At 50.9% G+C, this 286775-nt stretch overlaps 5 protein-coding genes across 14 annotated transcripts in view; 1 reads left to right on the top strand and 4 right to left on the bottom strand.

Moving 5' to 3' along the window:
- Positions 1 to 84352: 84352 nt before the first annotated feature.
- RIPK4 (receptor interacting serine/threonine kinase 4) lies at positions 84353 to 108162 on the bottom strand. The gene is made up of 8 exons (XM_019745779.3): positions 107916 to 108162; positions 99268 to 99559; positions 94584 to 94732; positions 93111 to 93160; positions 90769 to 90927; positions 89859 to 89962; positions 88262 to 88523; positions 84353 to 86803 (listed from the first exon to the last, which is right to left on the bottom strand). The coding sequence occupies exons 1-8, from the start codon at positions 108095 to 108097 to the stop codon at positions 85647 to 85649; spliced, it is 2355 nt and encodes a 784-aa protein (XP_019601338.2). The 5' UTR covers positions 108098 to 108162; the 3' UTR covers positions 84353 to 85646.
- Positions 108163 to 127843: 19681 nt separating this feature from the next.
- PRDM15 (PR/SET domain 15) lies at positions 127844 to 191414 on the bottom strand. 4 transcript variants are annotated; one of them, XM_074325029.2, is made up of 26 exons: positions 191346 to 191414; positions 177768 to 177863; positions 176899 to 176944; positions 176269 to 176362; positions 174700 to 174853; positions 172474 to 172726; positions 166895 to 166996; positions 166188 to 166412; positions 163064 to 163193; positions 161494 to 161675; positions 161310 to 161404; positions 160873 to 160960; positions 160105 to 160164; positions 156883 to 157050; positions 154538 to 154632; positions 153588 to 153719; positions 151736 to 151870; positions 150570 to 150733; positions 149672 to 149751; positions 149183 to 149302; positions 141446 to 141577; positions 139792 to 139875; positions 139188 to 139363; positions 135358 to 135438; positions 132322 to 132531; positions 127844 to 131308 (listed from the first exon to the last, which is right to left on the bottom strand). In XM_074325029.2, the coding sequence occupies exons 3-26, from the start codon at positions 176933 to 176935 to the stop codon at positions 130832 to 130834; spliced, it is 3474 nt and encodes a 1157-aa protein (XP_074181130.2). In that variant the 5' UTR covers positions 176936 to 176944; positions 177768 to 177863; positions 191346 to 191414; the 3' UTR covers positions 127844 to 130831. The 4 variants fall into 4 exon arrangements, with proteins under 4 accessions (XP_074181130.2, XP_074181138.2, XP_074181122.2 ...); XM_074325037.2 differs by lacking the exon at positions 177768 to 177863 and having other exon boundaries at positions 191350 to 191408; XM_074325021.2 differs by lacking the exon at positions 177768 to 177863 and having other exon boundaries at positions 191346 to 191407.
- A 5205-nt stretch (positions 191415 to 196619) lies between these two features.
- C2CD2 (C2 calcium dependent domain containing 2) lies at positions 196620 to 246110 on the bottom strand. Its single transcript, XM_019745721.3, has 14 exons — positions 245454 to 246110; positions 236837 to 236935; positions 226248 to 226367; positions 223432 to 223536; positions 219731 to 219853; positions 216715 to 216838; positions 215006 to 215114; positions 214081 to 214145; positions 211916 to 212040; positions 211320 to 211494; positions 210422 to 210535; positions 209647 to 209774; positions 207538 to 207847; positions 196620 to 200420 (listed from the first exon to the last, which is right to left on the bottom strand). The coding sequence occupies exons 1-14, from the start codon at positions 245724 to 245726 to the stop codon at positions 200209 to 200211; spliced, it is 2082 nt and encodes a 693-aa protein (XP_019601280.1). The 5' UTR covers positions 245727 to 246110; the 3' UTR covers positions 196620 to 200208.
- LOC109454773 (uncharacterized) lies at positions 245933 to 252306 on the top strand. The gene is made up of 4 exons (XM_088794039.1): positions 245933 to 246399; positions 247752 to 247842; positions 248393 to 248554; positions 249576 to 252306. The coding sequence occupies exons 1-4, from the start codon at positions 245933 to 245935 to the stop codon at positions 249585 to 249587; spliced, it is 732 nt and encodes a 243-aa protein (XP_088650165.1). The 3' UTR covers positions 249588 to 252306.
- Positions 252307 to 267579: 15273 nt separating this feature from the next.
- Positions 267580 to 286775, bottom strand: part of ZBTB21 (zinc finger and BTB domain containing 21) — a 19487-nt gene continuing 291 nt past the window's right edge. Inside the window, exons 1-3 of one of the 7 annotated variants that reach the window (XM_019745716.3) lie at positions 286681 to 286775; positions 280795 to 280862; positions 267580 to 274845 (exon numbers count right to left, since the gene is read on the bottom strand). The exon at positions 286681 to 286775 is cut by the window's right edge and continues 291 nt beyond it. In XM_019745716.3, coding sequence (XP_019601275.1) covers positions 271671 to 274832 — 3162 coding nt within the window. In that variant the 5' untranslated portion in view covers positions 274833 to 274845; positions 280795 to 280862; positions 286681 to 286775 and the 3' untranslated portion in view covers positions 267580 to 271670. The other 6 variants (XM_019745720.3, XM_019745717.3, XM_074324997.2 and 3 more) reach the window with 6 other exon arrangements.

Raw genomic sequence — 286775 nt, 5'->3', positions numbered from 1 at the left:
GCACGGCCCCTGAAAGAATGAGGTTCCTTTGTGCCACTTACAGGAACGATGACCAGACACATTGCTAACAAGCTGCAATGATTAAATATAAAGGGAGCCTACTGTTGTTTGTTTACATTAACATGTGCTTTAAAAAGCAAAATAATTTATAGCAAATTGTTTTAAAAAATGGTGATTTGGGGGGGATGGTCAGAATGATGGGAGATTTTAACTTTCTACTTTGTATGATAAGAAAACACAGCCTTTTTCTTCTCCTCCTCCTCCTCCTCCTTCTGTGTTTAATGGTGTAACAAGGGTGCCCGGCATTATTCTAGGGGTTGGCGATATGTGATGAATAAGCAACGGGCCCTGCCTTACCTCGGGCTCCGAAACCCAGGTGTCAGCCCGGCTATACTCCCTCTGGCCCCTCCAGTTTCTGGTGGTTCCCACATCCTCGGAGAACTACTGCTTGAAATGCACCCCAAGCCTAACTCTGCTCCATTGTCACGCAGCCACCTTTGCTCTGTGTGTGTCTGTGTCTGCTCTTTCGTAAGGACACCAGCCATATTGGATGTAGGGCCCATCCTAATGCAATAGGACCTCATTTTTTTTAAAAATTAATTTCAGGTGTACAAAACAATGTACTGGTTAGACATTTACACCCCTCACAAAGTGATAACCCCCTCCCCCAATCTACCACCCCTCTCACATCGTATATATGTAGCTGTTACAGTCCCATTGACTCTATTCCCTATGTTGTACTAAACATGCTGTGACTGTATATATATTAAGTTGTAGTTGACATTCAGTATTATTCAGCTTCAGCTTCAGGTGTACAGTGCAGTGGAATATGGACTCATCTTAATTTAAGTGATTCCATCTGCAAAGCCCCTACCTCCAAGTCAGGTCACCTTCGGAGGCTGTGGGTGGACATGGATTCTGGGAGGGACATGAGTCAAGCCAGCACCTACATGGTGGAGGGGACACAAGAGACATACAGTCGTAGACATGCTCGTTTTATGCAGTAGACGGGTGCCCTGTGTCCTACAGTGTGACAAGCTCCACGTTAGGTGGCTGTGTCCACTCTTGCTTAGTTGGGACGGGTCCAGTGCTCTCAGAGTGTATGGCCATCTGAGAGAGATGGCAGGCGTGGACTGCAATGACGCAGTGACAATCAGCCTTTTGTGTCCCTGAACCTCTGCTGGTGCTCGGCCGCCAGCCCTTTCCACCATCAGCTCGCTCACCGAGGCTCATTTCCGAGGGGCCCTTCCCTCCCTCCACGTGAGATCTGAGTCAGGATGTGGAAACTCCCCATCTTCCTCATAGCTCCGTGGGTGTGGGCAGCTCCAGCCACTGTCTCTCGGCGGTGGGTGCTGAGTCAGGCCTGCCCCTGAGGTGGTGACACCCATGCGTATGTTACAGCTGGTGTAACACACATGCAGACAGGCAGAGCCCGAGCCTGGAGGGTCAAGAACAAGTTGAAAAAGAAGGAGACAGAGGTGTTTAGACTGGACTCATGGCCACTTCAGGAACTCTGACAGAGCCCCCCCCCCCCCCCCGCAGAATGCTACGAGGAGATATCACTGACCAATGTTACTTAGCCTGAGCCTGACAAAACCACAAACGCACACTCCCAAGACTAACATAATGTGATGTTAGACAATCTCATGGGGCCTTGCCCTGGAGGAGGCCACCCCGTGGTCAGGTGGACTGGCTGTGGGCATGAATCAGCTCCCATTTTCAGCAATGTTAAAGCTATACTTTCTCGAAATAAGCTACTTGGTTCCTCCAAGCCTCATGTTGATCATCTGTAAAATGGGCATATTGATTCCCAATCCAGAACGCTGCTGTAGGATCACACACGATACTGAACAGAGCCCACACAGCCCAGGTCTGACCTGCGAGGAGACAGTCAGCAAACGGGGCCTTCCTCTCATCCATCCCTTCTAGCGAGGGGACAACTTCATTAAGTGTGTCTGCGCTTTCACCACCATGGTCTAGGGTGAGGGGGAGCAATGAGGACTGCAAGGCTTCCAGCTGCTTCCTGCCACCCGTGACCTCACTATTTGGGAAGGTACTTGGGATAATCTCTCCTTTCAGTCTTTCTCGTGGCGTGAAAAGGACAGCTTCTTTTTTAAGATGAACTTTACAACAACATTTCCAAGCTCCTCAGACAAAGAAAGCCTGTGTCACACCAGGGTTGGATGGGGCCCTGGAGATCGCCAGCTCCCTCGGCAGAAGGAGGGTCCCTCGCAGGGCAGTGGTTTTTTGAAGAAGCTATTCCAGCTAAATCACGGGCATTCGCTCTCTCTGCATCTTCAGCTGTTGATGACCCTCTGCTCTTTGGGATCTGACAGTGTGAAACTGAGCTTATGCCAAGTCAGTTTTTAAAATCCATTTGGCTGTTGATTCTGGTAAAAGCCACATGTAAGGAAAAGAACACCACTGTTTTCTGGGTTTTCCAGCCTACCTCAGCTTTCTTTTCAATTGGATGTGAAACTCACCCAAACCCTTTCATGCTTCTGCACCCATGGACAGCAGACGTATCATTCTGCTCTCTGCCCCCATCTCCACGTGGTCTCTTCCCTGTGTGTTCCTGGGTCCAATTTTCCCTCTTTTTATAAGGACACTAGTCATTGGATTTGGGGCTCACTTTAATCAAATCTGACCTCATCTTACTTTGATGACATCTCCAAAGACCCTATTTCCAAATAAGGTTGCAGATTTGGGGGGTGGGGAGAAGCATGGGCATATCCCTTGAAGGACACAACGCACCCCGGAATATCATGAACAAGAGAAACCATCAGGCTTGTGCATGGAGAGCAGCACGCAGGCGCCTAGCCTGTGGGAGCAGCTGAGCTGAGCTGCTGCTGCCCTGGGAGGCATGGTGAGAAAACCTATTTTCTGTGTCATCAAAAGAGCATTTTGAATTTCAAGAGAGCTTCCACTTCCCATGTGACAGCTGGTCCAGGGAGGCCCAGACTGCATGTGGCCACAGACCACACGGCCCCCTGCCTGGAGGACCCAGCAGAGAAGGACAGCAGCCGGCATACTCGCCGTCCCTGAGCAAAGCGTGATGCTGTGAAGGGCAGCCGACACTCTGCAAGCTTGAAGGGGCCTGCGAGCCTGGGAATGTCGGGGCGGGTCTCCCCTCAGGTTGGTAACCGTTCACCGTTGACATATGATTTATGGGCCCCCTTTAAGGAAAATAACACATCATTATTAAATCAAAACTAGGTACAAATGGGAATTCCTACTTAGAGTGTGAACAAATCACAAGAAATCACTAGAGCCGTAGAAGTTCGGGAGGCTTCCTTGGGCAATCGCGTTAGGCACTTTCTGGGAAATGCTGGCCTAGGCTGCAGCCTGCCTTGCCCTCCCACCTCCATTTCTCTGTAGCTCCCAGCTACATTCCCATGCTCGTTCACTTCCAGGTGAAACCTTCTTTGCCTGGAAAGAAGGTGCCCTTTCAGGCCCCGCAGGGAGGGAGGGAGAAGAGGGGTGGGCGTGGGTATCAGAGTCTCTCAGGCAGGAGCCCTGCTTTGGCTCGGCCTGGAGGGTAGAGGTTACCGGGGCCTGGGAGCCAGGCCCAGCTGGACAGCACTGACCGTGCCCCTCCTTTTCCTCTTAGCCTCCTGCTCCCCAGGTACCCACACAAAACCGACCACCAAGGAGAGGGGTCTCCTCCGGCAGCAGCATGCAGTTGGTGTCCCCTTCCCCCCAGCTCCCAGAACTCCTCTGGCAGCTCCTAAAGTCATGCCACAGCTTGAAAGGCACGTTCTGGATGCCCCAGTTTTATGTCCCTTCTAAGACGGAGATGTAATCACAGCCCGCTGCTGTGATTCAGCCAGATGAAAGGTGCCAGTGAAAGGACAGGCACAAAAGGGGCCTCCCGAGGCCTCTGTCATCAGGGCAGAGCCAGGCCCGGGTCAGATCCTCCCGGGGACGGCCACCAGGCTGGGGCCAGCTGGCCTGATTTGAGCGGAGGGTAGAAGAGAGCAGGGGCCAGGGGCTAGGAAGGCCATGCTGCCCCAGTCGCCAGCCTTCCCCTCCCTCCCTCATTCATTCCTCTCCCCTGCTCTGTACCTGTCGTCCAAGCCCCATGGTTCTTAAGGTAGAAGGTTGGCCCGACAGTCCTGGGTGGGCTGTTTGTGCAGGGCATAGGGAGGTCTCCATATTAAAGTTCGGCCCCTTTAAGCATGATTTTCAATGACCTGCTACAATGGGTATTTGGGTAGAATTCCAAACCTTGTCCTTATATCCCAGAATCCTGTCTATTTGTCCATCCACAAATCCATCCCTCTCTCACTCATCAGTCTATCCATCCGTTCACCTATCATTGGCCTCTATCCATTCATCACCCATCCATCATTATTCATCAGCTGTCCATCCATTTGTTCATCCATCTATCATCCATGTACCCATTCATCATTCATCCAGCATCATCCATCCGCTTATCCACTACCCATTCATCATCCACTAACCATCCAGCTCACAGAAAGTATCTGAGCACCTGCGAATGAGCCAGCAGCTCTGCTTGCCCGAGAGCTACAGGGGTTTTCCACACCTGAGTCCTGCTGCCATGGACCTTTGGTCTACGGAGGTAGCAGACGGAGCCTGCTTAATGGGTCCGTCATGCTCGTGTGTACAAGCAGTGTCACGAGCACGGCGTGCTGGTGAGTTCCCTCCACCCTCATTTTCTTGCTGTTAGGCCTAGTTTTCAATGGCCCTGCATTCAAGGTGGGGAGCCCCCCCCCCCCCCCCCCCCCCGTCCTGCCACCCTCTCCCTGCTCCAGAGCCTGGGAACCTGCTGGAGGAGGACAGCGGCCCCAGGCAACGTGATGAACAGCCTGCCTCTGCCAGTCTCCACAGGTCTTCCCCCAGGCCACAGCCGCTCAAGAATGCTCTGCATTTTTCTCATTTCAATAAAGGTACAAAGGGTACTTCTGGGGCCAGGAAGCCAAGAAATCACGCCTTCTCAGGTACATTCTTGGCTGCTGTTTGGGGTTTTGTGGGGTTTTTTGAGGGAGGGAGCTGCTTTCTTTGAGTTTACTTCTTTGACTCACGCCTAAGGAATGCCCACCGCCCCCCACCTGCCTGGCAGACCCTCCGCCAGTGCCTGGTGACAAGCGGGCTTGGTTAAGCATTAGGGGCAGGGAGACATGGAAGGGAGGCTGAGGGGAGGTAAGCCCACCACCGCAGAGGGAGGGGCGAGGTAAGGAACCTAGGCCCAGAAGAGCGGGGTGGCTTGGAGTCCCAAGTAGTGACAGCAGAGAGAGGAAGAGACAGCCGGCCCTGCAGGTCCCTTGAAGCACTGGTGGGGTGTTTCCTTCTGCCCAAGGGTAAACTTTGACCTCTAGATCCTGAAATTTACCCATCTCAGTGCCAGCCTTGACACATCGAGTGACTCAGGACAAGTCACCCACCACACACACAATTCAGGGCAACCTCTGCTTGAAAAACAGCCGTGACCTCACAGAGTGTTATGAGAATCGGTGACTTCCTAATTCTTAGTAACACATGGTCCATCCATCCATCCATCCACCTATCCTTCCATCCCCCCCACCCATCGTCAGGTATTCTCTGAGAGCTTGGGTAAGCCAGACCATGCCACTCACCCTGCCCAGGGGGTGGATGTTAACAGAGGGAATGTTTCCCTTCGTCCCTGTGCCCTGTGAGTTGCCTGTGACCTTGAGCAAGTCCCTCCATTTCTCCGGGTCAAATCACATTGCCTATTAAACGGTGATGATGATAATAACAGTATCTCCCTCAGTGGAATGTCCTGCAGCATCACAGTGTCAGTGTCAGTAAAAGGCTTTGAGCTCCTAGAGGAAAGGCGCCTGAGAAGCTACAAGCTGTTATTAGAAGTAATTGGTCCTGCAGTTGGGTAAGCCTTCAAAGCTGCCAGACTCAGTTTACTTCACCCAGTTTCTCTGTCCCCTCTCAATCTCTTCTTTCTATCCACCTCCCAAGTGCTCCCTTTCTCACCCCATCCCCTTCTCATCCTGTCTCACTTGTGGGTTACTCTCATACTTTCCCTCCCAGCTTACAACTCTCTACACTGAGCATTCTGCCTCCAAAGTGATGGTGCTCCAGACAAGCAGCACTGACAAGAACCCTGGGGAACATTCCATCCAAGCCTGAGGCCACAGAGGTACAGGTCGTCAGTCCGTCCATCCATCATCCATCCATCCATCATCCATCCATCCATCCATCCATCCATCCATCCATCCATACATACATACATACATATATACATTCATCTATCTATCTATCTATCTATCTATCTATCTATCTATCTATCTATCTATCTATCTATCTATCTATCTATCTATCTATGCATCCATTCATCCATTCACTCATCCATTTATCTATCCATTCATCCATGCATCTATCTCTTCATCCATCCACCCACCTATCCACCATCCATCTATCCATCTATCCATCCATCTATCCATCCATCCACCTATCCTTCCATCCCCCCACCCAATGCTTAGTCTGCTAGGTCTATGTTAGGTGCTGGGGATACTCAGATGAATTCCGGCCTGCCTCCTGTTCCCAGCCAGGATGCAGAGGACAGGATTCACCTGGTGGGATAAATGCAAGGCAGAGTCCTGGCTTCTCACAAGGAGCCCCTTGCCCTGCCCTACACATGCCCACAGGGCTTTTCTTCATTGTCATCACTCTGCTCTATGCCCCATTCTGCGTCTCTGCAGGGTTGAGGGGGTCAGGAGATGGGGGCAGGGGGATGACCCCAGGCCCCTCTCCCCATAAGCTCTGATTCCTGGATGTTCTCTACTAGGGAGATTGTGGCGCAGGCAGCCCTGTGGCGCAGGCAGCCCTGGAGAAAGCCCAACCTGGAGAAGTTTCACAAGAGGGAAGTCAAACCAGGAGGGATGATCAGAGGGCCCAGAAGCCCTACAGCTCCCCACCTGCTGCCTCCATGTGCTCTGAATGAGTCCCCAAGAGCTCAAGGATGGTCCAGGGACCATCGGCGTCAGAATCCTCCAGGAGTTTGTTTAAAACACACGCATTCCTGGGCGCCGTCCTTTTGAATCCAGGTCTGAGAGAGCCAGGCATCTGCATGTGAACGAATTCCCAGCTATCCCTAGTGCATGGCGTTTGAGAACCTTGGCTCCAGAAGTTGGGTGTGGCTAACACCATCCTGGGATGTCCCAATCCCCCGATCCTGTGGGGCCGCGGCTGGCCTGCAGGCCTCGAAGATTGGGGCTCTGGGATGGCTCTTGCTCCTGCTAGTGTGACTTTCCTCTTCTTGTTCTCAAGCCTGAACACAGGCCCATGAGCCAGCTGGATGCAGGAGACGCCTTGGGTTTGCCAAGAGCAAGGGAGAAGGTTTTTTCCGTTAGTCAGGACAAGGGCCAGGGCTGGGGCCCGGCCAGTCCCAGGGAAAACCCGGGGAGGGTCAAACCCGTCTCCAGTACCCTATCCCCTGCTCTGGGCCTTCCTGCTTTGTCACCTGCCTCCCTGGCCTCAGTTCTCAAGCTGATTGCCTCGCTCATTAGAGAGGGACATCTATGGAACGGGAACATTTACCTTATGGGTGTTCTGTGATGCACTGGCCAACCTGCCACATGCTTTGTGTGACAGCCTGTAAGGTGGGGCTTCCTCCCTCCTTCCTCCCTCCTTCCTTCCTTCCTTGCTTCCTCCTTCCTTCCTTCCTTCCTCCCTCCTTCCTTCCTTCCTCCCTCCTTCCTCCTTCCTCCCTCCTTCCCTCCTTCCTCCTTCCTTCCTCCTTCCTCCCTCCTTCCTCCCTCCTCCCTCCTTCCTCCCTCCTTCCTCCTTCCTTCCTCCTTCCTCCCTCCTTCCTCCCTCCTTCCTTCCTTCCTTCCTTCCTCCTTCCTTCCTTCCTTCCTTCCTTCCTCCTTCCTTGCTTCCTCCTTCCTTCCTCCCTCCTTCCTTCCTTCCTCCCTCCTTCCTCCCTCCTTCCTTCTTTCCTCCCTTCCTCCTCCCTTCCTCCCTTCCTCCTTCCTTCCTTCCTTCCTTGCTTCCTTCTTCCTTCCTTCCTTCCTCCTTCCTCCCTCCCTTCCTTCCTTCTTTCTTCCCTCCCTCCTTCCCTCCCTCCCTCCCTCCCTCCCTCCTCCCTTCCTTCCTAAAATATTTCTTTCCTAAGTGCCTACAGTGTGCTGTGCACCGCTATGGACCCTGAGAAGGGGGAGTAAATAGACACACACAGACAAGCAGCAATCTGTCATATGTGGACCAGAGGTAAGTCCTTTGGGAAAGAGAAGGTTGGGAGAGGAAGAGAGACTGTTTGGGCAGGTCATAATTTTAAACTGGATGTTCAGGTGAGATTTGAGCAAGACCTAAAGAGGTGAGAGAATGCCCCAAACAGCTGGGGGAAGAGAAATTCAGGCTGAAGACAAGCACATGCAAAGGTCCTGAGGCTGGACATTGTTGATGGTATTTGAGAAGCATTAAAAAGACTAGTGTTGGAAGGAACTGAGTAACAGGAACAACAGCAGGAGCTGAGATGGGAAGGGAGAAGACAGTGACAAATGACCCAGAATGTCATAGCTAAAAGCAATAACCTTTTTTTTTTTCTCTTGAGTCTGCCATCTGGCCTGGGCTCAGCTGGGTGACTCTTCCGCTGGTCTTTCCAGTGGTCCCTGGTGTGGCTGCAGTTAGCTGGCATGTCAGCTGAGGGCTGGCCAGGATGGGGATGCTGGATTGCTGGGCTCTTCTGTCTCCATGTAGTCCCAGGGCCTCTCTCCCTTCCGTGGCCTTTCCAGGAGCTGTCTGCATGTAACTCTCAGCCAGACTAGCTGGTCTTCTTTTGCGGTGGCTCAGAGAGTCCAAGAGAGCAAAAGTGGAGGCTGCCAAGTCTTCTTAAGCCTTAGGCCCACAAGTGGCCAATTCTATAATTAGCATGAATCACAGGGCCAGCCAGATTCCAGAGGAGGCGAGCACACAGGGGCTTGAATGCTAGGAGGTGTGGTCCATGGGGGCGGCCACAGATGTAATGGATGACCACACAGGAGAACCGGTCACAGAGGACAGAGACCACCAGCAGCAGCTTCACCTGGGAACTTGGTAGAAATTCAGATTACCAGGACCCCAAATCTACTCTGGGAACCAGAAGCTCTGGAAGTAGGTCCCAGGAGCCTGCAGGGGTGCTCGCCCTCCAGCTGGTTTTGGGTGATTGCTAGTTTGAGAACAACAGATCTGTGGCTCTGTAGGCCATTGAAAGGACTTCGACTTTTGCTTCGTGTGAAGGGTTTGAACCGAGGGCGAGCAAGAGAATGACTTTTGTAGAAGGGCATGGGCTCTCGAGAGGCCAGATGAGGTTGGACTAGGTGATGAGGTAGGACGGTGAGACGGCAAGGCCTGGATCCGGCATGAAGGGGGAGCCAGCAGGATTTTCCACACGTTGGCTATGGAGTGTGAGTGAGTCAGGGTGTCCGGGGCAGGACTCTGCTATGGTGTTCGAGAGACAGCAAAGGGGGGAAAGCCAGGTGAGCGGAGCGGAATGACTGAGCACATACAGTGGGTGTTACTTGCAAAAAGCTGTGATGTTTTAGATGGCCCATTACCCCCTGCTTCCTCTCAGCTTCCACAACCAGAAGGATGGATTTGTCATGTGCAGAGCTAGGGAAGAAGCGAGTTTGGGGTATAGCAGGTAACCAGGAGCCCTGTTTGTACCCATTAAGTATGAGGTCTCATAAGACACGGGGCAGATATACAGGTTGAGAATTTGGTGGGAAGGCCTATCCTGGAGAGATACGAATGTTGGAGTCTCACATAGGTTTGTAAAGTTCTGAGATGGGATGGTTCTGCTAGGGAGTGAGTGTAGATGAGATGAGAAAGCAGTTGACATGAGGACGGTAAACCAGGGCAGGGAGGAGGTATGACCCCTCGGGTAGATGAAACCAAAGAGTGACACCCTTGCTGGAGCAGAATTATTAAGAAGCCAACAGTATGACTCTTGTACAGTGAGCATCTGTCACTGGTTTTTTTGTTTTTTTTGTTTTGTCACTTGTTTATTCATCTCAATAATAAGGAATGCAACAGGATGGTCAAGCTGGTTCCAAGGACAGAAAGGAAATGAGAACCTATGTTCTCCGATAGAAGACGTGCTGGAATGATGGTGCCTTATTGCACAGGCCTCCCAGGGTGTAACACTGCCCCCGTCAGGTGGTCATCCACTCGTGGATAAAGTAGCATCATCGCTACAGGACAAACTCAATTGTGTGGTCACCACAGAATCATTTGCATCGCTATCAGTTTTCTACAAGTTAGTATGAACCGCAGCAGAGTAGTCAAATACCCCGTCAATAGAAACTAGTCAGAACAAAAGGCAGGTGCCCACTGGGTTGCTAGTGGTCTCCAGGGTGTCCTTGGGTGGTCTTCTCACAGGGCTATGAGACCATGCTCCACTCAAGAGACAAGGAGAAAACCACGCAAGGCACCAATGTGGCTGAGAACGTACTGCTGGATACTGACTGTCACTGTCACTGGTTATGGAGGAGAAATCTAGGCTAAGGTCAGCCAAGGTCACATGGCCGGAGAGTGACCGAGTCAGGTGCAGACGTGTCTTACACGGAGGCCCCAGGTCGGGGTCCAGTAGGCAGCTCTGGGATGACCTTACTCACTCTGGAGTTGCCCGAAAGGGAAAAGCCATGCCTAACCCAAAAGGAATCGTCTTCTGGCAGAAGTGCCTGGGCTGAAGGGAGGTCCTTCAAGCACCCTGCTGGAAAATGCAGTTTTTAGCCACTTTCCTGTACACAGTATTGAACTGCTTCCAAGAGCGTCTAAAGACCGACACAGATGACGGATCCCAGCTCCTTCTGTGTCACACAGCTCAATGGAGCAGGGTCTTTACACCCCAAGGGCAGGGCCAGGCAAACGTTTGGGGGGTGCATTCTAGGCGAGCCGCCCACTGGGGTGGGCGCTAACATTTGGGGTAACAGAGCAAGACACAGGCTTTCGTTAAATCTGTCTTTTCAGCAGATGCCGAAGGAAAGAAATCATGGGATAGCGGCCTCAGGAAAGGATGGGGGAAGAGCAGAAGAAAATTGCAAAGGGCAAGTGTCTCGGGGTTTATCTCAGCTTCATCGCAGGGTTTCGAGAAAGCCTGAGTCTTACTGGAAAACCAGTGTGAACAATCTTGTCCCGACCCTGGGAATGCTCAGATCATATCAGTCAGAACAAAGTAGTCCTGTTTCTTGCCTTGTCTGAAGGCTGGTTGGCATTTCTGTTAGTCACAGGGCAACAAGTCAGGCAGCCGGCATGTTGGTTCACAGAAACCACGTTTGTTGCCGTCTTTACTTTTGATACATGGGGGCAGTTCCCAAGTTCTAGAAATATGACGTGATAAGAGGGAAATAGCTCAGTAAAAACAGTTAGTCACTTAGCAGTAAAATTGTCCAAGTTTTAATAACCTCATGATCTTTGCCCCTAGAAAGGACTCTCATTATTATCAGTCCCTTGGGGGTTGCAGAGGTCTGTCACGGGGTTGTCACAACGTAGTCCTTCCTCTCAGCTCCGGGGCTCACACTACTCAGCAGCTCATCCACCCTTCAGCCTGGGGTCGTCTGGGGACAGCTTGAAAGGGGCTACTAATGCTTCTCCGAGTGGCTGGACTTTCCGGAAAGATGGATGGGTTTGAATCAGCCCGACTCAGAGGAAAGGGGTCTTATTTTCACACAGTCTTAAAGGAATTCAAATAGGAAGCCATGTTTTCCACTGGAAAATGGCAGCGAGAGCTGCCTGGGACGAGAGGTGAGGCTATGGAGGATGACCTTGGATGGCCTGTCCTGTGGGCAAAGGTCTGAAAGCACATGTGAAGAAAAAACTGTCAGTGTGAGATTTTGGGTGTCCTTCTGAGCAGCTGCTTTTGTGACAAAAAGACCAGGGGTGATTTTTCTGATTTTAGGTTACTATCGAATGTATTGATTTACATTTTAATATCTGTGGGTTTTAAAGGTCAACCTACAAATTGAATCATTTTATTGGAAATTCAGGAAATTTTAATATCGCTTTCAGGGAAATTTAATTCAATTAATATTTGAACAACTCAATTTGAACTACTAAGCTCCCTGATGTAATAAATCACGTTTGCAAAACTAATAAATCTGATTCCCTCCAACATTTTAAATTGCATTTGTAAGTTACCTTTTTTAAAAATTTTATTGAGGAATATTGGGGAACAGTGTGTTTCTCCAGGGCCCATCAGTCCAAGTTGTTGCTCTTTCAACCTAGCTGTGGAGGGCACAGCCCACCATCCCATGTGGGAATCGAACCAGCAACCCTGTTGTTCAGAGCTTGCTCTCTAACCAACTGAGCCATCCGGCCGCCCCAAGTTAATTATCTTTTAAAATTACTTTAGATAGCTCCAGGAAGCAAATTTTCCCAAGTTGCTCCACTAAGCCTAACAAATAGAGTGGATGGAGTAAACATCAAGTGTTCTCTTCTGTCCCGATATTGTGTACAAATTTTCCACTTAAATCACAGGTCTAAAAATCAATTACTCAATATCACAATTTAAACCCAAATCACAAGGCTAATTTCAGGTCCTGTACTGTGCCAAATTCCCTTGATATTCCAAACACTTTAAATAGCAAATGTGCCCTGTATTTTTGTTGTAAACTTAATCCTCCAACATTAGTTATTTGTGGTTGGTTTACTCGATCATTTCCATATTTAATTCTAAGCCTTCCTAGTATTAAAAACCTCTTGCCAAAGAAGAAAATAATTTCACCTGTCTAGGCAGACTGGGGCTCCCCCCTGAGAGAATGAAGTTGCTTATTTACTGGAGACTCTCAACTTGGACTCCAGACCTGACCTTCCCCAATACACAGGCAGCCATGTTGAGCCGTTTTAGGGTCACAGTGCCACCGGTGCCTGCACAGCTCATGGCCCTGTATTTTCCTCATGCCCCACTCCTGTCAGGAGAGAGCCTACACCTCCCCCATGGCAGTTGTTGCCCCACTTTCACGTCTCTTCTTCTTCTGTTAGCGTCACTCTCCACTTCCTGGTTGGACATACAGCGATGCAGAATAACGACTGGACTGTCCCCACCGACACCCCCGTAACTAAGGTCTGGCCATGGGAGGTAAGTGGACCTGGAATGGGCAACGTGCACACAGTTCCTTGGGTGAACACACCCTCTTTTCCTTCCCTGCTTTCTTCTGGCTGGAGCTGGAACCACCATCTTGGACCAGGTGGATGCCAGACACAGACCACACACTTGGTCAGATTCAGCTCATCAACTTTCTTCCTCACCTTCCTGTCCAGCAGGGCCACAGTGCGTGTGGGTATAAAATGGCCTCCTCCCAGATCCGCACATCCTTATAGCCCCTTCTGGCTCCACATTTAGCGGACTAAAATCATGTTGTCAACAGGATCAATTAATGAAAACCCAAGGTCAAATGATTCCAATGTAGGGGGACATCTCCATGGATGTTTGAGGCCAAAAGATGGGGACATAGCCCGTTGGCATCCCCTTGACTGTGCCAAAATCCTGGGGTTTATACCCCCAGAATTATGTAGTCACCCGAGAGTCTCTCTTTGTGCTTTTTGGATTTTTTTTTTTGCTATTAAAAATTTTTTAGAAGTAATGCATATTTGTTTTTCGAAGTTCAAGCAATTGAGAAATACATAGAATAACAAACGTAAGGATGCTGACTACATGCTTGTTACTCCCTCTCCCCTCGGGGACCTGTCTACAGGCTGCGTGCCACCCAGATCTATACAGACAACACTGTGCATGTGAATGCGGTCATTTCTGGCTTTTGTGTCCACACTCTGAACTCATGTTCCACCTGCTGCCCCGCCATTTGCTTGGTCTGTTACCCACCGCACAGACATTCCTCCACGTCGGGGCCCGCATGCCTACTGTATTCCCGTTAGCTGCAGCCTGGCAGTACTCCCTGCCGGCTTTGCCTAATGCCCCAGAGTCTGAGTCTCCCACCGACGTCTGGCCTCCTGCAGTGGATCCAGCACCCCCAAATTCTGGAGGTTTTCCAAGTGATACCCAAGGTCAGCCAGTCGCACACCCTCCCGGCCAGAGGGTTTCCTTTCCTCCACCTCATGCTCTTCTCAGGCCCACCGGCATGTGACAATTCTGTCATGTGCACGTGGACAGGCCAAGACAGCCTCCTACGGGAGGATGAGGCCTGTAGCCAGCCAGTCATGGCAGGGACAGCAGAGGCCTGCTGGCTTGGGGGGGTGGTGCCTCCTCTGCCTTCAGCCCTGGAGGTGGGGGTGGGGTCGTTCTCCCCTTGATGCGATGGGGGTGTTCTCTGAGAGTAACTAAGGTGGGAGGCAGGTAGGCACCGGGTGTGGGGGCGGGGAGCTCGGTCACGGGCATGCGCAGAGCATAGGCTGTGCCAGCTCTCAGCGTTCCCAGCCCCGTCTGCAGAACGGCTCCTCTGCTGAGGTGCACAGAGCATTGGGGGGATCTATTACTCTGCTTGAGTCACCTGACTCAGGACAAAACCTCGCCCTGCACTTTGTGGCCTCTTCCAAAACCCCGAAAAACATGTGCATATAACTGAGGATTCTTTTAAACAATCCCCTCCTTCCAAGGAGAAAAACCACAGCACAAAGAGGGACATGAAGTGTCTCCTTTTCAGAAGCCTGATATGGCACTGGAATGTCAGCCGGAGCCAAGGAATTCAACAAAGGGAGCTTTCTACAGGATGTGACAGCATTAATCCATTTCCTGGGACCTGAGGGGTATCTTGGGGAACTGTGCTGTCTGGAATCCCCCCTCTCTCGGCCAGCTGTCCCTGCCAGCAGAGCCTCTTCCCTGTAATATTAGCACAAGCTGCGACATGCAATTTGGCCCCCAGGGCCAGGTGTTTTGGGGCGGGGAGCGCACAGGGCTCGGGGAGGTGGAGTCCTCCAGGCTCGGGATTGAATCCAGCCACACTGGTCTCACACTGCCAGGGGCCGGATTTCACATCCAAATGTCTTTATCTGTCAATTGAGATTGTAATTGGACCTTTCCAAAAGGTAATTTGAGACTTAGGAGGGGGGTGTATGTAAAAGGAGTCCGTATGGTGGCCAAGGAGTGGTGAATGCCCAAGAAAAGGGAAGGAGGGATGGAGGGAGGGAGAAAAGCATTTTCCTCTGAAAGAAGGTTACCAGAAGGAAGAAGCTCTTACCTGGACACTCTGTGGCTACAAGGCCTCCAGCCCTGTCCCCTGACATTCTGTGTCCCCATCTCTCCACACAGTAGCCTGGACGCCTCAGACATGTCACCCCATTTCCAAGTAAGGCTTGTGAGATTTGTCTGCACTCTTGAACTTTTCTGTCCGTGCTCCCTGCTGATGACCACTGACCTTCGCAAGGAGCCCGGTGTATTCTAGGGGGCTCAAGGCGCTCACATCCCCTGCATTTGGAGATGGAAGGCATAGGTGTCTCCTCGGGATGGGGGAGGGGCTGCTCTGCCTGGAGCCTCACCTGGAGAAGGAGCCAGTCTGATGTTTGTCCTCTTGGTCCCCTTCGGCTGGAGCCAGTTTGGAAAGTGCCCCTCCAGGCGGGGCCCCTGGCTGGAACAGAGAGCTGGCCTGAAGCCAGGACACCTGAAGATCGTGACAGTGTCCACACTTTGAGACCAGCCGGGACCCCTGCAGAAACACTGGCCTCGTTGTTTGGGTAGAGCACGTTTCCCGCCTTGCACCAGCAGAATGTGTTCTTCCATCATCAACCTCCGCAAATGAGCCACAAGGACACACGCCTGCCAGGCTCCACTCACAGGAAGGAGGACGACAAAGGTCACAGCGGTTCTCAGAGGCCATGTTGAAAGACACGCACGTCCCTTCTGCACAAGATGGACAAACATACGGGGGTGGGTGTGTTCTGATGAATGGGGAGTCGCCTGCTAACATTCAAATCCTCCTCCTCGGTGTTCAAGGTAAAGATGTTTTCTTTTAATCACAGGGACTGGTGAGTCTTGTCTGAAATCTGCAGAAGCTGAGACAGCTGTCACCGCTCCAGGGGAAACAGGGATGCCCCCAGGAAGTGCCGACTCTAAGGACTGTCACATTCTGGGGGTGTTTTTGTGTATCCGGCAAGGATGCAAGAATGTACTTAAAGTGTGGATGGCCACCTCCCGAAGCTTAAACGTCACCCACTGCATAACTTCTTGGCCTTTCTGCCATGGTCCTTCAATATTCCAGAAGAAGCAGCATGTACTCAGGGGGAGGATGAGACGCCTGAAATCTTTCTTGCTCTTCAACTCTTCTCCAGTAAAAGGGTCTTGTGGTGTCACCACTAGTAGTCATGACATGAAGACATTTCATCAAAGGGAGGCTACTGGGGCCGGCCCGGTGGCTCAGGTGGTTAGAGCTCCATGCTCCTAACTCTGAAGGCTGCCGGTTCGATTCCCACATGGGCCAGTGGGCTCTCAACCACAAGGTTGCCAGTTCAATTCCTCGAGTCCCGCAAGGGATGGTGGGCAGTGCCCCCTGCAACTAAAATTGAACATGGCACCTTAAGCTGAGCTGCCGCTGAGCTCCCAGATGGCTCAGTTGGTTGGAGCGCGTCCTCTCAACCACAAGGTTGCCAGTTCGACTCCTGCAAGGGATGGTGCGCCCCCTGCAACTAGCAACAGCAACTGGACCTGGAGCTGAGCTGCACCCTCCACAACTAAGACTGAAAGGACAACAACTTGACTTGAAAAAAAGTCCTGGAAGTACACACTGTTCCCCAATAAAAGACCTGTTCCTCTTCCCCAATAAAATCTTAAAAAAAAACACACCAAAAAAACTGTATGTACAAAATGGGCAGTGTCTGATGGCAATGAGCAGTGTCTGATGGCCGGTTACAGAATTAAAGGGACTGCTTTGGAGTCTGTGTGCGGGGCAGCCTTGGGTCGGTCATCTCACCAGCCTGGGCCTCCTCTCCTGTGCACCGGCTGGGGGGTGGGCAGCAGAGCACAGGGTCCCCTTTCCATCAACCCAGCATCTTCATAAATTCCTCTAAAGACACAGAGAGTCGTGCTGCTAAGAACATCTTAAAAGGCCTCCAGCTTCAGTGCTCTTTACAAGGTCCCCAGAGGGCTTTCTGTGACTTTCTGCCCAAAGAGACAGGGCTGCTGGGAGCAGGAGCTCTGCTAGAGGATGGGGCGGGTGGCATCACTGGAAGCAGTTTTGCCCCAAGTTGTCCCTGGTCTTTTGAATAAGAGCCCCTAGAATCTGATAAGTCAGTCTCCCGGGAGGTTCCTTCTCTGTCCTTCTTGGGCTCCGGGCTCGCAGGGAGCCAGGCGCATGTGGTTCCTTCCAGACCTGTGTTAACATCAGAGAGAGGAGCACCTGCTCAGGGGCCTGCTGGGGCTTGACGTGCAGCCAGGGGTTACAGGGTGGCCACCCAAGGGTGCCCGGGCTGCTCCCGCAGCAAGCCTGACCTTGTCCATTAGAACAGCCCAGACTCCCTCTGGGGTAGGAGGGAGTGTTTACAAACATCACTGACAACCTGGTGTGTGTGTGTGTGGAGGGGGGGTGAGGTGGGGGAGGGGAACAGTTACCAGGCCGGCTCATTCCCAAGAACCGAAGGCTGATTGTCCCAAGCCCCTGTGGTCACAGCACCAGCCTGAGCAGGACCAACCTCTGCTGGGGTCCTGAGTGTCCATAGGGCAGGGCATCCAGGAAGCCTCAGATGGCTGGCCCATCCTTGTCACGCTTCCATCAACGTGGAAGGAACTGCCTCCACAGTAAGCACCACCTGAGCCAGACACACGGCGGAGGGGGTGGGGGTATCTTTTCATGTTCCCAGCATTTATAACCCATCAGAAGGCATTAACTCCATTTATATGGGGGGAGGGGTGGTGACTGGTGTCCAGCGAGGCCTAGGCACCAGCCATCCTGAAGCTAGGGAGTGGAGGTTTGTGGACCCCAAAGCTTTGCTGTCCTCCCCATCCCCACAGCCTCTCCAGGTGGACACCCCTGAACGCCTGTGCTCACCTATGCAACCCCTGACGCTGGAGAGTAAGAACCAGCCAGCAGAGTTGACCATGGATGGGAAGCCGCTACCCACAGAACCCAGAGGGTCCCTCACTCCTGGGTTATCCCTGGGCATCAGAGGGGATGAGCCCTCTTAGCTGCTCCCTCCACCTGCCCCTGGGAGAAGGTGGGGCTCCAGCACCCCATGGAAAGGATCTGATAAGATTATAATAGTGCCTTCTCTGTCCTCTCCTTGAGGCGTTCCAAGGATGACCTCACCCCTGCTCCTACCTGTGAGCCAAGAAAACTATGAGCAAGGCTCCACCAGGGAAAGGCGGCACAGAGGGGATCCCTATGGGGGAAGAGTAGGGCCCGGCACCCCCAGGTACCCCCAGGCACCACCGATCCCACCCTGGTTTTGACTGTTGACTGTTAAGAATTCACCAGACACCTTCTATGTGAACTATGCCTTCCTGGGGACAGGTACCAGAGAAATCAAACTGGGTGCGAGGGGGCTGTGGGATCTGGCAGCTGACAGAGGGTCTTTATTCCCAGGTCAAAGAGGGGGCTACAGTCGGGAGAAGAGGGACAAGCTGATGGGGAGGGAGCAGGGAAGTCCCCTCAAGAGGCCATGGGGGGGGGGGGACGGAGATGGCACTGATGTATTGTGGGAGTTCCTGACCCTTTTCATGCCATGAACGCTTCTCAGATTAATGTGTTAAGATAGCACGTGAGGGATTCCAAAGCAAATCAGAGGTGCTAAAACACGGTTACCAGAATCCAGGAAAATGAAGTACGATGTCATAGTGTCTGCTTCTCTGTGAGCACATCTGACCAGAAGGCCAGGCGCCAGGTCTAATGACCTCTGTGGATGAGCAGAAATGGAGACCACGGCCCCATGATGTGGGAATACCTGTGACCGCTACAGGGGACGTGGTCACAGGCTCCGCTCACACTGTCGGATTGGTGTTTACATTCAAAATGGAGGAAATTCTGAGTTTCTTTTAGAGCTTAGTAAAAATAAGATGCGATATTTTTTTCTCCTACTTTTTTCCCCCTCAAGTTGGGAGCGGCTATAGCGAGATGGGGCCCCGGGACCCTGAAGCCTGAGTGTCAGGGTACAGGCTGGGGGCGGCCCCAACAAGAATATAAGAGAGTTGGAATTGTACTGTTTGAGTGGAAGTCTGGGGTGGGGAGGGGACTCCTGAGACCGTTTAGTGCCCTCCCCATCATCCCTACGGGGCGCCCAAGGCTCAGAGTGAAGAAGCGACTGGTTGGGGGCAGATTCCCAGCTCGAACCCAGAATCTTTCCTTGGTCTCCAATCCCGTTCTTGTCTGGAGCGAGCCCACTGGCGTCAGACCCCTAAGTGAACGTTTCTAGGACGACAACAAGGAGTGGCTCTGCCTGACAGGTGTTTCCGATGGGAATAAACTTGCCAGCCAGAGACCCCACTGTTCAGAGCCCTCCAGCGGGGGCGGGGCCCCACTGAGCCCCCAGCTGAGGCCACGATGTTCCATCTTGGGACGTCATTATCTGGCTTCAGAAAAACATGTCCTCCCTGTGGGGGAGGGAGGACAAGTTGTCTTCAAAGACATCAGACTCTGTTTCAAAGGGAAATGCCCGGGCAAGTTGCCCCTGAAGCTGGGCAGCCCACCCAGTTCCAGCTCAAAGGTCCCCAGAGTCTGTCCATTTCACTGCGTCCTCAGACCTCACCCACCCTGATTGGTGCTGCCTGCAGCCCCCCCCAAGGCAGCCCCCCACACCGCCAGCCACACAGGAAGAGCATTGGGGCGTTCAGGCTGCAGTGAAGGGAGGGAAAGCTGGGAGGAGCTGCTGGGGGCTCTGAGCTCCTGTCACCAGTCTGCTGTCCCTCACACTGGGTCCCCCACCCCCACCCCCCTTGGCTTGCCAGAGCCAGGGGCCCAGTGGTCTGATTTATGGGGCTGTCCAGCCTGTCTCATCTTGTTGGGACCTGGAAATCAGGGATAATAACACTTACCTCACAGGGAAGGTGTGGGGATTAATGACTTAATACTGGGATCTGCTGTCCTGAGCGGGAGCCCGGCGTGCCAGGACAGCGGCCCCTCTGACTAACTCCCGTGAGCCTGGCAGGAGCCGGCGGCCTGGGGCTTCCCAGCCTCAGCCCCCACCTCCCACCTCCCAGGTTGAACGTGCAGCCACCAAGGTTTCTGGCCCTGAGAATTCGCTGGACACTGGCTCTGACCTCGGGGGCTTTCAGACACCTGTTCTCTCCAGCCCATCCAGAACCTTCCCTATGTTCAGCAGCAAATGCTGGGGGTCTGACTCAGGCCAGGGAGCACTGAGCAACAGACCACCCAGCAGGGAGGGAAAGGTCGTGGCATGAGGTTCTGGGGAAGAGGCTTGCACCCCAGTGCAGGCCAACCTGACGCCCCTCGACCACATGTCTCAAGGGCATGGAGCCAGAGCAAGCCATCCCTTCTGAGATGGGAGAAGTCTCCATGGTGGCTTTGGAGCATCCGTAATGACAGGGCTGCTCCCCAAGCTGGGCACCATAAACCTCACATGAGTGGTGGTATCAGCGGCCCCCAAAGTTCAGATGACCAGCTGGGGCCTGGCACTGTCCTTTTCTCAGTTATTCTCAGGCAATTCTCAAATCAAAGGAAAGTGAAGCTTCTGTGAAAGAAAAGAAAGGCTTCCTAGATTTCCAGAGGTATGTCTGTCCTCTCCCTGCCTTCCCAGGTACAGTCTGCAGCAGCGCTGACCATGACCTTCAGACGTCCAGGAAGGCTCAGGGCCCCTCCAGAGTGCAGCTCGCGGCTGGTAGTCGAATGGCACTGCTATAACAAAGGCATTACCTGGCTTCCACAACAGTGTATGGTCTCACCGTCTGGAGGCCGGAGGCCGAGGTGTTGCAGAGCTGCTTCCTCCCATGGCCCCTCCTGGGGGTGTAGACTCCATCTCCTCCCTGTGTCTTCACGTGGTCATCCCTCTGTGTGTGTGTGTCCCAGTCTCCTCTTCTTATAAGGACACCAGTTGGATTAGATTAGGGCCCACCTATGTGGTCTCATTTTCACTTAGTCACCTCTTTAAAAGGCCCTATCTCTAAATATAGTCACATTCTGAGGTACTGGGACTTCAACATGTGAATTTTGAGGGGTACAATTCAGCCCACAACACTCCCCCAGAAGTGCTACACATCCTTCAAAGAGAGACTCCCTCACTTCCTCAAGGAAGCCACCCAGCCTGCAGTCCGTGGGGAGACACCCCTCCATCAGTGTCAGCAAGTGTCTGTTAAGTCCGGCTGGGCACGGAGAATATGGTGTGGGCACTGAGGGCCTGGAGAGGAGTGGGGCAGGACACCCGCCCTCGGGACCTCCATTCTGACTGTTCTTCACCCGTTACTCTTTCATTCATAGTATGGTATCCGTTAAGGACCTACTGTGTGCCAGGCGTGCCCTGGCTGCTGCACGGTGGTGAAGGTCCGCAGCCCCTTGCTACAGCAACACCTTCTCCCTCATGAGCTCTCGTACCCCGTGCATCCCCTTTGTCTCTGCAATTAGACTGCAAATTCAGGAGACACAGGGTTGCACTTCACATTTCTCAGACGCCTACAAACAGCCAGCACCTGGTGTGTGTGCAGCTGGCTTTTGTCAATTGTTGCTCAGGAATAACACAGGTGACTCAGGAGGAGCCATCATCTGCCGGGTCAGGGCAGCTATGGGGGCAGGGGTCAAGGAAGGACTCATGGGAGGTGGCTGTCCCAAACTGTGTGTCGTGGGCATGTGACCTCTGGCCCTTGGACACACTGCCTTCCCACGGTGAAAAATGGACATACTGCTTGTGGGGACAGAGCCCCAGAAAGCAGTTTCCAGGCTCTCGGCCTCACATAGAAAGGTTCTGTCTCAGGTAGTAGATGGTCATCACTTGTGACTAGTTGGCCATTGGCTGTTACTGGTTAGCCATTAGCCACTGATATAACTGCCGTAGCTAAGCTAGCAAAGTAGTGTAGTGGCGTGGTGGTGTGGCGTCCTGGCGTCGCGTGGTGTGGCGGAGTGTGGATTACGAATTGCAGAGAGGCAGATTGCAGCTAGCAAGTGAGGTTGGCTGGCAGAAAAGCAGAGGGCAGGTTGCAGATCGTGTGGTTCCTGCTTCCTATGTCCCCAACCCAGCCAACAGTGAGACTATAGTGGTATGACTCCTCTGTCTATGGCTCCGTGGGTGTTCCTTTTTGGCCTCACCATGTCCTGAGTTCTTATGTGGGGAGCGGGACCAGCGACCCCCGCATAACACCCTGCATGACACTGTTTGCACAGTTTGTTGTTGAATCCTCCCCCACTTTCTTCCTCCCATTTTACTAAAAGGGAAACTGAGGGGGTGGCCAGATGGCTCAGTTGGTTAGAGCACGAGCTCTCAACAACAAGGTTGCCGGTTCAATTCCCGCACGGGATGGTGGGCTGTGCCCCCTGCAACTAAGATTGAAAATGATGACGGCACTTGGCGCTGAGCTGCGCCCTCCACAACTAGATTGAAGGACAACGACTTGGAGCTGATGGGCTCTGGAGAAACAAACTGTTCCCCAATATTCCCCAATAAAGTTTAAAAAACAACAACAACAGTTCATTAAAAACAAGAAACTGAGGCTCAGACAGAGCCAGTGATTTGTCTGCAGCAGGTGTTCTGGGGTGGGGGGAAGGGCCAGGGATTATGTCCCCCAGGGGACCCAGACAATGTCTGGAGACATCTTTGGTTGTCACAACTAGGTGGGACCCAGTGAGTGGAGGCCAGGGCTGCTACTCCACATCCTGCACAGGACGGTCCCCAGCAAAGAATTATCCAACCCCATGATGTCATCGTGTTGAATTGACAGTCCCTAATCTGTGAAGTAATGGGTGGGTTTGGGGGAGGAGCCAGACACCTTCACCCCTACTCGTAACCATTTCACAGATGCTAATAACTGTGGGTTTTGTTACGTATGGGGGTTCTGCTAAATTTATCATGTAGGTAGCGTGTATTTCCAGTGGTCCGATGAGCCCTCATGGGCACTAAGCATGCTTTACACCCACCACCTCATTTCATCTGCCCGACAGCCTGTGTACTAAGACCGTCACCCTCCTAGATCCAGTGCAGGAGCCTGGGGCTGACTTCACCCTTATCCACTGCTTTGCCTTGAGTCCTGCTCGTCTCAAACCAGGCTCAAGGCTGTGAGCCAGAAACCCAGTACCTCTTCCCTGAGCACGAAGGGCATAGGACGGCGGGAGGAAGTGAGAACTCATCACCTGTGTCAGGGTAACAGTTCGGAGCCCCCTAAAGCAGAGCCTCTGTGCTGCTGAGTGAAGAAGTGACAATGTGCCCAGATGCAGAGTGGGCACCAGTGTGCTCCTCAGCTCTGAGGGCCTCAAGGACCGTGGACAAAGACGGGACAGCGGGAGGGAGGAGGGAGAAGGTGGTCCCAGAGCACCCCTAGGCTGGCAGTTGGGAGTCAACTGTGGATGGACTTTTTCTTGTCTTTCTTTCCTTTTTTTTTTTTTTTTTTTATGCAAACATGATTGCAATTGGCCTTGACATGAGAGCAGGCAATTCCCAGAAGATCCTGTTCCTTTTGAGTCCTTTTTCTTTTTATGAAAAAGAACCAGCATTTATCACAGGTGGAATACCTGATTAGAAAGTATTTATAAGATGCCGAGCCCCCACTGCCGTGAGCCTTGAAGCACACACAGCTGGGCCACTAGTCAGGGCCAGCTGGCCAGCGGGACGGAGAGTAAAGCTCTAACCTGACTCAGCTTATGGACCATTCTCTCTGCCTCCTTCTCAAAATCACCTTTTTTGGGGGGATGAGAAGCTATCCACTCAACCCCCTCAACCCAAACTGTGGAAGGAAGGCCGGCCTCATGGGGTGCCTGGGCCTGGAATCTGAAACACAGAGACAGCATGTGTCCAGAAAAGCACCAGTGGGGTCAACACAGAACCCACACCAGCCTTACAGCCAACTTTGGGTGAGACGGGAGCTGAGGCCCACAGGTGGCGGCCAGCAGTGCCTCTAAGTTACAGACTCGCCTTCTGTCTGTGGGGAGGGCCTGTCCTCCAGGTGCTGACGGTCTCATAATCAGGCCCTTGCGGTGAGGCCAGCGTTTTATTATAATGACAGCTTGCATTTATGGAGGGAGCATCTGCCTGCAAGAAACAAGGTGTTACGCAGACCTGACCTTTGTTCTCCTGACAAATCCCTGTGGGTGTGCAGAGGGGCCAGGAGGTAGCTGCCTGGGGCAGGAAGGGGTTAAAGCCAAAGAATGGAGCCCACACAGGTTTCTGAAGAAGATGGAGAGACCTTGGCAGAGGAGGGAGCTGATGGTCCCAGAACGTCCGAAGAAACAAAGCTGAGGCAGCTGAGGCGCCCCATTTCCGGGACCCCACGGGGGCTCCTAGGCCGGCCCACCTGGCAGGAGTGCAGTCGTTTGGTCATCAGGTGCGTCAGCACTAGTCCTGTCTGCTGTCCCGCATCGGGCCTGACCACGTCCTGATTCTACGTCTGGAGTGAGAGGAAGGTACAAGCACGATGGGCTCCCAGACGGACACCAGAGGGGACGCTGATAGGAGTGTCAGCGGCCCTGGGACGAGATCCTCTCTTGAGCAACAAAGTGACATGTGGGTGTCCTGTTGCCACTGACCCTGGATGACCCGTTTACAAAAGGAAAGTGGGCGACGCATTTCTGGCCATACTTCCTTCCTTTTCCAAGGAGCAGACGTGGCCATCGTGGTTGTGTCCTCTGAGCCCAGCCCGGCCCCACCTAAGCACAGACCAGTGGGCATCAGCCCCTCCTCCACTGCCCTCCTGCAAGTCACAAGTGCCAGGCTGCGGGGCCACCTGAGGGCTCCTGGAGCACAGGGCCCACACTGCCCCCCTGGAAACCATGGGGACCATGAGGAGAGGAGAAAGGGGTGCTGAATATATGGGGTCAGGAGGCTGGGCTCGCCACAAGCCAGCGTGTGACCTCAGGCAAGTGAATTCAGCTCTTTAGGCCATCAAAGTGAGGGGGTTACGCCCTGACTGCGAACTCGCTATGAGCTCCTGGAGGAATGGCCCCCCCAGGGCAAGAACAGTACCCAGTGAGCCTACAGCATCTTGTTGGGCCAGAAAGCAGGGGCGCTGTCGGCCGCGTCAGCAGGAGGGAGAGGCCACCAGGGAGGGGCATCATAGGGACAACAGAGCTTCCAGAGAAAAGCAAGTGCTGTTGACTGAGCTATTCTGAATGTATAAACCCCCATGAGTTCCCGGTGAGACCCCTCCCAAAGCCCAACTCACTGGACACCCGTGACATAACTAGGACACCTAAGAATAGCCATTTGAAGGAAAGAAGTAGTTATCTTACTTTTCCCGGATGAGCTTTATTTCAGGGTTGACATACGGCCGTAGTGGAGGTGGTGAAATTCCCCCTCACAGGGAATTTGAGCTGATAAATGTCAAAGGAGTGATAGAATTAGTACACCGCATTTTGCAGCCCTTAATGAAATGACAGAGATGCACAAGCCGGGTGGGTGACATCGCTGGGTGAAAGTTGGTGGGAAGGGTGGCTTTACCTGCTGGAACTAGCTGGGCCCCGGCGGCTACATGGGGTAGATGTCTGCTTTGCTTTTCGGCCTTCGGCCACGGTCTCTTCCACTGAGGAGGAAGCAGCACAGGCAGTCAGCTGACCCCTCACTGTAACACAGAGATGAATCTGGAAGAGGACCCTCCATGAACCATTCCTTTGTTCTGTCAACTTCTCTTTCAAGGACAACACAAAGAGCTCCCGGTCAAACCAGTGCAGCCGGGCACAGCTGGCTCAAGGGCAGGGCCCCCTTTCAGCCTGGCAGGTGGTCGGGCAGGAGGCTACTTGAGTTGCTGCTGCTTCTATCCAGCCTGAGACAGGACCAGAAAGCCAGCAGGTCCCCTGCTGACAGGGTCAGTGGGAGCAGCCAGAAGTAGTAAGTTGGGTGCTGGGACATCCGCTCAGGAAATGAGCCGTCCTGCCACTGCCCTCAGAGAGAACTGTCGGCCCTCGGCCACACCGGTCGTTACGCGTTGTATGGTGTAATTCTGCGACTGTTCATTTCTTTGTTTGCCAATGCACTTTTATATTTGTAATAAATCCTTTGGGTAAGAATGAACCGAAAAAAATAAATAAAAGCACACACTGAATCAAAAAGTTATTGGATTTCTTTTTCTCAAAAAAGTTGATATGAATTTTTACCTTACACAAAATGTGTGTCAAAATTTGTCACCCACTATATATGCAGAGATGTCATCAATTACACGAAAACGGAAGACACGGATCTGCTAAAAAAATCAGTATTTACTTCGAAGTTAGTAATTATTTTAAGACTGTCGAAAGACAAAGACTGAACACGTGCCACTGAGTTTGGTTGTCACTCTGTGAGGCATGACGTTTTATTTAGTTCAAATGACAACTCTAATTTTGTTCATTTTTAAGTTTTCTTGTGCATTTACAAGATGAAGTGATAGCTGTTACTGTGTTGGTTCCACGAGCAGAAGAATTTCACAAACAGTTGAACGATGCCAGTTGAAGATGCATCAAAGAGAAAAGCCAATTAAGTTAATTTGAATAATTGTTTAATTTTTATTCAAATTACTAAATAAAAGTAAAGTTTTCAACATTTATTCTGTTAAAGATGTGTCATTTGATGTATTTAAAAATGCAAAATGTAAATGTAACTTCAGTTAAATATTCAATATTGATATCATTATTTGTTTTTGTTGTGATAATACAAATTCAAATGTTGATGTCACACAGCATCCTGATAAAATTGTGTTGCTATTAAATTAAGAACGTGCAGAGCAGAAATATGGTTGGAATTACTTGCAGTGAACACGTAATTCATTTAGCCTTAACAAACTGCAGTTTACCTCTAATTGAAATAAAAGCTGCAGATGTCAAAACTCACAAATATTTTTACAGTCACAGAGTTAGAGTAACTGAACTCCAACATTTCAGTGACAAAGCTAATCTACGTTACAAACAAGAAGTACTGAATCAGGGCAGTACATGCGTTCTCCCTCTGAGGCCCATCAGCAGTCAGAGTTTAGAAATGCAAAGCCTTTGCAAAAGTTGTTTGTAAATCAATCTAGGTTGTGAAGATACTAGGTAGATTGGGGTGTGAGTGTAATGGTGTCCTCTAGATTTTGGCGGCATTGTGTTCAAAACCAGTCTAGGCATTACTATTTTAAAATATACTATTTCAATTGTTTTTAACTCCCCTTTTAGTCTTAAAAAAAAAAAAAAAAAAAAAAAAAAAAGAGTTCTGATTCGGACAACACATTTATGGCGTCTAGCTCTGAGGTTGATATGACCAGGGGAGGATCAGGCTGTCACTTCCTGAACCCAGTGACCAGGCTTAACATTAACAAAATTGGGAAAAGACGTTCTATGCTCTCCCTGTGCCTCAGAATGAAAAGAATCCATCACCCGTGAAATATCACAAAAAATGTGAACATAGATTTAAGTTTGTAGAGATGATGTCCGTTTACAGGAAACATGAGGGCAAGAGGAAGAAGTTAAATGACATGACAAAGAAGGAAACAGAATTCCAGAATGGAAGACATTCTACAGGACAAGCCATGGGTTTCTCCGAGTCAATGGGTTAGAAAAATAAAAGCAAAGGGAGAGTTTCTCCAGATTGAAAGAGACCTAAGAAATCTTACAGCCAAATATAATAACGCGACTCAAACCAACAAACTGGAAAAAGACATTTTTGAGACAACTGGGGAAATTTGAATATGGACTCATGTTTAGAAAGTACTCAGGGATTAATATTAACTTTGTTAGAGGTGGAAATAGCATTGTGGTTATGTGAGAAAATGCCCATAATTCTTGCATCGCGATGAATACTGAATTATGGCAGGGGGTGGGGGGTAAATGACATGATGTTGGGATTTTCTTTCAAATACTTTGTCAAAGAAACAAACAAAGAAAAAAGATGGCTAACGCCAATGTGGCGGAATCTTGATAATTGTTGGACCTGGAAAACAGGGTCAGGCAGGTTGGATTTATTATTCTCTCTACTTTTGAATAGGTTTGAAATTTCTTTAAAAAAACAAAAAAAAACAAAACCCCAAGGAGGGATGAATAGGGAGAGCACGGAGGATGTTTAGGGCAGTGAAAGTACTCCGATGGTGGGCACACGTCACTGTACGTCTGTCCAAACCCACAGAAGGCACAGCACCAAGAGGGGCCCCTGGTGCAAAGTGTGGGCTCTGGGTGATGACGACGCGTCACTGCAGGTCCATCAGTTGTAACAGATGCTCCACCTGGTGGGGACGCTGACGGTGGGGGAGGCTGTGCCTGCGTGGGGGCGGGGGTGGGGTCAGGGGCATATGGGAAACCTCTGTGCCTTCTGCTCAGTTTTGCTGTGAACTCACAACTGCTCTACAAAATAAAATCCATTTACGGGGCGGCCGGATGGCTCAGTTGGTTAGAGCATGAGCTCTAAACAGCAGGGTTGCGGGTTTGATTCCCACGTGGGCCAGTGAGCTGCACCCTCCACAGCTAGACTGAAGGACAATGACTTGGAGCTATGGGCCCTGGAGAAACACACTGTTCCCCAATATTCCCCAATAAAATTAAAAATAAACAAATAAAGTCTATTTAAAAAATAAACTGAAAAAAAATAAACAGAGGCACAGGCAAGTGATCAATTCTGGCCAATGAGACACAAAGAGAGGCCTACCGGGGGCTTCTGGGAGCACGTTTTTCCTCATGCTTAAAGAGGAACACCGGGTGGAGAGTTCCTCTTCTACCCTGAATGTTATTGTCTGCATTTAGTGCCAGGAACTGAGGGGCGGGGGGGAGGGGGGGACAGACAATTCCAGAATGTAGGACATTCTACAGGACAAGATGCCCCGTCTTGACATCGGGAGAGGGGATCCCCCTAAAAAGACAAGCCAACTTCAGGGATGGTGGCGTGAAGATGGAGGAGGCCTGGTCCACGTGGACACTGCTGGGCCACTGGAATGACCGTCCTACTGCAAGGCTGAGTTACGTGGGACGACAATTTTTCCTTATTGTGTAAGCAATACATTTGGCCTATTGCTTAAGCCACTTCTGGCTGGGTTTTTGTTGTGCATATATCACCTCATTCGGCACTTAATAAATCCAGTGTGTATGTGGGTCTGTAGGGGTCTTCTTCCTACTGCTTTGTACGTGATTAAAAGGTTTCTTTTTATCACCCTCCCGACTCCTCTGACATGCCAAATGTATATTCATCCAACCAGCATCTATTTAAACTCATTTATTCCAATCCACATCTGAAGGCCTAAGGGAGGTGACAGGATGCATGAGTAACAGTCCCAGCCCCACCCCTAGCTCCTTCCCCAGCACACACTCCAGCAGTGGGAGAAAGTGTGCGCACAGATGTGACCACCAAGAACCCAGCTGGGAGTTGTGTCTCCATGGAAACTGAGTGCTGGGGTTAGAGTTCCAAAGAGGCAGAGCTTCACTGGAAGGCTTCCTAGAGGAGGTGGCCTACAAATGGGGCTGTGCCTCAGTGGGTGGAGATAAGAGTGAAGGTGGGTGTGGAAAGCTCCCAAGGTAATTGTGACGAAACAAGGCCTTAAAGGAAGGAAACCCAGTTGCTTTGACAGCATGTTGGCCCAAGCAAAGTGATCACATGAGTGAGAAGTCTGGAAATAAACACTCAGATCGTGGGGGGCCTTGTAGGCCTGCGTGAGGAAGTGTTTGGTCTCCACTAGCCAGATGGGAAAAAATAATATAATGAATAACAATTTCAGGTTGCTCATTTTAGGAATAAGGCCCTGTGCTTTGTGAGCAGTTTGCCCAAGCTCACAGGACTGGACTACAGGTTTCCCATTCAGGGCTCTGCTTCATCCACCAGGAGGCACATGGCCCCCTCTGAGTGGGCGTGGAGGTGACACCCACAGGACCCAGAGCTGAGAGCGGGCCGGCGTGCTCTCCAGAGGAAAATGAAGATTCTCATTTCTGGTGACAAACAACTACAGTCCCCTTCACCTTCTGTAAAGTGGAGCTAACCCCCAACTTACACAGAAATTTGAAAGATAAGATACCTTTTTAAAAATCTAATTTATAGTCATAACCCAGGAAATGGTGATTCTTTTTCTTACAAGATCTGATCAACTGAGCAAGGCAAACTGGAAAGGTCACTCTTTCTGGCAAGATGGCTAAGCACTTTAAATCCTATTTTAAAACCGTCCTTGGCCCTCACCCACCCGCACCTCCACACTCACTCAAGTGAGCTTCTGCTGAAAATATTAACTCACCCTCTGGCTAACCAATTGTGTGCAACCCACTGAAGGGCTGTTTTATAATTTACTGTAATTAACTCACTATGCCACCTCTAGGCATGAACGTACCCCCCCCTCCCCCACCGCGCCCCAGAGGAGCACACGTCATTGGCAAGGCAGGGAAGCTTGACGGGAGCAAGCCCTGGGTCCAGGAGTCCACAGGTCACAGGCAGAGTGGCAGAGCCAGAGTGGTCTGGGAGGAGGCTTCAGGGGTACCCTCCGTGGGTGGGGAGAATCCAGTCACCACGCCCGTGAGCGCCCAGAGACTGACTGAGGACGCTGTGGTCACAGTGGAGGGTCATCTTGGCTGTGTGAGGTGCCTCAGAGGCAACCCTGGGTGCGTGGAAGGGGAAGGCCTCTGCCATCCCTTTGAAACTGACAGTCACGCTCAAAACAAGAATCTCAAAGCAAATGTGTTTTGATCTGCTGGGATGTTTGGTGTCTGATAGTCTTCCAGAAGGGGCTCTAGCTCATGTGTCATCGATGGCATAGGTCCCAGTTCACACGTTCTTTGGAGGAAGATGGGGACATATACAGATTCCTGGAGTCCTCAGGACTGGGAGGAGGGAGAGCGGGGGAGCAGCCAGGGCTCAGTCACACATGTGGGGGGTGGGGAGGGCTTCGATCAGAAGTGCACAGATTACACGCAGGTTAAGCTCACTGTCTGAGAGAAAGCTCATCTTCGTGTCTGCTGCTTATTCTCAGGGGTTTGGCAAGGACTAAAATGATGCTTCCTGGTGCCATCGGAGCACAGGAGTCTGGGTGGGAGAGTTCTGGGTCCAAGACAGCTGGATTTTTTTTTTGCAGCTGGGTTTTCTGGCATATACAGGTGTTTGATAAGCACGATGTCTGAGTCTGTGACTGCATAAATGACTGAATGAGTGAATGAATGATGCAGAGGGAGGGAGGGAGGGAAGACAGGCTGCCAGAGGAGTCACCACAGGTGGAGTACTTCTCTTCCAGGTGCTGGCGCACAGCAAGAACCCTGGTTTAAGCAACTAACTGCATGCTGCTAGACGAGAAGGAACAAAGGTGCACGTAAGTAAAATGCAGGCAAAGAACTGTGATTGTCTCAAGAGGAGACAGACACAGGACGATGGCATTTAGGAAGCAAAGCCTTGCAGTGCCCAGTGACAGCTAACAGCTCTGGTGCCTGCACTCTGTGCCACACGGACACACTCCAAACTCCCCTACCAGCTAAGCACCTGCTTTAGAGATGAGCAAGCAGGTGAGTGAGGCGAGGTAGTTTGCCCAGAGCCAATGGGAGTCTGTGCGGTGGCAGCTCTGGGCGCCTGCCCCCAGCCTCCATCCCTCACACCGAGCCCTGCACTCCTGTGTGACAGGAGCGTCCCTGGTCGGGCGGGCACACTCTAGGTGGGAGAATCTGTTACCTCCACCAGGTAGATCCCTGACCAGTGGAGGAAATCGATTTTGAGTTGGGCTTGAGGATGAGAAAGACTTGCACCGCAGTTACCACCTTGAACCCAAGGCTTTAAAGTCTACAAAATAACGTCTGAGTGAGAACGTCAGCTGTATGACACGGATGAATTTCTCCTGTGCCTCACTTGACACTTGGCGCTTCCGCAGCGTTCACTTCTTTTCTCTGTTCCTGTTTTCCTTGCAGCTGACGGTGGTCAGTGGGAGGGAGGCGGCCCGGCTCCTTGGTGGCCAGTTCTGGTGGCCTGAGGGGTAGGCCAGACAGGAAACCGTGAAGGTGTGTCACGCAGGGCAGCCTGCGGGGTGTCGTGCGGGGTGTCACGCAGGGTGTCATGCAGGGTGTCATGCGGGGTGTCACGCGGGGTGTCAAGCGGGGCGTCGTGCGGGGTGTCACGCGGGGTCTCTGCCCCCGCTCCCCGTACAAGAACGCAGGACATGGCTAGGCCAAAAAGGAACACCCACGGAGCCACAGGTAGGGGAGTCATAGCACTGCATTCTCGCTGGCAGCTGGGTTGGAGACACAGGAAGCAGGAACCGCACGATCCGCAACCTGCCGTCTGCTTCTCTGCCAACCGACCCCACTTGCTAACTGCAATCCCCGCTTGTTAGCTCAGCCACGGCAGTTATATCAGTGGCTAATGACTAACTGGTTACAGCTGATGGCCAATTAGTCACAGCTGATGGCCCTCTACTACCCGAGCCAGCACCTTTGCATGTGATGCTGAGAGCCTGGAACTGCACTCCTGGCTCTGTCCCCACAGTGGGATCCAGAAGGTCATTGAATACCAGCCAAGAGTTCGGCCCTGTTGGTATGAGCAGAAATCAAACATATTGAGAAAGACGCACCAGACTGTTCACCAGCGGTTAGGACGGGCTAGGCCGCACGTAGCAGGATAACCCGTCAGCAGTGCCTGGGACAGAGGGACCGTCTTTCTCCCAGCACAAGGGAGCTGGACGTGTGTTGTGCTGGAAGTTCCTGAGCGTCACCTCCTCAGAGCCAGCATCTCAGCACTTCTTGGTTCTTTTCTTGAGGCCACAAGGTGACTGCCTCAGAGCTGCAACCAAGCTGCCTCTGGTCGAAAGGGAGGCTGGTACAGTGAGCCTTTAGCTCTCCATCCTTGGGGTGGGGGCAGGTGAGAGAGGAGAGCATTGGGACAAGGGCTGGGTTTGCATCCCACAGCCACTCAGCACTCTCAGGGCCCAGGTGCACAGCTTCTGCAAGACAAGTGTGGTTCCGAGCCCACCTGAGGTGCTGGGGGAGCTGGTGGATTCCTGCTGAGGCCCTGCCTCCTGCTTTGCCACGTGTGGCGTGACTCACCAAGCTCCTGCTGCAGCCTGCCCGAGCTATAAGCGCTGGGTGTTTGCTTCCTCCCTGGAGAACTGCCAGCCGAGTTATTTATGAGCCTAATGTACACACGGATGGGCTCTGACGAAGGCCGCCAAGGGACAGCCTGTCTGTAACCCCACGCCAGACACAAGGTGAGAGGGCCTCAGATGCAGGCCACAGCTTCCTCAGGAGAGGAAGAGGACGGGGAAGGAGGACCAGATGGCCACTTCTCTGGGGCAGCCCGAGGTGGCCAGCAGCAGACCCAGTCCTGCCTCCCACCACTTCCCAGGTGCAGTCACTGGGAGGTGAGGGCCGGTAAGCACTGGTGTTAGGAGCACGGGCAAGTGCGTGCCTCAGGGCCCAGCATGCAGCCCAGGCCCTGGAGCAGGAAGCGGGAGCCGAGCCTCAGGGTTTCTGTCCCAGCTCTGCCAGTTCCTGGCCGGGATGAGGAAATTCACCTCGCTGTACCTCGGTTTCCCCCTCTCGCCAGGAGGGTTGCCCCGAGGATTAAATGCAGCACCGCCTGTGCAGCAGACTTCTATTTGCAAAAACAGCCGCCATTGTTCCCCTCTCTGAATGCACACACCTTTCAGCTCCTGTTCAGGAGGCAGGATCCACATGCCTGGAATCCGGGACTTGGGGTGGCCAATGGAACGCCGTGCAAGTGACGTCGTGCCAGTCTGAGCCCTGCTGCTACTGCTGGCAGGAGTGCAAACTGGCAGAGCCCAGAGCAGTTATGTAAGGAACGGGCCTAGCAAATAAGTGGCAGATGCCAGAAGGCTTGGCCCACAGGACTAACCAAGGTCAAAGGCCATACCTCTTCCCACCTAGAAAAGTCACCTGGAAGGGACTAGGGCTCTTCAGACACATGAAGGAATAATGTCAGACTCCTGTCTGTTGTGGCAGGGTGTTCGTGGGGGATTGAATTCTGGGTCAGGAGGAACACCAGCCCCACAGGTGTCCTTGGGTTACGAGGTGGGACGGGTGGCGTCTCCAGGTGTACCCATTCAGGTCTGCCAGACTAGCAGAACTTGGGGAACACCGTAAGGATCCCCCCCCCACCCATGGAAAGAGGGCAGTGGGGGCTGGGGAGGAGTTTAGGGGTAGGGCTGGGGTTAGGCCCTCACTGGCTGTCTTTACAAAAAAGGATGGTTGGAGATTTTCTAGGGCCATTTGCATGGTTTGCTTTAGGTTATCTCCCTACTCTACCTTTCGGTTTTGGTAGTTGAGGGTTTGCACTTCCCTCTGGGTCTCCCGTAACTGTGTCTAGGTATTTGGGGAGGTGGAATCAGCCCAGAGGAGCCCACCACCGCCCATCACTGCAGGGGCAGTGTTCTCAGCACCAGGCTGGAGTTCGTGCATGGGGGGTTTGGGTCCAGATAGTTCTATTTCGTCCTTAAACTCATCCAGGGGCCAAAATGCTGAAGCAAACACAGAGGGTCCACAAAGCTACCATTGCTAGTCTCCTATTTGTCTTTAAACGTTAAAAACGGTCCCGGAATACAGGCATGCTGGGTCCACTTTCATCAGTGGTTCCCTGACGTCTTTGTTTGCAAATGAGGGGAGCTCCCTGGGCCCCAGTTCAGCAGCTTGCAGGGGTTCTGCTTCCTCCCGTTCTCTGCAAACCACGCAGCCACCAAAGGTGCTCAGCAAAGACAGCACGTAATTGAAGAAACGACTGAGTGGACATCAGGACGCCAGGAGAGCCGGTTCGAACCCGGAGTTGGCAGGTCGGGGGTGGGGCCTGAGAACTTGCATTCCCCAGGTGACACTGACGCTGCTGGCCTGGGACCCACTTGGAGAACCCCTGGCCTGATGGGTAAAAGTGTATCTCCTGTGCCAGACGGCCTGGCTTTGCTGTGTGGCTCTCCCGCTGACTGGGTCCACGACGGGAACAAGCTACGCAGCCACTCTCTGCCTCAGTTTCCACATCCATAAAACAAAGAGTATTAACACCTACCCCACATGGCAAATACCATATAAGTGTGATCTAAAAGGGGATTGAGTCCATGGGGGAAAGAAGAACAGAAGTAAAACTCTGCCGCCACCCTAAGTGTCCTTCCTCACTTTCCACCCCCACACTGGCTGAACTGCAGTGAGTGAGCTCCTAGCCCTATTCGGGACACTCACAGTGGGCACAGGCCTGACTCCCCCAGTAAGAAGATCTCAAGGTCAAATTTAGACTCGCAGCCCGGCTCCAATCACCAGACTTACAGAACCGGGAGAGCCAGTTCCTCTGGGTGCAGAACAAATGCTGGGAGCTGCAAGGAGGGGGAGGGGAGACGGAGAAAACCCTGCCAAGGTATTTGAGCCAAGGTCCCTTGTCACCACAGCACCCGTACTTGTCCCACATTGCCTGGGCAGTCCCATTGCCACCCAGGAGTCCTGAGGGCAGGGTCCCTCCCGGGAGTCTCTGCTTTCAAGCTCAGGGTCCAGTACAAGGCCAGGTGGTCGACCCTCCCCCAGGGACAGCTGCACCCATTGTGCTTACTGGTGATGCCGTCCTTTCTGTGCTTGGTGCTTCTCTCCATTTGTGACAGTACAGCCTGGGACCGAGAACTTTCCTATACATCTGTTCCCCCAGCAGAGCTGCTGGAGAACTCTCTGGAACGTAGACTGTGTAGCCACCATCATCACTGCCAGCCAGATGGCTCACAGTCTCCTCATACGCCAGCCCTCACCCTCCCACCTCATCCCACACTGCTCTGTCCCCACTACTTGGCTGGGGACCGTCAAACATCAGGGCATTTCCCACCTCCAAGCCTTTACACGTGCTGTCCCCTCCTGCACCTCTCCACCTGCAAACGCCCCTCCCCCCCACCCACCCCCAGCCTCCCAGAGGCTGCTCCTGGGAACATGAATGCTCACACTGCCTCTGGCTGCCACCATGCTGGGCCCACCACTTCTTACATAATTGTGCCCTGGCCCCAGTTTACACAAGGACCTGCCCACATGTCTGGACCCCTCACGGGGCTGAGCCCCTGACACCAGAAGCCTCCACCACACAGGCAGGCGGGCTCCAAAACTCAAGCCTCATCCAATTCGAGCAACTCACCCCCACACTGCATAAGAGATGGGCTCGGGCTCTGACCACGGGAACCCAAGTTCCAGCTTCCCCAACAAGCTGGGGCAAGTCCGTTCCCCTCTTGCAGCCCCTGATTCCTTATCGGCAAAATGGGTCTAACCTCTGACTCAGAAGTAAGTGTAAGAGGGTCCCAGCATTGGCACACCCAGCAGGGGCTGAGGCTTAGATGAGAACTCAGCTTCTGAGAATGAGCAAAGCCAGTGCAGGCAGCCTAGATGATGACCCACAGGGCACCTTTGCCAGCAGACGGGCAACTTACCAGGAGCCCAGTTATTAGAAGGACAGGGTGAGCATGTGTGTGGGGAGGGAAAGCAAGGGGGTGGCTAGGACATGCCTTTCCACAACTGAGGGCAGCCGTCCGGCTCACAGACCCCTACCCAGCTAGTGCTTTCTGCATCTATTCTAGAACATTCCCTTCTCTTGCCTTCTCAGGAGGAGGCATCCAGACCTGCCCTCCAGACTAGAATATTCTTCTTTTGGATGTGCTAACACCTTAGGTCTGACATATCCAGGCTGCCTGAGGGGGTGGGAGGCGTCCAGGGTGAGGGAGCTTGACTTCTGCCTGGACAGGCATGGGTTTTACAGTTCAGCCTTCTGAGTGCGACATTAGGCTTCCTTTTTGTTCTTGGTGGCCAGGGTTGGGGTGGATAGGACACCGATCTCTTGTCACATTCTTCCCCCTATGTTGTCTTCAGAAGGCATCCAATACTTGTCAGTGAACTGAGTAAAAAACAAGGGGGGGGCGGCTATTGGAGACAGGCAGACAAACCAGAAACCATCGTCCCCTGGCTGCTCACCTATCAGATGGCCTCCATCAGAGGGCTGGAGGCCACTCCGTTTGTCCCTTAAGGCTCTGGAACTGTAGCCACAGAAAGAGCCCACAGACACATGTCTAACACACAGACACGCGCACACACACAGTACAAACACAGACATACCGTGTTTCTACAAAAATAAGACCTAGCCAGACCATCAGCTCTAATGCATCTTTTGGAGCAAAAGTTAATATAACAACCGGTCTTATTTTACTATAATATACGACAGGGTCTTATATAATATAATATAATATAATATAATATAATAATATAATATAATATAATATAATATAATATATATAATATATAAATAAGCCACGTATTATATTAATCTTCTGCTCCTAAATACATTGAGACTGATGTGACAGCTGCAAAGTGTCTTCTGCTCGAGGAAACACAGATATCCACCGCACACACACACCACACACACAGACGGCATGCACACACACACGGCACACACAGACACACACACACAGCACACAGCACACACAGCCATGGACATACACACACACCACGCAAGCACACACACATACACACACACACCACACACAGAGGCATGAGCACATGCACAGCCAATACCGATACACACCAACGCGTGCAACAGCACCCAACGCAACCCAAATTTTGCACGTGCACACGGCATGCACGTGCACATAATGCACAAGCCCAACGGAATTAAAGTGGTTTAGGCTGAAATACACAATTAAAAGGTGAACCATGGTCCAATCCAGTTGCCATCAGCACAGAAGTCATGATGGAAGAAACTAGTGCTTACCTCCGCCTCTGATTTTGAAGGAAAAAAGAAGAAGAGAATCTTCTAACTGCCATGGAAGTGAAAAACTGGGCCTCAATGTCAGCTGTCCTTACCAAGTCGATACTCTAAGACAAGAAGCAACACACACAAATCCTATCCGCACTGTTTGGGCGCGTCAGACCCACTAGTGCCTTCCCCAGCAGACCGTCCCAGGTTCAGTGTGTCACTCTAAGGGAGTGAGGGGATGAGGAGGAGGGGGATGAGGGAGTGTAGAGGGATGAGGGATGGCAGAGGGGTGGAGGGGATGAGAGAGAGAGGGGGATGAGAGAAGGAGGATAGAGGGAAAGAGAGATGTGTGTGTCAGAGAAAAAGAGAGAAAGAGAGATGTGTGTGTGTGTGTGTGTGTGTGTGTGTGTGTGTGTGTGTGTGTGTGTGTGTGTGTGTAGAGGGGATGGGAAGGATGGGGATGAGGGGGTGGTGTTGTTGTGTAGGAGAGGAGGAGGAGGAGATGGGGGTGGGGGTGTGAGGGGTGGGGGTGAGGGAGTGGGGGTGGGGAGGGGGTGGGGGGTGGGGAGAGAGGGGGTGGGGGAGAGAGGGATGGGGAGGTGTGGGTGTGGGGTGGGGGTGGGGGGTAGGGAGTGGGAGAAAGGGGGGTGGGGGTGGGGGATGGGGGGAGGAGGGGGATGGGGGTGTGGGGTGGGGATGGAGGAGGAGAGGGGATGGGGGTGGAGGGATGAGGATGAGGGAGTAGGAGAGAGAGGGATGAGGGAGAGAGGGGATGAGGAGGGATGACGGAGGTGGGATGAGGGGTGGGGGTGGGGGTGGGGATGAGGGGGTGGGGAGGGGGATGAGGGAGTGAGGGGTGGGGGGTGGAGGAGGGAGTGAGGATGAAGGGATGGGGGGGATAGGGAGGGGGGTGGGAGTGAGGGGATCAGGGAGAGAGGGGGATGAGGGGATCAGGGAGGGGGTGAGGGAGTGAGGGATGGGGGATGAGGGAGAGAGGGGATGAGGGTGGGAGAGAGGGGATGAGGGAGAGAGAGAATGAGTGAGAGAGAGGGGTGGGGTGGGGGTGGGGGAGGGGGATGAGGGGGTGGGAGGGAGAGGGGATGAGGGAAAGAGGGAGTGGGGAGAGAGGGAGTGGGGAGTGGGAGAGAAGGGGGATGGGGGTGGGAGGAGGGGATGGGCCAAGAGATCAGGAGATAGGAGAAGAGAGATGAGGGATGAGGAGGTGGGATGGAGAAGAAGGGAGTGGGGATAAGAAGAAAGGGGTGTAGGGGATCAGGGATGTGTGAGGAGAAAGAGAAATGAGTGAGGGGATGGGAGAAGGGGATGGGGATGTAAGGAGAGAGATGAGGATGAGGAGAAGAGAGGGGGATGCGGGGATGAGGGAGGAAGAGGGGATAAGGGGATGAGAGAGGGGATGAGGGGATCAGAGAGGGGGATAAGGGAATGAGGGAGTGGGGATGATGGAGAAGAGGGTAAGGAGAAGAGAGATAGAGAGGGGATGATGGAGAAGAGGGGATGAGGATGAGGAAGAGGGGGTGGGGGTGGGGATGAGGGAAGAGGAGAAGAGGGGATGAGGGTGAGGAGAAGAGGGGATGAGGGGATAGAGAGGATGAGGAGAAGAGGGGTGAGAGAGGGGATAGAGAGGGGATGATGGAGAGGGGTGGGGGATAGGACGGGGGGTGGAGGGAGTGGGGATGAGGGGAAGAGAAGGAGAAGGGGATGAGGGTGAGAAGGGGATGAGGGGATGAGAGATAAGGAGAAGAGGGAGTGGGTGAGGAGAAGAGGGATGAGGGGATAAGGAAGAAGGGGATGGGGATGAGGGGAAGAGGAGAAGAGGGAGGTGGGGGTGGGGAAGAAGGGGATGTGGGGATGGGGATGAGGAAGAAGGGGATGAGGGGATGAGGAGAGAGGGGATGAGGGGATGGAGAGAGGGGATGAGGGTGAGGAGAGAGGGGAGTGGGGATGGGAGAAGAGGGGATGAGGGGATGAGGGGGTGGGGAAGAGGGAATAAGGTGAGGAGAAGAGGGAATGAGGGGATGAGGGATGGGACGAGGGGATGAGGGGATGAGGAGAAGAGGGGATGAGGGGATGAGGAGAAGGGGGATGAGGGGATCAGAGAGGGGATGAGGGGATGAGGGGATGAGGGGAAGAGGGGATAGAGGGGATGGAGAAGAGGGGGTGGGGATGAGGGGATGAGGAGAAGAGGGGATGAGGGGATGAGGGGATAGAGCGAGAGGGGATGAGGGGATAGAGAGAGGGGATGAGGGAGGGGATGAGGGATGAGGAAGGGGATGAGGAGGGGATGGAGGGAGTAGGGGATGAGGAAGAAGGGAGTGGGGATGAGGGAGAGAGGATGGGGATGGAGAAGAGGGAGTAGCGGATGAGGGAATGAGAGAGGGATGGGGGTGGGGAAGAAGGAGGATGGGGATGAGGGGATGAGGAGAAGGGGATGAGGGGATGAGGAGAAGAGGGAATGGGGATGAGAGATAGAGAGAGGGGATGAGAGAGGGGATGATGGAGAAGAGGGGATGAGGGGATGAGGAAGGAGGGGAGTAGGGGATGAGGGGATGAGGAGAGAGGGGATGAGGGGATGGGGATGGGGATAGAGAGGGAGAGGGATGAGGGATGGGGATGAGGGGATGAGGAGAAGAGGGGATGAGGGGATGAAGGGATGAGGGGATGAGGGGATGAGGGGATCGAGGAAGATGGTGAAGGGATCAGGGGATGATCAGAGAAGCCCTCACAGCCCCAGGGGTCCAGGCCAAGCTGCAGACACCCTCCTCACAGCAGCGTCCAGCCCTGACCTAAGGTCAGTCCCCTGGTCAGCCACTCTGGCTGTGCTAATTGGCCAGTCTCCAAACTCTCCCACAGTCAGTTCTGCATTGTTTCAAATTGGGGTGATACCCCACACTTATGAAGTATTTGGTTGTGAAGATAGAAATAATACTTAATATTTTAGAAACTCTCCTGAATACCAAAGTGAGATTTTCAAGTGAATGTTGTCACAAGGTGAGATCAAATCAAATAGGCCAGGAGGCCAGATGCTCTGTGTAAAAATGAATCATCTTTTTTAAGAGAAATATACACTTAACAAGGCTGAAGACTCGGATGCCTGAGAGGGCAGTTCTCCCCGGCAAGAATTGCGCTATGTGAGGGGAGGGGAGGGAAGGAGGGAGGGAGGGAGGGAGGGAGGGGAGGGGAGGGGAGGGGAGGGGAGGGGAGGGGAGAGGGAGGAGGAAGGGAAGAGGGAGGGAGGGGAGGGAAGGGAGGAGGAAGGGAGGGGAGGAGGGAGAGAGGGAGGGAGGGGAGGGGAGGGGAGGGGAGGGGAGGGGAGGGGAGGGGAGGAGGGAGGGGAGGGGAGGGGAGGGAAGGGGAGGGGAGGGGAAGGGAGGAAGGGAGGAGGAAGGGAGGAAGGAAGAGAGGAGAAGGGAGGGAGGGGAGGGGAGGGACAAGGGAGGGGCAGGAGGGCTCACAGGGCTCACATCAAAGTGCAGAGGGTCACTGGTTCCTGAATCAGACATTCACCTAGGTGTGGTGGGTAGAACTTCCTTAACCCCAAAGTGCAAACAGAAACACCAAATCTCTCCTCCAAAATACAACTCCCAATGACATTTTAAATAATGAAGTCATTTATTTGACTAATGATCTGAAGTGTGTGGTCTCCCCCAGGTCCTGGGAGGCCTGGGGGGGGGGGAGGAGATGGCTGGTGCCAGAGGTGCCAGGCCACGTGCATCTCTTACAGTGGACGTGACAGCTTCCTGCAGCGAAACGAAAGATGGGATCACACCTGGAATTATGAGTCCATGGAGTGAAAAAGTAACTCCAAACCTCTTTCACTAAACTGAGTTAGGGGGAAACCTCTCCTCGCTTGTGTTCCTGCCCACATCGCCACGCCCAGGTTGAACAACCTCTCCTGAGTGGCAGGTGTCACTCTCATGCTCAGGAGTCCCTCTGAGGTGGCTTTGTCAAAGCTTACAACTTCTGCTGTCCTTGGTTTTTCCTTCTCACTACCAAAAATGAACTCTAGTCGCTATGATAATAATAGGGCAGCCTCCTGACAGCGGATGTCATCGCCACACCCCAGACACTGTGCATGCGGGACAGCCATCGGATCCTTCTGGGGGACAGGTCACCCCGCTCTGCTCCTCCTCACTGCGTCCTTCCTTCCCTCTGCATTGTCCGGTGTCGCCTCAAGCTGCCCCTGATGTGAGCTCGGTGTCCCGGGGAAGGGCACGGAGGGCCGGGTCTCTGCCCCGTTTCCTGTTTCCTGGCCTGAGACAGGCACCAACCCAGGTTGGAAGGGGTTGTCCCCTTACTTCTAAGTTAAAGGGTGTGAATGAACCAGAGCAAACTCACCCTCATTCTTCGGAAACACTCCCCACGGTGAGGGAACCCCAGCAGCATCTTTGTCCACTGAGAACTGCCTGTTTCAGATGAAGCTCAGGACAACTGCTCCCAGGGCCCACGGGCTTCCTGGAGAGGGGAGCCCGTCCTGCCACAGTCTAGGGACAGCCTGACACAGGGCCACCTCGGACGGCAGGCACCTGGGAGAGGACACCAGCAGACTTGCCAGGAACCTGAACCAGGTTGTGACATCACCCTCAGATACCTGCCCTGGGGTCCCCTCTGGGCCCTCAGCCTCTGCTGGTGGAGAACGGAGAGAGGTGAGTTCCTTCTGTCACCCGGGGGGAACACGTTGTGTTTGGATTCTGTTTGTTTCTGACTTTGTTGTTATTTTTCATCGGATGACACAGGCATGGAACCCTTCGGGCCTCAGTTTCCACTTCTTAAGAGCACCGGCAGCTAAGGAAGATGGCAGACTCCATCCAAAATGAGGAAGAGGTTTTATAGTCGAGTGAATTGGAAAGAACCAAGGAAAGCAGGCCTCGAGGCTAATGGTTGAGAAGTCGTCTCCTGGGCTCTCCTGAGGCACCAGGTCAGCCTCCATGTTATCTTAACTATTATTGTCCACAAAACGGCTCGGGAGCTGCGAGCATGGTCCCGACATCGGGGTGCCTGAGGATTGAAGAAGCTGCCCTTCTCAGGTTAGGATATTAATTAACGAGGTATGGGTATGTCGTGCGGGGCGGCCTATGGGGTCTCAGCTCCCGCTCCCCACATAAGAACGCAGGATATGGTGAGGCCAAAAAGGAACAGCCACAGAGCCATAAGTAGGGGAGTCACATCACTATATTCTCACTGGCAGCATCTGCCTCTCGCAATCCGCGCTTGCTAGCTCAGCCACCATCTTCTTGCTAGCCCCCCATTTTCTGCTAGCGTAGCCACGGCAGTTATATTAGTGGCCAATGGCTCACTGGTTACAGCTGACGGCCAACTAGCCACAGCTGATGGCCATCCAATCACAGTTGATGGCCATTTACTACCTGAGCCAGTACCTTTCCACGTGAGGCCGAGAGCCTGGAAACTGCTCTTTGGGGCTCTGTCCCCACAGGGCAGCCTTGAAAAGGAAACATACAGAGTACTTCAGTTAGTCAGTGGGAGGAGAAACAAAGAGGACACAGCTGAATGTCAGGATGGATCAAACCACAAACTACCTAAGTTTAATTACATTGTTGATCTACCGAATTTCACCTTTACATAAGGACTCATGTGATGCCATTGGGTCCACCTGGAGAAGCCAGGAAACTCTCCTCATCTCAAGGTCCTTGACTTAATACCATCTATAAAGTCCCTGCTGCTAATGTAGGTGATGTTGGATCTGCCGGCAGTTCCTGAGTGTGGGCCGGGCTCGTGTCTCGTGAAGCTGAAGAACGGAAACACGGACCAGGGAGAGGCAAAAAGTTTTTTAAAAAGGATAGTTTATTAGAGGCAGGAGAAGAGGTTGCAGCTCCCGAGCGGGAGGGGGTCCCGAATGGGGGTGCCCCATGACTGAGACAAAAGCTCTTACTTTTATACCTTCCCTTGCCTGCTTGGGGAAGGGGGGCTGTTTGAAGAAGGGAACTTGTTTGAAGAAAGGAACTGGCGCCTTCTAATTAAATTCGTCTACCAGGTTTGTTCTGCTTGCCCATCCTGGAGGAATTAGCAAAGGAACCCACACTTATCTATCAGATCAGCTCCATTTGTCAGACCAAAATGAATTTTATGATTAACCTCAAGACTTTGTTACATTATGTCCTGGAGCGAAGGAGTGATTTCAAAACCTGAAGTTTTAGGATATGGTTGTCTTTGTTTATTCCACTAGGTACCTCCCTGTCTACCTAGGGACACGCTAACTCTCCTGTATCACTGCCTTGCCCAGGGGTTAGGACATGGACATCTGTGTGTGGGGGTGTCATTGTTCTGTCTACTACACCCACAAAGTCAGGAGAAAAGTAACATGACTGGCTCTGGGGTACAATGAAGGCACGAAGAGGCATCAATGGAGAACGGCATGTGGGCGGGCTGTGGGTCTCAGGAATCGCCACCTTCCCCAGCTGCCGGCATCTAGGATAAAGGACGCCTTTCTCCTCACCAATCCTTGTCACTCTAGTTTTTGGGCTCTTCGGGCAACAAGCGCCCAGAACCTGAGTTCAGTAGCAAACATAAGAGGGAAGCAGGAGGGTCAAAGTGACAAGAAGGTAATGTGACAACCGAAGCAGAGATTGGAGGGATGCAGCCATGAGACCAGATGCCGGAGGAGGCCAGGGTTTCCCCTGGAGCTTCTAGAACAAACCAGCCCTGCCCACACCTCAATTTTAGCCACTTTAAGACTCATTTAGATCTTCTGACCTCCGGCACGGTAAGCGAATAAATGTGTGCTCTTTTAAGCCACAAAATGCGCCATGTTTTGTTACAGCAGCCATGGAAAATGAACGGTGTTTGTACTCTGAACACGGAGTTGCCGCAGCAGTCTGCCGGAGACCAGCTCTCAGCCATGGGCAGGTGTGCGCTGACCACGAGACCATGTTTGAAAACATCCTTCCCCCTTGGTGACAACGGTAGACAAGGTAACTGAGCCCCCCCACACCTGGGGACCCTCACCTGCAATGTGGTGTTAGCAGGACCTGTTCAGTGGTTTCTGGCAGGATAAAAATTCAGATAGTAGGTAGAAGGCACCTGCTCAATGCTAAACAGATGCCTCCCCAAAGGAGTTTTGCTCAAAGCAAGGAGAATGCAAGAGGGGGGCAGAGTCTATGTGAGCCCCCCAAAACCCAGCAGGACTATCTGCGCCCCTTATTGGTCTGAGACCTCTGAGATGCCCCACCTACGCCTCCCCTCCGGAGAGCAGAGACTGGCCTGGGCATCAACAAGAATTTCACACCCACGTGCCATTTTCACACTGCGGTTTCCATCTGATCCCGCCATACCCACCAGCTCACTGTAGGGTGGCCGGGCAGTGGTCACCCCTCCTCTCACAGATGGTGAAGCTGGGGTCCAGGGAAGCTCTGTGTCCTGCCAGGCCATGGGCACAGATATCGGAAACTCAGCACAGCTGCAAAACCCACAGGAGTCCTCAGCCCCCCCCCCCCCCCCCCCCCCCCCCCGCGTGCTTCTGCTGGGCTTCGCTGGGGTCTTGAGCCTTCTGAGGACCTTTTCCACTTCCTCCTTTATCTCCTCCCTCCGGCAAGAGCTGGCAGCTTCCTTCCTTTCTGCTGATGGAGGTAGGTAAACACTATTGGCTGCACTCCCCGCAGCACCCACTTAGCCTTTGCAGCCACTTTTGAAATGCCGTTCCCAGTTCCCAGGCTCAGCCCTCGCCTGGAGCCACAGCCCTGCCGAGGGAGGATGATGGATGAGGGGAACAGTGAGTAACAATTGCCTGTGTTTACTCAGCCATCCTGGGTGCTAGGTCAAGTCTCTGCCTGCGATCTCCTTCCAGGCCCCACGGATCCTGGGAGGCAGGCACTGGTACCAGGCCCATTTTAGCGACAAGGGCCAAGGGTGCAAGACGGGCATGGCTGGGATTTGAACCCAGCTCCGAATCCAGAGCTGAGCTGATAGAAGCTCCCCTCTTCCTTGCTGCCAAACTGCTAGCTTCTTTCAATTCCCAAAGGCAGCATTGGCTTGTCCTTGTTGGGCGGCCACTGATGGAAACAGCATGTACAAGAATATTTACATCTGCCAAACCATCTCGTTTGCCAGGTGTGTCCAGGAATATGGGAGGCACCTTTGGTAAGTGTCCTGCTCCAAAGGTGGACAGCAGTGACTGTCCAGAGTCTGATGTGTGTGTTCTCCCCACTGTGGGACTAAACAAAGCCCGCCCGAATGAGAACAAACCAAGGCTGTTTACCCAGAGTTCACTATGTGAGGGGAGTCGGCCCCCATTACTGGTGTTCAGCAGATTCATCGGCAGGCAGGCGGGGTACTGGGAAAGCTTCAGAGTGGAAAAGTGGAAGGCTTCAGGTGTGCCCTGATTGGAGTCTGTCCTCACGGGAAAGCTGGAGCAGGCTCACTAGAAATGGGGCATCCTGTGTCATTGGTTAGGGGAGCATATTTGGCTTTCTCTGATTGGTCCTAAATATAAGTGAGAATAAAAATTAACAAAGATGGTACTCATTGACCAAGTCCTGACCATTCTGGGCTACAGAGGTTGTGGGTCATTTGCTTGTCAGGTATGCTTTGGCTGTTATTTATTTAGGGGAGGAAAAAAACTTTTTTCCTACCCTCTTAGGTTCTATTACTGAGACCTGCAAATTAAATTGACAAAAGCCATTAACTGGTGAAAAATGCTTATTACGTATGCATATCAGAGCTAACAAAAAGTAGTTGGCTTATTAAATGGTTAAAGTTAAAGATTTATATACCTAACTTAGTAGGGAAAAGAAAGAGGGAATAAATGGCTTCTATGGGCTTCTTTTCCTATAGGAAAAACAAATAGGTCTCTTTAGGAAAAACAAATGAGTTTTCAGGAGAACAGATAGGAGAAAATGCGTGAGGATGTTTGTCTAAACAGATTTGAATGGATTTTCTGTCTTATTCAGGGTCCCACAGAAGGGACTTGATGGGCCTTCCTTTCCCTACAGTTGCTGCCTTTGGTCAGACAAGGGAAGCTTGGAGGAGGCTTTTTTCTGCATCTATTGAATCTCAGATGTCTTCAGCTTGACATAATCTTTAGGACAACTCCGGGCTTCTGAGTGGGTCCCCACATCTGTTTGTACATACAGTCTCTCACCATGTTCAGGATGAGAAAGCTGAGGCTCAGAGAAGTGAAATGCCTTGGCCAAGCTTCCCATCTGGGGGGTGGCAGGGCCATCCTGCTCTGGAGCCCTTTCTACCAGGTCACCCCACTTATACAGTGGGGACCTGGGATTGTGAAAAGATGACTACACAGAAAAAAATCCTACCAATCCATCCATCCATCCATCCATCCATCCATCCATCCATCCATCTATCATCCATCCATCCATCCATCCAATCATCCATCTGTCATCCATCCATCCATCCGTCATCCATCCATCCATCCGTCATCCATCCATCCACCCATCAATCCATCCATCATCTATCCATCCATCCATCTATCCATCCATCCATCCATCATCCATCCATCCACCCGTCAATCCAGTTTACCATACTTGATATTGGGACTGTAAAGTTCTATATGACACAATCCCTAATTTGGGGCTATCTACACTGTAGTCTAGTGGGAGATAGAATCATAAAGAATTACTGATGTTATAATATATTTAAAATGTCAGTAATTTGTTTTGTAAACTATCTGCTGATACGTCTACATCCCAGAATGGAACGTTGCCAACACATTCATCCGATGGTGACAAACACGGTCACCAAGCTAGTGAGATGGGCGCATTCTGTACCTTCCTGTTTATTACATTCTATATTCTCCAAACTGTCCACCATCAGAATTTATTATTTTTATAATGGGGTGACAGGGATTAAAAAAGAACTCTTCAGTATTTCCTTATTGCTCAAAGTCTGATTGGTTCTCAAGCCCCTTCTACAACTGGCCTATCCCACCTGCCACGCCCACCTTCCGCCATTGTCCTCCCCAAAACCCCACCCCACCCCAGAACACCAGGAACCAGGACTTCTAAAACCGCCAGTCTTTGCTCACCTTGACTTTTATCTGGAGCATTCTTACCTCCATCTTTGCTTGGGAAACTCCCCCTACTCCACAAAACTCGATTTAAACGTCTTCCTTCCTGAATCTCACAACACTGTCTGTCTGCCTCTATGATTTTGCTGGCACTTCCCATGTTCTTCAAAACTGTGCTTTTCAATGGATGCATAATATCCCCCTGTGGAAGCGCCCTAATTTATTTCATCAATCCTTGTTTTGGGAGTATTTAGGTTGTTTCCACCATCTGTATTATAAATAATGCTGTAATAAGCCTTCTTGTTCACCATCTTTGATCGTATCTCTGAGTTCTTATGACAGATCCTACAAGTGAAATCTCCAGGTCAGAGAGTAAGAACATTTTTTAAGCTCTTCCTACATATGTCAAAATTGCTTTCCAAACAGGTTGTACAATTTGTGCTTTGGCACCAATGTGTAGGTGTGGCTGCTTCCTTGGAATGGAGTGTCATCATTTCAAAGGGTATGTGGTTTGATAGCTGAAGGTGCTACTTCTTCATTTGCATGTCTTTGTCAATGAGACTGAGTTTTTAAAACTCAGCTTATTTGTTCAAGTTTATTTATAGTGTAATGGTTAAAAGGCTTCAGAATCCAAGCTGAGCTCAGATCTTGGCTCTGTCTGTTAGAACCTGGTGACTTGGGGGAAATGCTGGAACCCCTCTGAGCCTGTGTCCATCAGCAAATGGGGAGATGGGCTGGCGCCCATCTCACGGAGCCGTTGTGTGGACGACCTGGGACCCCAGTGCTCCAGAAACGTCACCCTTATTGTTAGTAGAATTCTTAGACTCTAGGGTTTTATGTTCACATTGTGTGTGCACACTTTTTGGCCATTTTTCTATTGCAGTGTATTTTTCATATTCATTTATAAGAGATCTTCTATATATTAAGGAGTTCAACCCTTTGCTTGCCCATATTTATGTTGATATTTTTGCAAAATTTACCACTTATTTTTACTTTGCATTAGTTTTGTCCAGGAGATTTTTTATTTTATGTAGAGAAACATATATTTGTGATTCCTTCCATTAATTTTATGCCAATAATTCCTTCCCAGAACTGAACTCAATTAGATATTTTTTTCTCTCCTTTAAAAAAAAAAATCATTTTGAGTCTTTTATCTCTTACATCCACAGACACTTTTGTTTTTAGTTAATATGAAGGACCTAATCTTTTTGCAACACCATTCGGAGAATAATTCCAATTTTAGTATATGTGCTGCCGAAGCGAACACTGGAGAATAATTCTTTATAGATTTCAAAGCAGGAGGTGACATGATTGGGTATGATTTATAAATAGCTTGCTCATTCTGGTGCCATGGGAAAAACAACAGGAATCATAAAAATGGCCAACATGTACCATGTGCGGGGCTCTGCTCTGAGCCCTCACTCAAGCCTCTTAACCACCCAATAAGGAAACTGAGGCATCAACTGGCGTTTAAATTTCGAGGTCAGAGCCAGGGATGGAGCCGGATGAAGGAGTCCAGGAGATGAATCTGTCCAAAGCAAGCTCTGGATGAGAGATATCGGAGCCAACCTCGACAGCAGCAGGAAGAGGAGAGGCGGGAGCAGACTGGTGTGTGTTTAAGAAATGAGTCTGCGGTTTGACAATCGACTATCTACTGAGGTCCCACAGGGCGATGGAGAGTTGAAGAGTCTCATCTCTGCGTGTAGCAAGTCAGTCCCTTTGACAAGTCTGCACACTCTGTGCAGGTACCCCTTTCCTCTCCCCCACTGTTCCCAGCGCACCCCAGCTGCACACAACTCAAAAGCACCACAACCCTCATCCTTTCCAAAGGGCTCAAACACGGCAGACATTGACACCGCCAGGCTGGGTTGGTCTTTCTCTTCCACCAAAACCCCTTGCACATGTCTCTTCCTCTTCTCTTCTGGTCACCTTCTCCTTGTAGGAAGACTCGCTGTGGCCTTGGGCTCCTGCAGAGGGAGCATCCAGTGTCACGCCTGTCATACCTGGGCCTGAAGGTCACCCCCAATTTAGCCCGTGCTCCCCGGCTGCAAAGGCCACTGGCTGGGCTTCCTCCCAGGTGGTGTTAGGGGCCTGGCGTTCCTGTCGTTGGCCAGCTCCTCCCGCAGCCAGACCAGGTCAATCATCAATGGGAGGGACATGCCAGCCGGCAGTCCCCACTTCAAACCCTCCAAGCAGAATAATGAGCCATTGTTCCGAGACTTGCCACAGCTGCAGGGCTGAGGGCACAGCTTCACATCTGCCACAGCTGTGACCGCCCTCAGGCCGCCTCTCAGCACTGCAGTAGCCAGCTCTCAGAATCCAAACACAAAGTAGAAATCGCCCATATGTCAGCTTCTCCGAACAGCCTGGAAAGCAACTTTAAATTCAGACAGCGAGTTTAGAGTCAGTCCCCTCTCTACTGCCAACTGCTACCTGCACAAGCTTCTTCTCTCTCTGTCCTCTGCTTCCTCTTCTCTAAATTGGACCCCTGAAGGTCCCAGCTCAGGGAGCCTGGGGGCAGATTGAGAAAACACGCCTAAAGGACAGAGGGGATGCCGGACCTGTAAGCACATGCTCAATCAACACTAGCTTTTCTAAACATTGAGTTTCTTCCCAACTTACCAATTTGCAAAGGTTTGTTGCATCCTCCTCGGGTACTTTAACCAGAAACGCACTTGAGGGTGAGGCCATGTGGCTTGGCACATGGAGCCCACCCAGTCCCCCTACTCTGCAGCTCACAGTCTGTGTGACTCTTCCCCACGTTCTTGCGTGTTTAGAATTCCTCATCTGCATAAAAGGTCATAATTCCCGTGTTACGTTTCTTACCAGGTGACCGAGGGGAAAGTCTGAGGTCACGATGTGTTTATGTCATCTAAACGTGACGGTGCTCTTGGCACTCAAAGGAGCCTGGTCCTTTTCCGGTACCCTCCCCTCTTCCTCAAGCTGGTGGAGAAGGTGCGCGGGCCCGGCCTTCCGTCCACAGGGCCTTCCATTTGTCCCTCAAAGTCAATTCCACTTTCCTTTTCTCTCCCCTGACGGAAGGGCCGGGGTTTCTCCGACCCACTGGCCGGGCAGTGGGCCTCTGACCTCCCTCCTCCTGCCCTGCCTTAGACCCAGGGACCGTATTGTTAGCCTGTCTTAGCGGATTGCCCCATTCTGAAACTTCAGGCATGTCACTGGACTTGCATTTCCCGTTGAGGGAGACACTTGTTCTATGACATCATTTCACTTTTCTGTCAACAAAGCCACGCCGACTTGCGCCCCCACCCAGCTCCTTCCCCGCCAGCCGGCTGCCTTTGTGCTGGTCAGCACATTTGTGAGGTGGGGTCAGCCCCCCCACCGTGGCCAAGATGAAAGGCCTGGAGACTCAGAACGCTCCATTGTCTTTGCGGTTTGACATCTAAGGCCCCAGAACCGTCTTGAGAGTCGGGGTGGAGGAGCCTCCTGCAGGTCAGAGCACCTTTTCCTCAGGTTCTCAGCTGCAGGTCAGCAGAGCAGTCAGTTCTCTGCAGCAGGAAGTCAAGCCCCACCCCACCCCGCCCCGGCCCCCAGCCTGGGCCTTGGCTCCAGAAGGAGCAGCCCCTCATTCTAGGGCCGGTCAGTAGGGCATCTACAGCGCACCCACCTCGGCACAGCAGGAGACCCAATGGTCGCCTCCCTGGAGTTGGTCCGGCAACCTTACCAGTAACAGTGAGCTGAGTGACAGCCTCAGTGCCTTCACCTGTAAAACGGGGAGGACCCCTTCCCCGTGGGTTACCATCGGGGTACAGGAGACAGGGGAGCTGCTGCAGAGACGGGCTGCTGCAAGGGGGGCTTCAAGTCCCGAACACACCACAGCGACCAGGCCTGCCATTTTGCTGCCTGCGGTCGCCTCCTGGGTGATGTTCAAGAAGGTGTGGGGACCAGTCGGGCAGGTCCCCAGGAAGCTGACTGTGTTTGCCTTGGATCACTGGGCCGGTCCACACGCAGCCTGCTGGCACCACACCCCATGTGTCAGCCTCCAGGAGGCACGCTGGCCTTTTCTGCTGTGTGTCCTACTACCTTATCTGCAAGCCGCGCTGGGCAGAGGTGGCGCCCGGAGCAGACACCCCCGAGAACCTGCCCTGTGGGAAGCCCCCTCACGTGCCCAGGGGTCTCCTGCCACCTTGGTGCTGAGTGCCCTGGATGGTCACCTGTCCCAGCACCATCTCAGTGTCTTCCATGGATGAACTCACTTTGTTCTCTCACGTAACCCCATGGGGTCTGAATTCTCTCAGGTAATGTGTACTGAGGGGCCTGCTCTCTGCAAAGTGTGGGTCAAGCACTTGGAACACATCAGAGAACTAAGCATATGGAAATCCCCACCCTGCCAGCCTTGCATCCTGGCTGGGGAACAAGACCACAGAACACAGGAGACACACGTGTAGAATGTGCTAGAAGGTGTACAGGGTGGCCGTGTTGAACAGACTTGACAGAGGTTAGACCACGAGCCACGGAAGTGTTATCCCACTTTACAGGTGAGGAGACTGAGGCACAGGATGGAGTAGCTTGGCCAAGACCATGAGGCTTGTTATGTGGCAGAGGCTGTCCTTGAACCCGAGTATTCTGACCTCAGAGCCCATTCCCTAAACGAATGGAGAGGTATCACAAACTGCTTCCTCCTATAAGGGGCAGGGGAGTAAATATTTTAGGTTTTGCAGGCCACATCTGGACTCTGTCACCTATTCTTTATATTTTTACAACCCTTAAAAAGTATAAAAACTGTGGCTCTCTGGCACAAAAACAGGGTGGCTTTTCGCTTGATTGCAGCCACTGGCCCTCAGCACTTTTCTAATTAAGTCAAATCTTCTCAAAACTCCACAGACATGAGATGAATGGAATCACTCCCATTTCACAGATGAGGACATTGAGGCTCAGAAAAGTGAAGCAACTTGCCATGATCATGGAGAGTGAGCATTCCAGTCCCAGTCTGCCCGGGGAGAGAAAATTGGGAATTTTTCCATTACTTGTGACACCACATTCTTAAAACCCTTGTTTAAAATGTGACATTCACAATTCCTCAAAAAACTAAACACAAGATTACCATACGGTCCGGCAATTTCACCTCTGGGTGTAAGCTCAAGAGAAGTGAAAGCAGAGACTTGAACAAATACTTGCACACCCACGTTTACTGCAACATTTTGCACAACAGCCGAAAAGGGGAAGCAGGCCAGGCACCGATCAGTAGGTGAACGCATACACAACCGGGGTCCAAACACGCTGTGGAATAGTGCTCAGCCTTAGACAGGAAAGACAGTCTGACACCTGTGCCAACATGAAGGAACCTGGAGGACATCAGGCTGGTCACAAAAAGACAAACGCTATGTGATCCCACTGTTATGAGGTCCCTGGAGCAGTCACATCCATAGAGACAGAGGGAGCATGGGGGGTGCTGGGGGCTGGGGGAGGGGATGAGAGCTGGTCTTGGAGATGATGGTGGTGTTGGTTGCGCAACAATGTAAGTGGACTTTATGCCATTGAGCTGAACACTTAAAAATGGTTAAAGTGGTAGATTTTATGTGTATTTATGTGCAAAGCAAATGCAGCATTCACCGGAGGAATAATTCCTCAGACCTGGACCCCCTGAATGTCCGTCCATGTGTCACCACCTTGTGTCACAGAGCAGAGCAGAGCAGAGAGACCCAGAGACGCTCGGGAGGGGGATGGGAGGTGAAGTCATGGCGGGCGGGGCCGCAGCCTGCAAACTGCCCAGGTCCTGACACTCTGGCTGCAACAGGGACTTCCAGGAAAGACCTGGCTGAGCCCGGCCTACAATGTCAACTTGTTTGTGTTCACCATTGTCACAGGCCCAGGGAGGAGCTGCCAGCCCCAGAATAGGCCCTGCAGGAGGTGAGTAACTGCAGGTGTGCCCGTCAACTCAGGAACTGACTCTGAACACACACCACAGAGCACACAGGGGCACCTCAGGAGGCCACCGCTCATTAGAAAACTCAACTTATAGTTACTATTTGTGGAGCTCTTAGTATGTGCCATCCACTGCATGTAAGTATTTTACCTGTGGTATTTCATTCAATCCCACAGTCACCCAATGAGAAAAACTTTCCAGATGAGAAAGCTGAGGTTTCGAAAGGTCACGTGACCTGCCCAGCATCGGTTGGTCATTTGGAAAGTCCACTCTGTGGCCCCCTCTCCGTCTCTAGCACATTGGTTTGACCTTTGCCCTGTGAGGGTGCCATGGATGTTGGAGGTAGACAGAGGCTCTTCTGAGCCAAGGGGAGTCGGTGACCAGCTAGATGATAGTGTTGGGAATTACAAAGCACAACTGAAAAAAGGGGAACGCTCAAGCAATGAGCACAGTGGTTATTGGTGTTGTTCTTAAGCTGGCTCTGACGGAGAGACGCGGGACCGTTTATTCAGAATGGCAGTGCCGTCTGACCCCGTGGGAGTCCCCACCCTACCTAACAGCTCTGGGAGGTCTGGGTTGACGGAGATCAGCTTCTCTGTGGTCCGTTCCACCCCTGGCTGAGTGCTGTGGGGGACACAGAGCCGCCTGCGCTCAATGACAGGACCACCAAGAGCAGGGCTGGGCCACCCCTGAGCCGCACAGTGTGCCGGGCGTGGCAGGGACACGGGGTGCAGGAGAGAAAGCAATACCGGGGAGAGGGTTCTGACTCCACAACTACGTCAAAGCCCAGGGTGTGAGGAGGACGCAATGTAGGAAAAAGTACTCGGGACCTTCGAGGAGACGTGGGTGGGGTGGATGGTATTGACGGGAAAGCAGAGATGAAAACGACTTTTTCAAAAGGTTTGGTGAAAAGAGAAGAGACACAGTGACAGGAGTGTAGCTTCCATGGACGACAGCGTGTTGAAGGAAGGAGTTTTCAGGGTGGGGAAGTCCTGGGAGGCGTGAGGGTGGGGCCAGCGAGGAGGGTGTGGAGTGGTGTCCCCCAAAAGATATGTCATGTCCTGATCCTTGGGACCCATGAACGTGACATTTGGCAGTAGAGTCATTGCAGAGGTCACCAAGTTAGATTCAGTGTGGACCCTTCATCCAAGATGACTGGTGTCCTGAAAGGAAAAGGGAAATTTGGACACAGACACAACAGAGGGCGGACACTGTAGAGAGACACACGGGGAGAAGGCCGTGAGAAGACGGACGCAGAGGTGCGGGGAGCCGTCTATAAGCAAGGAGTGCCAGCAACCGGCAGATGGCCGGAGAGTGGCATACAGGCGCCTCCTCTAGGACCTTCCGAGAGAGCAGGGCCCCGCGGCACCTGGATTTGGGCCTCTGGAACTGTGAAGACACACTTTCTCTTCTTGAAGGCTCCCCAGCCCCCACCCCAGGTTGTCTAATTTGCTATGACAGACACAGGCCACAATACAGAGGGTAAACGGCTCAGTTCCGATTTCTCGGGGTTGGACACAAAATCAGGTGTGACCTGTAGTCTGAACAGGAAGATGCACCAAACGGAGAGCAAGCCACCCTCCCCTTCCACACTCCTCCCTGGGGAACCTGAGGAATCCCCGTGGGGGCCTGGCTGCTGGAGAACACCCCCCTCCAACACCCAAAGGAGGCACACGGAAGGGTCTAAACAGGAAAAACCAGCAGGACCCTCGAACATCGGGAGAAAACTCCCAAATTCCTTTGCTGCTTCAAGACCAGCATTGGGGTTCTACTGGGAAAGAAAACAAGACTCCAAAGAAGACAGAAGGAAAAGGAGAACAGCACTGGTGGGCATTTCCCTTTCCTCTGCTCTCTGTTGCCAGTCTGACGTGTTGGAAGTCCTCACTTGTTAATTAGTGGCTGGCTGTGTAACAGTAAATCCACCCGGACCAACCCATAAATCTGCCCAAGGCGGAAGGTGATTCTGATTTAGTCACGTCTGCCTGTGCTCAGACTTCAGCCTGCTCAGCGACCAGGGCTGTGGCACCCACTGGTCACAGCAAAAAAAAAGGATCACCCCCTGCCCCGAGGTCCACACCACTGGGCTTGGGCGTCTCAGATGAACTCAGCCCCCAGAGGTGCTGGTTTCTTCCTGAGAGGAGAGGATGGAACTTTCAGATGATTGTTTCTTCCTTTTTAAACTTAATTGTATAACATTGTTTTAAAAAGTCAAATAGTGTGGCAAGGCTTGTGATAAACAGGTTGTCACTGCACCCTGTCCCACCTCCAGCTCCCTCTCCCTTCAGCCATCTACTTTCAAGTCTCTTGTTTGTTTGCTTTTTTAATCTTTGCCTCCACATTTTCAACGAACCTGGTTACCCTATTATTTCTTGTTTGTTTGTTTGTTTGTTTGTTTGTTTAGCTCACTTACACCACCAGCCCTCACTCTCAACCTCTTCCATCCTACCACCATCTTCACAATTTACTTACATCACAATCTTTAGCCAAATCCGTGTTTAGTGTATGACGTCACTATGACTCCATAGTTTTCTTTGCAGCTAAGCCACTTAGGGGCACTCAGATGAACTTTCCTCCATTATGCAACTTTTTGTTTATCCTGGAGTTAGCTATTGCCTCATTTTCTCATACACTTCATTTTTTTTATATACCGCTGACCAATTATTCCCCAAAATGATCTGACAAGCTGAAAAACTCCTCTCACAAACACCAAACAAGCATTCGTTTTACGTTTTGTTTTGTTGTTGTCCGTTTACTTTTCCCATGGAGATATTCCTTTTGGAGCCCTCTGTTCTCCTGCTGTATCTGGACGGCTTGACCCCTGGGCGGGTGGCACAGCTCTTCTGAGAGTTCTCTTCAACCTCCATGGGAATCTCTTTGTATTTCTCTGTGCTAGACATAGTATGTCCTGTGCCCCATGTCTTTCTCTTTCTGGGTTTACTTCCTTGCTCAAATGGGATGTGTCCCCCAGTAACTTCTGAGAAAGGACCCATGTGAGGTACAATTTTAAAATCTTTCATATCTTAAAACATCTTGGCTCTACCCATTTATTTATGGTTTGTATAAATGAAGAATTCCAGATGAAACTTTTTTTTTTTAGAATTGTGATGGTTTTGCTCCATTACATTCTGCTTTCCAGTATTACTATTGAGAAATTCTGACCCTTTGAATTTATCCCATTGTTTTTCTCCTATAAATATTGAGGATCTTTTTTTTCTCTTTAAATCCCCAATGTTTTGAAATGTCAAGATGATGTGCCTTTCTTCATGTATTGTTTGGAAACTTGGTTAGCTCTTTCAATCAGGAAAGTTCTGTCCTGCAGTTCCTGTAAATTTCCTTGAATTGTTTCTGTGATGACTTTCTCTTCTTTCTGCTCTTCCTTGAGTCACTGAGTCCAGAGTCTGTTCTAAATCTTCCACAGTGTGTACACCTGAGTTCTCTTCGGTGGAGTTGGGGCAGCTGTCTGGCTCTGTGGGATGAGGGAGGAAATCTTGTGGTCTAAGTGTTTCTGACAACATACTTTCGGTGTTTTGGGTCTACAGTACACAGCCAACCTCTCACTCCCACCTTCCAAGACCCCTGGTACACCCCGTCCCTCAGTCACGCTGGCGTTCTGCAAGCAGGCAGCTCGTGTAAGCTGGTGACCACGCTGGCGAGCAGTTGGGCTTCAGTTTTCACTTGTCTGCTGTGCCATTTTATCACTAATGGATTGCATTTGGCTGCATGTAACAGCACCTCATCCAAGGGCTCAACCAAACAGCATTTTACTTTTCTTACCCAAAGTGACCAACCCATGGCTCGTACAATGGCCCCATGCCATTGCCGTCCCACGTTCCTTCTACCTTCCTGCTCTGCCATGCTTACCATGTGGCTCCCATCCTCCTGGTGGCTTCATGGTCACCAGGCAGCCACTCCACTCCAGCCTCATGTCCACATTCCAAATACATAAAAACAGGGAAAATAAATGATGACAAAGAAGAGTGTTCCCAGTGTCAGGAACAGTGCTTTCCCAGGGGTGCCACAGACACCCCCTCCTGGGGATGACATGGAGACCCTAAGGGACAAGGGCGTGGGGAACAATTGGGACATTGCTGTCTCAAGTAAACTGGGCTTCCGCCAGCAAGGAAGCAGGAGAAAGGATGGGGGTGGGGGGCGGGGGGAAACACTAGCACCGTCTGTCACAGGCAGTTAGACCTGTCCTTTGAAAGTGCCAGGGACACCTCTTGCCTGTTGGTGTCTCTTATTCTTTGTTCTGGTGAGTTGACTTCTTTTCCAATGCTGGAGTTTCAGAGGAATTTTTAAAGGAGTAGACAGAGTATATGTGTTCAATCTACCAGGTTTAACCTGAGGTCCCAGGAAAGTTCAAGGACTATTGAGCTAACTTATTTCCTTATAAATAGGGGCATTTCATATTTTAAGTGGAGGAAACAGAGAAATCTTGCTCAGTCGCTTTGGGTTTTATTCCTCCCCTCTGCAGGTCGCTGTAAAGGAAGGAAGCTTCCTGCCAAGGTCAAGGTCAAGTGCGGGCTTTTATCCCAGCTATGATGCTGCTGAGCAGCCTCAGGCACGTCCCATAAGCTCTCTGATCCTGACTCTGCTCTTTATCTCTAAAATGAAGACATTGGGTCAAGAAAGCATTTCCCACGACATATACTCCAGCCAAAAAAAAAAAAAGTTTTGCTGGAAAAGATAGAGAGCAGAGAGGCCCGTGAAAGATGCTTGCTCACTAATCAGTGGAGGATGCAAATTGAAACTGTGATGAGATACTACTACACACTCACTAGAATGGCTAAAATAACAACAAGAACAACAAGAACCTCACACTACGAAGGGCTGGTGACGCAGGGCAAATGAAGCTCACATCACCCACCAGTAAGGAGGTAACATGGGACAGACACGTTGGAAAAGAGGTGGACGTTTCTCATGAAGTAGAACGTATACTCACCAAATGACCCAGCAAGTCTAACCCTTGGTATCAGGTGGGTGCAACAGGAATTGTGGGTTTTGCAATCATTAACCTTTTAAACCGCAATTACTAACCTTTTAAACCGCAGTTACTTTTGTGCCAACTTAATATGTACCCAAGAAATGGAAACTAGCGTTTACACAAAAACTCATATATAAATACATGTGCAGCTTCATTCATAATCACCCCAAACTGGAGACAACCCAGCTGCCCACCCCCTGATAGCTGGAGAAGCAAACTGTGGTGACACCAACAACGGGTACTGTTCCGTGATAAGAAGGAACACGCTGGGATACACACCACAGCGTGACTGAAGCTGCGGAGTTGAAAGAAGCCGGACGCGGGAAGCTGTATTCCGGCTGAGTCCCCTGAGAGGCATCCTGGAAAAGGCAAAGTGATAGAAACTGGGAACTGCTCTGTGGTCGCCAGAGACTGGGGTGGGAGGAGGGGAGTGAGAGCCAAGGGGGTGGGGGCGGCTCTGGGGTGACAGATATGTTCTCTGTCTTGATTATGACGGTGGTTACACCACCCTGTGTATTAGTCAAAACTCACAGAACCATACACTAAAAAGAATGAGTTTTACTGTATGTCGATTATATGTCAATAAACTTGACTTTAAAAATGAAGGTGAAGTCAAACACACCAGGGAAATGCTGTACCCATGCCCCTGTTTACTGAGTCTCTGTGTGCGTGAACAGAGTCAAGGCCCTGACAAGTCCTGCAGTCCATTTACCAGTTGGATTCATCCTCCAAACCTTTTGCAAGTGGCACACTTTGACGAGCCTCTTGCTAGGTGATCTTGAACCCCTCAGTGCAGGTAGCCTGTGACCGTTAGGTGGTTTGGGCCGATGTGCTCTCTGAAGGTCACTCTGGGTAGTGGTTATCTGGCGTGGCATTTAGGTTTCCCCGCTGAGGACCGCCTCCTGTACCACTTTTGGACACTGAGTAAGGTGTTCTCCAGCCCAGGAAACAAGACAGGCCACATGTGGGTCCACACCCACTGGAAAGGACAGCTCTCACAAGGGGAGGGACAATGAGCCAGAGGCCTGGGGACAGTGCTGGCCCCACCCTTGGAGCCTGATGCCAGCCAGGGGACCACGGCCACCAGCTGGTTGGTCACTTACTCTTGAGCCAAGATGTACATGTACATTTCATAAGACGCCCCTAAAGGAGTGTGGCGGCATCTCTGTGTGTAGTGAAGTGTAGCAAAGCCGGGATTCCAACGGGCTTCCCGCAGGCCCTCACCCCTGGCCATCTGGCTTCCCAGGGGTCAGAGTCCAGTACCAGACAGGACGGGCATCGTCCTTACCACGGTCTGGACAACTTGCCCTGTGGAATCAGCTCATGCTCGCTTCCCATTCAGCACCTCCCAGCTGTTCCCCGAGCACAGCTAAGGAGGTGACTTAGCCATGCAGGGATTCTTACTGCCAAAGAAGCTGCCAGCTACAGTGTGGGTGCTCTTTCTTCACAGGAGGGCTTCCAGGGAAGGCCCTGTGTCTCCCTCTACCCTGCATGGAGATGGAGCACAGCATTAGGAATAGAGACAGTGGAAATGTAATGGCTGTGTGCGATGTCAGAGGGGTAGTAGATAACGGGAGTGGGGTTATTACTGTGTGAGGGATAGAAATGATAAATGTCTAAAAAATAATAATAATTCTAATATATAAGCTATAACAGGGTATGTAAAACAGGACTTCATTTTTGTATTTAAGGTCCTTGATAATCAAAGTGAAAGGAGAAAAATACGGTCAGTTATATAACTGTATATCTCAGAAAGTCTTTGTTATGAATAGAACTGAATTATAAAGAAAATGCCTTACATACGGTGTTTCCCTGAAAATAAGACCTAACCGGGAAATAAGCCCTAGCATAATTTTTCGGTAGGACATCCCCTGAACATAAGCCCTAATGCATCTTTTGGAGCAAAAATTAATATAAGACCCCGTCTTATTTTCGGAGAAACACGGTAGTACTTTAGAGTCCAGAATCTTACATTGTTATGTGGAAAATAATCTCAAACTATTCAAAAAGCAAATAGAGCAACAGTTTCCCAAGATGCCAACTTTGGTTAACATTAAAGAACAGCTCAGTGAATGCATTCGTACATGGGGCAGGTCACCTGGAGTTAATAAGAACAAGCACAATTAATATTTGAAATGCTTGGACCTATCAATAAATATATTTTATTGAAAAAAAATATAAATAAATAAATAAATAAATAAATAAATAAATAAATAAATAAATAAATAAAACACACCAGGCAGACAGGACACAGGGCATTAAAACGCAGAGCTTGGGCACCAAATCACAGCAGTGCCAAAGTGTAGTGGTAATAATGTTAAATGAAAAGAGAGCTGACACCTTTTTGGTGATTTGTCTGGAAAGCAGTTTGGGTCTAACTTCAGTCCAGCTGTCCCTCTGGGGAAGCAGGACACGGCCCCTGGAATGGCAGTCATGATTGATGGGTTCCCCAGCTCATGGAAAGCCAGAACACCCCGAGGTCTGCGACCTTCCCAGCGGAGTGGGCAATGTTCCCTCCAGGTTAAAGGCAAGAAGTGGCCACCACCCTGCCCCGGAGCCTGGGGAAGTGGGAGCAGCACCTGATTAGGAAACCAGGATGGAAAGTGACCACAAAGCCACTGAAATGTCCCCAAGAAAGGGTGCTGAGGCTTCTCTGGGGTCTTCTGCCCCACAGAGTTATGGTGGGATATCTGGTTCCTGAGCACACAATTCTGGAATGGCCAAGTGCGTTTCAGTTCTTCATGCTCTGTAATAACGTGCAACTAACGACCGGTCCATCGCAGACAATGTGTAAGGAGCAGCCTGTGACCGGGGCGTCTGTCTGCTGAGCAGGCCCCTGCAGCTTCCGTCCTGGATCCACCCTCATCACTCTTCCCAGAGGCTGAGCCCTGCGCCTGGCTTCTCCCAGGCTGCCCAGGCGGCTGGCTGCACTGGCTCAGACAAGGGAGGCTCTGGCCAGAGCTGGACGGTAGAAGGGGGGCAAGTGCTCTGCTTGGGGCCGCATTTCCCTGCAGCATATGCTCCATGGCCTCGAGCTCCGGCCCCCACCACACAGGCCTCCTGTTCTACTTTTTGGGAAATGGTGGGGGGCGCCTCAGCTCTCGGTCCCTGGTGACACCCTTCCCTTCATCTCTCCAGCCAGAGGGAGAGGCACGGTGCCCCCGGGACATGCTGATCTCCGACAAACAAAAAACAGGTTGCCCAGTTAAATTTGAACTCGAATTTCAAATAAACCAATATTGCATGGGATGCACTTATACTAAAGACGTATGTGCTGTTTATCGAGATTATTTAACTGGGTGTTCTGGAAAGCTTACTGCCACCCCCGAAGCTGTTTTTTGCTTCTGTCCCGCAACAAAGCCCACAACCACCTGCATTAAACACCGCATGCCTTAAACATTTAGAGCGCTTTCTGATTTCCTAGGGGGACACAGACTGAACTGTGCTCAGGAAAATGAATCCCTGGACAGAAATAAACGAAATTGTCAATGGCCCTTATCTCTGGTTTGTGGGTTTACAGGTGGTTTCGGCTTTCTTGGTTATTCAATACTACGTTTGCTGATTTTTTTTTTTCAACCAGTATCTATTTCACAGAAAATATTTTAATGACTACAATAAATAATTGTTCTCTCCTCCTTGGCCCCTCGGTCAGACGGGCAGCATCTGTGGCATGGGGTTGGGGACAAGTGGACTTTGGTCTCAGGGTCACATGAGTAATTAACCCTCATGAGGAGTCTGGGGGTCTGATGAGGCCTGGCGCCCACCAAGATTGGGGTGTCCCCACAGCTGCTCCAAGTCCTGCTCTGACCTGTGGGCTCCAGACCCTGTGTGTGCCTGGATCTCCAGGTGGGAAAGGAACCACAGCCACCAGTTCCCACCCTGGTTCTGTCTGCACATGCCTTTCCAAGGTCACCTCCTAGGGTACTCCGCCCCTCCCACTCCAGGGACTGTTCCCTGTCACAGGGAGGTCAGGGTCACCCAGGACAGATGGAAGCAGCACCGGATCATTTCCGCCACCAGGAATCATGCCTCCTGCCCCAGCTACTCTGCGTCCCCTCCAGGACCTCCCACAGGGAGTGGGGACCCCCTTAACCAGAGGCCCACTTCCCAGCACTGGGTGGGCATGCAGAGCCAGTGAGGGCTCAAGCCCCAGCTTCGCCAGGCTGCGTGGACACCACACACACACACACACCACACACACGCGCACACACACGTACACACGTGCACACACGTGTACACACGTGCACACACACGTGCGCGCACACACGCACACACACGCACACACACACGCACACACACACACACTGCAGCTTGCCCTGACCCGCCTCTGCTTCTTCTCTTCTAGAATGGGGTGGGAATGGCTGCCCATCTGCCTCCTGGAGCCCGAGACAGCAAGACCCCACGCCAGGCCCCCGTGTGTTCCCCTGAGATCCTGCTCACAGCACCTACGTGAGCACCCCAGGATCTCATGGGGTCAGCGACTCGGCAGCTGCTGACGCTGGAGCCTTGGCTCCTAACTGGCCCCATGTAAGAAACAATATGGAGCACAGTCTCACAAACTGGGCAGTTTGTCCCAGGAAGGATGTCACCTGAGGGCCACCTTGGAGGCCTCTATGCCAAGGCTCTCTGAGGAAACTGAGGCACAAAGCAGCTGAGTGACTTCCCAGTGTTCATGGTGCAGCAGAGTTGACAAGCCTCCTCCACTGGGGTCCTGCCTCTCCCCCTCCCTTCTATTCCCTCTCCCCCTCCCTCCCCCCTCCCCTGGAGCAGACAGATTGTGTCTGTTTGTCAGATGTCAGGCTGGAGCTCCTGTATGGGAGATGGGTGGGGGGAGGGTACGGGGGTGATGTGGGGAGGAAGATGAGGAGGGGGAGCGAGGTGACCCCAGGAGCTCCCCAGTTAATGCAAAAGATCCTCTGTCCCTTCTATGCACCCCTTTTCTTATAAGAACGGCTGCGATGAGGACAGTGATGGGGAAAGCGGCTGGGGTGCCAGTTCCCAAGTTGACAGCTCCTGTATGAGAGGACTGTGGGGGTGGTAGGTGGGGCTGCCTTCCAGGTGCCGCAAAACTCCAGTGAAGGCTGCTGCCCACCAGGCAATGAGGAAGACTCACCGTGTACAGGCGAGGACAGGGCAAGGTGAGGACAGGGCAGGCGAGCCAGCTGTGTGCGTGTGCGGTGGAATGCCACCACAAATCAGGTGCAGGGTGTCCCCGGCATCTTCCTGAAAGAAGACGGTGTGGGGATTCAGACTCCACTTATTTAGGGAAAAGCACACGTATCCACCTGCTTAGAACAGTGTCTACAAAGAGAGACAACATGTTAAGTTGTTCTCCCTGGGTGCAACAGATGAAATCCTACTCAAGCTGGCAGGAGGAGACAGCGGAGCCGCCTGTATCCTCTCCAGCCACTGTCTTCACCTGGAAGGATGATGGGCCGGAAGCTCTCGGCTCTATCCTGGCCACTAGGTACCTCCAGCGGGCACCTCCTTCCAGAGACTGCCAGGAACGTCCTGGGAAGCACCCTCTAGCCGACCCCTCACTCAATCCCTGGCACTGGGGGGAAGGGTGTGGTTGACTCAGGCTTCGCTCATGTGTTCACTCCTGAGAAGGGGTCAGTCCCATCTTGTGGGAACCGCACAGACAAAGGTGTGTGCATGTGTGTATGTATGCGTGTGTGCATAAGCATGCGTGTGTGCATGGTGGGGAGGGGTCACGCTGTCTGCTGCAGAGCCAGACTTCAGGAAGCCCTCTGCCACTTTTCTCCTTCTCTTTAAAGTGCTTAAATGTCCCGGAGTGGCTGTGAGACTCAGTCCAGCCAATAGGAAGTAAGATGATGTCACTTTGGGCTTCATAATTCTATGATTAAAGAGCTGCAAGAAGAGAAGACTCTTTACTACTTGCCCCTCCCTCCTTTCTGCATTGGATGTTGTCCTGGGAGGATGTGATGGCTGGAGCCCCTGCAGCCATTTTGCCACTGTGGGGAAAACCAAGAAAATCTCACTAACTCAGTGCCCTCCCTCTAGGCTTTATGAGACAATTGAAAGTATTGCTTTGGTCTCTGAGAGTTAGGAATTCAATTATTTTATGGCCAAAAGCATCCTAAGAGAGGCACCCTATGACCAGAGCCACTGGGCTGACAGGCAAAGGGCCAGGAGGCCAGCTTGTTGTTCCCACTCTCTATACTTAGTCATTCTGAGTGGAATTTGTCTGAGACCTGGCCTGATACCTTCAGACCAAGGTGCTGTAAATGAAAACTTTGCCCCATGATTTCCCCATCTCCCCATTCCCACACGCCATAACCTTCTGATTGTGAAATGATACCTGGTCGCCATGGAACCAGGACACCTGCAGAGGAGGTGGAGTTTTGCTGGGGCTCAAGGTTCAGTCCTGGGGGAAGGTGGAGGGAGGCATTTTCTCAGGCCCTTGTCTTTTATGGCCTAATTATTATCATTCGCACACAATAGCCTAGTCACTGATTCTTTCCCTAAGGGCAGGAAGACAGGCCTGTCCAGGGCCACTGTCCTTGTCCTCACAGGTCCTGCCTCTGTCCTGGGTGTGCCTCAGCAGGGGAGCCTCGAAGCACCGCTGGCCAAGGGGGCCCCAAGGCGGAGAGGACTGGCTTAGCACACCCAGGGGGAAGCTTGCACCCAACCTTCCTCTCCCCGTGACTGGACCTAGGCAGCAGGGCCAGAGGTGCACAAGCCCATTTCTAGAATTCCCCGACCTGCTGACACCAAGCAGTGCAGCTGGCTGGCGGGAAGAAATGCTTAGGAGGCACCCCCGGAGTGCACTGTCCACCCCGCGCCTCTGGAAACAGACGCTCTTTGTATGTCCTGGACGGTCGGTGGAGCCTACACCCGGCCTCATCCAGTCACTTATCCTGCCTCTCAACACATATTCATCAAGCGTCTTTCCTGTGCCATTTCTCTGCTCTCGGGTGGTGGGCAGAGTAAGGGCCCCAGAGATGATGCCATCCAAATCCTTCGAACCTGCGTATCGCACTTTATGTGGCAACAGGGACTTTGCATCTGTGGTTCAGTTAAGGATCTTAATTGAGCTGGCGAGATTATCCTGAATTATTTAGGTGGGGCGAATGTCATCACAGGGCCCTCACAAGGGGGAGGAGGAGACGTGAAGTCGGAAGCAGCGGTGGGAGTGATGCAATTGCTGGCTTTGAAGATGGAGGAAGAGGCTGAAGGCCAAGGAAGGTGGGAGGCCCCTAGACACTGAGGAACACAAGGAAAGGACTCGTCCTGAGAGCCCCAGGAGAAATCAGCCCTGCTAACCCCCTGATTTTATCCCACTGAGGCCCATTTCAGACTTCCAACCAGAGCCGTAGAATGATGATCTGTGTGGTCTGAAGCCACTAGGCCTACGACAATGTGTCTCAGCAGCCACGCACCCCATCCTCCCCCCCCCACCAGCATGCACTCAGCCCTGCCCCCCGCCCCGCTACTTCCCTCTCCTCCATTAAACTTCCACACTGTCCTCTCACAGCACAACCTCTGAGCTCGGGTGGTCCAGTTGTAGACCTCGATGGGACCCTACAGGCCCCTGCTCTCACTCCCTGCATTTACAGCTGGGACTCAGGAGCTGCGAAAGGTCTCAGGGTGGATGAGGGTACACATGAAAACAGCTTGCTGAGCTCTACCTTCAAGACCCAGACCAGGGAACCAGATTCTACTCACACCCCTTCCCCCTCTGGCAGGGCCTCAAGCGTGACAGCTGGACCCTTCATGTCTTCAGGACCCTGAAAGCCACCTGCTCCCTGCTAGAGGCTCGTGGGGCTCATGGCCAATTTATCCAGGCTCAGTGGACAACTGGCTGGGCCCTGCTCCCTTTACTGCTTCCAAGTCCAGCGAACCTCAGTAGGACAGGTCTGTCGTGCAGGATCTATGACATACGACCTTGACAGGAGCAGCCAGGGGGAAAAGAGCAGAGCAGGCTTCCACATTAAAGGTCTGGTCTCCCAATAGCATGCAGGTGGCTTGTACTTTGACGAGAGAACAGATAGAAGGGAGGGAAACTGAGTCATCACCGCCGGAAACCATCACAGAGAGGCAAAATCTGCCAGGACGAGCAATGCTTTTAACTTGAATGGTACTTAAAATGGTATTGACTTTACGAAATAAAGATCAGAGTGGAAATAAACAAAATAGAGACCAAAAAAACCACAAAAGATCAATGAAACCGAGGCTGCCGGATGGCTCAGTTGGTAGAACGCGAGCTCTGAACAACAGGGTTGCCGGTTTGATTCCCACAGAAGCCAGTGACCTGCGCCCTCCACAAGTAGATTGAAGACAAGGAGCTACTGCTGAGCTGCTGGAGGGGCGGCCGGATGGCTCAGCTGGTTAGAGCACGAGCTCTGAACAACAGGGTTGCCGTTGCCGGTTCAATTCCCACATGGGATGGTGGGCTGCACCCCTTGCAACTAAAGATTGAAAATGGCGACTGGACTTGGAGCTGAGCTGTGCCTCCACAACTAGACTGAAGGACAATGATTTGAAGCTGATGAGCCCTGGAGAAACACACTGTTCCCCAATATTCCCCAATACAAATATTTATATATATATAAAAAAAAATCAATGAAACCAAGAACTGTTTTTTTGAAAAGATAAACAAAGTTGACAAACCTTTAGCCAGACTCATCAAAAAAAAGAGAGAGAGGACCCAAATGAATAAAATCAGAAATGAAATAGGAGAAGTAACAGCAGACACCACCAAAAAATAAAAAATGTTAAGAAAATACTACGAGCAATTATACGCCAACAAATTAGACAGTCTGGAAGAAATGGATAAATTCTTAGAAGCATCCAATCTTCCAAGGCTGAATCAAGAAGAAACAGAAAATCTGAATAGACCAATTACTACCAATGAAATTGAATCAGGAATTAACAAGCTCCAAACAAACAAAAGTCCAGATGGACCAGATGGTTTCACAGGTGAATTTTACCAAACATTTAAAAAAGAATTATCATGTATTCTCCTCACACTATTCCAAAAACCCAGAAGGAGAGAAGTTTCCTGAACTCATTTTAGGAGGCACTATCACCCCTACCAGACAAAGACATTACAAAAAAAGAAAACTACAGGCCGATATCCCTAATGAACATAGACGCAAAAATCCTCAACAAAATATTAGCAAACTGAATTCAGCAATACATTAAAAAGATCATACACCACAATCAAGTGGGATTCACTCCTGGTATGCAAGGCTGGTTCAACATCTGCAAATCAATTAATGTGATACACCACATTAACAAAATGAAGAGTAAAAAGCATATGGTCATATCAATAGATGCAGAAAAAGCATTTGACAAAATCCAGCAGCCATTTCTGATAAAAACTCCTAGCAAAGTGGGAATAGAGGGACCATATCTCAACAAAATAAAGGCCATATATGATAAACCCACAGCTAACATCATACTCAATGGGGAAAAGCTAAGATCATTCCCCTTAAGATCAGGAACAAGACAAGGATGTCTACTTTCACCACTTTTATTCAACATAGTTCTAACCACAACAATCAGACAAACGAAAGCAATAAAAGACACCCAAATTAGAAAGGAAGAAGTAAAATTGTCATTATATGCAGATGACATGATACAAAAACAGAAAACCCCAAAGATTCCACACAAAAAAATATTGGAACTGATAAATGAACTTAGTAAAGTAGCAGGATACAAAATTAATATTCAGAAATCAGTTGCATTTGTGTATACCAATAACAAACTATCAGGAGAAATTAAGAAAACAATCACATTTAAAATTGCTTCAAAAACAATAAAATACCCAGGAATAAATTTAACCAAGGAAGTAAAAGACCCATACCTCAGAAAAACAGAAAATTATGAGACATTGAAGGGAGAAATTAAAGAAGATACAAATAAATGGAAACATGTATGATGCTCATGAATAAGAAGAATTAATATAGTTAAAATGTCCATGCTACCTAAGGCAATATATGGATTCAGTGCAATCCCTATCAAATTACCAATGATATTTTTCACAGAATTAGAACAAATAATCCTAAAATTTATATGGAACCATAAAAGACCCTGACTTGCTATGGCAATCTTGAGAAATAAGAACAAAATGGGAGGTATCACACCACCTGACATCAAATCATACTACAAGGCTATAGTAATCAAAACAGCATGGTATTGGCATAAAAACAGACACATAGATCAATGGAACAGAATAGAGAGCCCAGAAATAAACCCATGCCTATATGATCATTTAATCTACGACAAAGGAAGCAAGAATTTATACTGGGATAAAGGCAGTCTATTTAATAAATGGTGCTGGAAAAATTGGACAGGTACATGCAAAAAAAATGAAACTGGACCAACTTCTGACACTATATACAAGAATAAACTCAAAATGGATTAAAGATTTAAATGTAAGACCCCAAACCATAAAACTCCTACAAAAAAATATAGGAAATAAACTCTCAGATATTACCCTTACTAATATTTTTACTGATATATCCCCTCAGGCAAGGGAAACAATAGAAAAAAAAATAAACAAATGGGACTACATCAAACTAAAAAGTTTTTTCACAGCAAAGGAAACCATCAACAAAAAGGCATCTTACTGAATGGGAGAAGATATTTGCCAATGATACATCTGATATGGGGTTAATATCCAAAATTTATAAAATAAAAAAAAATTCATACAATTCAACACCAGAAAAACAAACCCAATTAAAAAATGGGCAGAGGAAATGCAGAGACATTTCTCCAAAGAGGACATACAAATGACCAACAGACATATGAAAAGACGCTCAACATCACTAATCATCAGAGAAATGCAAATAAAAACCTCAATGAGATACCACCTCACCCCAGTCAGAATGGCTATCATCAATAAATCGAATGGCTATCATCAATAAATTAACAAACAACAAGCGTTGGCGAGGATGTTGAGAAAAGGGAACACTCACGCACTGTTGGTGGGATTGCAAATTGGTGCAGCCGTTATGGAAAACAGTATGGAGATTTCCTCAAAAAATTAAAAATACCTTATGACCCAGCAATTCCATTCCTGGGTATTTATCCAAAGAAATTCAAAACACTAATTCGAAAAAATATATGCATCTCTATGTTTATTGCTGCGCTATTCACAATAGCCAAGATATGGAAACAACCATAATGCCCATCAATAGATGACACTGGATTAAGAAACTGTGGTACATTTATATGATGGCATACTACTCAGCCATAAAAAAGAATGAAATCTTACCATTTGCAACAACATGGATGGACCTAGAGAATATTATTCTAAGTGATATAAGTCAGACTGAGAAAGACAAATACCATATGATCTCACTTATATGTAGAATCTAAAGAACAGAATAAATGAGCAAACAAAATGGAAATAGACTTGGAAATATAGGGGAAAACGAACTGATGGCTTCTGGATGGAAGGGGGAGGGACATGAGGAGAAGGTGAGGGGATTAGAAAGCACAAATTTGTTGTCACAATATAGTCATGGGCATATGAAATACAGTATGGGGAATATAATGAAAAATGTTGTAAAGATCATGTGGGGTGTCAGATGGTCACTGGACTTATCAGGGGGACCACTTCATAGACTGTGTAGATGCTTGGCCACTGTGCTATACACCTGAAGCTGAAATAGAATAATACTGAATGTCAACTATAATTATAGTCATGGGATGTGGAGTACAGCGTAGGGAATAGAGTCAATGGGATTGTAACAGCTACGTGTACACGATGTCAGAGGGACAGTAGATTGGGGTGATTGTGACTTTGTAGGGGGTGTAAATGTTTAACTAGTTAGTATATTGCTTTGTACACCTGAAACTAATAAAAAAACATTGTATTGACTTTACAAAGCCGCTTTGCCTTTTTATTTATATAAGAGCTGTAAGGTAAATCACCTTAAATTAGCACAGATAGTTTGTAGGAATAACATTCCTTTCTTTTTGTCTTTCCATTACCCAAGAGGATGAGCTTGCCAGGTCGGCCATAACGAAGTCCCACAGGCTGGGGGCTGAAACACAGCATGGACTCTCACAGTCTGGAGGCCAGAAGTCTGAGGTCAAGGTGTCTGTTGGCAGAGGTGGCTCCTTCTGGGGGTCTCTCTCCCAGCTTCTGGTGGCGCCTGGCACTCCCCAGTATTCCTTGGCTTGTACACACATCACCCTAATCTCTGTCTCCATCTTCCCAGGACTTTCCAATCTTGGGTGACTGTCTCTCTGCTCCTTTTCTGTCTAAGCTCCCTCTGCCTCACTCTGAAAGGACACCAGTCATTGGATGTGGGGCCCACCCTAAACCCAGGATGAACGACCTCATCCGCTATCCTTAAATCAATGCCACCTGCAAAGAGTCTATTTCCAAACAGGTCACATTTACAGGTACTGGGGTTTAGGACTCAGACATATCTTTCTGGGGGCCGCTGTTCGATGTGTCACACCAAGTTCGAGGAATAATGACCAAGACCGTCCCTCATCCTTTAGAAGAGCATGAGGCCCAGCATCACACAGCTGTTATCAGACCTCACCCCTCCAGCCTCTCTCTGCAAGGGCCACGCAGCTCCCTGCTGACACCCCCGCCATAAGGCTACCAGAAACAATCTGTAACAGCCAGTTAAGGGTGTTCCTCCTTAGCAGGCCTGTGGCTGGAAAACAACAACATCAGCACCAGAGGTGGGGGGCAGCATCCCGACTGCCCAGGGGAGTGTCATGTCACCTCTTCACCACAGTGTTTCTGAGGCACCCCCCCCCTGTAGGGTGTGCACAGATACCTGCGGGGCTGGCAGTGGCCCCAGTGACGAAGGCAGCATCCTCCGTCTTACACAAGCGCTCAGAAAACAGCAGTTAACATGTCACCCGTGGAAGTGTGACAGCCACCCCTCCACATGAGGACAGAATTGACTGCCTCAGCTCCCGGAGGCTACATGCTGCCCATGTGCAGAATTGGCAGCTAAAGGGAGCGGGGAAGGGACATTTTCACATCTTCTCTGGAGAAAACACCAATGACTTTGACCATAATCAGGTGGTCCTGAAGCTAATCAGGGAGATAGTACCCCGGGAGTAAACGGCCCCTCTTAGCCCACTGGGTGGTCTCAAGTCAATCAGGTACCTCTCTGAGCTTCCCGGTGAGTAGAACCAAAACAACAACACTGAACTCCCAGGATGCTGAGCGCTTAGAGATAATGTAGGTCCAGTATCTGGCGCTACGCTGGTGCTCCCTACATAGCAGTCATTTTATTACTATGAAGCAAACGAGGCCTGAGAGGGCTGGCAGGGGAAATGCTGTGTCTGCGTCTTCAGCAATGGCTCAGGTTGCTTCAAAAAGACCCCAAATCACAGAGACCTTGTGGACTCATTTTCGGTTGCTGTGTAACAAATTACCACACGCACAGCAGCATCAAACAACGCACACTTACTCGTGCAGTTGTGTAGCCGGCTGGGCTCTTACCTGGAGGTTCTGGGGAAGAATCCACCTCCAAGCTCACTCAATTCCCGCAGTCAGGCCAGAGGTCTCCATCCTCAGCTGGCTGCCGGCTGAGGGCCACTGTCAGATCTGAGCGGCCACCTGCACCCATGGTCAGTGCCAGCAGGGAAGGATCACCCCCCCCACCCCCTGGGTGATCCTTCTCACGTTTCAGGTCTCTGGCCGCCTCTTCCTCTGACGCTAGACCCAGAGGTAGAGGGCTCAGTGATTAGGTCAGGCCCACCTGGGCAATCTCATCTCGGGGTCCACTGATTTGGGACCTTAATTACACCTGCAAATTCTCCTCACTGCAGCACCTAGAGTAGTTTGATGTTTGAAAAGCTACGAGGTGTGTGTGCTCCAGAAACCTGGGTGGGAGGGCTCTCAGAATTCTGCCCAGCACACCTTCCACCCATCTTCATTCAGATCACTTCTGAGAATGTTTGGTGGGCTCAGCCTTGCTCTAGGACGGGGGACAAGACAGGGAAGAAAGACAGCTGCTACTCCTGCCCACACCCCACTTCCGGTGTCGTTGTGACGCCATACGGGGGAAAGGCAGATGCCAAATGAATCGGCTTTGCACTTCGAGTTCTGGAGGGTTAGAATTTCAGGAAGCTCCAGACACATACACACGCACGCATGCGCACACACGCACACTCTCTTTCCTTCCCATTTCTCAGTGCACATAAAAGTTCCTTACCCAGACACCTGTCCAAGCAATCGGGACTGAAGTCCCCTGCCCTGCCTCCTGCCCCAGCGCCCGCCTCGGCCCCCACACTACTTTCCTCCTCACCACCCTCAACCCTCCACCATTTATTACATCGAACTGCCTGGCACCCACCAGAAATAAAACGTCTTTTCTCTTGATGGGGAGGTGCCACCTACTAAGGAATTCTTGGGTGGTTTGGGGGAGATGTGTCTGGGGAAACACCCCCACTGTTTCCTTTAATGCGGACACCTGGGAAAGTGCAATCAGGTGAGGAACTGCATCCTCCTACGGGGTCCAAGGTGGAGACCAGCAGGCACACCTGAGCGTGAGGTGGAAGGCTCCCTGGAGAAGCAGCAGGGACTGGCTCCAGAAGGAGGAGGGAAGGGCTATGAGTCAGGCAGATGCCCCAGGAGAAGGAGCACAGATGTGAAAGCTGGGCCACTGGACCTGCAGGGACGGGGATGGGGGTCCAGGATGGTGGCCCAAGATGGGGCTGGAGACGGGCTATGGGGGGGGCCTTCATGGGGGCAAATAGGCCAGTGAGGGGCCTGCAGAGGCCTCAGGCCTGGGAGTGAGAAGTTGCTCTCCAGTCTGCTGGTTGCTATGGGCAGAGAGGCCGGGAGAGCTCGAGCCTCTTAGAGCGGCCACCCTGGCTGGTGCCCTGAAGCAGCCTCGTGGTTAATTCACGCTAATAAGAAGGAAAAGGCAAAGTTCCCGCAGGGCAGGAAACAGACACCCCTGAATGGCTAACGGGAGTTCAGTGCGCCCTGCGACAGAGGCCGCGTCTCAGCTGCGTCACCCTCACAGCACCCGAGTCCTTGCTCCGTGGTGACCAATGACAAGAAACAAGCAACTTCCCATTTTGAGGAGAAACTTGTTCCCCTTATTTTACATCTAATTTTGCAAATGATGAGGCGTGTTGTCTTTGTAATGGAGGTCAGGCAACCGTTTTTGCTAATAGGGTTACAGGATCTGTGGGTTGCAGTAAAACCTGTGGGAAAAACCCAAATTCTGGAGCGTTTGAAAACAAGGTTTTACACTTTTAAAGAACCAAGCATTCCTCAGGAGATGTCCTGTAGGTCGGGTGGCCGGATTGGATCCAGGGCACTGTTAATTGTGAATTTCAGATAAAGAATAAACAATTTGTTAGTACAGATATTCATAAATAAAAATAAGTATAAATTATAAATATTCATGCATGATTCATACACTTTTATAAGTCCCATACAATATTTGGGATATAATTATACTAAAAAAATTACAAATAAATTTTAATAAAAATTTCAAGTGAAATATTAGTAAAATTGAGAGTTTAAATTTTAATTAAAAATGAGTAAACTATTACGGATAACTTTTTAGTATGTCTCATGCAATGTTGGGGACATACTTACACTAAAAAGTGACTCACTATTTATCTGAAATTCAAGTGTACCTGGGTATCCTGTATTCCCTTCAGCCCTGTATTTTCATTTGCTGAACCTGCAAAGAGCTTTAACAAAACGGCGCTGCTTGGCGATTGTTCCATCTTCGTTTGCAAGGACTGGCTGTGTCTTGCCACCTGCTTGCAGCTCGCACATGTCCTTGGGGTGCACAAGACACACCAGTGGCCTGACAATGGATGACACCATCTGAGAGCGATGGCTGGCAGGTGGCAGGTGGCCTGACCTCCACCCCTGGCTCTGCCACAGGATAGCTCTTGACCTTGGGCCTCAGCCTCGCCTCTCTCGGACCTCAATCGTATCACCTCTAAAGTGGGGGCACCAGGTCCCTCCGAGTGCTGGCACCCGATGCTCCCACCGTGCATTTGGTCAGGCGCTAGCTCTTCTGATGGGGGAGGGGTGCAGGTAATGAGAGGCCCCAACCTCTGGACAAGGTCAAGCGATGTTCCCCAGGGGGCTACAGCCCAGGATGGGCCGATCCTTGAGGTCTGGGAGGCACCAGTAGGTCCCATGTCTTTGGGGCATGTCCCTTCTGTGAACGAACACCCCAAACCCCTGCGATGGCTCACAGGAAGCTGACTGTTTTCTAACCAAGCACCCTTCCTCTTCATGCTCTCCTAAGAGGGTCCTGGAGCTCAGAATTGCCTTTTCTCAATTCCCTAAGGGCCCCATGAGTTGGCCAACTCATGGGCCTCTCGGAGACCCGGTGGGGTCTCACAGCCGGCAGCCGGCAGGCCAGCGCTGCCTGAGGGAGTCCAGGCTCTCAGGCCTCTACAGACCTCGGTCCCCACCTCCTGTCTGCATGTCACACAGCACAGCACAGGCAGTGAGCGGTGGGGCCAGCCTGGGCCTCCCCAGAGAACTGTCTCCGTCCCCCAGAGGCTGCAGGGCCCAGCCTGAGAGCACAGCTGGGAGCCAGCAGACCTGCCCGGCCTGTGTGCTGCTGTGAAGGTGGAATAAAATCAGTTCCCTTAAGTGGGTGGAATGAAAATGGTCCTCAGCTGGTCTGAGCTCTGTTCTGCCCTCCCTCCTCCCTCCCTCCCTCCCTCCTCCCTCCCTCCCTCTCTCATCCCTCCCTCCCTCCTTCCCTCTCTCCCCCATCTTCCCTTCCTTTCTCCTCCTCTTCTTTCTTTCTTTTCACAAGTAACCACAAGAAGCAGAATGAAATTCCATGCCACCAGAAGGCCTGGCAAAATGCTGCCAGACCAGGAGAAGAGCGACTCCTGCCTGGATGGAGGGACTGGGACCACTTCTTGGAGAAGGTGACAGGTATCCTGAGGGGTGGGTGGCCTTTGCTTTGTTTGTGGCAGAGAGGACATGAAGGACACCCCAAGAGGGAATTGCAAGAGCCAAGTGGGGAAAGGGCAGATGATACCCCCTCCAGGACCAGGCGTGCCCCCTCCTCGAGGGCCCGAGGCCAGAAGGCCGGTGGGGCCCAGAGCAGAGCCCAGGGCCAGCTGAGGTCTCCTGTATCAGATGGAGGACGTGAAGGTCACAGGGGTGTCCCAGGAAATGCTCTAGAGAGGTAGCTAACTGTGGGCTGAGGCCTGGTAGGAAGGACAGAGAGCAGAGGGCAAGTTCTAGAAGCAGTGAGGAGGCAGAGACAGGGCTGGGCAAGGCCGAGGGAGACTGCCAATGCCCAAGCCCAGTGGCTGGGGGGACACGGGTGCCAGAGGTAGAGGTGGGGAAAGGACAGGTCTGTGTGGGAAAGGGGAGGCTGGGGCAGATTTTAACCCTCATGGTTAACAGCCGTGGAGGCCACTGCAGGCACGTAGCAGGACTCAGCCCCAGGTCTCCCTGACACCAAGGCCTCGTGCATTTGACCATAGGCCTCCCTGTGCGAAAAAGCCAAAGTCCAGGCCCCTCCCACCAACCCTGCTGCTCGGCTGACAGAGACGGGAAGCTCACGTCCTCCTCACCGCCTGGGAGCACTGACATTGGCCTCAGTCTTAACGAACAAGGTCAGGGCACATTAGCCCCTGACTCCAGCAGGCCCGTGGGATCTTGGGTCCGCAAGGAGCCCCTCCCCTGGGTTGAAAGTGGAGGAGAGGCAGCTGTGAGGTCAGGGCTATAAGGAGGCTTCCTGCAAGGTGGAGGCCTCCGACTCAGGAAGGCCACGCTCAGGTCGGTCCAGGTGGCAATTTCCTGTGGCAGGTCCCAACAGGCTGCCACTGGCTTTGATGAATGAAGGAAAAATGTGCCCGGATAAGTAGAAGCGGTTCTGGCGACTTGGCAACCTCAGCGGCTGTGTGGTTGTTTGCGTTAACTCCTTCCCTCCCAGCGTTCTTCTCCGACCCGAAGTAGGACCCAGCACCCAGGTGGCCCCAACTCTGCCTCCTGAGGAAGCTGCCCTTTGGTCCCCTGAGTTTACCTGGATGCTCAGTGTGACACGATTCTCATGTCACTGGACGGGGGCTGGGTTCTGAGGGTGAGCGGCTCTAGCCCCGCCTCATTAGCCGACAGGACAAGTAGCATAAACAAGCAGTCATTTGCTGGTGTCCTCGGGTTCTGGCAGTCATCGGACTTGCTTCTGTTGGGGCCTTTTTTTTTTTAATTTCTTGAAGTGAAAGGCACACGACATAAAATTAGCCCTTTGAAAAGAGAGTGAGTGGCGTTTCGTACACTTGCAGTGCTGTGCGACCACCTGTGTCTCGTTCCACAGCATGTCCATCTCTCCAAAGTAAAACCCACTCCCATGGCCCTCTCCCCCAGCCCCCCAGCAACCACCAGTCTGCCTCATGGATCTGCCTGTTCTGGACATTTCATGTGAATGGAGTCATGCAGTGGGCGACTTTTGGTGTCTGTCATCTGTCGCCGAGTGTAACCACTTAGAGGCCCACCCACACTGAAGCAGGCATCAGGACGATCCCTTTTTACGGCTGGATGCTATTCCATCAGATGGACGGGCCCGGCCCCACTCTGCTCATCCATTCATGCGCCGGTGGGCGTCTGGGCTGTTGCCACTTGGGGCTGTTCTCGATAGTGCTGCTACGTCCTGCTTTGAGTCCCTGTCTGCAGTGGGACAGGGGTCTGTACCTCCAATAGATTTTATAGTTCATAAAACTTTGGACGCCATCAGTTTTCGGGCATCATGACTTTACCAAGGGTACCAGGTCAGGAGCAGCAGGGCCAGACCTGAGACCAAGATCTCCCTGCAACGGACATCATGGTGACAAATGTCCCATGGAAGAAAATGGAAGGTGTGCTCCACTCAACTTAATAGGTTGGGCAACACCCAGCAAACCAGGCTGCAGGCGGTGTTGTCAGAGGTGGGGCCCAGCCACCGTCCACTGCCCACCAAGGCCACATGGAATAGCCAGGTTTGTCCAGGGGCTGGGGCCACCAGAAGAAACCTGGTTAGGACCTCAGAGAGAGGTCAAGGTTGGAGCCCCCGCACTCAAAGGCAAAAGCCTTTGCTTCCTGGGGAGACTAGAAGACAGCCTGGGTGGAGGCAGGTGAACGGGAGGAACTAGCTCATTAGGGGAGCCCCACCCAATTCCTCGGCACCAAAGAACGAGAAGGGGTATTCCTGGTAATGCTGCCTTCCCAGAAGCCACCACGGGCCATTGAGGTTTGTTTGCATGGAAAGAGAACTCGGGGTGGATTCATTGCTAAGTCAATCAATGGGTTTTAACTCAGTGGGCGGGTCTTTGGGGTCAGTTAAGGTGCACGTCAACTGAGGCACCACGTGTGTGCCTCTTCTGTCCTCCACTGGGAAAGTCGTACAATTCTCGGCACCAGTCGCTGGCACTAGGGAGCTGCTGGAGAATCGATGTCAAAACTCAAGGCAGCTTCCCTAAAAGTGAAGACAGGTCCCCTTGAGGCCTGTGATTTGGGAGCCCTCAGAGAGAGGGGTCTCCCACCATCACTCCCTCCTCTTCGCTCAGTTCCCCTCCTGTCGTCAGCAAACACGAGTAGGCAGCATTTCCCATCGCTGTCATGGTAATGCCTGTTTTTAAATCAAATCAGTAAGAATACGCCATGTAAAAAGTCAAAGATTCAAGACAAGGAAACAAAATAGAGCCATCACCTGCCTGCCTGCTTGCTACCCCCAGATCCAGCGCTCATGCAGCAGGGTGGCCACACTGCAAGCTCAGCCTTTCTCCTGGCGTTCTCTCCCATCACATGCTTGCCCAGCTGTCTGTTCACTTCTCCTGTCCAATATTTTAGGTTTGATTTCCGACTGTGGAAGATGGAGATTTAGCTCTCTCACAACGACCCCACCCACACCCACAGTCACCCAGTGTAGTTAAGTAATTATTGACGATGAAATAAAAATTCACTGTTTATGTATCACGATGACTAGGTCAGCATAATTAGACCTGCCCCTTAACTGGGTCGACTAAACTGGAAACTTTCCTAATACACACCTAGAAATGTCGCATCAAATAGGAGAATCCTTTAGCTAAACACAAGAGAAAGAAAAGCAATGAAATCTCCAGGGCCCGAAAGAGAAGAGAGAAATGAAGACCAGCCTGGTGAACACACTGCTTCAGCCTGAAACTACCAGGGGAGCTTGGTTTGAACATCCCAGGGACAGGAGATGAGGCCGGGGCCCGTGGTAGGCAGGCCACTGTGACACCCCTGAAGGCCACTCCCCCCAGGGAATAGGTCTACCCATCAGCAAAGACCCAAAAGCGTATCTGTCGCAGCCTGTGTCATGGGTGGGGAAAAAAAAGCAAAACAAACTAAACCTTGAGAACCTGTAGTGATGGGTCTGTCCTCTTCAGGTTTGGGATTTAAATGTATACAATCTGCATCATCTGGGACCACAGAGCCCTAAAACTAGCATAAAAGTGACCACAGGCTAGCAATACACCTGGGAGTCTTACAAACACAAACTCTCTTAGTAAAGACACATTCTCAGCCCAGACACAAAAGATTCCCACAGGTAGAGCCCTGCTGAAAATGAGCTCACAATCTGAAATTATAAACTGCACAGAAATAATCCCCCAGCAGACCCAATAAACAGAGAAACGAGACCCCCAAGGACCTCAGGAAATAGGCTTATCAGACAATGACTTAAGCAGGCGTGTTTTAAATGATTGTAGATGTAAAACAAGGAATTGAACACAGACAGCACTGAGGGAAAGGCAGATTCAGAAGGAATGAAATGGCCCTTTAGAAATGAAAACGATAGTGAAATAAAGATCTCAGTGGGCAGGTTAACTGCAGATTAGATGCAGCCTCCGTATCCCAAAGTCAGCTCCACTCGGCAACTATAAGACACAGCTTCTCGTTAGAGGTCGATTATGCAGAAAGTAGCACAGGGGGATAAAAAGATGGGAATGTGAACAGGAAGTGGAGAATTGAAGGAGAAAATCAAAAGGAGTTCTAGAAGAAATCACTTTCTCAGAATATTGATGGTGCTATTCTCTGTCTTCTAGCGTCTCCTTTGCTGTGTAGATATCTGCGGCTTCTGATTTAGAATCACCCCCAACCCCCTGGAAGCTTTACGGTCACCTCTCCATCCCCATTGTGACGTTCCAGGCACTGTGCTTTGGATGGCTGCCCTCCCAGTCATGGCACACGGTGGCTTCTCTACCTGAGATTCCTGTCCTTTAGTTTGGGAAGTTTCTTCTTTCTCTGTTCCTGGAACTCCCAGCATTGAGGTGTGGGCCTCCTGGAATGATTCTGACCGTCTTTCCTTCTTTTGAGAGTTTTATTTCTTGACCGTCTTTCCTTCTTTTGAGAGTTTTATTTCTCTCGTCACATTAAACAATTTTTTCAATTTCTGTTCTCTAAATGTTCACGCCCTCCCCACACACACACGCACACTACTGTTCTGGTTTCCATTTATTTAAAATCGTCTCTTTTCTCTCGAGATAATTGTAGATTTTTAAAAGTCTTCCCCTGATCCGTACTTTGCCTCTGTGTTTTCTGATTTTCTTCTCTGCTTGTTGTGTTGGTTGGGGGTGGTGTGAGGGTAGCTCTTTGTGTCCACTGGGCTCGGTTTATTTTCCAGACATGAGTTAGAAATACATGTTCTGAAACCCTGGGTGGGGCTTAGCAATGGGTGAGTGTCACTGCAGGATGATGGGGGTGGGGACCTTTAAGTGTCAGGGCTGTAGATGTTTTCCTGCTTAGAGGTGCTGGGTCTGACAGAAGGGAGGGAGGCTGCAGGGGTGGGGGAGGGGCAGTTCCCACTTCCAAGTACATAGAATCGCCCTCCTTCCTCTCATTGAGCTCCCCCCCCACCCCTACTCCAGATAACCCTGGAGTCATTGGGTCCAGGCACAGCTGATTCAAACTTGTCCCATCTTTGATGGAATGGGGACAGGGAGAAAGGCCCACCTGGCTGCGCAGGGTGGGAGAGGTCTGGGTCTTCCTGCTCCTGGCATACTCTCAGCAGTCGTCGTTTCTCTCCCATTTGCTTCTTTCCTTTCACATTCTGGTGCCTCCTCACCGAAGAGTCACATTATGATTGTCAGATTTAATAGTCATAAAACTGCTCTACCAAATGGCTATCAATGTTCCAATGCCTGCTCTCATTGTCTGTGCTTCTCTCATTGTGGACCAAGAGCAAATAGTTCACAGACCCTGCGGGCAGCAGACGGATCCACACCACCTCCTCACAAGGTGCCATCCCGGCCCTGGCTGGTCCACAGTGACAACACCCAGCCCCCATCGGGCTGGGAAATGCTTCCTCAGGTGGACCAGGTGGGCTCACCAAACACACCTGTGCCCGACACTGGCTGAAGGGGAACCCCAGCAAATCTTCTGCCACGACTGTGAAAGGGTGTGTACAAGCTCTTTCCTTGGCACACACCCCACCCTCACACCCTCCCCGGATCCTCCTTCAGCATGAATGGCTTTGCTCCTCATCCACGCTGTCCCTCCGCCTTGGAAAGACCAGCTCACGCTACGCCTCGTATTTGGGCACGTGGCCAGCACGAGGCCACCCTCTGTCCTCGACAGCTCTAGTGCCATCCCTCTCCCTTCCCCCCAAAGGCCAAGATGGAGGTCTCACATTGCTCTGTGCCAAGCTGGGCAGCCCTCACATGCCAAGTCCTTCCTCCTTGGTCAGCTGTGTCCCTGGGAGGTGCAGGAGAGGCAGAGACGAGGGAGAATTCCCGTCTCTGGGCAGCTGGCTGGCCTTCATTCACTAGCAGGCTTTCACTATGCCCAGCCTCGTTCTCCAGTCACCCAGGAAAGACAGCAAGAAAAACGGGGTCCCATGGCTACAGCCAACGGAGGAGGCAGCTGCCACCCCCACGTCAGCTTTCTCCCCGAGCTGGGGCCAGCTCCCCACTGGCCTCCCTCACATTCCCACCAGGTGCCACCTTAGCTGCGTCTCGTTTTTCCAGTGGCACCACTGGGGCCAGGCCATGACGCAAGGAGGAAGACACCACAGAGAGACTACATTCTTTTGGGTTGCCACAGAGGGACGGAGGCTGCTTGAAACCTCCAGGCTCCTGATTTTCCAGTAAGAGCAACCTGATTTTTCCTCTAGGAAAAAACAAGCACCCGCCACATTTAGGGGTGAGATCAACCAGCCTGACCCAGTCTGGTCGTCCAGAACATTCCCTGTGTCTACCCCAGCTGGTTTTGGGAAGGAGCACAGCCAGGCAGACAGGCCACCAGATTGCATCAATTCTGAGATGCCATGAATTATAAATTGTACTGCTATCTAAAACACCTCCAAAAGAGAAAAAATGATGCCCATTTCAATTGTAAGATGCCATAACTCTCAGAGCTGTTAAAAAATGCGGAGAAAATAAAGAGTCTAAGAAAGAACCTATGAATTGTTTAATTTGGGGCTTGGGAAAAGGGGGTGAAGCTCTCTCTACTGGGATGCTTGAGTTGAGGTTGTTTAAGGTTGGAGATGTCGGGGCCATTTTTTGCAAGGCACCTGCCCATTAGTGAAACCAACATTGAAGAAAGGTGACACTGTGTGAACACCTAGATCCAGCCATTCCTGACACGGCATTTCATGAAGCAGTACATTGTTCTTTGCCATGGGACCTAAAGCAGTGACTAGTACCACAGTGTGAAACAGACCACCCAGCCAGTGCCTCTCCTCACTCATCCCCATCAGGGCCACTGTCACTGACCAGGATGTCCAGGTCGGGGACACCAGGCCAACAGTAGTCGCAAAGGTCAGCCCCAGCCTTGGCTTTGTTCCTGCCACTGTTCACAACTTCATACAGCTGAGCACGGAGAACCCACATCCGAGTAACACTTTCTCCTTATGCCCATGTCTCCTCCCTTCCAGCCAATTGAGAGACGTGGCCCCCAGGCTCAGGGGCCTCCTCACTATTGTCTGCACATCTCCCTGACACACCTGAAACCACAGTCTCCAAGAGCAGTGGTTGGACACCTGACCCATGAATAGTGTCCCTTCTGGTTCCATCATTTCATGACTCCGTGACCTATAGATCTTAGGAAATGTTGGGCTCTGGTACAGGGTCCTTCTGAAGTTGCTGTTGGGCAGAGGGCAGCCCCCAGTCAGTCTCCTGGCGCTCACGACGGCTGACAGCACGTATACCTGTGTACTCAAGGGCTTCCTTAGCAGACAATTGGTTTACCACAGCTGCTCCACTCCCCAGTGCTATTAGCTAAGAGTTACCATCTTCTTCCAGGTCATCGAACCCGATTCCAGTTCTCCAGGGTCTTTGTTTGCCAGAGGCATTTCACTGTGCCAAGCATTATTAGCTTTCAAAAACGTGGGTGTGGTGGGTGGTGTGACTAAGGCCTCTTGTTGACACTGGGGCAGAAAGGGAGAGGCATTTGCAGGAGTTGACACACTTGGAGGAAGGAGAATCCTTGCCCGTAAGCTTACACTTTGATGGCCAGGTTCTGGAGAACTTAGAAAACTCTTAATCCTGGACAAGTTTTCCTGCTTTGGACTATCATTGAAGGCACTGGGGTGAGATCATGGTTCTTAATGAAAGTTATAGATAGAGATGTGCACACACATACATGTCACACTTACTCTTTCTGATCTAAGAGGTTCCAGAAGCCCAGACACCCGGGAATGATGGGCACACCTCACGCCCAGATGTTGGCTTCTAAGTACCATTCTCAACTAAAAGAAACCAGTTACCTTGGAGAAATGGCTGCTTCTGAGGCTGGGGTTGGGGGAGTGCAAGATGAGCCTGGAGCTCTCATCGTCAGAAAGCAAGAAGTGCTCAAAGAATGATGGGACCAGTGTGAAGGCTCTCAAACTGGCCAAATCCGGGTTAATTTGAACATCAAGATAAATGACAACAAAGGGAGAACCCGTTGATTAAACAGGAATCGCCAACTGCCATATTGTTACACAGGCAGACCTCGGAGCGATTGCGGGTTCAGTGCCAGACCACTGCCATGAAACACTGCAATCAAGCAAGGTCATGAAAAATAAGACTGAGGTACAGAGGACTGAAGAGTCATGACAACTAAACACAGTGGGTCCTGGGCCAGAGAGAGGGAGGGGTCAAAAGACATTTTTAAGACCATCAACAAAATTTGAAAAGGATTTGTGGATTACATAGTAGTATTTTCTCAATGTTAATTTCTTGATTTTGATGGGTACACTGTGACTATATAGAAAGTCCTGTTTTTAGGAAATACACACAAGTATCTAGGGGTAGGTCATGGGACATACTGTCTTCAACCTACTTATTAAACAGATGGATGGATGGATGGATGGGTGGGTAGGCGGGTGGATGGATGGGTGCCTGGATGGATGGACAAGTAGATGGGGGTGGATGAATGGATAAATGGATCGATGGGTGGATGGATGGACAGATGAACAAGTGGATGGATGAATAAGTGGGTGGGCAAATGAGAAAGAGAACAGAATGACCAGGCAAATGAGCTGAAATGTAAACAAATGGGGAACCTAGGTGAAGGGTACACCCGAGTTCTATGTATAATACTATTCTTGTAACTTTTCTATAATTTGAAATTATTTGAAAATGTAAAGTTAACACTTGCGTGCGGATCACGAGAATCTTCAGGAGGGATTTAAACCCCGCCGTACACAACGTGTTAACAAAAGAAAATAAGAATTAGAAATACTTACAAAGAAATACAAATTCTGGTGTTGGGAGCTTCTTCCATGAGGACGTATCATGCCCCTGCGGATGTGTGGAAGGGCCCAGGCTAAGGGGCCGGAAGCCCGGGTCTGCCCTTCCCCCTTGCTGTACCCTCATGTCACGGGCTAATTCAGTGTGCGAGGACCACCTTCTGGAAGGGCATCTCCACACCACGCGTGACTGCCTCAAATCTGGTTTTCAGAGATCCGATTATTTGAGCTTATTCATAACAAAAACTAGTCCCACTGACTTCAAAACAGTAGAAGAGTACGCAGCTTTATTTCCGTCAGACAGAACTCGCCTTTCACGCATTCCACACAACAGTAAGAGCACAAGGCCTATTAAAACATAGCCAGGTCTAAGCAGTCTGGATATTTCCTGTCATAGAAAAGAAGTATCCTGCCCACAGATTCATATTAACATACATGGTATATTAACATCAATCTCTGTATCATACACCACAGGGCATGTTTGCAAACAGGGCCACCTCCTGCAGCAAACTCACTCTAAGAACAGTATTAGGGGGGCACATGGGACACGTGTGACAATGATGGACGGGGCGCGATAACTGCATCTTTTACAGCCACGAGTGTGCAGTGGTGTCCTGGAGCCGCCTTGGGAGCTGCACACATAGCCTGTTGTGAAGTCGGGCAGAAAGCACCCCAGAGACCCCAAAACGGCAGCACTGCGCACCGACAACCACTTTACCACAGGTCAACGCTGGAAAGGAACTGATAAGTACAGGAGTGCGTCCAACTAGGTAATACTGTTTCCAGTCCAGAACTGAGGCAATCTGGGAGAATTTTAATGACGTAGACACTTGGCTCCACAGTTCCAGACACATTTTATGCGGTAAGAAATGAATGAGAGCACGTGGCATGGCTGGGAGGTGAGTGTGGTCCCCACAAGGACCGACGGGACGGCAGGTCTGGGGGTGGAAGAGCTGGTGAGATCACTGTTTTGTTTAAAAACCCACTTATTACTTTCTACACATTCCTCACAGACTAGACTATCCAATGATGGGAACATTTTTAAGCGATTTAAAGCAACAGTTGATACTGTGTTCACCTACGGACAATAGTCTTTCTATAAAACAAGAATTCCAGTAAAACATTCCGAAGCAGGCTGTGTTGCCTGCTGCTGCAAAGGACGCCAGAAGACACAGCGCCTCCGGCTCCTGCCTCCCCAGACTGGGTGCTCTGGGGCCTCAGCTCAGGACAGGGCGGGCTCCATCACGCCGGTGACCACCACGGAGGGACCCACACCAGGACCAAGAGCGCAACGAAATGATTCCGACCATCGTCCCTCTGACACCAGGCGCACTGCTGGGTGGGAGTGTCAAGCGCCTCATAACCACACACTCAGGCAGACTCCGGCGTGAATCAAGGCTCAGCAGCCACCTGCCTCTTGGTGGCCTGGTCGGTCACTTCCCACCAGGCCATCAAGGTGAGGGGAGCTCACCAGCACAGCATCGCTTTGTCCCCATGGTGGGACGCAACAACGGGACAAGACCCCACTCGGGCCCGGTCTCCAAGGGCAGCGAGCTAGGTCTTGCTTCGCCGGAGCAGGGCGGCGGGGCCATGGGTACCCTGGAACTTCAGGCTCTGCAGGTTGACGTGGGCCCCGTGTCTGAGCAGCGTCTCCACGGTCTTGGCGTGTCGGCCGTGGGCAGCCAGATGCAGCGCACTGAGCCCCTGCTCATCGGACAGGTCGAGCACGTCGGCGCTCACCAGCTCCTCCACCACCTGGGCGTGCCCGCCGGCGGCGGCCAGGTGCAGCGCCGTCTGGTTCCGGGGCCCCCGCGCCATCACGTCGGCCCTCTCCTCCACCAGCAGCTTCACGGTGGCCAGGTGCCCGTTGCGGGATGCCAGGTGCAGCGCAGTGTAGCCCTCCGCCGTCACCCCCTCCCTGCTGGCGCCGCGGTGCAGCAGCAGCCTGGCGGTGCTCGTGTGGCCCGTCTCCGCGGCGACGTGCAGGGGCGTCTGCGCGAGTGTGTTGCAGACATCGACGTCGGCGTGCAGGTCGATGAGGACGCGGGCCACGCGGTAGTGCCCTCGCTGGGCGGCCAGGTGCAGCGGCGTCCTCCCGTCCAGCGTCTGGGCGTTCACGCTCACCCCTGGCTGCTTGGCCAGCAGCTTGACGATGGGCAGGTGGCCCTGCCAGGCGGCGTAGTGCAGCGGCAGCCAGGCGTCCTTCCCCGGCAGGCCCACGTCGACGCCTCGGCGCAGCAGGATCCGCACCACGCTCTCCTGCCCGTGCTGGCAGGCCACGTGCATGGGCGTGCGGCCCTCGAAGTCCACGGCGTCCACCGAGGCGTTCTTCTCCAGCAGCAGCCGCGTGCTGCACTCGTCCCCGTTCTGGGCGGCGAAGTGGAGGGCGGTCCACTGGTCCTCGTCCGTCGCGTTGACACTGATCTTCCGCGCCAGCAGCAGCTCCACGATGCCCCGCAGCCTCTTCTCCACGGCCACGTGCAGCGGCGTGGAGCCCTTCCTGTTGGTCAGGTTGGGGTTGGCGTTATTGAGAAGGAGCCACTTGACACACTCCTCCTGCCCGGCCTCCACCGCCAGGTGCAGCAGGCTGGTGCCGCTGTCCAGGACCAGGTCGACATCCTGGGGCTGCAGGATCTTCATGAGCCGGCTGGTGTCCCCGTTCACCACAGCATCCACAAGCTTCTTCTTCTGCACGTCTGTGGTGCCAAGATCTGCGGGGACAGCAGACGCAAGGGTCAGATGAGACTGCTGGCTCCCAGGCTTCTCCCAAGGCCAGGCTGGGGTCCTGAGGTCGCCCTCACCGCCCCATGGTCTCCAGGTGATTTACCTGAACGCTTGCTTATGTGTCGTGTTGTCCCTGCTGATTTAATTTTAGATCTAGTGCGGAGACCCTGGACAGGTTAGTTAAATGTCTCCAAGGGGCTCTTTTGTCAACTTGCAAAATAAAAACCTTTCTAGCCATCCTGTAGGGTCGTGATTAGATAAAGGATGTGAAACTCAGGCCCCTGCTTGCTGGGGCTCAGAAATGGCAGTGACTGCTAAGAGGAAGGAGGGAGGGAGGCAGGAGCTCCCAGCCCAGCCTCTGAGTGGCGTCTTGTGTTGCTAAGGACTCGTCCCACTTAGCGTAAAAGCACCACTACATTATCTGGAGTTCTGACTCGCACCACAGAAGCCTCCTCATGAGAAACATGCTCAAGGGATCCCGCACAGGAGGGCAAGAAAACGGGACCTCAGTCTAGACTCGGTGTTTTAACACTGAGATCTGGGGGCACCAGAAACTGATGCTCCCTGAGCGTGAAGACAGGCGCCATTTGAGAGCATCGGACCGGGAGCTTTCTCCACAGGAAATAGGTATTTCTGTCCTTTTCAACCTCACCAGCACTGCGTACCTGCAGCCAGCCTGTCCAGCTGGGCCTCCCCCAACTCTGCGTCTTTGTAACCCCATTTTCTCAACCCCAAATGCCCTCTTTTGCCCCGAATGTTCCACTCTGAAAATCCCAGGAGGCCCATAGCACCCAGGAAAAGTCCTCCCTTCCAGGAGGAATTGCCCCCCACCCCCCACCCCTGGGGTCAACCCTCTGGCACAGGTGGCAGCGAGGGCTCTTCAGCGAGCACCACACCCAGGGACCAGCACGTGGGGCAGGGGCAGGGAAAGCACCTTCTAAAACAAAAAGCCCGTCAAAATTAACATGGAAAGATAAGATGAGCTAACTGAGAAGGGCCCCTCCAACAGGTAGGGTGTGAGAACCTCCAAGGAGAATGTGTGGGGGTGTTTACCTGGCACCCACAAAGGGGCGCAGAGCCAGCCTCTGTAAGAGAGTGTGGGGCTCGATTCATCCCCTGGGTTTTCCATCCTGCAAACCTGAGGTCACACCCTGCACCAGCATTGCCACAGCGAGACGCTCCGACACAGGCAGGCTCCTAGCCATTAACACTTAGTGTCACCTGCTCGGCCAGCACTCATCTCTGGATTTGGGCTCAGTACACCAACCAGGCCACTGACACCCAAGACCAGTTGGTAAAGGGATGGAGAAAACAAAGAATTGTCAGGTCAAGAACCTGGACGCCTCCTTCTTTTCTCCGCTTGCTCACAGACGTCCTGACACCCTGCCCACCGCCAGCCCGTAATCACGCCCGCAGTTTCCCAGGGCACGGAGGCCTCCACTCACCACCTGTTGAAGGCTCCCGCTCGAAAGACAGGGACAGCGATCCCCTGGAGGAGAAGGCAGAATCGACCGAGGACACCCCCGACAGCCTCTTGCCACTGTTGGCTGACGGGAGCTTGGATTCGGAGGAGCTGCGGCTGAGCTCATCCGGGCCCTCGAGCGTCTGGGAAATGCCCGAGTCCAGCTGGGACAGCAGCTCGGAAAGGCTGTAGTCCTTATCGAGGGCCGGGGCCGAGGCTCGCTTGAGGGGCGTGGACACGGGCGCCTGCGAGGACGGGCAGAGAGGCTGGATGAGGCTCCATCCATGGCACACCGGGAAGACGGAGGGAAAGGCACACGTGGTCCCCAGTCCGCCAGGCAGGGAGTTACCCGGTACCATATGCACCGCACGGCAGCCGGGAGCCCAACGACACTGTGCTGGGGCCCAGGCGGAAAGGCCGGCTTGATGAAAAACTGCAAGTCTGCCAGCACGCTGCCCTGGGCCCCACCTGCTCAGCGCATGGCAGGCATTGTTACTCGGATGGGAGGTGATGGGAGGCGGAATGCGGACAGGCTGCGAGAACGGGAAACTCATTGCTGGGCCGAGTCCCCAGAAAAGGTCAGCATGGTAAGAAACAAAGGACGGAATGGACCCTGGGGCTGGGGTCCCGCCCCCACTGCCTACAATGGGTGGGCTCGCCTCTGAGCTGTGCACGCGCGGCTTGGAGCTGCGTGTGGGCAAGAGCAGGGGGTTGTCACCGCTACAGGGACAGCATGTGACCCAACCCTTGAGAGGGCCTCCCCTGACAGGCAACGAGGAAAGCAGATGTCTGGTGGTGATGAGAGTCTGAGGGTGACTCAGGCCTCTTCCCGATCCACGCCCACCTGACCCCAAATTCTCCCTCTTCTCAGGAACTGCTGATCGGCTCTGATTGGAGCTTTGGTGCAATGAGTCACACCCACTCGTGGGGTACCTTTCTTTCCTTATCAGGGGCCAGTTCACCTCCCCGGGGCACCTTTGCTCCCTGACCTCATGGACACACCCCTCTATTCAGACAGTGGGAGCTCCGGAAATTTACACTTATCACCCAGCCTCACAGCAACGGCCGGTGTGAGCTGCCCAATACCAGATAAATGTTATAAAGTTAGTTACCAGGCTTCACTGTACAAGGCTCATTACTGTATTCAGTTAACCCTGGCATCTGGAGTTTCTTATCACATCTTACATAACCCATGCAGCACTCACTGAACAAACCATTTATGAGAAGATCCCCAAGCCAGGGGTGCAAAGACCACGCCCCTCCCCTCAGAACCCAGGTCCCCTCCCCCAACTGGACTCAGCAGCGGCCTTCCATTTCCCTGGTTCAAAGAGCATCCACCTGGTGGCTTTTTAGTGTCACCCATGGGCCCACACTGTTCAACTGTAACCACAGACAGGAGGTGGGGACGGGTGCATCCTGCCACTGACTGCAGGACTCCCTGGCCAGCTGGCACGGGACGTGGCTCAGAGGGCAGGCTGAGCCTTACTTAGCACGGGGCCGGGCTGGTGGGGAGTTTGCAGAAAGGAGGCCTCGGGTTGGAAAACTCAAGCCCAGCACAAAGGGACCCCCGGGCCCTGTACCTCGCTCTTGGGCTCCGGGCGGTCTTTCTCATCTAGGTCCTGCGTTGTCTCTTTCACCTCGTCGTCGGGTTTATCACACAGGTCCTCGGTCTCAGAAGTAATTTCTTTTGGGGAGAAAACCAAAAGTGCCTGTCACTTGGACAATGACTTCCGCACACGCTCTAGTTAAATGTGCCATCTCAGGTGGGGAAGAAGAAGCGACACCCCAAAGTGTCTACAACTCAAGGACTTGGTCAGCACTGCAATGTCCCACCCCAGCGAAAGGAGCGCACAGGCACCCCCGGGGTCTCCCATCAGCAACTATCTGCAGGGTCTTGCCGGATTCAAGTAGGAACCCCGGGATTCATTTCCCAAAGAAGTCTTCCTCTGAGGGAGCCCCAAGGGCATACCCCCAATGGTCAGGGCTGCCAGCACCGGCACGTGAGGCCCCCACCTCATCCATGTGGTCCCCTGTTTTAAATGCAGTGACCGTTTCAATTCCATCAGGACCACTCTCCAAACCAAATGTCACACCAGGTCCCTGGGGATAAGACCCCAAGAAAAATGCAAAGAAAGCCTCAGGCCAGCAGTCACCCCGTCCCTAAAAGATACGCCACTGTGTGAACCTGAGACACCAAGTCCAGGCTCCTCAAGGCAGCGAGCCCAGGCCTGGGCCAGAGCTTGGGGAGGATGGCTGGAGCTGACCTTGAAGCTCCATCCACTCAGGTGGGCCCTGCGTGCGAGGGCCACAGGCAGGCATGGTGGCCAAGCCGTTCCCGCCGGCTCGCCTGTCTCTGCACAGCCTTGCCCACCCGGGCCTGCCCCCTGACCCTGTGCTGGTCATCTCATCGGCTCTCTCCCGTGACACCAGCAGATGGGCCACGTAGCACGTTTGGGAGACCCGAGCTGGGAACCCTCTCCAGGCACTCACCTTGGAAGGTGGGCCGTTGACGCGGGTCCCCGTGCCAGCACCTCTGCAGCAGGCGCAGGAGGTTACTGCAGGCGCGCGGCCTGGCTCTGCAGACGGGCGGCAACTCGGGGCGGTAGCCCTTCACCACTTTCACCATTATGTACAGGATGTTTTTCTCATCTGCAAAGGACAGGTGCACAAGTCAGGGCAGCTCTGCGGGGCTGGGGCCGGGTTCCTGCTCTTCGGGAGGAAACACAACTGCGGGAAAGTGCTGGGACGAGCCTTCGGGGTGCTTCCCCGCACCCCCACACACCGTGGCCCAGGCACCACCAGGCTTCCTTTTCAAAGCACAGAGCTTTCGTGAAGCCTTATCTTCACAGGGCACGTCTGCGCCCTCCCTTCCAGCCATCAAACGGAACCCATGTGTTATATCGCACAGCACATCTCTCTGGGCACTGGACTCAAAGGAAAAGCGAGTTCAAAGGAGAAAAACATCTGACGAGACATGTTCTAAATCGGCCCGTGCCCGCCAAAGAGAGGCAAACATAGAAATCCTGGAGTCTCATCACGCAGCCCCCACGTGCACCCAAATCTCCCTCCGATGACAGAAATCTCCCTGAAATCCAACTCCTGTTCTAAAACACAGGCCCTCGCTGGCCTCTGCAGTGGGCTGGCCAGGACTCCGGCCTCCGCCCAAAATTCATAATGTGGGGCCCTACCTGTCCATCCTCTTTCCAACCTCCCTCAGAAACACGCATGGGCTCATTATCATAATATCGTCCTGGTCACAGACTGAGGGGCCCCAAGTGACCCTCTGTGGGCCAGATTTTCCCTCTGCTCAGCCTAAAACCACACTGCCCATCAAGCTGGACTCCATCGTCTTGCTCCCACCAGCCCTCCCACCCCTACAGTTCCCAGCACGCCCACGGCCAGGAGCTGTGCAGTCTGGAGGCAGCGGACACACATCAGCAGGTGTGGGAAATTGGCCCAAAGTCACCGACAGCTGCCAGGACGCTACTCTGATGTTTTGTTCCGCTTTCCCGTTAAATCTTGTGCAATAACTCTCTTAGGTATCTACACATTATTTCCATGAGAACTCGCACTTCCAAAAACCCAACAGGCCCTCCAGATAAAACAAAAGTAAACTGAACACCTGGAGGACTTTCTACTGCCAAATGTGGATGGAAAAAGTTCACAGGAAGCCCTCTGCTGCTGCAACTTGAGCTCCCCTATCTACCAAGCAATAGAGCACGTAGACCTCTGTTCTTGATCTACCTGACCCTGGGCGTTGCGTCCATGAGATCATTTCATGGCAGACTGGTAAGCTAAAGAACAGCCAGACCATGGACCTCCATGGAGGAGGAAGAAAGAAGGAGGGAGACCGGGTGATGGGTAGAAAGACATATGGACAGGACCTGCACCGGCCTCGTCTGTGTCTCAACCGCAGGGACTCACAGACCTGGGGCCACACGTTGACTCTGACTTGCGTGTTTAGGTATTTTTGGTGAAGCCACAGAACACTGTGAGTAGCCCACAGATGCCTGCGGAGGCAAAGGAACTCTTTGTCCACTGACACAAAAAGGTACATGACTTTCACGGTAAGTTTCAGTATTAAGTCAAGGTACAAAACTCTGAGGACAGAAGCCAGAATCGTGGTTGGAAGAAAGGCCACAGCTCTGGGGCGGGTATTGCTGACCTGGGTGTACCCACTTGTGTCAAAATCCACTCACCGATTCTGGACTGGTAACCTGTGAGTGTGCTAGCCACGACTAAACGACACACAAATGCTTACGGTGGTAATTTTATGTGTATTTTATAATTACAATTAAAAATTAGAAAATTACCACCAAATAAAAAAACCAGTTGGAAACAACAGGCAAATCCAGAGACAGAAAGCAGATTAGTAGTTGGTGGGGGATGGGAAATGACCACAGTGGGTACGGGACTTCCTTTCGGGGGGAACATTCTGGAACTAGATAGTGGTGGTGATTGTACAGCACTGTGAACGTAGTTAATGCCACTGAACTGCATACTTGGTTAAAACGGTCAATTCCATGTTAATGTGTCTTCTATCACAGACACACACAAAGGAATTAGCTGACACCTTAAAAAAGCCCACTGACCAGAGCCCATCAGATCTGTGCTTTTTCCTGTACGTGAATCACACCACAAGGGCGCCTTGTGGGCAGAGGCCCAGCGGCGGTACGGTGGGCCATGGGTCTCTGTGCCGACCTCCTGGGCAGGACAGAGCAGCCCCCGTCCCCCCAGGGGAATGTGGGGTACAGGCACTGCTTAAGCAGAAAAGGACCATGAAGAGTGACCCGCACTGTTCCAGTCACCATCCCCGAGACGAGTGCACTCACCTGCAAATGGCTTCTTCTGCGTCAGCACCCCCCAGATCACGATGGCGAAACTGGAAGGAAACCAGGCAGGTCAGTGTGTGAGCCAGACCCTCAGGTAAAGCCAAAAGCTCTCACAGCAACACACCTGAAGCCGCCCCCCACCCCAAAGTCGTCACACCAGAGGGAGAGATAACAGCAACATTCTTCTCATGAACAAACAATTGTGGAACACGTCAGCAACATGATGGCTCCGTTGTTAAACAATGGACGAAACCCTGCCAACTGAGCTGTGAGTTCCAAGAGCACCAGGGAGCCCCCCCAAAAGAAGGGCCATTGTCAGCTCATGGGCAGAGGGGCCCACGTCAGCTGAATTCGCCACCACCTTCCTGCAAGCACCGGGCGTCACATGCTGACAGCGGCTCTGGGCCTTGTGGGTAACTTGCCCACTGAGAGGCCGTCAGAGCTGGACAGAGCCGGGAGAACATGCTGGCAATCCAGCAGCTGAGCTTCCCAGAGCCCGTTTTCGGTTGCTGGAGATGATATATATGTAATATATAAAATTACTCTGTATACATAAAAAAAAAGAGCTCAATCTGATGAATTTTTTAAAAAACAAAAGCAGGAGTCCAAACGGTGAGCCAACATCCTGTTGCGGCTGTTTACAGCGGCACAAGGACTCTACATCGAAAAATAATTGTAAGCTGCAAGTTCAAACGTTCAGACTCTCCACTCCAAAATAAACAGAGAATCCTATTCTCCCCAAACTCTACAAGCTGTGACGAGCACCCCTCGCTAAGCACATGCATGATGGTTATTGTCAAACCAGTCGGCCTGGCGGTGGCAATGACAAAAGGTAAAGCGCCAGCGCCAGTGCTCGGGGCTCAGGGAGGGTCACAGTCACTGCTCGGAGACCAGAACTACAATGAGGGGACTCAGAGCCTGTGCGCACCCTCCCCCGCCCTCTCTTCTTCTCCAGGAAGTCTGTGATTGAGACCTTTACAATTTAGAAAAGGCAGGCACCAATGACTGGGGACTGTCCTCTAGTGCTAACTCCCACTGACACTCCATAGCTGTCTGCGCTCCTGAGGAGGTACGAGCTGCTGGGCCACACGGGACTGGATCTGGACACACAGACCACTTAAAGCAGCAAGCTCTCTCAGCAGACAAGCTATAAAACCCACGCTTTATAAAAACACCAAAGCTTTTATAGTGTGGAGGCTGCTGGTCTGGTTACATAACTGGCCCTAGTGGCACCAGCCCTTCAGATCGTCCCCCCTTCATGGGCAGCTCTCACAGGCGACAACTGTGTCCTGGGTACCTGGGGCAGCCTCTACCCACTGGCTGAAAACCTCAAACCCTTTCATTTGGATGGACCTCCTATCTGATGGTAGCAGAAGCCTCTGGGAAAACTGCCTGTCAGAGCATGAAGCCAGGGCGCACAGCCCCTGCCGGGCCTGGCACACAGAGCCCTGGGGGCTGCACACCTGTACACACCTGTACACGTCGTGCTTGGTGTCGAAGAGCCGGCTCTTCTCTCGGATGCGCTCCGGAGGGAGGTAGGCGATGGTACCGAACAGTCCATCCATGCTGAGGTCCTGTGAGTGGGACAGTCCGTGGCACTTGGCCAGCCCGAAGTCGGAAATCTGTAACAGAGCAGTTGGAAGGAGGTCGGTGAGCTTCCTGGAGGGTGCCCTGCGGAGCATGGCACGTGGGCTGCCATTTCAGATGCCTGGTCAACATCCCCCTGCAACCCCGGATGGTGTGGACCACTACAAGGTGGTACAGCACATTCAGGAACCACCTCTGAGAGCCGTGACCTGTGCTCCCCTGGGCAGGTGGGCACGTGGCTTAGGAGGAGCCAGGAGCCATGAAGAACGTGATGGATGGGGGGCAAAGATTACACTTTAGGGAGGAGTGTGCTGTGAGATGGCACTCCAGAGGGATCACTGCCGTGCTTGCCACTGTGGCCAACAGCCTGCGTCGGTGGAAAGGGAAAAAGCAACGCCTGGCGTTTCCGGGCTTTCAGACGCCATGTGAGAAGTGAGGCCTGCCAGGCCCGGCACTAAGGCAATCCAGTTATGCAACTGTGCCAGCTGGGCAGGCGGGCAAGTGGCAGCAAGTCCTTTAAAGGGAAGTGCACCTTCAGAAGCCCTTTAAAGCAAGCAAAACACATGCCACGCAGCCTCGTCCTCCACCAGGAACGTTCTGTGATCAGCAGACACTTGCTACCTCCTTCACCAAGTACATGACACCCAAATAAAGGTCCAATGCACATGGGGTTTGCAGCCTGGAGGAGCACCGGGACCCCAGCTACTCAGGCCCTGCCCGCCCCACCCCCACCCCACCCTGAGCCCCGCCCCCCCAACTCCTTTGGACAAAGGAGTCCTGACAGTTCACGGCGCAGACACCCACAGTGGGGGAAGTGATGTCACACAGATTCCTGGGGGCAAGGGACACCAGCTATCCTCCAGGACCCCACCTGGAAGTCAGCAAAACGCTGTGTGTGGGACCGGGCCACATGCACTGGCATTAAGGGACTCAGGATCCATGAGGAAAATGGACCCTTTATCTTCTCCTTCAAGGCGTATGGACTCCAACATCCTAATTAACTCCAGGCTCCTCCTCAAACACACCTATGGAGCGATAGGCAACGGGGCTGAGTCAGGCCTTAACTCTGGGCTCACCATGCCAGCTCACGAGATGAGCCAAGGGCCTGGCGTCATCATCGCTGAAGGCAGGGAGAAGCTCTGCCTGCAGACTCAATCCTCCAAGGGATCTCTGACCACATCTGCGGGAAGGTGGCAGGAAGAAAGCCAGGAGAAATGGACCTGGCCCTCCATTTCTGCGGTCAGGCTGGGCCAGGATGGGTGTGGGTCCACGAGGGAGGCCAGCCTGGCCACTCCTAGGCCCCTGGTAGCTGTCCGTTCCCTAGCCTTCCAGAAACTCCCCACTCTGGAAAGGAAAGCACCAGTTCCCAGAATAAAGCCACCACGTGGACCCTGCAGATTATAGAGCAGCTCGCAGCCACATGAGCACCCTGGCACCCAGTGCCCCTGCCTCACTGGCAGCCTTTTCTCTTTATGTCTGCTTTTCAGACATAGCCAGCTGCTTCAAAATGGACTTGGTGAAAGAAAACAAGCGTAAATTGTATGTAAAGGCTCTGGTGTCAATACACAAACTCAGAAACCAGAACTGCCTGTCGGCTGCTGACCCTCTGCCCGCAGGGTTTCTCCTCCCCGTCCTGCCCAGGACGTGCTTCCCGGCCCCTCAACAGTGGGCCCTGGGCGGGCCCTGTGCACAGCAAACAAGGGAGACTAACGAGGGCCGAAGGGCGCAGTCGGGGCTGTGCTGCCTTAGACAGAGGTCATTGTAGACCCAGGGCAACCCTCCGAATACTGTCTCGTCTGGGCAAACTGGGCCAGAAGTGAGCCTGAGATTTTAAACTACGCTATTTCCTCTTCAACTTGAAACGGGTCTCCTACTGATACATTAAAATTAATATTTGAACACTACTATTTAGCATATTTAATATGTGTTACTTTAATATTAAGTGTCTTTAATACTTTGTGAAGTAGCCACTCGCTGTGAAATTTGTCATTTGCATCGTCTCATCTAAGGACAAAAAGGAGTCTTAAGGGCTCAGGGTAAGGGGACGGCTGACAACGTATGATCTGATTTCAGGATTCCAGAGTAAAGCTTCGTTGCTGCAAATAACCGCCAAACTGAAAAGAGCCCAGAAATCCGGTGGCCAATCGATGACCTCAAACAAGGCTCCACTGCCTTCCACACCCTATTAGCCATGTCTGAGAATGAAAAAAACATGTTATATAAATACGTTTTCTGTCTGTTTGGGGCTGTGTGAGGTGAGTAACACAACTGATTAAGAGGGGAGTCACACAGAAGCTGCCGCACGGGCCTTTCAGGACGCTCAGGATGAGGGCTGGCTGGTGCCTCAGCGTCACCTCACTTCCTGTCACGGAGACCAGTCCACGCACGCTCTACGCGGCTCCCTTCTCAGCCATGCTGCTGGGCTCCTTAAGGAATTTTTACCCATTGATTAAACTGCCAGAAAGCACCACGCCTGCCAGGTCAGGTGCTTAGGAGAGGGCACAGAAAATTCACATGCAGGCCCCTCAAGAACCAGTGCAGACGTGACCCACTAGGAAAGCGAGACCTCGGTGTGAGCCAGTCCGACAACAGCATTTGTCCCCTTACTGAGCAAGCATTGAGGACCCATGTGGACCCCGCCCCGGGGACCATCCTTGGGTACACGTCAGCATCCCAGCGTGGAAAAGACAACTATGTACAGGCCACAAAGGTACCAGCACCAATGGTGCCGGCCCTCACCCAGCCAGGTACTGTACTGTCACTGACCCCTCACAACAACAGAGGGGTGCTGCCCCCAAGCTGGAGGAGGGGGCTGTGCACGTAAGGAGGACCCTTGGAAGGTATCACCGTGATCCTCTAAGGGAGGCCACACATTCCACATGACCTGTTAAGAGAGTGGAAAGGGAATGCATTTAGATGAGTGACACCTCAAAGGGACCTGGCTGCAGACACACCTGTCCAAGTACCTGGGCACCCACGAGCCGTCTCCCTAAGAAAAGCACATTCCAAGCAGCCTTCTGTTACAGCAGCGGTCCTGAACGTGACGGGAAGGCTCACACCCCAACCCCAACTTGGGTGACAATGGCCCATGATTTAAGCCCTCTGAGCCTCAGCTTAGCAGGAGCCGGAGTCCACTGTCCACTGGGTCCGTCACTTTGAATGAGGGCAGCTCCTGCATGCGGGGCTTCTGGCCCACAGCAGAGACCTGCCATTCCCTTCCATTCCTTGTATATAGTCAAGTTTGAGAGCAAAGGCTCTGGGTGCCCACGCGCCACACACCCTGGCGAGAACTCTGTTGTGCTCGTGGGGCAGGGTCCACCTGTGCGGCCAGCACCAGCGACCACCAGGAAACAGGACAGGAAAGTACTTCCATCTTCCGCTAAACTCTAATTACTGAGTGACCCCTACTTAAGGGACAGCATGTAATTAGTGTCCAAAGTGAGAAGAGATTTCCCCCGGGGCTGGGGCTGGCTCGGCCAGGACTGGGGTGCCTCCTGCAACGTCCCGGCACAGGGAGCGGCCATGTGTGTGTCACTCAGTCCCACTCTCCTTTCACAGGTGAGGAAACTGAGGCCCAGGGGAAGCTGGGGGCAGGGCTGGACTGACTCCGGGTCCTCGTCCTCCTCGGGCCAACAGGGAGCGGTCCTGCCAGGGCGGCAACAGCGTCCGACACGCAGGTGAGTCCCTCTGTCCCCAGCATGAACTGGAAGGGAATCGGGCCACCCCTCTTGGGTCCTTTTCGCTCAGGCACAGGCGGAAGAGAAGGGGACAAGGTGACCACATCCTGAAGACCAGCAGATAACCCAGGGCCCCCGAGCGTGTGGGCATCACCATGGGAAGAAACCATGGCGGGTACCCCCACCCCAAACCCCCAGTGTGGCAGCAGGACAGCCCAGCAAGGAAGGCCTGGCAAAGGACAGCCAGTGGCACAAACACGATGAAGCTCCTAACTAACTGCCAATTCCCGGTGGCCAGCACCTGGTTTTCAATTATATTATTCCTTATACTTTTCTGCTTTATAAACTCATCCCAAAAAAAGAGCAGCCCACACAGGCCGGCCTTGCATTACTAGAACAGAGTGAGCCCCTCGGTGCCCCCTCCACGGCACGGCAGCCGCAAAGCAACCCCGTGTTCCCACCGCCCCAGCCCTTACAACCACCACGGGGACACAGCCTACCATGGCCACACTGGGACAGCTGACCCAGGGCCCGATTCCTAGCACCCAGTACCCTAAGACATCCAACAAAACCGGAAAGCGCAAATCCACCATCTTTGTTTCCAGGACGCCCAGAATTCAGACCCAAACTCCAGGCCTTGGGGAGTGACCCATGTCCACAGAGCCCGTTTTCCAGCGACACATGGGTGGTGTTTGCACCAACCCCGACGAGACTGGGGGTTCTGGGAGCGCTTGTGCTGGGAGAGGCCGCTGCTTCAAGTGCATTCCCACAGGCAGGACACGTCCTCTCCCGGCCTCACACTGACCCGACGTTCTCTCCTCAACACCACTGCCCACTGCCCTCCCCCCGCACCCGCCCGGCTGCCCGCCTGGTCCTTGTACAGAGACGCCCACCTTGACGTGGTAGTGGGCGTCGAGCAGGATGTTTGCGGGCTTCAGGTCCAGGTGGAGCAAAGGCGGGGACATGCAGTGCAGGAAGTTCATGCCGACCGCTGTCTCGTGGATAATCCGAAAGCGCAGGTCCCAGGGCAGTGGCTCGGAGGCCAGCAGCTTCTCCAGGGAGCCCGTCTCCATGTACTCCATGACCAGGCCCACGGGCTCTCGGCAAATGCCGTACACGGGCAGGATGTACCGGAACTTGGCCATCTCCATCTTCTTGGCTTCCTCCAACAGCTCCATGCGCTCCCTGGAAAAGTTCAAGGACATGAGAAGCACGCAGGCAGTGGTCCCCCGGCCACTCACACAAAGCACAACGGCCACGAGGCAACCAGGTCCACGGACTGAGACAGTCACTAGGACACGCGCACACGTATGTACAAGCATGCACGCGTGGACACACGGATGAAGCTCACTTTCGTGTCACATGATTAAATTCTGGGCCGCCCAAAGTCTCCGGTGTCACGGCTGTTTAAGCACAACTACGCATCGTGGGGTCGTTACGAGCGACGAGGAGAGAGATTCTAACTATTCCCTGAAAACCCGCAGGTAGCACTGAGCCGTGTGCTTGGGGCCTGAGGGAGGAGGCTGGTGCTGAGTCCCGCTCTCGGGATCGCAGAGAAGCTGAGGTTGGACTAACTGCTGTCACGAATTATCTGTCTGAAGAACGCAATTCACCTTCTCTTTTAAGGCAACCGTCCAGCTGGCCCAGTTACTCCTGAATCCAACCCCACGCTTCAATGAATGGCTCGTGCGTCTAAAACAGGCATCTGCTGAGAGCCACTTTGAAAAACTTTTTAAAATTGTAGTAAAAAATATGTAATTGAACCATTCATACATGTACAATTCAAAAGCATCACACACAGTCAGTGTTGTGACACCATCCCCACTATCTCCACACACAACTTTTTCATCGTCCCCAACAGAACCTCTGTCCCCATCCAACTGAAGCACCTTCCTCCCAGCGCCCCCCCAACTGCTTTTCTACTTCCTGTCTCTATAAATCTGCCCACTCTGGGGACCCCACAGAAGGGGCATCATGTATATCTGCCTTTCAGTGACTGCCTAGATCACTACTCATGTTTTCAAGGTCCACCCACATTGTGACATATACCCAGACTTCATTCTTTTCACAGCTGAATATTTCGCTGTGTGCGTGGACTGTATTTTGTGTGTTCCTATTGATGGACGCTCGGGTTGTTTTAACCGTTAGGCTCCTGTGAATAATGCTATAATCTGTACAATGGGTGCACAGGTGTCCGTTCACGCCCCTGCTTTCCCGTTTGGATATACACTGAGGAGTGAACTGCTGGGTTGTGTGGTAGTTCTAAGTTTAACCTTTTGAGGCACCGCCAAACTGCTGTGTTTTTGTAAAGAAACTTTGACAGGAAGACGGTCTCCCTGACTCACGGCTGCATTCATGCTTTCACACCTAAAGCAGAGATGAGCAGTGACCATACGGCCCCTGTGGCCTGCACAGCCTGCGACATTTACTCTCTAGCTTCTCAAGAAAGTGTGCAACCCCTGGTCTAAGGTCACTTCCTGGTGCAGCCCGTGGATTTGCAGACTAGACCCCAGCGCTTAGGTGTGTGTTAGCATTGGGGTGAAAGTCTGAGAAAAAAGGCCAAACCCTGCGAGGATCCTAGGTTGGCGGTTCCCAGGGCGCAGCACAAAGCACCCAGGAAGGGGGCTGAAATGCAGCTTCCCAGGCCCTGCTCCAGAATGGGTTCCAGGTGGGTGCTGGAGAACCCGCTTTCTCATAAGCCTCTAAAGGAAAAGCCCAGAACCACATGCCCCAACACGCCCTGCAGGAGCTGGGAACTGAGCAGCTCAGCGTCCGAACAGAGCCAAACAGGCAGCAGGCTGGGGCAACCTCAGGGACTCCCCCAGAATGCAGAGTCCAGCACAGGCAGCTGTGCCCATAACCCAGGACAGGCTCACCGTCTTATGGAGCCTGGATGCACCTGCCTGCCCACCTGGACCTGCCTTCCTAGCCTGCAGGAGAATCCTGTGTGAGAAATGTGAAAGCGCTCCAACAAAGCCAGTCGGTTTCTCATTGATCAGCCTCCTCTGAGCCCACATGCTCCCAGGCTGCCCTGACAGTTACGGAAACATTGCCCAGGGAGGGGGTGGCCGCGAGCCCAGACGACAGTTTACCAGCGGCTGCAGCACCCACGCTGTACCTGCATTCAGCTCTCACTGGGGACACTCCTATTTGGGGCCCAGGGGGCCTGGCCAGGATCTCAGGCCCTCTGCCCGCCTGTCCAGCCCCCCCAGCTGGGAGCCAGCCAAGCCCCACGTGAGCGTCCCCCAGGGGGCTGCACGGTGGGTGTCGGGGAGAGGACCGCTCGGTGTAGACCAGTGATTCTCACCTGGGGGCGACTGCCCACAGGGGACACTGGGCACTGTTTGGAGGCATTTTGGTTGTCACAACTGGGGGCTGCACCTGGCATCCAGGGGATGGGGGCCAGGGAGCTGCACACAGGACGGTCCCCAAGGCAAAGAAGGACCCGGCAGGAGTGCCAGACGCCACGTGTGAGGACCCCTGGTACGGAGCCGACGCATTCCAACCAAACTTAAACCTCTACCCCTGGAATCGCCCCTTAAGTACTGCTGGCATTTACTTGAGTTTTCATCTATATCTAATTAAAATTCATTGATTGACACATATTTACTGAGTACGTCTCCACATCAGAAGTGATGACAAAGGAGACCCTTTGCTGCCTTCACCAGGCTCGCCTTCTAGGGGAGAAGATGAAAAATCACCAAGACAAGAAGTGCGGTTGAAAACCTGAGTAGTTTGTAGGGGTGGTACAGAGGGTCCTAGGGGAGATTTAATGCAGGGGGTCCCTAACTAGAGTGGGGGGAGGGTGGCGAGGGCTCAGGAGGGAGGCGGGAGTCCCAGGCTGGATGACTGACTGGATGTGGAGAGAGGGCACCACCCTGATCCCCTGGGGTTCTCCATTTATGAAGGGGATGGGGGGGGGTCAAGAGTTTGGTTGTGAACAGGCTCAGGAGCAAAGAATCCCACTGGCCTTAGAAAGGAGAGGAACAGGCTCAGGAGCGAATGATGATGTCACACGAAACAAAACTAGTTTAAGCTCTGCAGGACTCAGTCCCCAGCACTCTGGTTGCACAGGCCATTCACAGAGAGCACGATGTCCACACGAGTGCTCTGCGAGCCTCTGGGGTCCCTGGCCAAGGCTGAGCTGCTCCGCCACTTCAGCGGGACCTCTGTAGGTTCTGTGCTGGACCCAGGCCTGCAGCCTTGGGGTGACACGGAAGCAGACCCCAGCCCTGTGTGACAGGCACCTTTAGGAGGGCTGGTGCGAAGGTCAAGCGTCGTTTAAAAACAAAAACAAAGCCGGTCATTTAAGAAGAGAGAAAATGACACCACTGGGCAGGCTCCTCTCTCCTCTTCCCAGGGAGGCCTGGTTTGTCATCCATGTGCGGCCGGCAAAACTGCCACTAACAACACGCACTGAGCACCTGCGACAGCTCCTGGTTCCTATTTTGTTAAGGGCCAGGCCTGCGACTTTCAAGTGGCCGGCTGGCCATCCCGCCCTCCGGGCACTTCACCCACTGTGCCCCAGTTGCAGGGTGTGGGGTGCAGGCTTTCGGGAACAGGCAGTGCTGCCGTTCGCAGGCTGGCCGCCAAACAGACCGATTCTCCACGTTGAGCACACACTTTGAGAGTGAGCCCTCCATGCCGAGCCTGACTGGTAACAAACAAGGATTTTGAGAGCAAAGTCAACCACAGAAGGCAGACGCTGAGCCGCTCTGCAAAGCAAGTGTTTTCTTCCATTTCAAAAGGGCTTAAAGCGTAAAACTCAGGTGACTTCTGATGGCTGCGCTCATCAGCGACTGTAACAGCTGCTGGCAGGTCACCCCTCCCTCCCCACCGCACGAAGTCAGCTAGTTCTTCCTAGTTCTCCCCGACCCCGGGCCCTTCCTCCCCAACAAGGACCACACATTTACCTCAGTTAAAAAAATAAATCAAAAGGGCCACCGCTGCCAGTTAGCTCCAGAAAGCTAATCACAGCTTGAATGTTCTGAGAGCTCGTACCCTCTTTAGAATCAACGCCGAGCTTGCATGGCTGACACACATCTCAGGACGACACACATCTTAGGACAATTTTGTCAAGAAAAACCAGCTACCCTGGGAAATAAGTCAGTTTCCAGGGACCAACCATCTTCTTTGTGGCAGTTCACTAAGAAATGCCTTAGATCAGAGAGGACCCTCCCTGTCTGTCACCACACCTCCCTGGGACAAGGTGGGGGGGGGTCCTCCCCACTCACCCAGCAGGAGGTTGAACCACATGGCACAGGGCTGGGAGCGGGGTTGGTCAGCGTCCCCTAAGCGCCAGCATTGCTTGTGTTCAGAAGGGTCGGCACAAAAAAAAATGTTCACTTATCTTCTAGTAACCATAACACTCAAATCCAAGTGGCCCCATCCTCTCAGCCATTCTTCAGTTGCTCCTGAGGCACCCGGCTAGAACACCTCCCCCCATGGGAGGCCCCAAGGGCCACCTCCAGCTTCGGGAAGCCACAGCCACAGTGGATCGGATAACCTCGGCAGTATTTGCAATTCAATAAGCCTGAACTTGGCCCTCTTGGGAGCCACTGGAAAAAGACAGAAAAGTACCCCTTTCCGGAAAGAAACTACCAATTATTTTTTGTTTTCAGCAAAGGCAATTATTTTTTTAAATACACTTTCTCTCATAGCAGCGTTTCTGGTTTATGTTGACAACACAAAAGGAAATGTAGATCTATTACTATGATTACTATATTGTTATTTTAAACCCAGGAGAGATTGGCAAAGCAGTCCCAGAGCTGCAGGGCTGGGTGGGGGGCCAATGTGGTCATGGTCCCATCATCACCAAATCCCATCTTCACTGTTAGGAGGGAAGTTCCAGCCTCAGGAATGCAGGAACATCCGTCTTAATTAAAAGAGCCCCAAAACTGCCTAAAAACTGCCGTGCTGAAAGCGCAGCTACCAGGAGGCACAATTCAGTAGGACTGGCATCAGGTTTCTCCTCTGTAATCTTCTGAGAACATCTCGGGGGAGGGTTGCGACTCCCAGTTACCAGCAGGAATGGAGAGGGCGCCCCAACCCCCAGGACCGCCTTGGCCCTGGGGAGGAAAATCTCTGGGCATTAACAGGGCCAACTTGGGGCTCAATTTGTTACAAATCCTTTCTCAATAGCACTGAACACTACTTCTTTTTTTTTTTTTTTTTGTCATTTAGGGCTGGTCCAACCATACTCCGCCCTATCGAGGGAGGACATCTCAGTGGGAGAAAGCAGAAATGTCACACCAATCGCTCATTTCTAAGACACTCCTTAGAGAAGCCTCCAGGCTCGGTCAGGAGGAATGCCAGAGACCAAGGACTGGCCGAAGGCTTCCCCCCCTTTTCTGGGAGAATTTACTTTGGAAAAGGGTGGCCCTGGGATGTGGCCCTATGAAGGTGGAGAAGCAAGAAAGGATGGAAGAGGGGCCGGGATGGGGGAGGTGAACAGTGCTCAGCAACAAACGGGAAAAGGCAACAGGAAAAGGCTTAATCACCCCCTAGCTGACTCGCTCAGCGAGGCCTTCTCGCCACGCACAAACCCAATTATGTTCCCAGGGAGCCGGCGAGGATTCCCACACTGCTATTTTTAAAACTGACAAGAAACGGGCTTGTTGGATTGTCGTGTACTTGCAGACCCAAGGGTTGCTCAGGCTCGTCCCGACGAGCCGTGCCGATGGCGCATTACCTGCTGGCCGGGCGCCCGGCCAGGCACTCAGTCACTCAGGGCTTCCTTTTAGCCCAAGGGCTGGGGCGGGAAGAAGGGGGCCTTTGGAGTCACCTCTTCTGGCCTAATGGCAACACTCCACCCAGGGCCCCAGAAACCCCTGAAGGTCAGCCATATGGAGCAGACCCACGCAGTGTCACCTGCCCCCAGGGACCCTCAGGGTGTCTGGGACTGGACAGCCCCCACTTTCCCGTAGGAAGTATGCTCACAAGGCCTGGGGCAGCCTGCAGCTGGAGGAGCCCCCCACGGTGCTGGGGGCCAGGCCCTGCTGTTGCTAAGGGGCCACTAAAGGCTGGGGCCAGGACAGCTGCAGGGAAGGAGCCAGGAGAGACAGCAGCCAGCAAGTCGGCCTGGCCCACACCTGTACCTGGGGGGGGTCCCGGTGTAACAAGAGGAGGGTGCAAAGTGGCTCTGATCGCCCTGGGAAAGAAAAGGCCCAGTGTTGGGGAAGGTCCGCAAGACCAGGGCACGTGACTGACTCCATAAACCTTTATGATTTGGTGGGCGGGTGCAGAAAACCACTTGTCTTGGGTCCGGGGACAAGCCTGTAAGTTGGTTCTCTTGTTTACTAAACCTGCCACCCCCTATCTGGAGTGGTCTGCCTTTTTTCTCAGTCTCTCCCAGCCCTCCGAGGACAGAGACAGTTTCATACCACACCCAGCCAGAGCCCAAGGAGGCTGCGACCCAGCACCCAGGCCCCCTCAGCAGGGGTTAGAGGTGCCGCTCTTCAAACAGGCGAGTCAAGACAGCCCGGAGGGGTAAAGGGCTGGGGGCTGCACCCAGGAACCCCGCAACGTCCTATTTCCCACTCCAGGAACAGCTTGCAAATAGTGAGGTGGGGTGGGAGGCAGTTGTCAAAAGAGCACTGAGGCCAACCTGCCCATGTTGAGTAGCAAAAACTATTTTGAGGTCTAATGTCAACCCTGCAGGACTGCGGGCCGCCAGCCCCTGCGCAAGCTGGATCCAGTCAATAGTTAAGCGAGAGGTGTTTTCTTTGCCAACAGCAGGGCTTTGACCATCTTCTCGACCGGAGAACTCAACCTCTGCTGCAAAGGCAGAACTCCAGCCTGCTCTACCCAGCTGGCGGAGTAGAGGAGGTGAGTGGCTTCCTGTTGGGAAATGCTGACCTCGACCTTGCCACCCAGTACGTGCCACCACCTGCCTAGTTCAGGCAGGGCAGGAAAGGCTTCCAGTTAAAGGACAAAACAGTTTGCAACCAGGCTATGCAAGAGTCTAAGTGACCTGCCTCAAGTGGAGAAACCCTACCTCCAGCTGGGCCACCGAAGAAACAAGGGCTCAGTCACGGGAAATAACAGATTCTGTGGATGGAGGCTGATGAGTCAGTCAGCCTGGGGACCGGCTTGTTTACTTAGCTCTTCCAATACAAGAAACTGGTGGTAAAACCTTCACTGATGAAGAACACTCACTCCGATCAGAAGGCTCCATCAGACAAAAGTCCCCAAGACCGAAAGACCCTCGAAGGCGAAGGCAGGCGAGCGTCTCACCTTTCAGGATCTAACCACTGGCTGGTGTTCAAAGTGGTTTGCATTTCATCAAAATAACCACGGCGCCCCTCCCAGCCTGAGCGGTTCCCAGGACCTGTGGCCCAGTGAGGGAAGAGCTTGCATAGCTTCACAAGCATCTCACCCTTGAGTTAGCGATATTTTTATGACACTTGTCACCACTGTACTGACGTTTCCAAGAAACACTGGCTTTGAGGCTTCCACAAAAAGCCACCCTTCTCCTGTATAACCTCCCAGGCCACGATGAAAACACAAAGGCTGTGGGTGCACCGGGGTCTCTTCTCCCCGAGCCTACTCAGTACTGCACGCCAGGCAGCCCCCTGCCGTCCCTCAATGCACCCTAGTCCAGGGGACACACACAGCCACCCCCGAGATGAGCATCACCACAGTGAAAAGGGTCCCCATCACTCAGTAAGCCGTGGTCTAGAAACCTTTGCTCGGACAGCAAAGGCTAGGCGGGGTTTACAGGGAGCTGATTGTCTCAGAGTGGGGGAGGGCGGTTCTCCATACAGGACACAAACAACAGAACTTCCCTATAGAATGCAAACGTCACCCAAGGATAAGTAATTCAAACGTGTTCAATTGAAACATGCATATAAATTATTAAAACACCACTGCAAACGGTGAAAAACAAAAGAGCTGCTTCTCGAGACCCTCCTCCCACCCCAACACCCAAGCACAACGCGCAAGTGCCAGGGCGCCGGGGAAGCCTGGCCAAGCCAAGCCAGTGCTTCCGACCGAAATAATTACCGTCTTACACCAATTTGTGCCCCAACGTAAATTACTAAGTAAGTCGAACGGAGTCTAACTAACTCACAAAGCCCAGATCCACACACGGCAATTTTTCTAAGCCGGGCGCAAACCGCAGCGCCTAGGTGGGTCCCGGGCGGGCCGGAGGCGCCTCCGAGGAGCGCAAGTCCCAAGCACACGGCGAGCTCGCGACCCTAAAAACTCGAGGCCTCACGGGAAGCCAGATGGCACCAAGGGGCACTTGACAAAGTCTTGGGCAAACGCTGCCGCAGAGGTCTCCCCTACGAGCCGCAGCCTGGGGAGCCGGCGTGCGCAGTTAGACCCGGAGCTCGCCAAACCTCCCGCGGCGTCCCTCCCGCCCCGAAAGCCGCGCGGACCCCGCTGGGGTCTTCATGGCCTCGCCTGGCGCTGGGTTTTCCCTCCGAGGCTACTCCAGAGGCAAGTGGTGAGAAGGGGACCCCCAGAACCCAAGCGCCCCGACCCGGGCCCGGCCCCGTAACCCGCCCGGCGCCGCGGCGCCCCCGCCTCCGCCACTGACCTAGCGTCGACGTGCAGGCTCGGAGAGCACTTGATGGCGAGCCACGTCTTCCAGTGGACATGGCGCACCTTGTACACCTGCCCGAAGCCGCCCGACCCGACCTTCTCCCAGCCGGTGAACTCGCCCGCGTCGAAGGTGCGCAGCAGCCCCAGGGCCCACGGGCTCCCGTTGTCGCCCTCCATAGCGCTCCTCTCGCCGCACCCTGAGCGGCCCGGTGGAGCCGCGTCCGCCCAGGTGCCCAGGTGCGCGCCCGCCCCAAGACGTCACTTCCGCAGCGCTCCCCGCCCTCCGCCGGCCCCGCCCCCGGGATCCTGGTCCCTGCAGACCCACGGGGGGACGCGCGGAGTCACTGCGTTTTCCCCCGAGTGTGCAGGGCGTGAGAAGGGCCGGCGCAGCGCGCAGCAGCTGCCCTGCGGGCGTGTGTGTGTTTAAATCATTGTAGGGTCACATGCAATTGTAGGAAATAATTCACTGCCATGTTTTCCCCAGTGCTATCACTTCGCAAAACTGGAAAAAAAAGAAAAAAGTATATTACAACCAGGATATTGACTTTGATACAATCCACCGATCTCATTCAGATTTCCCCAAATGTACTTGTCCTCGTTTGCGTGTATATAAGTTCTATACAACGTTATCACCTGCGTAGTTTCGTGTCCCCACATACAGCGTTCCGTCACGCAAAGACCCTCCTGTGGCCCTTTTGTAACAGAACCCCCAAACCCTGCCCATCATTAATCTTTCCTCCATTTCTAAAATTGTGTTATCTCAAAATATGTTGTATTTGCACACAGAAAATATCTAGCGTGGGATCTTTTGGAATTACCTTTTTCCACTCAGCATAATGTCCCGGACATTCGTATCTTTTTTACACCAAAGTTTTCACTTTGCAGGTAGCTTTTTTAAATTACCCCAACAGCAAATATGAAGTCTATTCCGAGGACAGCAGGGGTGCGCCTATCCCTTCCTAGAAAACAGCCGTCTTTTGTCTTTTCACGAGTAGAACAGATTGCTTGAAAAGATGTTTTTCCACCTTTGGGGGGGGAATCCCTAAACGCACCCCACTCTTGGAAAGACATCCAAGGTCAGAGGTTGAAAGGTGTGACTGCAAACTTTCACGCCTAAAAACCACTCATTCCTGTGTGTCTGTACAGTGAGCAAAGGCTTATTCTCCGCCAACTGAGATGAATAATGCGGGCAGGATAGGGAGATAAAAGAGGGTGCATTTTAATGACATTAACTGTAATTTTTGTGTTAGTCACCACAAAAAGGGAGGCTGATCCTAGCCCGCCTTTGGGAGCCTCAGACCGGCTCCTACAGACCTTCCCTCCCATTGGGCACATGTAATCTTATTGGACGGCCAATGAGTGAGCCCCATTTCTGTTTTGCAAAAAGCCCCTGCCTCCCCTCCCCCATCGGGGTGTCCCTTTGCAGAATGCTCACTGACGGGAATCTGACAGGGCTTGTCGGGCCTCCTAGGAAGACCAGGCAGCCACATCCTTTGCCACAAAATCTTGATATCAAAATTGACCTCCCTGAGAATGGAGGGGCAAATGGTTATTTCAAGCTTGTTTGTAGCAAAAGTAACTAACATTTACACTAATATTTTTAAAGACAATTGGGATTTTAAATACATAAGGATAACTTGAAAGTAAACATTGTCATTGTTTTTTTTTTGGGGGGGGGAATGAATTGACTAGAAAATGAGTCGTCGGTGCTGTTTCCTGGGTTCAGCTTGGGGCATCATTCTGTAGCAGCTGGAACCTCTCCTGTGTGAGTTCAGCAGCATAGGTGACAGTGCACACCAGTCTAGTAATAAAACACACCAATTTCGTTTATTTAACCACCTGCTTGCTTCACCTGACAAGTATTTATGGACTATCTACTGTTGGCTCAGCACTGGGCTCTGGGCCCAGGGAATCTGAGGCCACAGAGGCCCTGCCCGCCAGCCCCCACCTGCAGGCGGTTAGGGGGCAAAGATCAGGGCCTGGGCTGCCCGCTCCTCCCCCAGACGTGGCTGTGCTCCTCAGACTGGCCACTCAACCCACTCTGAGGGTCAGTTTTCTAATCTGTAAAGGGAAAACAAAGTCCCTTTCAGGAATTGTGAAGACAGGCAGGGTTCTCTAGGATTATAGGAGAGTAATTGATATTTATGTTAATGGTCATTGGTCTTTGGCAGGTAAGGTGATCTTTCCAAGTGTAAAAGTACTTTGCCATGGCAATAATCTAATGGTTATTGTAGCGCTGTTAATTTTATAATGTGAGGGGTAAACCTTCATGGTTACTCGGTGACCATCCTTGGGGTTTCAAGGATAGTTTAGATGTAGAAAATATCTTACCATTTTTGACAGAGAATACTTGGTATTACATTAAGTTAGGAGATTAAAGTGTCTAAAGAGAAGAAAATATTGACAGTCTTATTTTGTTGTGTAAACATTTAACATAAATACATAGCAAGTAACAGTGACAAACTAGGTGAAAAAAATGTAAAATGAACACAGCAAATCATTTAGTTGAAATGATTTAAATCATTTAAGAGGCACAAAATATGAAGACGTCATTTTTGAACTGCAGATGTAAACTTTGCAAAAAAATAAATCCTAACAGCTGTTTATTTATGGGATTAAGCATATACAAACTGAATTTTAACGCTTTCAATGTTAGCTTTAAATACAATAAATCTTCAGAATATTAAATAAGACAAATGTATATTTAAATGAATTTTCCATCTTAATGAGCTGTACCGATTTTCTTAATAAACAAAGAAACCTTATCCATAATTTTGTAAACATTCATATTCTCTGAAATGATTGTGCTCACTAGTGTCAATAACGTGTATCAATGAAAACTTTTAATCAAAGCATAAAGTTTCACTTTTAATACATTTTAGGTAAAAATAAAAGTGGACCAATGTAAAGAAAAATACGACGTGAATAATAGTGCAGTTTTGCATCTCGGACGCGGGAGGCGGCCGTAGTGAGGACGAATGCGGCAGCGTCTGTGAAGCGCCGGGCGGACGGCGCCAGGAAATCAGCCAGTACTGAGCCGGAGCGCCGGGCACAGCGCAGGGGCTCGAGGCCAGATGATTTGAGGAGACGAGCTCCGAGGGCACGACGCTCAGGGAAGAGACAGCCACCCCTCGGGGAGCGCGGGTGGGGAGGGGCGGGCCGGCGGGGAGGGCGGTGCCCGCCGCCGGCTTGTGCTGGCCTAGTCCCTAAGAAGTCCTAAATCCGCTTGCTCCTGCGTCGCGCCCCGGGACAGCGCATCTCAATAGGTGCCCCTCTCGTTCAGGTCTCCGGGGGTACCCAGCTCCGAGGGGATGTCCCTTTCCCCACGTGGCTATTTAGCACGGCGCCCTCGCTGACCGGGCGAGCTGGGCGAGGGTCGGGAGTTGCCTCTGCGTCCCGCCATGGGGACCGGACCGACCCTAAGACCAAGGATTCTCCTGGGCGAGGTCCCAGCACCGTGACCGTGGGCGAGTTTGCGGGTCCCTGCAAAGGGCGGCGGGTACGGGTCCCCGACGAGGAGGCCCGTGGGGCTGCAAGGAGACGGCGCGCCTGGCGTGTACCAGGTAAGGGTGACAGTGCCTGTCATTTATCACTTCCGCTGGCTGGGCGGCTGCGTGGAGTGTAAACCCCTCTTTGTCCTCCTCAGGGCCCCCGGAGCAGCGCGCCCCCGACACAGCCCTCTTGGCGAATGGCTCGCTTAGGCTCTGCAGCCCACCTGGGACTGACGGGGTTCCGGGGCCCGGAATGAAGCCAGCGCCCCTGAAGTCCTCCCGCTTGACCTGCCCACGTGGAAGGGGCAGCAGAGCCCTGGTCGCGTCCCGGCGTCCTCCCCGCTCCCTCCCCGCCCCCTGCCAGCCCCTGCCCCTGCCCCGCCCCCGCCCCTGCCCCGCCCCCACCCCGCCCCCGCCCCCGCCCCGCCCCCGCCCCCGCCCCTCCCGGCCCCTCCTCCAAGTCCTGCCCCGCTCTGCCCGGCAGGCTCCTCCCTAGGAAGGCGGCCTTGCTCTCCTCCGAGGACAACTCTTGCTGCTACTTGCAGGGCGGCTTTTGAGAATTCCCTGCATGATTTGAATGTTATTTGCTAAAAGAACACTCTTGTTCAGTGCTGCGATTCTGCCCTCATTAATTCTGAAAAAGTGATTTGGGAGAACAGGGCGCCAAAGGGGGCCTGACGCCAACTTCTCACTTTTCTCAGGGGCAGGTTTCCTTTTACACAAACCTTCGTTTTCAGAGATGCCTCCTCTGACCCCAGTGCCCCACTCTGCCCTCCCCGCGTGTCTTGCTGTAAGATCACGTGACCCTGCTGGGGACACATCCTACTGGGGACACAGCCTCTCGAGGTATCATGCAGGAGACCAGCATGAAGCACAGGCCTGTTGAAGTCCGATTATAACACCGCCCTACATTTCTGCACCCTCATCCTGCGCTCCCTGGGCTTAAGTGTTGGGGCCCCTTAAAGCCAGGCCCCCTTCTCGCCCACTGGCTGCCCTCCTCTTTACCCCTAGGTGATCTCATCCAGGCCACTGCCTCAGTCTCCACCTACTCAACAAAGACTGCAGTTTATACTCCAGGCCAGACTGCTCCTCCCTGTCAGACCCCAAATCTAACAGAGTGCCCACCCTTGGATGTCTCTAAGGCAGCTCAGCACGTTTGAGATGAGCCTGTGATCTTCACCCCCAAATTGGCTCTTTCTAGAGACTCCCATCTCTGTGTGTCTGAAGGCCAGGAACTCCAAAGTGTCGTAGTACCTCACAGACCCTGCATCCCACAAGACCCAGTCCATCGCAAGCAGCTCCATCCTAGACCTGGACCAGAGGCGAGCCTGCCCTGGCCTGGCTCCAAAGGGCCCCAGTCTGGCCCTCGTTGGTCCTGCTCGTCAACACAGACCCAGGAGGTTCCCACACTCCTAGGTCAAGTTCTGGGACCCCGGAATTCCCAGCCAAATGTCCCCAAGCCCACCCTCCAACCCCCGTACAGGTCCATCCTCCTGAGGGTGACCCCACTGCTGATGTGGGTCCCCAAGGCTAATGGCGTGGCCAGAGGAAGCTATTTGCAAGGGATGTGGGTGGAGCTGGGGCGTGGGCCTAGGACGCCTCACAAAGCTGGAGGTGGAGAGAAAGGGCCTGGAATCTGAGAATTCCCAGTTGGAATCTGGTCCCCCCAGTTGTTGTGAGGGTGTGTTTGTCAAAGCAGGAAGACAGAACACATTTTATTTAACATTTTGTTAGCTGGATTTAGAACTTTCCACAATTTAGACACGTGGCATACGCGACTCAATTTGTACCCTTCCCAGGCAGAAACGTCAGCACAACCTGGTCAGAAAGACGCCAACTCTTCCCTCCTGAGAATCTCTTGATGGAATGACATCTCCCATGTGGTCCCAGGCCTAAGTCACACTCACTTCCCATCTGGGTCATTACAGCCTCCAGTCGCTTCTTCACTAAGCACCTGAGGTTTTGAAAATACAAATCCCACCTGTTTTCAGATGGAAATAGGCCTGCCTTTCTAGCTTCATCCTCTAGTCTCTGCTGCTCTTGGTCTTCCAGCAGCCTCTCCCCAACTCAGCTTCTCCCAGGCCCTCTGTCTCAGGCTCCCCAGGGCCTTTGCACAAGCTGTCCTGTCTGTCTGGGAAATTCAGCAGACGCCTAGTTTACTTCCATTCAGCCTATCTCTCGGTCTTCCCCCCACATCCCAGACTCAGTCAAGCCCCTGTTACAAGCTCATGGGCATGTGGCTGGGTGCGTCACTGTGTTTATTGGGGGATTGCTGATTAACACCCGGCTCCTCTACTCTGGGCCCCATTAGGGCAACGGCCTCCACACCTCCCCTGGCAGAGGTGCTTGTATGACCCTGCCCCGCCGACCTGTCCAGGTTCATCTCTGACCACCCACCCCCCCTCTGTGCCCGCCACACTGGCCTTTTCATTCTTCCAAACCCTACATGCCTTCCTTCCTCAGACCCTCTGCCCCTGTGGCTCTTCTTCTTGGGGCACTCCGGCCTTAATCCCCATGGGCCACACCTTCCTTTACTGCTGCCTTCTGAGGTGACCCATCTAAAACAGCACGGGTCCATTGCGACTCCATGCTATCCCCTCTCTGCTGACACCCTAAAATGCTTGGTGGTTCAGTTACTCACAGGTGAGCGCGGCTTGGGTTGCCTCCACAGCGCCCCCCACGGTGCCTGGGTGGCACAACAAGTGCTGCCCAGGTCAGAGGTTCCCAAACTTCCAACCCACAGGGCACCTTTAGTCTCTCAGTCATCTTTCTACAGTGTCCCTAGGCCCAAACGAATGCCCAACAGTGTCTTTTGTTCAGTTAGTTAGGATCAAACAACTTAAAAAAAATATTTACAGTAAAACAGTCTGGCAGTTCCTCAAAAAGTTAAGCCTAGACTTACCGTATGATCTGGCAATTTCACTCCTAGGGATACACCCCAAAGAAGTGAAAATAGGCATTCAAGCAAAACCTTTTACATGAATGTTCATAGCAGCAGGATTCACAATCAAGCAAAAGGTGAAAACAACGCAAGTGTCCACTGATGGACAAATGAATATGCAAAATGTACCATATCCACACAAGGGAATATTATTAGTCAGCCATGAAAAGGAATGATACTGACAATGTGCTACACCATGGATGACCCTTGAAAACATCATGTTGAGTGAAAGGAGCCACACACAAAATGCCACGATGTACGAGTTCGTTTACATGAAACATCCAGAACAGGCAAATCCACAGAGACAGAAAGCGCATTAGTGTTTGCCAGGGGCTGGGTGGGAGGGGAGAATACGGAGCAGCTGCTTAGTAGGTACATGGTTTCCTTTTGTGGTGACAACAATGTTCTGGAAATAGATAGTGGTAGTGGTTGCACAACACTGTGAATGTGCTAAATGCCACGGAATCGTCTGCTTACAAATGGCTAAAATGATCAAATTTATATTATGTATATTTCACCACAAGAAAAGGTTAATTTTATGCGATGTGAATTTCACTTCAATTTTTTGAAAAGTATTTATGTTCTAACAACTTCAGTAGCTGTTTTTTTAATAAAAAAATAATCCGTATAAATTGAAGAAAAAATTTATTTCATTCTTAAATAAGCTCAGTTATGTACTAATGGGATGGCTGTACTGTTGAGCATTGCACAACTTCTCAAACCTGAGAATCAAATTGGACCCTGTCACTCTTGTTTCCTGTCCCACACTGATTTTCACACACACTAATTGCTTTTGATGACAGTAGTCACCAAAAGCCCAACTTTGCATACATAGGACATCATCAGAAGGAATTTAGCACAATCTAATGTTGACAGTGTGAATTCCCTGGGGTTATCTCTTCACATGGTATCTGATATATTTCACTGGTTCCCTCCAAATGTTAAAATCTCCCACTGCACAGGGCACCATGGCACAGTCTGGAGACTGTGGTCACAAGTATATGCTGAGTTAAACTAGTTATTAAGTTAATGCTTAAGTATGTCATTAAGATGTCCGTCCATTGTTTCTTCCTCCTCTCTTTCTTTGCAATCAACCTTTTCTTCCAAATAATCTTGCAAATATCTGGCCATTTTATTTCCCAAGAAACACCCACTTCTGGAAGAAAAATTGCATGCCCTGGGCATTTCTTTGCACTCCACCCACTCAATGGAGATGGCAGGAATTTGACACATGCTGGCTGGTTTGAATCACAAGACTGATGAGCTCATGAAATTACATGAGACTAGAATTTGATGACACAAGCAAAAGGTAACCGTGTCATGCTATTCTGAAAACAGAGTATGTCCTAAAAAACCACTTTACTTTCCGCAATGGGCCTAGGCCTGCAGCTGGAAGTTGAAGGCAGAGTTGTCCGCTCTGGGTTATAAAGAGCAGGATCAGACCATGTGGTCTTAGGTAAAGCAGGGACTGGACCCATCTTATCTAAGGCTGGGGGAGACGCCTGGCGGGGGCCAGAAACACACCCAAGCAGCCCCTTCCAGCAGCTGGAAACCTATTTCAGGAAGTTCTCTGGTAGGAGAGATAATTTCACAAAGCCCATCAACAGAGCCCAGTGACAGAGTGGTCCAGGGAGGAGAGAGTGGCGTGCTGCCCCTGGTTTATTTTTACTAGCCATTCAGGGGAAGATCTGACCAATTCAAGTGCTTGCTGGGAACCGGTGGTGGCCTCCCTTGCCTAGAGCTCACAGCCGTGGGGGTGGGGTGGTCACAGCAGCCCCCCACCCCTGAGCACTGGATAATGAACCAGGCACAACTGTAGGAGAAAGCCCAGCTGGGAAGGGCCTATACTTGGGGTTCAAGGCTATTCCAGCTGGTGGGGCCCTTGGGGTATGGAGCCAAGGCCAATAACAGGGCACAGACATTGGGCAACGCTTGGTGCAGCCAACCCCATGTACTTATTCCTGTGCCCCAGGGAGACACGGCTGCAAAAATGGGGCAGCAAAAACAACCAGAATGCTCCACTAATGCCCTGAGGAGAGCATCATACCTTTTGCCAGGGGCATGTTAAAGCTGTGAGGTGCCTGTGGGGTCTTCACAACTGTTTCAAGGGCCTTGGCAGACAAACCAGCAGGCAATTCTGCAGGAACAGAGGACAGAGGTTGGGAAAATAATGATATCAAGTGGAAGCCCCAAGGCTTCCCTGCATCCCCTGTGAGTGGCTGGGGAGGAACTCGGGGCTCGGCGCTTACAGGGCCTGGTGAGACCCACTGTTATGAGCCGAATTGTGTCCCCCCCAAGAGACATGTTGTAGTCTCACCCACAGGACCTGCAAACGTGACCTTATTTGGAAATAGGGTCTGTGCAGATAATCCAGTTAAGATGAGGTCATCAGGGTGGGCCCTGCTCCAGTATGACTGTCCTTATAAAGAGGGGACATTTGGACAGCTGGGTATGCGCGGAAGGAAGGTGCCGTGAAGACACAGGCAGGAGACGACCATGTGAGTGGAGTGGTGCATCTACAAAGCACAGGATGCCAAGGACGGCTGGCAGATGCCAGAGGCTGGAGTTGGCAAGGAGGGGCCCTTCCCACAGCCTTCCCAGGGAGCGGCGCTCTGCTCACACCAGGATTGCAGGCTTGTGGCCTCTAGAATCGTGACAGAATATACTCTCACTTTAATATGGCAGCCCCAGGAAACTATATACTCACCTAGATCAATATCTTTGTCACAGTTACAAGGGTCCTTATTTTATCCCAAACAAGAGATACTGATTTTCTCTATCCACTCGGGGCCTACTGAACTGCAGCTGGTCGGTAAGCTCGTACAGGGGTCTGTGACAGTGACCCGAATGTGTCAACACCTGCCTGATGGCCTTCGAACTGAAACATTCGCTCTCCTTGTCTCTCGTCTGCAGATTCACACTGCAGATTTGGGGACTTGTCAGCCTCCAAACTCCTGCAGGCCCATTCCTTATAGCACGTGTGCACACACACGCACACACACACACCCTATTGGTTCTGTTTCTCTGGGCCTTAAAGCTTTCCTGTTTCACTTTAACTCTGTTTTCTAAATCCAACCAGTCTTTTTCTTGGCAAAACTGGTAGACCCACCAGTTTTTTTTTTGCAGCCTGTTCTGTGGTTTATATTGAATTTTGTTTTTTAAAAGCCATTTTTAAACCACTGCAATGAAGGTTGACGCTGCTCTTCAAGGTCAGTAAATGCATAGTCCGGGTATGACACTCCTTTGTCTAGACAGGTCCCCTGACAAAAACAAGTCAAGAAATCAGGTTTTCTCTTGCTAAAGCTGAACCGGGCTGCGCTGAAATGATCTTAAAACAAGGCGTGTGAAAGTCGGGCTGGCCTCCCTGCTCTGCTCCCTACAGGTTGAGGGGTCACCTTTCACTGCTTCCTCTTCCCACCCTTGCCCCCCCCACAAAGCTGCCCCCTCCCCTCCTGGTGAGTCACTCGAACCCCAGGGCTGCGAGTCCCTGCACTGCCAGTGGGGTCCCTCCTATCACACCTCCAGATCAGGCATCTCCAGCCAAGACTTTTTTCCCTAAGATGTCTATTTAGAAAGGAATTCTCCTTGGGTACTTCTCACACACACCCCGGTGGCTTTGCCAGATTCTCAAGGGAGTGGTTCCACGAGGTGGCCACCTGCCATCTGTGGGCCGAGCGTGGGAACTGCAGCGGTGGTTGCTGGGGAATCCGGATGGCTGCACAGGTGAGCCAGACTCCCAACCATAATATTTGTGGGGCACATGCTCTGTGCCAGGCACTGCCCTCATCACAAACGGCCCTGCCCACTTGGTCTTTTGGTCCATGCCTCAGTGAAATTGCAGGTCCCAGCCTGACGAGAGCAGGCAGCAGCCAAGGGCTGCTCATGCTGTTCCAGACTTGTGGGTCACCGGCTTCTCTTGCCTGTTTCCCCCTCTGTAGAATGAGGAAGGTGAAACTAGGCTCCCTACTTCCCAGAATTGTGGGGATTAAATAAGTTAACGTATCCTCAGAACAGTGTCTGCACGTCCTGTGCCCTGCACGAGCATCGGCTGTCTTCTTTCATTTGGGCTGGTTTCATGGGCTTTCAGTCACGCACCGAAAACGTCTAATCTGCCGTATTTTCCCACTGAAGTAGACAAATATAATATCAAATTACATTCAATGAGAGAGCAAGTTACAGGCATTTACATAACGAGCCCCATTTCTGTTCAAATATTAGACAATTTGTAAGAGCAAAAGATTGGCAACAACCCAAATGCCCCTCGATGGGGCACTGGGGAAATCATCACCACTCATCACCATGGAGGAGTACTGCGCAGCCGTGAAAAGGGAGAAGGACAAGCTCCGCCCGGCTCTGTGGTGACCACAGAGGTCTCCGTGGGCAGAGCAAGGGGGGGAAGCACCACGTGGGGGTTACCGTTTACTCAAGACAGGCGGGAACTAGGAAGGCAGCCAGCTATCTGTCCGCCTATCTATTTATCATCTATCTATCTATCCATCTATATCTATTTGCCTGATAATCTACATCTCTCTCTCTCTCTCTCTCTAATCTATCTATCTATCTATCTATCCTCTATCATCCACCTATCTGAGCTGCCTCTATTTTCAGCATAAGCACCGGGAGACTAACCTGTAAGTATCTGGGACGTAACTATAGGGATGGAGAGTGGAAGGACTTGGGACGGAAACACAACTTCTCTGTACGTGCCTTGTTTTATAGATTTGACTTGGGAACCGTGCGAATATTTTATGTACTTATAAAACAAATCAACTTTAAAAAGCCACTCCCTAAATATCAGACATAAAATAGGACAAACAAACCAAATGTGCCATTGGATGGCCTGACCGACCAGAGCAGAGCTATTCCAAGTGGCTTGAAAACGTGGAAATTTGAAAGTCACTTCTAGTGGAAAATATGCTAAAGACAAAAGGAAGTAAGAAAAAGAAAGAAAAATCTTAGGACTTTTCCAGTAATCACGCTGTGTTGAGGGATAAAGCAAATGTGATATTCAGCTTCTGTCATTTACCTGTCTCATGAGGAACGGAGAGTTTTGGTGTGAAAGGACGGAAGTTAAGGTGCGCTGAACTTGACAGAGAAATACCAGCACAGAATAATCAGCAAAATTAATAAAAATGGAGAATGCAAACATGCTCTAAACTGGGCTCATCATCTCTCATAATGTAAGTACATATTTAAGGGCACTGCTCTCTTTTCGTCCTCTGTACCTCCTGCCTACTAATTTTGTGTAAACACAAAAGTCCCTTTTCTACCAGTGAGATGCATTGTTTAATGCAGTGAAACTTGAGGCTATTCTAAGAACAAAAGGTGAAACAGATTATCTAACATTTACTTACAGTTTTTTAAAATGCCACCCCTCTCCCCAACTGATCAGGTACGTCTGTCCATAAACAATGATGAGATTAGCACGATTTCTTGTTTTTTATTATTAATTTTAAAGGTCAGCAAAACATATTCACTTTTCTATAATCATATATCATTTTAAAGTTATGAAACATTAGGTCCAAACTATACATGGAATTAATAAAGTCAGTTCTGCAGCAATTGGGGTTTTCATGCTCTTAGCAACTGTCACCGAGTCCTGTTCGGACACCTGGTCAGGAGGCTGGAAGGTGTGTGCGGTCAAGTCACTCCCGCCCGGTCCCAGCTGATGGGTCAGGTGACCTTCCCATGGGCTTACTTCTGGAGTACGTGCAGTTCTAAACCTGGAGGGAACTCAGATTAAAGTGCCTTTAATTAACGTGATCTTTAAATTATTGTCAAACACACCTCTGCTTTACGACGACTCATTTCATTTGCAATTTAAAGCTTAAACAAATGATGCATTAAACAAATGCTAATTTTTAATTCGTTGAGGGAAAAGTCAATATTTATCATTAAAGAATACGGTTCAAATATAAGCTCTGCCCAGTAGGAAACATCAAAGGTACGACTGCAGAATAATGAAAACAAGAATTCATTTTTATGAACTTTGATCCTCAGAGCTCCTCTCTCTCCTGAGGCTAACGATGCGCTTTTCTTTACCCTGTGTGTGTGTGTGAGGCCCATGACCCTGAACCAGACACTCCTCACTCAGCAGCACCAGACCCGCTTCCAGAATGCTGCCAGCAGGATGTACCCCCACAGCCGCCTCCCACCACCCCAAAGACCCGCGCATTCTACATCCTGGCATGTGGGAGCCTCTGGGGGAGTGACCGGCGAAGCTCATGGCTCCACCAGCCCTCCCCATCACTCGAGAGTCAAAACTAAAAGTTTTAAAAAGCCAAGGACATCTTCCACAGATGACAATAAAAGGCAGAGAGATAAGAAATTGAAGGAAAAAGTAAAGTAGTTTAACAAAGAGACCCCACATCCAACTGGCAGGAATTCCAAAAAGAAGCAAGAGGAAGGGTGGGATTTACCAAAGAAAGAATACAGGGCGTTCCGGGCTGACTGAGGACGAGCCTTCCAGTACCTACGGCAGGTGTGTTACACGCTGAGGAAAGGGGAAGTTATTAAGAGAAAGAAAACAGGAAGGCAGGCAGTATAGCACCCTCATCCCCCACTGCCCTCTGCTCCTACCCCTGGGAGTGCACCCGCCTTAAGGCACCCCCAATGTGATTTCATTTCACACGTACATACATGTGTATACATGTATACACACATACATACATACATATGCACACAAGTATACATATATGCACACATACATTTACATGTATACACCCATATACACAAATACATACATATGTACACATATATACACATACACACATATATACATACTTGTACATTCATTTTGTTAAGACAATTATTATATATGCATATTTTACATATAGATATATAAATAATATTTTTTATATACATATATAAATAATATATATAACATATAAAATAATTGTCTTTTAACAAAATTAATATACTTTATTTTTTATAGCCTTTGTAGATATCCAGAAAAATCACACAGAACGTGCAGAATTCCCATGGGACCCCTCACCCCTGCTCCCTTGCCCTCCCATAGTTTTCCTTAGTACTAACATTATTATTGGTGTGGTACTTGTTACAACGAATGAACCAACAGTGATAAATTATTATTACCTAATAATTTTAAATTAACATTTAAATTAAGTAAACATCTAAAATGTGAATGGTTAAAAGAAAGGTTCCCATTTTTTCCATATTTTTAGATCCATTTTTAAAGACTTTCATTTTCTGTGGAACTAATTTTGTCTGCAACTAGCTGGCGTCCGTGTGCAATCCCCAAGCACGCAGGAAAGGCAGGGGCTCGTGCGTGAGAAGGGAGCGGAGCACACCTTCACTGGGCAAATATGGACAGGGCCGTGCCTGGAGGCATTGTGGGTGCCAGCTGCCTAACAGCGTGTTGCGCCCAGGTGCAGAGTTCAAGGAGGCATACCGCCTCTCGTGCCAGAGGATTCTGGTCGCTCTGCCTGGGTATGTTTTCCAGGCTTCCTACCAATGTTCCCTGATTCACAGCCAACCTCGACTGCTTTTGTCTAACTGTCTTCTGATCTGTCTGTTTCTTACCTGTGGTCACAAAAACCACAATGGAAGGGCCATTCATCTCAGAGACGAGACAGTTACACAAACCCTGGTGCGTTGTGGATGGCTCCTAGGGCTAACTAAAAATAAAGCAGTACAAACATGCAACCAATACTTTTTTTTTTTTAATTCGAGATTTTAACTCTTCAATTTGCAAAACAAAACAAAAGCCTCTGCAAGCAACCACAATGATGTTTGTATTGTTTATTAAAGCATAATGTAGTATCAAAGATTTTTAAAGTAATGTCAACTGTCTTGAGTAAACATATATGCATCCTGTTGCCAACAAACCCTAACTACGTGCAGGGTACTTAGGGCAGGTTTTAAAGCAGTTTAAAATATCTTCACCTGCAGCCCCAATGGGCCCCTATTTCCAGGATGGCCTCTTCACTGGTACACAGGGGTGTGTCGTGCCCTCCGTGCTGGTTCCTGCTCCCTTCCCTGCACGGACAAGGGACAGACGGACAGGACAGGTATATGAGCTGGCAGGGGCTCTCTCTAGCAACTCAAAGGCACAGGGAGAGCGGAGTGACCACAATGCGGCTGGGAACGAGAAGTGGCAAATGGCCAGAGATCAGAGGTAGGAATCGAGAGAGTGAAACAGTCATTGTTGTGAAAACCCTGTGTTTTCCTATGCCAAACTATTCAGCATCAAATCATGAACCATGTGCCAATGAATGTAAACCACCATAAAAATCCTCATCGCAAGGAAATTCAGACTATTGATTGAGTCAATTTTGTTAAAAGTTGAATTTTTCGGGGCAGCCGCTCAGTTGGTTAGAGTGTGGTGCTCTTAACAACAAGGTTGCCGGTTCCATCCCCACATGGGCCACTGTGAGCTGCGCCCTCCACAACTAGACTGAAACAACTACTTGACTCGGAGCTGATGGGTCCTGGAAAAACACACTTAAAAAAAAAAATTGAAATTTGCACCTTCTTAGGGATTCAGCTTAGTTTTTCCTTCTTTGACTATATAGACTCTAATTAACCACATTACAAAAACTGACTTATTCTTATCCTTTTCAGAGTAGACTTCTATATAGTTATAAAGTGACATGTCTTTTTGTATTTTAGTCTAAAAATCTCCATGAAGTGATCTGTGCTTATAGGAAAAGTATAAAGTGCTCTTACCACGCAGTCTAGCCTGGCTTTAAAGAGTGCCCTCCCTGGCAAAGCATTTGTTGCAATACTGAGAATAACGCTCTAAAATTAAACATAAACTCATCAGTAAAGTGTGAGCTAGTGAAAGATTCTTAAAGCATGTATTTTTTCCTGGAAATCTACATGAGATAAAAGTAAAGAACAACAAGGCCCACCCACAAAGCAAGGAGTTGAGCACAGATGGAAAGAATCTAAATAAAATGAAACTGCAAGAAAAACTGCAATTAAAAAATGATCAGCAAATATAAATATTTCAGAAGACATATCTGCCTATCCTCCACGTGCTAAGGTTAAACACTCATTTGCAAAGACAGACTAAGTGAATATTAGAGACAAAAATCTACTCTAAAATGCTAACTGCAAATCCTGAACCTGTGTTTTGTGTGTGTGTGTGTGTATGTGTGTTTGTGTCTCTACATAGAAGAACCTATTTTCTTATTTCAACTGACATTTCCTATGAGGAAAGTTTCCTGTGAATAGGGCCCCAAATGTTGAAAGCAGAGCGAGGCCAGCAGCAGACTTTACTGTGGATCACAACAGCCCAGCCATGTATTGCCTGATTTTAAAATGTACTCCACATGCATTCTCCCCACTTAGAATGGGGAAATCAAGAACATTCTGGCCCTTTCCAATTCAAAAGAGATATGTGGGACCAAGCAGTTTATAAGTGTATGAGGCGGGCGGCCGGATGGCTCAGTTGGTTAGAGCGTGAGCTCTTAACAACAAGGTTGCCGGTTCAATTCCCACATGCGATGGTGGGCTGTGCCTCCTGCAACTAAGATTGAAAACGGTGACTGGACTTGGAGCTGAGCTGCGCCCTCCACAACTAGATTGAAGGACACGACCTGACTTGGAGCTGATGGGCCCTGGAGAAACACATGTTCCCCAAAATTCCCCAATTTAAAAAAAAAATGTTTTTTTAAAAAAACAATAACTATAGAAAAAATATGCCATTCCCTTTAAAAAAATTCTAAACCTTTCTAAAACCTCCAATTTCGGGACTTCCGTTTCCTCCTATCTTAACAATAAGTAATGCACTTACCGAGCCTCACTTGAAAGAACTTCAAATCGAAATACAATTAATTTGAAGAAAGCCTGTCTACAAATCACACAGTGTGTTTTCACAGTGGCAGCTGGGAGAGTCACGCTCAGGCCGACGAGGGCCTCTGCCTGGCTTTGGAGCCCATATGATGTCGGCATTTAGGTCCCCAGCCTGAGAATTCACTCTATCATGACATGATGATGTCACAGTCTTGTCAATTCGGTTCAACTCTAAAAGAAGTTATTAAGACCTGCTCAGCTGCAAAGATGAAGTGAGGAATTATCTGCCAATACGTCCAGAACAGTTTGTGTGCCGGACGTCCACACACTCATCCCCTAACGTCAGATCCAAAAGGAAGTACCAATTTAAAGCATGTTACTATGATTCATGCTTCCAAACGTCATACTTGTGATGTCCTAAATGAATCCAACCACAGAAGAAATCTATTGCAAGAATATTTCCTTTGTTACCAGAGAAAAATACCAATTGACTTACTGTCTTCTGGAATCTGTTGTTTCACAAAATCCAACATTCCTGGTCAAGGGCAAGCCGGAAGTGGTCCCGAGGGTGTGTCCTGTGTGTTCACTCAGTTGGCGCCCACCATTCCTCTTGGCCCGACCCTAAGGGCCCGTCCTTGTAGGGGATGAAGAGAGTTCCTCCAACTGGGTCGTGGGATCAAAGTAAGCTTACTTTTTGCAAGGCAGTCTATAAGTAAAAGAAAGATTATTAACTTAAGCAGGTCTTGTAGCCTTTGTCTGTTTCCAGCAACTTGAAGGAAAACGCAGAGCTTACGTGCAATGCAGTGTGATTCGAGCTCCCGAGGCCTGGAAGCGTCCTTTCCAGTCTGACTTCGACGGGACTGTAATGAACCGGAATTGTCACTGCCAGGGTACGCTCTTCAAAAACCAGACAAGACTAAGACAAACGTGCAGCATAGGGGTGTCCTGGTCCCCAGTATGTGCAAGCCCAGTTTAATACTTAACGTCTGTAAAATGCACTCAGATTTGACGTAACAACATGCTTTGGATGTCGGATATGTTAAAGAATTAAATTCCCCTGAACAACTGATCACCAAAGAAGTTAAGTTCAAAGTTTAGTACATGGAGTGACACACTGAGATAGAAACTGAAAATGCTCGCTGACGAACTGCTTTTGTACAAGCACAAGACATGAAGCTCAGACTGCATCTAGTGAGCCGCAGACAGTTCTGCCCTTCACTTTCTCATTGTATTATTCGGAAGCACGCAAGGACTGCATGTTTTGGTGCAGGATCGTTCAGAGGCCTGCGTGCATTCTCCACGAGCCACTCTTTGTCCTTGTCCCTAGACCCCTGCCACCAGAACGCACTAACTCACCCAATGTTCCTCCATCAGGTCACAGGAAGTGGTTCAGATGCATCATTGCTTTACCTGTCCTGGGAAAGTGAGAATGTTTTCAAAGGTTATCATCTGAGTGAACTGTAAAGACAGAACAACAGTCAGTAAATTCTAGAAAGTCTCTATGTACTGAAGTTGTTTACTTGAGGGAAAATGATTTGGAGATTTTAAGTCATTATATTATAATTTAGTCCCACACACAGCCCCTTAAGCAGAACAGGTAAAAGAAGAGGGCAGGGGTTACGGGCAACTTCGGGAGCCCTCGAAGGCTTGGAGTAAGGAGGAAACGTCTGGAGAAGACCAGGGCTGCGAGAAAGCTGGCTCATGGGTTTAAGGAGTGAAAGGTTGTTAGACATGAAGGCTGTAATCATCTTCTTGACCTTTGTTTCACCACGAGCAGAACAAGAGGACATACGGTCAATTACCCCACACGAGGGTGTTTTTGCACAGGACACCTAGTGACTGTGATGTGAAATCTTTTCCACCAGCTGCATTAATAATCAAATAAATCACGTTTGTGGGAGCGAGGCTATATTTCTGTTCTTGGTTTGGAATAATGGCACTGAATCGCAGCTCGGCGTGATAAAATTGGCGATGGTCCCAAGTTGAGGCAAAAGACACCAGCTCTGCTGAGTCCCTGGAGCCAGGCATGAGCTGTCCCGCAAGTGGAAGTTCTCACAGTGATTTGCTTGCCAACTGGAGGTCCTGGGAAGCCCTGGAGAGGCAGAAATCTGACCATGGCTTTCGAATAGTCAGTTAAAATATTTATGCTTTGACACCACTTGAAGGCAGGTGTGTGTGGGGGGGAGGAGGGTAACGGCAGCCAGTGTGGGAAAGCCCACTTATGGGAGCCACAAATGACAGTCACTCAGGAGCCAGTAAAGCCATTTCATTTTTTGTTGTTGCCTTTTAAATTAAAAAGGAAAAATAAAAGTAGCTCTCCAGTTAAAGAAAATAAAAGTCTCCATACTATTTGGTGCCACATTTAGATGCTGGTTATTTCAGGAACATTCTGACGAATCCTAGTGAGGTGCAATAAATCACTAGACTAAGAATGTCAGGTCCGTGTGGGCTGTCTATGCTGACATTGTTCTTTTCCTGAGAAGAATTGTTTGGCTCAAGCAGGGGGCTAGCACAATTCCCAATTCTCCCTGAAGTACGTGCACAGTTCTAAACACAGAGAAATCCAGTTCCACCAACATGACATCACGGATTCACTAAGACAGTGTTTTGTGACCTGTAATGAGGAACCCCACATCATCTCAGTGACCAGATGACAGCCAGCTCGGGGTCGCTGGGGAGTTAGCTGAGCTAAGGTTGGTTGAGGCCCTACAGAACTCCCTTCTTACCCTAAACTGATATGCTGCACATTTATGTACGATTTGTTCCAGTTATTTATTTTTACTGATGCTTACCAGATGTACATAAGAACTGAAAATCTAGTAACACACAGTGCAGCTCTCAGCTTCTATAGAACTAGAAAAATCAATGTCCAACCTACCAAAAACGCTAACCAAACTGCAGTAAAAAGGTCTTTGCTTGGGATAGCAAGAGACTAAGAGCATAAAGCATGGGTTGGTTTTTTTTGGTTTTTTTTTTCCACTATGGTATTTATTGGGAATTTCCATTGTTCTGTTAGTTCACCCATCGAGAGTCTCTAACAGATTGCTACAGGAAGGATCTGAGAAAGATAGGAAAGACTGGGACGTGTGGGTGGTCACGCTTCGAAAGCAGGATTTCCAAAAGCCCCATGAAGACTTAGAGACAATTCCAACTGGATGTAACAAATTCAGGGTTTTTTTTGTTTTGTTTTGTGTGTGTGTGTGTGTGTGTGTGCTTCAAAGCTGTGCAGGTCAAAGAAGTATGTTTCCCCCCACACTTAGGAAAAACATTTTCCCATAGGTTAAAAATAAAAGGTGGTAGGAATCCTTCCTCTCCACCATCTACCTGAGTTGGGCAACTTCTTTTGATTTCGCAAAACCAGTCTCAGATTTCGTTTTGCTCTTAGAACACAGCACAAATAATTGAACCACCTCTGTACCTTATTATCCTAGGTACATGGAAAACACAGCTCATACTTGAAGGGACTTAACACTGGCTGTTAGGTGGCTCTACAATTGTTCCCCCGGCAAACCTACATACTGACCTTACAATCTGCTAATAGCACTCCTGGGCATTTCATCCCAGAGAAGTGAAAACTTACGTACACAGAGATATTTGTACACCGGTGTTCACTGCAACTGTTATTCATAATAGCCCCCAACTGGAAACCTTCAGCAGCAGGAAAGATAGCTGTTCTCAAAATACACCAAGTGCACCATCTACTTGGAGCGGCAATTAGACAGAGGGCAGCAATTGAAAAACACAGGTCACAGCACCTTTTATTTGTTGTTATACAAATGGATGGGACACGAAATACACGCAACTTTTCCAAACAGTTTTAATGCCTGTCACAGGCCAATGGGAAGGTTACTGAAACCACCTTGAGATGGGAACACGAGCTGTACACCTTTGGACACCATGGCTGGAAGAAGACATGTAAGGTCCGTGAATCTGCTTCCACGCCCAGATTCTCCTGTGGGTCACAGTGAGGTGTCCCGGAGAACACATCCAGAGGCCAGTCCCCTCCATATCACGGGGCTCACCACTCAGATCAAGTGGCCATACCCAGGGGTCCAGCTCTACCCACAGCTATACAACATTACAAATTCACAGGCCCCAAAATAAACTCTCACAATTTATTAATTTAGAATGACCAGGACAGATTCACAGAGCGTGGTGACCACAACGGCTCAATCTAATATCCTCCTATGGATACAGCTGTGCATCTGGGATCAGTTAAAAATATTAAATGCCTTCCATCAGTGAATAGTGATGTATGCACAGAACATTCTAGTTGATGACTCTTTTGGCTGAGTAGAACTTTGTATGTTTGCTGCCCAGTTTCTTACATGCAAATTCACAGCAACTGTCTTAAGAGAACCTGAACGCAGTTTGCCTCCACAGTAACCCTATTAAGACCAAAAGCATCTACAGGAAACTCAGGAGTAAACTCCATTTTTATTTAGAGTTCTCACTTATTATAAAAAGAAATAGTATTATGCATCTGTTATTTAAACAAACAGTGGTAGTACACCGGGGCCACACAACCTCAATTAGGTTCTTTAAAAACATCTGATGCATCCTTATGCTAGGCACAAAAACAACTTCTTTAAAAAAATAAAATTGTGATTTAAAAGGCCTTTATTTCACAGGGAAGAGGAATAAAAGATAAACAGTAGCAGACGTTTAATCATGTTTGGATTCTTTACTTGGTCATTCGCCCTTTAGAGTCTGTAAATGCAAAATGAAATTGTCAGTGATTTTAAAAAAATATCTTAGGAACTCTGGCACTCTGCATGATTCCATGGATACCTGGACCCCTTGTATTTGGAGAATGGAGACAATATTTTATAAAATCTATCACCCCTTGCCCAAGTTCTTTTGATGAAACTATTATGTAAAGAGCAGTTAATTATATACATAAATAACATAAAAATAATTATCATAAGTTAAAAAGTCAAACAATCTCCCACAATTAACTAAAGTGAGAGGTGAGAGCTGGGAGTGAATAAATGAGCTGTGAGAAAGACAGAAGTCTGAAGACCCCTTTCGCATGCTGCCTGGGTGAGGAATTTCCTTAGTTCGTGAAGGCCTGTATTGCACAAAACACATTCTAGCCCTAACCTCAAATTCTTGCTATTTGGGATAAAGTGATGTGCTGAGAAAGCTGCATTTTGTATAACAAATCGTCCTCAGCGGCAGCGGCAACACAAGAAAACTCCAGCCTCATTTACCCCTATTGACTCAGACTCAGTACTTCTTCACGATGGTCTCCTACATCAGGTAACATCTGGGACCAAGAGGGGTCAAGGACAAAATAAGGCCAACTTATCAGTTCATTTTGGACAGCGTTACAATATCAGGGGGGCAGCAATCAGACTTGGTTCTCCACGCCTGTTTGCCGGGCTGAGCATCAGCAGGGCCGGCTGCCGGTGTTTCGGCCTCGCCCCCAACCTCTGAGATGGCTGCACGCGTGTGACAGCACGTGTCCTGGAAACAGGGCCGGTGGTCAGGCAGCACATTCACTTAGACGGGGCGTCGATGCTTCTAACATCCTGTTTTCACTGCTGCCTGAAGGACACAGTGCTGTCTTTGTAGTCCAGAAAAACCTATGATTTTCCAGCGTGGTAAAGAGCCAAGCTTATTCGACACTTTCCTAGAAACTTGGTCTTGAAACACATCAACCTTTGGAATTAATGTTTAAACAGAAAGAAACATGAATTCCTTCCCTTTCTTCGGTTCAGGGGGTTTTGGCTGAGCCCTCCCTCAGTCACAATAAATACATCTGGGTGGCAGGGGGTCCCAAGAGAACCCCGAAGGTGCCCGCAGCAGGGAAAACACAAAGCTTCCTTGTTGCACAACTTGGTGCGCCTGTGCATCTGGGCGGTTGTGCAGAACTGGACGAGTCCTACAGTGCAATCGACGTTAGCATGTTAAAAAAGTCAAAACAACATGGTCACAACAGAGTCCTGAATACACAATATATGCTTGAAATAAAGTAAAAAAAGAAAAGAAAAATGATCCTGAAAATCAATTCACGCATTAAATGACTGAGAGGCCTTTTTGCCTGAGTCAGTGACGTCATGGGACCCCTGGCCCGTGATGAACACAAAGGCCAGAGGGATGCCTGTGTGCGTCACAACCACCTTCACACACGTGGTTTCAGCCCAAAGCTGTGAAACAAATGGACTCAACTCTGATTTCAAAGAAGACACTAAATGTCACTTCAACTCCTACCTGCTTGTTTGCCGAAAAAAAAAGGCAAGGAGAAAGCTGCATTTCATTGCAGCTTGCTGCCACGTGTGAATACTGTGTTTTTATATGGTAACTGAGTTCTAAAGGACGAACTGAAAAGAACCACCTATGCTTCTAATAACATCACTTGCCTCTTCTGATCCTGCTTCTCTTTCTGTTGCGCTTTCCGGAAACCCGCACCCCGAGTCCATGAGCCCCAGTCTGCTGGGGAAGGCCGGGGCGTGGCCACGGCCAGACTCACCGCCTGGCTAAGGCAGAGCCTGCGGCCGCTCGCGGGCACAGCAGGCCCCAGCGCTCCCTCATCGAGTCAAGCTGACCGACTGTCATGGTTGCGGGGGCATTTGGACATAATTCTGCAAAAGCTAAGTCAACCTTACTTACATTGCAACGTATGTTTTTGTTCTTTGTTTGGTATCCAGCAAACAAATCTCAAACATAAACCAGAAAGCCAGTGTGAGGTTCTCTCCAAGTCCCCTGCCACGCGGCTCAGTAGCTGTACATCTGCTGCTGCTCAGCCTGCACTGTGGGCTGTGCGGGCTGTGGTTGGGGGGCCTGCGGTTGCGGCGGTGGCAGCACGTCGGCCTGGGGCACTGCCCGCCATGACAGCGGGTGCTGGTCACTGAGTTGGTTGCCCAGGGGTGTGATGGAGTTGACCAGGGTGGTCAGGTTGATGAAGTGGGCCACAGACTGTGGGTTCGAGGCTTCTGGCTGGGAGTGCAGCTGGATGTCGTTCTGGCGGTTGTGCAACATGGCAGAGCTGCTGACAGTGTCAAAGGTCACGGTCAGGATCGAGTTGTCCAGCTGCAGCTGGCGTTCAGGGGTGGTCAGGTGCCCAACGGCCACTGGCTGGAGATTGGTAAACTGAGTCCCAGCTGCAGTGGTGATGGGCGTCACGGTGATGTTGGTCAAGCCAACCGAGCTCGAGGGAGTGGTCACGTTTGGGTCACCGAGAGTCACCACCACCTGGAAGAGTCACACAACGTAAAATGTTACAGTTTCTGCAAAATAGAGAAGGACAGAAGCTTCCTTTGCCACACCTGTGAGGGAGACCAGGTTATCATGCTGGAATAGTCCTACGCCCAAAGGAACAGAGGCAAAGCATCCTTCGGTGAAAGATTAAACCAAGGGAATTTTTGTCCCGGAATAACAACCTTAGTGAAAAAGAGAAACAAGATATAGACATAATCAGGGACCATTAGGGAGAACTGAGAAACAAGTGATTTCACCAGCTAGAAAAAAAAATAAAGAAAAGTAATAATGAGAAGGACAGAAAGTATCATCTTCATTGTCCATTCACTCCTCTAAAGCGCCCTGCTGTCGGTCAATGAAAATCCTAAGAATAACGCCAACAAGGGCAATGAACCTATCTGCAGAGCTGACAGCTAATAAATAACAAAGAAAGCAGCATTCTTTCTCACGCACAGGGGTGAAAGGCCAAATAAAGGCAAGGGTGTCTGCCATGAGAATGACCATCTCAGAGATCAGGAGAGGTGCCTGGCTGATATCAGACATACACTGATGAAAGATTTGCAGCCACAAACCAAAGAGATGCAGGGAGGTTCCATCAAGGAAGCAGCTTTGCTGGCCGTGCGCCTCCTTCCCTTTCTCCAACCCTCTCTGGGCAGCTCCTCTGCTTTGTAGGGTCCCCTCTCCCTGCCTGGCACTGCACCCCCCTTCCACATACTCAGGCCATTTATGATCTCCCGATTCTCAGCTGGGGGAGCCGGCTCTCCTGACATGCCCGAAAGTCAGCTGCTGTTCACAGCGCCCAGTGTGGTGTGTAGGTCTACACTGGGAAATGCTGAGGTGGAAGAATGCGTGCCTCGGTGAAAGCTGTGGCTGACGGCACCCACAGGCACACGGAGACCAGACTCCGGGGACAGGGGAGGGAGCGGGCACGTGCAGGGCCCCGTGCCCAGGGCAGCTGCCACCCACAGTGACTAGGCCCCCGACGCCAACACAAGAAACAGGGTGACCTGCTGGATACTCTGCACGGCAGAGTCGGTCTCATCTCCCACGCCGCCCGTGAACGCGGGCTCCTTCTCTGAGTACTCGCTGAAGGTCGCGTCCTCAGACATGGGCGCCCCTGCGTCCTCCTCCGGCTTCTGCTTCCTCTTGTGAGCTCTCCTGGTGGCTTTCACGGGCTTCCCTTCCGCCAAATCTTCCTGCTCCAGACTCAGTTCAGGCTGAAGGAAAGAAGTTTCAGCAACATGAGGCTCAATGGGTTATGCCCCGTGGTGGCCAGTGTGGCCCGGGCACCATCCCTGGGCACGCTCCCAGGTCAGCGGCGAGGCTGTCAGGCCACCAGGCTGCCACAGGAAACAGTGACCACAGCTTGTCTGCCTACTTGCAGTTCTCAGGATTAGGGCATGTTCCTGCTTTGTTTTTTTGGTTTTGTTTTGTTTTTATTAAGTGAAGAAAATGACATACAAGTCATACTCTTAAGAGCTACATTTTGTGCTGAAATACAAGCATCTCTTAAAACAAATTTTTTGAGCTACGGTTTTGGCCTTGGTGAAATCAGCCTGAGGCTGAAAACGCTTTAATATCAGGCTCTCATCCCCAGGAACAATCAATCTTGGATCAAAACAGTTTGATAAGAGCTGGACAGTCATCTCCTTTGGGGACAGCAAATAGGCCCAGCTGTCATGGCGAACCCAGACGGGTGCCCTGCACACTTCTCTGCGAGCTGCTGCACTAGGGCCAGTCTTCTGACCCACAGCTGGGCTCGCTCAGAGTCACTGAAGCCACTGGGCAGTGGTGGCCAGCAAGGTTCTCCACTCTGGTCACCGATCACCCTTCCCAGGCCTCTGGGGCCATTCCATGAGATTTGGTCCCACCAGTGACAAAAGAAGCCTGCTAGGGCATGGCCATGGTGGGACTCCCTCATCAGAGGTGGATGTGGGTCATGGGCCTCTGGCATAGCAGGGAGGTGGGGCAGGTGGAGCACAGGCGTTCTCACGCTTGCTCAGTACAAGCCTGCACCTGAGTACTGCATTCAAAGCAGTTTCAAGAGAAAGACACATAAATGCAATTGAAAAATAACTGAGTGCATGACATGTTCTCTTTATATAAAACAAAATTTTTATAAAGGTATAAACTGAAAATGCCTTTAAAAAGTAAGTTTATCTAATACATTTAAAGTTGTTTTATTTGTAACAATCTAATTATACTAAGCCTTTCTGGAAACGATTTCTGAAGGTTAATATTAAGTGTCAACTTGGCAGGGCCCTAGTGTCCAGTTGTGTGGTCAAACACTAGTCTAGATGTCGCTGTGAAGTATTTTTTAGATGAGATTAACATTTACATCAATATACGTTGAGTAAAGCACATTACCCTCCATAATATGGGTGGGCCTCATCTAATCAAACGAAGGCCTTAGGAAAAAAGACTGAGATCCCTCCATTGTCCCCCCGCCCCCTCCCCAGTAAGAGGGACGTCTGCCTCCCGTCAGCCTTCACACTCCAGCTGCAGCATCAACTCCTCCCTGGGTCTCCAGTCTGCCACCTGCCCAGCTGATTTTGAACACGCCAGCCCCTACATCACCTGAGCTGAATTCTTAAAGTAAATCTGTCTCTACACACCCACATACACACACTCATACTCACACATGCACGCTCACCCACACACATGCACACATACATGCATACTCACACATGCACACACACGTGCACACACACACCTTATTCACTCTGTTTCCTCTGGAGAACTTTAATAGTCCATCTATTCTCCAAAATAAGATACACCAGTATTCATAAAGCTGAAGTACTAGAAATTTACAGAACCGTAAAGGTGCTTGGGGAGAAGACTGACCTTAAAGACGGACAGTGAAAGGATGATGAGATGAGGCGGAGACTACGGGACTTTCCAAAGGTGCCCCATCACCTGCCTGCGCCCTGGAGGCCCCGCCCCCCGGTGTCTGCGCACCTAGATGTCCTGTGTGACGCCCCGCCCCCCGGTGTCTGCGCACCTAGACGTCCTGTGTGACGCCCCGCCCCGCTGTGTCCAAGCACCTAGACGTCCTGTGTGACGCCCCGCCCCGCTGTGTCCAAGCACCTAGATGTCCTGTGTGACGCCCCGCCCCGCGGTGTCTGCGCACCTAGACGTCCTGTGTGACGGTGTGACGCCCCGCCCCGCGGTGTCCAAGCACCTAGATGTCCTGTGTGACGCCCTGCCCCGCTGTGTCCAAGCACCTAGATGTCCTGTGTGACGCCCCGCCCCGCGGTGTCCAAGCACCTAGATGTCCTGTGTGACGGTGTGACGCCCCGCCCCGTGGTGTCCAAGCACCTAGATGTCCTGTTTGACGCCCCGCCCCGCTGTGTCCAAGCACCTAGACGTCCTGTGTGACGCCCCACCCCGCGGTGTCCAAGCACCTAGATGTCCTATGACGCCCCGCCCCGCGGTGTCTGCGCACCTAGACGTCGTTTGTGACACCCCGCCCCGCTGTGTCCAAGCACCTAGATGTCCTATGACGACCCGCCCCGCTGTGTCCAAGCACCTAGATGTCCTGTGTGACGCCCCGCCCCGCTGTGTCCAAGCACCTAGACGTCCTGTGTGACGCCCCGCCCCGCTGTGTCCAAGCACCTAGACGTCCTGTGTGACGCCCCGCCCCGCTGTGTCCAAGCACCTAGATGTCCTGTGTGACGCCCCGCCCCACGGTGTCTGCGCACCTAGACGTCCTGTGTGACGCCCCGCCCCGCTGTGTCCAAGCACCTAGATGTCCTATGACGCCCCGCCCCGCGGTGCCTGCGCACCTAGACGTCCTGTGTGACGCCCCGCCCCGCTGTGTCCAAGCACCTAGATGTCCTATGACGCCCCGCCCCGCGGTGCCTGCGCACCTAGACGTCCTGTGTGACGCCCCGCCCCGCTGTGTCCAAGCACCTAGATGTCCTATGACGCCCCGCCCCCCGGTGTCTGCGCACCTAGACGTCGTATGTGACGCCCCGCCCCGCGGTGCCTGCGCACCTAGACGACGTGTGACGTCCCGTCCTGCAGGGCCGCCCTGTGCTCACCTGCACGATTCCGATGGAGGAGGCGTCGATTGTGGTGGTCTCTGGGAGGTGGTCTAGGTCGTCAATTCTCACGGCCAGGACCTGCGGGGAGCACGGGGCAGTGAGCTGGGATGACTCGTGACTCCCTCATGGGCGTCCCCCGTGTTCCCAACCAGGCTCTGCTCAGGACTGACCTTGAAACTTTGTTTCCAGAATCCTGTCCAGGCCTGTCCTCCCCTCCCCCATGTGCCCTCATCTCGTGTGTCTGCAATGCTCTTGCACACGGAGGGTGCCCCTGTACCTGTGTGGGCATCACCTTATGCCATCCACCCCCTGCCGGAGGGGCGACACTGTATTTCCTCCCTTCTCTGCCCCACACTAACGCGCTTTCAGTGAGTGAAATTTCAGTGAATCTTATTTCAAACCAAGAGTAGATGGGATACAATACAGCGCAGTAAACCTGTCCCACAAGAAATCACCCAAAATAAGATATTTACACCTGCAACACTTTTGCTTTTTAACTTGACACGTGTCCAGATACTTTTGCCCCTGCCTTTCCTCTGTGAGCCAGGAGAGCCACACTGCATGGCCCTGAGCATGCAGAGGCCACGCTGTGCCCACTCCCCGTGTGCCCACACGTCCCCCCACCAGGTCAGGGATGTCCTGCCCAATTCTTGTCCACAAGACTGCTTCGGCCATTTATCCCTGCTACTGTGATGACGTGAGTGAATTAAATCCTGAGATGATGGACCTCACAGGCAGAAGGAATGAATACTCTGAAAAGGGATAATGAAGTGAGTTGCTAAGAAAAAGGGAATTAGCTGTGGGAAAACTACACACGTCTATGTTTAAGGGTTCTTCATCCAAACAGCTTTGCAAGTGCCTTTAAATCTTTGCTCAACTAATGAAAATGAAAATGGAAAATTAAGGACTATAGTACATTGTGGGTGTGGCTCATTTAAGAAAGACAACAGCGAACTGTAGCTTTGGACTCACGTTCAAAGCCAAGGATTGGGCCCATCTCTGACAGGATGGCAAAGTGGCCGTGCATGTTTCAAGTTAACATAAATACTGATGGTGGCATTGAGGTCCCAAGTGTGACTGTGACGCTGCAAAACTGAGGAACAGCCAGATGCCACGGATGTGTTTTCTACCCATTTCCACCACTCTCACTGTCACCACCATCACCATCAGCAACAGTGACATCACCAGTGCCCTGTCACGCAGTCTGGAAGCTGATGCCCCGGAAGAACAAGCACAGACGCATTCACTGGCTTTGCTCTTAGGAGGAGGTAAAACCATAAATGAAAAGTATTTTTCTGTGTTTGAATTTTTTATAGTGAACATTCATTCAAAGCAGAAACACCACACCTTGAAGTCATCAAAGTGTCAATTCTGCAAGATCCCAAATGTGTGAAGTCGGTTACACCCAACAGCTAAATGCTAGTCGGCCTCCAACGACCAGCCCTGAGCCTGTGCTCAGCATCTGTGGACAGGCTGTGGGGCTCGAGGCTCGGAGACACGCACTCTCACCCATCCAGGCGCTGGTGGTAGCCCGTACACCACAGCAGACGCCCTGCCCGCCCCTCCCTCTGCCACGTCCTCTGTCCAGGTCACAGCCTCCATGTCATCTGCTCTCCTCTGTACTTACTTTACCTCTCATCTACTCCCTCCTTCCTTTGGTCTCCCACCGGAAACATTACCTCCAGTAGGGCGGGGGCACACGCTGGCCGGCTGGCTCCCCAGTGCTCATCACGAGTGGGCACTTCCCATGTGTCTGTCTGAACCAATACACAATGAGATGACAGTGAAATGACCCAAAGGGGTGGCCCAGAGAGAACAGACCAAAGGCTTGCGAGACGCAAGGGGCTGAGAAGAGGGCCAGTGACAGAGGGGCTACCCAGCATTTTCTTTACCCTTCGTCTGCCGTCGTTCCCTTCCTGTGGCTAGTTCTGCCTGGGATGGGCGTGCCTGAGGAGTGGTGATGGGGAACACACACTGCCCCAGTGTGACAGGCAGGCACAAGAAGGTGACCTCGCAGCCGATCGAGGAGGAAGCAACCATTACCCCTGTAAAAGGCTCACTGGACAAAGACGTCTGCTGAGCCGTTGTGCGTTCGCCAGGCCGCTTGCCTTCTCCTACACCCAGTCTGCGTACACAGATTTGCACACTTGTCACTACACTGAACTACGGACCCAGAGTAACCGGGTGGCGCCAACTCCAGACCCCTCACGTAGCCTGGGTGAGTCTACAGCACCTGCTATGGGCCCTGAGCCCTGGGTGACGTGTTTGCTGACACTTTAGGGCCCTGCTCCCAACTTTGTTTTTCTAGGTGAAAACACTGGCTGGGGGCAGTTGGGGGGACTCCAGCTCCATGTATCAGAGTATGCAGGCTGGGCTGGGCCCCTCAGAAGACGGGAGAGCGGGTGACTCCCCGCATGCTGGAGGGGACCTGAATGGGCTGCCGAGACCAGGGCGAGGTTCCAGAAGGAAAAGATGCACTTACCCTCCCCAAATTAAGGCAGATTGTGCTTTGATGATTGCAAAAGTAACTCATGTGCGTTATAGGAAATTATTAAAAGCAGGAAAATGTGAATGAATGACTCACAACTTCACCACCAGGAGAAAACCACTGTGTAATGTTTCCTTCCTTTCTTTTCTCCCGTCTCATTGACATTATAAGGTGAGTATTGCACACACACAAACACACACAACGTGTATGACCTATACTGTGTACACACAGCGTACACTGCTTTTTCACAGTGAGCATTTCACAACTTTATTTAGAAATCTCTGTGCACTTGTTTATAGAGTCCAGCACCTTGCTGAACTATCACTAATTTAATCCATTCCTCTTGTTGGACATTGAGGGGTCCAATGACTCATTTAGAAAACACTGGACAGACACCGTCACGCTGCCTTCCAGGGGGCACCCGTGGCAGAGGGCAAGACTCATGCCAGCTGGCCAGCACGGTCATTCTGAATGTAAAACCCTCCTCCTCACTCCAAGGAGGAAGGATGTCACGTTCTACAGTGAATGTATGCGTTTCTGGGATTCAGTGAGGTTGGGTGCTTGGCTCCTGTTTTTCCTCTTTCAGGAACCGCCTCTCCTTGTCCACACTGCAGTCTTCCTGCTCCGCTCACCGAACGGTTATCATCTTTAATAACAAAGTTGCTCTGTTAACGGGATAGTATCTTACACACATTTTCCAGTCTGCCCTTGGCTTTTTATTCCTTCTGACTACAGAAGTTCTAAGTGTCACGTTGCTTATGTAGTCAAATCTATGGGTGTTTCTGTTCACTTCTTTCATTTACACTTAGAGCCTTCCCCTCTCAGTGGCCTGAGAGCCATGGACCTGCATTTCCTTTCGGTTTGCAGTTTGCTTCTTTCTAAAGCACCATGAATTAACACTCCAGACCTTTCTTGAGAACAAGCTTCAGTCAGGGTCTACTTACCTCCACAGTTTCTCCCTCTGGGTCCTCAATGCACCCTATGACTGGCCCCCAACATCACCCGGAGGCTCCCCATTCTGTGCATTTTATGAGTGACTCCAAAGGAAAGAACGGGGAGGGGGAGGGGCTGTACTTCCATCTTGCTGTAAGTCCAGTGACAATTTATAACCTCAGCAAAGTATGTGAGGCTCTTCTAGTCCACTCATTCATTCAGGAGCTCCTATGTGCAGGCACTGCGATTCAGAGAAAACGCAGACCCAGGCCCTGCTTCGAGGCTTTCGGGGTCGGCAAAAGGGGTGGGATCTGTGAGCCTGCGCAGTGGGGATTCCAGCAGCAGAAGCCACGCCGCCAGGCACAGGGGCCAGGCCGGGCGGGGTGAGGGCGGGGAGGACGCTTACCTCTGGGTGCTTACGCCGCATGTGTCTGCTCATGGAGGCCCTGGTGGACACCTTGGTCCCACACAGCTGGCAGCTCTGTGCCTCCACCTTGTCGTGGGTGAGCTGCACGTGCTTCTGCAGCATGTACTCAGTCACGTACTTCTTGTCACACACGGAGCACGTCCACTGCTTGCCCACTTCTCACACACACACACACGCACACACACACACGGGAAGGAAAAGACAAGCACAGGTCATGAGTGGGTCGTGCCAGTCCACAGAACAGGGGAGAGAGGAGGTTTTGCCCTTGGCAGATGTTGCCAGCTTCAGCCGCCAGGCCAGGCCAGGGGAACACACAGCACAGGCCACAACAAGTAGGAGAGTGGCCCACTTCGTCTCCGAGAATGGAGTCATGTCACTGCTCCGGTATTGGAAACTTCAAGAATGGATATTTGAAAGCTGTGATAGGCTGATTTTGGGGGGGCAAGGGGCCACCATGAAGGCAGGACAGAACCAAACATTCTGAAACAGTCTGTATCATAGGGTCATACACTATCATTCCGATCCCTGCACTGGGGCAGCGGCATGAGGCCTGGAACCTTCCATCAGGCTGCCCCCTGCTTACCTGTGTGGATGAGCTTGTGGGTCTCCATTGTGTTTCTTTCACTGAAAGTCTTTCCACACAATTCACACATGAAGTCTTTAATCCCTGCAGAAAAAGACGTGCTTAATTACACATCTTACAGTGCTTTAATATAACTACACACAGAGGGTGTCTTGCCCCTGACATGGTTCAGAATTTGGAGAGGCTGCGGGAAAAGGTAGATTGCCAGGAAACACCTAGTAAACATTCTCTCGCACGCTTATCAGAAAACTGTGGCTTGGAAACCTTGCCCGTTTTAGGCGGCTTAGCAAGCTCCTTCTGCAGAAAGGGTGGCAGGTCAGTTTCAGCCCAGGGCCCAGGGCCCAGAGTCCAAGGGGACTGCCAGACATTCTGAATTCTCAAAATCCGATTCAGTGAGCTTTACTCTGCATTAGCTCATGAAAACGGAAGGCAGAAGCCATACTTATAAAATGGGTGGTTAATGTTACAGTTTCCATCAGCTTCATTGCAGTCCCAAGTGTCCCCCCAGCCACTCAGTCTGGGGCGATCATTCTGCCTGCAGCCTGGAGAGCATGCATCAGACCATGGTCACTAGACCATGTCACTCCCCAAACTGACAAGAAGGTGGACCCTGAGAATGCCTCTTAAACAAAGGTTTCCCCAAAAGGAACAGACAAGTGAGTCTGAAGGTCCCCCCAACTCAGTCCTGTGGGTACGTACCAGTCCCCTGTATGCACAGGTCCCTGGGCTCAGCATGGCTGGAGGAGGGACAGACAGGGACAAGGCCACCCCCCCAATGGCTGGTAGAGCAGCAGGCAGTGTGCGAGAGTGTTGCACAACCTAGAGGGTCATGACCCAGTTCAGGGGAGCAGGAAAGCATCCCAGAAAAGGTGAAGGGGATAGCAGGTGAGCCTCCCCTAGAAGAGGACAGCATACCTCTGTACAAGCCCAGGGACATGGAGGCGGGCACCCAGGGGAAGCTGGACAGTTCTGGGGCAGTGAGGGAGGTGGGCACATAGGTAAGCTGGGCCAGGCAGTGGCAGGGCTCAAAGTCATTTTAGGGAGGACCGGAACCAATGTAGCAGGGATTCCCGCCAGAAGTGTCATATGCAGACGTACTCCATCCAGGGGTAAGCTTCGTCCATTCTAACATCCACCATAATTCTCTTACACACACACACACACACACACACACACACACAACCTATAAGCGTTTTATAAAAATGAGGCCATATTTGTTGTAGAAGCTGCTTTTTCTCCTATTGTATCATAAATTTCTATGTAAATTAACGCGCATATCTCATCACTTTAAATAAATGCATTGTTCTTTTTTGTGGTGTACCACCAGTTAGCCCTATTGATGGACACTTGAGACGTCCCAGACCACATGATGACCAGCTGGTTCACACGTCCCTGGGTGCCTGTCTGATGGCCTCACCGGGCGTCCCAGTGTCCAGCATGGATCCTGCCTCCTGGGCGGGTACCCAGCGAGGTGAGAACCACGGGGAGCGGGAGCGCGGAGAGCAGCTGCTCAGCCACACCTCCCGGGAGGCCCTCAAACCCCGGCTCACTGGGAGGTGAAGAAAGTGCAGGGCAGCCAGGCGCTCCTTTCTGAGCGTTTCACCCCGGGCCGCGGCCCTCCCCGCAAGGTGCGCGCAGCAGGCCCCGCACTCACCCGTGTGCCGCTTGTAGTGCTTGAGCATGTTGACCTTCTGCGCGAACTTGCGGTGGCACTCCTTGCACTCGTACTCCTTGATGCCCTTGTGCAGCTTCATGTGGTGGCGCAGCGCGTGCTTGGTCTTCATGCCTGCGGGACACAGTAGGTGGGCACCTGCCGTGCCCCAGCTCGCCACGAACCCCGCACAGTGCGCGCGCCCCAGACCCCGCACAGTGCGCGCGCTCCGGACCCCGCACAGTGCGCGCACCCCAGACCCCGCACAGTGCGCGCGCCCCGGACCCCGCACAGTGCGCGCGCCCCGGACCCCGCACAGTGCGCGCGCCCCGGACCCCGCACAGTGCGCGCGCCCCGGACCCCGCACAGTGCGCGCGCTCCGGACCCTCCCGCAGGCACAGGTTTCGTGAGAGCCCTCGCCCTCGCCCTCGGAGTCCCTTCGGCGTTTACTGCGGATGTCTAGACAGCTCAGCTCATACCACCGGAGCTGTAAATGTCCAAATTTTACCACTGTGACCCAATCGAGTCATCTTGGGAGAGCCGTACAAGCCTGCTGAGCTTTCCTGTGGACCTCGGTGACATAAATGTAATCACAATTAGGAATAAGACCACTGGACATTAGACGGCCTATGGTCTAAACACAGACTTTCAATCCACCTTTAGTTTAACTTAAAGTCAACCTTTGCTGAAGGAGGTGAAATAACGCTGACCTCACTCACTGCCCAGTGGGGAAGGGCTGACCCAGCTCAGGGTGTGAATTAGGGACCCCGGGTCTTAGCCTAGGGTCACCCACTAGGTGGCATGCTGCACAGGAAGGGCCTGAATGGGGGCTGCAGGGTCTGTGGTCAGGGTGCACCCTGGAGCAGGGGGGCAGCAGCTCCCAAGCACCAGGCAGCTGCCAAGAGGCAGTGAACAGGTCACCGCTAATTCATTACCGAAACCGGCCTGGGGCGCCGCGGCAGGCGGTGGGGTAGCTTACTACTACGTCCCCCAGTAACAGCAGTGGAGGACCACGCCCTCAGGGGACTGAACTTCCACCAGCTCCTGCCGGGCCCTGAACCCAGGCCTGGGTGAGCCACGGGACTGTGTCCCTGATCGGCCAGCAGAGGGAGCAGAAGTCCCTGAAATGCCGCTTGCCTGTCTCCTCCAGGAAGAAAGGGGTTCCTAGGTACAGGGGGAGACGCGTGGCACTGATTGTCGGATAGTGCTTTTCCCCTTAAAAAACCACACATGCTCACAGTGGAAAAAACTACAGGCGATACGAGTTTGGCCCAGAGGACAATGCTCCAGCTGCCCTGTCCTTCCAGGCCACACTCCCAGGCACATCAAGGCCACGCAGCCTGGGACCCCCCTGGATCCACCCGACGCTCCACGAGCTGGTCTTTCTGCCCTACCATTTGATATCGCACCAATGTCAGCCCTGCCAGCACACACCTGACCATTGCTCTGCTTTTACTAGTTCTTACTACTCATGGCTTGTATTTGTTCTTCACAGACCCCCCCACCCCCACCCCAGCTTCTACCACGGGCCTGGCATTGCTCCAGGCGCCAGAGGCTAAGCATGAGCCAGACAAGGTCCCCAGCTTCATGGGGGCGGGACAGACAAGCACAGGCAGACTGTCACGTGAGCAGGGATGATGAGAAGCAGGATAAAGTGGGGCAGGGATTTTAGGGGCCGGGAGGCTGCCTCACGGTGGGTGGGGGAGACATCAGGGGGTCCCCTCAGATGAATTATCTGAAAAAGTGACCTGGAAGAAGTGTGGGAGGGGCTGAAAGCTCCTTGGGGGAACAGCATTTCCGGCCGAAGGAACAGCCAGTGCAGAGGCTCTGGGGACACTGTTAATTAACCCCTCGGTATTTCAAGCTGTCCCATCACGAACAGTGCTGCAGTGCACACACCTTTTCACAGCAGATTCTGGACTGCAGATAAACAGGATAAACAGGCTATATTTCTAGCTGCAGCTAACTCGGCCCAACTATACAATTTACATTCCCACCCCATGTCCGTGAGCGCACCCGCCTCCTCCTCTCCCAGCACTGGCTGCTCCCCCAGGCTGTCTGGCACAGTGGCATCTCGGCTTTGACCCTGGATGAGACGGTCACTTCAGTGTCAGCACCCAGTGGGTAAATGAACGGAAGGGAGCTGATCCTTACTGCCCTGAAACCCCAGCGCCTGGCTCCCACATGTATCTAAAATAAACTTAATCTAAATCATAAAGGAAACAGTAGAGGCACAGACGATAAAGTCCACCCCTAGTCTGTCTTCTCCATCCCAGCCAGGGCTGGTGACAGTCTTTCCATGTTTCTCTTTCCATTAAAAAAATGAAATCTGCGAATAGTTTTGAAATACACATGAGTGCCATACTGGACATCTGAAGGCTCCCTCTTGGGTTCTGATTCAGTCTCCATCACACTCATGACTTACTTTGGGGAAAACAGATATTCTTTAAATACTTCGAATTCCCAAACCTGGAAGGGGACCCTTTTTTTACCTCTAAAGCCTGGTGATCTTCACACAGGCCACACAGTCACCAAGATTTGTCTCGCGTGTTTCATGGTACGTGAAGGTTTTTTGTTTTGTTTTGTTTTGTTTTTGCTTTTTTAATGTGAAGTGTTTTTGAACAAGATGTGTTCCTGTGTATCCTCAGCTACTGCTGCTCTACATGGAAGCCCACCCTCGATGCCGGGTGACGGGACGATCATTACTTCTAACAGCCTCTTACTTGAAAGTCCTAGTCAGGTCTAGAATTTCTAAGAAAAAAACTGTAAAGGAGTAATATGCAGTAGCATTTCCTGCAACATTATCTGTAACGATAAAAGACAGCGCCACAGTAACCCTTAATATAGAAACAGAGGGTCTGGTTACAGGATCCCCAGGATGGAACCCTATCAAGATTTGGAGAAAACTCAGGGCAATATTTACCTGTCCTGATACGCAAAGATCTCTAAGATGGACTTGCACGTAAATAAAAAGCAAGGTATGGAAAGAACAGGTAAGCACAAGCATTGGCACACAGGTGCTGGTGATTATGATATGACAGCAAAGTCACAGTACTAATATTTCATGATTACATGAAACAAATGTGGTAGCCCAAGTATTAATACCAGTATTTACTGGTATTCAGTACTCATGAAATAAATCATTAAACTATTAAATACATTTCAAATATAGAAATGTACCCTGCTTCCCTGAAAATAAGGACAATCAGCTCTAATGCGTCTTTTGGAGCAAAAATTAATATAAGACCTGGTATTATATATTATATTATATATTATATTATATTATATTATATTATATTATATTATATTATATATTATATTATAAAGACCTGGTCTTACATTACAGTAAAATAAGACTGGGTCTTATATTAATTTTTTCTCCAAAAGACGTGTTAGAGCTGATTGTCTGGATAGGTCTTATTTTTGGGGAAACATGGTATATATTATAGAATGTGGCTCTGACCTCAGCAACCGCCCTGGGCACCCCTCCCTACCCTGCCAGGACACTGAGCAGTAATTGGGAGCCCCTGGGGGATCAGGTTTGGTTTCTCCCTGCCTATTTGGGGGGGATGCTGAACCATGCCTGTCCACCTCTGACCCTTCCCACCTTTACACTGCTGTACAGTCTCCTCCAGACACAAGGGGCCAGCAAGTGGGGCAGGGGCTAGAAGAGCTCGAGCAAAGTTGGGACAGTGGTTGGAACCATGTCAGCATGGCCATCACTAAGACAGGCACAGAAACTGCTAGAAATGTTTCTACAAAATGATTAACAATGGGTCTTTTGAGTATAACTGAGGTCTGAGGAGGGAATAACAACTTTATCTCGCACACCCACCTGTGTATGGTTGGGTGACTGTGTTACTTTTTCAAGAAAACAATCTGCATGCTGCCCTCGTGCAGTTATTTTGAGAGACAGACAAGAAACTGTCATCTCTGGGGAGAGGGACTGAGGATGAAAGAGAGGGAACTTTTCATACTCTGCTTTTCTCTGCAATTAATTCTGAAAAGAAAATAAAAAAGAAAAACCCTTTACATGTAATCTTGTTTTATGGGTGCTAGTAGGGCTTATCCAGTGAGTGGAATTATGAGGCATTTGTGTTGTCTACATACTTTTCTGTTTAATTTTACAAACCACATAAAGGAAGATGGTTTCACTGGTGAATTCTGCCAAACATTTAAAGAAGAATTAACATTAATACTTCTCACACTCTTCCAAAAAATTGAAGAGGCTAATACTCCCAAACTCATTTTATGAGGCCGGCATTACCCTCATACCAAAGCCAGGCAAAGGCACTGTAAGAAAACTACAGATCAATACCCCTGATAAACACAGATGTAAAAATTCTCAACAAAATACTAGCAAACTGAATTCACCACAATCAAGTGAGATTAATCCTAGGATGCAAGGATGGTTCAATATCCACAAATCAATAAATGTGATACACAGTAACAGAATGAAAGAAAAATCACATGTTCATCTCAATACATGCAGAAAAAGCATCTCATAAAATACAACATACTTTCATGATAAAAATGTTCAACAAATTGGGTACAGAATGAATGTACCTCAACATAATAAAGGATAAGCCCACAGCTAACATCATACTCAACAGTGAAAAGTTAAGCTTTTCCTCTAAGATACGGAACAGGACAAGGATACCCTCTCTCACCACTTCTTTTCATCACAGTCAGAAGTCCTAGCTAGAGTAAACAGGCAAGAGAAAGAAACAAAAGGCATCCAGATCAGAAAGCAGTAAAATTCTCTCTGTGCACAGATGACATGATCTTATATATAGAAAACCCTAACGATGCCACTAAAAAATTGTTAGAACTAATAAATTAATTCAGTAAAGTTGCAGGATACAAAGTCAACATACAGAAATCAGTTACATTTCTATATGCTAACAATGAATTATACAAAAGAGAAATTAAGAAAGTAATCTCATTTACAACAGCATGGAAAACAATAAAATACTTAGGAATAAATTCAGCCAAGGAGTGAAAGATCTGTACAACAAAAACTATAAGACTATGAAAGAAACTGAAGAGGACACAAATAAATGGAAAGATATCCCATGTTCATGGATTGGAAGAATACTGTGAAAATATCCATGCTACCCAAAGCCATCTACAGATTGAATGTAATCCCGATCAAATTCCAATGACATTTTTCACAAAAATAGAAACACTATCCTAAAATTTGTTGGGAACTACAGAAGACCACAAATAGCCAAAGCAATCCTGAGAAAGAAAAACAAAGCTGGAGGCATCACTGTAGCTGATGTATTATATATTATTAATACAAAGCTATAGTCATCCAAACAATGTGATACTGGCATAAAAACAGGCACATAGATCAGTGGGACAGAATACAGAGCCCAGAAATAACCCCTCCCACATATAATCAACCACTTTTTGACAAGGGAACACACACTGGGGAAAGGACAGTCTCTTCAATAAATGGTGCTGGGAAAACTGGACAGATACATGCAAATAAATGAAACTATCTTATACCATTCACAAAAATTAACTCGAAATCGATCAAATATTTAAATCTAAGACCTGAAACTGTAAAACTCCTAGAAGAAAACGTAGGAACAAAGATCTTTGACATTGGTTGAGGCAGTGATTTCTGGGATAAGTCACTAAAAAGCACAGGCAACAAAAACTGAAATGAACATGTGAGATTACATTAAAGAGCTTCTGTACAGCAAAGGAAATAATAAATTGAAAAGACAACCTATGGAATGAGAGAAAATATTCACAAAACATATATATTTACAAACCATACATCTAATAAAGGACTAATATCCGAAATATATAAAGAATTCACACAACTCAATAGCAAAAAAGAAAATAATCCAATTGAAAAATGGGCAAAGGACCTGAATTCTTCCAGACTTACAAATGGCCAACAGGTAAATGAAAATGCGCTTGATGGCACTCATCATCGGGGAAATGAAAATCAAAACTACAATGAGGTATCACCTCATGCCAGTTAGGATGGCATTTATTAAAAAGACGAGATGATAAATGTTGGCGAGGATGTGGAGAAAAGGGAACCCTTGTGTACCGTTGGAGGGAATGTAAATTGGTGCAGCCACTATGGAAAACGGTATGGAGGTTCCTCAAGAAATTAAAAATTGAACACCTTATGATCCAGCAATCCCACTTCTGGGTGTTTATTCCAACAAAATGAAAACAGGATCTTGAAGAGATATCTGTGCTCCCATGTTCACTGCTGCTTTATTCACAATAATCAAGATATGAAAATAACCTAAGTGTCCACCAACAGATGAATGGATAAAGATGTGATACATATGTATATATGTGTTGATACATATATATATATATATATATATATATGTGTGTGTGTGTGTGTGTGTGTGTATATATATATGTGTATATATATACACACATATATATGTATACACATATATGTGTGTGTATATACATATATATACACACACACATATATATACACACACATATATATACGTATAACACAGTGGAATACTATTTGGCCATGAGAAAGAAGGAAATCTTACCTTTTGTGACAACATGGATGGACACTGAAGGCATTATGCTAAGTGAGATAAGTCAGACAGAGAAAGACAAATACTATATGATTTCACTTACATGCGGAATCTAAAAAAACAACTTGTTAAAAACAGAGACTAGAATGGTAGTTACCAGGTGCTGCGGGCGGTGAGACTGGGGAGATGTTATGGAAGGGTACAAACTTACAACTTACATAAATCAGTCCTGGATATTTAATGCACAACACAGTGACAGTCAACAATGTTATATTATAAAGTGTGAAGTTGCTAAGAGATGAAATCTTGCCTGTTCTCAACATGAAAAAGAAATAAGTATGAGATGTGATGGGGGTTTGCGCTAACCCTGCTGTAGTAATCCTATTGCTATAGATCAATGTGTCAAACCAATGTGTTGTACACTTTAAACTTATACAATATTATGTGTCAATTATGTCTCAGTAAAAAAGCAAATAAAGGAAAAAGGAAAACCTCTGTGGAATATGAAATTTGGTGTGATTTGTCCTGTCTGAACGAGGGTGGTCCTGCCGCTCGCCACTGAGGACAGCTCTGGTGGCCGCTTGCAACAGCCAAAGAAAGATCCCCTGTCCAAGTCTTCTGGACAGCTTTTTGTTGTTCTTTTTAAAAAACATAAATGGGTTAACAATTTACCATGTACTGGGATTATCTTCTTTCAAGTTTCACTTACTACATGATATTTTATTTACTGTGAGATATTTTATTAATGGGTTTATTACTGACCTAATTTCTCCTGATTAGAATAAAGGCCAGAGTGCTCCCTGGTCAGTAAGTCACCGTCTTAGTACACAGTTGGTTCTGATCGACAGTAGTTACTAAGAGCAGAGGATTCTGCACCTAAGCTCAGGCCACATGGTGAGTCTCAGAATTATTTTGTGCTTTAAACAATTGCATGTTGTACGGTTTCCCTACTTTTAAAACGATTTGTTTGTGCCTTGGATTCCTCACGTCTCTGAGCCTGTTGGAATACTTGGTTTTTCCTGCAGACCCCTCATTTGCATGCTTACCTCCCATCTTTTCTTTTTTAAGTAAGTGACTTAGGCCTGGGCACCTCCGACGGCACTGGTGACCCCTCACATTTGGCGTGCCAGTTGGCGCACACCCTTGCTGTCGGAGCTCGGCGTGGGTGGTGGCACGCCGGTGGTCGGGCGCCTGCCGCACGTACCTTTCCCACACTCGGCACACAGGTACTCCCGGATGTTGTCGTGCACGCGCATGTGCTCCTTCAGCATGTCCTTCCTGGCAAAGGACTTCCCACACTGCTCACAGGCGTGGCTCTTCACACCTGAAACACGAACATATGGAAATTACAAGCCTGTAGACTCTGCAGCCCTGGCCACAGCATAAAGGCAGTAACAGGAAGGGGAGGTGGCCTCCCTACAGCTAGAAGCCGTGACCACTGAGCCACCCCTTCCCTCCACCTCCTCCAGACCTTCCCTTGGGCTCTTTGGCAAGGAGGTCCCAAGGACGCGCAGGGGGTGATGGAGCAGGGAGGGTCCATGCTGGGAGGGGAAGCAGTGACTGATGGGAGAAGCCAGAGAAAGGAGAATGCACTGGGAGGGGGCGATGAATGACGCTCGGTGCTGGAAGCCTGTGAACAAGGCCCGGTGGCCCAGTTCAGCTCGGGGCCCTGCATCCCGACAGGAACACCTACCTGTGTGGATGAGTTTATGTCGCTCCAAGTTCCCGATGCTGTTGAAGATACGCCCGCAGATCTCGCATGGGTGAATGTACCTGAAACCGGACACAAGCCTCAGGGCAGTCCCGCCTCGGGGACTGTCCCAGCAGGCACACCTTTCCTAAGCATCTTTGTCAGCAAAGGTGAGGCCAGAAAGGTGCAACGTAGATGATAAAAGACACACAGATTTTCGGCTCTATATAGACTGAATTGTGTCCTCCGTACCAAATTCATGTGTTGAAGCCCTAACCACTTGGTTCCCCCAATGTGACTGTATTTGGAGTTGGGTTTTTAACAGGTGATTAAATTAAAATGAGGTCTTTCAGGTGGGCCTGAACCCACTACGACTGGTGTCCTTATAAAAAGCGGAAATCGACAGAGACATGTAAAGGGAGATGACGTGAGGACACAGGGAGAAGACAGCCGTGCACAAGCCCGGAGAGAGGCTGGGGGCAGGTTCTCCCACAGACCTCAGAGGGAACCAACTCTGCGACACCTTGGTTTTGGACTTTTAGCCTCCAGAACTGAGAACACTTTTCTGTTGTTCGAGCCACCCAGTCTGCTCAAGCTGGCGACCCCAGGCTCTACCCAGGGCCTTCCACTCACTCCCTCGGGCTCAGAGCACTGATTCAGCTGCAGCCAGACAGGAGGCTGGCAATCACGGCACCTGATCACTGAGGAGAAAGGGCTCCTGGTGGCCCTGTAGGCCTGCGATGTGGCCTGCTGTGCCGAGTCCCAGCAGGAAAGTGTGCAAGCCGGGGGAGGACGGGTGGAGTAGGGATGGCCGAGGCAGCGCGCTGTCCCAGGGCCCAGGGCGCTGCCCTCTCTGCACCTCCCTCAGCACCACCCGGGAGCCGCAGCCTGGGGGCCTCACTTCTGCACGTTGGGGTCCGGCAGGTTCTCGCGGTGGATGACCATGTGGGCGTGGTAGGTGGCCTTCAGGGCGAAGCGGCGGTGGCAGATGCTGCAGCCGTAGCCCTTCTCCTTGTGCACCTCCATGATGTGCTTCAGGTACTCCTTCCCGCGGCCGAAGGTGAGCTGCGGGCGGACACGCGGCCCAAGTGCGCATGGCCGGCCTCTGCTGCCAGCTGCCTCCCGCCCACGCGCTGGGGGACCCTGCCCCCACGAGGAAGGGACTCCCAGGGGCGGGGTCAGCGACGGGCAAAACTGGGCCGCGGGGGCGGGTGACAAGGGCACCTCCTAGGCCTGCCCTCCAGACCAGCCGGTACCCTGAACTCACGTCCTCTCCACCCACCCGAGCTCCCCGCCTCTCACCTACACCCCGCGGCCCCGACAGGTGCACAGCAAGGTGCTGGAGTTCACGGAGGTCACGCAGACCTGCACGCGACAGGGCGTGAACCGCACTTTCCTGAGCAGTGGAGCCCAGGCAGGACCACCGCTCATAGCTCGGGTCCCCTCCTGAACAAAACCACCCCCTCAAGCATGGCCCTTCCCTCCATGCATGGGCAGGCCGTGGGGAAAGGCCACAGGCCTGAGGGGAGGGCAGGCGAGGAGGAGCCCCCGTCTGAGGCCAACCTTCACAGAGAGGGACCTCCACCTGGTCGGCCACACAGCCCTGCGCTGACCAGTCAGGAGGCTGGACCATGTGACAGCAGTGAGACCCACATCTAGCATCCCTTAGAAGCGAGTGACATGGAGTGGCCTTCCAGCACACCTGTGATGTGGGTGCCTGGCCCCGGCGAAGGGGGCCATGCCCCCTGCACTTAGCAGCCAGTGGCCTGAGCTTAGGGTTTCCAGGTAGGAATTCCCGCCTGTTCTCAGGAATTATTTTCACTTTCCCATTCTGGAATCCCGAGAAAACTTGGTCGGGAAATGGGGAACATCTGCTCCTTGAACCCAGGTGGTTGGTAGTATCAGCCGTCACTTTGTGGAAATGATGCATCGTGGAGAACAGAAAACAGTTTGTATCTTGGGATTCGGGAACGGGAAAGGAGAAAAAATTCCTGAGAACAGGTGGGAATTCCCGCCTGGACACCCTACTTGAGCTTCCTTGCAGGACGTACCCAGAGCAGTCATTACCTGACACCTTTTGCAGCTGTACTTGTGAGGCTCCGAGTCTGCACTCTCGTCAGAATTGTCATCGTTTTCTTCTGAGGAGATCCCAATCTTGCCAATGAACTCTTCCCTTTGGTGGTCATCCATCAGCGCGATGTCCTGGAACAGTCACAACATCCCATTTCTCACACACTCGGTGCAGCTTTCGTCAGTTATTTATTCCGCAGTAACGAAGTTCTTTATTCCGCATGGAGAAGGCAGGGTCCCTTTGACTCGTAGGAAGTCCCACTGATCTGCCCCTTGTGGGCTGAGGCCCTGAGCCACATGCAGCTACGCTCCCCTGGGTGACCTGTGCACACCCCACTTCCCTGACGGTAAGCCCGCCAGGCCCATGTTTGCATTCAGATGATTCTGGAAGGCCCTGGGCTGACGCCGTCTGAGGGGTGAGGGCAGGGATAGCAAAGTCGCTGCCCCGTGTCCCTGGGTTCGAGCCTGGTGCTGCTGGACTCGGGAACACCTAACATCGCGGACCTGGACGGTGGCATCTATTGACGGGATGGGGTGGGGTCAGTGGACACTAAGGCCTCTTTCCATGAGACATACATGGCTGGGATTGTCCCAGAGTTCCATTTACTTGTCTGCAAAAGACTGCAAGAACATTCCACAGTCACCGTACAGGCTAGGACGCCCCAGGGAATACTGCAGGGTTGCGGGCGGGGCTAGAAGCTGAGGAACGGAGGCGGGCTCGCTGTGCCTGGCAGTTGGCTCCTTCTGAGGGCTGCAGGGTGCTGCCGTCTGCTCTCCTTGCCCATTGTCAGGCAGAGGCTGCCAGGACACATAGCAGTGCCAGCCAAGTTTAATAAGCAAAATTTAGGGTGGGGGGAGGATGGTAAACAGGGTTCCTTTGGAAAATTCGCTATCCTCTTTCTCTCTGCTCCCTCGGGCCAAAGCACACAGGTTTTCATGAGGCCTGCTGTTCCATTTCTTCTACCCTCGCACACCCCTATTTTCCATCAGCAAAGAAAGGGCAACACCCTTTAGAAAGAGCAGAGCCACGTTGCACTCAGACCTACCAGGCCCTTCACCTCTGTTGGATCTAATCTAATCCTCATGGAAACCCACTTCGTGGCAGGTCTCAGGTCCCGTTTTACAGGGACGTGGGCTCAGAAGGGCTGGAGGACAGCACTGACAGGTCCCAGCTGGGACGTAGCAGGGTCACAGTGAGGTCTCAGTTCCTGTCCCAGGGCTCTGTGCCCCCATGGGCTCTTCCTTCCACCCCAGCCCACCACCTGCACTGGGGAGCGTCCCACACTCACATGCCTTGCCCCCCACTTTCTCTCATACTTGCCTAGTGAAATCCCTACCTGTACCCTGGGCTGGGACCTGCTCCCCCACAGTCACTGAGCCGCAGGTGTCTCTAGAGAGTGTGTGTCCAGCTTCATTTGGGCCTCAGCATCACCTACCATTTCTTAGTTATCCCTGGATGCAGCCCTTCTCCATTAATGATGACCCCAAGTCCTTGCTGCTTCCCAGCTCCCACCCACTCCTGGCTTTCCTCCAAGGCAGGAAGGAAGGGAGGCAAATGCCACCATCCCATCTTCTTCTTCCTTCAGGAGGCACCCAGCATGTAGAAATTTTAATGGCATCTCTGCAGCTGAGCTGCATGAGACACAGCAAGCAGCCACGAAGACTCATCTGAAGACAGCAACTGGGCCAACCTGACAAGGGTGTCAGGATGTTGGCCCGAGGGCTGCCATGCCACCCGCAACCAGTGGGCCACGCCCAGCCTGAGCCACGCCCTCATGTGAGCCACGCCCTCATATGAGCCACACCCCTGTGTAAGCCCCGCCCCTGTGTGAGCTGCGCGGCCTGACACCTTGAAGTGGACATGGATGTGGTCCCGGAGCACGTCCACACGGAAGAACCTGCGGCCGCAGACCTCACAGGTATACTTCTTGTCGCCGTGGGTCAGCAGGTGCTTGTTCATGTTGCTCCTGCAGGAGAACACCTGCGGGCAGAGAGGGGACATGCGGAAGCCGTCACCAACTCTGGGCTGCACTTGGTAAACAGTAACCCCGAACCTGAGATTTCTGTTTCCTCTTGAAAACGTTAAAAAATCTGGCAATGCTTGTCCCCAGACCCCAGAGATCATCTGCGAAGGACATCACCATTCTCCACGGCATCCTGACGTGGCACGGTGGGCAGTGCAAGATGGCCCCAGCACCGCATGAGGCGCAGGGGCGTTGCTTCTGCACAGCTGGGGTCCAGCGGCTCTGCTAAGGGCTCACCTGCCTGCCAGACCACCTTGGACACACCTAGGACAGATCTGCTCCGAAGGATGACATCGCACTCACTCAGCAGTGCCAACATCCATGAAACATGGCACAGTGGGCGCCCGTGGCCAGGGGGTCATTGGCGCTGTCACCAAGAAATGCCACAGGGAGACCAACACCAATGGGCAGGATAAAGTCCCCGGACCAGTGTGCTCACTCTGGTCTCTGCCATAAGGACACGCCTCAGAGACGCTAACGAGGAGAGCGTAACAGCGTGAGCACAGGGAGGGCGCAGGGGAGAAATCATGGCAAAAGGGAAAAAGGCTCTAAAAGAGAAACATTCATTCCCTGGAGACCCAACTTGAGATCAGCAAAAGAGATCAAAATGGTGAAGGCACGAATGAGTGGACACCACAGCTTAAGACAAGCCGAGTATCCATCTTCACACTAAAATCTTTTCCCCTGGATACTCAGTGGGGGGAACTCTGAGTTTTGACGTGAGGGAATGATGAGCTTTGTACTTGAGGTTCCAGAACCGAGCGCGGGGCGTTACCTTGCCACACACGGGGCATCCCGAGGGCTCCTTCTTGTAGCGGACCAAGTTCTCACCACTCGTCTCCAGGTCTTCTCTCTTCACCCGCCTGACTCCTGAAATCAACACCCGCCCACGCGACAGTGACTCGTCATGGAGCACGTATGTATCGGTCAGTTCTACTTCAGCCCGGTGTCCTTTTCAGTGGACGGGAGACTTGCCACCAGTGGGGGGACAAATGAGTGGGTGGGTGGCATGCATCTTGTGCATCAGCTCTAACCGCTGTTCCTACACAGGCTCCCGGGAGAGAAGGGACAGCCCACGGGCTGGGGTGACACTGTGCTCACACCTGCAACCTCTGGGCAGCACGTGTTTCCCACTTTCCAGTGTGCAACAGTTACAATGACAATGTGTTGTACCCAAACTAAAGGCCCTTCGTAGAGATGGCTCTTTATTAAAAAGAGGCTAATATTCATTCACCCTTCAAGTTAGGATCAGGACGCAAAGTCAAATGATAAAATCTTCATGGTTTTAAGGCATTAATTGTTCGTAATTGGGATTGAAACAGACTCTTAGAAGTTTGGATGAAATAGGTTATCTTTGAACAAAATAAAGAGAGAAATTCACTTCCCACGTCTCTTTCTACACAACTGGCCCATTCTGGAACATTCCTGCATAACCTGGTGTGAATCCAGTCAGACTTAAGAACGCCCGGCAAGTTGGCAGGAGACAAACACATCGTTCTCCAAGGGCCCCTCAGCACCTCAGGTTGGGGGGGGCAGCTTACACTACACTTCAGCATAAATGAAAAACCACAAAATGGCCACAGCAGCATTAGTTTATTCCGGCAGAAAATGATCTGACTATGTGCCAGTTGTAAAATAAAGCTGTAAAATGGAAACGGTACAGGTATCTATCTGTCAATCAGGAAACACCCGAATTCTGGGGGTGCCAGTGGTGGCCGGCACCTAGGGCCCCACTCGGGACTTCACAAGCTGGATCTGGTCCAACCACCCACCAGCCTCGGGGATTGGGCATGATGGTCACTCCCCCACACAGGTGAGAAACTGAGGCACAGTAGTATGCCCAAGGCCACCCTGTCCCTACGTCTGGCTCGTGAGGCCCTAAGTGCCCACCCCACGGATCACAGAGGAAAAACCGCTGGACCTCATGAGGCCACATGTACAACAGCAGGTAGAACAGCAGAGAGCACAGGAGGAGACTCCGGTCTGGCTTGGACAGGCGTGATGTGCACGACACACATACTTGTGTGGCACAGTCAGACTTTACACACGAATTTCTTTTTCAAACAAGCACACACAGTAGGTCCTCAAATAACGTCATTTCGTTATAATGTTGAGATGCCGAAGGAACCTAACTCTCGTTTATATCAACTAGTCTGTGGTAAAACTGGTAACATTATACATCGTTTTGCGTACAGTAGTACAACCTATTAGCCATGTAAATTGGGGTCTTAACTGTGCCTCATTTGCAATTCTTCAGAAAATGATTTTTTTCGAGCTTTTATAAAAAGGTACTTTGCTCATTGAAGTCTGGTCAGCAAGAGAGCAGTGACTTTCAGGGTAAAAATCAGGATTACCAACACTAAAATGTTACTTTTCAAGAGGGTGTGTGAGAGCAGGCTCTTTAAGGAAGTTTCCCCGGGGGTTCAGGACGCACCTGCAGCCCAGGTGCTTCTCTGCTTAGTGCCTGTGCCTTCCGATTGGGGCGCTGCCTGCACAGCTCAGGGTCTGCCCTGCAAGGGACCCACACCTCACATCTGGTTGCCAGTTCTGCCACATTCCGTCATCTAACCCCGTAACTGGCCCCACTGAAACCCATCTTGCTCTTGTACATGACCTCTCATGAACCCACCGCATGGACAGGCAGCCCCCTGTACGCCAAGCCTGCTACAAAAGATGCGGCCTCGGGAAACAGAGGGTAAGGGGAGTGAGGGAAAATCAATCATGGCCCCCCACCCACAGCATTCGCCCAGAACTTTCTGCTCCTCACACGGCTGGAAGCAGACCCCATACACAATTTCATGCTGTTTGTTTCCTACTTTCTGTCATATCGAAAGCATTTTCTCACAATATTAAAAAACTGTTTGAAAAGATGTTTTTTAGGATCACATGACATTCACTGCTATGGAGCCTGGTTTCCTTAACCCTTTCCCGGTTGGAACAGCTGGAACACTTAGGATGTTTCCAACTGTTCCCACGAACACACCACACTAGTAAGCCCATCTCTATCCCTGCACTGAATTCCCACATGACGGTGACCACAGAGCTGTGACAACATAGGCCCCACCCCCACGGCACCTCCCCGCGCCCCGCCCCAGCTCAGCCCCAAGGCAGGTACCTTACCTTCCAGGTGCCTCCTCTGGTGGTCCAGCATGACGTCCTTGCGGTAGAACATTTTGTTGCAGACTTCACAAGCAAACTTTTTGTCCCCGTGCTTCTTCTTGTGCTTGGAAAGGTTACTGTTGGTGGAGAAGAATCTGAAACACATCTCACATTGGAACGTCTTGTCATCTGTCCGGAAAGCAAGCAAACACAGCAACTTTTAGGTAAGTGGTGTAGAAGTCAGGCTGCACATCGTGGCCGTGGGACTGGCAGTGAGGTGTGGGCGGAGGGCAGAGACGATGGGACCACACAGCGGGAGCAGCACGCCCGCCCGGCTGTGGCTTCTGCCCAAGCACCAGGCTGGAGCGGCTGGTCTCAGCGTGAAAAACAAACATTCAGCTCATGTCCTTTCAGGCCAAGCCACTCCCTGCCCGCCTCCAGCACATTCCCATCTCCCATGGCAGTTAATGGTTCCTCCCCAGGAATCACGCTCCACCAGGGCTTGTGACAGCGCCTGGCCCGGCTCTCTGTCCCACTGCACCCTCTCCCTCTAGGTGCCCAGGACGTCCCTCGGCTGCCCTGAGGCCTGTTCTGGGTGAGCACGAGCAGCAGAGCCACTGGCCCGCAGGCACTGGCACCTCTTCAGCTGTGCCTTTGCCGGACCCACCTGGCCACTCCCCTTGGTTCAGGGGGTCTTGGCATCACACCCAGTGCTCTTCTCTCTCACCTTGTTCCCTGCTCTGCCCCTCAACCCCCATGACCTTCCTCACCCCTGCTTCTTCCCCCTCCCCCCTCCATGCCCACTTTGTTCCTGCCAGGACACGTCACTTTCCATGGGTCTGTCACCTACACAATCCCCGGAAGGCAATCACACTGCCCGCAGCCCTCCTGCAGGGTCAGCCCCAGAACTCTGACCATGGATGCCCAGCAGAACCCCTTGCTCGCCCCATAACCCTGTGCAGGTAGGCATGACAGGGTGGGTCAGAGTGAGGGCCTCAGGACACACCATGTCATCCACATTTCTGGGCCCTGGGCTGCAGCCCAGTGACTGGACTCCAAGTCAGCAGTTTGCCAAACACGCGACTCCCTGAGGCCGCATGCAGACCTGCCGTTTTCTACAATGACGCTGACGGGCTTCTCTCTCTGCTGCACGATGGAGTTCCTCGGGTGCATCTGAGGACCCCCTCCTGTCCAGGTGTCAACCTGACACCAGTGACATGTGGGCCAGGTCATTCTCTGTGGGGGCCGTCCTGGGCACTGCGCATGTTCTGTAGCACCCTGGCCCCCCCACACACAGCCAGTTAGTTGTGACAGCCAAACTGTCCCAGGCCTCAGGCCTCAGCAGTTCTCAGGTGATCCGCCGTGCAGCCCAGGTACAGCACATGTGCGTCCACACGGTCCCCTGTACACGTGCTCACATGTGTGCAGTACGTGTGCTTATTATGCAAACATGGTCATGCTTGTTTTAGTGGCTACGTAATAGTCCATCCAGTTCATTTATCACAATTTACTTCTGTAGTTTGGATATTGTAGGTAACCTAGTGATCCTTAGTAATACAGCTTTTTTCTTTCTTTCTGCTCACTTCCCTTAGCGTGGCTTCTTAGGAATGGGGCCACCAGAGCCAAGGGTGTCTTGCTTTGTGAAGGGCCATGCCCTTACAGGACTGTGCCATCAGCTCACAACGACCCCCGCCCACCTGGGCCTGTTAAACTAGCCAGGTGAGCTTCCCTCCTGGAAGGGCAGGTGCCCCGCTAGCCCCCGGGCCTCGTAGCAGTGGAAGGTGCAGCATGACCTTGGGCTGCAGCATGACCTTGGGCTGCAGCTTTCTCTCTCCCGAGTGCCTCCCCACGTACGTGCGATCACATCTAACCATGCCCAGCTCAGGTGTGGCCTCTGCCCGTGAGAGAGGAGCTGGAGCAGAGCTGTCCAGGACAAGCTTGTCACACAGGGTGGCTTTTGCCACCATGGCATCCACATGTCACCAGTTCAGGAATGCAGACAGGCACCTGGTCCCAGCAATAATCCTGCAGCCCTCGAGGTCTACATGCCTGTTTCACTAAAATGTAGTAACTGAGGACACATGCCGTTACTTGGGTTCTGGTGAAGGGTCACCCGGAGCCACGCCGCATGGGAGCCTGATGGTCTGTTTTGCTTGAGGGCCTGGACGTGAACCTTTGATTCTCTAGCACAGTCTGATGGTCAAGGGCAGTGCAGGGACCACTGAGCGGAGTTACAGCAACACCTCGTCACACCCAGGACAGATCCCGCGGAGGGAAAGCTTGAGGAAAGCCCATCACACTATACACTTCAAAGCTCCTCCCTCGGGTCATACAAACTCTTGGTTTCATGGTCCATAGAAGACACTTAATGTGAATACTATAAAAAGTATAACAGTATGCAAATAGGGTAGTATGCAAATTAGCTCCATTTCCAGGTTTGTCCTCTGTTTTCCATCCAAAATTTCTAACCTTTGAAATGAGAGCACCCAGAGAAAGTACATTTCAATCTGTTAATTCTACATAATGACGTTAGGTGTGGTTTGCCAGAACTTTCAGCTGACGTGTAGCAATTGTGGCTTTGCCTTCTTTTACTTTCTGTCTCATTCATGTCCAGAGAAACAGTTAAAGATAGAGGACAACTTCTCTTCCTGGACCCTGAGTCGGCCTCGCTGAACACCCATCAGGACAGGGTGCCACTCGCAGCCACTCGCTCTCACACCAGGTCCCCTACGCTCATGCACACCCGTGAGGGGCCACATGGGGCGTTGTCCGACTCTGGTCAACCACCCGGCTAAGGCTCGGTGACTGCTACTGCAGCAGTAGAGGCGGCTGGGTGGCTGTGCCCGGATTTGGGGGAACATTGGGGTGCAAGGCTCAGAACACCCATAATGCAGGTCGTCTGAGAGCTCCCAAGGCAACTTCCTGCCATGGATACAGATGCTGCAGAGCAGCTGGAGCTCGGGTGAAACAAGGTTCACCTGCCATGCAGAAAAGCCCCACCATGGGCAGGAGGCACAGGCCATGGTTTCAGACAGGAGCCCTCAAAGCAGAACGAACAAACAAATGAACCAAACAAAGGGACGATGCGAAGCTGCAGGGACGGCTCTGGCCTCGGCGGGAGGGGCCGTGAAGTTTCGCTAATTCAGGTTGAGGTTTCCCAGAGACCCACCAAGACCCAGCACAGAGATACCAGTGACGCACACAGAGGGGTCAACAGGAAAGGGTTCAGTGTCAGAGGCTAACCTGGTAGGTCTCTAAGCCGACTGCCATCGGTCCCCCCCTCTCCCGGGTGTGCTAGGGATCCTAGAGAGAGGGAGAACGCAAGTCACCCACGGGGCACAAGGACAGAGCAGAGGGACCGGACGGGGGCTTTCTCAGCCTCCTTGCTGGACATGGGGATTTCCATATTACACGTGCGTGCCAGCTGTGAACTTGGCCAGAGATGGTGTCCAGGACACTCACCCAGGCCCACAGGTGCCTCAGCAGAGACTCGTCTGAGAGCACTGACTTACGACCGCACGTGAGTAAAAGGAGATTCCATTTCCCTTGGAGGCTGGAGGGCAGGAGCAGGCGCAGAACAAAACGGTCTGTGCAAGGAGGCACGGCACCCCATGCTGGATGCCGGCAGCCCGTGCATCCGGCAAAGCTCGTGTCACGGGAAACCCTTCCGACACGCGAGGCAGAGCCCTCACTCCTCCAGACGCTACCCACCCACTCTCACTCCTCACTGGCCCAGTAACAAATCCAACACGGGCTCACCACACTTAGCGAGCATGAAGGTGGGGTTTCAAATGTGGGGCCCATGTAGCTTTGGCTGAAGAATCACAGGAAGTGAGAAAAGAAGTCCCTTTAGACATGGGACGCTTCCATCTGTTCTGCAGAGCAGCTAATGACTGCTTGGAAGCAGAACGAATGGAGCGAAGTGTTAGAAGTAAGGTGATCTGTGAACTCCATCTTTCCTCCCTTCTGACGCCCCACGGTCTCCGTGGACGTCGGGCGGTGTCTGCTCACCTGTCCTGCAGTTGTGAAACTCCAGTGCACTCTCGATGCGGAAGGTCTTCTCACAGGTGCCACACCGGTATCTGTACTCGCCGTCCACCTGGGCAGAGGACAGCACGTCAGAGGAGGACACGGGAGCCCACTCGCCCGGAACGGCCTCCCTGGTGGGCCGTCCTGGCAACTTGCAGGTGTGTGTACTTTACGTTTTTCTCTACGACTCCTACGCAGTTTAGGCACATGAAGAATTTTCCCTCTTTCCACCCAACTGCCCAGGAAAGCAGCCCGCCCTCAGCTGCCAGCACTCCCGCGCCTGCTCCGGCTGCCCTGCCGCCTGGCCGGGCCACCAGGCCGCTCCGGCTCCCAACTCTTTCTTCTCTTCCCAGCACGACTGTTCAGGCCACCGCCTGCGTCTCCTCACAGCCAGGAAGAGAACCCACGGTTCCACCCACCTCGTTCCTGCTGTGCTTGTAAGAAACATGCTGCTTTAGACTCTCCTTGCGGCTGAACAGCTTCGCACACTCCTCACACTTGAACAGCTTGTCACCTAAAGGAACCGACCAATAAAAAGCTGCCTTGTGGCTGTGGGCGTGACCTGAAACGCGCCCGCTCGCTGGACCACAGCCTGCGACTCACCGTGCGAGCGCACGTGCCTGCTGAGGTTGCTGCTGTTCTGGAAGACCTTGCTGCACGTGCTGCACTGGTATACCCGCCGGTGCTCCCCCAGCTGCCTGACCAGCTTCCGCCGGACGCCGTGTCGGCCCGACAGAATCAGACTCCTCTTGAGGGTGACGCTGCTGCTCTGATGATGGGGGAACCTGCCCGGTTAAGCAAGCAAACTGGTAAGATGGGTGGGGGGCTGGGTCTTGGGGGGGCAAGTTCAAGGTTAGTCACCTTGGAAAGAGCCCCTTGCAAATTGTCCCAGTTTGATGAGGGAAAGGAGGGCGGAGCTTGGCATCGCCCAGATTCAGGGGCGTCTAGGAGGGAGAGGCACCTTGAGTGAACAATGGCACAGGCAGCTCACTGTGTACCAGCCACACATCCACTGCGTTTAACTCTGGACACCAGGAGGGTTGGAGCACAAAATCTGGGCCTCAACTAGAGAAAGCGTGTCTATGCACTGTTTTGTCATGTGGTCCAGCCTCTAATCTGTTTTATATTTTCCCTGAACCCAGTTTCCAAAATTTCTTCTCCCTGGCAAATGTTTGTGACTGTAAGCCATGGAAATCCTCTGGGCAGTAAGAAAGAGTGTAAATAAATAAATAGATAACACCATTTCTGACATGACTGTGGTCTCAGTTTTCAGCATTTCCACAGGTTTCCGGACTACAGAGGACCAGGCACATTCTGACAACTGTAAGAGATATTCCAAAAAGGGCTGGGAAAAAAATCGCTATCGGTTAATTCAACTTCAGGGTAAAAGTTACCCTAGAATAACAATAAAATAAAATATTTTCTTTGTTCACAAAAAGGAAAACACAAAGCAAGGTGTTAAATTTATAGAAATTCAAATACAAAACTGCTTTGTCACCGCAGCATTATTCCCAACAGCCAAAGGGCGGAAGGAACACAAGTGTCCACTGAAGGAGGGACGGATAAACAACATGTGGTCTCTACAGATGACAGACAACGATTCAGCCTTAAAACAGGACATTCTGACACCTGCTACAACATGGATGAGCCTTGAGGACGTTATTCCAAGTGACATAGCCAGTCAGGAGTAGACAAACGCTGTATGATTCCACTTATATGAAGTGCCGAGAGACACATGTCTCATAGGTCACCATAACGACAGAAAACAGACGGTGGGGGCCGAGGGCTGCGGGAAGGGGAGTAATTGTTAAACAGGTACAGAGCTGCAGGTTGGGGAAGACGAAAAAGTTCTGGGTTGGGACGGTGGTGAAGCTTGCACAACAACATGAATGCATTTAACTCAAAAGGGTTGAAGATGGTAAATTTCATGTTACGTACACGTTGCCACAATAAAAAAGTTTTTTATAACAGTTTTCACAGTGGACACACCATTGCTCTGGGCCCGTACAGTTTCTGCTGCTTCCCAAGCCCGTTCATGTCCCACCACGAGAAACAATGCCACCCCCTCTGCCCCCACCTCCATCAGGCCTTCCCGCTGGGAGGTGCCACCTCCCCCTCCCATGGATTTACTGCCCCCAGCGCCTTCTGTCCCGAACGCCGCAGCACGACGTACTTTGGCACTGAACTAGTGTCGCTGGTGGTGGTGGCCAGCTTCCCCAAAACCAGCTCCATGATGCGCTCATCTGGTGTCGCCGTCACAGGCTCGTCTGGTGGCACCTCAGTGATGATCTCTGCCACTTGCTCTGTGTGGAAGGGATGGGACAGGCCATGTCACCACCAGGGCAGGGCCAGACACAACCCAATCACGAAGCCAGGCCGAAGAGGACCATAGCCAGGCCACAGCTGTAGACTCGGATTGCAAGATTTACACAGGGGTGAAAAAAAGGAAGAAAAACTAACAATACTTTATTACAGAATTCACATATTTACCTGTATATATGGAAAAATACAATGATATTCTTAACTCAAAACTGGAGTTATAAACTGTGATTCCTTCTAAAACAACAGTCAGAAGACTATTTCAATCCCTTTTCATACCAACCCAAAACAAGACATTTTGATACACAGTGGGATCTTACGACTTATTGTGATTTAGAAATATTAATTTTATGAGACAAGCCACCGTGAGCATGTTCAAAAGCAGGTAACTGCTCCATGCAAGAGTTAAACACCAAGTAACCACAGTGACAGGGACGCAGGCTGCCACCTCTGGACAAGTGAAATATGGGAAGATCACACATAAAAGTTTAGCACTGGTTCTGCCACTTCACCTAATGCAATGAACCGTCTGTGAAATAATCTCTGACTAAGCTTTCTGCCCCTCCGCATCCTCTCCACCTGTTGGAGAAGGGGAGCTGCCCGGGGAAGCTAAGCCACGCCTGTCAGTTCCACAGAGCAGACTGCGAGCTGGCTGCACCGCGGGGCAGAGAAGGGCACAGCTGAGAATATTACGTGAGGACTGTTCCTCTGACTCACTTTTTTAATTCTCAGAAAGAATAAGGATTTTTTTCTCACTCTCACAAAAGGGATCATGGGATATACCAGCGGCAAAAAGAAAACTGCCCAGTGGTCAGTAACGAAGGCAGTGAGGGGACACCGGAGAAAGTGGCTCAAAGGTCCCCCCAAACTCAATTAAGGATATTGTGTAACCAGAGAACGTGCTTCAGCCATGGCTGGAAACAAGCTACATGCACATCTGCAGGTGATGGGGAGCGGGCGGTGGGGCGTTCACACAGCGACCAGCCTGCTCGGGCGCCATGGAGGAGCGGCGGAAACCCAACGTGGACAAGTCACCGCAGTGCCACGTGAGACACCAGACACAGAAAAAGCGTCATTCACGTGAACTCCCGAGATGGGCAAGACCGATCCGTGTGAGACCAAGGGGAGGGTTGGGGGATGAGCTGTTCTCTGTCCTGCCTGGACCCACCTGTCCAAGTTCACGACTGCACACTCTGTAGAGTGGGTTGTGTTACATGTAAATTGTATTTTCCAAAACTGCTGATTTACAGAAAAAGACAAAGGGCTTACATTCTGCCTCTACGGAGGCTGTGCTGAGTTTTCACACCCTGGCCCACGGAGGTGGCAGGGACCAAGTGATGTGGTCCCTCTTGGTCTCCCAGCACCAGCCCTCACCTGCTGGCTCCTCCCCCAGGACCACTCCTCACCTGAGGCTCCTCCCCCAGGACCACTCCTCACCTGTGGCTCCTCCCCCAGGACCACTCCTCACCTGAGGCTCCTCCCCCAGGACCACTCCTCACCTGTGGCTCCTCCCCCAGGACCACTCCTCACCTGAGGCTCCTCCCCCAGGACCACTCCTCACCTGAGGCTCCTCCCCCAGGACCAGCCCTCACCTGCTGGCTCCTCCCCCAGGACCACTCCTCACCTGCCGGCTCCTCCCCCAGGACCACTCCTCACCTGCCGGCTCCTCCCCCAGGACCACTCCTCACCTGAGGCTCCTCCCCCAGGACCACTCCTCACCTGCGGCTCTTCCCCCAGGACCACTCCTCACCTGCTGGCTCTTCCCCCAGGACCAGCCCTCACCTGCCGGCTCCTCCCCCAGGACCACTCCTCACCTGAGGCTCCTCCCCCAGGACCAGCCCTCACCTGCTGGCTCCTCCCCCAGGACCACTCCTCACCTGCCGGCTCCTCCCCCAGGACCACTCCTCACCTGCGGCTCCTCCCCCAGGACCAGCCCTCACCTGCTGGCTCTTCCCCCAGGACCAGCCCTCACCTGCTGGCTCCTCCCCCAGGACCACTCCTCACCTGAGGCTCCTCCCCCAGGACCAGCCCTCACCTGCTGGCTCCTCCCCCAGGACCACTCCTCACCTGCCGGCTCCTCCCCCAGGACCACTCCTCACCTGAGGCTCCTCCCCCAGGACCACGCCTCACCTGTGGCTCCTCCCCCAGGACCACTCCTCACCTGAGGCTCCTCCCCCAGGACCACTCCTCACCTGAGGTTCCTCCCTCCAGGACCACTCCTCACCTGAGGACCATTGCTCAGGACCAGCCCTCACCTGCCAGCTCCTCCCCCAGGACCAGACCTCACCTGCTGGCTCCTCCCCCAGGACCACTCCTCACCTGCGGCTCCTCCCCCAGGACCACTCCTCACCTGAGGCTCCTCCCCCAGGACCACTCCTCACCTGAGGACCATTGCTCAGGACCAGCCCTCACCTGCCAGCTCCTCCCCCAGGACCAGACCTCACCTGCTGGCTCCTCCCCCAGGACCAGACCTCACCTGCTGGCTCCTCCCCCAGGACCACGCCTCACCTGCTGGCTCCTCCCCCAGGACCAGACCTCACCTGCTGGCTCCTCCCCCAGGACCAGACCTCACCTGAGGCTCCTCCCCCAGGACCACTCCTCACCTGCGGCTCCTCCCCCAGGACCAGCCCTCACCTGCGGCTCCTCCCCCAGGACCACTTCTCACCTGCTGGCTCCTCCCCCAAGACCAGACCTCACCTGCGGCTCCTCCCCCAGGACCACTCCTCACCTGCGGCTCCTCCCCCAGGACCAGACCTCACCTGCGGCTCCTCCCCCAGGACCAGACCTCACCTGCGGCTCCTCCCCCAGGACCACTCCTCACCTGCGGCTCCTCCCCCAGGACCAGACCTCACCTGCTGGCTCCTCCCCCAGGACCACTCCTCACCTGCGGCTCCTCCCTCAGGACCAGCCCTCACCTGCTGGCTCCTCCCCCAGGACCAGCCCTCACCTGTGGCTCCTCCCCCAGGACCAGCCCTCACCTGCTGGCTGCTTGCCTTCGATGATGACCAGCGGCTGCTCAGGTTTGGACACTTTGGGTTTTCTCCCCCTTCGAGGCTTTTTCTTCTGCTCTTTGGAGGTGCCGACGCTCTTGGGAACTGCGGGAGGCTCGCCCTGGGGCCCATCTGGTTCCTTCTCGGGGGCCCCTTCGTGCTGGCTGGCTGCAGGGAGGCCTTTGGTCTGTTCCAAGTGACCCAACAGATGCTCTGCAGGAGGCCATGCACGGGGCGGTGAGGAAGCCGGCAGTGCCCGCTCCCACACCCACGTTTGTTTCTTTGTTTTCAATTTTATTTGCTAAGATTGGGCCCTTTGCATAAGTAAATAAACTTTATTTCCACTGCTTTTGAAAAAGCATCCCCACTGCACCAAACACGAGGAGTACTTTAAAAAGTCAATTAGGTGATAAAAGCCAGGCAGGTTAACCATACACACTGTTCTGTAAAAATTGAAAGATGTGTACACACGTCAATGCAAAGAAAACTGGAAGGATTTCTCAAAATAGTAATGTGGTTCTCTCTAGATGGTGACCTTCCAGGCAATTTTGATTTTCTTCTGTAAGTTTATTTGTATTTTCTAATTTTTCTACAACAAATACGTAACATAATTACCTAAAAACGTAGCCTCTAATATGAGCTCAACACAGGACTTCCCGAAACCTAAGTGGGCCCCCCACCCCAGCCCCGCTTACCATTCAGGAGCTGCAGTTCCAGGAAGGTGGCGGAGCACACCTTACACACCGACGGGCTGGGGTCCGATTCCACCGGGGTGCTGCTTTCTGGGGTGCCTGAAGCTTCAAAAGAGAGGAGAACGAGGTGATCCTCAGCAGCTCACCTGCCCGAGGGCCCCGCCCAGTGCCGAGTGCACCTGTCCACACGGGTGACAATGACACTGAATGCGCACGAACACACTTTCGATGTCCCAAGCTCTGTTCTCAGAGCTCTATGCACATGGACCCATTCAGGCCCTGTGAATACCCCCATTTCACAGACAAGGCAACTGAGCACGGACAGGCGGAGCCACAGCATCCCAGATGCAGGGTCTGTGTCCAGTCACAGAAACATGTCTGGTCCAAGAAGCCAGTCCAGTGGGGCCAGGCGCATCCTTCATCTGACTTCAAGAAAAACCTGCATCCTACAGACGAAATCGAATTCCTCGGTCTCTCATGGACTCACACAGATGGTGGGACCCCAAACCGCCGGTCAGTGTGTCGTGAACCCGCCAGTGGGCGCACAGCTCCATCCCACCACTGTCCACCAGGACTCTGTGCGGTGACAGAAACGCTCTAACTGCTGTCCACGGTGACCCCACATGTGCTAGTGCCGGAGGAAATTAATTCTTAATTCCACTTCATTTGCATTTAGCTTTGACTAGCCCCTCAGGGGCAGCCTCTCTTCATAGCACTGCCCCAGGAGTCTGAGGAGGCAGAAAGTGACCAGAGTTCGTGGAGTAGGCGGGGAGACCCTGCCTGCGAGGTGGGGAACTGCAGCCTTTAAAGCAAATACTGCTGCTCTTGTGGGACCTACACGTTGGGGACGGTCTAAGTGAGCGTGTGACGTCCAGGCCAGCCCCGTCCTGGCCGGGACCACGAGCCCACACCACCCTCCCGCTCCTGGCACTGTTCAGCCTGCGTTGAGGCACATGACCCATCGCAATACTCCAGGGACCATTCACACAGCGATCGCCTGGCTCCTCAAAGAAATCACCCAGAATTGCAACCGGGGAAAAGCACACATCTTTCTGGATCAAAAACTAGAGATAAGGTGGCAAAGAATGGAAGAAAACATGCCACCCGGAGCTACGACCGTTTGCGTGCGCTTTCTGAGTCCTCGTAAGGTAACAAGAAGGAAGCAATGGAAACGCAATATGAAGTTTTTGTCAGAAGCAAGTGCCACGGGACGCAGGTACCGTGATGGGCTGCCCCTCCCGACCGGCCCCGCTCTCTGCACGCGCTCTCTGGGGCTGGATGCTTGAAGAGTATCAGATCTGGACGAACGGGGGTCAGAGCCAAATGGCTGTTTCTCACTCACGTTCTAAAGAGGGAAAACCACAGTTGCACAGGCGTTTCAGAACAGGAGGATGAGGTATGGCTTGGCCGGAAGCCGCTGCTTGTGAATGAGGGCAAGTTCATCTACTGTGAGTGAGCTGCTACCTCTGGCAATGAGGTCCCCACCTCACGAATGCGAGTTCAAACTGCCCTGGCACAAGAAGCCCTTCCCTTCACCTGCAGCTCCGATGCCAGCTCATCAGGACTGACTGGAGGAACTAGCTGTGACTATTGTCCTCTCATCAAGGGCAGTATTCCATTTCCAAAAACTATCTTTAAAAGGTAAGCATCTTTAAGGAAAAAAACTAGCCAATAACCAGAAGGCAATACTTGACTCCAATCACATATCCAACAAGAAGGAAGCATCTACACAAAATATAATGCCACACAGCCAGGAAACGAAGCCACAGAGACAGTTCTAACAGGGCACACGCTACGGCAGGGTGGTGAGTAAAACGTGTTCAGGTACATAAAAGCAATGAAACGGCACCGACAGGCAAACTTGAACCATGTAAAAATATACAGCTTTTTAAAAGACAGAAATGAAATGGCAGAATGAACATACAGAGGCACAAAGGAGCCTGCTGGCTTCCGGGGCACTGAGTGCAAAGCCACACGAGAGAACTTTCGGGGAGATGAGCACATTCTATGTCTTGGTCGTGGGGGAGCTGACACAGCTGCATACAACCTAAGCTGTCTGAGCTGTACCCTTAAAATCGGTAAGTCTTATTGCATGTAAACTATGTCAACAGCCGATTTTAAAAAAATACTAGAGAAAGCTGGTCAAAAATGCCAAGAGTCATTGAGTTAAAATGGTGATGTCCTGTGTGATTTAAAATAGTTTCCCAAATGTTATGAAATGTGTTTATATTTCATCTTTTTCATTAGAAAAGTAATTCTGAAAATCTGATGCAGACAGTCGATCCCTGCATTAAGACCCATTTATGCCTCGTGGGTGTCCTTCATCTGTCAACAGGCCCAGGTTTGTATAGACAGAAAATCAACCTTAATGTGAGCTCAATAAAAAATGTGATTAGAAAAGTCAATCCACTTCCAAAAAAAAAAAATGGTAACGATTAATTTTTGAAAGAGTGGGTCACTGCTCCTCAAGTCAGAACCACCTTTTGTCTGTATTTTGTCTGCAAATCAGCTGATTTCTACAACAAAGATGCATGTTTGAAGCGAATCTGAGAGAGAATTAAATTAATGAGTCTTGGCAGTTCTGACGCTCAACAAAAAAGATTCTGACTGATTTCTGGGAAGACTGCTCTTGCCCATCAGCCCCCAGTATAACTCTTCTAGAATATACTGGGAAGGCCCCATTCACAGTGCTCAGCCCCACCCCCACCCGGCAGAGGCAGTGACAGCCTCCTTCCTTCCACCATCAGTGGGCAGAGGCCATCACTGGGGACAGCTGGAGCCATCTCCCTGCCTGTAGGATGTGGAGAATCAGATTCACGCAGATGGCCAGCGCTCCGTGCTTCGAGGCCTCTCCTCACAGATCACACTGTCTACCCTCGTCTCTAAGAAGCAGGCAGTGCTGGGCTCCCACTCATGGCTTCAGCTGGGTGAGGCGTTCGGCACACACAGAGACTGCGCTGGGCCTGGGCACTCAGCAGGGCTGCAGCAGGTTCCAGACGCTCAGCGCTGCCAGGAGGGGACTTCTGGGGACTCAGGAAGGAGTGGCTTCAAGAAGGGGCGGGGCCAGGTGCCAGGTGGGGAAGGCAGTGTCCGGGGACCTGGGCCAGCTGCTATGTCACTATTTTACCAAGCGACCCTGGCAGATGGAGGCAGACGTTACTGAGGACCCGGGGAAGGCTGCCTGAGATACCAGCACTGCCTAAGTGGTCGTTCACCAGGTAGCACCTCAGGGGGCAAAGAAATAAGGAACCAACTAACCAACCAGTTACCAGCTGTCAACACCTCCCACCACGCTTCCTAGAAACGCTTGCTCGCCACTTGTCCCGTAACAGAAAACCACAAAAAGTATTTCTAAAACTTGAGAGTATCTAAGTTGCTTGTTTGTTTTCCCAATTCAAAAGCTTGTTTGGGGTGACCATGCCTTCCTACTTAGGCAGCTGTCCCAGTATAATCATTAACAGTCTCCTCGTTCTCAGAAGTCTGGAGGAGGAGTCACTGCCACCCAAGCACTACTCCTGAGTGACAGTGGTTACGATGAAACCAGGAGGTGGCTGTACCGGACGACACCGTATCAGGCTGATTTCATTAAAATCTATGCTCTCAAACTCAGCTCAAGATCAAAATGCTCTCCAGCAGGTGAAAAGCAAACAGAATAACTATAACGCCGATAAGAGGTGCCAGCCTTTGCTTTGACTTTGACCTTGGGCGACATAAGGGTTGTGCCATCATCCAGGACACAACTGACAAGGTCAGCCTCTAACAACCCAAATCCCATCGTGCAGTCTGGCTGGTCCCAGGCCACACACGGCATCAGCTGCCCGGGCTGTAAGCAATCGGGGACAGGAGAAAACCAGGTCAGGAAGAGCTGGGCGATGTTGGACAGCGCCCGGCGAGCCCGGCTGGTCATGCTGCAAAGTGATGCCTGACCCAGGGAGGGGCGCTGCAGGTGACTCCTGCGGGCGCCTGGTCAGATACAAATCCTAGAGGGTGGGGCTAGGAGCAGCCTGGTGAAAAGCCAGCGGTCTCTCCAAACTCCTTCTGTCCACTTCACTTTCAAAACAAGAGGGCTCCATGAAGCCCAGTCTTCCCCTGGGAATATCTCTGTGAAGGGGGAGACCCCCTCACTGCCAAGCTTCCCTTATTGTCCAGCTGCCACCAGACCTGGAGTGTAGGCCATCCCAGGGGGTGACCCACTCCAGCAGCCCTCTCCCAGCCTGCAGTGGGCTACAGAGGGGCCCCTGACGCTCAGGTCTGCCTGGAAGCTTCGGATAGAGTCTCTGTGGACGTCATCAAGGTAAGAAGTCAGGCTGGATTCGGGTGGGCCCCATATCCAATGACTGGTGTCCTTGTAAGGACAGAACAGACACGGGGAGAAGGCACGTGAAGACACAGGCAGGGATCAGAGTGACGCAGCTACAAGCCAAGGAACACCAAGGGCTGCCAGCAACACCAGAAGCGGGAGAGAGGCCTGAGAAGGATTCTCCCTCGGAGCCCCCAGAGGGAACCAGACCTGCCGACACCTTGGTCTCGGACTTCTGGCCTCCAGACTGTGAGACAACCCATTTCTGTCATTTGGGCAGCCTCACGGAGTCCGCCCCTCACACGCTGCTGGGTACGCCACCCAGGACAGCTCACAAACCTCAGCCACGTGGGCACACAGGACAGACAGAACCTTCCAAAACTGCGAAGGCTCTCACCCCAGAGCTGTTTTGTATCACACTGTGTTCCTAATGAGAAGAAACCATTTGCTTGTCAGAATCCCGTCACTTGGGGGCGTCAGAGCAAATAATCTTCCTGGCAACAATGAACACGTCTGTCCCCACAGTATCAGATGGAGCATAGCAAAGTGCTGCTCTGAGAGGTTCCGAATGTCCAGTGTCTCTCAGGGTTCTGCGAGACACCCCGCGCCACCAGGACCCACAGGCAGCAAAGATTTCAATCCAATGGGCCCCTTCACAAAGTGACGCCCGGACCCTGGATAGCAGGCCGCGCATTTTCATTTGCTTTTCCTAATAGGAATATCAGGTTTGGGCCAATCACATAACTTTCACCAGGTCTTTCTGTGCACACGCGCACGCAAACATGCATGCACACACAAATGCACGCACACATGCATGCACACACAAATGCACGCACACATGCACACCCCCACATGCAGGAAGAGGCTGCAGGGTGGACAGTGCAGCCCCGCAGCCGGATTCCTCCACGTCTTGCACTGTGACTGGGGCAGGCTCCTTGCCCTCTCTGTGCTCTGTTTCCTCTGCCCCAAACCAGGGACAATACCCAACCTCCGAGGACTGGGCAGGTGAGTTACTGTGTGGAAGCCCCAGGGCAGAGCTGAGGTCGTGGCTTGTGCCCCAGTGTGGGGTTTAGCCAGTAGAGCTGAGAGGCACCACTTCCCACCAGTGAGTATCTGGCTCTTCCAGTTGTCTGTCAGCCTGGATACCTAACAAGCAGAACAACAGACCCAGCCATGTGGGATACGACCACCCCTCTGTGCCCCCCAAAGCCGGCTCCCCGGGCACAGCTGCTCCCTAACGCCAGTTCCCGTATGCGGCCCTGTGGCGAGGCACAGCGCGTACCGTGGGCCCCGGAGCACGCCTGCCTCAGCATGGGCTTGTCCATCTTCTTGGCGTAAAAGGCCGCGTACCACACGCGCAGCTCGGTGCCGGGGGGGATGTCCCGCGACGTGGTGAAGTACACATCGTCACCGTGCTGGTAGGCCGTCAGGTTCTGGTGCTCCGGCTGCACCGCCGGCCGCACCAGCATCATCCAGTTGCAGTCGTCCTCGTTGGAAGTGTCGAAGCACACGGGGTGCCCGTCCTTTTGGAACACCTGAGGGGGAGCATGCCCACCGAGAGGCGGGCGAGGAGCTGATTACCCACCAGTCTGCGTGTCAGCGTGTGTGGGGGCCGGGGGCGGGGAGAGGAGCTGCACCAGGTGTAGCGGGGCCGCGTCAGAGGCCACATCAGGCTCCGTACGGACCTGTTCAGGGCTTTAGAGGTTGGGGGGTCTTAGGCCAGGCTGGTCACAGGCAAAAGGGAAACAGTAGACACAGCGAAAGGTTCAGGGGTCATCGGACCCAAGTTCTAAGCATGGTTCAGATGGTAAATGAGCTCTATACCTGGTCCAGGTATCATGGGGTCATCTGAGTTCTATGCATGCCCAGCTGGGAATTGGGACATCTGAGTTTGACACCTGGTCCAGGTGTCACTGAGTCACCTGAGTTCTACACACGACCCAGTTGGGAACTGGGACATCTGAGTCTATACCTGGTCCAGGTGTCACTGGGACACCTGAGTCCTAGGCATGGCCCAGGTGGGCATCGGGACACCTGAGTTCTTCTCCTGGCTCTGTTCCAACTGTGTTCAGTGATATTAGCAAAGTGTTCTGGTCTCTGTAAGGTGTGCCCTCGTCTGTAACACAGCACTGGTGCTTACGGATTAAGTGCAGGCAGAGAGCAGGGGGAGAAACTTAAATATTTTGAGGTTCAAAGCAGCCACGGAAGTGTAGAGGGTTCTATTTTCTGATGCAATTGTTACTTCCTCACTGGAGGAAGACATCTGTCCCCTCTCCTGAGCTTTTCCTGTAGGGGCTCCCTACCGCTAATGAGCTGGAGGCCCCCTCTGAGGATGGAGCCCTCAGAAGCTAGGGGAGAAGGCAGAGGGGGCCACCAGGTGCCTAATGACCACAAGCTGGGGTGGGGTGTGCCCCCAGTGGGCCTCCGCCCTCCCTCAGGTGCTCAGTGCTGAGCCCGTGCTGAAAACAACTCATGCCAGACAGAGACCTTCAGAACTGAGTCACTGAAAGAAACCCAGGCGGGCACAGAGCACTTGTTCAGAGGGGCCTTGGCGCAGAGACTGTGCCCAGCGTGCGGCCTGGGTCCCAACAGCCTTTTGGGGACGCAGCCGCTGTACACCACTCCTGCACAACGAATTGCCTTCCTTCCTTTCCTTTCTCTTTTCTTATAAACAAATCAAGTGCCTCTCCTTTTTCCCCTCTGGCTGAGATCTGCCTTGTAAGCTCACTTTTCCCAGGGCTGCCCGAAGTCTGAGGTTATACATTTCCCCTCTGTCCTGAAATGTGGCTCTCTGTTATGGGCCCCTAAGGAATGCTCACCTTGTGCCCAAATGGGGCCGACCAGCACTGTCCCTGTTGCGTATTTCACAGGTGCTGTGGGAGGCCTGCTCTGGGCCTGGTACTATGCTGGGCACGGAGACAAAGCCGTAAACATCTGCGTGCCCTGGCCTTGTGGGGCTCCCACACCTTATTCTCAGTATCCTGAACCCGCCCTGCAACTCACATCCATGTTTGTCTTCCTCGATGTCACATAAAAGCTGTCCATTCCCAGTCTGCTGTGCTTTCTAGAGCTGCCAAACTTCATACCGGTGTCTCATTGGTACCTCAACAAAACACCCTCCTTCCGAAATGCTCTGCAGAGTAGCATTCATTCTGCTCAGGGGGCAGTAACTATACTGACACTACTGCAAAAACAACGAACTGCCCACCTCCTACAGCTTGTCAACCTTGGTCACAGCACAAGTGAGGAAGCACTCCGGGGCTCCTCTTATGCACCTTTTAAATACACTCTCTTTAGAGTTTTGCAAAGTCGAGACTCACAAAATACTAACTTAACTTTGATGCTCTCGTGATATAAAAAAACTATGAAAAAAGAAAAAGAAAAATTGTCTTGGAAATAAGGCAGCAGTCCAACATTTAGAGCTGTTTCCAGGACATCTGTGAACCACCGGCACTCAGAGGGAGGTGACAAGCTCGGGGTTCCTCAGTGCCGTCCTCACAGCCTTTACCTTCAGTGGAAATGCAGATTCCTTCTCCCATTTGGCAACTCTCCTCGACTCAAAGGGACCAAACTGTGTTCGCTTGACAAGCTGAGTTACGGCAAACACGCCTTCGGCTCCATCTTCCAGTCGTCTGATCTCCAAGTTGGAAGGAAGGGACGACCTAGAAATGGAACAAAACAAGAGACTCTCAGGCCCTGAGCGCCGTCAACGTGGGGCAGCCCCTCATACCAGGGGACAGAAGGTTAAGATACGCGAAAAGCTCACTCTCACCGACCACCCAGGGCACACGCGTTTCCTAGCCCCACCCGAGAAGAGCCGACACAGAGCCGACCCTAGGTGCGGGATGCAATGGGCCAACCAACAGAGACGACGCAAATGGCTGCTCTCGCCCACTGAGGCGCAGTCCAGGGAGGGCGGGAGAACTACGGAGAACTCCGCGACAATGTGCCCCATGGACATTCCACGAGAAAGACAGAAAGAGCCACACCATTCCAAAGGCCAGAAACGGGCTTGCAGCTAGGCTGGACTGGCTGGTTCGTGGAGGATGTGGCCCTTTTTAAGTAAACTAAGAGGATGTCAAGGACAGGGTGCTGGAGGAGGGGGCACATGGGCTGGAACCCCAGCTTGAGGCAAGACGTTGGCAGCCACTGGAACCCAATCACGAACGGTCCCAATGCAGGACGGAGGGCTCCCAGTGGAGTTTTGTGGGCAATGGGAAGCTAGTGAAGGTTTGGGGGAGAGCTGATCAGATCTGTACTTTAGGTAAAAAGGTTAATCTGTGTTTTGAGCAGGTAAGTCACAGAGAAAAAATAAACAGAGGCTGGGAAACCAGTTGGGAGGGGGTTAGAAACATTGCTGATAATTTTAGCGTCTCCATGTGCCAGACACTGGCTATATAATGATCATGACTTTCAGGGATACCGTTATTCTCTCCTCTTCACAGACGAGGCAACTGAGGTGTGGAGAGGACAATGCCTCCTCTGAGTTCAAACAGCTACCATGTCTCAGACCTGGGCTGACATTCCTCCGGCCACCAGGTGGCACGGCCCCAACAGGGACACATGGAATGGCAGAGCCACTGGGCCTCCTCACCAGATCTGTGGGTGCTCTCCCAGAAGCTTCCATGGCTTTGCCTTGTCACCCACACTCACTGCTGCCCCCTACCCCACCCCACCTTGCCCATAGTGCGCATGTGTCAGATGGCAGGCAAGATTCGGGCCACGGGGGACACCATGCTGGCAGACATACAACTTGGTCATCATTCCTCAACCCATACACCCACCCAGCCCATCGGCCCCTCCACGGAGGCCGTGCTGGGTCTCAGCTTGGCTCCTAAAATCATGAGCAGATACAAGACATTCCCTCTGAAACACGTCTGGGCTCCTCCTGGCAACCGGCCACGCCGTGCCCTGGGGCATGGAAATCACGGAGGCCGTCTGGAAGCGGAGGACAGTCCTCCTCCCTCCTGCTCTCTTCTTCCTTTTTGTAGAGGCCGCCAGGCTCTCCCAGCGCTCGACATGCAGACAACCCTGTTGTGCAGGCAGGACAGTAAAACCAGCTCGGGCGGCCACTCACCGTGCCCTGCTCAACACAAAGGAGTCTTTGACCATGACCACTGGGCCCAGCTCGGGACATTCAGAGTCGTGGTACTGGCTGCAGTCTTCACACCCTGCAAACAGACATCAGACCGTCAGAGCGGACACACGCAGGGAGGGAGACACCCAAAGGATACCGCACGGCTCCACGCCTGGGAAACACAGACTCCCCATCCGACGGGAGAGACCAACGGGGCTCCCCACAAATACAAAACAGACCAAACACAGGACGTGCCCCCCCGCCCCAAGGTAAAGACCCAGCTCTACGGCAATTTCAAAGCATGCAGAGTCACTTCTATGGGGACAAAGAATGAGATCGTCCCAAGGAATGACAGTAAATGAAAATTCACCAATTGCAGCCATTCACCATAAACCTAACGTGTCATACATCTCTGAACCCCTGCAGCGTGCCCATGGCCGGGGGTCCTGAGCAAGGCGAGCCTTTTAAAACCACACCGCTGCAGCATGTTGCTCATGTAATAAACAGTGTCCTTAAAAGCAAGTAAAACCATCACCATTTAGAAAGCTATAAACACAAAACGTGGACATGGCATTGAGCGGGCAGCAAGTGCCACGCCGTCTGCACTGGCGACAGGCAGGGGCCACTTACAGATAAACATGATCTCCTCGCTCCCGTCCTCCGCCATCTCCGACACCTGTCAGGACAGAGAGGGGCATTAACGAGGTGCTCTTTGCCAAAGCCGTTTTTAAAGACAATTCCTACTAAAGGTCCCCTGCCCCACCTCCCACCCCAAGTCTGTGATTTAAGACATCAAGCAGTGAGGTCCCCTTTACTGTGGGATGGGGCTGGGGGGCCTCGAAACATTTGCTCACTTAAAAGAATGTTGTTTTTTAATAACAGTAATTGATTTGAATGGGCTCTGGATTAGGAAGTCTTTATGAAGTCAGACTTTCCTTTTTTTATATTAGCCATCGGTTTCCATTTGTAAAATAAACATATCACTATTTTTTAAAAGCCACGTTTCACATTGTCACTTCTTTTTTCTCTGTCCTCCCTCATTAGACTGTGAATCCCTCCAGGGCACCCACATCTCATGCAACCTCCATTTTTTTTCAACTGCTAACGGTGCCCAACACCCGGTGAGCTCTCGGTTCTCGTGGGACTCAACCGACCATGACATCATGGAGGAGAGCTCTCCTGCTCGCCACAAACCTTTGTCAGGTCTGGTCACTTCTCTCTCCTAATCGTCCTCTGAGGTGCAGCTCAAGAAGCACCGCTACAGCGAGCAGCTGAGCTTAGGCTCCCCCAGCATGTCTGTGGGGTGACCTAGACCTGTTAATTCTGGGGCCTCAGGTTCCTGACCTATAAAACGGAAATAAAAATGCCCACCTCATGCAGCCGGGCGGGGAGCACAGCGTGCGCTACACCCACTACGTGACACTAAATAATCCTTCCTCCTCTCTCCTAGTCCCTCCACCCCCAGTTAAGCCACCCCAGCGTCTCCCCCCTGCACCCACTTCTTGTCCGAGCCCCCGTGCTGCGTGCTGCTAGGAAAGGACTCCGGCTGGCCCTTCCTGAAGGCTCATTCCACACCGCGCTCTTATCCCCAGGCGCTGGAAGAACGAAACACAGACAGTGCACAGTGCAAATGAAACCAGGAGTTGCCGAGCACACGTTTTCATCAGCAGAGAGAACAGCGTGGAAAACTTCACTGTGGCGGAATGAACTAGCCACAAAGAAACAAAGCAGAGAGATGGGGTCGCCAATTTGCCCTTAAAATGCCCAGGACAAACAACCAGGGCACATTTTTTTCCTGCAGCCCCGACTACCCCCCTTGGCCACGCCCACCGTCTCCCACCTGGCAGGTACAAGGGCCTCTGATGGCTCTTCCTGCTCTGCCCTTACTGGGCCACTCATTTTCCACACTGTACAGGGTTCTTCTAGAGCACGGACCCAATGCCAGCCTGAAACTTAATGGCTTCCCACTGCCCCTGGGACCAACCCAGTCTCGTCAGCCTCCTCTGCCCACCTCCCTCCCAGGCTCCAGTGGCCTTGCCTTAGTCCCAGCTCCTTCCTGCCTCCAGGCCTCCCACCTGCTGTTCCCTGTGCCTGGAACCTCTCCCCGGCTGTGCTGGTGACAGCTACCCATTCTCCTCGTCCTAGATTAACTGTCACTTCTTTGAGGAGGGTGTTCTGATCCACCTGTCCAAATGAGGGCCCTTGTAACACTTCCTGGAAGCACCCTGTAATTTTCCTCACTGCAGCTTTCACCACTGTGATCATCTGTGTGTGTTGTTTATCTGGTGTCTCTTTCCACACCGGACCTGGAGAGCTACAAGGCGGAACCATCAGCGTACGCTCAGCGTCTGTGTGGCCAGGCACAGGGTACAGCGGTGTGATAACAGCCTCAGCCACCTCCTACGTATATAATCCAATTCTTGCGCACTTTGTACATAACACTCCATATACAGCAAAGCCCTGATATCGTTGGGCTGGACTCGCCTTGTGACTCCAGATAATAAAGTGAAGATTGAAAAGTTCCAATCCTTTGTTTATACAATTTATGCCAAGTCAAAAAGTTTGGTTAGATTAGAAATGAGACCGGGAAGAAAAATTTTACGTTTCTTAATCACCGAGTAAAAAGGAATTAAGTGCTTATATCACTTTCTCAATATTTACCGAGCACCTGCTAGGTACCACCCACGGCCCAGGAGCTGGACGCAGCCCCACTCAGTCCCACCCCACGCAGGCCAGGCGAGGCCTGAGGTCTTTCTCCTGCGTGGCCACCCGGGAGGCAGGGGAGGCGGCTGCATGGGCTTGGCCTTGCTTTCACAGGGCTCCTACCTTCCCTCCCTTGGAAACCCTTAAACTAAGCCTGTTTAAGGGTTTCCAGCTACACAACTTGAAAGAAAGTTTAAACAGAAAATTTGTGCTAGTTAAGAAATCTTGCAAACCGATAATGCTGTTACAGGAAAGGGCAGCTTTTCAGGAAAGTTCTGGCGCTCTTGAGAATATTTTATAGCTCAAACAAGACAAACGGCCCTGTCTTGCCCAGGTATTTCCGGGACACTGACCATGACCGGAGTGTACTGAAGAATTGCTCTACTGGGGGTGGCAGGACAGAACCTTCCACAAACACTGCAGGACGAGGGCAGTCAGGGCCTGCTGGGACGACACTGGGAGGGCTGCTGGTGGCACTCAGATTTGGTCCAGCAAACGTGTCCTCATCTTCCGCTTCTGGGGAGAAGCCTGGGAAGCCTTCGGCCCCGAGGGAAAGCCTATGCATTCAACAAAGTGGGGAAGATCTAGAATAATGCAATCACCGGCCTCCCTGTGGTTACCAGGCAGGTGGGCCCCACCAGATGCAATCACTCACACATCTGGGGCAGGGAGTAGCTGCAGGACAGCACCAAGGCCATGCCATCCCCCTAGCGATGGCCCAGTGCTGGGGGGACGGGAGGGGGCACAGTAGGCCCAGTGCCCCAGCCTGGCCCTCAGGCAGGTGGTAAGGGGCCGAGTTCTTTTGTACGCTGCGAATGTCCGTCACCCAGAAGTAAGGTACAGAAGACGCCACCCTCAGCGGGGGAAGCCCAGAAACCTCATCGGCATTTCGAGTTCTGCACAAATTTTCTATAAACAGTGTTTTCACAGAACACCAGGCACTTGGAGTTTTACAGTCCGCTGCTCACCGAGCACTGACCTGACAAAACACAGAGAATCAGGTGAGCAGCCCTTTATCCCAGCACAGACCAACTCACTCAGTACCCAGGAAACCGGGTCTGTGCAAAGGGTCGTGGGGATTCAAGTGAAGGACCGCGGGCCTACTCGGCCACAGACCAGGCACAGAACGTTTTTAAAAAGGCTATTTAATATGAAATTGACTACTCAAGTCCCTCCTGTTGGTGGAATTGCATTGTAATTGCCCTTTTGTGACCGGCTTATTCCACTGGGCAGTGTCCTCTGGGTTCATCCACATTGCAGCAGAAGGTCCCTCCTCTTTAAGGCTGAATAATATTCCACTGTGTGGACAGATGATATTTTGCTTATGCATTCATCCTTCGATAGACACTGGCTTGCTTCCACCTCTTGGCTATTGTGAGGAATGCTGCGATGAACGTGGGTGTGCAAATACCTCTTTAAGACTCTGTTTTCAATTATTTTGGGCATATGCTTAAGGTGAAATTGCTGGATCATATGGTATTTCTATGTTCAATTTTTTGAGGAACCACCACAGGTTTTCAGGCAGCTGAACCATTTAATGTTCTCACCAAAGGGCAACAAGGGTTCCAATTTCTCCACATCCTCACCAACACTTGTTATTTTCTGGGTTTTGTTTTGCTTTTTTTAATAGTAGCCACCTTAATGGATGTGAGGTGGTAAAACACTATTTTTTAATATGATCTGCAAAGGCTGGCTCTTGACTGTTATCTAGAAAAAATAATCAGCTTTGAAACACTGGGAAATGAAGAGTCACAATTTTAAAACACAGGTTGCTAAAAATAACTCAAAGAAAAAGGCGTTTTCAGGGAGGTTGTTGACGTAAGTGTGAAATGAAGATTAGCTCTCCTTCGTTAACCTGGCCGGGGCTTCCGTGCCAGTCCCCTGGCCACTTATGTGAAAGAGGCGGACAGATAAAGGAGTGCGACAGTGAAAGCTGTCGCCCCGGGAGTCTATTACTGGCCTAGATGACTTCCCAGAGCCTTTCCAGCATCCAAAGCAGCACTCTCCGAGAGAAATGTAAGGTGAACCACACGTGTTATATTTTTTGGCTGCTGTTCAACTTTTAAATATTACACATCACAGGAAGATTCAAAAATAGCACAGCGAAGTCCCGTGTATTCTCCACTCAGTTTCCCCCAAGGCTTGACTCTTACACACGTACGTGTAATATCAAAATTCTTATGGAACCATAGCATGCTATCAAACCCAGGAAACTGACCTTGGCACACGTGTGTGCACATAGTCCTATGTCATTTCATCACAGGTGTGGATTCATGCAACCACCACTGCCATCAAGATTCAGGACTGTTTCACCCCTGAGACCTCACTCACGTGTCCCCTTTAATCACTCCCCGTTCCCCCCACCATCCCGAACTCCATCTCTGTAATTTTTTGTCATTTCAAGCCTGTCATATAAATGGACTCATACAGCATGCGACCTTTGGAGACTGGCTTTTTTCCACTCAGCATAAGGCCCTTGAGAGCCACCCAGGCTGTTGCGTGTAGCAGTAGGTTCGTTCCTTTTTATTGCTGTGTAATAGTCCACAGCACGGAAGTACTATCGTTGGCTGAGCAATCCACTCACTAGAGGACACCTGGGTTTCCCCCCGCTTTTGTCTACTACAAATAAAGCTGCTATGAATAATTGTGTATGGGTTTTTCCCACACACATGAGTGGACATGAGTTGTCATTCCTCTGGAATAAACGCCCCAAGGGCAGCCCTTGGGTCATGTGTTCAGTGGATGATGGGGAAAACAGGAGGCAGCAGGAAAGAGGAAGCCCACATATGAGATGGGCTGACTCCATAAAGAAGCCTTAGGCGTGAGTCCACAGGAGCTGTTGAGGACGGGACACTGTGGACGTGACTCATTCACGGGGTCGCCGACTTACCGGCCCGTGACACACACATGGTAAGTGGACGTTTAGTTTCTTAAGAAACTGCCGTGCTAACAATGTGTAAAACAGCCAGTTTCTCCCCCTCCTCACCAGCACCTGGTTCACTATTTTTCATTTTAGCCATGCTCACGTATGGGTGGCCGTCTCTCGCTGTGGTTGTAATTTGCATTTCCCTGGTGGCTAATGACATGGAACATCTTTTCATGTGCCGTTTTGCCATTTGTAAATCCTCTTCAGTACAATGTCTCTTCATGTCATTTGCCTATTTCCTAGTTAGACTCTCTGGTTCTTTGACTGTTGTGTTTTAAAAGTTCCTTTTACACCTGGATCTTTTGTCAAATATGTGATTCGCAAATATTTTCTCCCTGCTTACAGCTCGTCTCCTCATCCTCTAAACAGGGTAACTTTGGAAACCAAAGGTTTTTCATTTTGATGAAGTGAACTCGATTTTTCCTTGCTTTTGGTGTCATGTCTAAGCCCTAGATCCCGACGATTTTCTCCTACATTTCTTAGAAAAGACTTACAGTTTTATGGTTCACATTTAAGTCTAGCATCCAATTCAAGTTAATTTTTATGTAAGCTGTGAGGCGGAGGTCCACGTTCACTTTTTTGCCTATAGGTGTCCAATTGTGTCAGCGATATTGAACTGCTCTTATAACTTTGTCAAAAACCAGCGGGCCATGTTTGTGTGGGTCTATTTCTGGGTCCTCCCTTCTGTGCCCCTGATCTCCGTGTCTACCCCTCTGCCAACACCACACTTGGTGGAGACCAGTCAGTCCAGTCTTGACGGCCATCGCTTTATAGTAAGCCTTAAAACTGGGTAGTGTTTCCCCCTGCTGTATTCCTCTTTTTCAAAACGCTTGGAGCCATTCTCGTTCCTGTGCCTTCCTGTATATATTTTACAACAATCTTGTCTATAACTACAAAAATTCTCGCTGGGATTCACATATCTAACATTTTCTTTAACAGAATATATCCCAACTACTGTAATTTCAAAATGTAATGAACATTACAATCATTCCTAATTTTTGTATACTAAGTCCTGGAAAGCCAGTGTGTAGTTTATACTTCTGGACTATCTGAATTCGGGTCAGTCATGTGTCAAATGCGCAGTAGCCAGTCCTGGTCTAGAGGCTCAGGACACTTTTTTTTTTTTTTAACAAGAGGGACATTTTCCCACTGGGTGCATGCCCTTGTGACAGTATTAAAAGCATGAAGGGAAAATCACGAAAGGAAAAACACAAACGAAAAAAAAGCAATTTTCACTCATGTGCTGCAGATTTGTCCTAAGGTGCTCCGTGGGGGGGGACCAGGGGAGTAGCAGGTAGGTAGGGAGGAATTTTGTGACCAATACATTTGTGAAACTGCAATTCTCCCATTCTAGACTCTTGATACACAATGGCACGTGAAAGGCCCTGAGAAGTCCTGCAAAAAAATACCTGTTGAGATGCGTTGAGCCCAGCAGTTCTTGAACTTCGCGGAACCAAGAACTCTCTCGCACACAGCGATTCACATGCTAGAGCTACGGTCCACAGCACAGAGTCGGGTCATCAGTACAAGGGAAGGGGCTGGTCCTGTAGTGAGGGGACGGGCACCAGAGACCAGGCTCTGCCATTTACTGGATGTGAAACCTCGAGTTAGTTGTTTCCCCTCCATGGCCTCCGTTTCCTTATTTGTACAAGGAGAGGATTCGAATATCTCCTCTGAGCCCTCTTGCAGCCTGCACAGGTATAATTTTAAATTCTCGTTCATCGTGATGACCTCATAAAATGGTGATTCTCAAAGGTTTCCACCCTACAACCCTCTATCCTCATTACTATGCTATGTATGTATTTTTCAAAAGCCAGCTCTCATGTTATAAAGAAATGGCATATACAGCAATCACTCCTCGTTGCTTATTAACCGACAAAGTTCAAAGTCAGGAATTTGGCACTGACAATTCTGTAAACTGGCTGTGACTTCCCTTTCCTTCTAATCTCATTTCGTATTATATATGACGCCTTGCCCCGGTTTACATTTCTGGACTTTCCCTGATCCGACATCACCCCACTATCCACCAGCAGCACCGCCTCCTGTCTCATCTGGGTTCTTCCCTCCCTCTGTCTGTCTGTCTGTCTGTCTGTCTCTGGCCGCAGTCGCCATCGTTAAAGCTGCAGGCTGTCACTGTTTATGCCCACGTCCTTTCTCCTCTGCCACAGTGAGCACCAAGAGGGCAGAATCTGAGTCTGACAGGCTGCTGACAGCCGGGCCCAGCCCCGGGCTCAGCGACTGTATCGAGAACATTGCACTGCCTAGAGACTAATTTCCGAGAGCCACTCATCTGACCTGTTGGTTCCCAGCCCAGGATCTGCAGGCTGACCGTGTCTCACAAGAGACACACGTGGGAAGCCCAGCGTCCCTCTGCGCATGTCTTAAAACAGGACGGAAAAGGAACAGCGGGCCCCTGCTGCTACCACGGACAACCTTGCCGGCAGCTGCCTGACTTCCAGACGTTCCCAGCCCCCCACACGTGGGGGACAGGGCAGGAGGGACCCTTGCGTGGTCAAAGCCACAGACTCAAGCCACCTGCCAGGGCAAGGCCCTTCACTGTGACAGAGGGTGGGGCCTTCCACTTCCCCTGCTTTCTTTTCTTCCTATCTCAGGTCTCTTTTATTCTAGTAAAGTGAGTGGCCAGAACGCATAGCTTTAGAAATCAAGGTCAACCACGCTCAAGCCCTTAGGTTTTTCTGCTACGTCTATACTTTCACATCTCAGAATAATGCTTCTATAAGATCCCCTGACTGCTCAGCTTTGGGTGTCGTATTTTAGTTCTTCTTATGGTAGAAGAAAAGTTAGCTTTCTTACATGCTCTTCTCTCCCCCTTATTCTCAATATAATTTTGGTTAAATCAGTGTATACAAAATTACGACTCTGAAAATACTGAGTGCTCAATAAACCGATCAACAGTAAACTCTAAAGTTTATTACTAATCCGTTTCTTCGCTACTGCAACCTCTCTAAGAGCAATTGATTTAATTTTTTATATTTGCTTAGTTCTTATTGTTTGTATGTGAATTTTGTTTGCTGCTGCTGTGTGTAGATCTTATATTCCTTTTATGTGTACGTTAGACTGTTGTGCTGTGTGTGATTTTGCTGTGTTGTTTCTGTTTCTGTGGAGGTTTTGCTGTGTGTTTTGTCGTTTGTATATTTATATATTTTAACTTACATTTATTTAAGTGTGTTTTTCCGGGACCCATCAGCTCCAAGCCAAGTAGTTGTTTCAATCTACTGTGGAGGGCGCAGCTCACAGGGGTCCATGTGGGGATCGAACCGGCGACCCTGGTGTCATAAGCATCGTGCTCCTACCAACTGAGCCAATCGACGCCCCTGTAGACATTGTTGTGCACTGTTTTGTGCAGGTCTTGTGTTGTGTGTGTGACTGCTGTGCTGTTTCTGCTGTGTCTGTGTGTAGGGTATGGACTCTGGTGGTGGTGGTGGCAGCGTTGGGGGGAGGGTCCCACGGCGACATTTTCACACTTCCTGCAATAGCTCTCCCTGTGGTTTGTTTTCTCAAGGTCCAGCTCACGGTGGCCCAGGAGTTCCACAGTCCGTGGAGCCCCCTCTGCCTGTCACAGCTGCCCTGTGTGCTGGGCCCTCCTTCACCGTCACCCGGATTTGTTAGTTCTCCTCGTGTGGATGGAGCTCCCGTTTTCTGAGGCCCCTTGCTTCCATTTCCTTAGTTTAGACCTTTGATTCGGGGAGCACATTTCCCAGTATACTCTTCAGAATGAGGCCTGAGAGGTAAAACTTCTGAGAGGACTGGCCATGTCTGCAAATGTCCGTTCCCATCTCACAGGGCAGCTGGCATGCCTGGCACGTGGGCGTTCTCGTACAGAACACTGGACGGAGACTCCATCGTCCTCCAGCTCCCAGGGTCACCGCGGAGGAGTCTGACGTCTTTCTAGCCAGATGGCAACCTTTTGCACATGACTCCCAAGCCCCGAATCTTTCAGTATTTCTGTTTTAGTGGCAGTGACCTCAAGTTCCACGGTCGGCTTCAATGCTGAGCGCTGGCTGGCCCGTTCACCCCGGGCCTGACGATTTTCTTGTGCTATTTATTTCATAATTCCCTCTATTTTCTCTTTCCGAATCTCTTAGTTTCATCAAAGACAACGTCTATGTTTCCGATTTGCACATCTAGCTCTTTAAGAGGGATTTCTGAGCCAGAGAGGAGAGCGAGGCCTGAACTCTGCCACCTGAAAAATGGAAACTGAGCTAGTGTTGACTTTATCATGTTGATTAGCGCTCTAACTGGCAGTTACCCTTTTACTTAACAAAAAAGGGGGGAGTGTGAGGCCTGATTCTTACTTACTGATGGGCCTTGTGTGACAGACAAGATATTTTAAAAGTAGGCATCGGAAGTTTGATGGTAAAAAAAATCCTCATGCACCCTCAGCATGAAGTTGGGGGACACTGTAGACAAACTGAGAAGTGTCAGAGGACCAAGTCCAGAGGAGGCAGATGGGGGGGGGGGAGGGACCCAGCGGGACACGAGGGCATCCAGACACTAGGATCAACTAACAGAACTGAAGCAGCCTATTTAGAACAAGGATTTCTGTAAACCTCTTGACTGATAAGGTGCTAAAATTACATTTATGTTTCTGGTCACAATAAAAGGCAAGCTTACTTACTCTAACTAATGAGCACATGTATTTTTTAAACCTACGGAAGGCCAAAAGCCTTGAGATAAAGTTACAAAACATTCGGAACACTTCTTCCCAAAGACGGACTCTTTATCCAGCAGACATGGTTCCCTCTCCCCAGAGGCTGAGTGAAATGACAGTCCCCTTGCACGAAGCATGATTTAAGGACACTCGACTTGTAACGAGTTTGCTTCCAGCAGCACCAAAGGCAGAAGCCCATTTAATAAAGGTTTTCTGATGACACTTGTAATCCATCCATGCTCCCGACACCACACTGAACATCGGCAAGTCACACGGAGCCAATAACACGGCACCTCTCAGGTATGGAAAGGTGCCATCTCCGAGAAACCCAAGTTTACGGAACCATGACCCTGTGGGCTCTGGAAGAATTGAGGGAGGACCCAGAGCAGGGCTTCCTCAGATCTTATTAGGACACAAGGCTTTTCAATAGGGCCCACCGTGACCCTGAGCTGCCCCCCCAGCTGGTCCAAGGGTTCCTGTCCACCCCAAATCATCCAGGACCGGCTTCCCAGCCTCCACATTCCCTCCCTCTTGTAGAAACTCTCTCTCTGTTCCTCGAACTCCTACCCAATCTTTACGACCTCCTCCAAATGGCCCTCCTCTCTGAAGCATTCATTCAACATAAGGGCACGCCACACCCACATTTCCCGGGGAGGCCCAACAAGAACTACATACAAACAAGAACTAAGCAAATATAAAAAATAAACCAATTGTCCTTCCACAGCTTCCTTATTACACACCCCTCCCTCCAGCAGTGAGCCACACCCCCTGGGTTGTTCACACCACTCATTGCTCACCCCCCGCCCCACTCTACTGCCCCATTTCTCTTTCCTTTTATTGCAAAAATCCTGGGAAGGACTGCAGTGGCTTCCTCCCCTCCCATTCTGTCTTGAACGGAAGCTCTGCCCCTATCACTCCACCAGAGCAGTGCACCTGGCCACCCAGCCCTCCGTCAGCTCCCATCCGTGGGCAGCGCTCCACCGTGGGCCTTCACCACCCCACCACCCCGGAAACCCTTCCTTCCACGGTCTCCCAGTTTCTTCTTTCCATCAAAGCCACCACTGGGGGTGACCCCAGCTGGCCCCTTGGTCTTCTCTCCCTCTGGACCCAGAACTGACCCCAAGTCACCTCCCAAGCCCATGGCACCAGTCCAGCCCGTGGTCCTATCCAGGCCCCAAACCCCACCTGATGCCTGGTTCCAGGCACCACTGGCCGCTTTGCTAATATTCCTGCAAAAGCAGTTTACAAAATGCTATTCCCTGCACTTGAGCCAACAGCTTAAACTGGAACCCCTGGTTTAAACATCTGCAAGGGATGTAATTTCCAGCATATTATAAATATTGACTTCTTAAAGTAAAATTGTTACGTCACTCCTCTAAACATGTCTGCTGGAGTCTCAGCATGATGGTGTGATGTCCACCGCAATCCATTTGAAAGCACACGGACAAGCTCTTCTTCAACTGTCGGAAGCTCACGATGCGTCTTTCTCTGTGATCTCCTATTTCCATCACGGCAGACGTTAAATCCAATGTGATACAGTCATGCTTGAAACGACGCTATTGATCACACAACAAATATGCACTGGAATCAAATCAGTCTTTTCGATGGCCATACAGGTGTGCTAATTTCCTCTAGACTGAGTTATCATGGCAATCAATGGAACCCCACTGATGAAAACAGAAACCCAGGAGCACGCTGGTCAACAGTCACCTCGCACGGAAGCTGTGTTCAACGGGGCAGGAAGGGGCTTTCCCCTCCAGCTGGTTCACAAATCATGACACACATTCAACCCTATTCGTATGCCTCAGGTTTATACATCTGAGTACAGAAAATCGTGTTCTACAGACAAGTGGCCAGGAACGGGAGGCTTTGTTACAGCAGTGTCCCCCACAGCCACTTCCCAACAACCACAAGTGCTGACAGGTTCCCATCTTTTCTGTCAGCATGAGGGACCTTCCAGCTACTGAAAGCCTGAGGTCTTACCCCACAGTGGTCTCACCCCCGACACCCACACATCTATGGGGACCTTGAGGTTTCCACACCCCAGGGCCACGGCCACATCAAGATTGGGGAGGGGGTCGCTGCACCCTGGGCAGCGAGAGGATGAACCCTTCCTCAGGATGACAGTCCGTAGCTGAGGACCTGGACCCTGGGCCCTGGGCAGGTTTTCTCCCACCACAGAGGGGCAGTCTGACGATGCCACTTGTCTGCAGGGCGCTTGATTCCCTCCCCCCCACCCCGTCACACCCCAGCCTCCAGGCAAATCTGTCATCTGCACCTCAGTAAATGGCACTTCCTGTCCCCCACCACGCACTCCCCAACCAAACCAGCGACAAGGTCTGCTAGAAATACCCTTTGTCCTCTCTCCTCATTCCGCTTTCTGTCCCCACCATTTTTAGGACTCTTGCAGGGCCTGGATTCCCCACACAGCAGTCACAGGGTCATTTCTGAAAAGACCCAGGTTGTGTCCCACTCGGGCCCAAAGCCCCCAGTGGCGTCAACCTGGCACTCAGGACAAACTCTGAACAGTGGACAACATGTGCTGCCTCCTGTGCTCCCCCTCGGCCACGCTGGCCTGTCTCATCCTCGGGCACACAGAGCTTGTTCCCACCCGAGGGCCTTTGCACCTGCCAATTGTCTGCCCGTGATACCCTCACCCCAGGTCTCCACGGAGTGCCTCACAGCACGGTCTCTGTTCCCGTGGCTCTGCTCAGACAGACCTTTCTAACCCCAACTGCCTGTATGGGCACCCTACACACGTCAGCCCCCTGCTGTCCCCCCTCCTCCCTCCCTCCCTCTTCTTTCCTTCTCCTCCACGCTTTAACCACTGTCTACCTGACAGTGTCTTCTTCTTGTCTATACCCTCCTTCTGGACCATTAGGTCCAGCAGGCAGGGCCTTCTCGCTCATTCTCGGCAGTGCCGGGCACAGAACAGCTGCCTGCTGAATAAACACTTGTTGAATGAGCGGCCAAACGAATGAACACTCACGCTCACGAACCGTTTGGGGTGAGGTGGGCAGGGATCATCCATACTTTACAAATGTGACACGGAGGCTGAGAAAGCATTCGACTCATTGCAATCTCAGCCTCTGAAATTATGTGCGTCGAAAAGAGTTGTCTTAAATCTCCAGTAAATTTCCCAAACGGGAGGGGTGTTCTCTCCCTGGCCTTCGACACAGACAATGATATCAAGCGAAGGAGAGGTATATCCCACGCAAACACTGTTCCCTCTTAAAAATAAGTATTCCAAGAAAATCTCTTAGCCTGGAAATTGGGATTTTAAAATTTGTCTTCTGGAAAAAAAAAAAAGTCCCTTCTGCTTCCAAAATCAAACATATTATTATATTCTTTGTTGGCAACTTTTCTGCAAAAGTATGAATCAAAGATATCAGGGAGGAAAATAGAAACCTCCATAAAGGATACATTTTACTGTTTTTCCCTTTCCAAATCCAAACTACAGTTGTCCTATTTCTCAACCATTCGCCATAAGGCGGTGATGTCAAGGAAATGCAGGGACGCTGAGTGGAGCAATGAAAATGTGGAGAATGTGAAAATGTCCAGGTTTGAAACAAAATACGGTGTGGTGTGTGTGAACTGGGGGGAGCACCTCACTTAGAAAGCCCAGAGTCTGCATGGTCGCTCTCGTCCTTGCCTTTGAAGGTTTATCACAAAACCAGTTGCCCGTTTGCTTAAAAACACCTTCCGGAACCAAGCTGAGTTCTCCGAGTTTATCTGGTAGGTCCGGATTTTATGAGAGTGGCTTAAGCAAGCGTGGTTTTGTGCTTTGGCAGCTTTACATACACACACAGCCACCTGTCTCTGGTCACACACTTGTTTCTACCATTTTAATCTGCCCTTGCGGGGTGGGGGTGGGGGGTAAACAGTTCCTGAGCGTTTGTGGGGTAAAAACCTCCTCCACTACATTAAGAGCTTAGTAAAGGTAAGCACGTAACTATCAGGTAGATCGGTGTTTCCACACTGAGCTCACTTCTGTCTACTCAGAACCGACCCTGACGGAGAAGACCTGTCCCTCTCGCCCAAGGCCACGGGGCCGCGCCTGCACCTGGCCGAGCCTCACCTGCGCGGGCCGGACCTCACCTGCGCGGCCGGCACGCCCCTGCGCGGCCCGGCCACCCCCCGCGGGCGGGCACGTGTCACCTGTCCGTGGCTTCGACTACCTTCCCCAGGGCCACCCAGGGGTTTTCGGAAACAAAATGCAGGGTGCTCTTGGGGGGCCTGGGGGGCCCCATCGCCCGTGCTCCTGCTTTTCTAACCGCGAGGGCCGAGGCCCAGGGACCTTCCCAGTGCGTCTCCGGGGTCTGTGCCTGGGTATGGGGAGAGTGACATCATGGGGGGCCGAGGGCGACGAAGGCCCCCGGGGGAGGGGACCGCAGGCCAGAGGCGGATGAGCCCCCCGCGCCGCGCCCACGGGCGAGCGCGGGCTCGCGCCCCGCGCCGGCGGGTGATGGGTGGGCGCCGGCCGGTGGGCGGCGGGCCCGAAGCGCCCCGGCGGCTGGGCTGGCGGCGGGCGGCGCGCAGGGCGATCCCGGAGCGGCTCCGGGAAATCCAGCCGGGTTTTGACTCCGATCGCCCACGGTGCCCGCAGCCGGCGAATGTAACAAAGAACAGTCGGCATGGCGGCTGGACCGGGGCGGCGGCTGCGGGCCGGGCGGGGCCCGGGCGGCGGGCGGGCGGGCGCGCGGGGGTGACGGGCGCGGGCCGGGCGGGGGCGGCGCGCGCGGGGGCGACCGGCGGGCGCGGGGCCCCGGGCTTTACCTGCCTTTGGAATGTGCAGAGCGGGATCGGATCCGGACTCCGGGTTGCAATCCGCTCCGGAAACTGCGCAGCACCGGAAGCCGGGGGGCGGGGGCGGGGCATTGTGGGAGTTGTAGTTCGAGGCGGGGCGAGGGCGCGGGCGGCGGGGTCCGGGGGTAGCAGGAGAGCGGGCAGCGTGGACTGGGGAGAGGGCGCGGGTGTCGTGGACCCGGGGCACGCACAGTGTGGACCCGGAGCAGGCAACGTGAACGGGGGCGTGGGGTGAGCTGGCGGCGTGGTTCCGGGAGGGGGTGTCTGGCAGCCACGCGCTGCCCCTTCCCGCGTGGCGGGCCGGTTCCCGTGACCACGACAGCGACGCGCGCGGACAGCCCCCTTTACCTGTCTTCTGGTGGCTACGTCGAGCTTTGACTTCTTTTGGGGGGTTAATTGAGGGAAGGGGTCAAATTTTTCTTTAAATCGTGCCTGAGATTTGCTGCCCAATCCTAATTCCTGAATTCAGCCGATGGGCCGCTGCCATCCTTGGCCACGTGTCTAGTTCATCAGTAAACACCAAAGCCTTGCTCTGCCCCCAACAAGCTCACGGCGGGAGCTGCGGGCGGCGTCCGCTGCCGAGTGGCCGGGCGAGGGGCGCGCCCGGGTCTGAGCGGGTGGAGGCCAGACGGCTCCGCGGCCGAGTGTCTCTGTATCTACCCCCGACCCCTACTCAGCTTGGGGGTTTTTGGGAACTCTTGACCCCGCCATCAAATGTACCAGTGGAAACAACATATTAGAAATGGAAGGGACAAGTCCTGGCCTCCCAGATTCATCAAAGAAGTTGTCTTGTTCATTTCTGCCTGGCAAAAACCTCCATTAATAAAGCCAAAGAGAGGTGCAAAGCTCTTATGAATAATAATAAAAAAAAAGATAACTAACCCAATAGAAAAATGAACAAAGTCTATGGACAGTTCACATAGAAAATACAGTGGCTCGTAAGCATAGGAGAAACGATTCACCTGTACTATAATGAGAGAAAAAGCAAATTGCAGCGAGATCATTTTTATCTATTACATTAGCAATAGATAAAAAGTTTGATGGCATTATTTTGAGGAGACCGTAGAAAACCAGCTGTCTCATCCTTTCCTGGCGGGAGAATAAATTGGTGTATAGTGGGAATTACTCCGACAGCCAGACCCACTTGTACGAGTTGGTGTATGTATAAGGTGAGTCGTAAGCCCTCATTGGAAGGGGCGCCCACAGGTGGAAGGCTGAGGGAGGTGTGGGGTGCTGCTGCTGGGGACTCATTTCTCTGCCCTCCCAGACGCCCTGCAGTGGCTTCCCAGTGGCACTTACCATAGGTCTGGAGCACAGCCTCCCACAACTTTCTTGGCCATCTCACCTCTGCCCTGCTCATACTTGCCCAGCCTTCTCTGGTCTTCAAACACCTTCTTGGGGCTTTTGTTGTCATTCCCTCTACCCAAGGTTTTCCACCATCATCTCTTCATCATTCAGGTCTTTGCCCAAATGCTCCCTAACCTCTAAGAGCCCCAAACTGACCATTACCACTAATGTGCACCACCCCCTCCACATACACATACACACCCACCTTTCTAGTGACATCACTCACAACTCCCAAATGCCCAGATGGCCAGTTCTCTGGGCCTCTGCTCACGAAACAGGTACCGGCATACACGAACAAAAGCAGGTCGTTTACAAACAGAATGGACAGGTCACAGCAAGAGTGAAAAACTGAAAGTAGGCAAGAGCTCAAGCCACCTAAAGCCATTTCTCAGCAACACACACAGCACAGGGCTGCAGTTCCCGTCACTGCGTCTTCAAAAGAACTCAGCGTATTCAGCATATTCCTTCTGTGAACACTGGATGGTCAAGTATTGTTGCTCAAAGTGTCAAAATGTTGTTGTTTACAACTAATGCAATGTACAGTCTTTGAACCACAGGCAGGAAAAAAAGAAAAACCAGCTATAAAGGATGTTACTGGGGAAATTTGAATATGGACTTGGTACTGGATAATAGTGTTGCATCAGTGATAAATTTCCCAAGCATGGAAACTGTTAAATGTATGCTATGGGGATGCCGTGCTTAGCAAATGTATTCTAAAGAATTAGGATGAAACATATCTTCAAATGTGATAAAATGTAACAAAATTGGAGAATCTAGGTGAAGGGTGTATAAGTTATTCTGTAGATTTGAAATTTTAAAAAATAAGTTACGGGGCCAGCCCGGTGGCTCAGGCGTTTAGAGCTCCATGCTCCTAACTCCGAAGGCTGCCGGTTCGATTCCCACATGGGCCAGTGGGCTCTCAACCACAAGTTTGCCAGTTCAACTCCTCGACTCCCGCAAGGGATGGTGGGCTCTGCCCCCTGCAACTAAGGTTGAACACAGCACCTTGAGCTGCGCTGCCCTGAGCTCCCGGATGGCTCAGTTGGTTGGAGCGCATCCTCTCAACCACAAGGTTGCCGGTTCGACTCCCGCAAGGGATGGTGGGCTACGCCCCCTGCAACTAACGGCAACTGGACCTGGAGCTGAGCTGCGCCCTCCACAACTAAGACTGAAAGGACAACAACTTGACTTGGAAAAAAGGCCTGGAAGTGCACACTGTTCCCCAATAAAGTCCTGTTCCCCTTCCCCAATAAAAATCTAAAAAAAAAAAAAAAAGTTACGGAATGAAAAAGTTAATGCAAACACCAAAGAGCTTCCACTGTTATCAGTGGGTTTTCTTGAGAACACTATTCTTCCCTAACAGAGACTGGCTGTGACATTAAGATGTAATCACTCTACAGTTGGCCCCAGATTGGGGGGTGATGCTCTCAGCCCTAATGTTGGCCTGTACTTTCCCACTGACATGTCTCATCAGCTCTGGTCCTTTGTTAATTTAAATATAAATCTCCTTTAGTACTAGACAGTACGGAAGTACATATTGTGAGCTACTTCTCTGCATTCCCTCTAGCTTTCATTTTTTAATCTGGCTAATTTTCCCCATGGAGAGAAGTCATCAGCAGATAATTTAATTCCTACTATGTGCAAAGTATTGCATCTCACATTATATTATTCTCACCCATAATGGAGCGTTACACTTAAAGTTCAGAGAAGATCATATGCGGCTTTAAGTCCTTGGTCTCTCCACTTGACACAAGTAGAGACTCATGACTTTGAGCATGGATTTTTCAGCCAGACAGCTTGGCCTCAAATTCTGGCTCTGCCACTTACCAGCTCTATGATCTTGGGCAAGTTATTTAATCTCTATGTGCCTCCATTTCCCAGTCTGTAGCTCTGGGGTAGATTATAACTCATGGGGTTATCTCAGTGAGTACAGGAGTGACTGTGTGAAACGCTTGGAGAAATTCCTGGCACATAGTACGTGCTCTGTGTTAGCTGGTATGACTGTGACCTCAAGTCTTTCTCTAGCCTTTGTACGAGATACCAAGTAGCTCAAGACACCTAAGCATCTCACTTGACCTTATCAATATCGATGACATCAACAATCAATAGCTTTGAATGCCTGGCAACTGCAGGGCACAGCTTGGCAGTTTGCATTATGGACAGTCAGGGGACAGAGCCAAGGTAAGCTGGGGTCTATGTGTAAAAGTTGATGCTTCTAGGTCACCGTGGGAAGAGGGTCTTGCCTGGATCTTTCTCTCCAGGGAGGGCACTGCATTAGCTCTTCTGTCTGGTATCCAGCTCTCTGTGATGAGATATCTGCCTCTTCTTTTCAATAAATGGTTTACTGACAAACACACAGCACCCTGCATTTGTAAAGGTGATCGAGGTCAAACACAGCACGTTTTTTGGTGACATGCACCCCCTCTATGTTGGGCTCCAACCCTGACCCTGGGCCCCACGATGGGCTAGGATGGGCGTATGCTGCATGTGCTTATATAATGCCATCAGCTGACATCCGTCAGGTGGGCACCATCCTAAGCCCAGGGGATATAGGCGCTTACATTCTTGCCGGGAAGCGAACATAGGAGAGAGTGATAAGGGGCCAAGTTATCAACCTGAAACGTGCTGACAGAAGTGCCCTGGGTCTTCCTCGGTGGCCAAAACCACTTCATGGAGAAGGCAGGGCTTGAGTTTCATTAGATCATTAGAAAAGTGAGGGATGTGTGCTGGGGATGAGGGGAACATTCCAGAATGACCGCAGGTGGCTGAAGTAGACTACTTTGGGCAGCGTAGACAGAACTGGCAAGAAGACAGTGTCCGCCTGGAGGTGACCAGGAGATCAGGTTAGGAAAGCTGATAAATTGAGACAAGTTTGGTCTTCTAGTAGTCCATCCAGTCTCCTCTTGGAGTGGCAGCACAAAGTGGATCCCAGGTCGCACAGGAAGCTGTTCAATCCCAGGCCCGGGACACCTCAATCCTGAACAAGATGCCGGGCCATCGCCACCCTGCCACCACCTCAGCTTGAGACTCCGAATCTGAGCCCCTCGCATGGCTGGGGCTTTCCCTGGAGGTACTCGTCCCCTGAAATGCAAAGCTGTGACTCAGTCTGGGGAGCAGAGTGACCCAGCACGGTCAGGAAAGCTGAGAGGAAGGGGGGGGAGTCTGGTAATTCCTCCAGTGCTTCAGTTCTCCAGATGCTTCCACGCTTGGGCACAGCAACAAGAATGCAGCTGAAGGAAACAGAAACCGATGAGCAGGAAGTGGGGGTGCCGGCAGGGGCAGGGGCTGTGCGGGACGTGGCTGTGTGTGCACAGCTCCAGACCCAGCTGCTCCACGCCACCCAGGAAGTGCTATGAGGCCCACACAAGTGCAGACACATGCCATCCTTCCCACGGCCCCACTGGACGTCCGCTCCTGACCCCACGCTGCACTCACCTGTGGGCCACTGCTCGCTGGGATGTTGACAACAGGGGTCAATGGATGGATAAAAGCTTCCACCCCCAAGGGGACTTCGGCCCTCAGACAGTCCTTGGGGGTCACCAGGAGTCCCATGGCCACCTTGTGCCAGGTTTTGCCACTGGAGACCAGACCAAGCACACACGATGCACTATGACCCGGAAGCTCACTGCCAACGCTGACTTCCTAGTAAACGGTTCAGCCGCCCCAGGCATAAAACAGTGCTAAGTGGCTTCAAAAGATGTAAGGAGAACATTAGGAGGAAGGTCCTTGGCCAAGAACCGAGTAAGTTGGAAGCCTGTCCCATTAGGCCAACTCACCAAGCTAGTCACATGCAGTGACCAGTGAGGCACGTGAAAGAAGAAAGACCATGGTTCTGAGACCCTCAGAGAAATTCGGGACCTTCGGGCCAGCATGGGATTCAGCAAAAACAACTCGGTGTTTAGTGTTCCATGTGCACATTTATTTCTTTAAAGATTGTTCGCGTTCCAGCCACATCATGTCTAAATGAACCCCAACACACAGGGCTGACGGGGGACTGGAACCGGTGTTTAAAGTGCTACTGAGGAATACAATCATTGTCATGTCAATTCATCACCACACTGGATCACAAGCCAAACCTTTCCACATCCCTAGGAAACCTTTTATTTTCTTTTTTAAAAATGTAGCTTTGATGTGACATTGGGCAATAAAAACTACAAGCCTAAGTTATCAACGGTACATTCCTGACCCGTGGGAAGCTGGGTGAACTGGGCGGGTTAATGCCTCGTCACACGTACAGTAGGAATGCTGAAGACAGGGAATCAGAGGTAACCTGAGTTTGCTTTGCAGGATGTCGCAGTGCATCGTCCCTGTGTCGCTTGCTTTGGTAATCACAACATGGCAGGTTCGGGGCAGGGGACAGAGGGCCCGGCATCAGGGTCTCCGCCAACGCCAGGACTGTTTTCTATCCGGTACAGACAAGTGTTCTGACCTCGAAGGTCCACTAACTTGTATTGAGGTTCCAAGAGCCGTGGGATTGTTACCCAGCAAACGCCTGCGTTCAGTGGCAGCAGTATAAATTCATCTTTCCCTTTGTGCTCAAAAAGAAACTTTGCGACTTACTTCTATCTATGTGGCCAGTAGAACCAATCAGAAATCCAGACAGGCACCTAATTTGTGACTGGTTGGCAGCGACTAGCCTGATAGCCATCGCCAGGAATCAAGGGCTGGTTTTGAACTTAAACTTGAGACGTGGTTATATAAAGTGCTCTATGCCTTCCTCCTCACAGCAGGCTTTCAGTGCGCACAGACAATGAGATGGATTCTTTTGTTAATGCTGCATTAAATGCACTCACACTTAAAGCTCTTTTCACTCCTCCACAAACATAAGCACATCCTCACACAAAGCGGATGACAGAGCATTGCCAGATCATTAAAACCAACGTGCGCTCCTGGCTCCAGACAGACAGACACGTGTTAACATTAGTGCTCAGGAGGAATCACTTTTCAAATACCGCTGCAAAAATTTCATCAAGACCAGAAAACAAAACCAGAATCCCTCAAGCCACTAAAGTGTCTGGGAAAGATAAGGGAGGAGGTGATTTACAAATTAGCGGGTTTTGCATTTGGTGCAAAATCTTAATTGATATTTAACAACCCTAACGAGATTGACTTTACCATAAATACCCTACACCATTAAAAAACAAACCTGGATAAACAGCTCGGAAGACACATTCACAGTATCGATACAGCCCAGTCTCACGGTGCGCCCTGGTCCTCTGTAACTTCAGAAAAAGCCATTATGGAGACAGGGTGCGTGCATCTGGAGGAAGGGCTCCTGGGTCTTACTCCAGTGTACAGGAGCTCACGTGTATCCAACAGACACAAAGAACAGGAGCTCCGTGACAGCACTCTGCCTCCCGTAACTCACCGGCTTCACACGCAAGGGAGAGACACAGCCCACCTGGCACTTTCCCAGGACCCTGAAGAGGTTTCAAGTCACGAGGAAGTTGAGAAAGCAGAGCCCTTGACGAAGGTATTAAACAGCGATGCTCCTGGGGAATGGCTAAAAACAAAGTTTTTTTTTGAAAGAGAAAACTCAATCCAAAACTGATAACCTTCACACTGGAATAAATTGAGTCCATCTGAATTTCAAAATTAAACAAACAAAAAACTACTAAAAACTTCTGGTCAGTGCTTGATATTCTGACACACAATGTCTCCTTGGAATTAATTCTTCCATGTCACACGTTCTGCCTACGGCATGAGAAAGAACAGAAATCCTTCAAGTAAAACACAACATTAAAGTGACCGTCCATCCCCAAAAGATGAGCAGTGGGTTACCAACCTGTGGGGACCAACTTAGTATGAATGGATGTTGTAATGCCAGATGCAATTCTACAATGATTAAAACGAGAATATAATCTTTAAAAACAAAGGATCGTGAATAAGTCATTTTACAGTCACTTGATAATTCCTGGGACACCCAAGACTGTTTTAATGCACGTTTTACGTAGAATTCCTAATGTCGTTTTCTAAATTCTCCCTCCGTATAAAGGAAAAAAAATTCTATAATTTTGGTTTTTATAAAACTTTTTTGTTCCCATCAGTGGGTCTATTACCCCTGAAATACACATTTAAGGATTAACGAAAGCGCCTGTAGGAAGGTGTGCACCCAATTTCACATCTGTGACAAGGGTCAAGTTTTCGTAATAGCCTTTTAAATCTTGTTGGAGGAAAATGAATCTCATAAAACCATCAGAACCTTTCCCCCGAACGACAACTGCTTTTTAACAAGTACAGATCCTAAAAGTGGCACACACAGGAGCGGGCCGACGTGACAGTTTGGAATGAACCCAAGTGGTGTGCTACTGCGGAAAGTGGTTTGAAAGACACGAAGGGATAGTAAAATCATGTATCAAGTTTATCATTTTTTCCACCGGAAACCAAAACATGGCCATGCCAAAGTGCGTGAAGCATTCACAGTAGAATCTGAAGAGCTCCTGTAAAGAAGGGGCTTTGTCCTTCAACTTCCGTTCCTAAGGCTCACACCTGAGACATAAAAAGAATTTCCTCTTTTGCCCTAAAAGTACTTTGTTTCCGCTATTGGCAATATTTGGCAAACCAACCTTGGACCAAAGAAAATCCAGGCGTGTGTGGGTACCACGTTCTTAGCTGTCACTTATGGCTCCCAAGTTCACTGGACAGGCTTGCTGCACTCTCGTTTTGCAAGTGTGCCACACGGGGGGAAAAAATCCGTGTGTGGACTGCTCCACTGGTATTAGTCGAGTTTTTGACAACATAGAGAAAAATGTTAAAAACCACATAAGAGTTTATGTATCTCCCACTTGCAAATAGGCTCAAAGTAAATTTAGAAAAGTGTTCAGCATAATATGTGTGGGGTATATTCAGTATTTGCATAATTTTTCATGTCCTATGACTAAGAACAAAGGTAAGGGTCTTCCTACGTTTGTCACAGTGTTTCCATTCCTGTGTGATTTCTCTATTCACCGAAACCACTGATACCCCACCTCTCTCTGCTCAGGGCCAGCTGCACCGTGTTTTCTGGAGCTGCCAGTTCGGAGAGGTGACCTATGCATTCCATTCACGATGACAGCACAGAGGTTCGCCGGCTCCTTGTGACACGGCCCAGGCGTAGACTCAAAATCATACCCGTTGGAGCACAGAATGGGTGAGAGTGTCCCCAAACCTGCCCCATCCACACCCCTGTAGTATGTCCTTTAGTTCATAATGCCAATCTCCTTCTGATAGGAAACGTCAGCTCTCCGATCAGAGCACAGCCCACGTGCAGGCGCTGTGGGGTCTCCTGTGCCTCTGGTGGCCAGCTGGGTGTTGTCAGTTCTCTCGGGGGGGAACCTCCCAGCAGGACACCCAGTTTTCCTTCCCCTTTAGAAGATGACACTGCTGGGAAAACCGCAGCTAGACAAGGCGGGCTTCTGACGGCTCGCTGGCACGCGGGCCGGTCCTGATGGGTGGTGACATGGCCCACGTCTCCAGCGCGGCCGTGAAGGAGGCTGCCATCCCCGGCCTACGCACAGGGGTCCCCGTTCATGGTGCTCTTGCTTCTGTGCCTGGACAGCAGCTTCCGGTTGAGAATCCTGGTGAGTGTCGCCCCCTTCCTCCGGGCCCCCTCTGGCTGCTGCAGGAACACGAGGTCGTTGTGCGACTGGCTCAGGCCGGGGTCCTTCTGGTGATGCGTCCGGCGGAAGAACAGCTTGGCGCCTTTCCTTAAGATGCCTCCTGGAAGAGCACAGCACAGGAGGCTGGTCAGAGGGGCTGCGGGCGAAACGGCGGGATAACTAAGCCACGTTGAAAAAGAAAAGCCAGTGGGTATGACTCTAATAAGAAGCCATCGCTATCCCCATGCGACAACTGCTGGGACCTGGCTGGCCTGTGCACAACACCCGAGTTTCCAAGAAGAAATGAAGACTAGGAAAGCAGCAGCGGGGGCCGGACTATGATTCCCACCCCAGGGCAGGTGTTTAGGCCACTGACCTTCTCATCACACCAGATGCTGGCAGGCTGTCCTCACCTTGGCCCTCAGGTCCCCCAGACCCCCACTCCCCTCCACCCCTCCCTTTCATTAGGGAGGCGAAAACAGCAAAGCAGCACTGTATGCCTCCCAGAAGGCTGCTCGAGGTAGCAAACCCAAATTAAGGGCCCTGGGAAGAATGGCATTCACTTAGGAAAGTTAAATAACATTTATTCTTTGTGGGAGTAAGACTTCTTTTTTTGTAACTCCAGATCCTATTGTAAACACAGAGGGTGCCAGAAAAATGGATACACATTTTAAAAAAGGAAAAAACGATTAAAATTATAATAATATACACCAACAACAAAAGATGAATACAAGTCACATTTGACTTCTGCAATTACAAGAGGCGCTCAAAGTGGTTCCCATCAGCTTCCCGACACTTCTGATTACGGCAAACTACTGCTTGAGCAACGCTGACCAGCATCCATTTGTATCCATGTTTTTGCCCCCCCCCCCCGGGGTGTATTAGGTTTCATCATACGCAATGTCAGCCACTTGATCAGTGTTGACCTACCAAGCCTCAATTTCATATGGTTTGAGCAACTTGTATGTGATGTGAAGTAGCGGAACATGGAAGAGAAGAAATATTAGCAGCAGCAGCAACAGTAATTTCAACAGCAAGGATTCCTTAAAGATCAAATGGAAGCCACTACAGTCGGGGGGCGGGGAGGGGGGAACCCACTGACCTGCTCAGCCTTTCACAGATTCGCTTAACATTCACCAAGGCGAGCAAGGTCAAGAAGCCTTTCCAGCCTGTGAAACTCATTACCGCTTGCATGTAGGTGTTAATGACTTTGAAAGAAGATAGACCTGAGAATCACAGGGGAGCTTTAGAGCTAATCAGGCAATTCATGCTTTCCTGACGACAGATCCCACAAACAGTTCAACAGCCATGACCACACAACCCCCCACGGGGCGGGGGGAGGAGGGGGAGAGAGGGGCTGAATGGAAAGCAACGGTTTGCCCTCTGTCCCTGCCTCATCTGCAGACCTCTGGATAATCGACACTCGCTGGGCAAAGCCGCAGGCCCGTGACTTTCACTTATTGGCCCTGGAGTTAAGGGGGAGCCCTGCGTCCTGTGTGCTGTGCCCAGGCTAAGCAGCAAAAAGGGCCAGTTCGAGAGCCCCAAGGAATGGACCGATTTAATCTGCTCAAAGCTGCTGAAAAGACTGTAACATTTTTTATCTCTTTGGATCCAATTAAATAACCTATTCTGAAGAATCACTAGGACAGTTTTTACACCGATCTAAAGTCGGGAGCCGTGTGCAGAGTTAAAGGGTGGCTGGGAAAGGCATGGAGTAAGAGGGTGAGTATAGACATGTAAGTAAGTGGCCTTGCTCTTGTCTGTGGGCCTGACGTGTGACATCTGTGGGCCATACGTGTCCATTCCTGCAGCTCTTCAAACCCCTGTAAGAGGCAGCGTGTCACCGAAGACCACCAGTGTGGGTGCGTTAGGACACAGATCACTACCACCACGTGCATTTGACTTTGGCCAGTGGGTGCAGGCAGTGGTGCCCTCTGTTGAATGGCCTGGCGTTATCAAATGCTTGAGCGGAGTGAGGGGCTCCCAGGTTGGGGGGCCTGGGAGGTACTTCTGATCTGTAGGCACCTGCTTTTGGTTAAGCTTGGGGTCCCCGAAGAACACAACGTGGGGCTCTCACTGGAATAGAGGAGAGGTGGGAGGGGCTGAGGGCCCACTCAGCTTACCTGGACCCTTCTAACCCAACGCCCCACCCCCATCTCCCCAGGGGGAATGGAGTCTCCATTTCCGAAGCCCATTTCATGTATGTCCCTGCACTGAAACCACTCTGGGGTCTGGAGCCAGGGCCCAACGTGTGAGCAGGGCAGGGTTATGGGTTGGATTACGTCCCTGCAAAATTCCTGTGTTGGGGTCCTAACCTCTGGCCCCTCAGGAACCTCTGACCTTGTTTAGAGACAGAATCAGTACATGGTGACTAAGTTGCAGTGAGGTGACTGGGGTGGGCCCTAATCCAATCTGACTGGTGTCCTTATTGACAGGACATTTGGACCCAGACACACACAGGGGACACCACATGAAGGTAAAGACAGAGATGGGGGAAGGCTTCTACAAGCCAAGGAGCATCCAAGATGGCCAGCCACCACCAGAAGCTGAGAGAGACCTGTGACAGTTTCCCCCTCATGGCCTCAGGAGGAACTGATGACTCACCGGGCCTGTGTTCCCCTGACTTGATGTGACTTGTCATGGCTGCCATGGGGACAATATCGGCTTCTTGGATAGAGGACAGTCACATGAAGGGAGGTTTGCAATTCTACAGGCTGAAGCCCTGGATGCATCGTCTCTCACTGACCTCTGAGGGAGACCTTAGCCCTGGCTGACAAGTGAGGGAGCCGAGGCTTGGAGAGGTGACGTGCTCTGCCCTAGTAGCGTGGCCGGAGCGGGACGCCTGTGTTCCCATGCCCGCTCGTCTGTGCTGTTAAGGATGGCATCCATGCTAGGAGGGGACGGGACCTGCTCCTGAGAAGTGGCCAGCAGGTGTCTAAAGGGCACTTCTTTGGGCAGTCAGCGGAAAGGCCTCCGGGAGAGCAGGGTGAATGGCACCTCTCAGTCAGAGGATGTCACAGAGCAGAGCCCCGCACCCACGTGAACTCAGACAGAATGACAGAACTCTCAAGAGGCGTGCTGGTGACAGGTAAGATGGCATTCTAGTGATGCAAACCCACCTCAGGGCCCACCGTTTAACTCATCAAACAAGAAGGGTAACTAGCATAAACAGATGTCCTTGTCATTTCCAAATTTAAAAACATTACAACGTGTTTAAACTAGGCCGCTGCATCACAGTTACCTGGGGGGGGGGGGTAAAGTGGCCACTCCATGGGGGGTGTCGGGGCGAAGGGCCAATGAAGACAGGCAAGCATGCTCTGTCGCTCTGTCGTCAGCAGGGAAATAATACTAACGGGAGCTGCCTGGACTGACAACGGCTGTGTGGTCACTTGTCGGTGTGAACTTGGCTGGAGCGCCTGGGCCTGAGCTAAAAGAGACGGCCCTGGGTAATTAGATGGGCTTCATCCAGTCAACCAAATGCCTCAAGAACAAAAGCCAAGGTCTCCTGGAAAAGACGACATTCTGCCTCGAGGCTGCAGTGTCAGCTCCGGCCTGCAGGGCTGCCCTGCAGACTCCAGACTTGTCAGCCCAGAGTCATGTGAGCCAATCCCTGAAAGATGGAGCCTATTCGTTCTGCTTCTGTGGAGAACCCTGACTAGACAATATCTAAGTCTGGTGTGCCACACCGAACTTGGGGCCCACAGCATCTGTCACCTGTGCTGACAGGGAAATTCATGTCACGGGGCAAGAGGACCTGAGGCCGCCTGGGCTTTATAAGCCTAACTCCTTTACCCCAGGCCATCTTATCCACACCAACAGGCAAGAAGCAAGATTCAGACCTCACCCACAACCTGGAGGATTCCTTAAGGTAAAACTGGGAGACGGGTTGTGTGAAATTTGAGGCAAATAACCAAAATCTTAAATGGGGAACAGGCACGAGGGAAAAAAAATCTTTCCTTGGTTCTAGCACAGTGAAAAAAATCATAAGAAGGCTGAAAAATAAACAATATATGAAGGAATTAAAAATAATTATTCTAAATTACAGCCTTCATGACTTTATTCCTTTGTCTCCGTAGAGTCTCAGAGACGTAGAAAGCTCATTGAAGAATCTGAAATCTGATAGGTAGGAAAACAGCGACCAAAAGCAACCTTATCAATTGTCCTTTGCTGCCCAAAGTCCACCTGTAGATTTCAAGTCGAACCACAGACGGTCCGTTTATGGAAGTGACTATTCTTTAGCACTGGAGGACAATTCAGGCACCAGTCTGTATGTATGTCACCGCGACGTTGTTTTGTCCCGTCACGTAACAGAGATGTGCCCTCCCCTGACCAGCCAAGACGAAGGTGCTATTCTAACCTGACCAGTGCATTTTCTGGAGGAAAACAGGGAAACTAGCCCCCTGCGAAGGGAAAACCAGAAAGGGAAGGGGAGCAATTCTTGCTTTGCAATAACCTATGCTTTTTTCATAGCAAGGCTCCACTTAATTTTCTAAAAGAATATAAGACAAAAATAACTTACTGTGTAGGCAATTAATTGTGGTTGGCATAGCGATCCTCTTAAGTTAAAAGGAATGAGCAGGAGGTGAAGAGAAGGAAGAGGTGAGGAGTATGTGAGAGCAAAACAAGAATGAAAGACAGTGAGAGTTTGGAAGCACTGACGTTAATCAAACATATGAAATTCCTGTGCAGGACATTTGGCAAGGTTACTGGGTGTTGTTTTTAAACTTATTAATATTTTCCCATCAATATTTTTGTCCTTAATTGTGGTAAAATACATGTAACACAAAATTTACCATCTTAACCGTTCCTAAGTGTACATTTAGTCATGCGAAGTGCATTCCGTGTGGGGACGACCATATTAGCACTTTATTAAGCTAAACAATAACCCTAAATGTGGGGAGCAGATATCCTGTATTGGCTGCAGCATCATGACACATACATTTACAAATGGCAAAATTCCAGAATTCTACCTACGCAGCCACTCTCAGAAACCCAGTACAAAACTGCTTGCTACAACAGCAAGTACTCTTGCTACAACAGAGGGCTCTTCAGCCAATAAAATAAGCTTTAGTTTAAAAATGAGAGAAGACTCCACTGAGCTACTCCCTATATCACCAGTTTAAAAAAAAAAATTGGGGTGGAAAACGAAGCTACTCATATTTGGCGCCCGTCACACATACTCATCGAAGGTTCTGATGATGCTAAGAACAAATCTCTCTGCAAACGCTGGAATGAAGAAGCAACTTTAAAACAGTGTCGCATCTGCCCCTCTAAAAGCCTGGAGTCCGTGGAGCGTGAGCGTGGAAGGCACAGCAGACGTGACATCCTCTTGGTGACCCCAAACGCCAAGCCTCAGAGTGTGAGCTGGAGGTGGCCCCCACCACACCTGCCCAGCACCTTGGTCCCCAAAAGTGCCTTTTTTGAGGGATGTCACCCACCTGGTCGGTGATAGGAAAGGAGCAAGATGGCCATGGCACAGCAAGGAGAGAAACCCAAGGGTTGAACTCTCTCCAGAAGGAAAGCAGAGGGAGGAAGGAGGAAGCAACGGGATGAATGAACAGTGGTCCCTGAATGGACCCAGGGTCAGCGAGCTTGGCCTTCAGAATGAACCAGGAGGGAGGGTTGGGAGGTCTGGGCTCCGTGAGGAGAAGAGGAAACGCACCGTTGGTGGCAGAAGGGAGGCAAGGGGTGCCCTACCGGCACCTCGTTTTCTACCTTTCCTGGTGCCCACCTGCCTTCCTCAGGTCCAGGTGAGCTCCCTTGGGCTGCCCTGGCCCCCAAATGAAGACCAGAGCGGGGTGTGCTGCCCTGTGGGCTGTCAGCCAGGCCACCTCTTCCACAACCTTGGCCGAGCCTTATGGACAGAAGCGAGGGAGTGCCAGAGGTCACTGCACAGGTTACAGCTTCCCACACTGCCCCAAGTCACCAGACTCTGTCCACGGATTAACACACGCCAGACCCCACAGCAAGTGGGCAGATGGCGGCCCATGGTCCCATCTTTATCACATGGTCTGGAAACCATACCCAGGAACTCTTCTCCTCTCTCTTTCCTTCTAACTTACAGCTCCTCCCCCATCTGTCCCTGCTCACTCTGGCCATAGCGTGGGCCGTGGGGGTGGAACACAAAGCACACAGGACAGAGGTGGGTGAGGACGAACGCAGACCCTCTACAGTGGGACTCCGGCCTCGGCCCCACAGACACGGGGCCATGTGATGCTGTGTGGGGCACTGAGCAGCACCCCAGCTCTACCTGCCTGGTCCAGCAGCACCCCCACTCTCAGCTGTGACACTGGAACCAGTCTCCAGACACTGCCAATGTCCCCTGGGGCACAATCTCCCTGTCTGAGAACCACTGGTCTTGGCACCAAGAACGAAGGAGCAGAGAGGCCATGGCAGAACAGCTGACCAAGGATCCCGACCAACGGGGGTGGCCTGCACTCTCGGGGAGCCAGGACTTAGCGCCAGTCACACCTGCCACTCCTGGCGGGGCTCAGGGTCTGCCCGCGGCTCCCGTCCTGTCTTCTGCACTGGGGACTCCTCCCTGCCTGGCAGGTGGGCACATACTCGGAGGCACATCCCTGTTTATGGAGGAGGGAGCTGAGGCCCAGTGAGTCTTGAAGTCTCACATCTGGAGGTGACCCCCAGTCCCTAGACTCCAGGTGTCTTCAGGTCACTCGCATTCAAAGCGCTGACACAGTGAAAAAATTCACAAATTTGAAGCACTGATTTAGAACTAATGAAAACAAGGGATTATTCTAATAAAATGATCACCTCATCACTACACACATACTAAGTTAATTGGTTAACTTTCTGGGCAGCTTATCTCCCCGTGGATCCCATAGGTCCCAGGGGTGAGGTGTGGTTTGCTTTTACGATAGTTGGGACAGGAGAGTCTGAGGGACAAATGAGCAGAGGTGCCAATCTCTGAGCAGAGGGGAACCCAGCCGCTGCCCAGCTTTGTGGGGGAGAACTCAGACAGAGGAGGGCGCCCTAGGCATGCCCCCAAATGCGGAGAGATGACCCGGCCACTCACTCAGGACTCTGGTGTGCCCGCCCCACGCTGCCCAGGCTCTAAACAGGCTCAGCCCTTCAGCACAGGTGTTTGTGTTGGGGATGCTGAGGGTAGGACAGGGTGGAGAGTAGGAACAGGAAGCAGACAGGGGAACGAAGCTTGGAAAGCAGCAGGAGAGCAAAGCAGCAGGAGAGCAAAGCCATCGGGTGGGGGCGGGGGCGCGTACCTTTATGCTTTCTGGCAGCGCCTGGCTCCGAGACACTCAGGGAGCTCTCTGACAACTCATCCGCATCGGGGACCCGTGGGGCTTGGCCGTCCCACACCTCAGCCTGCGACTCCTTCTCCAAGTCCAAGGAGGCCAGCTCGCCATCCTGGGGCTCCAGGACCAACGGGGACCGTGCGGAGGCCTCCTCCTCGGGCCAGGCAGAGGACACAGCTGCTGCCGGCTGGGACAGGGCATCGTCCTCGCGGGTGCTGTCCATGGAGGCTGCGTAGTCCAGCATCAGGGCAGCGTCACTGTCCTGACATAGCGAGGTCTGTCCAGGGACGGAGAGAGACGTGTCAGTAGGAGGGAAGATGACCTGGACACACCGACATTTGTGTGGAAAAGCCCGTCCCAACCCCTGACTGGTGATTTCCAAGTGTAGACGCGGCCCGGCCCCCAAGGAGGCAGCTCATGAAACAGGCCGCTGCGCAGCAGGGGGCCGGAAACAGCAGGTCTCCACTCAGGCCAGAGGGTGGGGCGGCCCTGAGTTCGCAGTGTGAGGGTGTGGCAGAAGCAGGTGACATCCCTCCCCCAGCAGATGGCCTTGCTGGAAGAGTTGTGGGAAGGCCCAGAGGTGAGATGGACGAGTGAGCACACAGGGGGAGCGAGGACGTGAGCTTGAAGCTCCAGGTTCAGGTCACTTGTGAAGCTTTGTGCCCACGGCAAGTAGGAACTAATCGGTACACACCGTGTATCCCAAGGATTATACTTGTGTGCAAAACATGTAGGTGCTAAAGTAACCCACAGGGTTGGGAGTCAGGAAAGGGGCTCCCTGGAGGGTGGGAGAGTGACAGCAGGGGACATGGAGCCAGTCTGCTGTTGTGTATCTGGGAGCAGTCGCACAGGAACGCCTGCTTAGTGACAACTGACAACTGCACTTTTCTGACTTAAGTGCCAGCTTGCACAAGTCCCCACTGACTCCGATGGGACAATTTCAGCATCAGTAGAAATAATAACTGCAGTGGGTTGGGAACATTACATGTTAAGATCTACGCATTACGAATGATTCTAAAACAAAACCTTAGAGAAAGCATAGGGGAGACTGGTCATACGTGTAATCCTTATTTCATTTGCATTCATCTACAACTAAAAAAACAAAACAACCCTTCAGTCCTTGGGCCTGGGCACTTCCAGAGACGCCATCGCCGCCTGCTGGCTGCTGCTGGAAGCGCATGCAGGAAACCCAGCGAGTCACCGCCTGGCTCTTCCGTGGTGATGCTCAAGGCCACCTGCCCGCTGTGCCTGTTGAGCACTGGCCACCCACACCCTGAATATAACATTGGTGACACACCTCTGGCACCTCCTGTAACCCATTCTGGCCCTTCTCCCAGCAGCTGAGAGGTTGATTTTCAGTGTGCCGTCCTGTCTTATTCTCTGGGTGCCCTCAAAGCATCAGTGCGCCCTCAGGGCTCAACAATTCTTCCTCTCGGCCCCTCCCACCATCATATCTCCCAACCGTCCCTCCATTGCTCACACTCTCCTTGTTCGTTCTGAAATGTTAAAAAGGAGTTAGGGACTGTCATGTGGCCCCTTGCCCTGGGGCTGGCCTCTCCAGCACCCTGGGCTGCTTGGCACCCCCAGGGATGGCCTCGCACCCACCATCTGCTCTGGACAAACATCACAGAGCAGGAGAAGGAAGGAATGAGGGTTGGGATATGTTCAAAGCCAGCTGGACTTCTCTCTGATTGCAAAACGCATAAACATTCATTGCAAAAAATTTCAATGGTTTGGAAATGTGTAATGTGGAAAGTGAAATCTCCCCATAATCGGGTGGTGATAAGGTGGAGGTTTTATCACAACAGGGAGTCTTACATCAGGTAGGACTTTCTCTTTCAGTAACTTTCCTTCAAATGATTCACCAACTTCCCAACAACCAAAGCACCCCCTGGTCAGAAATGTTCAAGTTTCCTTCATAAACAGGATAAGCTGTGAGAACAAATTCCAGGGACCGCCCCCTGCTGGGTGAGGGGGCGGAACTGACATTTGTAAATGGAACTTTCTGGATGTAGATCAAGAGCTACAAGGGGAGGGGCAGAGGCCACGGACAGCGCGGCGCCCCTGCGGCCGCACCTTGGAGACCCCTGATATGATGATGGTGCTTTTCTTCCGCGGAGACTTGAGCTTCAGCTTGGAAGATTCACTGAGCTGTCGAATGGCGACTTCAGCCACGGGATCCGAGCCATTGAGCACCAACAGTTCTGCCGGGGGAAGGCGGTGTGGACACATTAGCCAAAGTTGAAAACTCTGTGGAACCTCACGCTACCGCTGCCGGTCTGTGTGGGTCTGTGTGGTCACATGACACGCATTGACAGGTCCACTCAAGATCCGTGCACGTCTGTGTAAGTTATCCCCTGATCAAAGTGATGAAACACAAGTAACGCAACTACACAAACAAATCTCTAACCTTTGGGGGGATTCTGAACTTTGACAGGCAATACAGTCACTCCTTTCCGCTGGCCAGAGTGGTTAACCAGCTACGATGGTGTTTCATGGGACAGGAAAGACAAAAATAAGGTCATCTTTAGGAGTCCTACTTGCTTTATGGTGTTCATGTAACTGGCACGTTGGACAAAATGGGCAGAAATTTTATAAAGTGAGATGTAAGCTGGGTTTTATGTGTATTTTGTTGAAGCGCCCGCTGTCACTCAGGCGGGGCCCCTAACGCCACCCCTGGTCTTCAATCAATTTCGATTTCCATTTTCTGCCTCTAGTTTTTCAGTTATTACTCAAAAGAGCTTCCCAAAATCCCACGGGAAATGCACACTTCTCATCAGACGAGACGCTGTGTGTGTGTGTGAGAGGAGCCCGAGAGAAGGGGCAGCGCCGACAGCGTGCTTTCCGTTACCTGTGTCTGAAGACGACAGTGTTTTACTGACAGGAGCGCCGTGGCAGGCTACGGCGTGGACGGAGATGTCCTTCTCAATCACCTTCACCTTGACAGGCGTCCTCAGGGGAGACTCTGCCAGGGAAAAGCCCTGGTTACAATGGCCTCCACGCATGGTCTGGACCTACAGTTACCGGGAAGTGAAATGGCACCTCACTTCAACTCTACTTCACGCCACTGGAAAAGGCACGGGCCCAACCTTAAGAATAACCTCTCTTCTTTTCTTGGGAAGGGAGCAGCAAAAAAAGGGTGTTGAAGCTTAGGTTTAAATAAAATTTCAGAAACGTTTTAATTAAGCCAGAATTTCACTTTGTTTTGCGTTGAAGAACTGTGCCAAGCCATTTATTTTGGGAAGATAATACTTCTGTACTAGCAGAGACAGTATAAATAAAATAACGAATCATACACTGATACAGAAGTAGCATCCAAGGTGGTAGCTGTGGGCACAGGTACCAGTTTCAGCTGGATCTAAAATGCCTGCTCGTCAAGGCTTCTAATAAATGACGTTTAATATAAGAAACTCTGTGTTTCAAGACAGTATGCTATCCCCATGCACACGTAATGGAGTCCTTAATTTAACTGTGTCATCTAATATCTACATTTCAGCTTCAGAATATACTACAGGGTTGAACCTTGCTTCGGCTTGTCATGTATTCATTTGACAAAATTGAAAGGTAATTTTCTTTAAAAAAAAAAGAAAAAAGAAAAAAGCTACGCAAAAGTCTCGCCAATGACCACTCTCCCTGTGCCGTGAGATTTTCTTAAAGCAATGGCCCACGGCCTGCAGTTCAGAGACAAGACCTTATAGGGAGAGAGGGGCTTTCGAGCTCCGGCGGGGAGCCGGTTTCTGTTCTCTCACCAGAGCTCAGCGGGGACGCCCTCCCTGCGTCGAAGCGAGGCTTGGTTTTCACGGCAGTGACAGTAGTGACAACTGTCCCACATGGCATCACCGTGCGGTCTTTTTCTATCTTGGCAGCAGGAACAGGCAGCGGCGTCTGCCAGGATTTCACTTCAGTGGGTTCTACGTAACAGAACTGCAGAAAAGGCCGGTTACGTCTCCTAGTCAGTGCACTGATGTCCTCAGTGAGGGCCCCTTCATATTATCATGAACCCAGGTGACCCCAGAATTGACAGAGGGCGATGGAACCCGTGCTCCAACCCAGCACCACGGAATGAAGGGGGCACACGTGAAGGAGCAAACGACATAAAATAGCCCTTTCTGGGTTTGGCCCATGTGAACCAGCCTCACGGAAGGTCACGTCACATGGCAGACAGACAGCCCGACAGGGTCCCGGGCAGGAAGTGTCCGGTCCAGTCTGGAAATGCAGGGTATGAAATAGCAGCTCTTCTCCAATGAGCTTCATGCTTCACATTGAAGCCAGAGCAAGACTCTGACAGGGAGAAACAAAGGTGCCCTTCATCTTAAGTGGGTCGAGCTGGGGCTTGGCCACGTACCTCTGCAGTGACCGACCCCAACACCGGGCTGCTCGCTGAGGGCCCGCCGGTCAGCGTAAAGCTTTGCAGCCCGGAAGGTTGCTTCTTAAACAAATCTAAAGGAACAGTTGTCATCGCCAGCAGAGCTAAAAAGACAGGAGACAAGCAGTGAGCACCGCGGACATTTCCATGGGACTCCACGGGGTCCCACGAGAGCAAAAAGGGCTGCGTGAGCTGCTGCAACCCAAACAAACTCCAGATTACATCCTGTTCACTTGAAAACATCTGACAAATGTCAGTCATAAAAGACAAAAAAGGCTAAGAGATGTGAAGATTACGGGCAATGTCTGAACCTGTACTAGAGTGGAAAATATACACAAAACAGGGTTCTACGGAAAGTAACCTCACAGGGCGATCTGATCACAAATTCCTAGTGGGGCAGGTCCTGGTGGCCTAGTCATCAGGCCCCGGGCATGACTTCTCGAGTAAAAGGCTTATGGGCCGTAAGCCAGCCCCATCCACTGTTTCTGTGCATCCAGGTCCACACGCCTTTGACGTGCCTCTTTCAGACGCCCTCCTGCTAACACCTGACCCCTCAAGTGGGCACATAATCTGAACCAGCCTGGAATCCGAGCCCCACCTTGATCTCCCACCTCCATGTAATCTTCCCTCCTTAACCTCAATGCATAAAAGCTGCAGAACTGCCCGTTTTGGGAGCGTCTTGCTTCCCAGCACACATTGTCAGTGGCTCAAATAAACGCTTATAAGAATTCTCTACAGGTTGGGATGTTTCTTACATTGACCAAAACAACTGCTATGAAGGACATCAGTGGGTCAACTGATGAAAATTGGAATATGGGCGGTGGATGGAAGACTGTGTCAGTGTAAATTCAGGAAGTTGATATGGTACCGTGGACACACGAGAATATCCCAATTCGTAGGCACCAAAGAATGTAGGGGTAAGAAGCCATGATGCATGGAATTACCCTCAAATGTGCACACATCTACGTGTGTGTGGGTGTGGGTGTGTGCACGCACGTAGAGAGAGAAAACGCACAAGCAAGAGTGACCAAGTGTGAGCACATGTTAAAGTGAGTCTGAGTAAAGGTTATGTGGTTCTTTGGTTTGCTTTTTTAAGTTTGATATTTCACAGATCCCATCAGGCTAGACAGGAATGAAATCCCAGTGGAGCCAGCAGGAGTGGGCCCCAGCGATGGACCAGGCAGCTTCTCCCCAAGCAAACCCTGGCCCCGCCCTGTGTTCCCACACCTGCTGGCTCTGGGAATGTCAGATCTTATCTCAGGAGCAGCCCAGGTAAGTATCTCAAGGTTGCAGATTAAGTTGCCTCAGAATTCTTGCTAATAACCACAACCTCGAATGGCTTTTTGCTGTGTCTTTCTAGCATTAGGCGATAACCAAATGACTTGGTTGCACAGCTGAGTAAGCCAGGTAAGGGTTCCCCCTCCATTTTGGTTTGTTTATGGGGATTTTTTTAAAAAACCTAATAAATATTGAAACAACTGACTTACACGCAGGCACCCATATGGTCCTCAGTGAATTTCCCTCTCATGATTGCTCTCTTGTACCTAAAGCATGTATCCAACTTAAGTCACTGTGGCTTATTTTACAAGAACAAGCCAGTTAAAATCCACAGAGACAGGAAGTAGGACGGTGGAGCCAGGGGCTGGGGGAGGAGGAAATGGGAGGTGTTTAGTGGGGACAGAGTCTCAGGTTAGCAAGATGAAGAGGGTTCTGGAGATGATGGTGGTGATGGTTGTGAATGTTCTTAACGCTGCTGAGTTACACTCAAAAATGGTTAAGATGGCACACGTCATGTTACAAACATTTCATCACAATTTTTTTTAAAAAGGTCTATTGAGGCTAAGAGATTTGAGAACTGCTTCTCTAAGCCAAGAATTATTTAATAAAAGATTTTGGATATTTGCCAAAAAAACAAACAAACCAAAAAAACCAGTTGAATATACTCTTTCCCAAAAATGTGTGACCTTGTTAACAACTGAAATGGCCTTTCAACCAAACATGCCCTTGGGGAGACCAGGAGTGGTTTGGGGGGAGGGGCCGGCCTCCTCTGGGTCTCCTGCCTCCCCAGCTTCCCAAGGTCGTGCTCAGGAAGATGAATGATGCTCCCAGAGAGCAGGGTCTCCGTCCACCCGCTCACCACCCACCTTCTGAGGGTCGCCCATCCTCTGAAATCTGCAGGTGCAATTCCTTCGACTTGGCATTCAGCTCACTGGGGGAAGGAAAAAGAGCAGTGAATCCTTCAAAATGCTTTATTTGTTTTCGAAATAGTATTATTTTCTGATTATAGAAAGGAACAAAAAGTCATCATCAATGTTCTTAAAAACTAGAGCGACATATAACCCAAACTATAAAAATTGTGTGCAACCTCACGCTCTAGAACTGGTTGATTATTACTTGGTGATTATTCTCCCAGGATTATTGGATAGAACTTTCTGGATGATGATGGAAATAGTCTATATAGAGGCTATCAAATACGGTGGCTACTAACCACATATGGCTTTTGAGAACTTGAAATGTGGCCAGTGCAAACGGAGGGGCCGGATTTAATTTTGTTTAATTTTAGCTACTTGAAATTTAAAGCGCCACATGTGGCTATTAGTTATTTTATCGAGAAGGCTAGTGATGTAATTTCTAAAAACAAAATAGAGAACATAACACACCTCCTTCCATGTTTGTAGCCTATTCTTTTCACTTGAGTTATCATGGACATCTTTCCATGTTAATACCTACAGAGCAACACCATTTTTCATAGGCATCTAGTATCCCCGTATCTGGCCATATGAGATTTTATTTAGCCAATTCCTTACCAACCAACCCAATAACAGTTCTCTCTTGTCACGACAGGGCATGGGATAGAGGTGAGGAGGAAATTGATACTAAGAGCTGCCTTCAAAAAGAAATCCATGTTTGACTTAAAGTGACTGCAGATGGTCAATATGCTTTAAAAAAAAATTTTTTTTTAAACTTTTTTTTTGGTCTGAACAATGCGACAAAATGACCTCAGGATTTGGCAGTCTTGAATAGGTGTAGCTGTGGAAACCCAAGCCTATGGTAACGGGCTGTACGCACAAGGTGAATTCTTCTTCCCAGCTGAGGTCACTAGTGTTTTTCGGGAGCGTGCTGGACAGCTTCTGAACAGGGTCGTTCAGCTGAACTGCACACAGTAGGTTCACGTTGCCTGTAATCAGAGGGCCAAGGAAAAGCTTCTATTTTTGTTTCTTAATCGCTGTAAGACATTTCTGCATGTAAAAGGAAGGCTGACTAAAATGCCTAAGGTCTCGGCTCACCCTTCTGAGGGGTGAGTCTTTCTTTCACGTGCCATTTACAAACTCAAAGCACCTCACTCATTTGGGGTTAAAGATTGTCTACCCTCAATGACGGCCAGAGCCCCAGACTGACCCCAAGTACCCCTATGCCCCCCGGTTCTGTAGCAGGCACAGCCTCTGGGTGGAAGCTTGTCTTACTGCAGCGGAGACCTGGCCCCCCACTCCTGGACAAGACTAACGACTTGCCAAAGAAGGTTATCTGGGTGACTCCAATATCTGGGGGGCCTCACAGAGAACCCACTTCCTTATGTACAACAACTGGGTGTTTTTATACCTGACTCAGCTCGGTTATAACCTTTTCTGGGGCGCTTGATCCAGATAACGGGACATGTCCCTATCGAGTGGTTGTTTCTGCTTCCAGGCCATGTGTGCCCCTTGGCATAAAGCGTGACTACACTGTGTGCTCAATAATCTTTGCAACCTATTGGCCCTTTACTGTGTACCAGGTGGTATCAGGTGCTACACACAGCTTCTTACTAGTCTGCACAATCACCTTCCAGGGAGACGCGAAACCAGATGGGGACCTGCCGGAAGAGGTGAGGAACGGGGACCCTGACCCTGGCGACGGAGTCCAGGGAGCTGCTCTCAGCCGCTAAGCATGGGCCTTCAGAGGGTCACCAAAACCGTCACCTACAACTAGCTTTGCAGAGGCTTGGTTGTTAAATGCGGCCTGTCTGCACATTCAGAACCGGAAGAAACTCCTTGCAAACAAACGTAAGAAACCCCTAATATTGTCAGACAACAGGAAAGAACTCATTCCCATTCTCGACAAAGTCAAGTGCAAGTGGAGAGCTCTGTCCTGTCCCATGTCCCAGGCTGCTGCATCTGAGGTCTCAGCAGACTCAGAGCCCCCTGAGAAGTTACCCATTCTGGGGATACCTTTTGTCATCACTCAGCAGCATCTCCTTGCACTGAAGGGTCCCCAATGGGCCTGAACCCACAAACCACCAATTTGGCACCTCACATTCTAGGAAAGCAGGTCAGTTGGGGAGGCTTAACATGTATCTACAGGTTCAATAGGGAAGGGAAGGGAAGGGAAGGGAAGGGAAGGGAAGGGAAGGGAAGGGAAGGGAAGGGAAGGGAGAGGAGAGGAGAGGAAAAGGAAAGGAAAGGAGAAAAGAAGGGAGGGAGGGACCGAGGGAGGGAGGGAAGAAGGTGCCTTCCACACTAAAGAAAAAAGGCAAAGCTGCAACTGTGTTCCTTTCCTCCTTCGGCCTCCACAAATGCAAAACCTGGGTTGTCGTCTCCGGGTCTCGCGTTACTGTTATGGTTTTCAGGAGGCTCTCCTTCACTCAAAGGCAGGGATCACACTGCAGACCCAACTGGAAGGAGCCCCAGGAGAAACCAAAGGCCGCTGAGAACCCGCACGTTACCCTCCCCTCGGCTTCTGTTGCAGGACAGTCACGTCTATGGCCAGCCTGGTGCCCCAGGAGCCCTGGCACTGTCACTCACCTGAAGCACCAGCATCATTCAGCAGCGAGGCTCGGATATTCTTCACCAGCAGTTTGAGTTCATGAGCCCTTGGAGGTTTGGGAGGGCAGGGTTCCTGAGGAGCGGACGACGTGCGCTGGAAACTCTGCAGGAAGAGGACGAGCAGTGACCTGAGGGCAGGCAGAGGACCGAGGTGGCAGCCGCTCAAGCGTGAACTCCGGCTCTGCTGTGACCGTTCTCCCTTCTTATGGGAAGGGGTGCCATCAACCGAAGCCATTTCCCTGCTTGGGAGCCTTCTAGAGCCCAAAGAAAGCAAGTGAAGTAGCCAGAATCGCACTGTAGTGGAGACGGGGTGACCACAAGGGTCCATGCTTGACCCAGACCAGGCGCTTGACACAGGGCGCGACCAGCTGCAGGTGTCTGCGGCCCACCAGATCCCAGTGGGACATCTGTCACACACGAGTGGCCAGGCTCATCAGCCTGTGACCATGTCCCACCTTCAGGCAGACCCGCCATCCACGTGGGGAATATCTAGGCAGGGCCAGGTGTTGCACTAGCAAGGGGACAGAGGCAGGCACAGCTGGGAGCAGCTTCTGCCATCGCGTCCTCAAAGCGCATCAAGGCATTTCCAACAGAAAGCCTCCCCAAGTCTGGAGGACCCCACCTTCAATCTGGCCTTTCCCAAAGTAGCTTGCACCTGTCACTCATGTGCAGGTGTGTTTTTAAAGGGGCTCCTCAATTACAAACACGTGGGAATCCTGGAATGGCTGCTCAGAGATGTCACCAGCCTCCACACAGTGAGAACTTTTCAGGGAGGGATTCTGGGTGCCAATGTGACTTCAGAATGCCTTTGGCGGAGGACACTAACAACTTATACAACACTGGTGTTCTGTATGTCATCCTTTAGAAAACACTACGCCAAACCAGGGCCGTGCCAACAGAGAGCTGCAGGTGGTGGGAGCCCAAGAGGTAATGGCAAAAACCCTTCAGATCTAGGTCCATGATCACTGAACACAGCAATCCATGGGTCTGGAGTGGAGACCAAATGTTTTCTTCAGTTGTATATGTGTGATGGTTAATTTTGTGTCAACTTGACTGGTCAACAGAGTGCCCAGGTATTTGGTCAAACCCTATTCTGGGTGTGTCCATGAGGCTGTGCTGTGGATGAGATTAATGTTTCCATCAACACACTGAGTAAACCAGATTGTCTTCCCTAATGTGGGTGGGCCTGGTCTAATCAGTTGAAGACCTAAATAGAGCCATAGGCTGATTTCCCCAAATAAGAGGGAATTCCTCATGCCTGAAGGCCTGCAAGCTGGATTATCAGGTTTCTCTTGCCTTTGGGCTTAACCTGAACACCAGCTCTCGCTGGGTCTCAAGCCTGCGGGCCTGCAGACTGGGAATACGCCATTGGCTCCCCTGGGACGGCAGCTGGCTGACTCACCCCGCAGAACCTGGAACTTCCATAGTCAATTCTTTCTACAGAGACTGACTATAAGGAATTGGCTCACACCATTATGGACGCTGAATACAAGTATACGCGTATGTATATGCGTCTTATTGGTTCTGTTTCTCCAGACCAATACAATGTTGGGGGTGCCAAAAACATGTATACACCTGACTTGTATCCAATCTTTTGTTATTGGTATATACTCGAATTGGATATTACAATTTAATCAAGGTTTTTCCTTTCTTAAAGTGTGTGCACATTTTTTGGCACCCTCTGTCTATTTGCTACTTTGATATGCAAACTCTACACATTTATTTAAAAGCATCATTCCATTTATGGTAGTTTGGGTCCTTTTATCTTCTGAATCCGTGTATTCTAAAAGTATACTATTTTGCAAAGTTGCTCATATTTCGGCATTAAAAATTGATTGTCATATGCAAAACGGTCAGGTACCCCTGATGTAAACCGCCATTGATAGAATTCCTGAAAGGGAGAACAGCTGAGAGGGGAGCCTGGCCTGACCCCCTCTCCCTGCGGGGGGCTGAGCCTCCCACCCCCAGGAAGCCTCCACAAACACCCACAGCACCTCACTTTTCTTGTCAGTTTCCCCAGCTGCCCCTTCTTGTCACCCCCAGTGCCCAGAGCTTATCACAACACACTGTGATAACCTGACGTTTGCCCAACAAACCGAATGGATTGTCTGCAGACGTTACACACTAACGTGGCACTACCGCCCTAACAGGAACCAGAGACCGACAGCCTGTACCTGAAGATCGTTTTAGAAGCTATATTTTCTAAATGACTTCACCGAAACCTAACAAAGTCGGATATTCTACCACTCCACATAAAAATACCGAAAGTATACATGAAAAATAACTCCAGGGACTATAAAGCCATGTTTTACATAATCGTAATAAAAAGATGAGCTCCTAATTGGGAGAATTAAGTCACTTAAGCGAAGGGTTTTAGATGTGCTGCCAATGAAGGTATGAGAGACCATGGCCAGTATCTCGGACACGAACTCAGCCAAAGCAGCAACATCCTAGACGGGCGAGGAAAAAGGCCCCAGAATGGGGGGGGGGCAGGCAGCATGGAAAAGGGGGCCATGCAGAGATCACCTCGTGCGTCCACACGGCCTACAGGACACAAGCCTCCAGAAGGCAGGGCAGGTCATCCGGCTGTCCCCAGCCTAGGCTAAAAAGTGTCCACCCAGAGTGCCTGCTGTGGGGGCACATTCTCATGGCTAATTGGGTGTTCCAGGTACGTCAGTCATGGAAGAACGAGGTCCTATGCACAGGCTCTGAGCGGACAGTGAAAAGTCAAATTTTGACTCGTGAACAGCAGGGGTCAGACGATGCTGAGCGGCCTAACCACCTCCTCCTTCCAGCCCACGGGGCTTTGGAGCCCTGTGCACTGAACTCAAGCTTCCTTCCAGGCCATGGTCATTCTCGACCAGGAAGCATTCATGCAGTTTTGCTCTATTATGGCAGGATGGGGGAATGTCGTCAACGCACACACATTCTCCAGCAAGCCGAACCATGTTCCCTGACTGGGCCACGAAGCACTCACACCCCCAAACCGGTGTACCTGCATTTCCTTCATGTCCGCAGGCCTGGCGCTCAGAACCACCGACGGGGACGCTGAACTAACCAGGTGCCTCAAAATATCCTGGAGAGTTTCAGAGACTGCATTCACAGCCACCGCCTGGTCCTGCCGAGAGACAAGGAAGTCGCCAAATCATTTCATACCACGCATGTGCGCAAAAGGACAGGCAAGTGTTTGGCTCTCCTCACTATGGCCCCGAGACAAACAAACTTGGGGTCACCAGGGCTCCGAGAGGTCAGATTAGGACCCGTGAGCTGTCCAGGAGAGAGGGTTCTTTCTACTGATCTCAGAAGTCATTTGGCTTATTTTAAAAGATGGTAAAAATAAGACGTGTGCAGCACAGAAATATGTTAATATTTCTGTATATATCTTTTCAGTCTTTTCTCCCAAACATACAGACACATGGTTTTTCTTTCTTGCCCATTTGATCATTTTTTTTTGAAATTAAAAAGTATTCAAATAAATGGAAAGGCCTGATAAGACAAACTTGCAGAAGAACAAACTTGGACGACTTACGTTGCCAGGTGGCAAGCTCTATAAAGCTCCAATAATTAATACCCGACAGAATGTTCATGTTCTAGAGTGTTCACAATACCGCTATTCATGACAGCCCAACTGGAAACTCCCTCAGTGCCCACCAATAGCCACACACATCATCAAATGGAGTAAAGGGCAGTGAGCACAGACACACACACACACACACACACACACACACACACAGTCACACGATACGGCTGGATCTCATGGACAGTGTTGCATGAAAGCAACCAAACACAGAAGAGCACATACTGTATGATTCCTTCCTATGAAGCACCAGAACAGGCAAACTAGTCCATGCGGTTTGTGCAAGGCAGAATTCTCAGATGACCCCCAATGAGTCAAGCCTTCCTGCACCTTGAGTGCAGGCAGGACCTGAGACTTGCTTCCAGCCGATGGATACGGCAAAGGTGATACAATGTCAAAGGTTATGTTATACAAGACTTCCTCTCAGCAACCTGGAGAAGAGCGTCTCCTGCTGGCCTTGTAGAAGTCAGCTTCCACGTGTGAGGGGCCACAGGGCATGGGACTGCAGAGGCTTCTGGGAGCTGACAGCAGCCCCCAGCTGAGAGCCAGCAAGGAATCGGGACCTCAGTCCTACAGCCAAAGGAACCGACTTTTGCCAACAACCACAGGAGCCTGGGAGAGGATCGTCCGCTCCAGGAAGACGCAGTCAGCCAAGACCTGAGTACAGCCTGAGACCCTGAGCAGGGCACCCAGCTAAGCCGTGCCCAGACTCAGTGACGGAAACAAGGCAGTAAATACGAGTTGTTCTGCGTGCTAGGTTTGGGGCAGTCAATCACGAGCACAGGTAGCTCACGCACACTGGGAGTCAGGAGCATGGTTACCTCTGGGGGGGTGGGGGAGTGAGTGGGAGGGGGCAGCGGGGTCTCTGGGGAGCTGGCCCTGTTCTGTGGTTGAGCTGGGTGCTGGGCTCTCGGGAACTTTTGGTGTGAAAGTTCCAACAAGCTGGACACTTACAATAGGTGTACTTTTCCGTCTGTCATATCTCAACAATAACTTTTTTTAAGCAGGCAGGATCTATTTTCTGAAATCTCAATTAAAAGCCTTGCATAAATATTATAGCTTCCATTTTAAACTCTTAAAACCTGGCTCTGGGTGGGTCCTGGCTAACAGAATGTGTCACTCTGCTGGCCGCACTGGCATCCACGCCGCCGTCATGCCTCGGCTTCAGGAGAGCACCTGCAGTGGAGCGAGTGGTTGCCAGCGCCTGGTGGGCTTGGCCCCAGGTCTGGCTCTGCCACTGACGTTCCCAGGGCTCTCTGGTGTCCCTCGTCACCTCTGATAAATGCCATCACTGTGGGGCTCCAGCCCATCCCCACCCTGCTCAGGGAGGCAGGATACTTACAGGACTGGATTTCCTCCAGGGCTGCAGACCTACTGAAAACCTGCCGACTTGTGGGCTGGAAGTGATTTCGGAAATTGGTCGGCAGTGCCCCAAGGACAACTGGCTGGCCAGGCCTTGTTATAGCAAACTCTGGCCAAAACTGCCATTTGTTGAAAATCTACTCTCTGTCAGGAATTCTAAACTAGTAATAATCAATATAGCTAATACTTACATCACTCTTAGGATGTGTCAGGCTCGATTCTGTGCACTTATATGTATTAACTAATTTAATCCTCACAACCACCTTGAATATTATTGTCCCCAGTTTACAGATGAGGAAACTGAGGCACAAAGAAGTGAATTGATATGTGTAGGACTCGTAAGCGGCAGAATTAACATATGGACAGCTGGTAAGAGGCAGAGCAGGGAGTCAAACCCAGGCAGTTAAGGGGCCAGGGTATGCACGTACAACCCCTCTGCCATCACTTTTCTCTTCCATACATCCCTGATATACTTATTCTTTTTAATTGAGGTGAAATTCACATAACATAAAATTACTGCATTTCAGTGGCACTCAGTACATTCACAGTGTTGTACAACCATCACCTCTATCTAACTCCAAAATATTTTCACCATCCCCCAAAAGTAAACCCCTTACCCAGTAGCAGTCATTCCCCACCCCTCTCTGCACAAGCCCTGGTAACCACGCGTCTGCCTTCCGTCTCAATGGATTTGCCTGTTCTGCACATTTTATAGAAGTGGAATCATGCAACATGTGGTCTTATGTGTCTGGCTTCTTTTGCTGAGCATGATGTTTTCAGGGTCATCCGTGTTCTAGCACGTGGCAGAACTTCACTCTGTTTTATGTCTGAATGATACTCCATCGTACGGATGGACCTCATTTTGTTTGTCTATTTTTATCTTTTTGAACCCCCCCAGTTTCTCCTCACTTTACAGAGGAGGACACCAAGGGGTGAAAGATGGGGTTTGGGGTGCTCAGCTGTCAGAATCCATCACAACACTTAATACGCACCCCTTGTATAACTAAAAAGTCCGGCAAAAATTGCACTTCTGATGTGTGCAAGTTAAAATAATTCAAATTCATTGTCTTAAAAAAACAAAACAAAAAACCGCTACATCTAGATCAAGGCATGAAAGGTTAAAATATTTATAGACCAAGAAACTATTAAATTCACACATTTCAGCGGGGATTATCGCGGTAGTTGAACAGTCCGAAAGAGGGTAAAATTGCAAGGAAATGGCGTAAAAGAAACCGCAAAGGAAGCACCAGATAATCTAAGCCTTTGGTATAAAGGATTTTGTATGATCTTTCCAGGACCTGGAAGTGGCGACACCAACATGACTAGCACCCCAGCTCCCTGCTCCCAAATTCACTTCTCCAAACAGCTAAGACGGTGGGAGACAGGGAGGAGGCTGCCTTCAGATTTGGGGTGCATCTTTGCACAAACCGTGGAGAGAAAGGAGGCATGGCCTGGGAGCCAGCTGGACTTGAGCTGTAGGTGAGCACCGCAGGTAAGAGAGCAGGTGTGATGATCAGGTGTGCTAGAACCCCGAGGAAAACCTGGGTTTCCTCACTTTGATGGCTCTCAACCTCAGCAGCACATGCGTACTTTAAAAACTGCCCAGCCCAATTAGAGCTGGTGGAGGCACCCCCAGCAGGCTTCCGGATGCTTAACAGCTACCAGGTGCTTCCAGGTAGAGCCAGGAATTAATCCATCATAACATGACACATTTGCATGTACGTCGATGGAGGAATCATAGAAACCTGTGGACTGACCTCCCCGGGTGCTTTGGGCTGGATCGTAATGGCCATTTCTGGCACGCTGACGAATGACCACCTGATCTGAATGTCCTCTCTCTTATCTTCCATGGTGAGCTCCAGCTTGGAAAAGAAAAAACATAGGTTATTGCAGGGCTGCTCTCTCCACCAGAGCCTCACCGCGCGCGCGCGCGTGTGTGTGTGTGTGTGTTGATTTCCTTAGACAACTGCTTAGCCTGTGCCATACTGTGCGCTTTCAAAATGGAAAGGAGGGTGCCAAGCTCCCCTCGACCTCCCCCTTCACTGTATGTACCTTGCCCCACCCCTAGCGCTGTCCTCTGTCTCCACCTACAACTCAGAGAGGAACCTCAGGGTTGGTGGCTGAAAGCCAGATGTCATTGAAACTCTGCAGTCTCCTTTAAATGAACAGTTCTCTGTCTGTATTCTGCATTTCTTTTCTGGGAGTGTCACCAAAGTGTAAAAGAGGAGTAACAGAAAGGAACCAAGGTGCCTGATCCAACACACGCTCACACGTCCCCCGAGAGCTGTGCACAGAGCACATGGGTTCGACCCTCCCTTGCCTGGGCCACCACACATCTCACTGGACTCCGATCTGTCACAGCACCCCATCCAACCCTCCCCATCTGTCGTGGCCGAAGAATGGCCCCCCAGAGCTGTCCATGCCCCGATCCTCAGGACCTGTGAATATGTGACATTATGCAGCAAAAGGGACTTTGCAGGTGTGGTTAGCATAAGGACCTTGGGATGGGAGCTAATCCGGGGGTATGCTGGTGAGCCCAGTGGAATCACAGGAAGAGGCAGGCAGATGACCACGCCAGAGATACGACTTGAAGATGAAGGAAGGGTGCCAGCCTCAGTGGTGGGGCTGCCTCCAGAAGCTGGGAACCGCCTGCAGCTGACAGCCAGCAAAGAACCAGCCCTCACACCTACCACGCAAGGAGCTGAATTCTGCCAACCCCTGAAGGAACAAGGAAACAGATTCCCCGCCCCAGAGCTTCCAGAAAGGTAGGCAGCCCCCAGCTCCTGGATTTTAGCCCTGCTGCACACCAGACCTCCAGAATGGGAATCTGCTACTTGTACATTGGTGCTGTTTTGAGCTCAGTTTGCGGTCATTAGTTTCAGCAGCCATAGCAAACTAATACACCAGCCTTTGTTTTTCAGCCAGAGACAAAACTCTTAGCTCTTGCCATCTGCATCCTTCTCCCCACCACCCAACAGAAGGGAAGGGAAGGATGGCTTCAGCCTGTGTTTTTAAGGACTCGGGACTCGGACCTCATGTTAGCAAGATGGCGAGAGAAACGATGCCCCTTGTAACTCCAGAACAAGTTCACAAGCATTTTGACGCCACAGGTCCCTGAGTCGTCCCCACCGGGGTAGGGGTGGAGCAACCAGCCCTTTGTGCAGCTTTTATCTGAAGAACAGAGAAGTGGAACGCCTCTTGCCTTGGGCATCAATAATTCACCCACCTCCAGCAGCTGCCTCTGCCTGGAGAGGCAACCCACAGGCTGCTTTCCAACTGTGCTAAGGGATCAAAGATCCTATCGTGTTAACCGTGTCTGAGCTTAACCGTGTCTGAGCGGCTAAAATGACACATGAACCCATCTCAGAAACCACATTGCCTCCGTTAATGTTCGCGGTCCCTGCTGGACTCAGTCAGTTCTGAAACGTGCCCCAGGCTTTGAAGTTATTTTCTAGTCACATTGTCCAAAAAACGGGGGGAACAGGAGGCATTAGCATCTGACAAGTCCGGAGATCAATACTTAACTTCTTCAACTCAAAAAGGGGGTGTTATTGGCGTGGGGTTGGGGGGGTTCTAGATTTCAGAAAAAAAGCCATTTTAGGTGGCCAGAAAACCTTGTTTGCTCTGCTTATTTAAAACCATGTCTTTGTACACAAAGTATATAGAATATCATCTTTGCTCGTGGGCAAGAATCCTGGATGACTTGGGCTCATCCCCCAAGTTAGAGCGAAGCACAAGGACCCAGGAGAGGAAACACAGGGCTGAACCAGCAGTGACCCTAAAACAGACCCAGAAATTTGCAATGTTTACACACCAGCTAAATGGGACCTTCGGTGCACATCTGCTTAATGTGAGACACACAATTACGTGAGGGTTCAGACATCCAGAAGTTTCCCTCATAAGTCTATTATAATCAGGGTATGTGTCTCTCTATGTAACTGTTATGTATAATTATGAATATTCATATGTAACTATACATACGTTATAAAGTAGTTATATATGGTTATTAGACTGATTATACTATAGACTATCTGAACAACAATGGTCATACTCATTTTTTAACGTATACAAATAATAAAGGGTCTTTTCAACTTGAGTTTTTCAAAAACTAAACAGAGGAATGCACCCCCACTGCCCCCAAGCTGTTGTCTGTCCCAGGCTGCAGTTGACTTCCGGGGGCCAGATCTGGTTCTAAAACAGACACTTTCGTCATCTCACATGCCATTTACCTGATTCTACCAGGCGACCACACCTGATTTGTTTACCTGCCTTGAAAAATAACGTATCTCCCATTCTTGATAGATGGGCAACCGCTAAATTCATTATATATACATTGTGTGTGTACACACATGTGTATGTGTGTATACATAATATACATATCACACATGCTCTTATTTCCTTTAGATACAATACAGAAGGTTACGGTTTGAAAATTATAAATGAATGGTCATTCATGAAAACATGGGTAGCCACTGTCACCCCAATAAACTTTAATTAAAAAAAAGGAAAGAAAACATGGGTACCCACAGCCTTGTGATCACACCAGGCTTGAGAACTGTTTTCCTCACTTTACCTGTAAATGAAATGGGGACAACCGCACACCATACTGCTGGCACCCAGTGTCCTCGGGAGAGGCTGGCCCGGTGCTGACGACGAACTGAATGGTCTGGCCCACCACATGACAAGACACCACCTGCAGGAGGAAAGACATAACAAGCTTCAGTGGAACTTTATGTGAGTGAGAGAGAGAGAGAGAGAGAGAGAGAGAGAGAGAGAGAGAGAGAGAGAGAGAGAGAGAGAGACAGGGAGTTTGTATCACAGACATCTCTATTTCATTGAACAAAATAATCTGGACTTTATAAAATCAGCAAGGACAAAAACTTAGAATTTCAAACTTGGAAAAATATCCAGATTCGCATCTTTTCCACTATGCAGTGGTTTGAAAACTAGAAACAATACTTCTCATCTTCTCTTCCTGATGGATGGCTCAGGAGCTAATCTCTTTCTTGCCCAGATCTATGAGGTTGGTGCAAAAGTAACTGCAGTTTAAAAAGTTAAAAATAACTGCAAAACCCACAATTAGTTTTGCACCCACCTAATAGTTGTTAAGCTCTTTCCACAAGTAAAGATTTTTTTCTTGCAGTATTGCTTTGTTCTATTTCTCCACACCAGCTGATTTTAAATTCCACTCCCAGACATTTCCACATTCACACAAGTGAAAGCCATTAGCCATCGTCAATCACTAAAAATGAGCCTTAAAAATAAAATAAGCTATACATGTTACAAGTAAAAGATAAAAAATGTGCCCAGAACACAAGAAATTATTTCTACCTAAATAATGTTTAACCTAGCATGATCTTCAACAACGTGGGGCTAATTCAAAGAACATATGAAATATTAAACAGTTAAGAAATTATACAGCCCTAACCAAAACAGCAGTATAAAATGAGCTCGTTTAAGGACCTCTAAGACGAAGGCAAATAATTACCCCAGGCATAAACCAGGCCACATTCCCCATGTAAATCACAAAGCATCTCAGACGGATGACTGACTATTGTAACCACACAGAGAAATACCCAGTTCCTACCACAGAATCCCTCTGTAGGCGCAGACCTCCTAGAACGAGGTAGGCCACCCTCCTGGCAGAATGCCACGCAAGCCCAGGGGAGGATGACTTCCAGGCCAGGTGCCAAGTGTGCACAGGCTGGGAGGAGGGGTGGTGCGGGTGGGGGAGGGGAGCTAGTAGGCAGCCTGTGTACCTGGTAGCATCCAGCCATCAGGAGACTAAGAGCAAGACAGGACAGGAAGGACCCCCATATTCCCGAGGGAACTGATGACCCCACATTGGAGGGTGTCACTTGGGAAGGAAGAGAAAAGTCTTTCGTTCTCTGCGGTTTCTCAGAATCTAAAGTACCAAGTGGAAAGATGATCAGAACAGTACCTTCGTCAGGCCTGCCCTTCCACAAAGTTCAGGCTAGAGCGTCTGCCTTTCCTTCCTTACCCCTGGCTAGCGCCTTCCTTCCCACGCCCAGCGTCTCCCCACTCAGGGCCCACCTGCCCCCTCCAACAAAACCTGCCCTGTACATCGGGCCCCATAGCAAGGGGTCAATTTCCAGTGGCCACTAAAAGACGTTGACGGCACAGACCTAGAAAAAGGAAATCTTGCCTGTTCTCAATACTGGCAGAAAATTGCACAACCCTTACTTTCATCCATTCTTGTAGGCTGCTCTCAGAAGATGGATTTACGTGGATTAATTACAATATCTTCACCATGTTATTGCATCTCCAGAGTTCACAGAAGGTTGGAATAAAAAAAAATGTTTGTATAAGAAATGTCGTCTATTCATTTTAAAAATAAATGCTCTATAAACAATCCTTCTTGGAGGGACATATTTTGATGCCAGATGAGTTACACACACAAATGACATGACACAGAGAAAGTTCACTGTCCCTTGTCTCAACAGCCCACGTCTTTTTTCTGCATAACATAGAAAAACAGACAATGACTGGTGGTTTACTTCTGTTCTTTCTTTGTAATTTTCTATACTGAGTTCATTAGAATTTTACCAAGAAAACTGACAGCTTTACTAGTACCCTGACTCGAGCAAGAAAGAGTTGGTTTCCCTTGGATCCATTCTTCAAGAAGCTTCCCCACCACTCCATTCCTTGATAAATAAATAGCTCAGGCACTTGATTAAAACCAACCAACCAACCAACCAACCAACCAACCAACCAACCAACCAAACAAACAAACAAATTCAAAAAGACCTCAAAATTTCTGGAATATAAGACTCCAAAGGTTACAATTACCATTTAAGTCATGTCAAGAAGAAAAGTGCCATCACTAACAGTGGGGCATCTACAGGCCCGAATGTCTTTTCATTGAGACCCCTGGAGGGTCTTCCCAGCCCAATGGCCTCCCAACCCTCTAAAAAAGGCCAGTCACACAGACCAGCCAATTCTTGCCCTCTCTTGACTGTTCAGTTGGAAACGCTACTCTGATCCTGCCCTCACCATCTCAATGTGGCCAAACAAAATGTTGCCACCGTTCCCGTGAGTCCAGTTGGAGGAACAATGATTAGGGCCACGTCCTTTTCCAGGGCAGCCCCTGCCCCTGCCACCCTGAGAACCATAACGCCCCATCTGTCAACTGGAACAAAATGGAAAGGAGGTTTTAAAAATAAGTCATCTTCTTTTAGTGCATGAAGGTGTTATCCACAATGGAGACTAAATTCCCTCACCCCAGCGGACAGTGCAAGGCCTCACCGTCCCGAGGGTCCCCCTCTTGGAACAGCAGCATCTGGTGAAAGACTGAACAGGCCCTTCCAGCTGGCTCGCTTTCCTAAGTGGCCAGAATGTCCGGCGTTGACAGCTACCTAAATACTAGCGAACAGGTAGAGACCCTAACCTTATCCCCAGTGTCCCGACCCAAAACACACCCTGTTTACGGGGTTTCCTTCTGAATTTTCCAGGTTCACTCCTCAGCACCTCTCAGCCACAGGGAGCCATTGCATCCTTGACACTCGGGCTTCCCTCGGAAGCAGTCTGACTGTGATACTCGATCTTTCCAGTTAAAAAGAAACGCTACCCAGTGTCTGCAATGCGACTGAGGACTTCTCCCAGAACAGAAGTGAACCAGCGGGCCCCAGAGCAGGACTCACGGGGCCGACAGCACATAGCTGAGCACCCCTGAAAACAGGTGCCACAAACCCACCGGCTTTATTCTTGAGATACTGTTTCCAAAGCAAGCAAACAACTCCTTGGTTATATAAACCATCTCAAAATCAAGCACCAGACGGCTGAACTGTGCACTCCAGACAAACCCCCTTCCTCTCTACGTAAGAGAGCATTTTATGGAGGGTGGGGGCCCCAACGGGGACAGTCTGGAGCTCAAAAAGCATGTTGACAAAAGAACATCCAAACCTGTAGAGAACTTTTATAAAAATTGATTGGAACCAAATAGAGGATCCACCTGGAAGCAAGATTGCAACAGACTGAGACGCAGCCTTCCTGGAACGGCTGATGGCAGTTTACTTTGTGCGTTTGGAACTAAGGAGGGAACAGATTATAAGGAGGTGGGAGAAAGCAAGGTGGGGATAGGATTACAGGAGAGTTAACAAAATCACCCCCTCTTGAGATCGGTTTTGAAAAGAGGAACTTCAAAGGTGTGTTAACCTGGGTACACAGAAACAACAGACAGGGCTGGCTTAAGGCAAAGATAATAAACCTTTTATTGAAGAAGTTAGATGCCTGAGGCGTGCCGCCCTCCATGACCCGCCCAGGTGGGGATTTATGATCAGGTCACCTGTGGGGTCACCTTCCGCAGAACCCCTTTCCATCCACAGGCACCTGGGCTGACACACTGTGCTTGTGTGTCCATCTCCTCACGACCTGCACCCTGCATTCACCTGTCTGTGCTCCCTCCAGCTCAGGACTTTTAATACTCGCATCTTATGCAAATGGATCTTATCTTGAAACTCTGTTCCAAGGCTTAGCCGGTGGGACCAAAGAATTCCAGCCCCTGCACTCCCGAGTTTTGCTATTGTTCACCAGCCAGAAAGTCCGCTAATACCTTCACACCCCACTGCAGTCTTTCCACCTTCCTTTCCAATTCAGCATCTTGTACAGCTGTCTCAGCTCCTTCTCTTAGAACATTCTGGAGAACTGGAAATAATTTGAACTCGAAACACAGCCGAGAAAAACGCATCTAAAAGGGTTTATGTCATTGAACATTTTTCACTTTAATCACGCTCTGTGACATCCAGAGCAGAGAGCGCCAAAATTAAGTAGAAGTAAAGACCCTTCCCGAATCATTTGGCGTTCCCAATCAGATTTCTTTCCCAGCTCTGCAAGCTAGTCTCGCTCGCCTCTGTAAAGATTCCTTAAGAAAGCACGAATCTGATAGAAAGTACCATTTCTACTCTGGAACAGAGACTCAGTTTAAAAAGTAAAAATCCATTAGGGCGAAATATTATCAGAACATCTACTTGCCCATTCACTCACAACATATTGCTGAAGATGGATTTTTATACGGTGAACTGAGTGAACTGGGAGGGAAGATGGCAGCCAAGCCCAAGGAATGCTGGGCAGATGCTCTACGTAATGTGATGGAGGGGTGTGCCTTGGGCCCCACAGGCTCCGAAACCCCACCCCCAGCAACAGTACCCATCCCTTCTGTCGGGAGGCTTTAAAATGAACAATGAGGCTTCCAAGAGGTCCTATCATTATGTAATAGGGCTTAATACACACATTCTTTAGCTTCAAAATCTGTGAACGTGAAGTTCTTAGTCGACTCTCTGAATAAGGGAACACATGCAAGACATTTCCTTTCAGGTGAAGGGCAGGGAGGAATTGGGTCTTTTCCAGGCGGGCCCACCTGGGGCCAGGTCACTCTGTCACACCTACGCCAACGCCCAGGCTCTGGATTCAACATACAGATAAAACCACAGCTTGCCAGTGGATCCCTTCACCCTGTCTTCTCCGGGTGAAGCCAGGCTGCACAGTTCTGTACTCTGTAACCCAAACAAACAGGTGGCTGTCCCAGAAGGCCTTGCTCCCTTCAGGGCAGCCTCCACCCTGGGTCACAGAGGGTGGGGCCTCCCAGGAGGAATCCCTCTGCCTGGTCCTTGGTAAGCTCTGGTTCAAAACAATTTTACAACCTGTTAGCATTTCAGCATAAATACTAGGTTAATGAAGTACCTGGAATTTCAAGTTATGCAAAGGAAAAAAAAAAAAGTCAACAACCAAGCTTCCTACTTGCAACCAGAGACACAAACATGGAGCATTTTGAAATGGGCTACGCTTGCAAACCAAGGGGCGCACCAGGGTCTGGGAAGAGCAGAGGAGACCCCGGGAGCTCGCAGAGAATATCTCAGTATACAAACGTATGACCGACAGCCTTACGGAGGAGAAAACCCGTGCACACACCATGCCCAAGACACGCCTCGTGCTGCTGCAGGCGCCCCGACACACAATGCACGACAATTCTGGGGGAATTCCATGCAATCGCCCGAGTTCATATTGCTCTGGCTGTACGAAAGCAAAGGCTGCTTAGTGCCTTTCAGTTCTCTTTTTCTACCCTCGTTGTCTCTTTCATGCTGAGGGTGGGAGTAGGCGCTTAGGTGAAATAATAACAATACAAAACTAATAGTAACGGCACTGGGTCAGCGGTTGGAGCTCATCTCTGGGGTCCGACTGGGGTTCAAATCCAGCCTCTGCTACTTACCAGCTCTTGGTCACCTTGGCTGAGAGCCTTAGCCTCTCTTTGCCTCAGTTTCCTCCTCTATACAGTGGGCACGATACATGTTCAGGCAGAGGAGTGTCTGAACACCATGAGAATGGACTCGAGCCATGGCCCAGGGAGGGTCACACCTGGTAGCCTTGGCAGTGATAACGTGGCAGGTACTGCACAGGCTGGCGCCCTCCTAGCCCTGCCAGGGAGGAATGAGTACTTTACAGACAGAACCTGCAGCTCAGGAGACAAGGAAATGCCCCAAACAAGCCCAGATCCAACTAGTCACCATTTCTGGGCTTCCCAGCTCGGTCCCCATGATGGGTGGGTTATTACGTTTATCTAAAACTTCAACCGACAGTTGATCATTAATCAGAAGACTATTGATTTACAAACGGCACGGGAAACAGAGGTAAATAAGTTTTCACAGGACACCTGGCCTCACACCAAGAAAGCCAACATCGCTCCCAGCATTTTAATGGGTAGGCTGTCCAAATAAACGTTACACTCAGAGACACCCTGCTTCCTAAAAGAGGCGCACGGCTGTCTCAGAAAGCACCTCTCACAGCGCAAACCCCCAAACCCTGGTTCACGACGGAGGAGTTTCCATGCACTGAGCTCGTGGACCTCACGCCTACACTGTCACAGAGTCGCACGTGGGACTTCGGAGCCCAGGGAGGTGCTGGGAAGGGCTGTTGCTGCATCGTGTGGAGGAAGAGCTAGCTGGCAGGCCACTTGTGATATGGGTCACAGATTCTGGAGAGAGCCTCTCCCAGGATGTGAGGAAAGAGAATGTAGGTAGAAACTCACTGCTCTGTGCAAGAGCATAATTACAGTCTGACAGAAAAAAGAGTGCTCGCGCATGTCGACACTGGACTGGGAGGCAGGGAGCCCGCAGAGGAGTTTAAAGGTGACAGCTCCCACGCAGAGAGCCCCACCGGGAACGCCTGTGCCTCTCGGCACACCCGGGCCCTCCTGGCCCTGCCACCCGGCCTGGGTGCAGTGTGTGCCTGCACACAACAAGCCATGGTGACAGGGGCACCTTCTAAAAAGATGCCCTGCCAGGCAAGCCCAGTTCCATGCAGGGGAGAAGTCCCTCAGGAAAATGCCACCACCCCTGCAGGGCTGCAGCTGGTGATAAACAGATCCGGGGTCTTTGTCCCCAGTTGCTGGCACACAGCTCCCAGAGCCCTGGGACTCTCTCCAGGGGTAACAGTGTGTTTTGAGTGCTGGGAGCTGGGGGCCCCTAGATGGCTTCAGGAGGGGGGCTGGTCACCAGCAAGAGCACGACAGGACTAGAGGGCTGCCACATGGGACCCTAGTCCCTACCTCCTGGGCGGGGACAGGAGCCCGAGGTGAGTTCAATCCCAAGGCCAGTGACTTAACCAGTCATGCTCACGTAATGGAACCTCCATAAAAAACCCTCAACAATGGGGTTCTGAACTGGTCAGCATGAAACGGTGCTGGGAAGGTGCTGCCCCCAGAGCGGGACGGACGCCCTGTGCCCCCACCCCCTACCTGGCCATTCCTGAGTTATATTATAAACTGGTAATAGTCAGTGAACGGGTTTCCTGAGTTCTGTGGGCTGTTCTGGCCAATTATCGAGCCTGAGGAGGCATGGGGACCCCCGACTTAATAGCCGCTTGGTCAGAAGTATGGGTGGCCCAGACTTGGGACTGGCGCCTGGAGTGGGGATGGTCTTGTGACTTGAGTCCTGAACTGCGGGGTCTGGGCTTACTCCAGGGTAGTTAGTGTCTGAATAGAACTGAGTTCTCAAACACCCAGTTGGGCTCCAGAAAGTTGGAGAGCTGGTTGTTGGTGGAAGAAAAACCCACACTTGGGGTCAGAAGTGTTGTGAGTAAACACAGCTCCTCCAAAGCGGCAAGCTATGACTTCTGCACGTGTCACGGGTCCTGAAAGACAACTTCAGCTACTGGGGGCTCCTGTGCGAGGCCCAGTGTCTGTGCGGAGCACGGGCTGGGAGGGTGCTCATGGACCAGGTATTTGCAAAGGCGACCACTTTGGCCCACAGGGGTCTTCAGGGCACTGGCAGAGGGCACAAGGTTCTATTTCTTGGGGGCCTGCAAGGAGACTCAAAACCAAACACAAGTCAGGAAGATGCCCACAAGGGCAGCCCAGAGCCCCCATTCTCATCCAGGTGATCAAAGACGTGACCACACACCAGACCCGAGTCCGGGCAGGCTTGCCCGTCATTAGCTCAGATGCCAGGTGCATGTCCCTTGTTGGCGCTGAGTTAGAGAGATGAGACAGATACAACCTGATGCTATGGAGGGAACTTAGAAAGGGGAGGGTGATGGCCTTGAAATCATATGCCTGTGTTTATTCAAGAACATTTGTTTATGGGCCTCAGATTCCTTCTCAAGAATTATGCAGAGTAGAGAGAACACATGACGACGGATTCCATATACATTGTGGTTTAGATCCTAAAAGGACCGTATTGTCAGCATCCTGCCCAATATGGCAGTCGGAGAACAGCAGCTCCTGGAACAACAGTAAAGGGTCCTCATGCATCCTCACCTCCATTAAATGTACAGATGTAAAGGGACCTCCCGCTGGGGAAGCATTATGAGAGAAACTCTGATTAGTCAGGTTCAGTCCCTTTGCAAAAGGGCACCCTGAAATGTGCTGCGGCCGACCAAGGTGCTCGGCCAAGAGTGGAAAAGGCCGTGTACAGGATCCAAGCACCTGGGCGGGTCCCACTCCCGACTTCCCAGAAGCCAGGCACATCCCAGCAGGGCCCCGTGCTCACAGGCGTTACAGCGACACTCAACCCCACTGGACCCACTTTCCCACACTGCGCGGGGGCCAGGGGGGCCTGTCCACCCAGCTGGCCAGTGGCTCGAGGACAGCACTAGCCACAGCATGATGAGGCAGTGACAAGTTCTTATTTCCTCATCTGGCCAAGAAAACATAAAAGTCACGAGCTGTGAAGAAACTTAGAAAATAAAACGGGACGGTGTGTGGACTCTCCCACCTGCATGTGGTTGGCACAAAGCCTCTGAAGGAACAGTGGACAGCGGGCAGCGGTCCCACCCGGGGACCAGAGCAAGGAGGGCTCAGTGCCGGGACCCAAGGGCAGTCTTTATGACGAGAAAGTTTATACACTTCCATGTTGTCTGGCACTACTGCAATTGTATTAAAACAAACAGCTAAATCATCCACTTTCAAAGGCTGCTTCTCTGGCATTACATACCAAACTTTTAAACATGGTCTACGGCTATTTCCAGTCTCTGCTCCCTCCTCTACACCCCTGGGGCGCCCCCCTTCTCCTCTCCCACAGGGTCAGAAAACACCAAATGGACACTGTCACCACAAAGGGACGGTCCCTAGTATTTGCTCGTAATAGAGAGAGTTGCACCGGGAGGCTTGTCCCTCGCAGGGGCCACTCTAGGTCAGGCCTGCAGGGATCTGTGCGCCACCCCCTGGTCTGTGACACTCAGGCACTGGACCACCTGCTTGCAGAGCACCTTCCAGCTCTAAGGGCGGTGCTGGGCTCACATCCTGCGTTGTTGCCACTGGTTTCCTCCTGTAACCTCAGTATCTTCCAAAGAATTCCCCACACTTGTTCCATGATTATATGGAACTGTGCGACTGCAGGGTTGGCAAGGGGGTGAGGAAAGGGCAGAGTAAGCTGGAGCGGCATTTTGGGACCGGTTCTAGGATACTTGGTCAAGCTGAAGCATGTACACCTACCAATCTGTAATTCCATGCCTACCCTTGACACAGTCCCGTGCTTGTGCCTGAGGGGTTAGGACACAGTACACACGCAAGTCCACTGCAGCTCTGCTGTACTTGAGCGAGCGACAGAATAGCCTCCTGCTCCATCCACAGAGAACGGAGAAACAAGCTCTGGTGCGTCCAGAACCCTGAACGGTAGTTGAAGCAGATGACTAGAGCTATGTAAACCAACCGGGATGACTCTCAAAACTGTCAAGTCCTCTAAAGAGGAAGCTTGTGGGAAAATTGTACACACAAAACGATAAGCATTTTAAAGGCAAACAATACTCTAGCTGAGGCAGGGAGGGCGGGGCTGGCAACGCCCTGCTTCTCCACCTGGGGTCCCAAAGGGCTCCTTCCTTGCCATCTGCTAAATGGTATGCATTCAACTTAGTAATAAAGCATAGAGAGATATGAGGGTAAGACTTGTATTTAAAAGAAAGTTGTTTTAGGATTTTTTATAGAGACTTTCTATTTTAAAAAGTCATTCAAATTATTTATGGTATTTGACCAGCCTAATAAGTAATTTCAGCCTGTGAACTGTTAGCGACTATAAAATGAACTCTGCTTAATATCTAAGTGGCTCAAGGTGCATACACACAATAATAGCAACGTATATATTTTATTGAGATATAATTCACGTGCCATATAATTCACCCATTTAAATGGTAGAATTAAATGTTAAATGTTTTTAAAATATACTTTACAGAGTTGTGTAAACTCTCCCCACCGTCACTTTTAGAACATTCTCATCACCCCCAAAAGAAACCCTGTACCCATAGCAGCCACCGTCCATTTCCCCCTAAACGCCACTCCCACCCAGCCTGGCAACCACAAATCTACTTTCTGTCTCTATTGATTTATCTACTCTGGACGTTTCAGATATAAATAGAATCATCCATCTGTGTCCTTTGTATTTGGCGTCTTCCACTGAGCCTAACGTCGTCAAGGCTCATCCACATCGTAGCCTGCGTCAGAATTTTCTTCCTTTTTAAGGCTGAGTAATGCTCCATTACGTGGCTATACCACCTTTTGTTTACCTGTTCACCAGTTCATGGACCAGATTTCTTTTGTATGCAAGGTGTCTGCATTTTCAATAATTCTAAGGCTGAATCAACTCCCCCTCCCAGCAGCTTTAAATCTGCTTCCTTGGTAAGGAAAGGCCCATCACAGGCGACCACACCCCTGCTCACCTTCTCCTGGGCCGACCTGGCCACACTCGAGACCTGCTGCACGGCCAGCTCCAAGGGTGGCTGCAGTGGGTCCTCCTCGAAGGACAGGGGCAGTGGGCCCTGGAATGGAAAAGCACAGTGAGGGGAGGCACGCACAGCGGGGCCGCTGTAAAGCTCTGCAAATCTAAGAAAGTGTAATATGGCTTCTTTTAGTGAAATCTGCGCTTCTAAATGGCAGTGATGGTCAAGTATCAGTAAATTCACACGCCTGGGAACCAGCTCAGGCTGGATGGCGCTCGGGGCAGGACTCAGTACGAGAGAAGAGAAGGGTGGGAAATGGAGAAACGCAGGAAGGAAACCAAAGCTGTGTCCCTAAGGGCGGTGAGGGGTACTCAGAATGTAAAGAAGCCCAGTCTCTGTGGGGAGCTGCTCGTGCTGGCCTGTGGGTCTGGCCGAGTCCTCCCCTTCTTCTGGTGAAAGCCCTGTTTCTAGACAATCACCTCTCCCTGCTCCCTGGCTGCTGGCTGCCCACCCCCTTCTCCCACCCACTGAGCAATGGGTGCACAGGAACCCCAGGAGCCGGCTGCCTCTCCCGGAACTTGAGATTCCTTGTCTGGAAAGGAGCCAGCCTGGTGGCTGTGTCCAGGGAGCAGGTTCCCGAGGGCGTCCCTGCTCTGCAGACGTCTGCAGCTGCCGCCCCTGCCCCCCAAGGCCTCCTAGTTCAGGCTCATCCATCCCACTCCCCACCCCACCCCGACCCGCACCCTCTCAGGAATCTCCCCCGTGGCTTGTCAGCCTGTGTCCTTTTAGGTTCTTGCAATTAAAGTCTCCAAGTGAGTCAGGAGTGAGATCAAATTAGTATGCCCCAAGGCAGTCAGACTGATGTTTTATAAAAGAACAAATCAGGACCTGGATGGCAAAGCAGGTCTCGTCCTTTTTAAAGCAAATTTCCTTGAGAGGCCAAACACTCAAGCCAAGAATACGACCCTGGAACAAAACTCTTCTTAAAGGCTTCCTGACGGGCTATAGAAAGTATCACAGTCGGCGCGTTCTGAACAGACAGGTCAAGAAAAACGTGCACCCCACGGCTCCCACCTCTCCTCGCCTGTTTCAGACGCTGCCCGGGGTGCTGAGCCGGTTCCAACGGCACACAGGTTCGGGTAGAAAAGTGGAAAATGCTGCCCAAGGCATGAAAGCTCTTCTGGCAAGCACGGTGCACAGGAGCAGGCAATAACGTTATGGGGGCTGTTTAAGAATTCCCACTGACTCGAAATAAAGCTGAAAGGCACAGAACGTTTTCGTTTACACGCTTGTAACCTCACGCTGTTTTAGCAATGCCTAGCTCACTCCCAAAAACTCGGCAGGGGAGAATGAAATCTGCTCCTCAAGAGTGATGAAATGCTAGTTTCAGAACTGCTCCATGGCTGACAGTGGCTGTGATGTGACCTGCTGACCAGCAGCACACCATGAGCTTGGGGTGCCAAGGGGCCACGGACCGGGCGGCTGGCAGAGAACGCCCCCCGCACGGAGCCCAGTGCCAGGCAGGGAAGCGACCCACGGCAGGAGTGGTCACAGCTGTGGGACCGCGTGGCAAAACAACGCACCTTCTGTTCCAGCCTACAGAGACACCGCTGCCGTGAGCAGCCCGGATGCAGCCTCCTGCCCTGGGCACTGGAGGGTGCGGTCGGTGGCCTCTTACTTACAGCACCTTCTGGATTAAAAGCCTGAAAAGATTCTTCCAGGAAGTTAACATCAAGCGGTGGTCTCATATAGGAAGTTAACCAGTAAGTGAAAACGAGGACCCCTTTCCTATTGCCTGACGCGGAGCTCCCGGCCACCTGGCACCGGCAGGACACCAACCACAAACTCGCGTGTAGCCTGCACTGCCCCTGTGCAGACAGCCGCCACAGCAGACGCCACCCCGCCCAGAGTAAAGCCCGACTTGACAGCCATATGGGAAAGTGACATGCAGGAACTGCCAGGAAGCCACTGAAAAAGGAAAACCGTAAGGGGGCCTAGCCCTGCCAGACACTAAAACACACCATTGACCCAGTTCCAACTGCGTGGACCTGGCGCGTGAGCACGCAATGGGCCGGTGGACAGGAACAGGAAATCCCGCACAGACCCAACTACGCGTGCAAACTTAGCCTGGGACAAAGGCGCACCCCCAGGCCCCTGGGTAAAGATAGATTCTCTTTTTAATGAGGATGTCGGAGCAACCCAGGTGCAACACAAACACTAACAAACAGACTTAACTGCATCACCGATGAAAAACACAGCCAGCCTAAGACACTTTGGGAAAGAGTATCCTAACTGCACATAAATGCTGTAATCTAGGCAATAAATGTGTTTGTCACAGGGCAACAGGTTAGCAATTCAGAAACTACTCTGTGCATGTACAAGAAGTGACCAAACAAGTAAATACACTCCAGACAGTAAGTACCTGGGGCCTCCCTCCTGGGGGAGGACATTAAAAATATGGACAGAGGAAGGTAAAATGAACTCTGCGCTATTGACCTGGGGTCCAAGGTATCACTATAAACTTTATAGTCACGGCTTTGAAGATACAGACAGATAGACAGATAGGCAACACAGATGTGTGCATACGAGGGTCAGCATTCACATATGTATTTCCCAGCTCTGTCCACTAAAAGGGTCTAGACGTGAAGAGACCCTGGCAGTAAAGAGCACAACTGACACCCAGATCCTGATTTCTAAACAGTTTTCCAATAGAGGGAATCAGGGCTGTTTGGAGATATGGATGAATCCAGGGCTGGAAGAGGGGAAAATACAAGCTGAGGCGAGAACAAACATCTTATGGAGCCACCGAGGAAGAAGGGCTACCTGTCTGTCTGTCTATCTGTCTGTCTATCTAGCCATCTAAAATCTTGATGGAAGACCACAAAAGGCTACTACTGAAAGAGCTCCTCATGGCCAAAATGGGAACAATTTAAGCAACAAAATAAATAGCGATAATATTGGGATTTCAACCCATAGGATAAAATAAATGCCCACGAGTCCAGACTGATAAAAATAATCAACAAAATATCTAGGTGGAGAAGAAGTGGCAGCTCTTTCTTGCAGCCAATGAACAAATGCAGAAGGAGAGTGGAAAACAAAAAAGTCGTCATCAAGCAAACTCCCCAGAAATAACTTCTGCAGACTCATCACACGGATGGATATCAAAATCAGTGAGCCAAAGTGGAAGGAGTAACAGGATTTGTATAGTCTCAAAGTATCTCCCCAAATTATTTGTTAACTTCGGAGGGAATGATATAAGAGGAGACATAAAATAGAAACCAGCAGAAACCCCCTTAACCAAGGGATCAAGGCCAAGGTCCCCAGAACTAAGTTACACTGCCCTCATGAACCCTGGGATATAGTACATGGAAAGGGGCACATCTCTGCTGTGGTTTGTATAACCTCAGTCCAATCAAGGTCATGAAAAACAAAGAAAGAGTAGGAAACTGTTCCAGACTTTGGGAGACCAAGGAGAAGTAACAACTCAATGCCATGTGGTTGCTGAATGGGACCCTAGAACAAGAAAAGGAGAAAAGGACGCTGGTGGAACACAGGTGCAATGCAAACCAGGTCTTCAGTTTAGTTAAAGACCAATGCTAATGTTAATTTCTTAGACTGTTACAATGTTAACATCATTGGACTGTAAACTATATTATAGTAACATTGTGTCAATGTTAATTCCTTGGTTCTGATCATTGTGCTATGGTTAAGTGAGGCAGGGTGAGGAAGGTAAGAAACGCTGAATTATTTTTGCAACTTTTCTGTAAATCTAAAACCAGTGAAAAATAAAGTGATTTTTAAAAGAGATTTTACAAGAAAACAACCCACCTTTACTGACTTTATTTTCTAAATGCCTCACATAGATCTCATCTGGAATGGATTCTGTTTTCCGACTGAACCCAAAGTTATCCTCTGCTACAGATGAAGCACAGAGAGGTCAGGAGTTGCCCAAGGTCACACAGCCCCAGAACTTTCAGCATAAGTGGTGAGCACACAGCTCTTCCAGGCTCAAGAAGTCCCCTCCCAACTCAGCAACCCACAAGGGGCTGATGGGACTGGAAGTGAGCTTTGGCTGCGTTTTTAGTTAAAACTACGCCCACTCTTCCTTCCCCTGAATTCCTGTCTCTCTGGGAGAATGGGTGAGTGCAAAGAACAACCTGACCTAGGGCCTATTCCTGAGTTTTGGATTGACAATTTGCAAAGTCATCAGTGAGACTCCTTTAATGTTGATTCTTTAGAAATGAAAAACAAAGCACATTAAACAGCTTGTTTTGCCCAGGCCTGGCCGGTTCCCAAGCGGGGAAGGCCTGTGTCCAGACGGGGTACTACACATGGCACTGTTCTCCCACCCAGTGACAAGTTGCTAACAGGCCCTGCCATCCATCTCTGACCCCTCTCACCCACTCCTCCGCCCCACCCGGAGCGCTGCCTGCTCTGAGCCAGCCTTGTGCTGGGCACCCTGGTGGTCTGTGCCTGGACAGACAGGGCTCTGGCCCAGCTCACAATCCTGGGAGCTGATGCGGCACCAGTGACCACAAGATGCCAATGTGATTCAGGGCCAAGCACAGGCTGCAGGGTGGGGGTGGGGGTGGGGCAGCATCCTGGCAGAATGGGAGGATCGGGGACCTTTGTGTGAGACCTGAAAGGTTTACAGAAGTTAAATAAGGAGGAAGGTTAAATATGTTTGAGACAAAAGGAACGATCTGTGGGAAGGCCCCACACAGGAAGGAACCCTGAGTATTTGAGCAGAAGAAAGGACACCTGTTGGGGGGTCACAGTGAAGGGTGCAAGGAGGGGCCCCTACAGGCCCTTCTCCAAGGTCTCCAAGGTCGCCTTCCCATTCTTACCAACTGACTGCTTATTTGTGGCCACTGTCGCTGGTCAAGGAGTTTGGATTTGGGGGAGCACCACTCAAAGCTCGTTACACAGCAGGAAAACTTGTCACTTTGTTTACTTTTTAAATTGCAGAAGCTCATATACAAATCAGAGCTATTAAAAACATGTTCTAAGTTCACACAGCATCTTTTGGGTTTTTTTTATGAAGAACACAAATCGTCCTACACGGTCCTGCTCATTTCCATTGAGAACACCCTTCTGAAGAATCTCCGGGGCAGCTTCGGGGTGGCCCGCTGTGACAAACCCGGGACACGGCCCACCCTCTGGGACCAGTACTTGCCATGCATGGGCTGGGCCACATCGCCCTGGGGAGGGAAGAGCTGTCCACCCTCCCCCATCCCTGGTGGGGCCCAAGCCAGCCACAAGCGCCTGCCTGCCAGAGCCAGTGAGTGCTGTGGAAATGGCAGCCTGGAGCCTCCCGGGTGGGTGTGTGTGTGTGTGGGGGGGAACCATCACTGGGGTAAGTGACTGTAACTGTCAACGTAAGGCAGGGGGACTCCAGGGAAAAGCTCAACTGTTGCCTTTGGATAACAGGATAACAGTTCCCAGGCTAGCAGCGACTGACGCAGTTCTGGGACGTCCGTTTTCCATGACTGAACTGCAATCAGATCAACTGGAATCAGAGTGGAGAGTGTTGTTGGGTGAAGGGGACTCTGGTGTAGAGACAGATGTGCATCTGGTGGCTTTTCACTAGTGAGAAGCTAGCTTGGAGAACTTGTGAAACATACAGTATGCTCCCTCCCCCTGCCAACCTAAGCCTGAATTGGAGGGGGGCTGGCACGTGTATTTTTTAGAAGCTCTCTAGGCAATTTGCTGGTGCTTCCCAAACACCTGGCATCTACCGGGCTGACTGGCAGAGCAGCAAAGGTTTCCTCTCGTGTGTCTGCAACTCACCATCCTAATTTAAAAATAGTTTTGGAAGGGTCAGACTCACAGAGCCCCTCTGACACAGGGAACCTGCAGCGCCACGGTCAGGGGTCGTCCAGAGTCAAAGGAGACTCAGGAGTTACGGCTCAGTCCTCAGATTGCTCAGAAGTGAGTTCCACTGTTAGGGATGACATGTGAAACAATAGACCCTTTTAGCCTTTCTTGCTGAACCTCAGTTAAAGGGAACATGTGGGTCTCAAAGTGGAGTTTGATGTCCACAGGGAACGTGACTGCAGACGTGGACGGACCACAAAGACCCGGCCCACGGTCCAGGGCAACCCTGGCAAGTCTCTCCAGCTCATGGGCCTCAGTCTCCCTCTGGAGAAGGAAGAGGCTGTTAGAAGAGTTCGGGGTTCCTTTCCGTCTTAAAATACAAAGCCAGGATAAGACTTAGAGCGGGAGGAGTTACCGTCTCCACTGGAGAGAGAATTCCACCTTTCATGAAGACGCTGGATATGTTTAAGTTACTTCCAGGGAGTCTGCAACCCCTCAGTGACAGGCTGCGAAGCGGTCTCCTGGGCAGGGCAGAGATACCAGGCCAGGGCCAGGCAGGAGAAGCCACTAAGCTGTGGCTCTCGGGCCGAGAGCAGGCATGGAGTGTCAACCCTAATCCGGGATTAGTGGGAGGGCAAAGAGAAACTGCAGGGCTGGCAGCCGGTCAGGACGCCCACGGACGAAACACCAGCCTGCTCAGCCAGGCTGTCATCGGTGCTGCAACATGATGGCCCAGGACTGGGGAGGGGGTGTGACAAGTCAGTAGCAGGAGCTGAGTTCTCCAGATCCTATCTGCCTGCAAAACTTTGCATCTGAATTCAAATCAAGCAACACTTCCAGGCACTGGGAGAGCAGCAGCTGACACCACAGTCAGACCCAATCCACGTCCATGCAAAACTGGCTGGGAAGTCTTTGAGCTTGAGGCCCGCCATTATGGCCCCTTCCAGGCAGGAGTCTGGAGACACTGTGGTCCCCGAGTCTGCAGGGCCCGGTCAATAGCAGACAGAATAGAGAAAACACAAGCCAGAACTCTCCCCACCCCCCACCTCCCGCTCCAACAGAGCCAAGTGATTGGGTAAAAGGTTTCTTTCAAAACTAGTTGTTTCCTTCAGTGTTCTCAGCTTCACCTGACCTACCAGACATTCCAGAGAGGAATTTCCTCCTTTCTCCCTCCCTCAACACCCCAGGCACACGCGCAATCTGGAAGCACTGTGTCTAAGGGAATCCTGTTTTCGAAGCCAATCAAGAAATGTCAGGAAACAGGAAGAATGGGGTAAGCAGGGTTCTCCCAACTCCAGGAGGTAGGGTCATGCCTCCGCACCTGAGACTGTCAGGAGGCCCAGGGTTAAAAACCAAAAGGATTCTCCAGGTCCTCCACCCAACACTCCCTTGAATTTTAGGCAGAGCAGGGACAAGGCTCAAGCCCACTAATGCCTCCACCCTAAGTGGACTCAGCTTCAGAACCTGGTCTGTGATACCAGGTCAATCAGGGGTCAATGACAGTAGCTTGGTGGGGGAAACAAATCTGTGTTTGTTCCCATAAGGTCACATGGCTTTAGGGCTCCCACAAGAGATGGAGCGGGCGGGCGGGCGGGGGGGCTCCTCTGAACAGAAGACGTCCAGCTCTGGACAGCAGCGGCATAGATTCTAGGCACCAAGACAGATGGCAGTCACCTGACGCTGAAGCCTTTTGTCAGCCAAAAGGTACAGTTATTTTTTCAATAGTTCAGAACACGGTCTTTCAAGTTGTTAGATTTATGCTCATTTATACGCAAAGCTTTCTTGTTTTCTAAACCCATGGCCATGTGAGTCAAGGCCATGGCACAAGGACCAGGCAGAGGGCCCGCTCTGGAATATTTTGAAGGTTGATGGGTCCAGGCACGCACCATTCACTATTTCCAAGGCCAGTGGCCGTAGGCTTCTCCGCTGAGCTGCACACGCAAGTGCAGGACCGTGGAAGCAAGGAGTATGGCCAAAGGCTGGGAAGCACCTCCCCAAACAGACCAGGCCCTAAGCGCTCCTTCGGAATGCCCGGAAATGGTAGATGCCAGGAGCTTGTCATTAAACTAAGATGTCTTAAAAGTAAAAATAATTCACCACGTCACTGACCATGGAAGACACAAAAGCACAGAGTGTGCTGCCGCAGAGTTAGGCCATAAGCCCCTGAGCTTTGGGGTAGGAGGCAGCTGGGTTCCAATCCCAGCTGTGCAGCCTTAGGCTGTGTGACCTTGGGCGGGTTCCTTAACCTCTCCGTGCCTCATGGCCTCACGTGTAGTGTCAGGAGTTGTGAGGATTCAGAGACGATAAGCCACCAACACAGTGTCTGGCAAGTGGCTCGCCCTCAAAAAACGGTCACTCATTTTATATGCCAGGGAATGCAAACCTTTTGGAAAAACATTCTTGGTGAAACTCAGCTCTATAGCTGGAAGCATATTTGGGTCACAGTTATTCATATATCAGATGCAAAAGCAAAAAGTGTCCACTGGGAACCGGATCCACCTGGGACTCCAGGAAGGGCAGGTATGAGCTGGAAGTGGAATGGGCCCCCCTGACAAGTCTCCCCAACAGCCAGGACTCCGCACACCTGATGTGTGGGAATAGGTCTAACCGTTCTGTCTCGACTCCCCATCATGGATCGTCCGTTCTCCGGGGCCTTTTTCCTAACTTTCAAGGATGCCCTGCTGCGGGGAAGGTTCACTTGGGATCAGTCAGGGGCTGCGCGAGCGAGGCTGACGGGTCGCAGCTGGCTATCAGCCGCACCCGACCTGGCAGCTCCACCACCGCCCTCACAGAAACTTACCCCTTTCCGTCTGGCCTCCTGGTTCAGGGCGGCCACCCAGGCAGCCTGCCACTGGTTCCTCCAGCTGTTCAGCGTCAGGATCCAGGCGAGCAGCACGTCCGACTCGGGGCGCTGGTCCTTGCCAGGCTCCGCCGCCCGCCGCCGGGGCCGGGGTCGCGCCCTGGCCAGCGCCCACTGCGCCAGGTATAGGCCCACCGTGCCAAGGGCCACGACGAAGAGCGACACCAAGACCAGCCACTGGACCTCACCGAGCCACGAGCCCAGGCGGGACATGGTGATGGCGCATACCCGGCGCGCCTCGCCCCAACTTCCCAGGGCAGCCCGGGCGGGGCGCGGAGCCCGCGGCAGCGAGCTCAGGACATCAGCTCGCGGCCGTCCGGGGGGCGTGGAGGGGCGGCAGGCCGGATCCTAGCTGCTGGCGGCGCGGGCCCGGGCGCGGGGCCCAAGGCGGGGAGGCCCGGCGCGGCGAGCAGGAGGAAATGCCGGCCGGCGCGCGGCGGCCACCGCCCGGGACTGCGCCCCCAACCCCGCACACCTGGCAATGTGGACGCGGCGGCCGGCGTTCCGGACTCGGCGTCTGGGCAGGTCCCGGGGCCGCGGCCAGGCGCGTTTCCTCCTGCGCGCGCCGCCCGGGGCGTCCAGCCCGCGGCCCAGCAGTGGCCGGAGAGGCTGGGGCCGGGGGCGGGGCGGGGCCGGGTCCTAGGGGGCGGGGCCTGGGCCTCTGGCGCCCGGGCCGTCTCCGCCCCCTTAAAGGTCCTGCGCCCGCGACCCCTTGTGGGCCCCACCCCGCTCGCGGCTCGGGGCTCACGCCCCTCCACGTGCGCGCGCCGCAGGGCCCCTGCGATGACTTCCCGCGGGCCGCGGCGGCGCGGGGTCCCGACTGGGCGCGCCCAGCGCGGCTTCCTCCAGCGCTGATGTGCCCCCGGCGTGGCGACGCGACAGCGCGGTGCGCGGGACTTTCCAATTAGTCAGCCGGACCCCAGGGCTACTGTGGGTCTGGCTGGCTCGGCTTCCCTGTGCGAGTGTGCGTGCGTGTGCATGTGTGTGCACGCCTCTGTGTGCCTGTGCGTGTGGCAGCGTGATTTCTAGGATCACCATCCACCCTCCAGAAAGACGGTGTCTGGGTTTCACATACTTAGAAAGTCCCTAGAAATCCACGACTTGCACCCCAAAGCCAGGTGGGCCTAGAGACTCACCGTCTTCGTATGGATGTTATTTGTGAAGAAGTGTGTAGGCACGCGTGTGTGTGGCACGCCCCCTGTGCCCCTCGCCTTGCCGGCAGCCCCTATCCTTAGCTAGTGCCACAGTAACACTAGCTGGAGGGTCTCCAAGACCTAATGAAAGGCCTCAATCATAAAATAGTGATCCGCTGGTGTTCCGGCAGCTGTGTGAACAGCATTCGACCTCAGATTGGATGGGCTCCCATTTTGTTATCTGGCCAAAGTCTGCTGATGGGCCTGTCTGCTTGGTCATACGAGTGGGGCTTCCGACCTTGCCAACGCAGCAGACGGGTCCTCTCTCTGTCTGGTTCCCTCTCTGCCACTGCGCTGGGTAAAGAGAAGTCGTAGAACCGGGCTCAGGGGGAGTTTTCTAAGAAGATGGGCTAGTTTGGCAGATCTGCGATTAGGACCTAGACCTGCTTCACAGCCTTATTGACACCTATTATGCAAAATGCCTGGGAAGAGCAGAGCAAAGAGAACCACAGAGGCTGTGATGGATCTACCTGGACACCAAGTATTAAAGATGGGTGCCAGCTGGAAAGGGCGAGATGGGTGTAAGGCATGTTCAGAAGTGTGTGTGTGTGTGTGTGTGTGTGTGTGTGTGTACAAAGGCCCTGAGGCCTGCATGTAGCTCAGTACCCCCGAGGCAGAGAGTACAGGGGGATGGTGTGAGAGTTGGAGGGAGTCAGGCGTGGGGCAGGAGCAGCGCGTGAGTCATGGGTAGTAGACAGAGCCATGGAAAAGGAGAAGCAAGCTGTCTTAAGCACAGAGTGAAACAACGACATTTTATAATTTCACTCCCAGCAGCAGGTGGAAACTGGGATGGAAGGAAGTGAAGGGGCAGAGCTCAGCTAGATGGTGACCCTCAGGGTCCCTGAGAAGGGTAGACATTAGGCAGAGAGCACCGGCAGGAAGGCGGGATGGAGCCTCACAGGAGGTTCTTTCTTGCTGGGAGGCTGGAGGCCAGGAAATGAGGGTGCGTGAGTTGGAAACTGTGGGGCTGGAGCAGCAGGAGGTGGAAAAAGTTTACACCTGAGCGCCTGGATTTTTTTTTTTTTTTTTTTTTTTTTTTGAGAAGGAGGAAGGAATCGGGAGGCAGCTGGACTGAGAGCCCTTGTAGGGAACAGAACAGGAAGCTGGCAGGGAGCCGAAATCATCCAACTGCCCAGGTGAGCTGGGCAGGGAAGGAGGGGGGTGAACTAGCCCTTACTAGGTGGGTCTGATATTAGAAAGTGGAACTAGAATGGTCCTATCAGCTTTCTGCGAGTTACCTGGTCTTTAAACATGAGCTTGCCTTTCAGCCCACAGGCCCTTAACCGTTGGGGAAATGGCTCTCCTTTCCTCGGAAATCTCCTCTTACTTGGAGCAAACGTTAGTTACTTTTGATCTGTAGCCAGATCTGTGCGGTTGAATAATTCAAGTCCTGCTGGCCCCCTTGCCAGAATAACAGGGATAACTAGATACCTTGGGCTCACGTCTCCCTGTTCCAGCACCAGTCCATGTGCACACGTGTGCGTTGGCTGTGACCATGTTGGCAGTTACAACACGGCCTATCCCGTGTGACTGGTGGAACCAGTCTCATTCCTCACGGTCATGTCTCCGAGGCACCCCCCACCCCCATTTAGAATCTTGTAACAAACTGTGCATTGAATACCACCCCTGGTTCGGAATTTTTACAAAGGAATGTACAGATGCAGGTATTGAATTACTTCCATGTAGAGGCAAACATTGGGAGAGCAGGAACGACCCACGCTTACAGGAAAATGCAGTGGGCCAAAATGTGCAATAGCAACAGAGATATCTTGTGAGTCTACGAAAAAGACCAGGCTGCCTTCACTTCTGCTCCTGTGCGTGGAGGACAGCGGACAGCTCAGCTCTCCGGTAAGGGCAGCATTTTCCCCACACGTGGTGACATTCTTTGCCCCTGGCACGCTGTCCTCTCCTGCACCCCATATTCCTCCAACCCTTCATCCAGATTGCAGCTCTGCCCAGGGAGGACGCTGTGTGTCACCCACCAAACCTCCCACGGGGTGGGGTTCCATCCCACTCCTCTCTGCAGAGGTCGTTTGCTGGTTCTAATGCTCCTAGAAGGAAACCCCTGTGCTTTGAATCCTCCAACTAGCTTACGTGAGCTTTTGTGAGCAGATGGGGTGGAGGCCTGGGGGTCTGGACACTGGCCATTGTCCCCAAGAGGGGCTCTCACACCGTGGTGGTGGTGATGATGAAACCAGCTCACAGGGGCCCAAGGGAAACCATCTTCAGATCAACCTGGGGGGCCCACCAGAAGCAGCCACCTTCCTGGAATATTCCAGAAGGCATTGCTCTGAGCCTTGGACCCGCTGGGTCCCATGGGGGCAGGGAGGAAACGGCAGAAACTATGTATTCCAAATTCCTCCTCAGAATATTCTACAGTAACTGCTTGTGAGACCGGAGCACAGGATGCAGGAGGAAAGGCTCCATTGTTCTATTTTTTCTTTTAAAAATGTTTCTAAAACATACATCATGTAGACAGGCATTGCTTGCGGGGTGAGGTGATCTCCGCCCAGCCACCCAGTCCTGGTGCCTCATCGGTGCATGCAGGGTGGCGTATTTCAATGTCTTCTCTAACCCAGCCCAGGAGATTCCGTGATGATGTCTCATTTTAAAAATTAATAACTATGTCTAATGTCATCTATGCTTCATATCTAGCCAAGTTATGCTTATTAATACTAGAAATTAGTCATTACCATTGAGCTAGATATTCTTATGGGTTTTATAAAAATACTTTAAAAATTGGGATATATACATAAATACCTGTACAAAATTTTGTTAATTATCATGAGTTTCTAGGAGTGGAAAGGATGAGGTCCAGGAAATTTGCAGTTTGTCTCTGAGTTGGCGAACCTTCTTCTTTCCCCTGTAGCAGTTTGCATGACGGTGCTGGTGGTGCTGGTGGTGCTGGTGGTGCTGGTGGTGGTGGTGGTGAGAATGGCTCGAATTATCAAGTTATGCCTCCAATGCCCTGATGGACCTGAAGCCCAGGCCCCAGCGGGTCTGTGACGGGAGACCTGGGATGGACGACCTGTGAGTAGAAGTGGTCAGCTTCTTTCAGTGGCCCTGGAGAAAAGACATTCTGAGAATTCCCTCTTCGCAAAAATGCTTTTAAGATTTGGCTCCATGCCCTCAGCAGTGGGGTCTGTGGGGACATTTGACCCAATCTCCTTGGCTACAGTCATGCAGACTTAGTCATTTCCACCATCCGAGGCTCTGGGGTGCTTTGGGTCCATTTCCTGTTATGCCTGTTGGGCGAATCGGGAAGCCTGTAAACCCAATCAAAGGTCGCGGGTAGCCAGAGCCCCGCCCTCCACCAGAATGGGCCTCCTGCTCCATAGCGACCTCGGATGCTCCTTCTGGTCACTTGCGTGACTTATTGAGACACTGTTCATGGAGCCTTCCTGGGAACAAAGCAACCATCCTACATAGCTGCAGAAACTCCGAAAGCATCCGAAGAGCTGGGAGGAAGTTCCTGAGTCTGCTGACCAGGACACACGCCAGCTGACCCTGGCAGGAGCGACTATGATAGAGATAGAAGTCATGATCCAGCAAGCCCCTTCTTCCATCGCGTCACTGCAGGTCCCTGGGCTGGGTGTTCCCACAAGTGCACCCCCCATGGTGGGCAGCTGGCAGGTGGGCACCGCGGTCGTGGCTGTGTGTACCAGCAGACACACAGGAGGCGCTCCACTTGATGGGCTCACTTAATTTTCATGGCAACACTCAGAGGATGGCATCATCATTTTAAAAGTGAGGAAACTGAGTTCAGAGAGGCTGAGACACTTGTTCAAGGCCACACAGCAAGAAGTTTGACCCCAGGGGCCATTGACCAAAGCCCACGTTCATTCTATCAAGTTTTATAAAGCAAACAAATTCTACTAAAAAGAAAGGAATGTTAAAAGGAGGGAAGGAAGGGGTCCCTTTTCTCATGTCCTTGACCAAAGATCTGTCTAAAGAAGATGAATTCCCTTTTGTGTTCTGAAGTCCGGGAGACATGTAGTCTTTCAAACGCAGAGGAGAGGAAGTTCATTTAGAGTTCATTCGAGGGACTCGTGTGGAGCTTCTGCTGTGTCCCAAGCCTTTTCTGGGAAGATGCAGACGAGTCCCCCCAGTGCCTGCCGTGGAGATGGCCGGCCAAGGAGATGGTCATCCAGCAGGTGCCCCCGAGGAGGGCCCTCCAGGCTGCCTCCTCCCACCTAAGAGGGAACAGCCAACAGGATGTGCCTTCACCTCCCCCCACCCCCCAGGAGCCTGAGTCATGCCACACTGCAGGGAGGTGGCTGGGCAGGGTCACAGGCAGAGATGCCAGCTACTGCGGGCCAGCCGGCTTGCCAAGAGCCTGCCCTGGGCCACCCAATGACGCGGTCCTTGCAACTCTGCACCCATGCCAGGCCGGCGGAGGAATGTGACCCAGATGGCAGACTTCATCCCCACCAGGTGGCTCAGTTAGGCCTCCTAAGAATTGCCCAAGAGCAAGGAGGATTGGCAACTTTGTCTGTATCCCAGGGACCAACCTTATGAATGAAAACATTTAACCTTGTGTTTTCTATATGCTGAAAAAGTACTTTCAAGGAAGCGGTTACCCAAATTGTCTGTTTTCCCTGACTCAGAAGAATGCTGAGCTTGCACTTGTCCGGTGACATCTGAGCTCGCTCTGCCGGAGGGTCCGATGTGACCACCTGATAGAAGTCGTGGTCTGGGGGACTCCTCAGGTGGCAGTGGGAGCCTGGTGGAGAGCACCCTGAGGAAGAGAACGATGAAGGCACTGAAGACAGGTGCCCCACCCCCGCTTTTCCTGGGACTTTGCTGGGGCTGCATCAGAGGCTGCAGCTGGGGTGGTGGGGGGTGGGGGGGGCAGCCGTGGGGGCTTCTAGCTGGGGACTGACCCCTGGGCTGCACAAAGTGACGCTGTGCTGCTCCAAGGTTCTCAGAAGCTGCTGGATAGGCCTGTGCAGTCCCACTGACTCAGCCATTCCTGGTGCTGACTTCGGAATAACGTGGGGTCCATGTATGCTTCAGCTAGAGGAGGGCGTGCTCGTGCTGGTGGGCCAAGCTCTGAGAGCCGGAGGGAGAATCACGGGACCCCGGCAGGGCACATTCCGTGTAAGCAACATTTTGCCTGCCTTTTGGCCTAAAATTGTCCTTTGTGTTATGGGTTTGTTGTTGTTGTTGTTTAAGGCCTTGCTGGGCATAAGGATAGAATCAACTAAATATCTGGAGGGATATTTAGCCTCTTTCAGAGTTAAAGGAAACTACTGTTAAAGGGCTTTAAAAACAACCCAGCAGCACCTGTCTTCCTGCAAATCATTAAGGGGTTCTTTACAAATGATTGTTATCCATTCCAGGGACTCACCAAATCACCCAATAAGACAGAATGAACAGTTCTGCTGGTCCAGAAAATATCAAAGCCTGGAAACAACTGGTCTTGTGCTTAAAAGAGGAAACATGCATGCCTTCCGTTTGCCTAGAATGTAGCAAGAAGTCCTGTAATACGTAACTCACCAGGGGCAATGTGGCTCGAGGGTGGCAGAGCCAGATGTAGGCCCAGGTGTTCCCAGCAAGTCTGTACGATGTCCCTGTGAATAAAAGTGCAATTCTATGCATGAGGCGCATTTTTCACTGGTTCTGATGGAGTCATCATCTCTCCCCTCTGCTCAGGATGAGAGGTGTGACTGTACCTGTGAACACCTGAGGTCATCGCAGGCACTCGCTAGATGCATCATTTCCTGGCACAGTCCCTTCCAGAAGCTCAGCCAGCTCCCTCTCAGGGAGCCCCCTCTGAGCCCACAGTGGGGGACAGCAGAGCAGGGGGACACCACCTGGGACCCCAGGTTTCCTTCCCCGTCCAGTCCATTGGTTCTCCTTGAGTCAAGGGGTCACATAGATGAAGCCAGGAACTCTGAGGAGGGAAGCAGCCCAGACCCTCACCCTCCAGGCTTTACCCCAGATGACAGCAAGAAGGTAACTGGTGGGTCCCAGGGGAGGAAAGGGTCCCTCTTAACCCCTCCCTTGCTGTTTGTGTGAGCATATTATGGTCAGGCCTCATGTGCGTTTGAAATGCATGTGTTGTTTTAAGGCCATACTTCTGTGTCCAGCAAGAGGGGGACAAAGTACCTTGGGAACTGCCCTGCCCCCACACTTCTAGGAATACAGCAGAGAACACACCAGCAGCCTTTCCAATGCACAGCCAAGCTTCACTGACACGGGGTCTCAGGGTGTCCCCACAGGAAAAGGAAAGAAGAAGACCAGGTGATTTCCGGGGTACCTGCCCCCCTTACTCTGGGGCAGGAAGGGATAGCTTGGTGTCCTTGGTTACCAAGGAGCAGAAGCCACGTTTCAGGCCATGGAGATCAGATGAGTGGGGAGAGGGTGGAAGTGAGACTGTTACGTTGAACAGACCCTTCGAAGGGAAACCAGGAAATGAATGTGCGAGGAATAACGGGTGACATCAGGGAAACTGGTCTGCATTTACACCAACTGCATGATCTCAGAAATGCGTGCAAACATTCAGAAAAGGGGGTGTCGGGCTGGGGACACTCAGGGCCCCCACAGAAACCCCTCCGCCTGGCAATGTTGTTTGTGACCCCAAAGACCTCTCGGCTGAACTGCTTCATGGAACAGAATCCAAGATACAGAATCCCCAGGAAAGTCACCAGCTGAGACCACAGAGCATTTTACTCAATTCAATCGACCTTAAACTAACCAGTAGGTAAAAACTTTAAAGGGGATTGAAAATGTAAAGGGAAGTGAGATACGGCCACCTTTTGATCTCAGCCCTCAGGATAATGCGGGGAAGTGGGTAAAACAGGTGGTTCTTATCCCTGTTTCGCGGTAGGAAGCGCAAGTCCAGAGAATCCCGGAACGTATGGAGGCCCAACGATTGTTCCCAACACAGCTAAGGGGCCACAAGTGCTCGCTCCTCAAATAACCCCCTTCCTAGCTGAGAACAGACTTGTCGAGACAGGTGACCACAGAGTGGCCAAGCCTTGGTCCGCGCGCGTGTTTCTCAGATGTCAGTTCATGACGTACGTACGCCTTTGGGAATCATTCGCTGGTTAGGCCCCAGCTGTTGGAAAGGGCTGGGTGGCATTATTTGCTTCAATAATAAAACCATACATATTCATTTTTAAAAAATCATCAAAGCTGCTCTGAGGTAAGAAATAAAAAGTGCCCGGGCCCCACCGTGGGCCCCACCAGGCAGCTCCTGAGGGCAGAATCGGTTGTTCACAGCCCTTTATTCAAGTGCAGTGACCCAACTCACTTGGGGAGGAAATGGTCTTTTTAAAATTACTTGTCTGTTTAAAAAAAAATTGATCTACAAAGTGGTGCAAAATTGAAGGAACAGGAGAAAGATGTTGTCTGTCTACGTGCCGTTCCGTTGTTGCCACAGGTGTGTTTAATGTGGAAATGTGCCCTTCTGAGGGGCAGGCGGTGGTGGGTTGTCCTGCTCTGTGTGCCGTGTCCCCAAGGCCTCCTGCCCGCGTCCCACCCACGTCCACCTATTCGCAGCTGCAGGGTGGGTGTCCCGGACACTGCGGCTTCGAGGGCTGGGGCCACTGTGGACAGAGAAAGGGCTTCCTCTCTCTCTCCGTCTCGTCTCCACAAGGGTTCCCTCTGTGAGGTCCAGATAAATGACGTGAGCAACCGGAGTTCCTCTCTCCCAACCATGTAGAGAATACACATGGGAGAGCCTTCCTGTGCTGGGTTTATAAGATTTGAAGATTCTAGAGAGAGGAAGTGACACAGGGAACATTCTTTTAGGATGGGAAAGCTGGGCCAATCAGTGCCGAGAGTGACAAATGAGTGTCACAGACCGGTGGCCGCCCGAGGAGGCCATTAGAGGAGCTGTCCTGTGTGCGTGGCCAAGGGCAGACCTGCTACTCTTATTGGTCCACCCGTCATATTTCATGAGCTCTGTCCTGAGAAGCTGAGGGAGCCAGACGTGGTGGCAGCTGCCTCCTGTCCTTTGTCCTGCAGCCTGGGACCAGCCCAGAGACCATAGCTTCCATTTCTACCAAACGTCCAGGACAGGCAAACCCACAGCAAGCAGGTGAGCGGCTGCCGGGGGTGGGGGTAACTGCTGATGGGGACAGCATTGCTTTGCAGGGTGATGAAAATATTCTGGAACTGGACGGTGGTGATGGCCACACAACATTTTGAGGGCACTAAAGGTCACTGAATTGCACACTTTAAAATGGTTCAAATGGTCAACTTTATGGTATGTGTATTCTACCACAACTTAAAAAAAGAGATTGGCTGATGATTTAACAAATGTTGGGAGGAATTTCTCTCAGTTAATTTTAATCATGTACCTTCAGCTTTTAATAAGGTCCCATATAAAGATGATTCATTTGAAAAACATTTTTGGTCCTTTAAAAACACAGAAGACTTTGTTTTTCACCCAGGACCCTTCAGTTAAGTCTGCAGTGGCTTCCCCCTTTGCTGTCCGCTCAGGTCCGTCTCCCTGTTTAACCTAAGATGTGACTGAGTTAGGCCACCGCGGCCATTTCCCCAGCTGCCGCTTGCCTCAGAGGGAAGTCCAACAACTGTCCATCTCAAGGGCCTGCTCCCCAGTGGTTTCAGTTCAGTTCTTAGGTTTTTAACTGTTCTGCTCTATATTTAGTATACTTTGCTCATGTCCTTTATAAGAAGCGATCCACAACTAGAGGTTCAGAAAAAGAAGCAAACTTGAAAACCAAAGCATCTGGGTTATTATGAAAAATAAAATTCAGGTAGGAGCAGACATTTGCCGATGAAGGGGTTGCCTGGGACCTCCTAGCTTTGCACACATTGTCCTAGAGCCTCAGGGATGCTGAATGTTCTCTTGTCACCCCAGGAGAGGAGGGAAACCATGGAATGCTGGCTGGGGGTCAGAGGACAATGCTATGACAAAGGTCTTCAAAGTAAAACTGCGTGGAAGTCATTTTTGTTTCACATATTCATATTTCCAGGTTTTTAAAGGAAAAAAGAAAAGTCCATGTTTGCTCTCCTTTCTCTTTAGTCAGCATCTGACCCCCCACACCTACTGCATTCACATCGTCTTCTCGCCCCTTCGAGCTGCCACCCCAGCCGTCCTCCCGACTTCCACCAGCACCGTGTTCCCCACACATTTTTGGAAGTGGTTCTTAACGCCCTGACACAGACGGGTCAGTGGGATTCTAGCGTCTCCGTTCACCGACCCTAACTTCCGACCCAGTGCCTAAGTAGTTCTTGCAGAGATCTTGGTTTTCCTGCGCCCACTAAGGGTTTTTTCTGTTTAATTTTGGCTTTGCCCACTATCTAGTCGCTATTCTTCCAGCTTTGATTTTGTCTGTACATCTGCTCGACAGCAGCACGGCTTCCAAGGCTTCGTTCCAGAAGTGGGTGTCAGCGCTGGCGGCGGCACGGCAGCAGTGGACACTCGCCAGCCGCGGCCTGGGTCCTCGGCCTCCTGCTGGAGGCTGGTCTCCAAGCGGCCATGGCGATTACCTGGATTATTTCTTGGGTTATCGTTCTGACAACCAGACACAATGAAAATGAGGCTGTTTTCATTCATTCGTTCATTCCTTCCTTCATTCCTTTGTTCAGCATCCCTTGGGCTCACAGCCGGCTGCCGGCTCTGTGCCACGTGCTGCTGTCCCCGCCCTGGACCACGCCTGAAGAGTCGCATCCCTGCCTCGTGTCAGGTGACTCGGGCCCCACCTCCTGTCCTCCTGACCTGCTTCTCACCTCAGCCCCGCTCTGGCACCAGCTGTGCCCAGGTGGAGCCTGGTAGCACTTTGTCTCAGCGGCACCAGGCATCTCTGCCCTGGGTTTCTCTGTTGCCTCTGCCTGGGACTGCCACAACCATTCTGGAACATATGGAAATCTTGAAATGACAGACCGTCAACATGCCCTGGGACAAGCCTTGGCCAGTGGTGACAGGAGGTGGAGGGCAAGCACTCCCTTTGGTGTCTCCCTGCTCAGAGGCACACCCCGCCCCACCTGACTGTCCGCAGAGGGTCCCAGCAGGAGGAGGCCCCCAGTACACAATACCTCCTTGCTGGGTGGCCCCTTCTGCCCTGTCTTGCTCTTCCCAGCTCCCACCTGCTCCCTGGATCACTTTCCCAAATAAATCAGCAGGGAGCAAATTCTTGTTCCTTGCGGAGACCTGGCTAAAGCCTACACAAGGGGCTCACAATCTAGTAGGATGGACAAAGGTACCCCAAGCCATCAGTTACCAAGCAATGTGGTAAGGGTTAACGGGAGCCACTTCACAAAGTGTGGGGGCACAGAGAAAGACAGCCCCGACTCTGTTACGGGGCAGTTGTGGGCCAGGGAAAGGTTGACCTGGGTCTTAAGTGTAAGTAGCAACAAACAAAGTTGAAGAGGAAGTGAGGGTGGGAGGGACAGCCAGTCTAGATGGCGTGTTCAAAGGCCAGGAAATGAGAGCAGGCTGTGCTCGGAGGTTCTGCGTACATCTGGTGAGATATTCACGTGTCTGGTGGGGCCTGATTGAATGAGTTCGCACATGAAGGCAGAGCCTCATCAAAGTGACTTGTAAAGAGTCTGGTTTTATCCGAAGGGGAACTAACTATCCAAGGACTGGGCACAGAAGCGGCTCCGTCACATTTGTTTATCACTAGAGCTTCACTATTTAGAGTGGTTTGGTACCAGTGGCTTCAGCACCACCTGGGAGCTTGTTAGAAATGCCCCAGGCCTGTGGAATCAAAACCTGTGTTTTAACAAGAGCCTGGGGAATCTCAGGGCACGTTAAAATGTGAAAAGTCCTGTCCCAGGACACTTTGCAGTGGATGCTTCTGACTGGCGTAGGGATGGGCGTGGGGATGGGCCTGGGGGTGGAGGTGGGGCATTGCCATGAGACATGAGGAGGTGGAGGGCTCACTGGCACCTGCTAAGGAATCTGGCAGAGTGAGACAGGAAGGAACCGGGACACCTGGTAGGGCTCACCCATGGGTGAGGTGACATACTTCATGGAAATGTAGGGTGAGAGCAGCTTGGAGGGCGGGTGGATGGAATTCTGCGGGGGGAGGAGACATCTGCAGCGCCCAGCTGCCGTCTGGACTGCAGAAACCACAGGTGTGGGCTGGCAGCTCATCGGAGTCAGCTGCCACTGAGGGGTCTGTGCTGTTTTTTAAATCTGCAAACCGTCTACTTTGTGAGCTGGTCTAAATAGTGGTCAGGGAGCAAAGGCTACCTTACCAGACTGAAATTCCTGGAAACTATCTTGTAAAAAAGTGGGACACTGAGGGCCGGCCCGGTGGATCAGGCGGTCGGAGCTCCGTGCTCCTAACTCCGAAGGCTGCCGGTTCGATTCCCACATGGGCCAGTGGGCTCTCAACCACAAGGTTGCCGGTTCGACTCCCACAAGGGATGGTGCGCCCCCTGCAACTAGCAACCGCAACTGGACCTGGAACTGAGCTGCGTCCTCCACAACTAAGACTGAAAGGACAACTTGACTTGGGAAAAAAAAAAAAAAAAGTCCTGGAAGTACACACTGTTCCCCAATAAAGTCCTGTTAAAAAAAAAAAGTGGGACACTGTCCCCTTTTGTTTGCACCTTATATTGGGATCTGTGAGTGCTGCCCCCAAATAGCACCCCTCTTTCTGACCGGGGTGCTAAGTTGGGAGTGAAGTAATGAGTAAACAAAAGTGCAGACTGTCACCTTTAGTGCTGGTGAGCTAAACTGAGGACGTGGCCCGAGGTCTCTTAGCCCAGTTGGTTTGTTAATGCTGAGCCCCCCCAAATCGGGTAGATCCAGGCACCCAAACCCAGGCAGGCCTGGCGGGCAGCCCCACATCCTGCAGGCAGCTCCTTCCAATCACGCACACCGTTCCTCAGACTCGGCTGCTCAGAGAGCCACGTCCCCTTCCCAGGGGCAGCATGGGAAAGGTAAGGAAGGGGCCCAGGAGGCCGGGAGCTTCATTAATGGGGCCTCCAGCTAAGGAGGGAGACAAGGGCTGGGAGAGCTTTCCCACCACACCCCTGTCTCTGCTCACGGGCTCTGGGCACATCTGCAACGTGTGAGCGATTCTGTCACACCTGCAAGCTCTCGAGCATCTTTGTGTGGACCCACCTGGGCCTGAAGACCCGACTGCAGTGCCCAGGGCTCTTGTTCTCCAACTGCACACCACGTCCCGTCCACTGAGTGTTTCAGTTTGTGTCCAGTTGTCTTTGGTGAGGAAATCGGAAGGAAAATCGGACTAGAGACTCGGCCCTGGAGCAGAGTGGCAAGCGCTCCCTGGTCCCTGAGCTCCAGACCCGGCCTAGACACATGCGAGGAGGTTCCGGTTGTGTCTCCAGCTGGTCCTATGATCTCGGGAGCTCTGTGGAATCTTTCTTGAGCCGAGGAGGTGTCTCTGGGTCCTGGTTTCCACTCACCCACCCCCACTGTCGCCCAGGCAAATCGAAGCGGTGCCCACAGAGGGGCCGCCGCCCAGGGTGGAATGTGCTCCCTGCCCTGGCCAATTTCTGCTCCCATCGTTTTTAAAATTAGTTTTTTAGAAAAGCAGCTTCTGAAATTCCTTAAGCCAGCTTTCTCAGTTGAAGAAAAACAGTGAATTCCAAGGAATTCTATGGAACCTGCCTAAGAATCCCTAAGAATCCCCCGGGTGCGTGTTAAAAATGCAGGTTCCCAGGCTCTCTTGGGGACAAAAAGGAAATGTTTTAAAGCTGCTGCTCCGAGTGTGGTCCTGTGTCGGAGGCGTGGGCTTCACAAGGAAGGCGTTCTTGGGAGAACCAGAAGGCAGAATCCTGGGCCCCGCACAGACCTGGGAAGGCACAGCCTGTGTTTTCACAGAATGCCCAGGCGAGTTGCATTCTCAGGAATCTGTGAGGCGCTGCTCTCGGGCAGACGTTCTCAACCTTGGCTGCGCGGTAATGTCCAGTAGAGCCATCCGAAGAGATAGCAGAGCCCGCTACTGCCTGGGGCTCCCAGGCCTTCTGATTGGTCTGCACAGGGCCCCCGCATGGCGTACTTTATTTTTACTTTTTGGATGGTTACCAAAGTAGAATGTACACAAATGAAAGTGCACGCATCATGCGTTCAGCGTCCTGAGCTTTCACCAATGGACCTCACCCCTGCAACCCAGATTAGGAATCAAAACATGACCAGCACCCAGGACCCTGCAGACTCCCTTCCTTCCAGCCACTACCCCTCACCCCTCCAAACATAACCAGATCATGACTTCTCACAGCCTAGGTCCTGGTTTTTTTCTTTCCCCCTTCTTCTGTCCCCCCCACCCCTCCCACTCCCCCAACTCGGGTTCAAGCCGTTGTTTCTCAGTCTAGTTGTGTAGGACACAGCTCCTTGGCCCGTGCTGGTGTTATGAGCCTTGTGCTCTTCCCAGCTGAGGCAGTCGGTCCTCGGTGTTAGGAGCACAGCGCTCTAACCACCTGAGCCACTGGGCTGGCCCTGCTATTGTTTATATATAAGCTGGATCTGGTCTGTTCTCTTCTGTGTGTCTGTGTGTCTGGCCAGGTGTGGGTCCCCAGTGTTGTGTGGAGCTGTAGCTGATGCGTCCTCACCACTGTGTAGCGGCCCCTGGTGTGGACACACACTCTTCTCCTGCTAGCCATGGGCATCAGGTCGCCTCCAGCTTGGGACCGTCGTGGAGATGACGCCTGGGAGTCTCAACAGTTCCCATGGTGATTTTAATATCGATCTGGCCTACCCGATGCTGCCACACCCGTTGGGAACAAGCGGGCACCTTTGCAATGACACAGCCCAGACACCTTCTGCCTGGCATGCTTCCAAATTCCAGACTCAGGAGAGCAAGTGTTCACCATAAACCATGTTGCTGGTGCAAACAGCTCAGGCACAGTGAGCCACCCTCATCAGGGAATGGTGAGAACCCTCCCCAAGTCCAGGTTCCCAGACACCAGCCAAGGACCCACATGGCAAACTTTCTAGGAGCACAGTCTGGTGATGGTAACACCTGTCTGCACACTACGTCAGCCCCCACCCCAGAGTCCCCGCTCAATGTCAAAGCCACGTTCAGGTTCCCCACCTTGGCACAGAGCCACAGCTCAGCGTTCCTACACAGTGATGCCAGGAGCGTCCGCCCTCAGGCGGCCCACACTCCCCAGCTCACCAGTTCTGTTAGCTTCTTAGGGGTGGGAGGGGGAGGGGGCTCGGAAAATCCCCCTCCTTCTTATGGGTCTGGTAATTCATCAGAAAGCATGTCTGGTTAAAACTCCAAGTAGGAAATCTCCCCGGCACCTGATTCATCGTGTATCACACAGGAAAGCACTGTCTATTTATTTTTTAAAGAATTAAAAAAAAGAAAATAGAATTCCTCAACTTGGTTATCAGGCTTCAGAACGAACATGAATGTTGGGAGGTTGTCATTCACTGAGTAACTTTTCTAGCAGAGCTCAGGAAGCCCCAGCTTGCGGCTCTCCCTCTGGGGATCTGTTTTTCTTGGCTGGCGTGCAGTTGTCTGCCTCATTTCTCCCTTTAATCAGGGCCAACCTATCCATTAAACACAGTGTTTAGGGCCTATGGTACTTTCAGGGAACCACAAAAATGTTTTTTTAGGGACCACAGGAATATTTTATTTTCTTGAAAAATCAGGAGGAAGAAAATGAGCTTTTAGGGTCGGTGAAAGTATTCTAATTTTTAAAATCCAGCCTGGGTTATATTTTTCTTTATGTCAATGTAGTTGTAAAATAGAATCAATATATATACAGTGTCTAGGGCCCACAAAAATGGTAATATGGCCTTGCCTTCTGTGTGTTAAAAAACAAAACACACCACTTCCTGGGGACATAATACGTCCCTGGTGCTGTGTCCTAGCATCGGCCTCAGAAATACGGTTATTTCAAAGAACAAGGTTTCCCAAGTTGGATAAATTGTCAGACTGCTCCTGAGCTCTGGAACTCTTCCAACTGGTACACTTTGGACCCACAAACACAGGTTTCCCAGAAAACAGCTTTAGCGCCTGAGTTGTGAAAAGCCTTCCCTTAGTAGTAGCTACAGTCATTTTCAACTATTCCGAGCAAAAACATCAGGGAACATTCCCCGGATGTCTCTACAACTGCATGCGTGTGCAGGCGCTAGCAGGAGCGCCCACCCCTCTTAGAGACACAGCAACACTCGGTGCAAATCGGTTTATTTTAAATGAAAGGGCTAGTAGGGTATTTGGCACTTTCTCCTCTTTTCCTTTACTGAGAAGTCAGACAAAAGTGACATCGAACACTACACACTGGTCAGTAATCTGTCTTGGGCTTGGATTTTGTGGACAGAAACTGGTTCTCCATAAGCTCTATGAACTCGAGGTGGAGACGCAACTTGAAGGCGCATGAAAACCGCCTTTCCATTACTGAGCCCACACACCGAATTTCTGTCTCTAGTGGCACGAATTAAGGTTTCACCCTGATTTCCCAATGTTTCTGTCACATGAGAGAGAAAAACAGGTCTAGTGTGTCTGCCATTTTAATGACATATCATCTTTTCCACCCAAAACGTGGAGAGTCAGAAGGGATGGCTCCTCGTTCAGCCAGCGAGTCAGAGGCCCCCCAGCCTCTCGTCCAGACACCTGGGCAAAGGAAAGGCTGTCTCATGGCGGGTGTGACTCGTTATGACGACAGTCACATAATAGGTTGTGACCAGGTTGTTCACTATGAATGAGTGAAACAGACGAGGTAGATTCACTGTGAAACCCACGAAGCTGAGACTCCAGGCCCCTCACACGTACAGGCCATTTCTGAGTCACAAACATCTTCCTATGGCAAATTGTAGAAAAACGTGACCAAGTATACACTGAACGCAAGATGCAGGTCTGGCTCTTCCCATTCCGACGTCCCCTCCACCATAACTTCTTCCATGATGGTGGGTATTGGGGCGAATGTAGGCATTTTGAGACCTGACTAACAATCACTTTGTGTTAATATAACTACTCCCGCTTTCTTCTGACAAGTTTTAGCATGGTGTATTTTTGCTATCCTTTCACTTGGAACTTACGTGTCATTATATTTAAAGTGTGTCTCTTGTATATTTGGGTACTGATTTTTAAAATCTAATCTGACATCCTCTGCCTTTTAACCAGGGTACTGAAATCATTTACATTTAAATATGATTATTAGACAATACAGAAAAAAAGGTTAGTGAACTAGAAATAGCAATAGAAAGTATCCAAATGAAACACAGAGAAAAAAATTGATCTCTGGGACTGTAATCTCAGGGACAATTTCAAATGGCCTCATAAATGTTGACTGGAGTCCTTGAAGGATAGGAAATAGAGGACAGGAAAGAAATATTTAAAGAAATAATGGATGAAAAATTTCCAACTTCAATAAAAACTGTAAACTCAAACATTCAAGACATCAAATGAACCCAAGTGTGAATGAGCATGTGTTCACACACACACACATACACACACCACACACACACACCATACACACACGCACACACACACGCACACGCACACACACACACCACACACATGCACACACACACCACACACACCACACACACCACACACACCACACACACACACCACACACACACATACACACACCACACACATGCGCACACACGCACACACACACACATGCACACACACACCACACACACGCACACACACACATGCACACACACCACACACACACACACACAATAAATAAACACTACACCATGATACATCATAATCAGATTGCACGAAACTGGTAATAGAAACTTTTAGAAGCAGCCAGAGTAAAAATGACATATTATGTACAGATAAGGACATAAGGACATATATAAAGATAATATATGTATAGATATATTATGTCCAAAGATAATGACAGCAGGTTTCTCATTGGAAATAATTCAAGCTAGAAATAGTGAACCAACATCTTTAAAGCACTGAAAGAAAAAAACCCTATCCGCATAAAACTGTATACCCAGCAAAAATATTTCAAAATGGGCAAAATAAAGACTTTTCTGGACATACCAATGCTGAAAGAATCCAGCATCAGCAGACCTACACTGCAGGAAATATTAACGTCCTTCAAGCGTGACAATGACACCATATGGACACTTGGATCCGCAGGTGACATGAAAGGCACCATAAGTGGAAACTCATGTGGGTAAATATAAAGCCTTGTTTCATGTCAATTAAATTTCTTTAAAAATGTAGTTGACTATTTAAAGTGAAAATAGTAACAGTGCATTGTGGGCCTTACACCATGCAGAGAAGTGAAGTGTACGACAACCACAGCTGGAAGACTGGGAAGGGAGAAAAGGGACCACGTGATGTCGTCAGTTTTTATATTATACGTCCGTGGAATGATATTACTTGAGGGTAGATTACGATAAGGTAAAGGTGTATACAATGAACCCTAAAGCAACCACTAACATAAGAAAACAAAGTTATGGCCAATAAGCCAACAAAGGCGATAAATAAAATGATAGAAAAAGTTAATCCAAAAGAAGGAAGAAAAAGAGAATAGGGAACACATCATGGGTGGGATAAGTAGAAATAGGGTAACAAAATGGTAGATTTAAATCTAACCATATCAAAAATCACGTTAAATGGAAATGACTTAAATACCCTGATTAAAAGACAGAGGGTGTCAGATTGGATTTTAAAAATCAGTACCCAAATATACAAGAGGCACACTTTAAATATAATAACACAAGTAAGTTATAAGTGAAAGGATAGCAAAAATATGCCATGCTAAAACTTGTCAGAAGAAAGCTGGAATAGTTATATCAATACAAAGTAGATCTCACAGTAGATAAAGAAGTTCATTTTATAAATGATAAAGAAGTCAATTAATCAATCCTGTAATTTATGCACCTAATATCAGAGTGTTAAACTACGTGAAGCAAAAATTGATAGAAATTAAAAAAGACAAATAGACAATTATAGCCCTCCCTCCCTCCCTCCCTCCCTCCCTCCCTCCCTCCCTCCCTCCCTCCCTCCTTCCCTCTCTCTTTCCCTCCCTTTCTCTCCTTCTTTCCCTCCTTTCTTCATCAAAAAGCCATTGGGTACACCCTGTCAGGGCCATCACGCTGAGTATGGAATGCAGGCCCAAGGGGGATGGAGATTGGCTACATACAGGGAAACTGAGGCAATGGGGGCCTAGTTTCTCACCATCAGACAGGGGAGGTACAAACATGCAGGGGGAGCCATGGAATGAACCGGTACCAGTGGATTAGAATTGGAGCTACTGGTGTGAACTCATGGATTTCCAGAGATATAGAAAGATCTAGACAATTCAGAAATGTGTGTGTTCTTTCCCTTTCAGCCCCACTGAAGGGCCTGAGAGTACACTTACTGCCCAGAGGTTGGTTTCCAAACAATATTCTCCTCTAAAAGGAATCCGGTTCCTTGGGGAAATGGCTGTTTTCAGGGCTCTGGCAGGGAAAGAACAAGATGAATCTGGAACATCGTGTTGTGCAAGAAAGTAAAAAATACTCAAAGAATAAAGGGGACATGTCAAAGGTCAGGGAAGCCAGTTGGACGCTCCCACTGGCTAAATCTAGGCGGCTTTGAACAGCAAAACTTACACAAACGATGGCAACTCATTATAACTCATTGGATGGGGTAGGAATCCACAATACACAAATAAATGACTAAATTAATGAGAATAACGGAACAGTTTTTTCTTGCCCAGAAAGTCTGCATATAAATGAAGAAAGAATGGAGGTATGAGAAAAATCTCCATTTGGCAGTAACTATAAAAATAACATCAGGCAAGAAACATCAACAGATGCTAAAATTAGGGGGTGAAATGCAGATGAGGGATAGATTTTACATCATCTCAAAATATCTCCCCACAAAATATTAACTATAAAGAGGGAAAAGCACAGTGGAGAAGTCTGGCAGAAAGGATTAAAATGCATCCTCAGTAACAGGACACACAGGAGTCGTATGCCACCCATAGGCTGAAACGAACACAGCCCCTGTGAGTCTGGCACAAAAATGCGCAAGTTGGGTATAATCACGAGGCAACATTATTCCAACTCCAAGTAAGGGGCTCTCTGTGACGGGTCCACCATCTTCAAAAATATCGAGGCCAAAAAAGTCAAAGAAAGACTGAGGAATATTCCAGAGTGAGGGGGGTGACTGGGCTATCAGAATGGGGAAGCGTGTGTGGGGTGGGGGAGAGGAGTAGAAAATAACATGGGAGGAAAACACGCCTGTGACTGGTTTGCAAATCTTACCCCACACACGTGCACAGTGCTTCGCGATGCAGTAAGCACTCATTTTTAGCTGTTAATCCTCGTAATTCTTAGGTTTACTGATGCGTTTATATAGACAACCCGCCACCCTGGGGTGACCCCGTGGGTATTTCAGCCACGTAGCACGCACACACCCAGCAGGGTGATGGAAGCACGAGCATATGGCGGTTACAGTCCTCCAAAGGACTCACCAATCTAGGAGCAGCCATCTGAACGTTTCCATGCCCCCTAGTAGACACTGAGGACCATATTAAAATGCATACACACTCTGGGTCTCCTACTGAGTAGCTGGATCAAAATCTGGGGAATCTCTGCAGAGATATTCAGGAAGTTCCCAATAGTAGTTGAAAATAAATGGGCTGGTTGTCTCTTGCCTCTGACAAAATTTCTTTGTTGTGTTTATTTATCAAACACTTACAGGCCCCCTTCCCTTTGCCAGGCCCTGGAAACACAAAGCTGAGTGACAGCCCCTGCCCCCCGCCCCTGGCTCCCAGGGTTTGTGGGAACACTTATATGGCGCTACTCTGGGCTGGGGTGAGGAACGGAGGGACGGGTGGGAAGTGCTTCCTGGAAGAAAGGCTGCTGGGCAAAATGCAGGTTGGCGTTACCACGAGGTCAACGAACGGACCAAGAGCCCCTACTGCAGAGGCTGGGAGCCCACGGGCAACTACAATGCCTGAATTCACGCACAGCCCTTTCTTCTCACAGTGCGTCCATGACAACACGGCTACCTTTCTCCAGACAGACGCCTCGTACAGAGTACCTGCCGCTCAGCTGCACAGTTCTCACAAACTGATTAACAGAGCCAAGATTTAGCCTCTGGCTGGGGAAAAATAGTACAAGCTGGGCACATGGTTGTGCCATCACTGTCCTGACTGTGTGCCCAAGACCGGGAGGACGCGACAGGACAGCAGCAATCCCAAACGTCAAAGCCTGTCATTACTGAGGAGAAAGGGCAGATCTAAGTTTTTAAAACAAAATGTGTGGTGGCACATTGGAGGGCTAAAGGAGATTAAATACCGATGATGCTGTTTATCCCTGGTGTACTGTGTTCAAGAAACTGTTGGCCAGAGGTTCCCCAGAAAGGCTAGTTTAGGGTACCAGGCAAGGAAAACCAAAGCACTGGGAGAGTCCGGTGCAAGTCCAAGGCGGAGTGTGCGTACCAATCAACCTGGTCCGTCTCTCCTCTCCCTCCCTCTTTCCACAGCCAGCTTGGTGGTGACCCGTGAAAAGCCTCAGCTCTGCTCTGCTCTTTACAGGGGCAGCTAATATACTGTGACAAAGTTAACATAGCCCGGGGTTACGGAAGTGCCTCCTTAGATGCAAAAAGATGCTGCAACGTGGACAGCCGCTTTTAAATTATGAAATAAAACAAGCTTATCAATTGCTGTGCTGAAATGTCAATTCAGGGTGCTTAAAAACTTCTTTTCTATGCATTTACTCCATGATCATTTAAAAAATACAAATTTGATGAGTAAAGAAGGTGGAGGGGCAGACCGCTGCTTACGTGGTTTTAGTTGTATGTTTGGTGCCCGAATAAGTGAAGCTTTAGTGCACAGTTAAAATCCTACAAGCAACCTTTACTGTCGGGAAACAGTAAATCTCTCTCCCAACTCTTCAGTGCTGGTCACATTAGCAAAATAGGCGGCTTTCTCTTCACTTTCATAAATGTAAACGCTCTTAATCACTATTATCAAAGTGCAAAACATAGCAATGAGACCAGGACTCAAAACAAAATACAGTACAAATTTATTGACTCCAATCATTCTTAGTCAAGATTTAAGCAAAGTAAACAGACAAAAGAATTGGATACAAATAAGCAATGGATTAACATTAGATAGAAATCCTATTTTACTATGAATTTTCAGTCCAAAACAACTTATTCCTAAAGAAAACTGAACCATGTTTTATTCTGCTAAGGCATATGACAACAAAATATACACAATTATAAAACCACATTTGTTTTTCTTTTAACAATAAGCACTTACTTAATGAAAATTTTAAAAGTCTTGGATGAATGTCAATAAGAAATGATCACCTTTTGAAAATCAGTATTAACCAAGGACAACTTTGTGGAAAACCTGGACAGCACTCAAAAATTACCAAAGAGCACGGAATTCAATTCTTTTAAAAATTTACAGTAAAATACTTTGGTTCTCAAATGGCTGTCTCTAAAAGGAATTCTTAAAAAACCTGACATTAACTCATTTTTCCCCTCCAGAATCTAAACACTGACTATTCAGGATTCTTCTGTCACGTGGCAATGCCATAGCTAGAAAACAGAGAAGCACTGAACGAGCAAATTGGAAATTACGCAAATGTCAAACTTCTTAAAGTGCTAAAGCCACAAGAGAAAAACCTATTTTGAAAACTTAAAAAAGCCAGTGCTACAGAACTTATTAAAGAGTATGTGTTGGCATTATTTTAACCAATGCTTTTCACAATTATTGCAAAACATATCAGGGAGACATCAGAAATTGATAAAACTGACTTGTAATATTCCAATATTAATTAGTGCAATTATAAAGAAACCTGTCATGAATGACAATTATTTCTGTAGTAAGAAAATGCAAGTAATTTTACTTCCTAGACTTCCTAGAGCACCTGGGTTGTAGGTGCGGTGCTCACACACACAGATATTTGAGGGAACAAAGGCTGACTTTAGATCAGTTAATTCTTATGTCTCCCTCACCCTGACTGTCCAGTTGCCCGCAGAGGAAAGCACCCCATGCCTCCACCAAAGGGCATGTTTTATTCTTGTCTCAGTTTCTATTCTCAGCACCAAGGGTGCTGTGTGTGGATTACATATTCGCCAATGAAGTGCTAGGGCATATTTTTAAAGAGAAGGCTAGAATGACCGATCCAAATCAGAAAACCAAGGACCACTTACACCTCCACACAAATGCACATGACGTCACTGTTGAATTGTTAGTCGTATATTTTGATAAAATTATAAATGCATACTAACTGTAACCAGTTTGAAAGGTAAATATTCTATGAATCTTGAAATATTACTATAAAAAATGTACACTATTTGTTACCTCCATTGCTTACCTTGATAAAAACATGTTTTACGGTGTTCTTCCCTCCCTCCCCCACCTGAAGAAAATAACAGATTCTTAGATTAACAAAGAATATATTAAAACATCTTACATTCTTTCCACAACGGCATAAAAAAGCAGGCATCCTGAATACTTACAAGGAATAATGAGCTTTCTACATTTTTAAAAATTAATTACAATCAGAAAAAAACTTTTTCAAGAATATCTTTGCTAAAGAGTTAGTTTTAACAATGAAAGACCAAGTTGTCTCATACCAAGTATTTGCCCACTGGCTGAGATAAACATTCTTAAAAAACCTGTTTATTGAATAAAGTAATTAACATGTCTTTCATTAGTTTACTTCTTAACATTTAAAATAGTTACTACATGAGTGGAAGCATATTTTATTTTTTGACCACCAAAATAAACTCTTTCAGCCTAGTACTTTTAAGATACAGTATAAAAAGTAATAGAAAAACCAGAACTGCATTATAAATGTTTTTGGTTCAAAATTTTACTTGAAATCTTATGTTCCTTGCCTAGACAAAAATGTGAACAAGACAAAACACTGGCAACCTTTTAAAATCCAACAGATACGCAGAGCCTATATTTAGATAAAAAATATTTTTTACTGATTAACATTAAAAAAGCCTCAAAAATGTAGCATAAAGGTTCAAGTCTTGGGATACTGATTTACAATGCCAAGATACTGTGTATCGTGGAATTCTTATAGATACTCTAACAGCTGTAAGTAATGATTACTCTGAGGGAAACTCTTCTTCTGAAGTGACAGCTACCGAGGTGCGCAGAGCAAGAAATACAACTTATATGGGGAATGGCGTCAATGAATGATAACCCACCCTAACGTTTCAAGTAAAATCGTATGCTTTAGTTTTGTCTTTAAAATGCATAGATTTCTTCAAGAAAATATAAAGATGGTAATAATCATTAACTCTAATTTTATTCCCCTTTCTCCATCAAATTCAAGTAAGACTAGAAATAGGCAGTAACCACTCATATTTTTGGGACTTTTGGTAACTTTCAAATGAAAGAATAAAAGGCAAAAGTTCATATATAATTTCTATACTGTTCAAAGTCAATTCGTATTTTATAAAAATGCTTGTTTCAATAAAAAGACTATCTTTCCTACCACTGATATGGAATGTGGGTAGAGACCGACGAGAGCACACACGTCTTTCCTGCTGGAGCAAAATTTTAACTACTCAGCAAATTATTTTAGTCACAGTAGTTGATTTTTTAAATTTGAGAGAATAGCTTGCCAACAGTTAATAAACTTGGAGTCTTAATCCAGATCACTACCTTAAAAAGGGTTCGTAGTTTCCACAATTTTTCTTTTATATATCTAATCCCGCCCCTGCCCCCCCCCCCACACAAGTGAAAAAAAAATTTTCCCATCTGAAACAGCCCCTTGAACTTTGGATAACACCTATTAAAAGGCTTTTAATTACAACTTATGTGAAATAGGAAAAAAAAAAGCCTAAACCCTATGGGCCAAAATAAGTAGAAAAACTACTTTTGAACCCTTGACAGTACACTTTAATATGGATTTATGAAATACTAAGCAGCAACTCAAAGCAGAATGGTTTCACTATGGATGTTTCACCACAATAAACTCCAACAAATTCTAACAGAACTCAACACAAGACAAAGGCAGGAAACTGGATACTGTAAATATTGTTCTTGAAAAGCATGTAGAGGCTGCATGCAGTGTGGTGTTTGTCCTCTGCTTCAAGACTCTGGAGGGAAATGGTTAATTCAGGATTCAGAGCAGCTGTCCTGACTCGGGGGGCTACAGACCCGTGTAAATATATGTCCCGACCTTCTTACTTGTTATCCTAATGTTGTTAAATTCAAAATTAGTGCCATGTCATCTTTGTCCCAAACACACTCAGATTTTCAATGTGTGGCAGCATAAATCCGAGGAAACCAAATATTTACAGTCCTCAAATGCTGGTCTGAACTTAGAACTGTGATGTGTACACAGCACGCAGTTTTGATTACAACGCCTATCGCCACTGATGCTTTTGTAAACTGACTTTAGAGGTCTGTCAGAAGTCTTAATATTTTCATTGCCCAAGTCTTCCATCAATAATTATATTAAATGACCCAAGAGCAAGTTTTTGTTTTATAAAAATCTAAGTATTACTATTGCTGATTTAAATTTTTCACAATTTTCATACAAAAAAAAGTTCTACATGACCAGAAAATGCCAAATATTTTTATCAAGTGTCAGGATAACTTATTAAAGTTGAGGTTTATCTTTTTTTTTTTATTGCTAAAGACCTAAATCGATACTGCAAACTACCTCACTCCTTCCTGATACATTCTGGACTTAAAAACATGGCTGAGATTTAACTAGAACTTATGTGTCTGATATAATCAAAAGAAGAACTCCTATAATAGTATTTCACTACCTGCAAATCAGTAAGGAAACAAAAGCAGCCCGAGGAGAAGACCCTGCTGACGCTGTGGAATGAGGAGCCATGCAGACCACTAGAGCGAGCGGCTTTCCACACCCACAAAGTCGCATCACGTGGGACTGCAGGTCCAGAAGCACAGTTTTCAGTTTTCCTCAGTTAAGTAAGGACATTACTAATTAACATCAGTTTACCTCAAACTTATATTCAAGCATAACAATTTCCAACCTTTATTATTCTTTTGTAAAAAATAGGTTCTTTCTTACGACACATTTCACAATGCAGGCCGAAATCTGGAGGCCGCGCCCCTGTGGTTACACGGGGGACGGGATGGCCTTCTAATTGTGGGTTTGTTCGTGACTCCAAAGACTAAAGGCGGTCTTGAATGTCCTGTGGCAAAGTTTACACATGAACTGTCTCTTAAATGTGATGGCCGAGAGGGGCGGGGCGTGGTAAAAGAGCGTGTCCGACTCCTGGGGCACAAACAACCTCTCCGTGGTGGGGGCCGTGTTCTCAGACAGGCCCGTGGGGCTGTCGGGCTCCAGCGGCTGGATCTTGGGCAGCGGGGGTGGCGGGGGCAGAGGCGGCGGGGACGGCGAGTTTGTGGGGACAGGGCGCACGTCCGACTCCTTGTGCGCCGAGTCCTCGGCAGCCTGAGACATGTGGGACTGGAAGTGACTCCAGAGTCGAAAGTTGGTGCGAAAAGCTTTGTTGCAAACGTGGCAGATGAAGGGCTTCACGGAGCACAGCAGCTCCTGGTGCCGCTCCAGCTGCTTGGGCACCGTGAACGTCTTGCCGCACTTCTCGCAGGGCCACAGGCCGGGGTCCTTGCTGGGCGCGGCTCCTTTGGGGGCGGCGCTGGCCTCGGGCGCCTCTGCCTCGGCCTCCTCCACAGGCTCCTCTTTCACTTGGATTTTGAGGGGCTTCGAAAGGCTGAGGTCCTCGGGGAGACAGGACGAGTCTTCCGAGTCGAAGTTCACCTGCTCCGAGCAGTCGCTGCTGCACGCGGTGTCGTCTTTGGCCGCACCCACGTGGTTGGCCTTTGGGGGCTCGGCCTGCGGCCTGGAGGAGCCCGTGAGCTCCCCGTTGTGGTCCAGGCCGGGCAGGGAGAGGTTCTCGGCCGGCGCCATGGAGTTCTGGTTGTGGACCTCGACCTGGTGTCGCCAGATGCTGAAGGACGACTTGAACGTGCGCATGCACTCCAGGCACGTCAGCTTCTTGTACTCACACCTGCTCTCATGCTCGTGCTTGAGCTCGGGCGAGAAAAACCTGAGGCTGCAGTAAGGGCACACGGTGGCGCTGCGGCACAGTCGCTCGTGGCTTCCTTGCTCTAGGAGAGAAGAGAGCTTAGCGTTACAGAGGCGGCACTGGAAAACCTCCTTCTCTACCGGGCCCAGGGCAGCGTGCTCTCTCGGCTTCGCGGCCTTGTGTCCTCCAAGGGGCTTCTCTCCCGGGTGCATTTTTATGTGCTGTTTGAACTGCGAGAGAAAGCGATAGGCTTTGCCACAGTACGAACAAATGTACGCTCCTTTGGCTCGCGATCGCAAGTTCCTCTTGATGGCTTGGGCTTGGGAGCTACTCTGGCCCTGAAAACCGGGCTTGCTGCGCCTCAATTTAATGATCAGGGCCTTCTTAATCTCTCTCTCTCTCACTATGTCAATCAGCTTTCTCTGGAATTTTTCATCCAAAACGGCATGTGAACTAGAGGCCGGTGACGGGTTCTTCACGATGCCGTGCTGGGTCTGACAGTGGGTCCACACTTTGAAGTTTGTGTGAAACCGTTTGTGACAGATGTCACAGGCATAGGGCTTTTCTGGATTATGGTACATGTTAATGTGCCGGTGAAGACCCGCTGTTGATCTAAAGATCTTAAGGCAATGTTTGCATTTAAATTTTTTGTTTGATCTTGTGCCCTCCAACTCACCAAATTCATCCTTATTCAAGTCAGAGTCTGGAAAGTGTGCATGGAGGACAGGAGGGCTTGAGCCGCCCTCAAAGTTATCTTCCGACACCGGGGAGCCGTGCTCGTCCACCTTCAGCTTCTTAAACGGCAGCCTTCTGTCTGCCTGGAACCGCCTTTTGGCCGGGAGTCTGCTCATGTCTTTCTGGTCGTCTTCTGCTTTCAGAGAAAGGTCTCTCGTGCTGGAGGACGCGGCCGTGGAGTCTCCCACCGTGACGCGGATGATGTCGGAGGGGTCCGCCAGCGGGCTGCGGGGCTCCGTCTTGATTCGCACCTCAGCGCCCTCCCTCTCCACGGGCTGAGATGCACTCAAGGACCTGAGGCGGTGCGGCTGGGCGGCTGGAGGCCGCTCGTCCAGGGCTGCCTTCTCACTACAGTCTTTCAAAGATGACTTTTGAGACACAGCACAAAACGCGGTCCCGGGTGCATCCCCCGGCACTGAGGAGGGCCCCTGGGAAGATTTCAAATCTAGCGAGGACGAGTAGACAGGGACCTGGCTGTCCATAGACAGTGACCGCCGGAGGAGGCTCTTCACGAGCGGGCCGCTTCTGTCGATGCTCTGGTTCGCAGCAGCAGACCCGCTGGACGGGATCACCAAGCCCAACTTCGAGTAGTACAGCAAGTTCCTATCCTCGCCCGGCCCACTGCCTCGGCTGGTTTCTTTCAACAGATAGGGCGTCTCCGAGGAGCTGCGAAGAGACAAGACAGGTGGCCGCGGCCGTTTCAAAGCCAGCTCTATGGCTTTTCCTTTGGGAAGCTGAGCGCTGGCGCCTGGTTTGTCATCCGCTGCGTCTCTGTCCTGCAGCGGCGTGGAAGGCAGCGCGGCATTCCTCTTCAGCAGACTGCTTCTGCTGGGGTCGTCCGAAGCTGCAGAGTGCTCAAGAGCCTTCACGTAGCCCACAGGACCATCTTTGGGCCAACTCTTTTCGGTCAGTGACAGATTGTGAAGTGGTTCCACGGCCTTTGGAACATGTGGCTTACTGGTGCTGGTCTTGACCGCAACGCTAGGGGCGGGCCGGGGAGCGTGGCTGGGATCGGGTGGGTTCTGACCGACGGTTTTTCCTTGTGCTTCGTTTCTACTTTGACAGACGATGACACTTCTCTTTTGAGAACTGTTCTCATCATGTTCTATGAATATTTTTTTTCTGTTGGGACACACTGGAATGGGGGCTTGAGGGGTTTTAGAAACAATGTTCGTCAGAAAGGAAATCCCCAGGCTGTAGCCTAGTTCTTGCACAGCCGCAAGGCTGCCTTTCTCGACAAACAAAGATGAAGAATAAATGTAGTTCAAAACATTATCAAAAGCATCTGGTTCACAAAAGTCAAGCTGAAATACAGACTGGGACTCATTTTCCTTATTCGTGAATAAGCTCTGGAAGTATTCACTGCTGGCAGCCAGGACATTTTTATGAGCTCGGAATTTTTGGTCTCCAACGATCAGAAGCACGTCACACAGCTGGCCTTTGAGACGCTCCTCGTTGAGCGCACTCAGGAGAGAAATGGCATGTGCCGGGTTGATGTAATGCAGTAACCCCTCCATTGCTTGGGCGGATCTGAAAGACAAAGTGTAAGTTACTGTGAGTAATGCGGGCAAAAGGTCTCCACCAGACAAAACGCTCTTCAGCGGCAGGGACCATAGCTGTCTTTTCATAGGTGCCAATATTTAACAGATTATAGGCACACAAGAGCTTTTTGGATGAACAATCTTATTTAATAACACGGAAAATATGAGGAAACAGTCTCATGGCTTAAGTAGATCATCAATCATTAACTGAGGAATTTTAGGAATGAGAGACTGTAACATAGGCATTTTCACACCATCTGCCAGAACTTGGCAGGTATGTAAAGAAGCAATATTTAAAAATAATGGTTTATACCATGTAGGGTCCTTATCTATTTGATGCTTGGTTCTATTAGTTTGGAGAATAAGTATGAAGTATGGAAATGCCTGAAGTCTCTAATTCTAAAAGGCTGTCTGTTTTATTACTGTGTACGGGTTCAGAACGAGCACCCCAAGATGTGCCTCTGTGATATGCGAATTATTTTGAGCTAAGGGCAAGTGAGACCCTGCGGGCTCACGAGAAACTTCTACCCCGGCCCCCAACAACCTAGAAGAAATGAATTAGGGGCCTTGCCCATAATAATAGGTTAACAGAGATCAACTTTTTTGACCTCTCTAAAGGGCAGGGCAAACTACTAACCACTGGACATCTGCTCTTCTATCGTCCTGCAATGACCCTCTGAAGCCTCAGGCGCCTTACCTCACCCTGAGCTCAGGATGTCATGTACCCCTCATTTCCCATCTCTGAAACTCTCATGCATGTGGGGTTCCCGTACGTGCTATATAACTAAATTTGGTTGTTTTCTCTTGTTAATCTGTCTGATGTAGACTTAATCCTTAGACCAGCTGGAAGAACCGAGGAGGGCAGAGGAAAGTTTCTTTCTCCCCACAACGTGAATTGTTAACAGTGGGTTGCAAAGGAGAGGTCTTGCCAGATCTTTAAAAACTGGTATGAATTTGGAAAGTGAAAAATCATTTGCTAATTACCACTGCATCCAAGTGTTTAACAAAGGTTAGAGATGTTAAATAATAAACGAGTTTGTTTTCTTTCTTATGCTAAACACTTTGCAGTCTCCTGAATATTATTTTCTTACCAAATCACTTTCAACACGGCACAAAAGAAACTTTGGCCTGGGTTTAAACTGAATTACTACTAATTCTAAACTAAGGGGTTTGAATTGAGATTTCACTGAAATTCTATTCAAAGCTAAAGGTGAGACATGAAGACCTAGTGGTGGGTGCAGGCTCTGGCCGAGACGCTGGGGTTGAAATGCTGGCTCCTTCCTGTTGTCGATTAGCCTCTCTGGTTATCAGGGAAGCAATGGAAGCAACAATTGTGCCCTCCTGTAGGGTTGGTGCCAAGATTAGATGAGCTCGCACCTCAACAGACGCGCAGTAAGGACTTGACAAATGCTGTGCAACACTCAGAAATCGCAGGACTTATAGGCATGTCATTCAGTATCAATGAAAAATGGCCCAGATTAAGCCCACCGTGCTGCCAATGAAGAGAAAGCCGTTTCACACAGGTGACGCTTGACTCTCCAACTCTAAGCCCTCACTTACGCTTGTTACCTAACACCACATATCTGGTCTGATTTTGATTCAAAGTAACTAAGACTACTTGTGACAGTTTTACCACTCTCTAGAAGGCAAGTTGCAGAAGCACCAAATTCACACCCAGCACACATGCAGGCTCTCCTCTGGCCTCGCAGGATCAGCCCTTGCTGGTCCAGCACCAGGGCTCGTTAGAAGCCTACAAGGAAGAGTTCGGTAGGCCACCTCCCTGGAGTGACCAAGCACTGTACACACCTTCCTTAATATTATTCTGACTCCGTTATGGAGCTGATCAATTTAACGGACTCACAGGCATGACACTACTTCCAGGGACAGTGCCTGTAGCCTGTCCCAAACCACCACCTAGGGCAGACTGTACTGAGTTCTGTTCATTTCTGCTTACTATCATTTCATATCAGTGGTCAACTGTGAGTCCTCCACTTGTGATTGCTTGATAAAGGTATTTTCCCTTTCTGTTAGCCATTTTAATTTCTCCCTTAATCGTACTGTACTCTCTTTATAATCACACATCTACTTCTGTGCAAAGTAACTCTTGTCATCTTTTACAGAGGTTAGCAGAGAAAGAAATATGCTTATAATGCCACACTTACCAACTCAGCCGTGAACTGAACACTGTGTTTAGTGCTAATAACTTGAGAAAGCTAGTTCAGATGTTGCCACAGGTAAAAGCAACAGATGCAGAATCAAAAGCTTGGACAAGAACTTTTCAAAGAGCTTCTTAAAATCAACTTAGTGGTTTGAAACTAGCACACACACAAAAATGACTAGGGCAGAGTGGAAAATGTCGGAACGTCTCAACGCAGTAAGGCTTACTAAGATCTTGTGAAACTCCCATGGGTGGCCCGCTGGCTCAGGCAGTTGGAGCGCCGTCCTCCTAACGCGGAAGTCGCAGGTTCGATTCCCATATGGGCCAGTGAGCTGCGCCCTCTACAGCTAAGACTATGAACAACAGCTCTCCCTGGAGCTGGGCTGCTGAGAGCAGCCGGAGGTCGGTGTGAGCTGCTGTGTGCTGATGTGTGCAACCTTGAGTGGCCAGCAGCCTACGAAAGCTTCCATGAGCTGCTGTGAGCGGCCGACCAACGAGACTGGTGACCGACTGCGTCAGCCAGGTGGAGCGTAAGGTTCATAATACCAGCACGGGCCAGGGAGCTGAACCCTACAACTAGACTGAGAAACAACGGCTTAGAAACTGGTGTGGGGGGAGAAACTTCCATTTCACTTCCATGCACACATGCCCGCACACGTAAGCAAGTACTGGGTTGGGATGTACGTTATGTTCCTCCCTGTGGGTCAGAGTCAGGACAGTCTGAAGTCTGTGCTCTGGGCTAATCAACCTCTCTTAGCCTCAGTTTCCCTCAATGTAACGTAAGGATAAGAGCAATTACCAAACAATGCTATTATGAGAATTAAATGAGAAAACAGTACCTATAACACATTACAAATCGTACCAGGAACTTCACATCATTCATTCATTCACTCATCCAACAAACAGGCATTTGAGAAGGCTTGACGGAGGCAGGGATGAGCCATGAGGCTCACTGAGGGAAGCGCGCTACAAGCAGAGCGAAGAGCCAGGTAACAGCAGGGCTGCAGGAGGGAGCAGAGGCAGCCATGAAAGACGACATGGGAGAAGCAGGAGGAGATGCCGTGCAGGGCCAGGGGGGAGCGTGGGAGAACAGTGCTTTACCAAGACTGAAATGGACAGCCATTGGAAGACTCTGAGCAGAGGAACGACAATGACCTGAATTATGTTTCAGAAAGATTGCTGGCTATGTTGTTGAGAATGGACCATGGAAAGTGGGGAAAGGGTGGAAGCCGGAAGGCCAGCTAGGAGCCTACTGCAGTGATACAGGTGAGATGATGACGACGGCCTAGACCTAGGAGCCTCCTCCAGTGACGCAGGTGAGACACGATGGTACCCAGATCAGGGGGTGGCAGTGAAGGCAGTCATTCCAACTGCTAATGGACTGACTGTAGCGGGTAAGAATGTGAGGGTTAAAAATGTCTCTAAGGGGCTCTTAGTTGAGATGAAGTCTGACAGAAAAATCAGTTCAGATTTATTTCAGGAATTCAGCTTTGATATTCTACATGTTAGCGGAAACCTCTTCATGAATGCCCCTTATGGGCACCCTTTCCTGCCTCACTTTCCCGACAAGCCTTCTTGCGCCTCCGGGGATCACTTCCCAAGTAAACATCTGCATGTGAGTCCCTGTCTCCGGGCCTGCTTTTGGGAGAACCCCAACTGAGACATCCAGGGAGGTGTAGGCTGAGGTGAGGTGCAGGGAGGTGCAGGCTGAGGAACCGTGTGAGGACTAAATCCCGAGAGATTTGCTATGTCCCCGGATGTGAAGCAAGTGCTATTCCACAGGCCACCTGTACTGTTCCTATGTGCTATGTCACCATTTTCTCACTTTTCATTGTTCAAAAGAGTTTCCTTCTTTTGCTTTCTTCACATGATCGTCCTTGTTTTTGCTCTAAGTAAGTCCTTCCTTTCATTCCCTTGAGCCACAGGCTTCTACATTCTCAACAAAAACGTCTGGGAATTAGGGAACAGTAAGTCACTCAGAGTTGAGTTTTAAGAGAAATAGTCACTGTCCCTGAAAATTGTTTGGGATTAAAACTATCTGACTGTAACTTCCATTTAGTTATCAATGAGACTACTTGCCTGTAAAGTGGCGAAGCGTGTCCGAATTCCTGATACGCCTGATTACTACTTTACAGTATTTATTTTCCATTCTACTTGCTCAAACACTAACTGTACATTTCCCGCCACATAATACCGTAAGCATTTTTCATGCATTAACTCAGTATTTACAGTAACCCTAGGCTGTCGGTACAATTAGTACCCCATTTTACAAATGAGGAGACTGAGGCACAGAGGGATAAGTAACGTGCTCAAGGTCAAACAGAGAGTAGCAGCAGAGCAGGACTCACCAGGGGACTGGCTCAGAGGCCACGCTCTTAACCCCCACGCCTCACCACCTCTAGTTTCCCCTTTTAATTCTCACTTAAGCACCTGAGCTAGGTGCTGTCATCCTCCGTTTTACAACTTAGGAAATGGAGGCATTGCAAGGTCAAGTACTGTGCCCAGGGTCACCCATCAGTTAGCAGTGGGGCTGGAGTCTGGCCCCAGAGCCTGGACTTACTCATCAGGTTACACGCGTCTCATATCAGGCATCTGTCTGGCATGTGCTACAACTGGCTAGACGGTCTGACAAGCACGGTCCTGCCTTACGGTGCTTGAAGTCTTGCGTGGGAACAGGAAAAGTCCATCTGTCATCACACTTCAGTATGCTAAGCACCAGACGAGTATGTGCAAAGGTACAGAGGGAGTCCAGGTGACAGCACTGATGGCACTGACCAGGTGAGAGACGAGAGGCCTCACGATCAGGAGGCAGTGAGAGAATGTGGGAAGCGTCAGGAAGGGCTAAGGACATTTCGAGGGCAGGAGCAGCATGTCCAACAGCACAGAGACAAGCCAGAGTGCCAGGCTGGAGCAAAGGATAAGGCAGGGATGGCAGGCGACGGGGCTGGAGGGGGTGGAGGCACGAGGGCCCTGGGGACTACACTTGAGACCTTGTAAGACGACAGTGACCTCGCCACCCTGTTCAGTAGCCCAGGACAGAGGCGCTCGATGTCCGGCACAACAGGACAGAGCGAGCACACAGGGCAGTGCAGCCTCCTCACCTTCAGGGTGATGCCCTGCTTTTTCACCTTTCCATTCAATTATGAAAACTTAAAAACAATGGCCCCTTTCCTGGTGGAGCTGGAAACAATTAACACTTTGGAATTCTGTGTTGTAACGACAGTAGTCTATTTATTGAGTTTAACAACTTAACTAAAAATACAAAATGCTACATCAAGAATGCAGGCAAAAAGGGGAAAGAGATCAAACCTGCTCACTGTCATGATAATCCGGCAAAACCTTCCGTGGCCGGCGGATGCGCAGACCGCATTCTCCAAACCGTCTGCCCTTTCTGCTCGTCTGCACTCAGGTGAGCCAGCCTTGCTACTGGATGCATTTTCTTCTCCATAAATCTGCCGGCTCATCAAACTCGTTTCTCACGTAAGCTTTATGTGAATCCTCAGCCTCTGACTTAGCGATGACCGTGTGTCATCACGTCAAAGCTCTTACGTATACACACTGCCACTGCGTGCGTGTCTTGTTCCTTGTCCTTTGCTCACTTCTTCCTACCTGACTCATCGGTGCAGGTGTCCCTGCTACCACTTTAGTCACGGTGGAAAAACCCTGGTGCTCTGAAAAGTGGGTGAGACGTGGAAGCACAGGCCTGTTTAGGAACTGGAGAAAGAGCTGGGAGGAAACCCCCAGGAAAACCACATTCTGAGACGGGACTGGCTTGCTTACCACTTGGCTCCTCGCACACAAATATCTTCCCAAGCTCTGCCTGAATGGTTTCTATTTCATGTTGTCTCCTGAAATTTCAAAATGAGAGAATCTTTATGTTTAACAATTCATGGAAATCACAGCTCCATGGGGAAGACTTTCAAATCAGTGTCCTTGCCGCCTAGTAAGTATGTAACCTTATAAAGATCACTCAACCTTTCTAAGTACTAACTAGTCTCCTTAACCTGTTAAGCAGGGCTAACACTACCCGCCACACAGGATTTTCATGATGAACAAAACACTCGTATGTTTGAAAGCTCCTAGTATATACAGTGTTTCCTATATGGCAAGCACACCTTTAATTTCCTTCCTTTCCCAAATGTGTGTGTGGGCCGCTGTATGCCACCACGTAGCCCAGGAGGTGCTGGTGACAGCAGATGCGTGAGCGGGCCCGCTGCCTGCTCTCCTAGCGCACATTCCCATGGTAGGGCAGACGCATGATGAAGGACGAAAAAGCGTACGACAATCCTGATTTCAGGAAGCAGTTCATTTGCCAGGGGTGGGAGGATGGTTGCGTGAACAGTGAGGACGTCAGGAAGCTTTGGGACTCATGGCTCCCTCGACTATTACAGCAACACCATGGGTTCCATTGCTCACATTTCTGCTACAGACACTTTTCAGAGACACTCATCTGACCTTGCCAGGGCTTCAAGACCCCCGAAGGCTGGCCTGGCCTGAGGCTCCAATACCCTAGCACGGCTACAGAGCTCTTCACAACTGGATTCCAAAAAATTAATTCATCTCACCACCTCAAATTCCTCAGGTACTAAATGCTAAGGAACGGGGAATTCATAATTTAAGTTAATTCAATGCAAATAATTTCCTCTTTATTTATACCAATGTTAGATCAATTGTAAGCAGTTAAGATTTTTAAGGAGTTGGATGGGAGGCAGGCAATTTTGGAATACGGAACATTCAGGGGATAGAAACAGAAAAGCAAAGCACAGTCCACACTCAGATAAAAAGACACCTGAAGATGAGTGAGGGGCTGAGAAAGGAAGATGGGATGGGACCAAAATAACCTCACTGACTTACAAGTTTTGGAGACTAAAACTCAGGCTGATATAGAGCTAAGGCACATTATGAATCAAACTGGCTCCAAGACTAGGACACAAAAGCCTTACTAACAGTTCTACAGAATTCTCTGGAATGCTTCTACAGTCCTAACCATGACACTGGGAAAAAGACGGATGCATGTAACCTAGTTAGAAAAAGCATCTACATTTGACGTTGGAATATAAACACACACACCATTCAGCCCCAAAACCTACCTCTGGATTTCGCCCGACTCTCTCCATTTGATTTTACTATTAGATGGTGACAGGAAGCCGGCTCTGAGTTTGGGACAACGCAGATATCCAGAAATTATCTTAAGTTCCTCAGATTTCAAAGCTAGCCTGGCTTATCTGATCCTTCAAGATAGTAATGTCACTCCCTTGGATCCCATCTCACCACATTTTCAGCCTCTAGAGAAGGTCTCATTTTGGTTAAAGGTGTGTTCTCTGCACACCCAGCTGAATGACTCCACTGTGACACAGTTCAGCCTGTCTGGCCCTGGCCGCCCCTCCTCCTGCTGGAGGAGGCCCCTGAGGAAGAACCACCCTCGGCCGCCCCAGTAGAGTCTGATGCACTGCTCTCCCTTGCTCAGGGGTAGGGGTACCTTGCTCAGGGGTAGGGGTACAGCCCAAGCCAAGCCCACTGGAAACTCGCTGGAACACGGGCCAAGAACAACAACAAAGGCAGTACCTGAGTGGGCTGATTTATCTCGGCAGCTGCCTCCCAGGGCCCACTACACAGATGCCTGCAGCTCCCATGGTTTTTGTCCTTCCTGGCCCAATTCTTCAATTTTTCCTTAAACCTCAAGAACAACCCTGTATCTTTACAATAAATTCCTTTTCTATTCAAGCAAACCAATTTCTGTTCTTGTTATTAAATGACCCTAACTACATACTTCCATAGGTATTCACTATTCCTACCATGCCTTCCGAGTCCATCCTTGATAATACTGCTGCTCGACCGAGCTTCCTAAAGCAAAGCTTTGCTCGCTCATCGGATGTGCACGTGAAGTATTACTAGTATTCGTTCAGCTTATTTATTGGGCTCCTATTGGACGTGCCTGGCTTGGTAAGATGTATCTGAAATACAGGGGTGCACAAAACAGACAAGGCCCCCACATTCTAGTGAGGGAAAGCAGATATAAACAAGGAAACAAATATAAAGATGACTGCAGATTGTGCTAAGTGATATAATGGAAATAAACAGGATGCTCTGACTGAGTGAGCTCACTAGGGGTTTGTAGAGGATGGTTAGAAAAGCCTTGATGTGACACTTTAGATGAGATCTAAGACCTGAGTGAGAAGAGCCACCCTTGACTCCGTTTAAAAACAAAATAATGAAAACTGGTTCTCCATTAGGCTAAAATGCAAAATTTTAGAAACATGGGCTACGAGGCTCTGTAAACCTGGTTTCAAACTACTTTTTAGATTGCCTTTCCCTTAGTTACCCCCTGGGATAACTTCCTGCTTCAGATACAACCTTCACACATGGCTTCTTCTATCACCCAAGCTGTAGGGTTGCAGACTTCACCTAACCCCTCCCCAGCACTCAGCTCAACAGGAATCATCTTTCAAAGCTCAGCTCCTGCTCCAATTCCTCCATTAAGCATTCTGTCATGGGCTGGATCGTGTCCCCCACCAAATTCATATGCCGAAGTCCTAACCCCAGTACCTCAGAATGTGAGTGTATTTGGAGATAAGGTCTTTAAAGAGGTGATTAAGTTAACATGAGGTCTTTGGGCCCTACTCCAATCTGAATAGTGTCCTTATAGGAGGAGGGGACTAGGACAAACCCAGAGGGATGACCACAGGAGAACAGAGATGGCCATCTACGTGCCAAGGGAGGCCTCAGGAGGAACCAGCACTACTGACACCTTAATTTGCGACTTCTAGGCTCCAGAGCCGCCAGAAAATAAGTCTCTGTTCAGACACCCAGTCTGTGGTACTTGGTTATGGTAGCCCTAAAAACTAATATACCTTCCTTCACTGCTTCAGTCTATAAGGAGCAAACACCTTTCACCTCCTGTATCATGCAGAGTGGCACCATTTACTGTTGTTTATTCAGTGTCTTATATCGTTAGTCATTTGTGTCTTCTCAAACGGAACTGCTAGCTCTTTAAGGACTGAGACTCTATTTAACATCTTTGACACTTCACAATGCCCAACATAGTACCTTGCACAATAAATATTTACTGATTTTCTGTACTCTGACACTCCAAATAAATGCAGAAGTAGAAATCAAGCCTTTTTTTTTTCTCCTAACATAAAGCTGGTCTCATCCCCGGTCTCCTTTAGAATATTATATTGATTTTCCTACTAGTTCCTCGATAAACTCCAAACACTGGAGTGGCAAACAATACTCTTCATATGCTGGTCGCAGGTCATCTCTCCACCCTTACTGGGCACTGCTTACCATCTTCCCTACAAACTTGCACACCTGATTTCCACCACCTGAAATAGCTTTCATACCCTCCCTTTACATGGCCAACTTCTACTGAAAAATCCAGTTCAAATGTCCCTATCTCCATAAAGCTTTAGTAATTTGTCCCTACCCAGGAGCTCATCTAAGCTGCCATACTTCATCTCTGTAATAACACAACTTTTTAGTGATATGCTTTCATAGCTATCTGCTGCTTCATGCGAGTCCCTAAAAGGAAGAACCCTTGTTCACACCTGTGTGTCCCTAATGCTTAGAACAAGGCCAGGCAGGTAGCTATTGGGCAGACAGAGGAACCACCACACTCCCGGCTTTATCGAGACCTGGACTTGCTCACCTTATTGCTCCAGCATCTGTTACAGAGCTCAGCACGTGGCAGCTTTCTTTGCTTTTGGGAGGAGCTCTTGTGGCGTTAATTACCACGGGATGATGACTCCCAAGTCTGTGCCTCTGCTTGGCCTTCTCCTTGGGACTGCAGCCTCCCAGGTGCCCAGTAAAGGCTTCCATCACAGGATGTCCCACATGTCCAGGACGGTAGGGATGATCACACCCTCTCGCCCCACCTGCTTGTCCTCACACATTCCCCGCTTGGTTAGGTGTGCTGCCAACCACCAGGTCTCCCGAACCAGAAACCTGCTCTCTTTCTGTCGCGGTGGCACGATGACCTGTCAGACCTCACTCATGAGCAGCCCTAGAATCTGTTCTCCCATCGCCACTGGCTTTGAGGCCAACTAAAATCGTCCCTGCAGTCACCTCCTCCTCACCTAGACACACCCTCAACAACTCAGCCCCTCTTGCTACACACCTAATACCCCCTTCCATAGACACTGTCAGTTCCCAAGGGCCAGGGTTATATCTTTGTCGATTTTTATTTTCACAGAATGAAACACACTGTACATTCAATAGTGTTAAAAGGAAGAATAAATTAAACAGTTACTTTTAAGTAAACCAATGCCCCAAATTCCTGTTTTCTTTTTAACATCAATACTTAGAGGTACTTATACTCCAATGTAATGACTGTTAGTCATCAGAGACGAATGAGGGATTTACTCCAAACATCAAGGGAAAAATTTTTTTTAAATTGTCAACAAGAAATCTTTCTAAAATGGATTAACCGGCTTTCCTGTCTTAACAAGGTATGAAGAACACACGCAGGCTCCTTACTGATGCTCAGGGTCGTCATCCTGAACAATCACGGACTCCGCTGTGACACCACTGCCCTAGACGCTGGGGGTGAGCGCCGCGGTGGCTCTGGCACGAAACACCCCGGGCGGCTACACTGTGCGGGGCCAGATGCACGTGTCCCCATTTCCCGCTGCAGAACCTGTCCCTAAAAGCAGCCCCTCCCAACGCGCTGCTGCAGCGGCCACGCAGCCACCGGGCGAAGGGCTAGGACAGAGGGGCTCTGCGCCGTCAAAGGAGTGATCTTTGCTAGTGGGCTCCTGAGCCTGGTCCCAACAAGTGGCCGGGGCGATGAGAGCTCCCACGACGCGACCAGGGACACTCAGGCGGCCGAGGCCTCCCTGGGCGGGGGTCCCAGCGCCGCTGCGCCGATCCCCACCTCTCCCTCCCCGATCCCCACCGCCTCCGGCCGCAGATTTCGAACCAGGGCTTCCCTACAGTGGGAACCATCCGCGGCCCAGCAGAAAAGCCTGCGGCTGCGCTCCGTCCGCGGCGGGCGGGGGAGTCAGAGAAACAGGTCTTCCCGGGGGCCCGGAGGAAAAGCACAGCGCTCCGGGTCCAGGCGTTCGCGGGGGGCCGGCCCGGAGGCGGGGCGCCGACAGCAAAGTCAACTTGGGCCACTGGTTGTGTGGCGGCCGCCAGGCGGGGCCCGCGGGCTCGGCGGGAAGGGGCGCAGGCCGCGGCAGGTGCGGAGCCCCGCCGGCCCTCCCGCTCCCGCGCACGCTCCCGCGCCCCGCGCCCCGCGCCGGCCAGCGGCCGCCTCCACAACTGCGCGGGACGGGCGCACGCGCCCTTGACCGGAAGGCTCCCAACCGCTCCGCGCAGGAGCTCGCCCGAGGGCGGGTGCGTCCGCCTCTAGGGGCACCTGGCCGGGCGAGGGAAGCCCAGTGAGGGACCGAGCGTGCGCAGTGGCGAGGGCGAGGCCAAGTGCGGGCAAGAGGCATGCGCAGTGTGAAGGCACAATCGGCTACGTGGGAGTCTGGGGCATGCTCGGTGAGAACCGGGAGCGGCGCACGCGCAGAGGCGCTCGGCGCCCGCAACCCACTGGTGGAGAGAAAAAAGAGAGAAATCACCTCAGAGTTACGTCAGGAAAGGCCGCGTTTTGTGGGGAGGCTGTGGCCTCCCACGGGGCTCCGCAGTTCTCCTAGGGAGAGGGGCGTGACAGTTACTCACCGGCCTTCAGCCCGGAGGCAGACGCCGGGCCCCTTTCCGCTCACACTCGGCTCGCGCGCGCCGCAGCCGCCGCTGCCGCTGTGATTCCATCCATC

The sequence above is a fragment of the Rhinolophus sinicus genome, chromosome 17, assembly GCF_057876585.1.
Source record: "Rhinolophus sinicus isolate RSI-liver-muscle chromosome 17, RSI-T2T, whole genome shotgun sequence".
Taxonomy (NCBI): domain Eukaryota; kingdom Metazoa; phylum Chordata; class Mammalia; order Chiroptera; family Rhinolophidae; genus Rhinolophus; species Rhinolophus sinicus.
The sequence above is the reverse complement of the archived record's forward strand: the minus strand, read 5'-3'. Positions and strand labels throughout refer to the sequence as shown.

Excerpts from the sequence above, each read along its gene's own strand:
- RIPK4 (XM_019745779.3), bottom strand. The coding sequence starts at position 108,097 with ATGGAGGGCGACAACGGGAGCCCGTGGGCCCTGGGGCTGCTGCGCACC. Across the intron at positions 93,161-94,583 it reads ACCAAGCACGACGTGTACAG|TTTCGCCATCGTGATCTGGG; the intron begins GTGTGTACAGGT and ends GTTTCCTTCCAG. Across the intron at positions 86,804-88,261 it reads GCGGGAGCCTTCAACAGGTG|ATCTTGGCACCACAGACGTG; the intron begins GTGAGTGGAGGC and ends CTGTCCCCGCAG.
- PRDM15 (XM_074325029.2), bottom strand. The coding sequence starts at position 176,935 with ATGGCGGAGGACGGGAGCGAGGAGATCATGTTTATCT. Across the intron at positions 174,854-176,268 it reads TTTGTGTTGAGCAGGGCACG|GTCGTCCCTTCCTTCCAACT; the intron begins GTGAGTGGCCGC and ends TTCCATTTCTAG. Across the intron at positions 172,727-174,699 it reads AATCTGCATTTCCACTGAAG|GTGTTCCAAAAGGACGGGCA; the intron begins GTAAAGGCTGTG and ends GCTCCCCCTCAG.
- C2CD2 (XM_019745721.3), bottom strand. The coding sequence starts at position 245,726 with ATGTCCCGCCTGGGCTCGTGGCTCGGTGAGGTCCAGTGGCTGGTCTTG. Across the intron at positions 215,115-216,714 it reads GAATGATGCTGGTGCTTCAG|GCAACGTGAACCTACTGTGT; the intron begins GTGAGTGACAGT and ends CTCTGATTACAG. Across the intron at positions 214,146-215,005 it reads TGGGAAGAAGAATTCACCTT|TGAGCTGAATGCCAAGTCGA; the intron begins GTGCGTACAGCC and ends TCCTTCCCCCAG.
- LOC109454773 (XM_088794039.1), top strand. The coding sequence starts at position 245,933 with ATGCCGGCCGGCGCGCGGCGGCCACCGCCCGGGACTGCGCCCCCAACC. Across the intron at positions 246,400-247,751 it reads CGTGGCGACGCGACAGCGCG|GAGGAAGGAATCGGGAGGCA; the intron begins GTGCGCGGGACT and ends TTTTTTGAGAAG. Across the intron at positions 247,843-248,392 it reads GAAATCATCCAACTGCCCAG|AGGCAAACATTGGGAGAGCA; the intron begins GTGAGCTGGGCA and ends ACTTCCATGTAG.